Source organism: Hyperolius riggenbachi, chromosome 5 (assembly GCF_040937935.1).
Source record: "Hyperolius riggenbachi isolate aHypRig1 chromosome 5, aHypRig1.pri, whole genome shotgun sequence".
NCBI lineage: Eukaryota > Metazoa > Chordata > Amphibia > Anura > Hyperoliidae > Hyperolius > Hyperolius riggenbachi.
Genome location: NC_090650.1, coordinates 89,467,263 through 89,755,620, shown reverse-complemented (window position 1 = coordinate 89,755,620; position 288,358 = coordinate 89,467,263). Strand labels below are relative to the sequence as shown.

Sequence of the window (288,358 nt, the reverse complement as noted above, 5' to 3'; positions counted from 1 at the left end):
GGCATGGTTCTGTAGGTTCTGGTTCTGATGGGTCCAGTCTTGTGGGGACTGATTCTGGAATTTGGTCTTGCCGGGCTGTCCCGGTCATCATGAATTATCAGTCAGACTGTTTTGTTGGGAATTTCAGTTTTGAAAAGCGTCTGGAATCCGCTTTTAAGGGCGGGGGTACTGTAATGATCGCTGCTGCAGCAGATATTGCTGGAAGTAGTAGTGCTGCAGCTCAGGCAGTTCTGATCTCTTTCCATGCAAGCTGCATAGCTTTGTCTGCCTTTCCCTGCTGTCAGCTTGTGACTGATTACCATTCACCTGTGTGGGAATCTGCATGTCTGCTCCCATTGGATGACCTCAGTATAAAGATCTGCTTCCTGCAGGACTCCTCGGGTTTTCATAGCTTCAGTTTAAGCCTGTCTTGCTGTCGCTTCAGCCCCCGATCGTGTTTCTTGTTCTAAAAGATACTTTGCTGGTTTTGCATCATATATTGGTTCATTGCCCATATATATGCATACCAGCACGTTTATTATTTTCCTTGTATTCGTGTTACGTTGATACATCAGTGTCGCTGATGTATACGTACACGAACTGTTTATATCCTGTGTGCAGTTAGTCAGCTTTCCAGCACGTTTTGGTAGTTTGCGCGTATCGTGAGCACCCGTGCTGAGCTAGTATCCTGCTTCTGGTCCTGTTCGTGGATTGCGTTCATCTCTGCGAGGAGATAACGAATCCTTCTGAATCCTGTCCTGTTACCGTTTGTGGATTGCGTTTATCTCTGCGAAGAGATAACGAATCCTTCTGAATCCTGTTCTGTTACTGTTTGTGGATTGCGTTCATCTCTGCGAAGAGATAACGAATCCTTCTGAATCCTGTTCTGTTACAGTTTGTGGATTGCGTTCATCTCTGCGAAGAGATAGCAAATCCTTCTGAGTCCTGTTCCCTGTATTACTCCAGTCCTAGTCAGCGTTCCTGCTTATGTCATATATCGGTTCATTGCCGATATATACATATGTTAGTCAGACGTTACAAATAGTTTCATTGATAGCTGTAATTGTAATACGCTAGGAAAACATACTTATTGTATATTTGTCTGTGTTACGTTCATCTATCTTGATCCTGCTATTTCCTGACTATCCTGTCCTGTCTTTGTGAGGCACGCCATCGCTGCAATCGCATTGGCTGCCTCATTCCAGTCTGTCTTGTTTTGGATGCTTGCTGTCGCTAAGTAGCCACTAGCTAGCAAGCGTTCATTCTGTCTACATGTCCTGATCTCCTCAGTTCTGGTTTATGCGCTCAGCGCTACTTTGCGCTGAGACGATTATAACTAAAGCATTGTTTGTGGCTGTCAGATCTGCACCGGCTCTGTGCGCCACAATCTCCTATTGGAGTCAGTCCTCCCCTCCACTATACTAGGGATAGCCTGTTTCCTTGTGCTAGTGTGTACCTCCTCCATGTCAGCTCATGCGTTGCATGCTGACTGTGGAGAATACACCACCAAGCCTTACACTAACCCATTGAGCTAGCATTTGCTAGCTCACCCACTTGCTAACCCACTTGATGGCTAGCAATTGCTAGCCATCAATATGATTCAGCGACTACCGTGATTTGGTGATTGCAGTGGCACAGGGAGGATTCTGCTGCTGGCTGTGAAGTGTAATTATGTTTTCAAGTGCGTTTATATCAGTATTTTACTGTTTTCTGTTCTATTCTTTTTTTTTTTTTTACATAACTGTGAATAACTAATTGTTTTTATAATGCAAGTATTATTTGTGCATGGGAACATTCTGTATGAACTGCCATTTTTGGAAAATTAGCATTTTTTATATATGCGATATGGTTTAGTAAAGAGAAACTGCACTGGAGCCTTTAAAATTGCACATATATTAGTAGAACTACTTTATTTCCAGCACAAGTGTTCTGATAGCAGGACACTTATAAGCCTAGTGCACACCAAAAACCGCTAGCAGATCCGCAAAACGCTAGCAGTTTTTGAAGCGTTTTTTCTTATTATTATGAAGCATTTTGCTAGCGTTTTGCGGTTTTGTGTAGCATTTTTTTGTGTAGCATATTACAGATATTGTTACAGTAAAGCTGTTACTGAACAGCTACTGTAACAAAAACGCCTGGGAAACCGCTCATATCTGGCATTTTATCAGGCTTTTTGCGTTTTTCCTACACCTAACATTGGAGGCAGAAACGCCTCCGAAATCCAAAAAATGCTGCAGCCCGGGAGTTTGCGTTTCAGCTAAAACTGACCCGCTCTGGTGTGCACCAGCCCATTGAAATACATTACCCAAGCGGTTCCACATCCGCAAGTGGATCTAAAAATGCTACCAAAGCCGCTCGATGTGCACTAGGCCATAACTGGAAACCATCTATGTTTTATATTGAGAATACTATTAACCGCTTGCCGACTGCGTCACACTAATGGCCGTGGCCACGGCGGCAGCCCCAGGACCAGCTAACACCGATTGGTGTAAAGTCCTAGGGCAGCAGTTTGTAGAAGATTGCGTGCAGGTTGCATCTCTCGCGGAGCTCCACCTTCAGTCTCCGAGCAAAACCGCAGTGTATTTACATGTACAGCGCTGCGATCAGCAGCAGCGCTCTACTGGGGACAGCCGTGTGACACTCTTATTCCTGAGTGGGGTCAGGAAAATATCCCCACCTGCCTTTACAGTGGTTGCCTAATGGTAACCCTGGTTTGTGAGTATTAAGATTTACTCTAGTAACCATTTACCAGTACATATTACACTATTGGGGCTCTTGGTTTTCCTTGTTTTTATGGACATTACCTTGCTCATTCAGTTGTAACTGACAGTAGCTGATATATAGCTGACAGCAACTCGTATATTTAAGTTCTGACAAGATATTGTCAGAACTGGAAGAAGAAAATGGTGAGCTTCTCAGAGGAACTGATGGTGAGGTAAGTATGTAATAACCATTTGAAGCTACGTCGTGTGTTTATTTTAAATAATTTTACTCCGTTCAGGTTCCCTTTAAAACGTATCCACTGACTCTGTAGATTGATAATACTGTACATGGCACATGATACTGTAGCGGAAATGCTACTGTGTTTACCTATACTTAGCACCATCCCTACGGGGTTTAAAATGTGAGGTTTGTGTAGATTACATGTGAATTTTGTTTCTCTGTGATCTCAGCTGAGAAGCCATAAAAAGATAGCTCAAATTAATGCTAGACTGCTAGATTGTAACAGCAATTTGTACAGCATTTAGACAACATAAGTGGGGAGATTTGGATAATTAAAACATGATAGGTTGAGATAAACCGCAATCAGAGTTGTGTTTGGCGCTATGTATACCGAGCTGTAGAGAACACTAAAGATGTTTTATACGAAATAATGACTTTGCTTTTTGAAAATCACTCGGGGATATATTCTGGCAGGGAGTAGCCCCGGCCAGCGGTGAATTTTAAAGTTTGTTAGAATCTTCACCAAGGAGACTGCTAATACATATGGAACCTATAACCTGCTATATACAGGGTTGAGTCTGAGTGTGGACACCTAATGCCTTACATATGTGATTAGGCCTCTGAAGAATTTGTCTTCTTGGCTTGCCGGTGGAAAGTTAGGACAAGACTACAGGATACGGTGCAGTGGGACAGCCAAGCCCTATAATGGTCAGAAGATTAATGGAGTTAGAGAAGAATAATTCAGTGACTGATGAGGTTCCTGAAATTGCTTCCATGTGGCTCATTGCTACCAACTATTTTGATTGAACAAAGTTTTATTTACTATGTATAGTTACATTATCTCGCCTTATTGGCCTCATCGGACCTTTAACCATATAAAAAGAATGCAATTAACGGGGAAATTGCTGTGCATTAGTCATGAAGAAAAGCATAGAGCTCGCTTCAGACATTCTGAGTAGAGTTCTTTGTACACACAGGCAGTCTCAGATTGTCAAACCTGCATGAAGCCTTTCTTTTTGGAGGGGGGAGATGGGAGTGGGAGATATACATACAGTAGAAAAAGGCTAGAAAAATGCAGCTATTCAATTTTCTATTGCTCCTGCCTTGAGCCTTGTGAGCATTGCCAAAGGCAGCAGACAATCAACAGACATTCCATTGATGACTGAACCAACATAAACAGTTGAGTTTGACAACATTACTTGAATGACAGGATCTAGCTTTTGTCAAATGTCAAAGTGGCCACAAGATTAAACCAAAATGTTAAATGTTCCCGTTTTTATGATTGCATTTAAAAAATTATTGTTTTTTTTAATTGAATATTCATATTTTTCAATATTTCTCCATTGGCTGCCTGGGAAAATTGTGGTCAATTTCACTGAAAATTTAATTATCCATGATAGCTTAATGTTTTTTTGATGCATTTCATTTTTTTTACATTTTTCAATACTTTTTCATAATTGTAGGAAAAGTGCGTGCGTGTGTGTGTTTGAGAGATACATTAATTACAACTCTGAAAGTTTTCTGCCAACCGGAATGCTTGAATCTCCAAAAAAAAAAAAAAAATAGAACATGTAAGGTTTAACCACTTGCCGACCGCCTACTTCATATTGGCGGCGGCAAAGTGGCAGCCCCAGGACTAGTGTTGGGCGAACAGTGTTCGCCACTGTTCGGGTTCTGCAGAACATCACCCTGTTCGGGTGATGTTCGAGTTCGGCCGAACACCTGATGGTGTTCGGCCTTTTTAGTTCGGGTTCGCCCGAACTTTTCAATGCCCGCCGAACAGGGCCGAACAGGGCCCCTGTTTGGCCGAACAGGGCCCTGTTCGCCCGAACATGCCGCAATACGGCCCCCCTATGGGGTCGCAGGCATAAGGGGGGAGCATGCCCTGATCGCGGGGGGGTCGGAAATTCCCCCCACCCCCTCCGCTAGCGCTCCCCCCTCTGCCCGCTTCCCCATAAAAAAAGTTTAAGGCAAGGTAAATAGTACCTGGTGGCTGGCACTGGCAGTGGAGTGAGGAGGAGGAGGAGTCCGAGTAGCAGAGTGACGCGTTGAGGCCGGGCAGCGGGCGGTTCAGCGGTAGTACCCTTGTGGTACTTCCGCCCTTTCTCTGACCTCACGTCCTCTGCATACGAGGGTACGCATCACGCGTACCCTCGTATGCGTCATCACGTAGAGGACGTGAGGTCAGAGAAAGGGCGGAAGTACCACAAGGGTACTACCGCTGAACCGCCCGCTGCCCGGCCTCAACGCGTCACTCTGCTACTCGGACTCCTCCTCCTCCTCACTCCACTGCCAGTGCCAGCCACCAGGTACTATTTACCTTGCCTTAAACTTTTTTTATGGGGAAGCGGGCAGAGGGGGGAGCGCTAGCGGAGGGGGTAGGGGGAATTTCCGACCCCCCCCCGCGATCGGGGCATGCTCCCCCCTTATGCCTGCGACCCCAAAATGGGCATGTTCGGGGGTCCCATTGACTTCCATTGAGTTCGGCGTTCGGGCCGAACATGCCGAACATCTGGCCCATGTTCGGCCTGTTCGGCCCGAACCCGAACATCCAGGTGTTCGCCCAACACTACCCAGGACCACGTAACGCAGATTGGCGTCAGGTCCTGGGGCACTCTCTGGCCGGGGATCGCGCGCTGGGATGCGCGCGCATCCACCGGCAATAGGCTCCGCCCACCCGCGACGTCAACCCGCCGGCCAACCGGAAGCGCCGGCGGGTTGTTAACCCGACGATCCCCGGATAGGAAGCGTATAATACGCTTTGTAATGTTTACAAAGTGTATTATACAGGCTGCCTCCTGCCCTGGTGGTCCCAGTGTCCGAGGGACCACCAGGGCAGGCTGCAGCCACCCTAGTCTGCAACCAAACACACTGATCTGCCCCTCCCCCTGCCCCCTGATCGCCCACAGTACCCCTCAGACCCCTCCCCCTGCCCACCCCCCAGACCACCATTTGCACACAATCACCCCCCTAATCACCCATCAATCACTCCCTGTCACTATCTGTCAACGCTATTTTTTTTTTTAGTCCCTAAACTGCCCCCTGCTCCCTCCTGATCACCCCCCCCCCCCCACCCCTCAGATTCTCCCCAGACCCCCCCAGACCCTCCCCCCCCCCGTGTACTGTATGCATCTATCCCCCCTGATCACCTGTCAATCACCCGTCAATCACCCATCAATCACCCGTCAATCACCCGTCAATCACCCCCTGTCACTGCCACCCATCAATCAGCCCCTAACCTGCCCCTTGCGGGCAATCTGATCACCCACCCACACCAATAGATCGCCCGCAGATCCGACATCAGATCACCTCCCAAATCCATCGTTTACATCTATTCTCTCCTCTAAACACCCACTAATTACCCATCAATCACCCATCAATCACCCCCTATCACCACCTGTCACTGTTACCCATCAGATTAGACCCTTGCGGGCACCCAATCGCCCGCCCACACGCTCAGATTGCCCTCAACCCCCCCCTTATCCATTCGCCAGTGCATTATTTACATCCGTTCTTCCCTGTAATAACCCACTGATCACCTGTCAATCACCCCCTGTCACTGCCACCCATCAATCACCCCCTGTCACTGCCACCCATCAATCACCCCCTGTCACTGCCACCCATCAATCAGCCCCTAACCTGCCCCTTGCGGGCAATCTGATCACCCACCCACACCAATAGATCGCCCGCAGATCCGACATCAGATCACCTCCCAAGCGCAGTGTTTACATCTATTCTCTCCTCTAAACACCCACTAATTACCCATCAATCACCCCCTATCACCACTTGTCACTGTTACCCATCAGATTAGACCCTAATCTGCCCCTTGCGGGCACCCAATCACCCGCCCACACCTCAGAACGCCCTCAGACCCCAGCCCTGATCACCTCGCTAGTGCATTGCTTGCATCTATTTCCCCCCTCTAATCACACCTTGAGACACCCATAAATCACCTCCTGTCACCCCCTAGCACACCTACCCATCAGATCAGGCCCTAATTTGCCCCGTGTGGGCTCCTGATCACTCGGCCAAACCCTCAGATCCCCCTCAGACCCCCTTCCGATCACCTCCCCAGTGCATTGATTGCATCTATTTTCCCCTCTAACCGCCCCCTGAGACACCCATCAATCACCTCCTGTCACCCCCTAGCACTCCTATCCATCAGATCAGGCCCAATACATCCTGTCATCTAAGAGGCCACCCTGCTTATGACCGTTTCCACAAAATTTGCCCCCTCATAGACCACCTGTCATCAAAATTTGCAGATGCTTATACCCCTGAACAGTCATTTTGAGAAATTTGGTTTCCAGACTACTCACAGTTTTGGGCCCGTAAAATGCCAGGGCAGTATAGGAACCCCACAAGTGACCCCATTTTAGAAAGAAGACACCCCAAGGTATTCTGTTAAGTGTATGATGAGTTCATAGAAGATTTTATTTTTTGTCAAAAGTTAGCGGAAATTGGATTTTTATTGTTTTTTTCACAAAGTGTCATTTTTCACTAACTTGTGACAAAAAATAAAATCTTCTATGAACTCACCATACCCCTAACGGAATACCTTGGGGTGTCGTCTTTCTAAAATGGGGTCACTTGTGGGGTTCCTATACTGCCCTTGCATTTTAGGGGCCCTAAACCGTAGGGAGTAGTCTAGAAAACAAATGCCTCAAAATGACCTGTGAATAGGACGTTGGGCCCCTTAGCGCACCTAGGCTGCAAAAAAGTGTCACACATGTAGTATCGCCATACTCAGGAGAAGTAGTATAATGTGTTTTGTGGTGTATTTTTACACATACCCATGCTGGGTGGGAGAAATCTCTCTGTAAATGGACAATTGTGTGTAAAAAAAATCAAAAATGTGTCATTTACAGAGATATTTCTCCCACCCAGCATGGTTATATGTAAAAATACACCACAAAACACATTATACTACTTCTTCTGAGTACGGCGATACCACATGTGTGACATTTTTTTGCAGCCTAACTGTGCTAAGGGGCCCAAAGTCCAATGAGTACCTTTAGGATTTCACAGGTCATTTTGAGACATTTGGGTTCAAGACTACTCCTCACGGTGTAGGGCCCCTAAAATGCCAGGGCAGTATTGGAACCCCACAAATGACCCCATTCTAGAAAGAAGACACCCCAAGGTATTCCGTTAGGAGTATGGTGAGTTCATAGAAGATTTTATTTTTTGTCACAAGTTAGCGGAAATTGATATGTATTGTTTTTTTTTTCACAAAGTGTCATTTTCCGCTAACTTGTGACAAAAAAAAAATCTTCTATGAACTCACCATACCCCTAACGGAATACCTTGGGGTGTCTTCTTTCTAAAATGGGGTCATTTGTGGGGTTCCTATACTGCCCTGGCATTTTAGGGGCCCTAAACCGTGAGGAGTAGTCTAGAATCCAAATGCCTCAAAATGACCTGTGAATAGGACGTTAGGCCCCTTAGCGCACCACGGTTGCAAAAAAGTGTCACACATGTGGTATCGCCGTACTCAGAAGAAGTAGTATAATGTGTTTTGAGGTGTATTTTTATACATACCCATGCTGGGTGGGAGAAATCTCTCTGTAAATGGACAATTGTGTGTAAAAAAAATCAAATAATTGTCATTTACAGAGATATTTCTCCCACTTAGCATCTGTATGTGTAAAAATACACCCCAAAACACATTATACTACTTCTCCTGAGTACGGCGGTACCACATGTGTGGCACTTTTTTGCACCCTAAGTGCGCTAAGGGGCCCAAAGTCCAATGAGTACCTTTAGGATTTCACAGGTCATTTTGCGACATTTGGTTTCAAGACTACTCCTCACGGTTTAGGGCCCCTAAAATGCCAGGGCAGTATAGGAACCCCACAAATGACCCCATTTTAGAAAGAAGACACCCCAAGGTATTCCGTTAGGAGTATGGTGAGTTCATAGAAGATTTTATTTTTGTCACAAAATAGCAGAAAATGACACTTTGTGAAAAAAAAAAATTCAAATCAATTTCCGCTAACTTGTGACAAAAAAAAAAAAATCTTCTATGAACTCACCATCCTCCTAATGGAATACCTTGGGGTGTCTTCTTTCTAAAATGGGGTAATTTGTGGGATTCCTATACTGTCCTGGCATTTTAGGGGCCCTAAACCGTGAGGAGCAGTCTTGAAACGAAATTTCTCAAAATGACCTGTGAAATCCTAAAGGTACTCATTGGACTTTGGTCCCCTTAGCGCAGTTAGGGTGCAAAAAAGTGCCACACATGTGGTATCGCCGTACTCAGGAGAAGTAGTATAATGTGTTTTGGGGTGTATTTTTACACATACCCATGCTGAGTGGGAGAAATATCTCTATAAATTGACAATTGTGTGTAAAAAAAATAAAACAATTGTCATTTACGGAGATATTTCTCCCACCCAGCATGGGTATGTGTAAAAATACACCCCAAAACACATTATACTACTTCTCCTGAGTACGGCAATACCACATGTGTGGCACTTTTTTGCAGCCTAACTGCGCTAAGGGGCCCAAAGTCCAATGAGCATCTTTAGGCTTTACAGGGGTGCTTACAATTAGGCACCCCCCAAAATGCCAGGACAGTGAACACACCCCACAAATGACCCCATTTTGGAAAGTAGACACTTCAAGGTATTCAGAGAGTAGCATAGTGAGTCCGTGGCAGATTTCATTTTTTTTTGTCGCAAGTTAGAAGAAATGGAAACTTTTTTTTTTTTTTTTTTTGTTACAAAGTGTCATTTTCCGCTAACTTGTGACAAAAAATAAAATCTTCTATGAACTCACCATGCCTCTCACTGAATACTTTGGGATGTCTTCTTTCCAAAATGGGGTCATTTGGGGGGGATTTGTACTATCCTGGAATTTTAGCCCCTCATGAAACCTGACAGGTGCGCAGAAAAGTCAGAGATGCTTGAAAATGGGAAAATTCACTTTTGGCACCATAGTTTGTAAACGCTATAACTTTTACCCAATCCAATAAATATACACTGAATGGTTTTTTTTTAATCAAAGACATGTAGCAGAATAACTTTCGCGCTCAAATGTATAGGAAATTTTACTTTATTTGAAAAATGTCAGCACAGAAAGTTAAAAAAGTCATTTTTTTTACAAAATTCATGTCTTTTTTGATGAATATAATAAAAAGTAAAACTCGCAGCAGCAATCAAATAGCACCGAAAGAAAGCTGTATTAGTGACAAGAAAAGGAGGTAAAATTCATTTAGGTGGTAGGTTGTATGACTGAGCAATAAACCGTGAAAGCTGCAGTGGTCCGAATGGAAAAAAAGGCTCTGGTCCTTAAGGGGTTTTATGACTGCAGTCCTTAAGTGGTTAAAGGAAAACTTAAGTGAACTATAAAAAATGAGATTTACTCACCTGGGGCTTCCCTCAGCCCCCAGCAGCCGATCGGTGCCCTCGCAGCCCCGCTCTGACGCTCCAGAACCCGCCGGCGAACACTTCTGGTTTGGCCGTCACCGGCCGACAGGCATGGGAACGCTAGTGATTCTTCGCGTTCCTAGCCTGTATATCGCCCCCTATGCTGCTATTGCGGCCAGCTGGCGTTCCCATGCCTGTCGGCCGGTGACAGCCAAACCGGAAGTGTTCGCCGGCGGGTCCTGGAGCGTCAGAGCGGGGCTGCGAGTGCACCGATCGGCTGCTGGTGGCTGAGGGAAGCCCCAGGTGAGTAAATCTCATTTTTTATAGTTGACTTAAGTTTTCCTTTAAGGTTAATGATAAAGTGGTCTAAAACTCTGACATAACATTCAATAAAAATGTGTTTTCCTACTTTTTACCATACAGTTACCATATTTGCTTTTGTACACATGTAATATTGTCTGTTTACAAATTACAAGTTCCCAAACTACAGTTTATCTGCTCTGAAAGCTGCCATTTCATTTTATTCAAGCTGCTTTTTATTATATATTAAAATCTTCTAGTGAGCTGTTCTGAAATGTGTGCATACTTGAAGCACAGAGAGCTTCACAAACAGCTTGTTTTCAGTTGTTACACACAATGTAACAACTGAAGAATGTAAACAAAAGATACAGTTATCTCCACTTCGGTCAGATCCTAAGCTGAAGGGGTTTACATGGCAGGACAGAGTACTGTGTTTAACTGATTGAATGCTGTTCTGCTACAATTGTTTCTTTTTTTTTGTGATATTATTTTAAAGCTGTAAGAAATCTTTTAAAGCAAAGAAGAAATGCCGAGTTTCAGACTACTTTCACATATTTGTCAATCGGCCGTGGTGAAAAATACTGATGAGTTTTTCGGAAAATGGAATGGTGTAGTAAAGATCGTAATGTTTTTGATCTATAGACCAAAGCAATTTTGGGAGAGTTTTCAATAATTTTTTTCTTAATTGGTGAAAAATTGAACACATGCTATGCACTGGTCAGATGTTTCAAAAGTTACAATAAATCAGAAAACGAAATCATAATTTTCAAATAAAAACTTATATAAAGATCTATATTTGCCCACCTTTAGTCTTTGAGCAGCTCTATATATTAATATTTGATAAGCAAATGTATGCACACATCAATGAAAATAAATTCTGACAAAGACCAATTTTATCTGGTTATCCTTCTGGCAATTACAGAAAATGACATCTACATACAATCTAATCATTGTCACTCAGTCTTCATCATAGTGCCATCGTTAGGCAATACAGGATCATTCTATTTGGCACCACAAAATATACATTGATATTCTTTACTTTTCTATTCATGAGTAGAGCTGTTATTTCCTTGATATACAGTATACAAGATAGATAGATGGATGGATAGATAGATAGATAGATAGATAGATAGATAATTTCCTGTTGCAGGGTTAAGGCCCAAACACATGTCGGATTTTTCCGAACGACGGGTCGTTTGAACGTCCCGTCGTTCAGTCGTCTGCACGCCAAATCGGGCGTGTGTACAGTCCGTCGTTCGGGTGATAAGACTGGTCCAGGCGGATCGCTCAAAATTAGTCTTATCACCCGAACGACGGACTGTACACACGCCCAATTTGGCGTGCGGACGACTAAACGACGGGACGTTCAAACGACCCGTCGTTCGGAAAAATCCGACGTGTGTATGGGCCTTTAGAGTGTCTGGAAAAGTGATTGTTTACATTATTGCTATATACATATGTCCCAGATTTTTTTATTTGCATTGACATTGTATATAAAGCAGTACTCTGGAATTTGATGTTCTTACATTGGAGAGTGAGACAGGTGCTCAGGTGAATATAAAGAAAAAAAAAACAATTAGCTCTGTATAAAGTGGTCCCTTGGTGTGGTGAGTTTAACAAAAGGTGTTTACATTTTCTATCCTTGATTACATTTTCAGTTGTTTCTTTTGATGTGGAACAAACAGTGGGTTTGCTCTCAGTACAGAGGATTCTTATTTTTACATTGTAGCCCATCTAGTGGCAAGGTTTTTCTTTATGTCTGTACATCACACAAAAGGCACTGGTGTTGGTGAAAACCAAGCCTGTCTTTAGACTTTTTCTGCACTGTGCCTGTGTCAGGAGGCACTAAAATAATTTTTTTTCGTATTTGCAAAAAAAGCGAATATCAAATCCAGTAACTACTAATCAGTTAACTGGCATTTTACTCCTCACCTCTAAAACATTCCAGTTACAGTCATTTAAAGCTCCGCCCAAATCTGGACTATCCACAGTGCAAATTAGGCAGATGCCTAGGGCTTGGTGGATGTCCAGGGGCCATTATGCCACCAACTTTGCTGCCAGTTGCTCACTCTGCTCCTCAAGTGCCAAGTAGGCAGAACACAAGCTGGTACCTTTCCTAAGGCCCTATTTCAACATTATTGAAACATTATGGAAATCTGGCTCCATCCTCTGATAAAGCATACGAAAATAAAAGTGTCCAAAAAAAGAGTAAGCTGGAGTTTTCATGAGACAAACAGTAAGCTACTGTATGTACATGTTAGCATTTATTAAAAGTCAATGACTGAGATGCCTAAAATAAAAATACAAATCACGACTAGATTGATGATAATGAGGAGGCTGATGTGCATTTCACGGTTCAAAGGACCGCTTTATCGCTGGTATGCATACTTTTAGTAGCTAAGCTTTTTATAATGACCAAATAAAATATTATTATAAATCATCCCAAAAAGATGCTACATGGATTACATCAAAGCACATCAGTTGCTTGTATCAGGTACACAGAAAGTGCATGGCTGCTGGCCAAAAGTAGTCATAAAACATTTTAAACACACCTGTGACTGCTCTTCCAGGCTCTCCATGCGCTGTCAGTGGATTAATGATTCCATGGGTACATCTACTACTCTGCAGTTTTCACCCAATGGCCATACACCAATTGTGGACAGCTGGTGAGCTTATTTAATCCATCTGTATTTATACTTCAAGATTTTTTTTTATATATCCCAGTTACTTATTGATATTTAATAAATATTACATTTTGTATTATGTAGTCGTATTCTACATTTCCTAAAAACTCAGTCACCTGTCTACAATAAGCTTTGATCCATACAATTTTATTTTTTTTACTGGCAAGAGCACGCCCACCCTGGAGAGAGGCACAAGAAGTAGGCATGGTCACAAAAGATTGTGGGTAGGGTCAAATGATGGGCACATCATGAAAGTTTGTAAACCTAGCCATGGTGTACTGTAACGTGGAATATGTATGTGCCCCAGCAAATGTAATGGTGGGTGCTGCTAGCTAGAGGAGGGAGAAATCACTGTGGAGGTGACAAGGAGAGAGAGGTCATTGTCCTGCTGTGGGAGGCAAAGGTAGTTGCTACTGGTTGGAGGGGGAATGCCACTGTGGGTGCTACTGGGGGAGATAGGAGATCACTGTGGTAGCTACTGGATGAATGGAGAAGGTCACTATGGGTGCTACTGGGAGAGGGAGGTGGTCACTGTAGGTGCTACTGCGGGGAGCGGGAGAGTCACCATGGGTGCTACAAGGGAGGGAGAATTCATTGTTGGTGATATTATGGGGAGGGAAAGGTCACTGTGTGTGCTGCTGGAGGAGGGTGGAGAGGTCACTGTAGGTGGAACTGGGGGGAGGGAGAGGTCGCTATGGATGCTTGTAGTAGGTGTGGTGCCAATGGAGCCCGAGGACCTTCCAAAGGGGACAAAAAACGAGACAGGGACACCAGGAACCCCTGATAGTGTAGCACCTTGAGGGTATGGGACACTCAACAACAGTATGTGCAGTATACTCACAAGAATAGGTGGCAAGACCAGCAACCACAGTGTAACAGCTGGTGAGGAAAGCCTGGTTCTTTAACCTTCGTCAATGTAGGTCGCTCTCCAGGAAAAGAAAAAAGGTGTAATGGTTCCAAGGAACCAACAGACACGGCCAACACCCCGAGCTGAGGGGGTTGGTGTCTGGGAGGGAGGAGGCACCCCAAGATGTGATGTTTGAAAGGGATAATGTCAGACGGATAAAACATAAATAAATTGGCTTACCTCTAAAAGAAGGGGGTAGCCCAAATAAACTAATAACATTTTTAATAGAAACCAGACACTTGAATGATAACGCATTCCACAGATCGCAGTCCGCTTCCTCAGATCAAATAACAAAAGTGTCTCAATACTAGCGTTCCCCGCTTGCAAAATACTTACAAAATGCTAGTATTGAGACACTTTCGTTATTTGATCTGAGGGAGCGGATTGTGATGAAAATGAAACGCATTATCATTGAAGTGTCTAGTTTTTAATAAAAATTTTATTTATTAGTTTATTAGTTTACTTGGGATACCCCTTCTTTTAGAGGTAAGCCTATTTATTTATATTTTATCCAGCTGACATTATCCCTTCTACACATCATATCTTGGGGAGCCTCCTCCCTCCCAGTACTATGGATGCTTACTTACAGTACCTGCAGGCTGCCTAGCAAGGGAACACAGTTTCTTCCTGGAGAGAAGTGGGGCTTCCTCCAGCTAGCCACGTTTCTGTAAGATTTAAGATGCAGCTGCCGTTTCTTCTACTCCTCAGTCCCAGGTGGGGCCTCCTCTGAACAGAGGGTGAGGCTTCCTCAGAGCTACCACCTTCCGGTCAAAATGTTCTTAGTTTACCAGGTAGGACTTCAACCAAACAGTGGTGGTAGAGCTTACACTAGCCAGCCACCATCTAGCCAGTGTCCCAGGTGGGGTGCAGGGCTTCCTTCAGCCAGGGGGTGAAGCTTCCACTAGCCAGCCTTCCTCTCCTCAGTGTCCCAGGTGGGGAGAGGTAGGGCCCACTCTTGCTAGTCATACACAGCAGAAGAGGCTTCAGAAGAAGCAATGATTTGGGTTTGTGGTGTAGCAAGGACCCCGAAAGGTCACAGGAGTACGTTCATCTGTGCTCTTCTGTCTGTCTCACTCATTCCTGCCCTGACACTTTGGACAAATTTTCATATGCGGACCAGGCAGTCTGCAACAAAAATACCACCAAGAAAAGAGGAAGAAGCACCATAACAGGTGACCATCCCTTACAGCTGCTCTCCACAGCCTCTCTCTGTTTTTCAGGTTTCATCGGTACCCACTCAGTGCTTCCTCACAAGATGCCACTGACTTTCCTTCTTAAAGTAGACCTGAACTCTTGCCCAGGACACAAGGAATACAGAGAGAAATGCACCCTGTGTATTTTTACAGAGAACAGCCTGTCTAATTCTCCCTCATCTTCAGTAATCTTAAGCCGCATCTACACGAGTAGATGCGGCCGCGATGCTCCTTATCAATCGAGCCGCTGATGCGGCTCGATTGATAAGATCCGACAGGACGGATCTCCGCACCGCCGATTCCCTGCTCGATCCCCGCGAGGGGACAATGGCAGGGAATCGTGCGGGAGATAAGCGGCGCCAGCGGGGACGAGCGGGCACGAGCGGAGAATCGAATGCGGCGCACGCGCGGCGAGCGGGGATGCGGCGGGCACGCGGAAGAGGCGATCCGGCGGCTAATCGAGCCGCCGGATCGCTTCAATGTCCCATGGTGTAGATGGGGCTAAAAGGGTCAGCCGTATCAGCACAGAAATCGGCAGTCGTCCGCAGACACAGCTATTATGTAAACGCAGGATGTTAACCCTTTTTACGCTTCCATGAAGGCTGGAAGTAGACACACTGCAGATTTATTGCAGGGGTTCCATAAGCTGTAACAAATAAATGTTTTTCTTTAAATGTTATTATGCTGTTGCTTATCTTTTAGAGCAGAGAGGAAGATCTGAGTTCAGGTCTGCTTTAAAGAGACTCAGAGATCACATACACTACAGCTTTGATACTTACCCGTGGCTTCCTCCATCCCCATAAACACGTTTAAGTCCCGCGCCATCCTCCCGCGGTCTGCCGTTCATCCGCAGTGAGCTCTGTTACGAGGCTCAGTGATGTCACTCCGGGTCTACTGCGCATGCGCGGGAGGTCTCCGCATGCACAAGTAGACCCTGACTGGCATCGACTGAGGCACGTAACGGAGCTCACCACGGCTGAACGGCAGACCGCGGTAGGACAACGACAACGTGGGACTTAGACATGTTTATGGGGTGGGAGTAAGCCCCGGGTAAGTATCAGAGCTGTAGTGTATGTGATCTCTCAGTCTCTTTAGGGTTGGTGACATCACTAGTCAGCCAGTGATCCTATTGGCTAGAGACAACCGGAGCAGAAGCAGGGTGCTCGGGCTGTGTCCCTGCTCTGCCCGTCCAGCAAAGTCATACCACTGCTGGCTGGGGGTCAGGATACATAATAGAATGTTTTGTTCATCATTAAAATAAATGCTTTATAATTGCACTGATTTGCTGCTCATATCAGTATTGCAGACTGAAAATGCACTTTGCATTTCCTGTTAGGAAGTCTGTCTTCTAGTAGGTGCATAGAAGAATAAGGTTATGACCTTAAATAAAAACATTTGTTAAGATCATTATACTGTGCATTGATGGCCTGAGGAAAATTGGCTTTTATGTTAACATAAGTTTCATTTTAAACAACATTATCAGCATTATCATGACATTTTCCAGCTAGACTCCGAAATGTTCTTTTTTGTTTTCATTGTTTTTCTTAAAGAAGTTTTTAAACATTATAAGAGTACAATGATCCAGAAAACATCAAATGCAGTTTGTAATGCATGACCTACTGAGAGGGTTGTCCAACACTCATAGTCATCATATTAGCATCCAACCCCGGCAGCGTATTGGCCTTATATAACAGGGTAGATCTATTTTCATGTGGTATCTAAACAATACAATGCAGTAACATTTGTAAAGCGCTTTTCTCCCATAGGACTCAAAGCGCATAGATACAGTGGAGGAAATAATTATTTGACCCCTCACTGATTTTGTAAGTTTGTCCAATGACAAAGAAATGAAAAGTCTCAGAACAGTATCATTTCAATGGTAGGTTTATTTTAACAGTGGCAGATAGCACATCAAAAGGAAAACCGAAAAAATAACCTTAAAGCGGAATATAACCCTGCATTTCAACTTTGCTCTAAAACATTATTTACAGTATATTATATGCAACCAGCATTTTTTTTTTACTAGACCAGCATTGGAAGGGTTACACAGGGCTTTAAAGTCCCTAGAGATTTCTGCAACCGAATCCGAACTTGAGTTAGATACTTTTTGTTTACAAATATGTGTTTATTATGACTCATCTCTCTCACTGAGAAGGAGCTTGGAGGACAGCCAAAGAGATGTATCTATTGATAAACAGTTACACACTAACTAAATAGAATGTAACCATCTGAATGTCTGCACGGAACTTAAAACCTCTGTGTTTAACCCTTCCAATGCTGGTCTAGTAAAAAAAAAAAATGCTTTTTGCATATAATATGCTGTAAATAATGTTTTAGAGCAAAGTTCAAAATGCAGGGTTATATTCCGCTTTAAATAAAAGATAGCAACTGATTTGCATTTCATTTAGTGAAATAAGTTTTTGAACCCTCTAACAATAAAAGACTTAATACTTAGTGGAAAAACCCTTGTTTGCAAGCACAGAGGTCAAACGTTTCTTGTAATTGATGACCAAGTTTGCACACATTTTAGGAGGAATGTTGGTCCACTCCTCTTTGCAGATCATCTCTAAATCCCTAAGGTTTAGAGGCTGTCTCTGTGTAACTCTGAGCTTGAGCTCCCTCCATAGGTTTTCTATTGGATTAAGGTCCGGAGACTGACTAGGCCACTCCATGACCTTAACCTATTTTGGTTCCTGGACGTAGTTTCTACGTCCAGGAACCATGCGCGCTGCCGCGCGCTCCCGCGGCCGATCGTGCGCGTGCACGCGCACTCCCGGCCGCGGATTCGGTAGCCAAGGAATCAATGTATCGGGCTATGGAGCCCGATCACTGATTCCTCTCCCCCGCTGAAAAAGCGACAGCTTCTCTCGGAAGCTGTGCTTTTTCTGGCCGTCTCCTTCCCGATGTGTCACTCTAAGCGCGTGCTACGCTTAGAGTGACGTCATGTAAACAAACTCATGGCCGCCATCTTGTGGCCAAAAAGTAATATTACACCTGAAAAAAAAAAAAGAAAGAATTAACACACATTTACATTATAAATCTATTGTTTACCTCCCACCCTCCCAAAAGTACCCAAATAAAATCTTTAGTATAGAAAAAAAACCATTACAATAAAAAAAAAAAAACATGTAAATATTTACCTAAGGGTCTAAACTTTTTAAATATCAATGCAAAGATGAAATATTTCTATATTTTTTTTATTTTAAACTTGTAAATAGTGATAGATGCAAAATGGAAAAAATGCACCTTTATTTCCAAATAAAATATTGTCGCCATACATTGTGATAGGGACATAATTTTAACGGTGTAATAACCAAGACATATGGGCAAATACAATACGTGAGTTTTAATTATGGAGGCATGTATTATTTTAAAACTATAATGGCTGAAAACTGAGAAATAATGAATTTTTCCATTTTTTTCTTATTCTACCTGTTAAAATGCATTTACAGTAAAGTGGCTCTTAGCAAAATGTACCCCCCAAAGAAAGCCTAATTGGTGGCGGAAAAAACAAGATATAGATCAGTGCATTGTGATAAGTATTGATAAAGTTATAGGCTAATGAATGGGAGGTGAACATTTCTCACGTGAAAACGACAGAACCTGAATGGGTTATTGTGCTTCTTCTTGAGCCACTCCTTTGTTGCCTTTGCTGTATGTTTTGGGTCATTGTCGTGCTGGAACACCCATCCACGACCCATTTTCAGTTTCCTGGCAGAGGGAAGGAGGTTGTCGTTTAGGATTTCACGATACATGGCTCCGTCCATTTTCCCATTAATGCGATTAAGTTGTCCTGTGCCCTTAGCAGAAAAACACCCACAAAGCAAAATGTTTCCACCCCCATGCTTGACGGTGGGGACGGTGTTTTGGGGGTCATGGGCAGCATTTTTCTTCCTCCAAACACAGCGAGTTCAGTTAATGCCAAAGAGCTCTATTTTGGTCTCATCAGACCACAGCACCTTCTCCCAGTCACTCACAGAATCATTCAGGTGTTCATTGACAAACTTCAGACGGGCCTGCACATGTGCCTTCTTGAGCAGGGGGACCTTGCGAGCCCTGCAGGATTTTAATCCATTGCGGTGTAATGTGTTTCCAATGGTTTTCTTGGTCCAATGGTGACTGTGGTCCCTGCTAATTTGAGGTCATTCACTAACTCCTCCCGTGTAGTTCTAGGATGCTTTTTCACCTTTCTCAGAACCATTGACACCCCACGAGGTGAGATCTTGCGTGGAGCCCCAGAGCGAGGTCGATTGATGGTCATTTTGTGCTCCTTCCATTTTCGAACAATCGCACCAACAGTTGTCACCTTCTCTCCCAGCTTCTTGCTAATGGTTTTGTAGCCCATTCCAGCCTTGTGCAGGTCTACAATTTTGTCTCTGACATCCTTGGACAGCTCTTTGGTCTTTCCCATGTTGGAGAGTTTGGAGTCTGCTTGATTGATTGATTCTGTGGACAGGTGTATTTTATACAGGTGACTAGTTAAGACAGGTGTCCTTAATGAGGGTGACTAATTAAGTAGAAGTGTCTAACCACTCTGTGGGAGCCAGAATTCTTAATGGTTGGTAGGGGTTCAAAAACTTATTTCACTCAATGAAATGCAAATCAGTTGCTATCTTTTATTTAAGGTTATTTTTTCGATTTTCCTTTTGATGTGCTATCTGCCACTGTTAAAATAAACCTACCATTGAAATGATACTGTTCTGAGACTTTTCATTTCTTTGTCATTGGACAAACTTACAAAATCAGTGAGGGGTCAAATAATTATTTCCTCCACTGCATGTCTCAGATCAATACAGGGTTGCCGACTGGACTGTGTTACAAAATAGTCAGGTGTTCATAAATGCCAGACTAAGCACGTGGCTTTTCAAGTTTGGACATAAATGCTTCCACGGATGGAGATGTCCCGATTGGGTGTGACTGGGAGTTTCAAAGTGTAGGGGCAGCATGACAGAAGGCTCTGAGGTGGACTCTGGGGGAGGTTTTGAGATGGACTCTGGGGGTGAGCAAGTTATTAAATTAAATCCTTTTGAAACAATATGAAAATATACTTACATTTTCTTGTTGTTATTATTATAATTATTGATTTATAAAGTGCCAACGTATTCTGTGGGGCTGTACAAAGTAAGAAACAAACGGGGTATAAAGTAGCACAGACAATGATTATACACCAAACAAAATACAGAGTTTGTACAAAATACAGAATCAGTGATAAAAAAAAACAGTGATAGAATTAATATGAATAAATGTGTAACAAAATTCAAAACACAAAAGGGGGAGAGGCCTTCCCTTGCAAGCTTACAATCTAAAGGAATGGGGGAACAAGAGGTGGGGTAGTATACAATATTCATACCTATAGGCTGTGAGTTTTAGGTTATCTGGTAGGAAGTACAACTTGGCCAGAGGTCAGAGGGTGAACTGGCCCAAGGTAGAGCGTATGCTTTACGGAAAAGGTGAGTTTTGAGGGAATGCTTAAAGATATCAAAGGTTGGGGAGTGACGGATGTATTGTGGCAAAGGATTACAGAGGAGAGGTGAAGCACTTGTGAAATCTTGTATATCTTGTATATGTAAATGTGAGGACTGGAGGTAGAATCACCTCCAGTCCTCACATTTACATATACAAGAGGAGGACAATAGAAGGTCATGTGCAGATCTGAGATTGCGATTGGGTTGGTAACTGGAAACTAGTGAGGGGATGTACACAGGAGAGATTTGTTCAGGCCGAAACACATAAGTGCATCATTCTGAAAGTAATCATCTTTGTCTGCCTGCAAAGCCCAGTTCTGTGGCTCACAGTAGAGTGAAAAGATTTGTCAATTCAGCTTCTATATATTTGAAAAGACTGTGGTGCCTGGGAGACATCTCGAGCTCACTCCAACCTGAATTATCGCAAATTCTTTCTGTTTTAGGAAAGCAAACTTTTGTTTTTCTTAACATCTTAGTAAGGGGGCTTTTAGGACCATTGTAGTCCCTTACACACCCCAATGAGTTCTGGGTCACCATGAGCTTGCTGGTTAGTCTGTGCCTCTCGGATTTACAAGCCCTACTCCAAAGAGCCAAATTAATCCATGCCATGCACTGATGAGGATCAAACAATCCGAAACAGTCTGTATGCATGTTGGATTATTATGGCTCTGTACATATTAACAAGCTGACACATCATTGCATTCCAGCGGTTCTGGAGGTGTGTTTAGCTTCTAAGGGTACAATGGTTAATTTGCATATATTCAGCAGTGGTGCCTTGGAGACATCTCGAGCTCACTCCAACCTGAATTATCGCAAATTCTTTCTGTTTTAGGAAAGCAAACTTTTGTTTTTCTGTAAGTTCTAAGGCAGCAAAATAATTTGTGGCATTGTTAGAGTTTTTACATTTTAATCTTACAGTAACAGTTCCACTTGCATGTACAAGTAATATATTCGGGATTACAGAAGACTTGCCCTTGTAGTAGAAAGGTCCCTGGGGACATTCAGTAACACTCTGTCTTTCCACAGTTAAAGTGTTCTCGTTGACCTCTCTAGTCATCAGGGCTTAAGAACATCCTTTACCTCTTCCTCCTCTTTCATGGTCCTCCATGTAACAGCATCACCCTGCACAGACTAAGGATATGCCCGTCACCCTGTGAAGAAGGTTAATGAAAAGGACAATGGTAAGGTCAAATATCAGAGCACCAGACAAACACAATGTTGATGGATCAACTGGAATTTCACTAATAGTGTCTATACATGGTACAATTTTTTTTATTCTATTTTTTTCGATTAGATAATTTTGTTTGATTATTCCGTTAGATCAAATATAAAGATTTTTGCACCATGTCCGATCGGATTTAAAAAAACAAACAAAACTGGATAATCGATTCTTTTTTCTTGATCGAAAAAGATATTCTTTTAAACTTTCATTCGATTCAATCCTTTTGGTCGAATAAACGGGAAAATTGAATGTTTTTAGTGTACCGTGTATGGGCACCTTAATGGTGCTCATACACGATACAATAAAAATGTTAGATTTTCCTGTATATTCGACCAAAACGATCTAATCAAATTCAAGTTTAAAAGAATCCCTTTTTTTTAATCAAGAAAAATGAACGATTCTCCCATTTTTTCAATGAAAATCCGATTAGACATGTTGGAAAAATCTTTACATTCGATCTAACAGAGTAATCGAACTAAATTATCTAATCGAAAAAAAAAGAAAAAAATTGTACCCTGTATGGGCACCTTAAGAATGATTTACCTACAGCCATCCCCAGTGGCGTAGCTAAGAAGCTGTGGGCCCAGATGCAAATTTTACATTGGGGGCCACCCAAGCACTCTATACATAACAATTGATACGGCGCACCACAACCTGCCAATGACAACCACAGTGTCAGAGGTACAAGAAGGGGATGGGGAGCAGTTTGTTAATGATTACCACTATTCAAAGTAACTATAGAAGTGATTATTATGAGCACAGGACCAATAGAGAGCTAATACTGAAGTTGAGGGAGGGCCCGATGCGGTCGCAACCTCTGCACCCCCTATTGCTACGCCCCTGGCCAACCCTCAGTGAATCCATACCTCGCACTTCAGCTTTCTATTATTATTATTTTATCATTTTTTTAGTATTAATATAGCGCTGACATCTTCTGCAGCACTTTACAGAGTATATTTATTTATTTGCACCTAAAAACTTCTTTAACTGAAAGAGTATAGCAGTTTATTTTCTTTACAAGTTTACACACATGTTGTATATCTTTTATCAACCACTTTGGGACCAGATGGCTATGGCCCCATTAAAACCAGAGCCGCCCATGCCCTTTTAAACAATGTGATTGCTGTGATTGGCCTACAGCAATTATGGGGTTAAGAGCCAATGACTCCTGCTCGATATACAGAAGCTCTGCTGTGAGAGTGACAGCAGAGCAAACAGGTATAGCAATGGGGACGGCTGCGGGACCGGCGAGAGCGAGCGGATGGTGAGACGGAAGTAAGTGAAACTATGCCTTGGCAGGAATAAAAAGCCACAAACAGGGCGTATATATTCAAACAAATTAAATAGCTACGTGTCAAGATAAAATAATTGAATAGCTAAGTATGCCCTATATACATAAATTAAGTAGCCTTGTTGCCCAGATAACAGAATTAATATTATCTGAGGTCTGTGTGATGGGGTGGCATGGGGGTAGGCATGACGGCACAGCACATGGGTAGGCATGGCACCCATGGTGCTGTGGCGCCCATGGCATGAGCAATGTCTGCACCCATCTAGGTACGTCACTGAGCATGCGTTGCGTAACGTGCACTACCTTACAGTCAAGAATACTGGTAACACTTCTGTGCACTCCCTGCTCATGGATGGCAACTTTACCCTTCTTTCCTGAATACACCCTATGTTGTTTTAATTCACTTACTTCTGACACTCTTCATGCTGGTCATTGTCTTCAGGGTTCCTCCCATTCATAATCAGAATCAATTTTATTCGCCAAGTATGCTTTTGGCGTACCCGGAATTGGTTGTGATACACATGGCAATGGCAGAGAGGGAGAGACACAAGATATACATTCATGGCATTGTCAAAAAGTGCAAAGTATGTACATCACAGGCATACATGCAAAGCATTGGGACAGAGTACATTGATACAGGCAATGGGGGCACCAAGGGTCAGTGTGGGCATCTGGAGAACTGAGCTGTCCATGGACTACACAAGCACTGGTTCGCACGACAGCCAGGGGCCCCAGTCTCTCTCACTGGCCGGGGGGCCCCTAAACCACTATGCGATACCTAAAGGAAAATGCGGGCGAGCCCTGGATCTCTCACTTCCAGGGACTTCACCCCCATTGCCTCTAAACTGAATGCTAACTGTCCATGGACTAAACTGTAGGGGCCCGGGTGGGCGGAGTGTTCAACAGGAGGACTGCCTGGGGAAAAAAGGTGTTTCTGTGCCTCGTGGTTCTGGAGTGGACTGATCTGAAGCGGCGGCCGATTGGAGGGGCTCAAAGAAGTGGCTACCTGGGTGGGAGGGATCTTGTGAGATCCTGCTGGCTCTTTGCATCATTCTGGCAGTGTGGAGTAGGTTGAGAAGAGGCAGAGGTGTACCGATGATCTTTTCTGCATCACCAGTTACTCTCTGAAGTTTATACTTGTTGCTAGCGGTGGCCCCCGCATACCAGACAATGGTAGAGGAGCAAAGGATGGACTCAACTGTTGTGGAGTAAAAACTGGTGAGCAGTTCCCGTGGGGTGCCAAATTTCTTCAGCTGGCGCAGTTAAAATAGCCTTAGCTGAGCATTCTTCTGGATTCTGGTGGTATTCTGCCCCCATTTTAGGTCATTCTCATCCTTCCTTATTAATATTTACCATATTTTTCGGACTATAAGACGCACTTTTTCTCTCCCCAAATTAGGGGGAAAAAGTGAGTGCGTCTTATAGACCGAATGCTACAAATTTGGCCTGTTCCACTGTCTCTGCGGCAACTTTACAGCCTGAGCATACAGGACACGGAGAGGCTGTGAGCTCCATCTGCGGGGAGAAGATTTTTTAGCTCGAGTTAATTGCCTACCCGCTGACTAGTATCAATCTGACATGCTGGGTGAAGGGAGAGAGAGCGCTGTCACTAATATAACAGTGCGCATAGCAAAGAGGCTGTGAGGTCCGTCTTGCGGGGAGAAGATCCAGCTGCTTTAGTCTGCCCGTAGCCTAACATAAATCTGGCATGTCGGGTGAAGGGAGATCGAGAGATAAGAGGCGAGTGAAGAAACGAGTGCGGCGAGTGACAAAAGCATGGCTTCATAGCAGAGAGGCTGTGTGAGCTCATAAGCAAGTAAAAGAACTAGCAGCTTTTCATTCTCTGCCCGCTGCCTATCCAAAGCTGACATGCAGTGTGATTGGACAGAGGGATCTGAACGGCGAGTGTAGCAGCGTGTGTGCATAACATAGCACACTGTTGCTTGCAAGCTGCTACACAATAAGGCCCGGTTCACATTAGCGGCTGCTATCCGGAATCGCCGTGCCGGAGCCGTGCCGGAGCCGGACCGCATGCGGACCGGACGAAACGGACGCACGGCATAGCAATGAAAGTCTATGCGACCGTTCACATGCGTCCGTTTCGTCCGGACCGGAGCCGGACCGGATCCGGACTCCGGCGTCCGTTCCAACATGCGCTATTTTTTGGTCCGGCTGGTCCGGCTGACGTATCCGGACCGGAGCCGGAATGTTGCATCCGGCCAATGGAAACCAATGAGAACCGGAGAGCGCACAACACACTGGCTATAAAAACCGGATGTTGTACCACACTTCCTATGCTGACTCTATGGTATGGTGGCCATTTTGGATGGGGACCACATGGCACCAGCGTTCACAGAGTGGAGCAGCAGTGACTTCATGCTGGAGCTCTTTGGCAGCAATATGGAGCAGGATCTGTCTGATAGCGAGGGGGTGAGGCCCTACACATCAGAAGACCTCATCCTACAGGTGCAGCAGGTACCAGCCCTGTGGGACAAGGGGGATGCGGACCACAGCAACATCAAAAAATGCAGAGGCCTGTGGAAAAAAATTGCCAAGCTGTATGTGGAGGAATTTGAGAACTTGAGCAAGAGACAGCAAGGCACAGAGGGTATGTTGACTAGAAGTTTTTGGGGGGGGCTTGTGGTTTAAGCTTGTGATGTATTCCACTTTTGCTATGGATTTGTGTCACCCACGTGTTCCCCACCCACCCGTGGCCCACCCACCTGTTCCCCACCCACCTGTACCCCACCTGTGATGTATCCCACCCACCTGTACCCCACCTGTGATGTACCCCACCTGTGCTGTATCCCACCCACCTGTGATTTATCCCACCCACCAGTACCCCACCTGTGATGTATCCCACCCACCTGTACCCCACCTGTGATGTATCCCACCTGTGATGTATCCCACCCACCTGTACCCCACCTGTGCTGTATCCCACCCACCTGTACCCCACCTGTGATGTATCCCACCCACCTGTACCCCACCTGTGATGTATCCCACCCACCAGTACCCCACCTGTGATGTATCCCACCCACCTGTACCCCACCTGTGATGTATCCCACCCACCTGTACCCCACCTGTGATGTATCCCACCCACCTGTACCCCACCTGTGCTGTATCCCACCCACCAGTACCCCACCTGTGATGTATCCCACCCACCAGTACCCCACCTGTGATGTATCCCACCCACCTGTACCCCACCTGTGATGTATCCCACCCACCTGTACCCCACCTGTGATGTATCCCACCCACCAGTACCCCACCTGTGATGTATCCCACCCACCTGTACCCCACCTGTGCTGTATCCCACCCACCTGTGATGTATCCCACCCACCAGTACCCCACCTGTGATGTATCCCACCCACCTGTACCCCACCTGTGATGTATCCCACCCACCTGTACCCCACCTGTGCTGTATCCCACCCACCTGTGATGTATCCCACCCACCAGTACCCCACCTGTGATGTATCCCACCCACCTGTACCCCACCTGTGATGGATCCCACCCACCTGTACCCCACCTGTGATGTATCCCACCCACCTGTACCCCACCTGTGATGTATCCCACCCACCTGTACCCCACCTGTGATGTATCCCACCCACCTGTGATGTATCCCACCCACCTGCGATGTACCCCACCTGTGCAAATAAAACATACAAAATGACCAATTATTATACATCAATTTATTGTAAAAAATTAATACATTTAAAATCACTCAAAAACTTGAAACTCCAAAATAAACACATTTCAACAAAACATATTAAAAACCAAACATTCACCCTCGTCCTGGTGGTGTGGTAAAATAAAGTCTCAGTTGGTCCCTGTTCCGCAGTGACACTACCCTTGGCCTGGTTGCATACCTCCGCAGGGGCATTAGTGGAAGCACATTCGGGGGTTCCGGAGTCTCTCTTTCCTCCTGCCGCACAAAGTTGTGGAGGATGCATGCTGCCTTCACCACGACAACTGCGTTGCCCGGTTTCAGCAGCATGGGCGTGTGGAACACCCTCCACTTTGACACCAGGATCCCAAATGTGCACTCCACCATTCTCCTTGCACGGCTCAACCGAGCATTGAAGTGTAGCTGGCTGGCATCAAGTCCCCTGTCCGGGTACGGACGCATTACATGGTCGGACAGGGCGAAGGCCTCGTCCCCCACAAACACATAGGGGTAGGCCGGTGCCCTTGTCCCAGGCCAGGGTCTGTCACGGGGGAGACGCAGTCTGCCTTCCTCCATCAGCCGGCAAAGGGTCGTACGCTGGAAAATTCCAGAGTCATTGGAACTACCGTACGACCCCACATCCACGTACACAAACTTGTAGTCCGCATCTGCCACTGCCATTAGAACAATGCTGAAGTATTTTTTATAGTTGAAATAATGGCTGCCACTCCCCACGGGTTTCTGAATCCGGATGTGTTTCCCATCCAGTGTGCCAACACAATTAGGAAACTTGCACTCGGTCCAGAAGCCCTGGGCGATCTCCTCCCATTTCGTGGTGTCCGGCACAGGCATGTATCTGGCCCTCAGTCGCGTCCAAAGGATCCTCAAAGTCTTCACGACGATGCCTGCCACCGTGCTCTTCCCAATACGAAATGTGACATGTAGCGATGTATATGTTTGTCCAGTTGCGATGTACCTACAAGAGAAATAATCGAAATCAATTTTTCATGTCGTTACAGGAGAAAGGTTCAAGACAAGGTGGCGCAATATACGGGATGCATACGTGAAATGGCTACGGAAGAAAAAACTTGACGAACGAAGTGGCAGTGGCGGGGGAAGGCGAAAAAAAGACTACCAATTTGCCAAGCAATTGTCTTTCATCAATGCAAGCCTGGAACCTAGACTGTAAGTACCACTACTGTGGGCAGGAACTGAGAGCTCATTTACCATGACTTCGGCCATGTATTGCTATGGCCTCAATTCCCATGGCTAGCGAACTTTTCTCACAAGCTTTATCAAATGTTGGGTAGAAACGGTTGATAAAGTGATTGCTAGTGTTTGCTAGCTCTGTGAATTGACGCCACATGCTGTTTGGCACACCAATAAATATTGTTTTTATCTACAGGACTGAAGACAATTTGGAGCAAGAGGAACCGACCCAGGAGGCACGGTTCAGCAGTGAGGAGAGCTTGGTGGATGATGACGTCGCCGATGTAACCTATTGCCCCGAGGAGAGGAGTAGGAGGAGGGAGTCCTTAATCCCAACTGTCTCCTTTGATGATGACTTGGCAGAAGAGAGCTTGGATGTTGAGGTTGCAGGACCGAGTGTGGAAGAAGCTGAACCTCCACAATCGACCGCTATGGAAGCTCCAGGGGAACAAGAACAAAGTGAGGAGCACCGAGAGACTGCAGCACAACCAGCGCGCAGGGCAACCCCGACACAGGCCAGAGGACGGGAAGATGCTGCCACACCACCAGTGAGGACCACCACACCAGTGAGGCGTCGAGGTACCCTCCCCCCAACAAGGAGAGAGACAGAGTCCGAGATGTCCGGGGCTGTCTCCGGACTTCTCGGGATTCTTCAGAGCCACCAAACTCTCATAACCCGGCAGTTGCAAGATGAGGACAGGGGCCATATCATGGAGCAGTACAAGTCCCACATCACTTCACTGCAATGTGAGCTCGACGCTGTACATGGGCACTACAGGGACGAGCTTAAAATGATGCATGAGGTGCACAGAGGAGAAATCGACCAACTGCGTGCGCAGCATCATCAGTCGGTGGGCCAGCTGCAGAACATGATGCAGCAAATGCATCAACAAAGCAAGGAACTACTGAAATTGCAGGCACACCCGTGTTTTCACACTGTGATGTCTCTAATACCATATCTGGAAAAGGTGCCTTCCCAAAACCTGATGGCGTGCCATTCCAATTTGCTGGAGGTGATTAAACAGCACATGGACACGCCATTATTGCAACCACCAATTTTTAGACCCCCACAACCAACAGCGGTGCCCACCTGGCAATCATCACAGATGTACACCGGCTACAGAGGCAGTCAATATGGGCCACCGCTGTCAGGGTCCAGCTCATCCACGACCAGCACCCAAGAGAGTCCAGATTTCCAGGCAGCAACTCCCACCTTTTCTAGTAGTGGTGCCGATACAATTTGAAAAAAAAAGTCAAATTGTTCCTGGACATGCTCCTCTGAATACCTCCGATCCTCGGAGGAAGGATACCATCACAGGGCTTTTTAACTTTTGGTTTTGCTGGACTTGAACTTTAGGGCCTGGTGTCCCCGAAAGACACTACCTGGGTCACAACCTTGTGCCTGTTGCACTGCACCTGTAGTCCTGCTCCTGTGCCTTTGATTCCTCTTGTTCCTTACTTTGTTGATCCTAATCACTTGCACAAGACCCTTGGAGCCATGGGTGAAGGACACCTACACTGGTCGGTGAGAGGCCTAGCCTTTTCACTGACCTGTGTCCTTCATCCATGGCTCAGAGGGTCCTGTGCCAGTGGTTAGGTTTTTGAAGCACTTCAATTTTAGGGCCTGGTGTCCCCGAAAGACACTACCTGGGTCACAACCTTGTGCCTGTTGCACTGCACCTGTAGTCATGCTCCTCTGCCATCGGTTCCTCTTGCTCCTCACTTTGTTCTTGTTCCTAACCACTTGCACAAGACCCTTGAAACCATGGATGAAGGACACCTACACTGGTCGGTGAGAGGCCTAGCCTTTTCACTGACCTGTGTCCTTCATCCATGGCTCAGAGGGTCCTGTGCCAGTGGTTAGGTTTTAGAAGCACTTCAATTTTAGGGCCTGGTGTCCCCGAAAGACACTACCTGGGTCACAACCTTGTGCCTGTTGCACTGCACCTGTAGTCATGCTCCTCTGCCATCGGTTCCTCTTGCTCCTCACTTTGTTCTTGTTCCTAACCACTTGCACAAGACCCTTGAAACCATGGATGAAGGACACCTACACTGGTCGGTGAGAGGCCTAGCCTTTTCACTGACCTGTGTCCTTCATCCATGGCTCAGAGGGTCCTGTGCCAGTGGTTAGGTTTTTGAAGCACTTCAATTTATTAGGGCCTGGTGTCCCCGAAAGACACTTGGGCAGCTATGCCCTACAACTCTTCCAGCACAAAGTTGGTGGTTGGTGTTCCTTAAAACTGACCGGGCTATACCATAGATATGTTATTTTTTGGTCTTCCATGTTGGAAGAATGTTTCCATGTTGGAAAGTGGTTGTTTTTGCAATAAAAAAATTTGTTTCTACATACCTCAGTGTGATGAGTAGTTGTTCTTGTGGTGTGACTGCTCTCCTGAACGTGGTATCCTTCTTCCTAAGGTCATCCTTCACCATCTCCAAAAGGGTATCAAACCTGTCAGGAGATGTAAAGGAAGAAGCTGTAAAGTATGTTGTGGGACAAGGTGTTGGGTGGAGGATGGGGGAGGTGTGTTTACAGAGGTTTGGGAGTGTTGTGGAGGGTGGGGGTGTAGTGTATAGCTAGGTATACAGGGGTGTGGGGGTCAGGGTGGTGTGTTTAGCTAGGTATACAGGGATGAGGTGTTGTGGGGGTGAGGGTGCGGTGTTTAGGAATGGTGGGGGTTGGTGTATTTAGGCCTATATACTTACAGGGGAATAGACATCCGAGTGTAGCTGTAGAACTTCTGTGGGTGTCGTCTGAGGTCCCGGTAGAGGGCCTGGAACTCTCCCTTCCTCTGCCTCCTGGCTAGTAGAGGGTGCACCCACCATCTCCTGCGAGGAGCACGCCTTCTCCCCACATAGTAGTAGGTAAACAACAGGAAGGAGAGAATTCCCAGGTAATAAGCGTAAAAAATGACTGGATCCATGGTCCCAACTGCTGTCTCTGTATCCAAGGATGGTCTCCACACGTCCAGCTGTCTCCAACAATGACCCCAGAGCTTCTGCTGACCTCCCAGAACCCCAGGTATTTATACAGGTTGTTATCTCTATAAGAATCCGGATCCGGACCGGAACCGTGTTCATACCGCACGGAAACCGTATGCAACCGGACCGGATCCGGACCGGATCCGGACAGGAACCGTACGGTTCAGGTCCGATCCGGCTCCGGTGCGGTCCGGACATCCGGTGCGGTTTTTGCAAAACCGCAAGTGTGAACGGGGCCTTACAAAACACACTGTTGCTTGCAAGCTGCTACACTCGCCGTTCAGATCCCTCTGTCCAATCACACTGCATGTCAGCTTTGGATAGGCAGCGGGCAGAGAACGAAAAGCTGCTAGTTCTTTTACTTGCTTATGAGCTCACACAGCCTCTCTGCTATGAAGCCATGCTTTTGTCACTCGCCGCACACGTTTCTTCACTCGCCTCTTATCTCTCGATCTCCCTTCACCCGACATGCCAGATTTATGTTAGGCTACGGGCAGACTAAAGCAGCTGGATCTTCTCCCCGCAAGACGGACCTCACAGCCTCTTTGCTATGCGCACTGTTATATTAGTGACAGCGCTCTCTCTTGCCCTTCACCCAACATGTCAGATTTATAGTAGGCAGACAATAAACTTGTGCTTAAAATCTTCTCCCTGCTGACAGAGCTCACAGTCTTCCTTGTGCACACGTGCTAGTAAGTTAACCCTCCAGCTCCCTCTCTCCCTTCAACTAGGATATCCGATTTACCCAGGCAGTCAATAAAAACATGTTAAAGATATTCTAGCTGAAGACAGATCTCACAGGAAAGACATATCAGGAAATGGATGGCAGAGCTGCATGGCTGAGGGAATAGCATGTCTGCCTTGTGGCTGCTGCAAGTGGCATCCTCATGTGATGTGAGGAGCTTGCATTTGGTCCCATACCGCAGTTGTCTAATGGACCTTCCTTCTGCCCTAGTCCTCCTAGATAGCTTTGAACAGACACCAGCTGGGGACCCTCCTCTTAATAGCCCTGCCTGGTGGCTGAAAGGCATCAGGTAGCCAGGTGAAGACCTCACAGCAACAGTTGTGAGTAACAATCTAGAATACTGTGACTGATGATTTGTGCTAGCTAGGCACTGACTGCTTTGCTTGCTTTTATGTGCTGTCCTGTTCTTACCCTGACAGCTTTTTGCTCTTGCAGTGGACCTTCATAGGCTGTAGTCCAAGTTGCAGGCCACTGGAGTGTTGCAGTTCTATTGCAAAACACATCTCCAGTTTTTTTCCTCATTTAGGGGATTACTGTAACTGAGAAAGGGGAATTACTGTAACTGGGACATTACAGAGACAGCTGGGGGTGAGATGGGAAGCTCCACAAAATGCTCCTGCACCATAGACACACCAAGGTTAGTATATATATTTTTTCCCTGTTTTTTGTCCTCTAAACCTAGGTGCGTCTTATGGTCCGGAGCGTCTTATAGTCCGAAAAATACGGTAACTGGTCCACCCGTCGAATATTCTGCAGAAAGCGCCAGTGGCCATGCACAAGCACATTTGAACTGGGCATCCCGAAAGTTCCAAGCCACGCATGCCCAGTAAAAAGAAGTTCTTGTGCACGAAAGGAAGCAGGTGTGCAGGAGCTTGAAGCTGACAGCAAGCACCGCTGAGGGTAATCACCAATGACGTACCAGATGTATTATGCACGCAGTTTTAATGGTTGCTGTCAATAAAGGCCATGCATTTTTCTCTGCCTCCATATTTATCAAATAGTCGTATATAACAAAGATAGATGTCAAAACCTTTTGTTATACGAAAACCACCTTACAGATTCAGTGATGATTGATACAAATGCTAAGTGCCTATACTGGACTTTGTTGTGCCCACATAAGCAGTCAATAGGCAACTGTCATCAGCTGTAATGTGTTGTGTTGTTATAAATATGGTGCTTTTTATCTTCCATGGCCCCATACAGAAGAATGTACAAACACTGGTAGGTAACACAAATACACAGTACACTATAGTTCTAATACAGAGGATTCTTGGTTATGCAGGGTTGCATAGAAAAGGGGCTTATGTAAATCATTTTTCATACAGTAGTCAATGGTTTCGCATTAAGAATCCTGCAAATGTCTATAATTGGGTTCCTTATGCATGCCCTGACTCCTTAGGGCCCTTTTCCATGGGCAGCTGAACTGCGTGCTTTGTGATCAGTTACCAAGCAACAGCGAGCCGTTACCAGGCGGCAGCAAGCAGTTTCCAGGGAGCAGCAAGCAGTTGTGAGAGTTCAACAGTCTTTTCATTGCCTATCAACTGCTTCTGGAAAATGGCCCTTACATGGAGCATAACAGCAATTAGTAGAAAAAATACTCCATGCAGGACGGCCATGGTTCGGTCCCTTTTCCACAGGCAGCTGATCTTTGTGCTCAGTGAGCAGTTAAGTAGCAGCAAACAGTTACCAGGCACTAGCAAACAGTTGTGAGAGTTCAACAGTATTTTAAAGAGGAACTCCAGTGAAAATAATGTAATAAAAAAAGTGCTTCATTTTTACAATAATTATGTATAAATGATTTAGTCAGTGCTTGCCCATTGTAAAAAATTTTAAATCCCTGATTTACATTCTGACATTACATGGTGACATTTTTACTGTTGGCAGGTGATGTAGCTGCTGCATGCTTTTTTGGCAGTTGGAAACAGCTGTAAACAGCAATTTCCCACAATGCAGCAAGGTTCACAGACAGGAAACTGCCAAGAGTACGTACTCAGAATTTCTTTGTGGGAGGGGTTTCACCACAATATCAGCTATACAGCGCCCCCTAATGGTCTGTTTGTGAAAAGGAATAGATTTCTCATGTAAAAGGGGGTATCAGCTACTGATTGGGATAAAGTTCAATTCTTGGTCGGAGTTTCTCTTTAAAGAAAACCTGAACTGAAGATGAAAAGACAAAATAAACATACACAAGTCATACTTACCTCCCGTGTAGTCTACTCCTCAATCTCTTTCTCTTCTCCCACGTCCTGTTTGTCCACTGTGATCAATGTAATTCTCCGGCCTCCATTTTGAAAATGGCTATTACCCCCTAACAGCTTCCTGGTCAGCACACTGTTAAACTGTAACATGGCCCACTTGAGCCATAGGGAAACATGGACACATCAGTTCTCCTCTCAGCTGTAACTGACAGCAACTGATATATAACTGACAGCAACTGATATATTTCAGTTCTGACAAAATGTTGTCAGAAATGGAAGCGATCACTGTAAGAAGAAAATGGTGAGCTTCTGAGAGGAACTGATGGTAAGGTAACTATGTAATGTTCATTTGAAGTTACCTCATGTGTTTATTTTAAATAATTTTACTCAGTACAGGTTCTCTTTAAGGACTCTTTTCCACGGGCAGTTGAACTGTGTGCTCAGCAAGCAGTTGCCAGGCAGCAGTGAGCAGTTACCAGGCAGCAGCAAGCAGTTGTGAGAGTTTGAGAGGCATTTCACAGCCTATCCACTGCCCATGGAAAAGAGGCCTCACTGTCTATCAACCAGGGGCATAAATAGACTTAATGGGGTTCCCCTGACAAAATGATAGCATGGGGCCCCCTTGGTCCCCAATCCCCATGAGGGTCATGTGATTGGCAGCCGGCGAATGGCAGCAGAGAGTGTTCTGCTGTGAAACAGCATCTGGAAGCAGGAAAAAATGATGGACGCTCCCGCTACTTTGCTTAGCGGGAGGAAGTGGCAGGGATGGATTTTGTGATGAACTGGGAAGGGTTTTTTTGCTAATTTGCTGCACTTACGTTTGGGAGAGGGAGGAAGAGTGGCCCCCAAAGCCTCCGGGCCCCCCTGAGATGACAGGGGTCGCAGGGGTGATTGCTACTCCCATGCTATCAGCTGTTTGTGGAAAAAAGGGCCCTTATGAGTTAAAATAATGCATGTAATTCCGATTTACCGTAAATACCAAAAACAAACTAAGCCTAAAACTCAACAGGGCAAATTCTAATGGCAACCAGACTGATACATTAATATACACTGTAAAGAAACAGAGTGGTGGATGGAATATCTGTTGCATGGGGCACATTTAATTACAGAACCCCATTTCTTCTTTCATCCTGTCCACTTTGGGTGAAGCAAGTCAATCTGATCATATGACACTCGATGTAGAAAGAACAATGGACAGCAGAATACATTTCCCAGCTCCCCAGCGTTACAGTAGAAAACATGTTGTAGATGTGCTGGTGAGGGGAGTTGATGAGGGTGGTGACCGTAACAGTGAGTATAAACAATAGCACTTTCCATTTCAGCTTATTTTTCTGTTGTCTTGCTGGAGAGGGGAGGACAGCTTGCATGCACTGCTCTTGTAATTCAGCCTGTCCACAATGCAGTTGGGTTAGCAACACATCAGTAGTGGGAAAGGGGTGTGATAGGCACGTAATAGTGGCAGTTTGCGTTCTGGAAATATAGTTCATCCTGCACGTGTGTGAGAGTCGCAAAAAAGCAACAATTTAGGTGGGTGTCCCATAACATTTCAATGCTATTTTCAGCTCTCATAGCTATCCAGAGAGTCAACCCCATCACTATAATGTGGGTCCTGGTGCAGCCTGAACATTTTGGTTGTTAGGCCAGATGTAGACTCAACCATGGACATATCCTTTAGATTGTAAGCTCACAAGGGCAGGGCTCTCTCCCCTTGTTGTGTCCTGGAAATTATTATTCATTTAATTCATCATGTTACTTTTATCACTGTCTTTACCAATTCTGTATATTGTATTCTGTATTTTGTATGGTTTTGTATTATGTCACCAATTATGTATTCTGTATATTGGTGTACACCATTGTCTGTATTATGTACCCCATGTTCGTTTCTTACTTTGTACAGCGCCACGGAATATGCTGGCACTTTTTAAATCAATAATAATAATAATCTGGACAACACTACGAACTATAACTGTCATTCGCAAAATGTAAACATTTTCCATCAGGAACAATCAATGCTTTAATGGGTTCTATAAGCATAATAGAGGCAATTACAACCCTTAAAGAGAACCTGTACTGAGTAAAAATATTTAAAATAAACACATGAGGTAACTTCAAATGAACATTACATAGTTACCTTGCCATCAGTTCCTCTCAGAAGCTCACCATTTTCTTCTGACAATAATCCCTTCCAGTTCTGACAATATTTTGTCAGATCTGAAATATATCAGTTGCTGTCAGTAAAATATCAGTTGCTGTCAGTTATAGCTGAGAGGAAAACGGATGTACCAGGTAATGTCCATGTTTCCCTATGGCTCAAGTGGGCGATGTTACAGTTTAACTGTGTGCTGACCAGAAAGCTGTTATGGGGTAATGGCTATTTTCAAAATGGAGGACGGAAAATTCCCTTGATCATAGTGAACAAATAGGACGCGGGACAGGAGAAAGACACTGAGGAGTAGACTACATGGAAGGTAAGTATGACTTGTGTATGTTTATTTTGACTTTTATTTTCAGTACAGGTTTTCTTTAAGGCTGTTTTCCACAGGCAGTTAAACTGTGTGCTTAGCAAGCAGTTACCAGGCAGCAGTGAGCAGTTACCAGGCAGCAGTGAGCAGTTACCAGGCAGCAGCAAGCAGTTGCCAGGCAGCAACAAGCAGTTGTGAGAGTTTAAGAGGCATTTCACTGCCTATCCACTGCCCATGGAAAAGAGGCCTTAGTACAGCCATTATCGACTCCTACACTAATGGACTACATCTCCTGGCATGCATTGCCCAGTGTTGCCAACTCATCCCTTTAATTACTGACACATCTAAGTTATACAGGTTCTGGGGCTACTTACACATAATCAGTGCCTTAACTGCATCTACCTAGCCACGAAATCTGTATAATTCATATGTGTCAGTAATTAAAGGGATGAGTTGGCAACACTGGCATTGCCGTAGACGGGGCTGTGCTATCAGCAATGGACACTTTGAACAGCAGCAGTGAAACAAGATAGCTAGTTCTGGTTATGTCTAGGAGAACTATTGGAGAAGCATGTGATCAATTTGGTGAGGTGATAAGTCTCTTATTTGCTAGTCATAATCATGTGCTAGAGCAGAATGTGATCACAGCAAATAAAAGCTTTGCACATCTATCAACTGATCATACAAATCACATGCTCTTCTATGAGTTCTCCTAGACATGACCATCTCTAGAGGTGGAGGACCACCCCCCAACAACCCATACCATTTACGACCCTCCTTTTTAGGGGATGTTGGTTATATACCTTACAAGACTGCTCAAATCACATTAAAGGGAACCAGAGGCCCCAGAAAAAAGTTTTTATACATACCTGGGGCTTCCTCCAGCCCCATACGCACGGATCGCTCCCACGCCGCCGTACTCTGCTGCCTGGATCCGCCGGTACCGGGTCCCGTCATGGCCGCCAGTCGGCCGGCTGACGCGGCCAATAGTCCGCATCACACCGAGCTCCCTCCATGTATGTACGCGTGAGGCTGCCTACTGCGCAGCCTCATGCGTACGGGTAAGAAGGGAGCCGCTGTGATGTGGACAATTGGCCGCGTCCGCCGGAAGTGATGGGACCCGGTACCGCCGATCCAGGAAGCGGAGGATGGTGGCGTGGGAGCGATCCAGGCTTATGGGGCTGGAAGAAGCCCCAGGTATGTATAAAAGCTTCTTCTTTTTTTTTTTATCACGTTCCTCTCTGGTTCCCTTTAAAAGAGCCCCTTAATATGGAAGCAGGAAATATGGGCACCCCATAAGCACTAATACAAATATTGGCTATTGGGCCCCCAAAGCAAAAATTTGAGCACCTAATTAATAGAGGGTGCCGGGCCCATCCAGCAAACATTTTTTGTTTTTGAAAATTATTGTTCGAAAATTATCATTTTGAAATGTATCAGTGGAAATGTGCTTCAGTGGAAAGCTTCTACCCGCATCAGAAGTGGTGATAACATTATCTTTTGTTTACATTCATTTGTCAGATCCATTAGTAAACATTAGCAAACTGCCATTACTAAACTTTACTAAGCTGAGAAGTGATCAATAGACAGATTTTAATATATAAATACAGCAGCTATGCAATAAAATGGCAGCTTTCAGTGCAGAGAAACTATACTTTGGGAATTTGTAATTTGTAAACAGACAGTATTGTACACAAAAACAAATATGGCAATATAATGAAAGATAACACATTTTTATTGAATGTTGTGTCAGAGTTGTATCCCACTTTAAATTCCCATGTATAGGTAAATCATTCTATATAAAAATGCAGTTTTTCCCATCTACAGGTTTGTTGAAAGGCAGATTTATCTTTTACAACAACCAGGGATGAATATTGTAATACAGTAGGTATGTCGGATGTCCTCAGCCTTGTTCATATTCTAGCAGCAACTCAACAATGTTGATATCAATGTGCCAAATTTTACTGATGAGATCATAGTATCCAAGGCCGGAATTATACGTTGTGTGCCCCTAGGCCAAGTATGTGACTCCACTTTCTTGTGCTGCAGCGCCCCACCATGTGCAGCTCCCTCTTCCATGTGTATCATCCATGTATGCAGCCCTCTCGTTCATGAACAGCTGCCTTGGGCATCAGCTTCCTTTTTCCTGTGTTAGGCCTGAGACAAACTGTGAGTGCTTTTAGAGAGCTTTTCTGACCATCAACGTCGTCTGAACGTTTTAAAAAAAAAAAAAACGCTCCCATTGACTTGCTTTACAATTGCTGTGATCACAATTTTTCGAAAAATCGTGATCGTTGCAATTTTACTGTGATTTTAATGCAAGTCAATGGGAGCGTTTATTAAAAAACAGACAGCACTGATGGTCAGAAAAGCACTCATAGTGTGTCTCAGACCTCACTCCCCATTTTCATCCTCCTCTTTCATATGCAGCAACCCCTGTTTCATGTCCCGGTGCCCCTTGGCCTGCAGCCGCCCAAGGCTAGGGCCTTTGTGGCCTAACCATGAAATTCGGGTCTGATAGTAGCTGTATGATTCCACACTTTGAGGATTTGCAATTCTGAAGATGTATATATATATATATATATATATATATATATATATATATATCCTACTAAAAATTTAATATTTTTTTTATCACCGGTTTAAATATATCATCCATATTTATTCTCTCATCTCTTTATAGATAGGTTGTTTCTAAAAATGCACTTTTTGCGGTATGAATCAAGAAACATACTTGTAGCCTCTGAGTTGCAGAGGTCAGATTCTTAGTCTGACTCTAGTGTGACACACCAGAAAAGCCACACATAGGAAAAAACGTTTGGGAGACAGGCTGATAATCTTTTCTTTATACTATATATGGCATTAGGATAAGTGGATGACGTACTGAAGAGCAAGTTGTGAATGCCGCACTACAGCAATGTGGCTTCCACAAATAGGGCAATGCTCCGAGGGGCTGACGAAACACATGGCCTGGCTTTATTAGACAGAAAAAATGCAGATCCTTAGATAGGGGAATCGGTTGCTACCATGAAGGGAACAGCATGCATGCATCCAATGCTCAGCACCCTGCGAAGAAGCTGGGAGTTATACAAGGTCTCGTTTTGGGAATAACAGCTCGAGTGAAGTCATTTTCAAATTCCAGAAACTTGATAACGTTCCAATAAACAACACATATACTATATGAAGCAATTCTGCCCATAGCAGACTATTTTCAGTAGCTGCTTTAGGACTCAGAACTGAGGGGAGCGGGTTGGTGGTATGTGTCATTTCTTTGCCATGGAATTTGGGTGTCATGATGTGGGAATCAGATTCCAACTAGGGAAACATCTAACAATTGGAACCATTTCTCAACCACTATTCTCCCTTCCCCTCTAAGGTGGTCTGCAGTCTGCAGCTCTAACACCAACCATTTCACTTTAGCCTGCTCTAACAAGGATTGACTTCTAAGATCAGCTTAAACTGGAAATGAGGTAGACTGAGTTTAGATTATAGGACACAGAGACATGTCCTCTGACCAAAGACATGCCTCAGTGTCCTTCTACTGTCGCTGTCAGCCCGCCTGGGCTCTGCTGTCCCCCCTGAAAGCTAGCTTCCTTTTTTTCCTGCCAGCTATCAATTACTTCACTCCCCCGCCTCGTTCCCTCGACTCCACCAACTTGCTCCTTGCTCCTCCGACTCCGTCACCTCGCTCCTCGCCTCCTCCAATCATCAACTAAGCCTTGACCCAGGAAGTACTTCCGGGTTGCGGCCATCTTGGATATTTCTGCCGGTATTCGGAGGAAGAACCGGCTGCGGAGAATGAACAAAGCCACAGAGAGCAGCGTGGAGTGGCGCAGATGGATATGGGAGGCGGCATGGAGCCTCGGTTTCTCTTTAAAGCGAACCTGAGATCTCATTACTTGGGGTATTTATATTTACCTGGGGCCTCCTCCAGCCCAGTCGTGCACTTCTGAGCATGTGCGGCCTGGCCACACACACCCCCGCCGTGCTCCTGTGCGCTGCTGGCCAGATTACTTGCAGGAATTACAAAGCAACGTAGCGGCCAGGGAGGACGGTGAGGGGGCCCATGCAGCTCATGGGGCTGGAGGAGGCCCCAAGTGAGTATAACTACCCCCAGTAACGAGATCTCAGGTTCCCTTTAATTCAGACTTGGGCAGGGCCGGCGCTACCATAGAGGCAAAGGAGGCAATTGCCCCAGGGCCCTAGAGCCTGTAGGGGCCCCCAGTGGCTACAAGAGGAGAAAAAAAAATTCAAAAAGACCTTATAGTTTTTGAGAAAATCGATTTTAACGTTTCAAAGGAGAAAAAATACACATTTAAAAACCCACCGACTTTAACGGTTAATAGCAAATCCACCTTAAATGCTAGAAATGCTAAATTTGCAGGATATATTAAGGAGATCATTGGGAATAAGAGGAAAAAACAATTTTTCAAAAAGACCTTATTGTTTTTGAGAAAATCGATTTTAAAGTTTCGAAGGAGAAAAGTATACTTTTAAAAGCGGTAAATGTCACTTTTAGTAGCAAACATAACGGTAATGTAATTTTACATGTATCAAAAGAAAGAGCAATACATTTCCTGACTGACCGCAGCGCTTTGGCCAGGGATCGCTATACAGCTGCAATATGGCTGTATGAAGATCCCTGGCATGTTTTCCTATTTTACCGAATTTTTTTTATGTTTAGAGTGTGGGAATTTTTTTTTTTTTTAATTATGTGGGGTCCCCCCTCCTGAAACTTTTTAATCCCTTGTCCCCCATGCAGGCTGGGATAGCCAGAATGTGGAGCTCCGACCGATTGGGGCTTCACACCTTGACTATACCAGCTGCAAAAAAAAGGTCCCTTAAAGCCGATTTTTGTTCCGCGGTATCTGTTGGGGGGCCCCCCAGGTTTATTTTGCCCTGGGGCCCCATTGTTGCTTAAACTAATAATTTAAATTAAAAGGTGAAACTAATATATGAAATAGATTCATTACATGCAAAGCGAGATATTTCAAGCCTTTATTTGTTGTCATTTTGATGATTATGGCTGACAGCTTATGACAACCCCAAAATCTCAGACCTTTAGAATATTGTGAAAATGTTCAATATTCTAGGCTCAAAGTGTCAGACTCTAATCAGCTAATTCATCCAAATACCTGCAAATGGTTCCTATATGGTTCACATTTTAGTTTCACCTTTTAAGTTGAATTACTGACATAATTGGACTTTTGCACAATATTCTATTTTTCGAGTTTCATCTGAATAGCACCACTAGCCTAGCCCAGCGACTTGCTTTATTGCATTTACATTGGCTTTGAACTACCCCTATAAAAATTTTCGGGTTTATAATTATGTTTTCAATTGCAATATTTAGGGCCCGTTTCCACTACAGCGAATATGCATGCGTTTTCTGCATGCAGATTCGCATAACCAATGTAAACCAATGGGCCTGTTTCCACTTGTCAGAAATTCTGTGCAGTGGACTGTGCAGAAAAAATCTGCACAGCAGACCCATCAGAATTTGCACACCGCAAGGCTAGTGTGCAAGTCGCCTGTAATGTATTTAATAGGAAATTCACATGAGTTTTTGCTATGCGAATTTTCCATGCGAATTTGCGTATGTTTTCGCCTAAAAACAATGTAAAAGCACACAGGCACTTACATGGTTAAATTTGCATACTTTCAAAAATACGCGATAATGCGTACGTTTTCGTGTCAAAATTCACATACCAACGCGTATGAATTTGCATGCCCATGCAAATTCATTTTCCCGTTTCCCGCAGCGGAATCGCACCACATTAGTGGAAACGGGCCCTTAACCTCTTGCCGACCACGTCACGCCGATGGGTGTGGCCGCGGCAGCAGCCCCAGGACCGCCTAACGCCGATTGGCGTAAAGTCCTGGGGCCAGCTAATGCAGGAGATCGCGCGCAAGCTGCGCGCGCATCTCCTGCTTGGGGGGCGGAGCTCCGCCCCGCCTTCTGTCTCCGAGCGGCTATTGCCGTTCAGGAGACTGTTAGACGGCATGATCAATGTCTATTTGCATGTACAGCGCTGCGATCGACAGCAGCGCTGTACTGGGGACAGCCGTGTCACACGGCTGTCCCCCTGGGGGACAAGAGAGCAATTGGCTCTCATAGGCAGAAGCCTATGCTAGCCAATCGCTGTAATTGGCTGGCTGTAGGGAGGGAGGGAGGGAGGTAGGGAAGTAAATTAACCTTTTCAGGACCATGTGCATTAGATTCTTCGCCGCACTTGTGGCTGTTCTAGCCTGATGCGGCGTAGAATCTACGCCGGCCCGCAGTTTCCGCTCCCGACGCGATCGTGCACCCGATCGCGTATGGCTGCTGATCACATGATCACTACGATCGCCGTCCGATCATAGTGACCAGTTTGACAGCTGCAGCGGCAGGGGGGAAAAGAAGAGGATCCACTCACCTCCCTGCCGTTCCCGCGACGAACGGCGCCCCCCTCCGCTCTGGCCGGCATCTCCGCTCCGTCTGACGTCAGCCCTGGGTCCCGGCTTGATGACGTCATCAAGCCGCAACCCGGAACTGATCGTCAGACAGAACGGAGATGCCGGCCGGAGAAGAGGGTCCCGTGCGGCTCATCGCTGGAGCCTGGAAGGTGAGTGAAGGCTGCTTGCAGAAGGGGGGGCACAGGCCACTATGGGGGGACACAAATCCAGCCAGCCAGCCACAGACGGGATCCGGCCTCCTGACCCCCCAAACGCGCGCACCCCCCTCCCGCGCAAAATGCCTGGTCCTTAAGGGGGGGTAGGCGGCCGGTCCCGAAAAGGTTAAAGAAACAGGGTTTTTAATAAGAAAAACACAAACAATCATATTTATTTAAAAAAAAATAAACATGGGGGGAGTGATCAGACCCCACCAACAGAGAGCTCTGTCGGTGGGGAGAAAAGGGGGGGGGATCACTTGTGTGCTGTGTTGTGCGGCCCTGCAGCGAGGCCTAAAAGCTGCAGTGGCCAATTGTACTAAAAATGGCCTGGTCACTAGGGGGGTTTAGCACTGCAGTCCTCAAGAGGTTAAAAGAATATATGAGTAAAAAATATGAGTGGAGCAAAAACATTTTTGATTTCTCATAACTGCAAAATTTATCTTTTCAATTAAAATACCGAACAGCTGGCCATATGCCGCTCAATAGGGTAAATTCACAAAAGAATGGTAATCTAAATGTGTGCACACAGCACAAGAAGATTACTGGAATTTACACAATTTACATAATGAGTTACGCAAATTTAGTGACTCCTGTTATACATGCATCACTTACGTAGCCTTTTATTAAAGCAATGTTAAGTCCTGCATGTTTAAAATGAGTAACACATCCCCCACTGTTACTTCCTTCTTTATGGTTAACCCTAACCTTCTATCCCTAACTCATACACAAATATAGGTAAACAACTGCACCCAGAAATGTGATGTGGCTAATCTCTGGTGTATGGCTACACAACAGCCAACATCAGCACCCAAATCAGCACCTGGTGCCCAAAATGGCATACAGCCAGGGCCGGCGCTACCATAGAGGCAAAGGAGGCAATTGCCCCAGGGCCCCAGAGCTTGTAGGGGCCCCCAGTGGCTACAAGAGGAAAAAAAATCAAATCAGCCTTATAGTTTTTGAGAAAATCAATTTTAAAGTTTCAAAGGAAAAAAAAATACACATTTAAAAACCAGCCGACTTTAATGGTTAATAGCAAATCCACCTTAAATGCTAGAAACCCTAAATTTGCAGGACATGTTAAGGAGATCATTGGGAATAAGAGTAAAAAACAATTTTTCAAAAAGACCTTATAGTTTTTGAGAAAATCGATTTTAAAGTTTTGAAGGAAAAAAGTATACTTTTAAATGCGGTAAATGTCACTTTTAGTACCAAAAGAAAGAGCAATACATTTCCTGACGGGGTTTCCAGGGGGTCTATACGCAGCCGCAGCGCTTTGGCCAGGGATCGCTTTACAGCCACAATATGGCTGTATGAAGATCCCTGGCATTTTTTTCCTATTTTCCCAATTTTTTTTTTGTTTAGAGTGTGGGAATTTAAAAAAAAAATTATGTGGGGTCCCCCCTCCTGAAACTTTTTAACCCCTTGTCCCCCATGCAGGCTGGGGTAGCCAGAATGTGGAGCTCCGACCGATTGGGGCTTCAAACCCTGACTATACCAGCTGCAAAAAAGGTCCCTTAATGCCAATTTTTGCTCCGGGGTATCTGTTGGGCCCCCCCCCCCCAGGTTTATTTTGTCCTGGGGCCCCATTGTTGCTTAAACCGCCCTGCATACAGCTGCTAATTTGCAAAAGATAATAACAATGAATGGCAGGGCCCACATTCGCAGGTGCCTTATTCATTCACCTCTGTTAAGAGGGGTGCTACAAAAGGAATATCAGGATGAGTGTGGGAAAGGTTTGATAAGTAAGGATACAGAAAAGTCACATACTTTTTCCTGTTCAGAATGTCGGAAAAAGCACATCTGTGAACAAATTTTTTTTTTTAAAAAAATTCACAGGAGTGAAATATTTTGTTCTAAAGGTAGACTCTGCTACACACCAGAGCCTTCACCCAAGTGAGGGAAATATTTTATCCAGAAAAAGTCTAATCGCGCATCAGAAAAGTATAGGTAGCCAGTATAGTTGCCCCAGTATAGGTAACTAGGTATAGTTGCCCCCAGTATAGGTAGTGTAGTTGCCCCAGTATAGGTAGTTAGTATATTTGCCCCCAGCATAAGTAGTATAGTTGCCCCAGTATAGGTAGTTACTATAGTTGCCACCAGTATAGGTAGTTTGTATAGTTGCCCCAGTATAGGTAGTATAGATGCTCCCAGTATGGGTAGTTAGTATAGTTGCCCCAGTATAGGTAGTTAGTATAGTTGCCCCAGTATAGGTAGTATAGTTGCCTCCAGTATACGTAGTTAGTATAGTTGCCACCAGTATACAGTGGTGTGAAAAACTATTTGCCCCCTTCCTGATTTCTTATTCTTTTGCATGTTTGTCACACTTAAATGTTTCTGCTCATCAAAAACCGTTAACTATTAGTCACAGATAACATAATTGAACACAAAATGCAGTTTTAAATGATGGTTTTATTATTTAGTAAGAAAAAACCTCAAAACCTACATGGAGCTGTGTGAAAAAGAAATTGCCCCCTGAACCTAATAACTGGTTGGGCCACCCTTAGCAGCAATAACTGCAATCAAGCGTTTGCAATAACTTGCAACGAGTCTTTTACAGAGCTCTGGAGGAATTTTGGCCCACTCATCTTTGCAGAATTGTTGTAATTCAGCTTTATTTGAGGGTTTTCTAGCATTAACCGCCTTTTTAAGGTCATGCCACAACATCTCAATAGGATTCAGGTCAGGACTTTGACTAGGCCACTCCAAAGTCTTCATTTTGTTTTTCTTCAGCCATTCAGAGGTGGATTTGCTGGTGTGTTTTGGGTCATTGTCCTGCTGCAGCACCCAAGATCGCTTCAGCTTGAGTTGACAAACAGAAGGCCGGACATACTCCTTCAGGATTTTTTGGTAGACAGTAGAATTCATGGTTCCATCTATCACAGCAAGCCTTCCAGGTCATGAAGCAGCAAAACAACCACAGACCATCACACTACCACCACCATATTTTACTGTTGGTATGATGTTCTTTTGCTGAAATGCTGTGTTACTTCTATGCCAGATGTAACGGGACACGCACCTTCCAAAAAGTTCAACTTTTGTCTCGTTGGTCCATAAGGTATTTTCCCAAAAGTCTTGGCAATCATTGAGATGTTTTTTTAGCAAAATTGAGACGAGCCTTAATGTTCTTTTTGCTTAAAAGTGGTTTGCGCCTTGGATATCTGCCATGCAGGCCGTTTTTGCCCAGTCTCTTTCTTATGGTGCAGTCGTGAACACTGACCTTAATTGAGGCAAGTGAGGCCTGCAGTTCTTTAGATGTTGCCCTGGGGTCTTTTGTGGCCTCTCGGATGAGTTTTCTCTGCGCTCTTGGGGTAATATTGGTCGGCCGGCCACTCCTGGGAAGGTTCATCACTGTTCCATGTTTTTGCCATTTGTGGATAATGGCTCTCACTGTGGTTCGCTGGAGTCCCAAAGCTTTAGAAATGGCTTTATAACCTTTTCCAGTCTGATAGATCTCAGTTACAGTACTTTTGTTCTCATTTGTTCCTGAATTTCTTTGGATCTTGGCATGATGTCTAGCTTTTGAGGTGCTTTTGGTCTACTTCTCTGTGTCATATAGCTCCTATTTAAGTGATTTCTTGATTATAAACAGGTGTGGCAGTAATCAGGCCTGGGGGTTACTACAGAAATTGAACTCTGGTGTGATAAACCACAGTTAAGTTATTTTTTAACAAGGGGGGCAATAACTTTTTCAGACAGGGCCATGTAGATTTGCAGTTTTTTTTCTCACTAAATAATAAAAACCATCATTTAAAACTGCATTTTGTGTTCAATTATGTTATCTTTGACTAACAGTTAACGGTTTTTGATGAGCAGAAACATTTAAGTGTGACAAACATGCAAAAGAATAAGAAATCAGGAAGGGGGCAAATAGTTTTTCACACCACTGTAGGTAGTTAGTATATTTGCCCCCTGTATAGATAGTGTAGTTGCCCCCAGTATAGGTAGTATAGTTGCCCCAGTATAGTTAGTATAGTTGCCCCCAGTATAGGTAGTATAGTTGTCCCAGTATAGGTAATTAGTATAGTTGCCCCCAGTATAGGTAGTATAGTTGCCCCAGTATACAGTACGTAGCTAGTATATTTGCCCCAGTATAGTTGCCCCAGTACAGGGAGGTAGTATAGTTGCCCCTGCATAGGTAGCTAGTATAGTTGCCCCCAGTATAGGTAGTATTGTTGCCCCAGTTTAGGTAGCTAGTTTAGTTGCCCACCCCCCTCCCCCAAATTTCAATAACTGTAATATTCTAATTTCGTGAAACATGTTATCGATGAGCGTTTGATTGTCCATTTAATAAACTCGTTTAGCCATTGTAGCTTGTCCCTACGTTTTAGAGTTAAACCAGTTTTATTTCATTTTATTTTTAATATACAGTACAGACCAAAAGTTTGGACACACCTTCTCATTCAAAGAGTTTTCTTTATTTTCATGACTATGAACATTGTAGATTCACACTGAAGGCATCCAAACTATGAATTAATTTTGAATAAATCCTCAACAGTGTCACCAGCAAATAAGGATGGTCGCTGGATTCCGTGGAATTAAGATTTCTGCGATTCCGGACGGAATTTGGTGATTCAGGTTCCGTTGCGACGGAACGGAATTGCTATAGTTCTATGGCGGAATTTGGAATTCCGTGGATTGCAAATTTTTTTGGGCACCAAACGGATTTCTACCTAAAAAAAAAAGATTTCTGCTCGACAGACTTACATATTCCCCCATCCCCTTCCCCTCCTCCGGAGGAGGTGGATCTTGTCTTGGCCAGGAATCGAACCCAGGCCTACCGCTTGGAAGGCAGCTCTCCACACTATCGACCACCAGGTTCGATTCCTGGCCAATGTATGTGAGTTGGCTTTTGACATCCTACAAATCCCTAAGCAAGCTCATTTTTCTCTTGGATATATCACAATGGTACATGCTAGGTTGGCTTCGGCATGTAGTGTTGGTGGTGGTATAGCGGTGAGGAGAGCTGCCTTCCAAGCACTAGACCTGGGTTCGATTCCTGGCCAATGCATGTGAGCTGGCTTTTGACATCCTACAATTCCCTGGAAGACAAGATCCTCCTCCGGAGGAGGAGGAGAGAGGAAGAAGAAAAAATTGGGGGAATAGCTAACAGGTGCTATGGGCTACCATTTAGCAGAAACAAGGTTTCATTTGCGATTACTTTAATTTTTCCGCCGGAATGCGGAATTTCACAAAATTCCGGTGGAAATGTCATAGCAACGGAATTTAGCGCTGGCGGAATTCCGCCGCAACAGAATTTTCTCTTTCCGATCATCCCTACCAGCAAAGCACCCCCACACCATCACACCTCCTCCTCCATGCTTCACGGTGGGAACCAGGCAAGTAGAGACCATCCGTTCACCTTTTCTGCATTGCACAAAGACATGGTGGTTGGAACCAAAAATCTCAAATTTGGACTCATCAGACCAAAGCACAGATTTCCACTGGTCTAGTGTCCATTTCTTGTGTTATTTAGCCCAAACAAGTCTCTTCTGCTTGTTGCCTGTCCTTAGCAGTGGTTTCCTAGCAGATATTCTACCATGAAGGCCTGATTCACACAGTCTCCTCTTAACAGTTGTTCTAGGGATGTGTCTGCTGCTAGAACTCTGTGTGGCATTGACCTGGTCTCTAATCCGAGTTGCTGTTAACCTGCGATTTCTGAGGCTGGTGACTCGGATGAACTTATCCTCCACAGCAGAGGTGACTCTTGGTCTTCCTTTCCTGGGGCGGTCCGCATGTGAGCCAGTTTCTTTGTAGCATTTGATGGTTTTTGAGACTGCACTTGGAGACACTTTCAAAGTTTTCCCAATTTTTCGGACTGACTGCCCTTTATTTCTTAAAGTAATGATGGCCACTCAATTTTCTTTACTTACTGTAGCTGCTTTTTTCTTGTCATAATACAAATTCTAACAGTCTATTCAGTAGGACTATCAGCTGTGTATCCACCTGACTTCTCCACAACACAACTGATGGTCCCAACCCCATTTATAAGGCAAGAAATCCCACTTATTAAACCTGACAGGGCACACCTGTGAAGTGAAAACCATTTCAGGTGACCTCTTGAAGCTCATCAAGAGAATGCCAAGAGTGTGCAAAGCAGTAATCAAAGCAAAAGGTGGCTACTTTGAAGAACCTATAATATGACATATTTTTAGTTGTTTCACACTTTTTGGTTATGTACTATACTTCCACATGTGTTAATTGATAGTTTGGATGCCTTCAGTGTAAATCTACAATGTTCATAGTCATGAAAATAAAGAAAACTCTTTGAATAAGAAGGTGTGTCCAAACTTTTGGTCTGTACTGTGTGTCATTATTTTTTGGGGCGCCTCCTCCCTATAAGTATTTCAAAGACAAATATTGCGTATATTGAAGGGGATGAATTAAGTACCATGCATCGTATAGGCCCCCTTTTTTGGTACAAAAAAAAAAAATCACAAGATAAAGCTGTTTATTCAGCCTGTAAAAACCCCTTTAAATGTTATTGCTATATAATTATGGCTGACTCATCGGTCCTAACAAGACCGCCATTATCTAATGCGGTTGTCTCTTGCGCTGACCAAATTCCACTCCTAACAGACGTATTCCTCAATAATTAATGAAAAAAATATTACACATTACCCACAGACCCATCCTGATCTTTAATTGCACTCCAATTATTTGATCCTGATGACAATGTTTCTTCCATCAAGGCTCTGTGTTGACAATTATGCTCTGTGTTCATTATTAGTCATGAAATGACAATGCTCTGATTACAGTAATCTCTTAGCTTGAGTCATGTTTTTCCTATAAGTGACATGTCCATAACACATTCTTTGTACAAAGTAACCTGTTGATATGGTTTTATTTTCAGTCATTCATTTCATGATTAACATATGTTTACTCCTCTGTAACACTACTTATGAATTTATAATATGTAATTAGATTAGATATCATTTAAGTATGGAAAATACCTTTTCCTTCTTCAGCTGACTCAGTAGAGTCAAGTGCCAAACTCTTTTGATCTCTAACCGCTTAGTAGTAAGTACCGTATTTTTCGGACTTTAAGACGCTCCAGACTATAAGGCACACCTAGGTTTAGAAGGCAAAAATAAGGGAGGAAAAATACTAAACCTATTGTGTCTATGGTGCAGGGGCGTCTTATGGATCCCCACCCCTCTCCCCAAGCTGTCTCTAAGCTACACTGCCCAGCTACACTACACTAATCCCTGTTGCCCCACAAGCTAAGATACACTACACTGCACTATACTACACACTACACTAAACCCACCAGCTAAAATACACTACACTATAAACGACACTAATCTAGAGTGACCAAATTTTTGTGGGTCCAACCTGGGACGGGGAGGGGGGGCGCGGGGAGGGGGGGCGCGCGCAGCGCGCCACGGCAAAAAGTGGGGAGGACTGAGGAGCGCGCAGCGACGAAGACTGGGGGGGGGGGGGCTGCGGCGCGCAGAAAAATGGCCGTGGCCATGACATTGTATGGGCGGAGCTAACGGAATGATGTAACAGCGAGGCATATGAAAGCAGTGTTTACGCCATGATGTAGACAAACGAGACTTTGCATCATGGGTGTGCAGAAACTGTGTGATGCTAATAGTATACCGTAACCACAAAGCAGCAAACATAGCCATCTATGACCATTAAATAATAAATGCAGTAACAGTTACCACGGACACCAGAAAATAAACGCAATGAGCAACATGTCAGTATAAAATAAATGCAATGCGGGCAACATGTCAGTACAAAATAAGCGCAATGCGGGCAAACATGTCAGTACAAAATAAACGCAATTCGGGCAAACATGTCAGTACAAAATAAACGCAATGCAGGCAAACATTTCACCAGAAAATAAACGCAATGCGGGCAAACATTTCACCAGAAAATAAACGCAATGCGGGCAAACATTTCCCCAGAAAATTATCGCAATTCGGGCAAACATTTCCCCAGAAAAGAAACGCAATGCGGGCAAACATTTCCCCAGAAAAGAAACGCAATGCGGGCAAACATTTCGCCAGAAAAGAAACACAATGCAGGCAAACATTTCCCCAGAAAAGAAACGCAATGCGGGCAAACATTTCCCCAGAAAAGAAACGCAATGCGGGCAAACATTTCCCCAGAAAAGAAACGCAATGCGGGCAAACATTTCCCCAGAAAAGAAACGCAATGCGGGCAAACATTTCCCCAGAAAAGAAACGCAATGCGGGCAAACATTTCACCAGAAAAGAAACGCAATGCAGGCAAACATTTCACCAGAAAAGAAACGCAATGCGGGCAAACATTTCCCCAGAAAAGAAACGCAATGCGGGCAAACATTTCCCCAAAAAAGAAACGCAATGCGGGCAAACATTTCCCCAGAAAAGAAATGCAATGCGGGCACACATTTCACCAGAAAAGAAACGCAATGCAGGCAAATATTTCACCAGAAAAGAAACGCAATGCGGGCAAACATTTCACCAGAAAAGAAACGCAATGCGGGCAAACATTTCCCCAGAAAAGAAACGCAATGCGGGCAAACATTTCCCCAGAAAAGAAACGCAATGCGGGCAAACATTTCCCCAGAAAAGAAACGCAATGCAGGCAAACATTTCCCCAGAAAAGAAACGCAATGCGGGCAAACATTTTGCCAGAAAAGAAACACAATGCGGGCAAACATTTCCCCAGAAAAGAAACGCTATGCGGGCAAACATTTCCCCAGAAAAGAAACGAAATGCGGGCAAACATTTCCCCAGAAAAGAAACGCAATGCGGGCAAACATTTCCCCAGAAAAGAAACGCAATGCGGGCAAACATTTCACCAGAAAATAAACGCAATGCGGGCAAACATTTCCCCAGAAAAGAAACGCAATGCGGGCAAACATTTCCCCAGAAAAGAAACGCAATGCGGGCAAACATTTCACCAGAAAAGAAACGCAATGCGGGCAAACATTTCCCCAGAAAAGAAACGCAATGCGGGCAAACATTTCACCAGAAAAGAAACGCAATGCGGGCAAACATTTCCCCAGAAAAGAAACGCAATGCGGGCAAACATTTCCCCAGAAAAGAAACGCAATGCGGGCAAACATTTCCCCAGAAAAGAAATGCAATGAGGGCACACATTTCACCAGAAAAGAAATGCAATGCGGGCAAATATTTCACCAGAAAAGAAACGCAATGCGGGCAAACATTTCACCAGAAAAGAAACGCAATGCGGGCAAACATTTCCCCAGAAAAGAAACGCAATGCGGGCAAACATTTCCCCAGAAAAGAAACGCAATGCGGGCAAATATTTCCCCAGAAAAGAAATGCAATGCGGGCAAACATTTCACCAGAAAAGAAACGCAATGCGGGCAAACATTTCACCAGAAAAGAAACGCAATGTGGGCAAACATTTCACCAGAAAAGAAACGCAATGCGGGCAAACATTTCACCAGAAAAGAAACGCAATTCGGGCAAACATTTCACCTGGAAAAGAAAGCATTTACTCACCTGGCAGAAGTCTCCGGCCTCTGGCGCGCTGCTCCCGGGACCACCTTCCTCCTGCTCGTCTCCCGCGCTGACAGGGCTACGGCAAGATGGCGCCCGAAGCCCTGTACTGGAGACACAAATAGTCTCCAGTACAGGGCTTCGGCAGCCATCTTGCCATAGCCCTGCTCGCCTGCCGGTGTTGGGAACAGACACCGGAAGACTAAGGAGGCTGCAGCCAATGAACTGGCATGGCGTCCATAGACTGCCAGTTCATGAGGATAGAGTGGCCAGAGTCCCGAGGCCGGGACGTTCCGCTGCTGAAAGCGGGACGTTTCCCGGGACCTCATGCTGCCTGGGACAGTGGACCCCGAATCCGGGACGCGTCCCGGGCAATCCGGAACGTCTGGTCACTCTAACTAATCCCTGCTTCCCCACCAGCTATAATACACTACACTACACACTACACTAATCCCTGCTGCCCCCCAGCTAAAATACATGACACACTACACTAATCCCTGCTGCCCCACCAGCTAAGCTACACTACACTGCACACTACACTAATCCCTGCTGCCCCACCAGCTAAGCTACACTACACTACACTACATCTTCTCACCTGATCCTGCCGCAGCACTCCTCTCCTCCTCGCTCCAGTCGCTGAAGTTACGCATGACCTACAGCGCACATGCCTAGGAACCAATCAGAGGCCCCCAGCCAGGCCCTAGCAACTAATAATAGGATGGGAGGTTCTGCCCTACCCTCCTGTATATAAAGTGGGGGCCATTTAAGGAGTTCCATCCTTCCTAGACTCTGTGGCACTGAGAGGATCATCTCCAGGTCATATTGTGCATCAGCAAGAGCATTTTCAGTCCTTACATTGCCCTTATACTGTATCTGATACTTGTATTCAGTTAGCTAGCCAGTGAGTGATTACTTAAAGAAAACCTGAACTGAAAATTAAAAGTCAAAATAAGCATACACAAGTCATACTTACCTTCCATGTAGTCTACTCCTCAGTGTTTTTCTCCTGTCCCACATCCTGTTTGTCTACTGTGATCAAGGGAATTTTCTGTCCTCCATTTTGAAAATGGCCATTACCCATAACAGCTTTCTGGTCAGCACACAGTTAAACTGTAACATCGCCCACTTGAGCCATAGGGAAACATGGACATTACCTGATACATCAGATTTCCTCTCAGCTATAACTGACAGCAACTGATTTTTTATTGACAGCAACTGATATATTTCAGATCTGACAAAATATTGTCAGAACTGGAAGGGATTATTGTCAGAAGAAAATGGTGAGCTTCTGAGAGGAACTGATGGCAAGGTAACTATGTAATGTTCATTTGAAGTTACCTCATGTGTTTATTTTAAATATTTTTACTCAGTACAGGTTCTCTTTAAAGTGGACCCAAATTAAAAATACAAGATTTCAGAAATTAAATCTATTTTCTAAATTCTAATAATAAGTATCAGCCTTTTTTCAGCTGCATGATGACAAATATAAAATATTTTACATTTATTGGAGAAACCCCTCCCTCCCTTTCATATTGCCGGGACAGAATCCGGCAAACTGGTGGAGTAGATAGTGTCCAGCAAAGGAGGAATTGCTAATGGCTGCCACCTGTATAACACTAGTTATGAATAGAGAAGGGTGAAAAGCATGCACTGAAATGCTCATAGGCTTGAAGGAGTGTTTATTTATCTTTGTATGTGTCAGAGTGGTGCAGCTAAATATTTTGAATTAAAAAATGTTTGGTTTGGGTCCGCTTTAAGTTAGTTGTAGTCAGTGTAATTGTCAGTGAGAGAATGTACTCATTGTTGTGCTTAGTGCAGGCAGGCAGGTTCAACATCACACTGATTCTACCGCTCTACTACTCTATACTTGTTAGCTAGCTAAGCCAGCCAGCCAGTGATCAACGTCAGTTAGTTGCAGTCACTGCCACAGTTGTTCAGTCACTAAGTTTAGTCAGTGACCTTGTACTTTGCTACTAGCGTGCAGCAGGTTAGTTTGCTGTGCGCATAGTGCAGGCAGACCGAGGCGCTGTCAGTAATTTGTTTTTGTTTTTTCTTCTTTTCTGAAAAATCAATAAAAGCCCCCTGTTATATTCCATCTGTCACCAGGCCCACACACACACGGATTGACTGTAAAAATCAGCACACTTTCTCCACCTCAAAATTTTGTTCATAGTATACAACGTCTGGCAGGGGTCGTGGGTGTGGCAGGAGAGGGAGTGCCATTGCCTTCGCCACTTCTGGGACTGGTCCCAGAGGGAGAGGGGGTTCAGCTGTAGGGGGTGCATCAGAGAGGCGTCTACACAGCCTAGGCCGAGTAAGCTGACGCCGGTGGCACCCATGTTCAGCACCTTGGGACGCCGTGTGGTCATTCAGGAGATAGACTCACAGGCATTGATGGACATGATGACAGAGGAGCAGCCTATCATTACTTTATCCCAGCAGCATCAGCAGCCCCACGCTTGCAGTGACATCCACCCACGGATGAGGGCCACGGATGCATGTCATTTTCTGGGCAGCATTATCATGCTGTGGTACTACCAGTGAGGTGCCATGGTCGTTATGTGCTGCCGCACTGACCGCTTTAGTCCTCATCCTGCTGCCGCTGATGTTCTATTTCATTACTAAAGACTGCGTTCCCACCGCCAGCAGCCACGAACAACTCTGCTGCCATGTCATTGCTATCGCTGCAAGGAGAATTTTTTTTTACAAAAACCTCTCTGGGTGTTTTTGTGGCATTGGCCACTCATCCTCCTCCAGTGGTACCACCACCGCCAGGTGCCATTTTTTTGTTAAGTTGTAGCCCCTTATTTTATCATGTATGGGGCCTTGCTATTAGTTAAAATGCTTTTCCGTGATCAAGGCCGTGAATTTCCGTGATTGCCTCATTCACTGAAAAAATCCGGGTCGAATGTGTGAGTCCGTTTCAAATCTGGAAATTTATCACGGAATTTCCGGATTTTTTTTCAATCACGGCCGAATAGTCGAATTCGTGATTGGGGGGTATCCGAGCATCACGGGACCCTCCCTCACCAGCAGTTTTAGCTCTTTATTGGTGCTGTGACCACTTCTACAAATGCTTTGAATTATAATAATGATTAAAAAGCTGTTCCCCACCCCCTTCTTGCACCTGACACAGTGTTGTCCTTGGCAGGTTTTGGTGCGCCATATCAATTGTTACGTATAGAGTACTTGGGAGGCCCCATGTAAAACTTGCACCGGGGCTAATAGCTCCTTAGCTACGCCACTGGGAGCGCGTGTACAATGGCTGAGGTGAAAGGGAGAGGAGCACAGCGACTGGATGGGTAAGTACTCCCCTGCGATCTCTGCACCACATTTTACCGTACATTTACAATTTAAGATGTACTCACTGCAACGCCTGCAGTGACACACTAATGCTGGCGGCTTAATTACGCTGATTTTATAGTACTTTGGGCTCCGCCTTTTCACAGCACCCAAATATATATATATATATATATATATATATATATATATATATATATCAAATATAGTTATACATCGCCAGATCAGTTCCCACACCCCAAAAAAGAGATCCCTGTTTCTATCACAGAATACTTCCCTGAAAGTTTTGTAAACATAAACAGCCACTTTACATATTTCCTGCTTTGCATGCATAGAGTGGATTTAAGCCACTCTTGTATATCTGCAACTGGTTTGTGATTAAACAAAAAAAACGAAATTCGGAGGGATGCTTTTGTTAGACTGTTAATCAAAATCACGTTCCACAGAAAAAGCAGTTAAGCAGTTATGAATAAATGTTTGTTTTGTGAAATAATAAGATGCGTTTGTCTCCATTGAAAGCATCTGTACAGTGAAATGCAGGATGCGGATGTAGCGAACAGGATCTAGAACTGAGAAAATAACATAGCATGCTTTTATTGTCTCATTATTAATCTGGGCACAGAATTGGCTGTCTTACTCCACCTAGTGAAGCTTGAGGGAAGTTATCGTACTGGAATTTTAACACTTGATGGTTACTATGACTAGCTATAGTCTGAATGCCATTCTCGATTCTATATATAGCAGTATAGACATTGAACTTTTCACATCTGAAAATCATCAGATTTAATCTGTGCCCTGGAAAAAGGGACTTCTGGGAATCACATTGTGGACCAGATCAACCTCCAGAGATGAAGAGCAGTATAACTCATATGCAGAGACAACAATTAGCAGTCATTTTTTAGCCTAATTTAAAGGTAACCTAAGATCGCGGGATAAAAAGATTGTATACTCACCCAGGGCTTCCTCCAGTCCCATGAGCACAGATGCGTCCCTCGCTGTCCTCCCAGGTGCCTCTGTTCAGCTGCAATCAGCCCCGGTAATCCTGCTCAATCGCTCCAGTCGACTCTTCCACGCATGCTCTAAGGGGCCACGCATGCGCAGCAGAACAGACTGGTGGGAATGAGCCAGATTAATTGGACAGAAGAACCTGGGAGGACGACGAGGGATGCATCCATGCTCATGGGACTGGAGGAAGTCCCAGGTGAGTATAAAAACGCTTTATCCCGCAATCTCGGGTACTCGGGTACACTTTAAAGAAATCCTGTACTGAAAAAAGTTCCCCTGGGGGGTACTCACCTCAGTAGGGGGAAGTCTCTGGACCCTATCGAGGCTTCCCCCGTCCTCCTGTGTCCCACGGCGGTCTCGCTGCAGCCCCGGAACAAATTACTACATATGTTACCGGGAAAATTAGGTCCCAAAATATTTTTTTTTTCAAAAAGATCTTGTAGCTTTAGGAGAAAATCAATTTTAAAAATGCAAAGGAAAATGGTTTTTAAACTCAGATAAATGACATTTTGAAAACCATTTTTTCCTGACTTTCTCAAAAACGGCAAGGTCTTTTTGAAAAAAAAAATTCTTGACTTGTACACAGTATTCTCCTTAACATATGTAGCCATTATGGTGGCAATAGCATCTATGTGGGCTTTGCTATTAACCACCAAAGTCGGCACAAAATTACATAAAAAAAAATTAAGTGAAATATTGAAAGATTACAATTACAGACTAAGTTAATTAAATTTTTTTCCTGAAATTTCCCATTATGATTTTGCATCGTAATTGTGAATTTTAATGCAAAATTACATCTATGCGAAATTTGGGGACATCACTGTGACAACGTGGACTCTACATGGGTAAGTGTTCATGCCCGAAGTAATAGTTGCCAGTTGCTTACTGGGGTATGCTATAAACCTCCTCTCATAAATGACATTGAGCGAGGGCAATTACTGTGGCAGACTGAAAAAGCTGCAAGCAAAAGCAGAGTCATAACTATGGGTGATTTCAATTATCCAGACATTTGTTGTTGTTAACAAGGGACAACTAAAATCATGAATTTTAAGAAGGATAATGTTAAAGAGAATCTGTATTGTTAAAATCGCTCAAAAGTAAACATACCAGTGCGTTAGGGGACATCTCCTATTACCCTCTGTCACAATTTCGCCGCTCCTCGCCGCATTAAAAGTGGTTAAAAACAGTTTTTAAAAGTTTGTTTGTAAACAAACAAAATGGCCACCAAAACAGGAAGTAGGTTGATGTACAGTATGTCCACACATAGAAAATACATCCATACACAAGCAGGCTGTATACAGCCTTCCTTTTGAATCTCAAGAGATCATTTGTGTGTTTCTTTCCCCCATGCACTGAAGTTTCAGGCTGCTCTTTTCTTCCTGCAAACAGCTTTGCCCTTGTTTGTAATTCCTCAGTATGTGAAAGCCCAGCCAGCTCAGAGGACGATTTATCCAGCTTGTAAAAGATAAGAGAGAGAAGAGAGAAGCTGCTCTAATCCTAAATAACACACAGTCAGTGTGCATAAAGGGGAGTTCATAGCAGAACCACAACACTGAAGAACTTGGCAGCCTTCCAGACACAGGCCGACAAGTCTGACAGGGGAAAGATACATTGATTTATTACAGAGACTGTGTTAGTAGAAAGTGCTGCAGTTAGCCAGAACACATTAGAATAGCTTTTGGAACTTGTAGGAGGATAAAAAACAGGATGCAATTTTTGTTACGGAGTCTCTTTAAAAGGACAGTTATCACAGCTCGTGTTTTGCCACAACACCTGTCATAAAGTGGAGCAGTATAGGGATGAAAAAAGTTATATTCATTTTTTTTATGCTTCTATTACTTTTTTCCCATTCAAACGGAGTCTCTTAAAATGGAACTCCGCATCGAGGAATAGAGGATGCCCTCTGTGGCAGAGGTCGCCAGCATTTGTAACAGTTTCACTGTTGGCATTATGAAATTTGTGCTCCCCCCTCACCACTATGTGAAAGACACTTTCCCGCAGCAGCAAGAGTGTATGAGGAGCGGGAGTCAGCCCCTCTCACTAACTCTGTACTGCTAAACACTTTGACCAGTACATGCGTGCATTCAGGAAGCTACACTTGGCTGTCTGCCGTTTCTTGGATGCTTTCTTTGCATTGATGGGCATCCATGGCTATAATTACTAGGTAATTCACCTAAGGAGAGGCTCTAGGTCCTTTACAACCTTCCTGTTCCTCCCCTGGTCCCGTCATTCCTGCTCTGGCTTCCCCTTTAGCAGTCTCCGACTGATGAAGGTTTCGGCAGTCTTCGCGAGCCCGAGTGCTCCCAAAGATGGACCACTTTGTGCTGCGCATGCGTGAGCACACTCGCAAGAAGCCTGCCGAAGCCTCCCATAGCAGAAGAGAGAGCATCCCATCAGTCAGAGACTGCTTACAGAGGAGCCAGCGCAAGAACGACAGGACCAGGAGAGGAACCGGAAGTCTCTATAGGACCCAGAACCTTCTTGGGTGAGTATCTCTTTGTTTGTTTGTTTTTATTGTGGCTTTAGGCTCTTTGGCTTCAGGCTAATTGGCCCAGGCCTTGTAAGGTTTTTTTCCCTTCCCCTGGATCAACTGGGATATGTGCGGGTTTTGGACAGTATTTTTTTTTTTTTCAAAATAACTATGTAACTATGGTAAGTTTTAGCTCTGTGTAGAGATTTCCCCAGTGGAGAGAGTTCCCCAGTGAGCAATGAAATCTAGTCAGAGATTCAAAAGGCACATACAAACAGAATATTAGGCAGGGGTCACACTTAGAATGTGCAGGATTCACACACGCTATACTCCTGCACACCACCGAATTCTACTGAGGAACGCACGCAGTAGACAATAATCGTGAGGGGAAAATGTATACAGTGTGGGACAGCAGTGAATGCAGCATGTTTTTCTCTTAATGCAGAAACCACACAAAATCAGCTTGATTCACTAACCGGCGCTAAGCCGGTTAGTGAGCCCTAAGACCTAGTGGGCGCAAACCATGGAGTTAAGTGGTTCGCGCCCAAACATTGCGCACAGCCTAGGGCAGTGCGCACGCAGCCGTTGCCCTGTAAACGTTGCACCTGGTGCACCGAAAACGGCGCATCGGGTGCCACCGAAACGGCGCACCAGGTGCGACGTTTACAGGCCAGCAGGTGCGACGTTATTGTGCACTACTAACGGCTGCGCGCACACTGCACTGGGCTGTGCGCGATGTAGCTTTGCGCTGCAATTAGTGCCCACAAAACTACTTTACGGGCACTAAGCTGCTTTTCACTCCGGCGCTACTGTTTCTACAGTGACTACAGTGTGAACCTCACTGATAAGAAATTCCCCTTTTTACCTCTTTCTTGCTCTCAGAAGCCATTTTCTGCTAGGAAAGTGTTTTATAGGTGGAATTTCTTATCAGTGAGGGTCACACTGTAGTCACTTCCTGTCTGGAAGAGTCAGGACTGAGTCAGCCATTTACATACCTGATATTTAACCCTTTCAGGAAGAGAAAGAAAAAAAGCAACACAGCATAGTTATTTGTGTGCTAGGCACTGTACATACTGGATCAATGAATAATGGCGCACAGCGCCTATGCATAAAAATGGCGCCGCATTAAAAAGATACGCTTATCGCTATTTATCGTTAGTACTGCATAATAATGGCGCACAGGGAAAAAAGAAGAAAAACGGCACACACTAACGTTATTTATCAATAGTGGCACACACTAACGTTATTTATCAATAGTGGCACACACTAATGTTATTTATCAATAGCGCCCTACATAAGCCAAACTGCAGACGTTATTTAACTGCAAAACGGTGAATGGATTTAATGTAACACTGTCAAAGTTAGGGTTAGGCACCACCAGGGGGGTGGTTAGGGTTAGGCACCACCGGGGGGGGGGGGTCTTAGGGTTAGGCACCATCAGGGGGGTGGTTAGGGTTAGACACCACCAGGGGGGGTCTTAGGGTTAGACACCACCAGGGGGATCTTAGGGTTAGGCATTACCAGGGGGGTCTTAGGGTTAGGCACCACCAGGGGGGTGGTTAGGGTTAGGCACCACCAGGGATCTGGTTAGGGTTAGGCACCACCAGGGGGGTGGTTAGGGTTAGGCACCACCAGGGGGGTGGTTAGGGTTAGGCACCACCAAGGGGGGTGGTTAGGGTTAGGCACCACCAAGGGGGGTGGTTAGGGTTAGGCACCACCAAGGGGGGTGGTTAGGGTTAGGCACCACCAAGGTGGGTGGTTAGGGTTAGGCACCACGAGGGGGGGGGGTAGGGTTAGGCACCACCAGGGGGGGTTAGGGTTAGGCACCACCAAGGGGGTGGTTAGGGTTAGACACCACCAGGGGGGGGTTTATGGGTTAGGGATAGGTACAGAGAGGGTTCTGTGTGTTAACGCTAAATAACGATAAGGCTTTAACGCTAAATAACAATAAGGCTTTAATGTTAAATAGCGATAAGCGGCAAACGGATTAGCGGCAACACCGTACGACATTATTCTCAGGCGCCATTTTCAGATGTAAGCGTACATACACATGTCTATCTCATTATGTCACGTCACTTCGGGTATCCTTTAATGTCACCAGTAATCATGCAACATGGAGAAGAACAGGAAGTAGTAAGCAGCCACCAGGGGAAATCCCCACCCCCTAGGTGCGCCACTGCCTGATCCAACTCTTTCCAGACCACTGATACAAGGGCCTGCCTCTTGCAGCATCTAAGTCAGTGTTTATTGATACACAACTCTGCAAGTCTTCTAGCCTCTATGAATCATGCACGGTACATAGTCTTGCATCTGTTTCATTGAACAGACCGTCTTCTGTCTCCTCCACTGTATATGAAGTGTCCCAGATGGAACAGCAGCTTGATCAGTAAACATTACATGGGCTGTTGTGTGTGAAAAGCCCTAGTACCAGTTGTGATCAGATGTAAGCAGGTTCCAGGGGCCGGTAGGAGTTGGAGGATCATGAGGACTTTGGCCAACCATAATCTTTTAAAGTTATTGGAAATTTACAGAATGTGCTACAAATAGCTCGCAAGCCTCTCATTATAAGCTGTTCTCATTCTCTCTTATTACAGAAAAATTGCATTTCATTGTAAATAAAAAGCACATGTTTCTCAGATCAGATTAAGCTATGCTGGTATCAATTTATTACCCATGCTGAACCTATACATTGCACGCATAAGTAAAACAATATGAAGTTTTCTATTGGACAAAATTAAAGTGGACCTGAACTCAGAACTGCCTCTCTGCTCTAAAACCTGCAACAGTATAATAACCTTTAAATAAAAAAATTTCTTTAGCAGTAGGAGAACAGAGGCGCCAGCAGGATAAAAGTGGATAAAAACTTTAAAATTTGCTGGGAGGAAGTGGTGGACTTACCTCCATAAAGCAGACACGAAAGACTGTCTGAATAGTAGTCACATTTATTAATTAGTACCCCAAAACAGTGCAACGCGTTTCGCAGGCCCAGCCCGCTTCATCAGGCAATAAAAATGGGGACAAGACAGAATTTCAGCAATAGCAGGTGTAGCGCCTCAGACTGCTATTGCTGAAATTCTGTCTTGTCCCCATTTTTATTGCCTGATGAAGCGGGCTGGGCCTGCGAAACGCGTTGCACTGTTTTGGGGTACTAATTAATAAATGTGACTACTATTCAGACAGTCTTTCGTGTCTGCTTTATGGAGGTAAGTCCACCACTTTCTCCCAGCAAATTTTAAAGTTTTTATCCACTTTTATCCTGCTGGCGCCTCTGTTCTCCTACTGCTATACCGTGTCCACCCCTGGTGGAGGGGTGATCTACCCCCTTTCGCATCTACAGAGAGCGACTTCTTATCCCTGAGTGAGGACAGGTCTAATCTCCTCACCTGCCTATACAGTGGTTGCCTGTGTGGTAACCCATGTTTGTGAGTATAATTTTCTCACGATAACCTTTACTTCATTTATGCTTAACATACTACACTATATTGGGCTCTCGGTTTCTCTACACTTTAAAAAAATGTCTTTGTTACAGCTGATACAAATCCTGCAATAAATCTGCTGTATGTCTACTTCCTGCTTTCGTGGAAGCAGACATGTTGTTAGCATCCTGTGTTTGCCAATTAGCTCTCTGGCCTGGCAGCCAGGTGATACAACTGAAGAGATCAAATTACAAATTGTGATTAGTCACAGATTGGGGGGTGAGAGAGGCTAAACTCTCTAAATACATACAGGTTGCATTTCTCTATATTCTCCTTCTGTCCTGTGCAAAAGTTCAGGTCCACTTTAATAATTTATTTTAGTTATCGGAGTTTTAAAAAAAAAATGATAATTGCTCACAAAAAGGTTGCTGAACTATAGTGTGCACCTGTACTTGACACCCAGAGGCGTATCTAGAGGGGTGCAGGCATGGCTTGTGCCATGGGCGCCACAGCACCATGGGCGCCCAAGACTGCCCCTCCCTCCCACATGCTTCACCACCATACTGAGAAATGCTGCTTGTTACTTATACTTGGGGGCTAACTCTAGCAACCTATACTTGGGGGGAGGGGCACACTCGTCTAATTACTTATGCTGGGAGGGCAACCTAAACTGGTTGACTACCTATACTGGAAGGGCTACATCTGGCTATCCTAGGGGGCGACCTCTGACTACTTATACTGGGTGGCTAACTCTGGTGACCTACACTGGGGGCTACCTCTTATTAAGAATACTGGGGGGCTAATTCTCACTACGTATACTGGGGGGCACCCCTGGCTATCAATACTGGAGGGACACCTCTGGATATCAATACTGGAGGGACATCTTCAGTATGCATATGGGGCACAATTGGCTATGGTGCGCAAATGGATATGGGGCGCAATTTCAGTGTTTGCCATAGGCGCTATATTAGAATGACCCATTAGTGAGGTAAATTACAGACTTGTGTCGTAAATGCCTCAGGAAATGTCAAGAAATTGCAATTCACAAAGATTTCTGCATTCGGTAAATCAAGCAAAAGTGTTTGATATTTTTCTCCAGCTCATAAGAGCCGATCACTCACTCTCTCCATGCTCTCTTTGTGCGGTATCTTTGACAGACAGCCTTTGGGGAGAGCCAGGCAGCCAATAGGGAGAGCCACACAGCCTGCTTTTCAGCTGATTTGATGCAACAGGGTATCGGGCGGGTCTTCACTCTCACAGAGCAGAGGAAGGTGACATTTTTTGAGGCTTTTCTGTATCCCTTTAGATGTGAAAATCTGTATTCTGGCATACAGAAGAGCTCCCCCTGGTGGCTGCAGGACATCTAAAGGAAGGGATGTCAGAGATGCACTGAATGGAAAACCCCAGCCTCATACATGCAGCTCCCTGCCTCACCGCTGACCTGCTACAGGGCTGGTAAGTGACACTTACTGAACAGGGCTTAGTGACTTGAGGAATGTTTGTTCAGTAAATTACCAAACTTCTCATGTGGAAATTGGAAAAAAAAGAGTAAAGTACCAAATGCAGTATTTTACCGACCAAAATAATTTTCCTGACCTGCTCTTAGGCCTGGTGCACACCAAAAAACGCTAGCAGATCCGCAAAATGCTAGCAGATTTTGAAACGCTTTTTCTTATTTTTCTGTAGCATTTCAGCTAGCATTTTGCGGTTTTGTGAAGCGTTTTTGGTGTAGTAGATTTCATATATTGTTACAGTAAAGCTGTTACTGAACAGCTTCTGTAACAAAAACGCCTGCAAAACCGCTCTTAACAGGAGTTTTTCAGAGCGGTTTGCGTTTTTCCTATACTTAACATTGAGGCAGAAACGCATCCACAATCCAAAAAATGCCTCACCCCGGGAGTATGCGTTTCTGCAAAACGCCTCCCGCTCTGGTCTGAACCACCCCATTGAGATACATTGACCAAGCGTATCCGCAGCCGCAAGTGGCTGCAGAAACGCTGAAAAAGCCGCTCGGTGTGCACTAGCCCATAGTGAATTGTGGCCAATGCGAGCGTTGGCACCAGTGTCCTCTGGCCATTTAAGTGTCACTCCAGATCTGATCTGATCAAAGTGCATACTACAGTTTCATATCCTTAATCAGTCTTCTAACCAGAATTAACCACTTCTGAACCAGCAACTCAGTTAAAAAAATAAAACATATTTGGTGCTTTATCATTAAAAAACATGAAACTTCGCAGTGAGTCACTGCAGAGAAAGAGTGTTGCAACCCCCCTTCTCCACTCAGTGTCCTAAAGTGGCCTCAGATGTTCAACAATAATCATAGGTCCTTGATCTTTTCATTTCTCAAAAGAGAAAATCAAGTAGCGATTGTGAATCCCCATTGATTACTGAGTCAGGCAGGGTTCACACATATTTGAAAATGTGAGCGATTTTCCAAAGTACAATCACCACTTCTAAGCGAGAGTTCATGTGCATTTACATTTTGCAATGGGAAAAATGGGACCATTTAGTCCTGTAGAAGTGGCAAAATGCCATGGAACCCCTAAAGGGGGCACAAGGGTTACGTGGAACCCCAGTTGAGAATGGCAGGTCTATATGTTGTCGCTGTCCATGGTAGGAACCTCTTGTTCAGATGTGCCCATTGCTTCGCACATGTCACAACTGCATAGCAATTATGACATGTCAGACTTCCATCCAGTGTACATAAAAATTGTGTAGGTTGGATCTTTGTGTTCCTTCACTGCAATGGACACAATGGGCTTGATTCACTAAACCGTGATAAGTTATATCACGGCCGTTTTCGCACGATTTTCGCATTTGCGAAAAAGCGTAAACCGAGCAAAAACGGCCGTGATATAACTTATCACGGTTTAGTGAATCAAGCCCAATGAAGGGGACACAACATGTGAATGGATCCAATGCTTAAACACACCTGAACTCAAAGAGATATATTTATTCAGTGATTCTCATAGGGACAAATAATACCTGGGTGAGAAGTAGGGAGAGACCGGGAGCCCAATGGTGCAGTATCGCTAGGTATAGGGAGGATAAACTCATATAAATATATACTCACAAAGGTGGGTTGCAGTTCCTGCATCCACCGTATAGGCCTGCAGGGAATTAACTGTCCCTGCTCGGAACTCCAGGTCCTGCTGGATACTAGATGGTCGCCCTCCTGTAGTACGATAGACTTTCCAGGAAAACTGCAAAGCTATTACCTCCAAAGGAGGTCTGACTGGTAGTGGGTAGGAGGGAGGCGCCCAATGTGTGTTCTATTTTAGTGTTTTAGTTTCAAAAAGAGTTTTATTGAATATAAAAGATAATATTCCAAATGATCAAAATATTTTAGAAACAGACATAAACTGGTCCCTAGGTAGGGACAGAACAGAAAGGACAAGTCAAATAACATTGCAACAAGCAAATTATAATAATGTATCACTGCTCATATTGCTATCTGACTACTTAACACGCATATTCTCTATGATACAACACATTGAGGATTGAGGATAAAGAGTAAGTAGTCTCTTCCAGTCAATGAAAAAGAAGTAGATTTTCTAGAAATGTAGCCATCCTCCAATGTTAAAGGTAACAGGGTAAGAGTGAGGTTGTATGCTATGTTGTTGTATGTTGTATGCTATGTCCCTTAATACATCCATTAAAGGTCCTTAAGCCGAGATAGTGTATGCAGGAGCCCAGTATAGGCTCAGAGGCTAGTGACTGAAGTCATATCAACAAACATCAGATACATCAAGATAAGGCTGCCACACTTTAGTGAAATGATGTTCAGTGTCTGTCAAACGTGCATTAATTTTTTTTTGCAAATCATCTTATGATTCACAGTTTGTAATATTTGGTCAAAAGAGAGGCCAGGCTGCTTCCACTGGGACACTATGGGCTCGATTCACAAAGCGGTGCTAACCCAGTTAAAGACTTTAGGGGCTTGATTCACAAAGCGGTGCTAACAGTTAGCACGCTGGTGAAAAGCCCTTTATCATGCCTAAACTCAGTTTAGGCATGATAAGTTTAGGTGTGATAAGTTTAGGCATGATAAGTTTAGGTGTGATAAGTTTAGGTGTGATAAGTTTAAGCGCCAACTGCGTTAGCACCGCAGTGCACAGCTGATCAAAAGTTTTACGCTAGCAAAGACTGGTGCACTTTGTGTAAAGTTTAATGGCGCTGCTTTGCGTGCGGGACTTTGCAAGCGATCTAAACTTATCTAAACTTAGCATGCCTAAACTTATCACACCTAAACTTATCACACCTAAACTTATCACGCCTAAACTGGCTTTTCACCAGCATGGTGCAATGGTTATCATGCCTAAAGTCTTTTAGGCATGCTAACTGGGTTAGCACCGCTTTGTGAATCGAGCCCTAGGCGTGATAACCATTGCACCATGCTGGTGAAAAGCCAGTTTAGGCGTGGTTTAGGTGTGATAAGTTTAGGTGTGATAAGTTTAGGCATGCTATGGGCTTGATTCACAAAGCGGTGCAAAGTGTTTGCACGCCAGTGAAAAGCCCCTTATCACGCCTAAACTCACTTTAGGCATGATAAGAAGCAACTCGCGCGAATTTTCCGCGCGCAACCGCGCACGCGCGCGCGCAGCGTCCCCGCTTCGCGCGAAGCTCCCATTAAGCCCTATGGGACTTTGCGCGCGCATGTACGCGCGTACGCGCGGAAACTTCGCGCGAGTTAGAGCAAAAATCGGTGATAACTCAGTGGTGCAAAGGTTATCACGCCTAAAGTCTTTTAGGCGTGATAACTGGGTTATCACCGCTTTGTGAATCGAGCCCTAAGTTTAGATAAGTGTAGATAGCGTGCAAAGTCCCGCACGCAAAGCAGCGCCATTAAACTCTATGCGATGTGCACCAGACTTTGCTAGCGCAAAACTTTTGATCAGCTGTGCTAACGCAGTTGGTGCTCAAACTTATCATGCCTAAACTTATCACACCTAAACTTATCATGCCTAAACTTATCACACCTAAACTTATGACACCTGGGGCTCGATTCACTAAGCGGTGCTAACCCAGTTATCACGCCTAAAAGACTTTAGGCGTGATAACCTTTGCACCACTGAGTTATCACCGATTTTTGCTCTAACTCGCGCGAAGTTTCCGCGCGTACGCGCGTACGTGCGCGCGCAAAGTCCCATAGGGCTTAATGGGAGCTTCGCGCGAAGCGGGGACGCTGCGCGCGCGCGCGTGCGCAAAACTTTGCGCGCGGAAAATTCGCGCGAGTTGCTTCTTATCATGCCTAAAGTGAGTTTAGGCGTGATAAAGGGCTTTTCACTGGCGTGCAAACACTTTGCACCGCTTTGTGAATCAAGCCCTTAAACTTATCATGCCTAAACTGAGTTTAGGCATGATAAAGGGCTTTTCACCAGCGTGCTTACTGTTAGCACCGCTTTGTGAATCAGGCCCTATGTGTCTATTTTAGTGTTTTAAAATATAGGGCCTGATTCACAAAGCAGTGCTAACAGTTAGCACGCTAGTGAAAAGCCCTTTATCATGCCTAAACTCTGTTTAGGCATGATAAGTTTAGGTGTGATAAGTTTAGGTGTGATAAGTTTTTAGGCGTGATAAGTTTAAGCACCAACTGTGTTAGCACCGCAGTGCACAGCTGATCAAAAGTTTTGCGCTAGCAAAGTCTGGTGCACTTTGCATAGAGTTTAATGGCGCTGCTTTGCGTGCGGGACTTTGCGCGCGATCTAAACGTATCTAAACTTATCATGCCTAAACTTATCATGCCTAAACTTATCATGCCTAAACTGAGTTTAGGCATGATAAAAATGGTTATCACGCCTAAAGTCTTTAACTGGGTTATCACCGCTTTGTGAATCGAGCCCCTAGTGTTTAGTGTTTTAAAATATAAATAAAAATAAAAAAGAGAAGTAATCTCTTACCTCTCCAGAAGATATAGACACCAGTTCAACTGGAAAAATGTTTATTCAAAAAGCAATCTGACAACGCGTTTCAAAGGGTCATGGTCAATAAAAAATGTGTTGATAGCATAGGGGATAGAGTGTAGGCGCCTCTAATCTACACTCTATCCTCTGTGTTATCAAGCTGTAATATGTACGAACAGAGGCGCCAAGCAGAGTAAAACAATGTTCTAAAAATGATAAAAAGAGGGAAGTCGAGGTGGACTTACCTCCCTCTGGTAGTGGACATATACTCAAATGCAGAGTAAAAAATATACAATTTATTCACAGCTCCATAAAATCGCAACGCGTTTCGCGGTCAACAATCCCGCTTCATCAGGCAGTACAGGAGCATATAAAACTGGTTCAGGTCTATAAAGCGTGTGAGCGACAGAGTATATGTCCACTACCAGAGGGAGGTAAGTCCACCTCGACTTCCCTCTTTTTATCATTTTTAGAACATTGTTTTACTCTGCTTGGCGCCTCTGTTCGTACATATTACAGCATGATTAAGTCCACCCCTGGTGGAGGGGTTCTTTCCCTATTTTCCTATTTACAGAGAGCGGCTTTTATACCTGAGTGGGGTCAGGTACTAATACTCCCCACCTGCCTGTCAAGTGGTTACCTGATGGTAACCCACCTTTGTGAGTATAAGAACCTTTGACATTACATTATATATTGAGCTTACCAGACAATATTGCACTATTGGGCTCTTGGTGTCCTCTGTTTTGTTTTTACAAGTACTTTCTCCTCTGTGTTATCAAGGAATTTTGTATTGTATTTATGTTTATGCATATTTTAAAACACGAAAATAGAACACACCTTGAACACCTGGATTTAGCACATGCTTGTTTCAGGTGTGTGATTCACACACTAATGATGCATGATGAAAGTTAACATCACCAGAAGAATGCCAATCAACTAGTTTTTAAAAGGAAATAAATATGGCAGCCTCTATATCCCTCTCACTTCAGCTGTACTTTAACATAAGATCCATTGACATTTACATTTTTGATCCTTAATGTGCATCAAGGAGGCAGGACAGTTTCCTTGCCTAGGTAAAATGGCATTGGTTTTTATGGAAACCTGTCAGACTTCACATAGTCATTTGCATTAGCTTGAAAATAATGTTAGATTAAGATTACAAAGCTCTTGAAGATAAGTGGTATGTACGTTCTTCATCTGTGAAAAGGAAGAATGGGCTGATCCATAAAACACAGCTGCTCTCTTATCCCATCTGAGAATACAGCAGATCCATATGTGCCAACATTACCCACATAAATCCTGAGAGCACATATACACCATCTCAAATCCTCCACGATATTAAAAATGTCTAATGGCTTCCTAGCGATGCCAGGTTTCTAGGAAGTCTCCATCTGCCACGGAATACAAAGGGAATGGACATATTTATAATACAGTAGGGTCTCCGTTATATGTCACAGACGGGGATTGCCCGATGGCAGTGCAATGTGCCCAATGGTATGTGTAATTACTGGTTGCTTGAGAGTTCAAGCAACCAGAGACCTCGATCTAACACCACTCCCCTCCCCCCAGAGCAATGTGCAGTGGTAAGCACTTACCAGAGCTCGGGGAACCATCCATCTTCACTTCTTGCAGCTGACCACTGCTTTCCTGCATCCATGATGCATGCACGTGGCCTGAACACACATCTGAAGCCTAGGGAGGCAGCAGAACAGCAGGCAGTGAAGAAAATGGGTACCCACAAATCTGGTAAGTGGTTCCTGCTGTGCACTGCTCTCCATTAATGAAAGAATGAGAGAGAGACACGGCCCTATGGCTCCCCCCATTTAGTGACGGTTGGTTGAGGCTGCCAGTTGGTAGGATCCTGGTTGACTAGGGCACTATTGTATTTGTAAGCAACTATAATATGTAATAAAATCATTTATGAACCATCCAAGAACTTTGTCACCAATATGAGAAGGATTTCATGGCCACACAAACAGACTTCACAGTATGAACGTGGTTAGGTCAGCATGGTGTAGTGCAGTGATCTGCAAAGTTGGCTCTCCAGCTGTTAAGGGACTACAAGTCCCACAATGCATTGCAGCAGTCTGACAGCCACAGTCATGATTCATAAAGGCAAATGCATTGTGGGACTTGTAGTTTCTTAACAGCTGGAGAGCCAAGATTGCAGATCACTGGTGTAGTGGTCAGAGTTCTTGCTTTTAAACACTGGGTCCATTGTTCAAATCCCAGCCAGGGCACTATCTACACGGATTTTGTATGTTCTCCCCATGTTTGCATGGTTTTTCACCAGGCACTCCAGTTTCCTCCCACACCCCAAAAACATACTGTAATTATTGTAAAAATGAAGCACTTTTTTAATTACATTATTTTCACTGGAGTTCCTCTTTAAGTGACAAGACAATATTACTCTATACAGCGCTGTGGAAGATGTTGGTGCTATAAAAATAAGTTTAGTGGCAGCAGGGAGAGTCGTCATTCGGGCTTGCCCTGTGCCGAACTGCCCGGTGCCAAAATAAGATGTACTCGACCAATAGACATTTCTTTTTTTTTAGAGTGCTCAGCATAGTGCAAATAGCTTTGAAACAGTTAATCTGCAGACTGCAGTCAAGCCAGAGGTGGTGGAGAGCTGATGCCAAGCAGCATATAATGCTTATTGCTCAGCAATGCCTCCAATGTAAACAGTCCGTTATTCGCATCCCTCTCTGCAACCCTCACTGTGTCCAGGATGGCAGGTCTTAACCACCTAATTGCAGATCATTTTTAATTCATCCAGTCCAGGTTAGCTGGATATTAACCTCACTGGGGATGTTTGGAGGTCTCTGTCTGGAGATGTCATAGTAAATCAGGTTGTTAGGACTGGGGCCCACTAGATATCACAAACTGCTCTAAAAACGCTAGTGTAGAGTAATTTAGTCTGCCTTTAGATGGCAAAGACCCTGAACGTGGCTTGATTGAGGTGTGCATAGGTGCACACTTCCTTCCCTATTTAATTACGCTGCAGGTGTAAGGGACTCACCTGACGAAGAGGTCCCTGGAAACACGTTGTGATGAGTGTACTCCCTACAGGATGTTGTGTAGATGCGTTCAGGAGGAGGGGTTATTGCCAGTCTGAGACAATACATTTTGTGACTCCCAGGCCCGGATTTACATAACAGGAACCTACAGGCACAGATGTCCTAGCACCCTAGTCTTTGCCTTTCTTGAACCTACAAACCCCCACAGAACCGCACCGCAAGTGTACTGGCTGGCCCAGCTTTTATGTACGCCTTACTTTGCTTGCCAGTCATAAGTAGCTACATGTGCCCCTTAGCATTAGGTAGCCAGAGGTACCCTTAGCATTACGTAGCTAGTGGTGCCCCCACTGATCTTATCAGTTGAATACTGAGAGCTGGGTGAGTAACCTCTTATTTACACTCTGCTCAAGATTCTGCATAGGGAAGGAGGGAGGGAGGGCGGCACTAGGGGAGGAGAGTGAGCCGCCTTTCCATCATATGGCGCCTGTAGGCACGTGCCTACAGTGCCTTATGGTAAATCCAGCCCTGGCGGTGTTCCACTCCGGTCTTCCTATCCTGCTGGCTGAGCACCCTGTGCTCTACTTTTCTCTTAGGAGTAAGTGCAAGGATTTGTATTTTGCTTTTATACATTAAAGTTATACCACGCAAGATAAGGATTTCCCATAGATGTATAGACTTCTACAGTTACACATAGGTATACAGAGATCTATTTACGTAGTGTTTAGACATCTATTCACAAAGCCATTCATGGGTGTATAGAGATCTAGCTGTATAGATCCGACGCTAAGTAGTGGGCGTTCTGATATCATGTGATATGTACCATATGGATTCCCCTGGATAAAGAAATGTGGGTACACAGACACAATAACATGTATAACGGCCACAATGTATAAAGGACATAAAAGGTCATTCTATTGAAGAGGAACTGAAGTCAAAATAACATAATGAATAAAAATGCTTATTTTTTTACAGTATTCATTTATAAATTATTAAGTCAGGGTTTGCACACTGTAAATTTTTTCCTCTCCCTGATTTACATTCTATAAATGTAAGACATGCGGCAACATCTTTAGTACTGGAAAGTGATATGTGCGGAATGTTTGTTTGATGAGAGATTCGAAAAGCCACTAGAAAATATCTCTGGCCTGCCAGAATGCTCGAATGGATGGGCTGGTTCTGCATAATAAAAAGCCTGGGCTAAGCCTCAGTGGGAGAGCAGGACTACGCACCAATATACAGCAATATCTTTATACAGGAAGTTTCTGATGCTGAAACCAGGAAAAGTACCACACAAGTGAATAACATGAATAATTTACTGCAATCTATTATACAGTATGTTGATATGGTTATTAATATTATTTATTGTATCTATAAATAGACAACATATTACGCAGCACTGGACAATAAATACGTACAGTGATACAAAGCATGACAGACGTAAAAAAGTAACAATATAGGAAATGATCATGAGATTTGGGCTGGTTAGGTAGGCCCAGTAATACAAGTATGAGGCTGTCATAGGAAAGGAGCACATGATCATGTAAACTACACTAGGGAAGGGAGGACCCTGCCAGAGACTTACAATCTAAGGGGAGATGGACACACTAGGTAGGGCTGTAGAATAAGTATTCAGTAGAGAGTTACTGTGTGGTGGGGGTGGTTAGGCCATCTTGAAGAGGTGGGTTTTGAGGGTCTGCTTGAATATGTTGAAGGAGGGAGCACTGACGGGCTCTTAAAGGGAGTTCAAGAAAGTGGGGGCGGCTCTTGAGAAATCCTGCAGGCCTGCATAGGAGTGGGAAATGCGTGAGGCAGTTCGGTTTCTCTTTAGAACACATTGCAGCATATCACTTTAATAGATATAATAAAAAAAAATATTGTTCTTGTGCCATGGCAATTGAATGTTCTGGAGGGTAATACTCTTATGCTATAAGTACATCAGTCCTTTAACCAGATGACAGACTATATGAACAATAGATGCTGCTAATTGCAAAGACGTTACTGATACAGTTAAAACTGACTTACGAGAAGAGACATGTTTTATCTAATTGGTTATTTTCAAGTTTAATGGTTTTAGTGGCCTTCAAATGTCACAGATTGCGATTCCCAGCAAGCTGGCGGCCAGAATCTCTATCACTTTCTATTTGTCCCAGTATCCAGAACAGTTATTGCTATTATGTTTACTGTAGAGCACATCACTGATGCTAGGAGAAGCAAGATAAGAGCCACATATCTTAGATACAGCTTCGGCCCTGTCAACAGGAAGAGAGTGGGGTGTTATTATTTCAGGTGCTACTCAATCATATTAATTGCTGCAAAAAAACATAATGCGCTTTATAAAGCAGCTGATCCAATTAACAAGGGAATTTCCCTTCTGATACTATAATCAGGCTTCAAGAGCCGGGTACTTTCCAGCACAGCCTGTCATACTCCTGCTTATCCGCTACAAAGACAAACCAACCAAGTGGGTTTCTCCCTGTGTTTAATTAATAAAACAATGAGTCAATATGCAGGAACTACACAGTCGCTAGCATATAATACTTTTTAGAATGCCTCCCTGTTAAACGTAAAGACAGGTTGCATATTTTTAATGAGTTTGTGATATGCTCTCCCTCTGAACTGGGTAATAAGTAAAGGTGGCCATACATCAGGCGATTTGGCAGCCGATAGACCATCCGTTTCGATTATTGTAATTGGATGAAAATGGGTGCCGCCAAGAGCATGCCTAATCGACGATGCAACCAAAAAATTGGTCACATGTATTCATTGGACATGCTGCAAGATATGAGGCTGACATGCTCAATCAGGTTCACGGCGGTAATAGCATGTAATATCAGAACTGGCGGCGAATGTGACGGAACCCCGGAAAAATATGGCTGCCTCCATCTCTCTCTTGCTTCAATTGTCTTTTAACCTCCTTAGCGGTAACCCCGTGCTGGACACGGGGTGAGCCGCCGGAGGGTGCCGCTCAGGTCCTGCTGGGCCGATTTTCATAATTTTTTTTTGCTGGACGCAGCTAGCACTTTGCTAGCTGCGCCAGCACCCCGATCGCCGCCGCCGCGTGCCCGATCGCCGCTATCCGGTGCGGCGCGCGCCCCCCCCAGACCCCTGCGCTGCCTGGCCAATCAGTGCCAGGCAGCGCCAAGGGGTGGATCGGGTCTCCCAATGACGTCCCGACACGTCATCCCGCCCCGTCGCCATGGCGACGGGGGAAGCCCTCCAGGAAATCCCGTTCTTTGAACGGGATTTCCTGATCGCCTATCGCCGGAGGCGATCGGCGGGGCTGGGGGGATGCCGCTGAGCAGCGGCTATCATGTAGCGAGCCCTGGGCTCGCTACATGATTTAAAAATTTTTTTAAAAAAAAACTGCTGCGCTGCCCCCTGGCGGTATTTTTCATACCGCCAAGGGGGTTATACCGCCAAGGCTCTCTGAAAACCTGTGGGCGTGGCTTTTTTAGTTTGTAGGGAATTAGAGTAGTAAAACAAAAACAAAAAAGTATTTGGTTTGAGGAATGCCCTATAAACAATAGGAAAGGAACACAATTATGCAATGTGCAAAAGTACACCTCGGATCCACTTTAAAGAGAAACCGTAACCAAGAATTGAACTTCATCCCAATGAGTAGCTGATACCCCCTTTCCCATGAGAAATCTATTCCTTTTCACAAACAGATCATCAGGGGGCTCTGTATGGCTGATATTGTGGTGAAACCCCTCCCACAAATGATGTCAGTGCCTCACAGCACTGAGGTACTGACATCCTACTGTGGGAGCATTGTTGCATTGTGGGAAATAACAGCTGTTTACAACTGCCAAAAAAGCAAACAGCATCTCCTTCCAGTGACATCACCTGCCAGCAGTAAAAATGTCACCATGTGATAAATATCATAATCTAAATTAGGGAGAGGAAAGATTTTAAAATGAGCAAACACTGACTAAATCATTTATACATAATTATTGTATAAAGTAAGCACTTTTTTTTATTACATTATTTTTACTGGAGTTCCTCTTTAAGCCCTCAAATCTCAGACTTGGCCTTCCACAATGCAAATGCTGGCTGCTGCTCTAACGATGTCACAGCCATTACAAAGATGCATAAATAGTAGTAGAGAACATTATTTTCATTATAAATTATATTGGTGTTTTCCTGCAATCCGGCTATGACAGTTTTCATGTTTGTGTTCGTTATTACTTCATGGCTACAGAGACGGGAGGTGAGAATAGTTCAAATAATCTAGGCCTCGGCCTTCATCTGTTTTTCTATGGTAAACTATTCTGTACCAATAAACAGTGCAGATGGAGAGGGTCATCCCTTTCTTTCACAGTCAAAATGTTTGAGCTGTAAGCAGTGAAACCTCAATGCCCACAACAAGGGCCTGAACTCCTCTTCATAAAGGAGACCAGCTGAGCAATCCAAAGCTTTCCCTCTGTCAATATTTAGTTCTCCTACTTACAATGTTTACCCAGAATGACTTGCTCTTCCCTGCACCTTCTGAATCTTTTCTTCTTCCTCACATGTTCACTGTCCCTCCATCATCATCCCTTCTCTCCTCACTTCATCTGAAGCCAAACAGACCATTCTCCATTATTTACTGGTCAAGCCTTCTCATTCTCCCAGCCAAAAAATGTGACCTTTCCAGTCACAGATCATCACCCCTTTCTTTTGTTCCTTAAGCTTCTTCAGAGCACACCTAATAACCCCTTATCATACTGCGTGTTCTAGCCATGACCCGCTTGCTTCTACAACCATCACCTGGAGATTCAGAGGGATCTTCCTTGTCTTCCATAGCTCTGTATAGTGGCTGATATATTTCAGTTCTCAGTAACGGAATTCCCATCTGATCATATAATTATTTTATTTAATTTATATAGTGCCAACCTGTGGTGGCTCCAGCTTCAAATTTTTGGGGGTGCACAAAAGGTTCACGATGGCTGGCTGGTGGGGCTCATTTAAAGAGAACCCGAGGTGTGTTTAAAGAATGTTATCTGCATACAGAGGCTGGATCTGCCTATACAGCCCAGCCTCTGTTGCTATCCCAAACCCCACTAAGGTCCCCCTGCACTCTGCAATCCCTCATAAATCACAGCCATGCTGTGAGGCTGTGTTTACATCTGTAGTGTCAGTCTCAGCTGCTCCCTCGCCTCCTGTATAGCTCCGGTCCCTGCCCCCGTCCCTTCCCTCCAATCAGCAGGGAGGGAAGGGATGCAGGCGGGGACTGGAGTTCTGCAGGAGGCGGGGAGAGCAGCAGACTGACACTATAGAGATAAACACAGCCAGCTCTGACAAGCTGTTTGTCAGCAGCGTGGCTGTGATTTATGAGGGATTGCAGAGTGCAGGGGGACCTTAGGGGGGTTTGGGATAGCAACAGAGGCTGGGCTGTATAGGCAGATCCAGCCTCTGTATGCAGATAATATTCTTCAAACCCACCTCGGGTTCTCTTTAAGTGACCAAAATCGATGTTTGTATGGCGAGTCTTAGATATTTTTTGCCTAACTCAGGTAATAAAGTTAAGATGAAGTAGTTCAGCACTAATACGAACCAAATGCCAACATCACAAACAGAACTCAGAAGCTTTTGAGCAGAGCAATGATGGTGCTATCATTGAAGAAAAGTTACCTACATATGTACTTGGCTAATTGGCTGGTATGCTTTAATCCTTACTTGCTAGCAAGCTGCTACTCTTTGGACAGATCCAAGTCAAATCATTCCAGCCCCTAGCCTGTGTCTAACGACTCTACAAGCAAGGTGAAGGGGAAAAGGCAGTAGGGCGATAAACACTGTGGGCCATATGCAATTCACTTTTTCACCTGAGTTTTCTCCTAGGTGATATTTTTAAATTTGTCAATAAAATGTCTTTTAAGCCACCAGCAAGCAAGAAAATACTCAGAATAATTTTGATAATACTTTTGCACTTACTTCTCAGTACTTTTTCAGTTGAAAAGTACTGGAAAATTATTTAAAATAGAAGATGAAAAATTATCTCCCAGGAGAAAACATAGGAGAAAACTGGAATTGCATATGGGCCTGTGTGTGTAATTCATCATCATAGTAGCTAAGCATTGGTGCAGACTAGAGCTTGTATTTTACAAGGAAGTTTTGAATCAGGATAATAACTGTTATTGGTTAATTTAAAAGAAAAACAGTAAGCTTTCAGCTAGCGAGCATTCTTCAGACTATTCCTGTTGACTGACAATGTTACAACATACAATCAGAAGGAGGTATATATATACACTATATATATATATATATATATATATATATATATATATATACATATATATATGTGTGTGTATATATGTAAATACACGTGTCTTCCAGATACATTAATTACAAAAAATATTGCAAGGATTCTGAGGTATTTATGGCAAATAAATAAGACTCTTGGTTTACTTAATGACTACATAGGCTGACATGGGGAGCTTTTTACAGACTCTATCCTGTTCAGTATATGCTTCTGGAGCCTGGACACAGTTACCTGTATGTTACTGAGCAGGCAGGGCACTCAGGGGGGCACAGTGATTCCTAGGGGGGGGGGGGGGGCAGTGCCCCAACGTAGGACTGCCACTGGTGCCAATATTTTCTCTAGTTCTGTACATAGTACAAAACAAACAGCAATAGGGGGCATAGATACATGAGTAGTTCGACACACTACATAGACAGGCTATCTAATAATACAAGTACATAGAGGATGCGTGGTAAGAGACATCACCAATATTGGTATTTGGTAATTTGAGTTAAGTTTTAAGTACAACAGAAAAAAATAAACACTAGGGGGTGGTCCCTGCCCTTGTAAGATGACAATCTAGAGGGTAGTGGGGTGAGATATTAGGTAAGGAGACAAAGGGGTTAGTGGATGAGGCAGTGAGCTAGTGTTAGCTATAAACCATTATAAACTTGTCTGTGTTAGGAATATGGTCATGCCACTTCCTGCCTGCTGGTGGCAGCATTGTGTTGAACTCTGAACTTCCTTTATTCCACCAGCAGATGGCTCTAGAGACTTTGCAGGACCTGAACTTTCCTTGTTCCACCACTGGGTGGCTCTATGCTGGCTGGAGACAGCTCTGCCACTGCAAGGGTTGCTCTCTATGGACTTTGCTTGTCAATCATGCTGCAGGTGTGTCCTCCTTATTTAAGAGCCCTGCAAGGAGCAACCTTTGCCAGAACTTTGTGCTCGCTAGCTGGAGTATCTGGACAACCCTGGTTCTCTGGTATCCTGTATCCCTGTATCTGTTATCCTGTTTCTGAACCTAGATTCTGTCTGACCTCGTTTACTGCCTGCTCCTTGTGTACCGTGATTGCTCGATTGTTGCCGACCTATGCTTTGTCCTGACTGTGATTTTGTGCCTGCCTTCTTGTACTGCGTTTGGTGTATATATTGTATATCTTTGTCCGGTGTATCTGTGTGTGTGTGTGTGTGTGTATATATATATATATATATATATATATATATATATATATATATCCTGTATATATTTAGGTAGATAGATAGATAGATAGGGATTGGGGTTTTTGCATCTTGCCTTGATTGTATGGTGTGTATGTATGTGGTGGTTGCGTTCTTGTGTATAATTGCCACCATATTCTCTGACTGCTGTACATAGTGTTGTGTGTGCTGCTGCATTGATATTGCATAATACTGTATGCACGATTGTAAATAAACCTTCCTGCATAGTTTATTCCTGTCTCAGTGTCTGTGTTGCTGCAAACTGCAATCAATCCCAGTTTCTCCGTTCAGGCTCATGACAGTCTGAAAGGTGTTTTAGGCGCATGTTTCAAGGTTTCCATGCTTGGAGCATAACCGACAGGCTGAAGGAGAGAGGTCCAAAGGAGAGGTGACACTCCTGAGAAGTCTTGAATGTGAGAAGGTGACCAAGCTGAACAACAAGAGGGTCTCATAAGAGAAGTAAAGTTATTGGGATGAATGGTACTTGGAGATGAATGAGAAAATGTATGGAAGGGACAGAAGTACATCCAGTATACAGTATTAGCAGTGACAAACAGGTATGTTATAGTAATGCACTTTGTGACGCATGTGCTGCAGTAGCTATTAGGTTCATAGGTAGCCATAACAGTGGCATATCACATGATCCATCCTACTAATGATAGAAGCTTGGCTCAGGGCTTTGATTTACATAATTTTTTATTGTTCATCGTGCCTTTCTGCATTGTTTTCTGCTTGTTGCCATGGCTTTAATTGATATTATTCAGGGATACATCCCTATTAAATAATTATTGTTATTCTTTGGATATCTTAGTGTCTCTAGACACCCTTTGCATACTAGATAACTTTTCATCACAGTGATTTCTTCATTCTAATGAGTGAATGAGATATTTAGGTCAGGGCCGGCGCTACCATAGAGGCAAAGGAGGCAGTTGCCCAAGGGCCCCAGAGCCTGTAGGGGCCCCCAGTGGCTACAAGAGGGAAAACTTTTTTTTTCAAATCGGCCTTATAGTTTTTGAGAAAATCGATTTTAAAGTTTCAAAGGAAAAAAATACACATTTCAAAAACCCGCCAACTTTAATGGTTAATAGCAAATCCACCTTAAACGCTAGAAACTCAAAATTTGCAGGATATGTTAAGGAGATCATTGGGAATAAGAGGAAGAAACAATTTTTCAAAAAGACTTTATCGTTTTTGAGAAAATCGATTTTAAAGTTTCGAAGGAAAAAAGTATACTTTTAAATGCGGTAAATGTCACTTGTAGTAGCAAACCTAACGGTAGTGTAATTTTACATGTATCAAAAGAAAGAGCAATACATTTCCTGACGGGGATTCCAGGGGGTCCATACGCAGCCACAGCACTTTGGCCAGGGATCGCTATACAGCCGCAATATGGCTGTATGAAGACCCCCGGCATTTTTTCCTATTTTCCCAATTTTTTTATTTTGTGTTTAAAGTGGGAAATTTTTTTTTTTCAATTATTTGGGGTCCCCCCCTCCTGAAACTTTTTAACCCCTTGTCCCCCATGCAGGCTGGGATAGCCAGAATGTGGAGCTCCGACCAATTGGGGCCTCACACCTTGACTATACCAGCTGCAAAAAAGGTCCCTTAATGCCGATTTTTGTTCCGGGGTATCTGTAGGGCCCCTCCGGTTTATTCTGCCCTGGGGCCCCATTGTTGCTTAAACCGGCCCTGATTTAGGTAGCTATAAGTACAAGTAATCTACATACCGTAGCCAAAAGTATCCAATTGACACACATAATGCAAGCTTGTTTCAGGTGTGTGATTCAGACACTACTGAAATCAGGAAGCTGATCATATAAATATGGCCACCTCTGTATCCCTTTCACTTCAGATTCCCTTTAAAGTGGACCTGAACTCTTGCACAGGACAGAATGAAAACCTAGAGAAATACACCCTGTATGTATTTAGAGCATTTAGCCTAATTCTCCCTCATTTGTGTCTAATCACACGTTGTAATTTGATCTCTCCTCTGTGTCACCTGACTGCCATGGCAGATAAACTCATTTGAAAGCACAGGATGTCAACAATATGTCTGCTTCCATGAAGGCAGGAAGTAGACACACTGCAGATTTATTGCAGGATTAGCATCAGCTGTAACAAAGCAATGCTTTTCTTTAAATGTTATTATGCTGTTGCTTATCCTTTAGAGCAGAGAGGAAGTTCTGAGTTCAGGTCCGCTTTAACTATTCAGATTCCAGACAGTTTCATAATTTCCACATGGCATGGCCCCTATAAATGCTTAATAGCGGTTGTCAAAAACAGGGGTGCTATAATGCAGAAGATACTAATGGTGGACACAATAATTAGGGAGGCACTAAGGGGGAACTCTACGGTAAAAGGGACACTAATAGGGAGGTACTACAACTGAAGCCCATTTCCATGCACATATCAAAAAATATTGTCTAATTCTTATTATTTAGTGATCAGACGTTACATTTTTATATGAAATGAGGCTTCTGCAGCTATAAATCCTGTCTTTAAATTTTGATCACATGACCAGATCACATGTCTGCTGCTGCTGCTGATTGCAGAAAACATCAAAAAAGAGATAGTGGAGGGAAATACAGTGTGTGTGTATATATAAATATATATATATATATATATATATATATATATATATATATATATATATATATATATATAAATAAATTTTATTGCTGTCTGTGTCTTCATTCAAGAGATTCTCCCACACTTGCTGTGGTCACGGATTACACCAGAAATTCTCTCCATCAGAGGCTGACTCAGCATTTTATCCAAAATAAAAGGAAAAAATATTTTGGCTGAAGTTCCACTTTAATAACATAATGGAGGTAGTAATCATGTGAAGTAAGCAACTGCAGACATAAGTCATCTTTATTAGTCTAATAAAACTTAGTGGCCACATGCTTTCCTGCTACCGCCTGCCTTTTATCCAGTGTAGCACAAAATATAGATTTCATTCTATAAATGTGTTATTAGGCAGTTTGTCTATGCTGGTTGACTGCTTGAGAACAATAACATTGTGACGATAAATGCGTACATGCAATAATGGCGCCGGGAAAAAAAGGGTGCAAGGGATTGCCGCTAGCAGAATGTTGATAATTTACAGATAGTCTACTACTTAATTTCAATAGTAAAATATCAGTAATCTTTACTGATATTTTACTATGTTTTAACCTAACCCTGCCCTCACACAGAACCTTCTTTCTACTGATGCCTAACCCTAAGACGTCCTTCTAGCGATTAGAGAAGTCAGCGAATGGTTTGGGAACCGTTCGCTGGCGAACCCCTCACCCTGTACTACTTCCGGGTCGCTATGACCCGGTGTAGTACGGCTGCGCTGGGCCGGCGGTGCGCGTCCTTGATCGCGCGTCTGTTGCCGGGCACTTTCTGCGCATGTGTGTGATGTCATGAGTGACGCAGAGAGTGTCTGGCAACAGGCACGCGATCAAAGACGAGCACCACTGGCCCAGCGCAGCCGTACACTTCCGGGTCATAGCGACCCGGAAGTAGTATTTGCCCATAGAGATTCGCTAGCGAACGGTTCGCTAACATCTCTACTACCGATGCCTAACCCTAAGACCTCCCTCTACCGATGCCTAATCCTAACACCTCCCTCTACCGATGCCTAATCCTAAAACCTACCTCTATTGATGCCTAACTCTAAGACCTCCCTCTACCAATCCATAACCCTAAGACCTCCCTCTACCAATGCCTAATCCTAAAACCTTCCTCTACTGATGCCTAACACTAAGATCTCTATCTACCGATGCCTAATCCTAGGACTTGCCTGACGATGCCTAACTCTAAGACTTCCCTTTACCGATGCCTAACCCTAAGACTTCTCTTTACCAATGCCTAACCCTAAGACCTCCCTCTACCGATGCCTAAACCTAAGACCTCCTTCTACCAATGCCCAACCCTAAGAACTTCCTCCACGATGACTAACCCTAGGACCTCCCTCTACGGATGCCTAACTCTAAGACCTCCCTTTACCAATGCCTAATCCTAACACCTCCCTCTACTGATGTCTAACCCTAAGATCTCCCTCTACCGATGCCTAATCCTAGGACCTCCCTCTACTGATGCCTAATCCTAGGACCTCCCTCTACCGATGCCTAATCCTAGGACCTCCCTCTACCAATGCCTAACCCTAAGACCTCCCTCTACCAATGCCTAACCCTAAGACCTCCTTCTACCAATGCCTAACCCTAAGACCTCCCTCTACCTATGCCCAACCCTAAGACCTCCCTCTACGATGACTAACCCTAAGACCTCCATCTACTGATTCCTAACCCTAAGACCTCCATCTACTGATTCCTAACCCTAAAGGCTCATACACACATCAGACTATAGTCTTTGGAAAATGAAAGATCACAGACCAATCTTACCACCCTTCATGTAGTATGAGAGCCATACCTACACAGTCTTTTCTATGGAGCTGAACTCCACATCAGAAAAAAAATCATTGCAAGATGCTGCACACACAGATGCTGTACAGACACAAAAGATCAGTATCTGCAAAAGATCTGTTCCTGCCAAAAATCCATTCCTGCAAATTGCAATGATAGTCTATGAGATCTGCAGATCATCATACACACATGATTTAACTGACATTCATCTGCAGATCAAGCAATCATCTGCAGATCTGAAAATCCATCCTGGTGGATCTGATCTGCAGATGAATGTCAGTTAAATCATGTGTGTATGATGATCTGCAGATCTCATAGACTATCATTGCAATTTGCAGGAATGGATTTTTGGCAGGAACAGATCTTTTGCAGATACTGATCTTTTGTGTCTGTACAGCATCTGTGTGTGCAGCATCTTGCAAAGATTTTTTTTCTGATGTGGAGTTCAGCTTCATAGAATAGACTGTGTAGAGTATGGCTCTCATACTACATGAAGGGTGGTAAGATTGGTCTGTGATCTTTCATTTTCAAAAGACTATGGTCTGATGTGTGTATGGGGCCTAAGACCTTCTTCTACTGATGCCTAACCCTAGGACCTCCCTCTACCGGTGCCTAACATTAAGACCTCCCTTTACCTATGCCTAACTCTAAGACCTTCCTCTACTGATGCCTAACCTTTAATCCTCCCGCTACCTATGCCTAACCCTTATTGCCCTTTTACACTTATGCATTGCTATGCATTGTAAATGCATTTTATTTTTCCACTGAAGCTTTTGTACAAAAGCTTTGGTTTTTTAAACGCATAGATTGTAGGATACCACAGGGAAACATGGACACGGGCACATCAGCTGTCCTTACAGTTACAATTGACAGCATCTGATATAGTGTAAAAGTATATATATATATATGTATATATATATATATATATACTGGACCTACCTACCGTTTGCCTTATATAACTTTTTCCTATGTTGTATAACCTTGTTACCTCTGTATCATTGTATGTATTTATTGTCCAGCGCTGCGTAAGACGTTGGCGCTTTATAAATACACTAAATATTAACAATATAGTATATATATATATAATCTTAATACATTTGCACGTCAGCAGGCGTTTTTAATTAATTTTATTGCCATTTTGTTTCTTCAGGTAGGTACTGCATGTGTTACAGAGTTTGGTTCCACCCAGTTATAGGCACCACAATTGTACCGGTATGTTGTGTATGGAAACTGCCCAGAGCACTATTGGTGGAGACGGCTACCATGTGTGCCATAACTCGGTGGTTGTGAAGTGGTTATATCAAAAGAACCAACGTCTTAATATCACCACTTTGACACAGTTGTCTCTGGCAGTTGCAGATGAAAGACCTATTCAAGTCCTGTTTACTTTCCATCAAATAGAAACATGATGCCAAGAAGACCACTAAAAAGCTGTAGAATGTTATGCACATTTTTATTACGTTTTACAGGCATCATGCAAATCAATGTTTTCCTGCTGGGAATGTGGCCCACTGCCTTCAGTAATGAAGAGTATTGGTCAAGTCTGAAGATACGAAGAATTACGCTTTACAGGTCCCTTTTGAAAATGATGTGATATTCATCTCTCCTTTTTGCATTCCCACTGTTACATTAACTTGGTATGGAGGATTGTCCATTAAAGTCACCAGAGTCTATCTAATAAAATCACTGCCCCCCCCCCCCTGCAAAACTTTAGATGCTCCCCATCCCCCCAACCTTCCAGTCAACTACCCACTTTCTGCACTGGTAAACTGAGAACCAATGTTAATCAATTGCCTAGTGCACACTTGAATGTGTTTTCCCCATGTAGATAAACGCAGACAGTAGTGAAGCACATTTTCTCAATTACATGAGCTTCTCTGATAAAATGTGCGTGTTTTCACGCATACAGAAAACTGACGAAGGAGTGTGCTCCCAGACTCAGCTTATTACACTCACCCTGTCCATCTCTGATGGAGCAGAACTGGCTCTGCAGACTTCTCCAGCATCACTACAGTACACAGCACTTGGGGAGGGGTAGAGAGGTTGGGGGCTAGACGCTGTACACAAGAGCCGGTTGCACGCTGAATAGGGACTGTCTACAAATACTTGTCTGCAAAACTTTGTATAATTCCTTATCAGTGGCTGAGCAGATGCATTCATTAGAACTATTGTGCAGAGAGCAGAACGTTTTTTTCTCCATGCCCTTAGTTGTCAGCCTCTCAGGACGGGGCCCCCTGCGGCTTCATCCCTTGCAGGATCTATTGTTACGCCCCTGCCCCTTTCCCAGAAGAAATCTTTACTTTTTTTCAAATAGAGAATCGGAGGGGGGAGGGGTCTGTATTGCTGATATTGTGGTGAAACCCCTCCCACAGTGTGATGTCATGATCACGGTCGTGACAGTTTGCTGTTTGTGAACCTCGTGGCATTGTGAAAGCTTTTTCCAGCTGCCAAAGAAGCAGTATCTCCGTCTGTGCATAGAACCCTCAGTAATGAACATTCCGCACAGATCACCTGCCAGAACTAAAGGGGTCACCACCACTGATACATTTCAGAATGTAAATCAAAGATTTTACAATGGGCAAACATTGACTAATCTATAAACGAATATTGTTAAAAATAAGAAATTTTATTCACTATATTATTAACACTACAGTTCCTCTTTAACCATTTCCGGACCGCAGTGATAGAGATCTACGCCCTGTTTTGATGGGCTCCTGGCTGGCAAGGCGTAGATCTCTATCACCGGCGCCGCCGCTCCCCGCCGCGATCGCGCGCACCGAACCGGCTGCACTTAGCTGTCTTATGACAGCTAAGGCTTCCGGGTATCGGCAGGAGCCGTCACTGATTGGCTCCCTGCCGTGTGATCGCTGTGAGCCAATCACAGCGATCACCCTCCGAAAGGCAACATAGTTGCCGTTCCGCCTCCCTCTCCCTGTCACTGTGGATCTTGTGTGACAGGGAGAGACGCACAGCCTGCAGCCGTGACAGGCTGTGCGATTTTAGTGTAAAAATAAACTTTTTTCCAGCTCTCTCCCCCCCATGTATCCCTTGATCCCCTCCCAACCACCTATATATAGATATATATATATATATATAGATCTATATATATATATATATAGATCTATATATATATATATATATAGATCTATATATATATATATATATATATATATATATATATATATATAGATCTATCTATATATATATATATATATATATATATATATATATATATATATATATATATAGATCTATCTATATATATATATATATATATAGATCTATCTATATATATATATAGATCTATCTATATATATATATAGATCTATATATATATATAGTTCTATATATATATATATAGATCTATCTATATATATATATAGATCTATATATATATATATATATATATATAGATCTATATATATATATATATATATATATATATATAGATCTATATATATATATATATAGATCTATATATATATATAGATCTATATATATATATATATATATATATATATATATAGATCTATATATATATAGATCTATATATATATATAGATCTATATATATATATATATAGATCTATATATATATAGATCTATATAGATCTATATATATATATATATAGATCTATATATATATATATATATATATATATATAGATCTATATATATATAGATCTATATATATATAGATCTATATATATATAGATCTATATATATATATAGATCTATATATATATAGATCTATATATATATAGATCTATATATATATATAGATCTATATATATATATAGATCTATATATATATAGATCTATATATATATAGATCTATATATATATATAGATCTATATATATATAGATCTATATATATATAGATCTATATATATAGATCTATATATATAGATCTATATATATAGATCTATATATATATATAGATCTATATATATATATATATATATATATAACTGGATTGTGATTTTAACCACTTGCCGGCCGCCCCTACCTAGGGGCGGCGGCAAAGTGGAGCCCGCAACGACCGCGCAATACGCCGATCGGCGGCGGCTCGTTGCGGACTAGCTGGCCGGGGATCGCATGCTGGATGTGCCCACCCGCGACGTCAACCCGCCAGCCAATTAGCAGCGGCGGCGGGTTGTTAACCCCCGATCTTCCGCATGTAAAGCGGATAATACGCTTTGTAATGTATACAAAGCGTATTATACAGGCTGCCTCCTGCCCTGGTGGTCCCAGTGATTGAGGGACCACCAGGGCAGGTTGCAGCCCTCCTAGTAAGTACCCAAGCACACTGATCCTGCCCCCTGATCGCCCACTGCACCCATCAGACCCCCCCTGCCCACCCCTGGGACACCTGTTTGCACCCAATCACCCCCCTAATCACCCATTAATCACTCCCTGTCACTATCTCAACGCTATTTTTTAGATTAGGTCCTAAACTGCCCCCTGGGGGCTCCTGAACACACACCCCCCACACCCTTAGATCCTCCCTAGACCCTCCCCCCTGTGTACTGTATACATCTATTCGTCCCTATAATCACCCACTGACCACCTGTCAATCACCCATCAATCACCCCCTGTCACCACCTGTCACTGCCACCCATCAGATCAGACCCTAACCTGCCTTTTGTGGGCACCTGATCACCCACCCACACCCTCAGATTGCGTGCAGACCCACCCTCAGATCACCTCTGAAAGTGCATTGTTTACATCTGTTCTCCCCTCTAATCATCCACTGATCACCCATCAATCACCCCGTCACCACCTGTCACTGCTACCCATCAGATCAGACACTAATCTGCCCCTTGCGGGCACCCAATCACCTGCCCACACCCTAAATTAGCCCCCCAGACCCCCTCTGATCAACTCGCCAGTGCATTGCTTGCATATATTCTCCTCTGTAATCACCTACTGATCACCTATCAACCACCCCGTCACCCCCTGTCACCACCTGTCACTGCTACCCATCAGATCAGGCCCTAATATGCCCCCTGCGGGCTTCTGATCACCCGGCCAAACCCTCACCCGCCCCACCGCAGTGACAGAAATTTTTTTTCTGATCACTGCTGGTACGACTTAATTGCCATGTCCAGGTCATGATTTGAGAACATTCCTGCACTTCAGTGCCAATACAACCTGTCATCTAAGAAGCCACCCTGCTTATGACCGGTTCCACAAAATTCGGCCCCTCATAGACCACCTGTCATCAAAATTTGCAGATGCTTATACCCCTGAACAGTCATTTTGAGGCATTTGGTTTCCAGACTACTCCTCGTGGTTTTGGGCCCCTAAAATGCCAGGGCAGTATAGGAACCCCACAAGTGACCCCATTTTAGAAATAAGACACCCCAAGGTATTCCGTTAGGTGTATGACGAGTTCATAGAAGATTTTATTTTTTGTCAAAAGTTAGCGGAAATTGATTTGTATTGTTTTTTTTCACAAAGTGTCATTTTCCACTAACTTGTGACAAAAAATAAAATCATCTATGAACTCACCATACACCTAACGGAATACCTTGGGGTGTCTTCTTTCTAAAATGGGGTCACTTGTGGGGTTTCTATACTGCCCTGGCATTTTAGGGGCCCTAAACCGTGAGGAGTAGTCTAGAAACCAAATGCCTCAAAATTACCTGTGAATAGGACGTTGGGCCCCATAGCGCACCTAGGCTGCAAAAAAGTGTCACACATGTGATATCGCCGTACTCAGGAGAAGTAGTATAATGTGTTTTGGGGTGTATTTTTACACATACCCATGCTGGGAGGGAGAAATCTCTCTGTAAAGGGACAATTGTGTGTAAAAAAAATCAAAACATTTTAATTTACAGAGATATTTCTCCCACCCAGCATGGGTATGTGTAAAAATACACCCCAAAACACATTATACTACTTCTCCTGAGTACGGCGATACCACATGTGTGACACTTTTTTGCAACCTAGGTGCGCTAAGAGGCCCAACGTCCTATGAGTACCTTTAGAATTTCACAGGTCATTTTGAGGCATTTGGTTTCTAGACTACTCCTCACGGTTTAGGGCCCCTAAAATGCCAGGGCATTATAGGAACCCCACAAGTGACCCCATTTTAGAAAAAAGACACCCCAAGGTATTCAATTAGGTGTATGGGGAATTCATAGAAGATTTTATTTTTTGTCACAAGTTAGTGGAAAATGACACTTTGTGAAAAAAAAACAATAAAAATCAATTTCCGCTAACTTGTGAAAAAAAAATGAAATCTTCTATGAACTCCCCATACTACTAACGGAATACCTTGGGGTGTCTTCTTTCTAAAATGGGGTCACTTGTAGGGTTCCTATACTGTCCTGGCATTTTAGGGGCCCTAAACCGTGAGGAGTAGTCTAGAAAATAAATGCCTCAAAATGACCTGTGAAATCCTAAAGGTACTCATAGGACTTTGGGCCCCTTAGCGCAGTTAGGGTGCAAAAAAGTGTCACACATGTGGTATCGCCGTACTCAGGAGAAGTAGTATAATGTGTTTTGGGGTGTATTTTTACACATACCCATGCTGGGTGGGAGAAATATCTCTGTAAATGGACAATTGTGTGTAAAAAAATCAAAAGAAATCTCATTTACAGAGATATTTCTCCCACCCATCATGGGTATGTGTAAAAATACACCCCAAAACACATTATACTATTTCTCCTGAGTAAGGCGATACCACATGTGTGACATTTCTTTTGCAGCCTAGGTGCGCTAAGGGGCCCAAAGTCCTATGAGCACCTTTAGGCTTTACAGGGGTGCTTACAATTTAGCACCCCCCAAAATGCCAGGACAATAAACACACCCCACAAATGACCCCATTTTGGAAACTAGACACTTCAAGGTATTCAGAGAGGGGCATGGTGAGTCCGTGGCAGATTTCATTTTTTTTTGTCACCAGATAGCAGAAATGGAAACTTTTTTTTATTTATTTTTTTTGTCACAAAGTGTCATTTTCCGCTAACTTGTGACAAAAGATAAAATCTTCTATGAACTCACCATGCCTCTTAGTGAATACTTTGGGGTGTCTTCTTTCCAAAATGGGGTCATTTGGGGGGTATTTATACTATCCTGGAATTCTAGCACCTCATGAAACCTGACAGGTGCTCAGAAATGAGAGAGATGCTTCAAAATGGGAAAATTCAATTTTTGCACCATAGTTTGTAAACGCTATAACTTTTACCCAAACCAATAAATATACACTGAATGGGTTTTTTTTAATCAAAAACATGTTTGTCCACATTTTTCGCGCTGCATGTATACAGAAATTTTACTTTATTTGAAAAATGTCAGCACAGAAAGTTAAAAAAATCATTTTTTTGCCAAAATTCATGTCTTTTTTGATGAATAGAATAAAAAGTAAAAATCGCAGCACCAATCAAATAGCACCAAAAGAAAGCTGTATTAGTGACAAGAAAAGGAGGTAAAATTCATTTAGATGGTAGCTTGTATGACTGAGCAATAAACCATTTAAGCTGCAGTGGTCTGAATGGAAAAAAGGCTCTGGTCCTTAAGGGTGAAAAGACTGCGGTCCTTAAGTGGTTAAAGAAAACCTGAGAATAATTAAAAGGAAGAATTTCTTCCATGATCTACGTAGCGATTGATACGGTGCGCCAAAACCAATCAAGGACAACCACAGTGTCAGAAGTGCAAGAAGGGGATGGGAAACAGTGTAATAATGATCACTACTATTCAAAGCATCTATAGAAGCACAGGACCAATAAAGAGTGAATACTGTGGTTAAGGGAGGGCCCCTGGGGCCCCTCTGGCCCAAGGTCCCTGATGTGGTTGCAACCTCTGCACCCCCTATTGCTACGCCCCTGTGTGCCTCGCTTTAGGTTCCCTTTAAATGTTTCTAATATTGTGCACAGTTTTATGCCTATTAACAAATTAAGTGATTTATAAATATAGCTCTAAGCTGGTTAAAGGGGAACTTTAGCCTAAACAAACATACTGTCATCAAGCTACATTAGTTATGTTAATTAGAATAGATAGGTAATATAATCTCTTACCCACCCTGTTTTAAAAGAACAGGCAAATGTTTGTGATTCATGGGGGCTGCCATCTTTGTCATGGGGGCAGCCATCTTTTTGGTTGAAAGGAGGTGACAGGGAGCATGAGACACAGTTCCAACTGTCCTGTGCCCTGATAACCCCTCCCAGCTGCACACACTAGGCTTCAAATGTCAAATTCAAAGTGTAAAAAAAAAAAATTGCACCAAAACAGCAGAACGAGAACAACAACATCAGAAATCCCATCATGCTTTGCACAGCATCAGGGGAAAAATGCCCGGGCAGTTTTCTTCTGTGCAGCTAAAAATGAGGCTTGTATAAGAGAAACAAAGTTCTGATGCTGTGAAACTGTTAAAGAAACACCAAGTCTTTTCAGTGCTGCTGAGTCGATTTTTAGTCCGGAGGTTCACTTTAAGCTTGGCCTAGTCACTGCAACATGAAACAGTCTGGCCTGTAAAGTGGTTAGTGTGAGCAGGCACTTTATTAGTGCACTATATACATGTGGAAGCTTGGTGTTTTGAAGCACATACTGTATGTGAGAGTTCAGCACTGCCACACTAGAGGGGTCCCTATGTAGCACCATAAAGCTGAGAAACAGAGTAGCCTTGTCTCAGTTTCATAGGACCACAGTATGATACTGCTCAGCTGGTAAAACTACTCCTGAAGATGTGGCCTTCACACCTCATTCAGGAAATTACCTAATCTAAACAATGTTGATGTAACCTTGAAAGTTTTTTTTCTTCTTCCTTGATATACAACACCTGATTTTTAGGAATTTTCCAAGTGAAATGAACATGGCTGTTTGTACTGTGTTCTTTTACCTTGTCTCACCTGTCAGAGGTTTCACTTTTATTCCAGCATTGTACTTTCATTTTCTTGTATCTCCATGTTCAATTGTTTACTGGAAGTGAATGAGTAGAAGATGCTTATGTTGATACAACAGATCATCTGCATTCTAATCTCTAGCCTTGGGGAATTCTAGCTGGGCTGCATTCTACATCATTGTATCTAGCAACTCATTGGTCAAACTATGGTATACAGGATCTTCTAAAAAAATTAGCATATTGTGATAAAGTTCATTATTTTCTGTAATGTACTGATAAACTTAAGACTTTCATATATTTTAGATTCATTACACACAACTGAAGTAGTTCAAAGCCTTTTATTGTTTTAATATTGATGAGTTCGGCATACAGCTCATGAAAACCCAAAATTCCTATCTCAAAAAATTAGCATATCATGAAAAGGTTCTCTAAACGAGCTATTAAACTAATCATCTGAATCAACTAATTAACTCTAAACACCTGCAAAAGATTCCTGAGGCTTTTAAAAACTCCCAGCCTGGTTCATTACTCAAAACCGCAATCATGGGTAAGACTGCCAACCTGACTGCTGTCCAGAAGGCCATCATTGACACCCTCAAGCAAGAGGGTAAGACACAGAAAGAAATTTCTGAATGAATAAGCTGTTCCCAGAGTGCTGTATCAAGGCACCTCAGTGGGAAGTCTGTGGGAAGATAAAAGTGTGGCTGAAAACGCTGCACAATGAGAAGAGGTGACCGGACCCTGAGGAAGATTGTAGAGATGGACCGATTCTAGACCTTGGGGGACCTGTGGAAGCAGTGGACTGAGTCTGGAGTAGAAACATCCAGAGCCACCGTGTACAGGCATGTACAGAAAATGGGCTACAGGTGCTGCATTCCCCAGGTAAAGCCACTTTTGAACCAGAAACAGTGGCAGAAGCGCCTGACCTGTACTTGACACTGGACTTCAGGCATTTTGGCATTTCCCTCTCTCCAGTCTTCCTCCAGACTCTGGCACCTTGATTTCCGAATGACGTGCAAATGTTGCTTTCATCCGAAAAAAGTACTTTGGACCACTGAGCAACAGTCCAGTGCTGCTTCTCTGTAGCCCAGGTCAGGCGCTTCTGCTGCTGTTTCTGGTTCAAAAGTGGCTTGACCTGGGGAATGTGGCACCTGTAGCCCATTTCCTGCACACACCTGTACACGGTGGCTCAGGATGTTTCTACTCCAGACTCAGTCCACTGCTTCCGCAGGTCCCCGAAAGGTCTGGAATCGGTCCTTCTCTACAATCTTCCTCAGGGTCCGGTCACCTCTTCTTGTTGTGCAGCGTTTTCTGCCACACTTTTTCCTTCCCACAGACTTCCCACTGAGGTGCCTTGATACAGCACTCTGGGAACAGCCTATTCGTTCAGAAATTTCTTTCTGTGTCTTACCCTCTTGCTTGAGGGTGTCAATGATGGCCTTCTGGACAGCAGTCAGGTCGGCAGACTTACCCATGATTGCGGTTTTGAGTAATGAACCAGGCTGGGAGTTTTAAAAGCCTCAGGAATCTTTTGCAGGTGTTTAGAGTTAATTAGTTGATTCAGATGATTAGGTTAATAGCTCGTTTAGAGAACCTTTTTGTGATATGCTAATTTTTTGAGATAGGAATTTAGGGTTTTCATGAGCTGTATGCCAAAATCATGAATATTAAAACAATAAAAGGCTTTGAACTACTTCAGTTGTGTGTAATGAATCTAAAATATATGAAAGTCTAACGTTTTTATCATTACATTAGAGAATATAATGAACTTTATCACAATATGCTAATTTTTTGAGAAGATCCTGTATATATTTAAAGCCTCATCTACACGCGTAGATGAGGCTCCGATGTTCCTTATCAATCGAGCCGCTGATGCGGCTCGATTGATAAGATCCGACAGTACGGATCTCCCCACCGCCGATTCCCTGCTCGTTCCCCGCGAGGGGACAATGGCAGGGAATTGAGCGGAAGATAAGCGGCGCCGGCGGGGACGAGCAGGGAATCGTATCCAGCGCGGGCGAGAGTGGGCGCGGCGGGTACGCGCGGGGATGCGGAAGAGGCGATCCGGCGGCTAATTGAGCCGCCGGATCGGAGCCTCATCTACACGTGTAGATGAGGCTTTACACTCACAGATAAATAATCAAATCACTCCCCAATCACTGCCATGCAGCCTAAGCCTATAATTTTGTGAGTGGGCCTAAACATTGGTACGGAGCAGCTAATAGTAGCACGACAAAATAATCGGCACGCAAAGCGTCCGCTATTAGTAACCGTAGTTTGCATGCCAATTTTTTTGTTGGGGGGTGAGGGTTTAAGGTTAGGTGCTGGGGGGGGGGGGGGGTTATTAGTTGCTGGGGAGTTATTAGTTGCCTGGGGAGGGTTATTAGTTGCGGAGGGTTAATATTTTATTAGTTGCCCGCCAGAGGAAGGTTCTGTATGAGAGCATTCAGCTTTCGAAGGGCCAGAGCGGCTGAACAGATCAGAATAAGGCCTCTTGCACACTACATGCAACTCCGATTTTTTATCTGATCCGATTAAAAAACGTACTGCATGCTGTTACGTTTTTAAATCTGAGTTAAAAATAGGACGTATAAAAAAATCGGAATCGCATATAGTGTGCAAGAGGCCTAACAGTGAGGGACTGGGAGGACTTCAGGGGGCTGGAAGAAGCCCCAGGTAAGCAACTGGCCAGATTTTTTTCAAATAAAATTTTCTTTAAGATCTCACTGATTCCAAGTACCTTCGCCACCAATCTGAGATCACCTGTGCTTTACCCTGTTTGTAGTCACCTGGGCTGTGGAATCGGTACAAAAATCATCCAACTCCAACTGCTCAGTTTATAAAACCACCAACTCCGATTCCAATTCCAGGTACCCAAAATTGCTCCGACTCCTCGACTCCTTAGTCTTATACTTACCAGGGCTGTGGACTTGATACAAAAATCATTTGACTCCTACTCCTCAATTTATAAAACCATTGACTCTTGGTACCAAAAATTGCTCCTACTCCTTGACTCTACAGCCCTGGTGGTCACTACTACATCCCTTTAAGGAGAAACCACTTGGCGGGCTTGTTACACTGCAGGCGTTTTTGTTATTTTTTAAGCGCGGGATATTTTTTAAAATCGCCCTGAAAGGGCTTACACAATGATTCTCTATGAGATAGTTCATATCTAAGTGGTTCGTTTCCGATCCGTTTAGATAAGCGGTGCTTGAGCCATTTTTGAGCTGATTCCGCCTCAATAGAATGTATAGGAAAAACGCAAAATGCTCACAAAACCGCTTTGTGGAGCGATTGCGATCGCGTTTTTAGGAACAAATACATTGTATTCTTTTCCGGATCAAAGAGTTAACTTCTTGACTTGCGTCAGGGAGAGAATTACCAAAACGTTTGGGAAAAACGCTTCGGAAACCGCTAATCACAAAAAGGAATTGCCCACCCAGGCACCGGGAATCAAAGAAAAAACGCCTCAAAATAAGCTCACTGCAGACGGACATGCGAGCCTAACGCAATGTGAACAAGACCAAAAAGCTGATTTTTGTAAATGTTAAAGAGACATATACATATATTTAAAAAAAATCAGTTTTACTCACTTGGGGCTTCTACCAACACCCAGCAGCTGTCCTGTGCCCTCGCAGTCATCATTGGATCCTCCTGACCCCCGCCTCCAGCTACTTTCACTTCGCCGACAGGCCTGGCCACGCGTAGCCTCCTACACTTACTGTGCCTGCGCTGGGTGCTATTGCAGATGGGAACGCGTAGAAGGAGACACGTGGCATGACCTCCTGTGCAGGTGCAGTAATAACTGGCGGCGGGGGACAGGAGGATCCGTGAGTGATTGTGAGGGCACGGGACAGCTGCAGGGGGCTGGTAGAAGGTGAGTCAAACTGATTTTTTTTTTTAGGCTTAAGGATCCCTTTAATGTTAAGATACAGAATAATTGACTTGTTTACGGTTTCATGTGAGTGATTTAGAAAGCCTTATAGCCAAGAGTGTCAGAATTAGAACCAGAACTTCTTAGAAAGTGTTAGCCATGCACTCTCCATTCTTCTCTTCTCATAGGTTTTAACAAAGATAACCATATTTGTCATAGCACAAGTGGCCTGTCCCCAGGCTCCATGGATGGCAGCTGATGCACTTGTAAGTGATTTTCCATGGGCCCCTGCCATGTGTCTCTGGTGAGTTACCACAGCGTCATGCAGGGATGAATTAGAGATCCATCATTAAACACAGTCAGAACTGTCAGTGGGGAAGCTGGGCCCAGAATAACCATGAAAACCAAACATCAATCATTTGTGAGGGAGAATACTTATGATAACAGGTGTGTTCCTCTACAGAATGCACACAGAGCATGAAGCAGCTCTGATAGGGCGGCAGATTGCATTCATGAAAAAAGGGCGCCTGGAAAAAAGGGAACAGGGGATTGCCGCTAGTAGAATCTCGTTAAAATTAGCAATATTCTACTTCTGAATTACGATAGTAAAATATTGGTAATATCTACAGATATTTTATTATGGCTAAACGTAACCGTACACTCACACAGAACACTCCCTCTACCAATGCCTAACCCTAACCCCCCCTGATGGCGCCTAACCCTAAGACCCCCCCCCCCCCCGATAGCGCCTAACCCCAAGACCCCCTGATGGTTCCTAACCCTTAGACCCCCCTGGTGGTGCCTAACCCTAAGGCCCTCCCTGGTGGTGCATAACCCTAAGACCCCCCCGCCCTGGTGGTGCCTAACCCTAAGACCCCCACACCCCTGGTGGTGCCTAACCTTACCCCCCCCCCCCCCCCCCCGCCCCCTGGTGGTTCCTAACCCTCCTCCCCAAACCTTTACTCCCCTCTACCGCAAAGCCATGATATGTGGCAAAAAAAAGTGAAATTCAGAGCCCGGAGGCACCCCATTACTGGCAAATATTTAACATTAAGGTAGAATCCTGGGGCTTGTAGAAATGCAAATAACAGCATTGACTAGTGGGCGCTCCGCTATTTGTCCTTTAAGGGAGAATGGGGTTAATAATAGGGTAATGGGTGAAGTTGTGGTAGTGAGAACAATAGGGTTTGTAGGGTAGGGGGAACAATAGGGTTTGTAATAGGGTAGGCGTGAGCATAGGGTTAATAATAGGGTAATAGGTGAAGACAGGGTTAGTAATAGGGAAGGGTGGGGAGAGAAAAGGTTTAGTATGAGGGAAAAGGGTGAGAATAGGGTAATAGTAGAGTCAAAGGGGGATAAGAGGCACCCAGATGATGATAAAACTGCGTTAAAAACAGTTAAAATAGAAAGGGTCAGGCGAACACTGCAAATGCAGCGCAGGAGACTTTGACGCAGCCGGCGTCACCATAGGCCGTAATAGGAATTACGGCTATAGAGGCACACAGTCAGTAACTTCGGCGCTGTCAGAAGACGGAGCTGAAGTTTCTTTTAAAACACTGTAATTCGGCCTCCAGAAATAGCTGAAAGCCGAATTACATCATTCCCCACTATCCATGTGGACCTGGAGGGAGAATAGTATTTAATGCCGCCGGGAACTTGTGCAGCAGCAGGATAAGCCGGCTGTATCCTGTGCCCAAGTCTCTCGGAGGCAGGGTCAGATGGCTTACCTCAATAATGTCAAAGAACTTTAATATGCACTTGGTAATAATAGAATAATGGGTGAAGATAGGTTCAGTAACAGGGTAGAGGAAGAGCATAGGTTTAATAATAGGGTAATGGGTGAAGGTAGGGTTAGTTATTGGAAAGGGGTGAGAATTAATAACAGGGTAGGGGTTGAGTGCTAGGAATAAAAGAATAGCAGCTGATAATAGGATAGTGCAGACATGTCCAAAGTCCGGCCTGGGGGCCAAATGCAGCCCACCGAGCCATTTCTGGTGGCCCCCAAAGCTCTCTACAGTTGTTAATTCCATGCAGCCCGAAAACCGTAGCTGCAGTGCAGCATGCAGGTGCCAGCAGCAGTAACAGCCACTGATTAGCAGCTGCCACCGTGCTAACTGCACATGGTATATAGGTTATTTCCCAAGGAAATGTTTTATTTGACAAAATTTCACAGGCAATAGTGTACCTAACGGCAATCAGCAAAAACTGTGTTTAATTTTGCTAGCAATACCCCCTAACACTCTCAAGAATGGCGAAATGGCCCTTGGCTTAAAAAGTTTGGACACTCCTGGGGTAGGGGGTGCAGACAGAAATAGTAGAAATAGGATTACTAATACATGACGGGGTGAACATGAGTTTAGGAGTGTGGTTTGAGAGCAAATGTCATAAAACCTCTCCAAACTGGAATGAATGAATGGGGCTGACATTACACTGCTGTGTAATGTTGTTGTCTGACTCTGACTGCGGCCTCTGTGCCAAGGTCACTTGTCAGACAAATGGCACACCAGAAGCTGATGAGAGATTCTGTTCTGAAGCACCGAGGCGCCAGTCCAGATTCCCTTGGCAACTATAATTTGAGTTTTTTAATGATGATCTGAGACAGGTAGTTTGCAGACTTGGGTCATTGGCCATTTGTGCCATTACCATTTGCAGGTTATAAGTATGCTACACTGACTTCCTGCTGTAAAGGTGAGACCACTCTAACATCAGCAGTCCAGGAGCAGTGGTGGCAGTGTGTACAGGAAGTAGTTAGGAGTAAGGAAAGTAGTCATAAGAGGAGGAGTAAAGATGGGTGTACTGAGCTGGTTTTAGACAAAAAATGGCCCTGGAGCATAAATCCAATGGAACTTCTCAAACCAGGATTGCTGCTTACATAGAATTACTGTAAGGCTAGGTCCACACTTGGTTCGTGACAGATCGGATCCGTTTGAAACGGATCCAATTTTTATTTATTTTTTCCCGTCTGTTTTTATACTTAAATATTGTATGTTTGGAGCATACGTTTCCAGTCCGTGGAAATGTATGCCCAGGGGGACCCACCAAACTGGAGGGTGAAGCAGCCAGGACGGGGGTGACAGCAGTCAGCGGGGACGCCCCCCTCACCTGGGTCCCCCATACCCCTACAACCACATGCGCAAAAGTAATTCAAATGTATGTATTCAGAGCGTGGGGAGCTTACCTTCTTTACGTCCTCGGCTCGCCGCGTCACTACCTGCAATGACGCCCTCTATACTTCGGAGGGTGGTATTGCAGGTAGTGAAGCGGCGAGCGAAAGAAGTAAAGAAGGTAAGCTCCCCGCATACATACATTTTAATTACTTTTGCGCATGTAGCTGGAGAGAGTAGCGGGGACGGGGGACCCAGGTGAGGGGGGGGGGGCGTCCCCCTCCCCACCGACCGCTGTCACCCCCATCCTGGCTGCTATCACCTCCAGCATGGTGGCCCCCTCCCCACCCACAGGCTGGGACACAGAAAATGGATCAGTTTCTGTGTCCAAAACTGCCTGTGTAGAGGGGGATCCGATTTCCTATTGCCTGCCACTACTCCTCTGTGTATCAGGATCCAGATGCGTTGCGGGAAAATGTTTTTGTTTTTGACAGCTGGCATCAATTTTCTATGTGTTTCTATGGCTGTGTTCACACATAAAAGGAGTACATATCCGGTCCAGTCCAGACCTGTCAGTTTTGTAACTGTTTTCTGTGGGTGTGTTCACACATAAAAGGTCTACATTTCTGTAAATGTACAGATTTATGTATGTATTTATGTATGAACCAAGGCTAATAATCATGCGCAAACCCGATCCTCCCCATAGAGAGGACCAGAGATGTGCAGGGAGGCTGCGCCGATCGCTGGATCCAGGGGGAGTAATGTATTTAGCAGCGATCGGGGGGGGGGGGATCATCAGTAATCTAAGGATGCCGGCCACCACTGCAAGCTAGCCTAGTGCTAGCTGAAGATATTACACTTATCCGATCGCTGAAAATTATAATGGGGGACTCCTGGGGACAGCCGGCGGTATGCCCGACACAGTGTCGGGCATACCGCTAAGGAGGTTAACCTCCCTGGCGTTATGATTATTTCTAGATTTAGGGTCTAAAGCCATGCAATTTTTTCACAAGCTTTCAATCCCTAAAATCAAGAAAAAAAGATGTTACATACCACAGAGAGATCTGCAGCATCTTCTGCATATAACTCCCTCAGGCATGGGATTACCGCTAAGGAGGTTAAGGTGAACCTGAACTCTTGCACAGAACAAAGGGAAAACATAGAGAAATGCTCCCTGTGTGTTTTAAAAGAGTTTAGCCTAATCCCCCTGATCTCCCGTGTCAGCTAGCTACCCCGGCAGAGCAGCTAATTTGGAAACACACGGTTAACCCTATGTCTGCTTTAATGAAAGCATGAAGTAGACACACTGCTGTTTAATTGCAGGATTTGTAACCGCTAACAAAGAACTACTTTTCTTTAAAGGTTATGCTGTTGCTTATCTTTTATGCCTGGTACACACCATGCAATTTCCCATCAGATAGTAGATCGATAGATATTTTCCAACATTTTCGATCGTTTTTCTGATCACTTCTGTGCAAATCGATCAGAAAAAACGATTGGAAATCAGAGTGGACCTGTCGGATATTATCTATTCGACCCATCTAGCTGACAGGAAATTGCATGGTGCGTACCAGGCTTTGGAGCAAAGCGTAAGTTCTGAGTTCAGGTCCACTTTAAAATGAAATACATATGGCATCCTCCATGCTCCTCTCATTTCAGGTGTTCTGTAAGTTAGCAGAAGCCCTGTGCAATTGCCATGTTTGCCCCCATCCTCACCAAATTCTGGTATCTGGGAGCTCATTTTAGAGTCTGCCTATCTGCTTCAACCTAGATAGCTATGTAACTGCTAGCAGACTATGTTGCCATTTCAAGTACAACTAGTCATTTTTCAACTTTCCCAGCTGCTCCAGGCATGTGCCTAGCTATCCGCAGTCCTGCTACTAGTACGAGAACACAGAACTTCCACTTTAAATCAATTCTTGTACAGCTACACAGACACAGGATCTTTACACAATATGGCAAAATGATCAAACAGACCCCACATGCCGAGTCCCTAAGTAGCATTCATCTGCAGACATCCCAGCATCTCTTCCATGTCTCTCCACCGCAGAACTCAGAGGGGAATACGTTTGGATGATGAACAACTCTGAAAGTTTTATATATAAAGAAAAAAAAAAAGCTCTCCAGCAGCATCATGTCAGCCTGAGCCGAGCTACTGCTCCCCCACCCCTGGTCTGTGGCAGAGAAGGGGTTCCAAGAACAAGGGAGCCTGTGAGAGAGAGCCAGGAGAAAACAAAGAAAAGTGGGAGAAGCGATCCCGGTGACATCATGCTGCACTAATGTCCCGCCCACGCTACTAACACAAGAGGGAGCAGTGCGGACTCGCATAGTGTGGGATCCAGGTCTCCTAGCAACTTCGAACCCTGAACCTTGTCTTTGGAACGCTCGGAGAAGCTGAACTCCGCATCCTCCGGCGCGCGATCACTGGTCCAGCGTCGGATGCTGTAGTCTGGATCCAGCGCGCCAGAGTGCCAGAGTTAGCGCAGCAGCAGAAGCACTTCGCCTGGGTAGGGGGTACACCATGCCTCCGGCTCGCACCCCTGGACCTGCCCGCCTTAGGAACCCACCTGTGTGAACTTGGGAGAGTTTTTCTTTTTTTGCACGCATCGGCTGCCGATCTGATCGCTGGGTGCAGCTGCTCGACATAAAAAAAGCTCCTGGATCGGGGATGGCAGCAGTGGGCGCTCGGGCAATAGCAGTGGCTCCATTGCACCGGCTGCTGATGCTTCGAGGCCAATGCTGCTGCCCATAGAAGAGCCGAAGCCAGGGGATCCTCCTGATCAACTGGACGAGACGATATGCGCGGCAGTGTCCCCGCACAAAAGCACTGGGGTCCCCGAAACTGTCACGTTCCACATACTGACTGTCCCCCTGAAAGCTTGCCCGATCTGCACTATGCTGAGGCCAGCGGCAGTCCCTAACCCTGCTGGTGGCACTACTCGCTGTCTGCTCATCAGCAGGGCGCCCAGCAGCCTGCTGGCTTTCTGGCTGCTCTCCCTCCTCCTGGGACTCTGCCAATCAGGTGAGTTCATCCTCCTGATGCTGAGACTGCTGCAGTAACAGGTGCCAGGCTTGCACTGCACACACTGGATGCACTGCTGTCCTTTGTTTTTCCTTGTCACATGCGAGGATGACTGTCTAGCCATCACATGTCATTTCACTGTCAGAGATGACATGAGTATTTTTCTTTTCAGTGGATTGCTAACAAATCAGACCTGTTAAATATTTTCAGCTGCATGACTGTGGAATGATTGAGCTGGCCACAATAAGGCCTGGAACCCACTGAAATCCGCAAACGCAAAACGCAACCGCTAGCGTTTTGCATGAGCGGTTTGCAAGCGGATTCATGCGAGTTTTCGGTCGCGTTTTGCAACAGTGTATTTTTTTCCTCAGAGGTTGTGTAGCGTTTTGCGTTTCGCGTTTTTATCCTGATTGGTCCTGTGAATTATTTTTAATTTTGTTACAGTGTGCTGAACCGCAAAACGCTAGCAAAACCGCTCAGTTTAGGTTTTGCTGAGCGTTTCTGCTAGCGTTTCAATACTTTACATTGAAGCGCTAACACTCCCAAAATGCTGCAGGTCCTGCGTTTGCGTTTCTGGGAAACGCAAACGCTCCTGTGGAAGTTGCCCCATCCATTAACATCAGCTGAGCGTTTTGGCAAAACGCTAGCGTATCGCAGCGCTGCCAAAATGCACAAAAAACGCTCTTGTGGGTTCCAGCCCTCATAGTGTGATTTCATTATTGGCAGAATTATGAATAGACAGGAGGAGATGATGTCTCCCAACTTGATCCTGTGAGCTTCCTATAAGATTTCCAGATTTGAAATGACTGTGTCTGGTGGTCACTTTAGGCAAGAATTTAAAGGACAGCTGAAACAAGAGGTATATGGAGGCTGCCATATTTATTTCATTTTAAGCAATACCAGTTGAATGGCTGCCCTGCTGATCCTCTGCCTCTTATACTTTCAGCCATGGACCCTGAACAAGCATGCAGCAGATCAGGTTTTTGATAGTATTGCCAGATCTGACAAGATTAGCTGCATGCTTGTTTCTGGTGTGATTCAGACACTACTGCACCCAAATAGATCAGTAGGACTGCCATGCGCCTTGTATTTTTTTTTTTTAAAGAAAATAAATATGGCAGCCTCCATACTCTTCTCCCTTAGTTGACCTTTAATGTGAGTCCTCTGACATTACTAGTCTTGTCTTCGTTGCATTGAATAGTTCTCAACCCTTCTGCTATTATTGGTTGTGGTGCTATTGTATTCCTTGCAGCGCCCCTCTGCTTATCCCTCTCCCCTCTCCTTGGAACAGGACAGTCTACTTGGCACTTAGCCAAGCAGCTTGTCTATACAGGACTTGTAACTATCACCCAAAATGATCACTGGCAATCGGTTTGAGCGAAGGTTAATGCATGTATGCTTTAACATAGTAATGGAGATAGGTGATGCCTATGTTATACATATCCACAGTGAGTTTGTAGTGCAAGTGTACAGCAATCACCCGAGTATGATTTTCTTGGCTGATTATTATTATTATTTTTCCCAGAGACAATCTAATGTCAGGGATGAAAGCTTCGCCTGCCCCCTATTGCTCTCCTGTAGCAGTGAATTGTCACACAAGTTGCACACAAGATATTCATAGATGTGTCACTGGCAGTTGCTAGCTGCAATCCCCTAGAGGCAGTCAGGCCATATCAGAATGCCTTGTTGCCCTTGTATGTAATGCCTGTACCAAGCTCGCCTAACCCTATTACAGCATGTACTTGCAATGTGTGCCAGTGTCTGTCCAGGCTGGCATTGTATTGCGGAGAGAATCTGTGCCATATAGAGAAGTTTTGGTTGTTTAGCCAGGTGCTGCTGACTACTGTAATAAACAGTACCACAACTTTTACAGACTTTTTTTTCACACTGTTTATTACAGACAACCTGCCATTGTTTGCATCTTTCACAGAATGCCTGTGTGTATCCGGATTGCTTGGAAGCCATAATGTTAATTATGTGGACAATATTAGATAATGGGTACCAATGCCAGAGACTTCTACCTAGTGGTAAGAGTTGATGGACCAGAATCAGGGACAGAACTAAATAACTCACAAGGTTACCTAGGCTGGTACCTAGGGCCTGGTGGGTGTCCAGGGGCTTGCCTGCCATCGCTTCTGAGTCCCTCCCCTTACTAAAATAGAAACACAAAAACAAAAGTTTGCTTTCTTAAAACAGAAAGAATTTGCGATAATTCAGGTTGGAGTGAGCCTGAGATGTCTCCCAGTGCATCACGGCTGATTATATGCAAATTAACCATTGTACCCTTAGAAGCTAAACACACCTCCAGAACCTCTGGAATGCAATGATGTGTCAGCTTGTTAATTTGTACAGAGCCATAATAATCCAACATGCATACAGACTGTTTCGGATTGTTTGATCCTCATCAGTGCATGGCATGGATTAATTTGGCTCTATGGAGTAGGGCTTGTAAATCCGAGAGGTACAAACTAACCAGCAAGCTCATGGTGACCCAGAACTCATTGGAGTGTGTAAGGGACTACAATGGTCCTACCTAATGGTTTTAGGACCATTGTAGTCCCTTACACACTCCAATGAGTTCTGGGTCACCATGAGCTTGCTGGTTAGTCTGTACCTTACTAAAATAGCAAGGTAGCAATAAGTAGGGGAAGCCTAAGCTGTTACCATGTCTAGCTATCCATTTCACTTTAATCATCTCTGTTGAAGAGCCAGAGCAGTAGCATCCACACTCAGACTAGGCAAGTACCTGGGGCCCAGTGGGAATCAAGTGGCCCACCTGCCATTTTTGTCTGACCCCCCTCTGCTTACAAAGGGGCCATACGGGGGGGGGGTCCAAATCTACTACCTTGCCTAGGGCCCCAATTCACCTTAATCCTCTCTGTTGAAAAGCTGGTCTTTATCTCATATTTTCTACGTTGTCATTGCACAGATAAGGTTGGTTTCATAGTTTACACTTCACAGTCTATAGAGGCTATAATACACAGCATGAGAAGTGCAAGCAAGGCAACACATTCAACATTTAACAGGCCTGCAACATTTCTGGCTGATTACCCCTGTGCTTTACTACAGAAAGTGCGGCCCCGCCATGTGTGCTGTCTCCATTTATCAGCTGGGTCAGGGAAAAGAGGGTTCCCAGCCGCACACATAGATATATCACATGCTTACGGTGGCCTGCTGCAGCAAAACTATCCTGTTATCCATTTCTGGCTACTTCTTTACTACCAGAAGAGAGCCTACTAGTTACATGTTCATAAAGTGCTTCTAAAAAGTGCTGATATATAGCACTCTGACTCTCGCTTGGCAGCACTTAAAGCAAACCGGAAGCGAAAATAAACTTATAAGATAATGATTTGTATGTGTAGTACAGCTAACCAGCAAGCTCATGGTGACCCAGAACTCATTGGAGTGTGTGAGGGACTACAATGGTCCTAAAAGCCCCCTTACTAAAATGCTAAGAAAAACAAAAGTTTACTTTCTTAAAACAGAAAGAATTTGAGATAATTCAGGTTGGAGTGAGCTTGAGATGTCTCCCAGGGCATCACTGCTGAATATATGCAAGTTAACCATTGTTGCCCTTAGAAGCTAAACACACCTCCAGAACCTCTGGAATGCAATGATGTGTCAGCTTGTTAATTTGTACAGAGCCATAATAATCCAACATGCATACAGACTGTTTCGGATTGTTTGATCCTCATCAGTGCATTCCAGTGACACATCATTGCATTCCAGCGGTTCTGGAGGTGTGTTTAGCTTCTAAGGGCAACAATGGTTAATTTGCATAGATTCAGCAGTGAGGCACTGGAAGACATCTCAAGCTCACTCCAACCTGAATTATCGCAAATTCTTTCTGTTTTAAGAAAGCAAACTTTTGTTTTTCTTAGTACAGCTAAGAAATAGAACATTAATAGAAAAGAAAAGTCTCTTATTATTTTCCAGTACAGGAGAAGTAAAAAAAAAAAAAACCTTCAGTTGTTATCTATGCAAAAAGAGCTTATCTGAGCTTTTCTACCCACTGGGTAGAATACAGTACTGTTTTCTGAAGCACTTACAAACAATGAGAGGCAGTTTGAGATAAAGTTTTACTGCAGGAAAGTTCAAAGGTCGTTATTTCTGCTTTGTTTTATAGCTTAAAATACAGTGTGGGTTGTAAACTGCAAATATGACAGAATGATGCAATGTTATAAAAAATATTTATAACTGAAAATAAATAGGATGTGGTAAGAACATTAGACTGCGCCCTCCACTAAGGGAGGGATATTGATGCGAACCAGTTAGTGTTCTCTGTGAAGCGCTGTAGATAAATGTGTCATCATTATATAAAAGTATGGTGATAATGTTATAGTAGCCACCCATTAGGGTGAGTCACAGCTGAGTGTGGGGTTTAGGCTCTGCAGCTTTGTGATATAGACCAGTGTTTCCCAGCATCATGGTGTGTGTATGAATGATGGCCTTTGATGTGGGTAACACCAGTTCAGGTACTACTTAACACATACTGTATATGCTTGCTAGAAGTACTCCATAACCATGTATGAATACTTTCCAGACATGCCTTTATGCTTGTAATGAGTGAGGTATGCTCCTGTGTTAGTCTTACAGCAGATAGGTCAACATAAAACCAGCAAATGTTGATTCAGGTACTACCTTTTGTGACTAACTGTGCACTGTTTCCAACAAACTATATACAGACACACTATACACAGTTAAAGCAGACCTGAAATCAGAACTTCCTCTCTGCTCCAAAAGATAAGCAACAGCATAATAACTTATAAAGAAAAAAATTCTTTGTAACAGCTGATACAAATCTTGCAATTCTACTTCCTGCTTTCATGTAAGGAGACATAGGGTTAACATCCTGCGTTTACAAATTAGCTGCTCTGCCAAGGCAGCCAGCTGACACAGCTGAGAGATCAAATTACAGTTGTGATTAGTCACAGATTTAGGCTAAACTCTCTAAATACATACAGGGTGCATTTATCTATGTTTGTCCTGTGCAAGAGTTCAGGTTAACCTGAAACAAGGATTTAAACTTACCTGAGGCCTTCTCCAGCCCCCTTTAGTCTGTCAGCTCCCTCCATGCCGATCTGGTCCCCTCCATTCTCCCGCTGTGGAGTCTGCAATCCAGACTGGTAGTGGGCCACTGCTCATGCATGGTCCTGGCCACATGCACCCCCCGATTGCGCTGCTGAGACCAGATGTGTTCTGTGCAAGCGCAGTTACAGCTCTAGTAAAGTCCTAGTAATCTGTGCATGCGCATTATCCTCCTGGACACAGGTGACCGCGTATGTGCAGTTGTCCCTGGTTGCCTCAGTCGGAGACTTTACCGGGGCAGACTGCGGGAGAATAGAGGGAACCGGATGGACACTGAGCAGCTGACTGAATACAGGGGGTTGGAAGCAGACTCAGGTAAGTATAGATCCTTGTTATATGTTTGTCTCAGGTACACTTTGAAGGAACCGGAGATAAACACTATTAAAATATTTCTACATACCTGGCGCTTCCTCCAGCCCCCTCCGCATGGATCACTCCCACACCGCCGTCCTCAGTCTTCTGTACCGGGTCCCATAACTTCCTCCAGTCACAGCCAGTCTGCGCCAGCGCAGTGCACTCTCTCCATCTCTCTCCGGGGGAGAATAGTACTGCTCCTGCGGGACTCGGTAGAGGAGATAGAGAAGACTGAGGAGCGATCCGTGCGGAGGGGGCTGGAGGAAGCCCCATGTATGTATAAATTTTGTAATAGCGTTTATCTCTGGTACACTTTAAACATATTATCTGACACTTTTAATGGAGGAAATGCAACAGTTTCAAGCATTCCACCGATTCCCATCACTAGTAACCCCCAGAAGTAAACATGCCATGTGGTGATATGCTAGGCAATAGTCAGCCCTGGGTAACAAGGGCATGGAGAGGCGCCACACTGGGGTCACATGACCACTTTCTTTTAACGCTGAAAATAAAGATGGTTTTACACCTGTAAGGTGCATTTTGCATGGGCTTTAGGTTTTTGAGGCTTCTTACAATCATTTTACTTTGGAAAAAGTGGTTTATGTGGTTTGACTGCCGTTTAGGTGCAGAGGAATGAACAATGAAAGTGTATGTAGAACACACATGTGTGACTGAACGTATTGTATGTGGGTGGTCAGGTGTAGTGATGTAATACTATCATTATAACAAGACAGAATTCCCCAAGGATTCCCTGCTGTCTTATATAAAATGTTGGCAAATGTTGGATAAACTGCTGCTGCTGCTGAGCGATCAGAGGATGACTGGGGGGGAAGGGAACAGTGCTTAGGGACGAAGCTTCCGCATGGAAGGTTGGAGGTAGTGCAGAATCTAACTCTCCAGATTGTGAAAGCAAACTTGAAGCAAGACAAAAACATTGGTAGCAAGGAGAAGTCTCTCTCTTTTTTTTTTTTTTTTTTTTTAGAACATTGCATCATACTGTCATAGTTGCAGTTTTAAAACCCCACTCTGTGTTTTGAGCTGTGAAGCAGAGCACAGCTAATCACCCTTTGAACTTTCCTGCTGTCTCTCACTGTTTCTTGGCTGTGTACCTGCTTCAGAAAAAGGACTGTGTTTGACCCAATGGGTGGAATAGCTCAGAGAGGCTCTTTTGCTTATGTAAAGAGCTGTGGGAGATGTTGGTGCTGTATAAATACTAAATAATAATAATACACTACTTATATTCACTTAGCAAGCGTGATTATCACAGACATGCAGCTCATCAGCATGTCATGCGTTGGGGTTTGGTAACTGTACTCATACAAATCAGATAGTAAAACCTGAATATGGTTGTGGCCTTTCCCCATTCAATCCAAAGCAAAAAAACACCTTTAAATCCATTTCTAACAAATAGCAAAATAGATGGCAGAGGAGGGAAGATCATGAAGAGCGGAGGGAAAGCGTCTGTCTCCAGTGGGATTTTTTTAGAGGAGATTCCCAGCACTCTGCAGGGTATTTGATGTGGTGCCCAGTATACTACTATAACTTATCACCACAACATTAGTCACCAGCCTCATGCAGTCACAGCTCCCGCCAGCCTGGAGTGGCCCCGATCAGACAGCGCGCTGCAGACTGCGAGCTGTGAAAACGCTTTGATGACAGAGGAGAGAGGGAACTTGTAAAATGAGATGACGAAACTACAAGTATAAACTTGAAACAGAGCCAGTTAAAGGGTTACATTGTGAAAATGGTAAACACCATGACAATTGATATATATGATGCCAGAATTTGCACATACACCACAAATTTAAAGCAGAGATTTAGGTAAGAATAAAGTGTACCTGCTGAGACAAAAAAAAAAGTATCCATGCATACCTGGGGCTTCCTCCAGCCCCCCTCAGGCCATTGGCTGTCTTGCCATCCTCCCAGGCTGCCTCAGTCCTCCACTGTCCATCCCGGTAAATCTGTTACAGTCAGCCGGTTTGTAGTGCGCATACGCGGCTCGTATCGCATTCCCATCACTGGGTGTGTCCTGGCAATGGGGGTGACAGGTGGTTACTGATAGATGTACCCGGACAGCCAGAGGAAGGTCGAAGTAGTGGCTGAATAGAGTACAGGTTAAGGATGCTGCCTTTGACATGGGAGACCAGGGTTTGATCCTGGCTAGGATCAGTACCTACTCAGTAAGGAGTTCAAGGCAAGACTCCCTAACACTGCAGGGTGGCCTCCTGAGCTTGTCCCAGTGGCTGCAACTCTTGAGAACTTTGAGTCTTACAGGAGAAAAGCACTATACAAATGTTCAGATTATTATTATTATTATTATTATAAGGGGCCTGAGATGATACCGAGGGAGCCAACAGCCTGAAGGAGTCTGCAGGAAGTTCCAGGGATGTATGGATACTTTTTTTTGTTCTCAGGTTTCCTTTAAGGAGGATTTATAGTGAAAATAACGTATTGAATAAAATTGCTTTTATTTTACAATGTATTCATTTATAAATTATTTAGTCAGTGTTTGCCTATTGTAAAATCTTTCCTCTCCCTGATTTACATTCTTAAATGTACAACAGGGGGTGACATCATTACTGCTTATTGGTGCATCACTGAGAAATGTTTGTTTATTGTGTGTCCCAAAATGAGCAGAAACAATACCTAGACTTCCCAAGGGGGAGGGGGAGGGGGGAGGGTTAGGGTTGGAGGGAGGTTAGACTGAGGTATAGGTAAGGAAAGGCAATTGTATAATATCAGGGAACATTACCTAATTACCGGATGCCTTTTTAACTGTATGACTCTTTGCTGCTTTCCCTGCTATGGAGATAATAAATGGATTATCCATTGAAGTGAATGGAGGGGCTAGCTAATATCTACACTGTTGTGCCATCTAGTGGTCAGAGGGAGTAGCAACACAGTATGTAAATAAGTACCGACTTTCCTTCTGCAAGCACTGCAGCGCATCATCCGAACAGCAGAAAGGATAATTGGCAGTAGTTTACCTTCCCTGCAGGATCTTTACGCTAGCAGGTGCAGAAAGAGAGTGACCAAGATTGCCTCTGACCCCTCTCACCCTGCTCACGCCATCTTCCAGCGTATGCCTTCAGGGGTAAGATTCCGGTCAGTCGCAACTAAAACTTCCAGACACAGGAACAGCTACTTCACTGAGGCATGTGCCTTGCTTAATGCAGAAATGCTAGACCTGCTAGGACTTAAGCATTACAGCATAGAACTGAAAATGAACATTTCTTGCCCTTTTTACTGCCTCTATAACTTACATAATGTCCTTGACTTTTAATATATATACACTGTTTGTCCTTGTATTGTTTTGTTTGTGTCTGTTAAGCAACTGCCAAGTCAAATTCCTTTTAGTGCAAACTTACTTGGCCAAATAAATTGATTCTAATTCTGAAATGAAGTAGAAATGCAGCAGCTGTATTATCTGTTAGAAACAGTTTAGTGTGGAAATTACCCTATAAATCCAAAACGTAGTGACTACTTATTTACAGCCCGGTATTTCCAGTTGCTGCAAATCACTGCTTCATGTCAACCTGTCCAGCATGGCTCTTAAAGACATCCTCATCTTCCTTGTTGTAGCACTTAAAAATGTATTTTATTTATTTATTTATTTATTAATATAGCACCGACATATTACGCAGCGCTGTACAGAGTATATTGTCTTGCCAATAACTGTCCCTCAGAGGGGCTCACAATCTAATCCCTAGCATAGTCATGTGTCTATGTATATATCGTGTAGTGCATGTATCATAGTCTAGGGTTAATTCAAATGGAAGCCAATTAACTTATCTGAATGGGTTTTTTTTGGATGTGGGAGGACACCAGGGTGCCTGAAGGAAACCCACACAGTCACAGGGAGAACATATAAACTTCTTGCAGGGATGCGAACCAGGGACCCAGCGCTGCAAGGCAAGATCGCTAACCACAGCGCCACTGTGCTGCACAATACTTTATTATTTAAATGATCCACCCAAATGTAATACTTTATCCATTGACAGCCTCTGGAGGGTCTCCCTACAGCTTCTTCTATGCCTCGGGAGTTCCAGTTATACAATTTCCCCACTGGAGCCCCCTAAAGAAATGGCTATGGAAACAAGTGGCCGTCTTGTCCATGAATGTTTGGCTCTCTGTGCTGCTGAGCCTATGACATTTCAACAAATCAAGGACTTCATGTCATGAAGTTTTATGACTCTGCTCCAGTAAGAGAAGTCCTCCTACATTCTCTCTATGGCAGAATTAAACGAATAAATAAACAGGGGGGTCCACTGGTAGTTACTGTGGGGAGCACACTGGCGGAGGATCTCGCTCTCCTATGTGCAGAAATCTCCCTGTTAGGGACAACTGAAAATGTCTACCAAAAGCCAACCCTCAAAGCAGCTTATTAATTTCATTTTATCTCTTCAGGGACTGTCACTATTTTTATGACTGTGTAAAATTAAACGCACTTTGAGACAGTTGTCATTACCCTGGCTTTGCTAGATTTATCACCCTAGTTTGACATTATGATTGGGAATGTGGGGTTATTTCCCATTCTTCTTAAAGTGTACCTGAGGCGATATGTGACATGATGAGATAAAGGTGTATGTACAGTACTATACATATGAATATCCAGGCTGATTTATTTGTTTTATTTTTGTGCCTAAAAGAGTTAATTTCTAGGAATGGAAGTGACAGCTTCTGTCTTGTCGGTACCTTGTCGGGAATACAGTAAATATCACTGATAAGTAAATTACAGCCATAAAAGATTTCCTGGCAGAATACAACTTCTGAGGGCAGGGAGAGATAAAATAAATGAATTATTGACCTTTTTCTAACTCTGAGACACTTAATAGGCTGCTACTGATTACAAACAGTAAAACATTCAACCAACTTTTTACATTTTTAAAAATAAAAAATAAAGAAATATAATTGTTTATCTCATCTCATGCAGACTTGTATTCAGGAAGTTTGATGGATGCAAATGTCATCTTGCCTTTCATTTTCCTTGAGGTGTCTGTAGAAGTCAGGTGATCATCACTCCTGCTTAAACTTCTGAGAGACTCATTTAGCTGCCTTTTCCCCATTTATCCGTTCATAATATACTGCAGCTACAAGTATGATATAACTACCTGATCTGGATATGATAATGACTTAACTAGGTGACATTCATCTCACGTTATGTTCAACCTTTTGAGGCATTGTTTGAAACAGACGTCTGCTCCAAGTTGTCCTTGTGGTGTGGCTAACCTGCTAGATCAGTGAGGAGGTTTTGCTTTAGTTCCGCTTTTAAAGTATACATGAAGGCAACTTCTGAAAAAAATGTAAATACTTTTCTCAGTAGAGGGAAGCCTCAGGATAATCTAGAGCAGTCTTTTTCATCATTTCTACCCTGGAGGAACCCTGCAAATAACTTTTGGATCTTAAGGAAGCCCTGCAAACAATTTTTTGATCTTGAGGAACCCCTGCATTTATTTTGGAGGAGGCGTGGCCTTACAGGCTTTGTTCACATCTAAAATCGAAATAGCTGATGCCAGCGATTTTCTATTTTTTGCTCTCCTGGCGCTTACCTGCGAGTTGCAGTTTTTTTTAAAGCACTTTTCTAAGCGCTTTTGCAGAGCGATTTGTTTAGTAACTTCGTGACGCAAGTCGGGAAGTCAACTCTTTGACCCGGGAAAAGAATAAATACAAAACGCTTGATTCACTAAAGTGTGATAACTGTTATCACGGCCGCGCTATGCGATTCGCAATTTTCGTATGTAAATTGACGCGAATTTTAGCGCACGTTAACCTTTGCTAACGCGAAAATTTGCAGCAAACTCGCGCAAATCGCATAGCATGGCTGTGATAACAGTTATCACACGTTAGTGAATCAAGCCCAATGTACAGTATTTATTCTTAAAAGCGCCTCGGGAAATTGCTATACCATGCGCTTTTTCAAGCATTTTGCGATTTTCCTATACCTGCCATTATAGGTAAATCACCCCAAAAATGGTACAAGATGGTCCAAGCAGCGCTTTAGTGAGCGGATCAGAATTGAACCACTCAGATGTGAACACTTTCATTGCACAAGCGCTTTTAGGGCGATTTTGAAAATCACCGGCGCTTAAAAAAAAGGTGAACACGCCCTAGGTGTGAACAAGCCCTAAAAGTATGTGAGGCTGTTTATTTCACTACCCCCTATTACACTGCCACTCATTATACTGTCTCCTTATCCTAGTGCTTTTTATTAAAGAGGACGTGAACTCTTGTAGAAGACAGAAGGAAAACGTAGAGAAATGCAAATGTATTTAGAGAGTTTAGTCTGTTTAATCCCCCCTCATTTGTGTCTAATCACAAGTTGTAATTTGATCTCCCCCGTGTCATGTGACTACCAGATAAGCAGATAAGCACATTTGAAAGCACAGGCTGTAAACAATACGTCTGCTTCCATGAATCAGAAGTAGAGATTGTGCAAATTTATTTTAGGAGTTGTATCAGATGTAACAAATACATGTTTTTTTGCTTAAAGGTTATTATGCTGTTGTGTATCTTTTAGAGCAGAGAGGAGTTCTGAGTTCAGGTTCACTTTAATGTGCTCATTATTAATCTGACCCCCAATTTTTTACAGTCCCCCCTATTATAATGAGCTCTATTACACTTCCCTCACGATGGGGGGAAATGCCCAGGAACCCCTGCAGAGTACTCGAGAATCCTTGGTTGAGAAAACCTGATCTAGAGGCTTCCCCTTGAGCTCGCCATTCCAGCGCTGATTCAAAGGCTTGTCGAATAGGTTTTGCACTTTCACGCTCCCGTCTGTGCACGAGTCGGGCATACCTCCAAACTTTTTGAGATGATAAAGGGGGACACTTAAGCCACGCCCCTTCCACACCCCCAATCACGCCCCGTCACCCCCCTAGCCATGCATACCATAAAGATTTCATAAGAAAAATATGGTGTTTTATAATTTAAACCACACTGGTCCTTCCTATCCTGGTTCATTCTCCTTCATATTAACATTTTAAAATGAGAAATGTATCAATTTAAAGAGAACCCGAGGTGGGTTTGAAGAATGTTATCTGCATACAGAGGCTGGATCTGCCTATACAGCCCAGCCTCTGTTGCTATCCCAAACCCCCGTAAGGTCCCCCTGCACTCTGCAATCCCTCATAAATCACAGACGCGCTGTGTGGGCTGTGTTTACATCTGTAGTGTCAGTCTCGGCTGCTCCCCCGCCTTCTGCATAGCTCCGGTCACTGCCCCCGTCCCTTCCCTCCAATCAGCGGGGAGGGAAGGGATGTAGGCGGGGACCGGAGTTCTGCAGGAGGCGGGGAGAGCAGCAGACTGACACTATAGAGATAAACACAGCCCTCTGCGACACGCTGTGATATGAGGGATTGCAGAGTGCAGGGGGACCTTAGGGGGGTTTGGGATAGCATCAGAGGCTGGGCTGTATAGGCAGATCCAGCCTCTGTATGCAGATAACATTCTTCAAACCCACCTCGGGTTCTCTTTAAAGGTTGGGAATAAAGTTTAGAGGCAATCAAACACATTTCTAGTAGAGAAATACATATATATTTACATAGAAAGAGGGACAAAGTCCTTAAAGAGGGACAAATGAGGAGGAAAGAGGGGCAGAGGGACAGAGGGACAGGGCTCCCAAAAAGGGACTGTCCCTCCAAAAGAGGGACAGTTGGGAGCTATGGTGGGGCCAGACTGCACAGGTGCAAGAGTGCAAGACGGCCCGTGTCTCCGCGGTAGCATGGAGCTGGCATTTTCCTCCATGCATGAGCGGTTCTGTGGCAATGGGCCGAAAGGTTGCCTGCACAGTGCGGCCACACTGGTTCACAGATGGGAGTGTGGCCACAAAGAAGAACAGAGTCTTGGCAACCAGCAGTGTACTTAAAGGTTACTGGTGAAAAACAACTTCTTCCAGCCCCTACAAGTCTGTCTCGACCCACGGCCGGGATCTTCTGCATATGCGCGCATCATGTTATTGCGCTCTCTGCGCTTGCGCAGTTCAATTCTCTTTGTACGGTGTATCATTTGCTACTCACAGACCCGTACTTTAATTGAGTACTATTGATCATGTTTGGTATTGGCCCACCCCCTGGCTGTGCATTGGGCCGTTATAATGTACAGATCACTGCATCATTTCCCCTACCAGAGCTATCAGTGAAATGTACTAAAATGGAATTGGCCTATGACAGAGCCAGGTTACCATTTCACGGAAATGTGCTTTGATAAAGGCCAAATGCATTTTTCCCTTTGGAATTCCTGAGCTGATCAGCAGAAAGGTTACATTTTTCCAGGCTTCCCTCTCCACAGATCTCCTGTAAGAACGCAGTTCTGGTGGGGAGCGGGCTGCACATGTGATATTATTTCAAGGTGCAGCAAGGTGGAAAACACGTATTATTCCTGACAGCTTTATGCTCCAGCGCTGTGCCAGATATCCATACAAGGTTGCTGTGACATACCTCAGCAAGTCACACACTTCCCTCAGGTTCCACTCTTCCAGTATCATATATACATTGCTATCCAGTAGTGACAGAGAGGGCAAGGGATTCCCAGGTAAACTTTGCCAGTCATAGCTCCCAACTGTCCCTCTTTTAGAGGGACAGTCCCTCTTTAGGAACCCTGTCCATCTGTCCCTTTTTCCTTCTCATTTGTCCCTCTTTCAGGACTGATGTACAGATCTGTGTAGATATATGTCTTTTTCTCCTGAGAAATATGTTTAATGGATTCTAAACTTTAATCCCATCCTATTGATATAGTACTTATTTTTAGGTGTTAATATGGAGAAAAAGGAACCAAGAGTGTGATTTGAATTATAAAACAACATATTTTTCCTATAAAATCTCTATTGTACCTGTGACTAGAGGTGTCTTGAGGGCGTGGTTAGGGGTGTGGCTTAATTGTTCCTCTTTCTTATCTCAAAAAGTTGGGAGGTATGTCTATGCAGTGAAACAACTGCAGAGCTATGGGCACCAGTGTAAAGAGGAACTCCAGTGACAATAATGTCATAAAAAAGTGCTTCATTTTTACAATAATTATGTATAAATGGTTTAGTCAGTGTTTGCCCATTGTAAAATCTTTTAAATCCCTGATTTACATTCTGACATTTATTACATGGTGACATTTTTGCTGTTGGCAGGTGATGTAGCTGCTGGATGCTTTTTTTGGCAGTTGGAAACAGCTATTTCCCACAATGCAACAAGGTTCACTGACAGGAAACTGCCAGGAGTACCACGGTCCTCAGATTTTCTTGTGGGAGGGGTTTCACCACAATATCAGCTATACAGCGCCCCCTGATGGTCTGTTTGTGAAAAGGAATAGATTTCTCATGTAAAAGGGGGTATCAGCTACTGATTGGGATAAAGTTCAATTCTTGGTCGGAGTTTCTCTGTAAAGTCACACTGGGATTTCTCCATCAGAGGCCTTATTACAATCCATGAGGCCTTCCAGAGAAAATATAAAAAGGACCACACCCACATTTTTTCTTGTGGTAACCCCTTGGTCAAGTACAATCAGTGCAACCAAGTGCATAACGAATCATCTAAACTTATGAACACCCTCCCCAGTGTCTTACACAGCCTAGAAGAAACTAGGCGTGGGTGAGTGCTTAGTACTATATAGATAAATAATCTAGCATCTTTACAGCTGTTCCATAGCGTTATTTTGTGATCCACCATGGACAGCCGCTAAAAAACGAACAGTGAGGGCCTGAGCCCACTGCTATGTTTTTAGAAATGCATGCATTTTTGAAGCGCTTTTGATGCGTCTTAACATTAAAACGCATTTCAAAAACGATTGAAAAAGCATCCGTTTTTATAAGTTTTTAAAAATGCAGCAGTGGGCTCAGACCCTGAATTAGCCGATTAAACTTGTACTTACCCATCCCACCAGACTTCACACTCTACAAAAATGTGGAGAGGCAAAGAAATATCTGGCACTATAGCTTTTAATGTAGCAAAAAGTGAACAGGTGCTTGGTGCTGTAGTTTCAAATTCACACATGTTACAATGCAGGGTTGTGGTTGATCAAAACCAACATTGATAAATAACAGCAGCGGAAGGCTGAGCGGTGGAATACTCAGGCTTTTGAATTGAGGTGTTCACAAAAGTGTTGTCAAGGAACACACTTCCCGGCAAGAGACATTGCAATTAAAAACTCATGTGTATTGGGGAAAAAACTGAAGGTTGCTCGGTCTTAAAATATGAAAAAACAACATGCAAACACAACACAAACAAGTGCAAAGATTTCTGATTCCAGAGCAGGCTAATGACTTCAATGATAAGCACGTGTTTTGCACGATTTCCCGCACGTGAATGCGCTAACAAGTGTGTTCCCTGCCCTAAACGTTATTGGATTGCAAAAATAGTGAAAAGTGAAGACAATCACTCCCAGGAAGAGGCAACACTGACATTAAAGTAAAATTCTACTTACGTTAACAAAAATATTTTTCATTCAATTTAGCACTATAAATAACTAATGGTCAACTCTGTTCGATTTTTAATGACACAAGACATACAAAAAGAGACAACACACCAAAGAGACAACACACCAAAGAGACAACACACCATGCTTTTATATAGTAGCCCATATACACGCCACATAAATGTCACCTTTAGGCCCGGTTCACATTAGCGGTGGCCGTCCGGAATCGCCGTGCCGGAGCCGGACCGCTTTCAGAACGGACGGAACGGACGCACGGCATGGCAATGAAAGCCTATGCGTCCGTTCACATGCGTCCGTTCTGCCGGACCGGAGCCGGACCGGATCCGGGCCGGATCCGGACTCCGGCGTCCGTTCCAACATGCGCTATTTTTTGGTCCGGCTCCTCCGGCAGCCGTATCCGGAGCGGAGCCGGACTGCACCATCCGGCCAATACAAAGCAATGAGAGCCGGAGAGCGCACAACACACTGGCTACAAAAACCGGACGTTCTACCCCACTTCCTATGCATTTTGGATGGGGACCACATGGGCCCAGCGAAGAGTGGGGCAGCAGCGATTTCATGCTGGAGCTCTTTTTGCCAGCAACATGTCTGATATGTTTGAAGGAGGCGAACAACAGAGAGAATTCACAGGTTTACGAGTAAAAAATGCCTGGATCCATGGTCCCAACTGCAGTCTCTGTATCCACGGATGGTCTCCACACGTCCACCTGTCTCCAACAATGACCCCAGACCCTTCTGCTGACCTCCCAGACCCCAGGTAATTAAAAGGATGTTATCTCCTTAAGAAACCGGATCCGGACCGCAACCGTGTTCACACCGCACGGAAACCGGATGCAAACGGACCGGATCCGGATAGGAACCGTACGGATCAGGTCCGGTCCGGATACGGTGCGGTCCGGACATCCGGTGCGTTTTTTACTAAACCGCAAGTGTGAACGGGGCCTTAAAAGGACAACTAAAGTGACAAGAATATGGAGGCTGCTATATTTATATATATTTTTTTTCTTTTTAAACAATACCAGTTGCCTGGCAGCCCTGCTTATCTATCTGCCTGCAGCAGTGTCTGAATAACACCAGAAACAAGCATGCAGCTAATCTTGTCAGATCTACCACAAATGTCAGAAACACCTGATCTGCTGCATGCTTGTTCAGGGTCTATGACTAAAAGGATCTAAAAGGCAGAGGATCAGCAGGGCAGCCAGGCAACTAGTATTGCTTAAAAGGAAATAATATGTCAGCCTCCATATCCCTCTTGCTTCAGTTGTCCTTTAATGATTCTTGCTCAGTTAATAGGGTGACATTTCAGGACACAAGCAGACAATCCTGCTCTATGGAGAGGGGAGGAGGGATGGCAAGGTGGCACATGAGAGTGTGAAGTCTATGCAATGTAAAGAGGAGAGTTGGCAGGCACTCGGGGTATACTGTAGAAAGCCAGTGACAAACACCCAGGCAAACTATGTGCTCAAGATCAAAAGTAGAGTCTATACAAAAATGTGGAGAGGCAAAGAAAGATCTGGCACTATAGATTTTAATGTAGCAAAAAGTGAACAGGTGCTTGGTGACTGGATGAATGTCGGGGATAAAAGTGCGTCTATACGTGCACTTTTATCCCCGACATTCATCCAGTCACTTCGTGCACTCCTCGGAAGAAGCTTGGCGTTTGCCCTGCGAAACGGCGTAAGGCCGTGCACCTATTGGCACCCACACCTGCTACCTCCCTGACACTCAGGTTAGCATTTAACGTCGTGCTGCTGTTATTTATCAATGTTGTTTTTGATCAACCGCGATCCTGCATTGTAACGTGTGAATTTGAAACTACAGCACCAAGCACCTGTTCACTTTTTGCTACATTAAAATCTATAGTGCCAGATCTTTCTTTGCCTCTCCACATTTTTGTATAGACTCTACTTTTGATCTTGAGCACATAGTTTGCCTGGGTGTTTGTCACTGGCTTTCTACAGTATACCCCGAGTGCCTGCCAACTCTCCTCTTTACATTGCATAGACTTCACACTCTCATGTGCCACCTTGCCATCCCTCCTCCCTTCTCCATAGAGCAGGATTGTCTGCTTGTGTCCTGAAATGTCACCCTAATAACTGAGCAAGAATCATTAAAGGACAACTGAAGCAAGAGGGATATGGAGGCTGACATATTATTTCCTTTTAAGCAATACTAGTTGCCTGGCTGCCCTGCTGATCCTCTGCCTTTAATACTTTTAGTCATAGACCCTGAACAAGCATGCAGCAGATCAGGTGTTTCTGACATTTGTGGTAGATCTGACAAGATTAGCTGCATGCTTGTTTCTGGTGTTATTCAGACACTGCTGCAGGCAGATAGATAAGCAGGGCTGCCAGGCAACTGGTATTGTTTAAAAAGAAAAAAATATATATAAATATAGCAGCCTCCATATTCTTGTCACTTTAGTTGTCCTTTAAAGGTGACATTTATGTGGCGTGTATATGGGCTACGATAGAAAAGCATGGTGTGTTGTCTCTTTGGTGTGTTGTCTCTTTGGTGTGTTGTCTCTTTTTGTATGTCTTGTGTCATTAAAAATCGAACAGAGTTGACCATTAGTTATTTATAGTGCTAAATTGAATGAAAAATCTTTTTGTTAACGTAAGTAGAATTTTACTTCAATGTCAGTGTTGCCTCTTCCTGGGAGTGATTGTCTTCACTTTTCACTTTTTTTGCAATCCAATAACGTTTAGGGCAGGGAACACACTTGTTAGCGCATGCACGTGAGGGAAATCGTGCAAAACACGTGCTTATCATTGAAGTCATTAGCCTGCTCTGGAATCGGAAGTCTTTGCACTTGTTTGTGTGGTGTTTGCATGTTGTTTTTTCATATTTTAAGACCGAGCAACCTTCTGTTTTTTCCCCAATACACATGAGTTTTTAATTGCAATGTCTCTTGCCGGGAAGTGTGTTCCTTGACAACACTTTTGTGAACACCTCAATTCAAAAGCCTGAGTATTCCACCGCTCAGCCTTCCTAATAGCGCATGCTAATACAAGGAAAGTGGGGCAGAGGCTGACAATACCAACCATTGTTATCAGTGCTGTATATCAGCTTTGCTGGCCTGTCCAGAGCTGCTGTAGCTTTACATTCTTTCCTCCCAACAATCAACTGTATTTTATATTCAAGGATGCCCTTGTGCTGGAGTCCAGGAAAATATTCGCTGTTTCTTTGCTGCAGGATTGATTTACTTAAAGAGGCACTGTAGTGACATTCAGTGGTGCAGTCAATTATTAAGGATATTCACTTATACATTAATTATCCTGCTTCCAGTATTAGAGCTACCGTACTTCCTTTCCTATATAATAAACCCCCCGTGCCCCTGTGTCCTCTCCTGTCCACGTGTCCGTGCCTTTGCGCTACTGCGCATGTGTGGCACGCGGGCAGATGACGTAGACGTGCAGAAGAGTCGACCGCCAGTGGGTCGCCGATCATTACGGGGTCAAGCAGAACACCGAGGAGGACCATCCCCACACACGGGCAAAGCCTCTTAGCAAAGTAGCAGTGGCCCAAGTTATAAGGTCTTTAGGCACATCAAACAACCCACTCTGGGTACAATTCCCAGTCCCCTAATAACACCCTCCAAGTGCACCCTGGTAATGGACACCCGAGGCAAAAGTAAACTAATGAAATAAATTATTCTATCTCTCTTCCTTCTCCTAAAAATGACTTTTTAAGATATTCCACAGTTTTATGTTTAAATCTACTTTTTAAGTTTTAACTGTGTTATTGTTTTTGCTCAATGACACATTCATTGAAGTATGCCACAGCTAAGATCTATGAACTATTGACCCTTTTTATCTCTTTCCTGCTCTCAGAAGCCATTTTCTGCTAGGAAAGTGTTTTATAGTTGGAATTTCTTATCAGTAAGGGTCACATTGTAGTCACTTCCTTTCTGACTCAGGACTAAGTCAGCCACTTACATACCTGATATTTAATTATTTCAGACAGAGAAAGAAAAAAAGGAACACTGCATAGTTATTTGTGTGCTAGGCACTGTACATACCCATGTCTATCTCATCATGTCACATGTTACCTCGGGTATCCTTTAAACTAAAAACTGTTTATTCAAACTTCCAAGCAGGTAAGAAACAATTTACATCACGGGTTCCGTAAGCAATGGAATCGGCAAACACACAGCGCATAAAAACACGTATACGTTACTGCGGCTGCCTACGCTTCACCCAACTGGTTTCGCTATCCGCTTCCTTACCATCAGAAGAAGAAGGGGATCAAGCTGCAACTCAGTAACAAGCACAGTTGGCCCAAATTGCTTCTGAATTATTTATAAGGAATTCGGGTATCATTCTACTTGCTATTAGAATCCACCTTTCTTCTCTGGGATTACTGTAGATGGGCTTTGAAATGACAATTATTAGGTCACATCAGGATACAGTGATGATTGCTGAAAGATTAGTGCAGTGTCGGACTGGGAGCTGGGAGAGCTGAGGAAATCCATTTGCTGGCCAAGCAGCAGTAGTGTGGCTGCTCACAGTGAAGACTTGCTGCAGGTTTCTATTGGGAGCGATAACACAGGGTTAGTGCTGCATGGCCAGCAGGTGGATTTCCTCAGCTTTTCCAGCTCCCAGTCCGACAGTGGATTAGTGAATCCTGGATGTATTGAAAAAAAAGTTTTCACTGTTAGCGTATGCACAACTGCAGTCGTACAAATGTGATCCCAGTGTGTTTTGATATGACCCAGGTGACGTTGTAAGCTTTCAGTGAATTTCAGGAAATCCAGTGTCCGTACTTGTTTTATGCCTTAGGGCTGGTTCACATAGCTCACTGCCAGTGGGTCATCTTGGTGTGGCCAAACGTTTTTCTGCTACTGTGCAGTAAAGTGCTTGCCGTTGATTCCATATCGTTTTGGGCCCTAGGGGATAGACCATAACCGTGGACGACGCCAGAAGCTACATTTACTGTTCTGCAAATCTCAATCAGTTGCGCCTCTTGGCTACACAATGGCAATCTTTGTTGAGAGGAACGCTCCCACTCATTTCCCCCATCTGAACCAGCACTTCTGCTCGTTTTTCCCGTGTAAAGTTGCGAACACATGTGAGATAGAAATCTTTGGAAAACAAATAATCAACAATTGATATGAGGGAAATCATTATAAAATAGTATGTAAAAGACCTCCAAAGATTGTGAGGAAAGATATTCTCAACCTTGCTTACCACAATGGGCAGCACGGTGGTGTAGTGGACCCCAGCCAGGGCACTATCTGCAAGGAGTTTGTATGTTCTCCCTGTGTTTATGTGGGTTTCCTCTGGGCACTCTGGTTTCCTCCCACATTCCCAAAACATACAGATAAGTTAATTGGCTTCCCCCTAAATTGGCCCTAGACTACAATGTATACACTACACGATATAGACATATGACTATGGTAGGGATTAGATTGTGAGCTCCTCTGAGGGACATTTAATTGACAAGACAATATACTCTGTACAGCGCTGCACACGATCTCGGCGCTATATAAATACTAAATAATAATTGTCAGATATTTCTTAACATTTTTGCGCATACCCATACTTGAAGACAGGGCCGGATTTGTACTCTTTATCTCCCTAGGTAGCGAAATGATCCCAACCCTCTTCCCTCTAGTATAGGTAGCCTGATGACCCTTCCCCCTTCCCTCTAGTATATGTAGCCAGATGACTCCTCCCCACTTTCCCTACAGTATAGGTAGCCAGATGACTCCCCTAATCTCTCCTTTCCCCACCCCCCACCTTTCAGTATAGGTAGCCAGCTCGCCTTCACACCGCAGCAGCCATCTGTGTCACTCATTTCTCCACTCTTCCTCAGTGCAGAAGCTTCCTCTTCCTCTCCAATGCTGCCCAAGTCCGTAACTGCCCACCACAATGCAAACGTGCACAGAGAGCAAGGTGGCCATTGCACAGGTGGCTGGCAGCAGGGAGATCAGGCACTCGCCTGAGCTCCCTGCATTGCAGCATTTGCAAGTACCACCAGTGTGCCTGCGCAGTAGATTGGACGCAATCAGGCTTAGCTGTTTCTGCTGGAGCCTGAACGGAGAGCAGCTACTGTGCGTGCGCACACACCAACAAGGAAAACTTGGGCTCCCAGTGCTTCATCCCCTCTAATGAGGAGGAAGGGGGAAGCCTCTTTAGGATCCAAAGGCCCCCCCTCCCCAAGGTAAGTACCCCCCCGGTACATCACTGCACCGTTTGCCGGGCTGTCTCTTCCCAACTGATCTGAGGTCTGAAGTATGCCGCAGAGTACCACAGCTAGGAGAGAGGGAGCCAAACTTTGTGGAAGCAGGACAGGACCGGGACAAGTGGCAGGTGGTCAAATAAAGTGGCAGGCAAACCTGGTTTGTACCACATGACCAACAGCTAAGTACCACAGGTTGAAAAGCCCTGCCCTAGACCATGGCCTAGGAGGCCTAGGCCTAAATCCGGCCCTGCTTAAAGAAGAAGGAAGTAGATGGACTACTACAGTATACCTTGGGTGTTTTGCACGATCTGAACGTTTGTATGTGTACAGCCTCGTTAGAACGGTCCATCGCTGAAACCATCCTGCCAAACTTACTCAGCAGATTGATTCCTCGTTTTCCAAGGATTTTTAACTCACATGTGTGTGCAGCTTTATAATCCAGACTTGTATGTGTGGAGGGCTGATAGGGAGAGCTGACTCTATATACGCTTCACTTTACAAAGGCCAGCATGCACTGATCATCCTTTTGTGTGGTTAGCTTGGATTGCATGTCCCTTGGCATACATACAATTATTGCTCATTCCCTTTATTGTGTATAAATGTTTTCTAAACAATCCTTCCTTTTATAATGATCCCTTTCATGATTCCAGTCAGAAGGCTTCATCTGGTTTTAAGTTTTTAAAAAAAATGTATTTTCTTTCAATTGTTGTTCTCAGGCTCTATGCAGTCTTCCTTCTCATCCCCTCAATGTTAACTTGTTCGATTAGAAATGAAGGAGCAAGCTCTGAGGCTAGCATCTTTACTCACACTTCTGTAGTAGTATGTCACCTAAGTCACATGGGAGGCTGAAGGTGGGAGTCATATCTGGGCGTGGCCATCCTCAGATACGACAGGATGTGTTTTTTGGTCAGGTAACCGCATGGCCCGTCAAACACTGACATGCATGGAGATGCATTAAACTGCAGCCTGAAATGCTCAATGGCCAACAGGAGGGAACCTAGAAACAGAAAATTTGGGTGCCCACTAACATCGAAAGTTTGAGCTCCGCCATAGGGTCCCATTGCAATTATCAGCAAAGAGGGGAAAGTTGGATGCCCACTGCGTCGATAAATATCTGGAGTAGGCCCCAATATTTGGGTGCCCAAATGTCCCCTCCTTGCTGGTTATTACAATGGACTTCTGCCGTTAGTCGAGCCTGATTGGCTCTGCTCTACTGCACAGGCATGAGACAACCTGCGGATGAGACGCCTGCACAGTAGAGCGGACCCAACCGGCTATTTCTACAGGAGCCAGAGGGGGAAGATGATATTGCACATGCGCTGGATCGCAAAGGTAAATATTGATGTCTGCTACTGTCCAGGTGTCCCCGCTCTGTATCCTTGCTGCACAGGAGGATGGGAGAACCCTCATTAGGATCCAGAGGCCTCCACCCACCCCCGAGGTAAGTACCACCCAGGGGCACTTTATTTTTATTGCAGATTCTCTATAACCCTGCATTTGGTGACAGGATTGGTGCCCCTCAGCCACGAGGAAGAAGGGGGGCTGGGAACGCAGCTATCAAATCTTTGCTGGTGGACTCGGTAGGTTGTAGTTACCCCCCTGGTTCCTTCACCCAAAAGATCGAGTATCAGATAGCTGTGTATATTGAGTGACACGCAAATGGTTTGTGAAGCAATGAGAGGTGGTTAAATAAGACCACATTTCTGGTAAAATATGATTAATGGCTCGTCATATGAATTAATAGTTGCAATGTGGTGACGTGACTGCGATTTCCAGATTAGTGTTTTGATCAGGAAATTTCACCAGGTCGTCTGTTTGCGCTTTTATTGGCCTGGTGGATTATTTGGCTACGTTATGACTAAGAAGTTTAGTAGCATGCATTTCATAATGGGAAGGGGAAAAAGTAAAGAGAGAAAAAAACCCCTACAGGGGCGAGCTGCCAGAAAAATCAGAGTATATGCCGCTAAATGAGGTGTGTTGTATTTATTTTACTTTCCGTCCGTGTGGTTTCTCGGAGTGACCACTGTAATAAGCTAAAGTTGAATTTTAATATGCCAGAATCAGACCATGTCACTGTAACCTATGCCGGTCTGTGTGTGAAGTCATTAGGTAATCCTCCGCTGCATGGAAAGTACTGCAGACCCCACCCAGCAGGTAAATAAACATTTTAAATCATTGAATCAGGTGGGAATTTCCTCTGTGTAGTATGATACCCACAGCAAATGACTTCTGCCCAGTGGCTGTGAATAGAATGATTTGTTAACTGATGACAGTGCACAAACACTCATTTAAATGTTTGAATGTGATTTCCTGGAACAGGTGAGTGTATGCCGGCCAGGAAGACCGGAATTCCATGTATGTCATTATTTATAATGAAAGATGATAAAGTATTTATGTCTCTAAGCTTTTAATCTGATTTTATGGCAGCTATTAAAGCCTTTATGTTAACTCTATGCCCTCCTCACCTTCACATTACACTATAAGTATAGTAGTAGTGTAATAATACAAGTAACCCCAAAGACTATTATTCTTATTAAGAGGTGCTAAGCACTTTCACTGAGTTTGGTTTAAACTCTGGGAGCACCGACAGCCACTGCTCCCTCTGCTCTGTACCATGCTGCCTTGTGGGAAGAGAGGTGTGGCCAAGCTGCTGCGCGCGCCACACTACCTACTCAAGATGTGGAAGAGGGTCATAACTACAAATCCTGAAGTCCCCCTGTGATGCCCTCCACCAGGACTGTGACTATGCCTGATGGGGAGCCCCTGCAAAACTTTTAGGGGGCCCCTATCCTACCCACCCTTCCAAGCCCCCCTCTCTTATGCTCTACCCAAACCTACAGATCAGCACGGCTGCATTGATGGGGCTTACCTCTTCACTTGCCAAGTCTCTCCCACTGCAGCCACTAGGTGTCACTGTCCTCTCTCAGTCTTAATTGCAAACGTCGGACCGAGAGGAAGGCTGGAGAGGCCCATTGGGGGAAGAGGTAAGCCCCATCACTGCAGCCATTCTGATCTGTAGGTCTGGGCGAAAAGACAAACCCCCTCCTTGAGCACAGGAGGAGGGCCCTGGTGGTGGAGGATACTGCTCCCTCATAGTTATGCCAGTGCCCTCCACCCCACTTTACATAAATGTAGTCACCATGATCCCAACACCTAACTGTGTGGCTTGACTTCAGCAACACCTGATCTAGGGGATAAACCCCTGTTTCGAGGAAGGGAGGGTGGTAGATAGAGTAAATAGTTTGGGTCCCTCACATCTCTGAGCCCTTCCTGTGGTTGCAAGGGCTGCTCCCCTATAGTCACACCCCTGATAAGAGGGAGTATGGCCAGCATGCACTTCCCTTTGAAAAATTCTGTCATGTGACCCAGAGATCCCTCCAGCAAACTTGGAGTTGCTGTCTCTCGAAAAAAAACCTTTATTGATCCTTTTTGGATGGCAGTTTTAGAACTGACACGTTACTGGAGGAGGGAAGGACAAGTGGAAGCGAGCTGCTGGGACTTGCGGTAGTTCATAATGGTAGCAGTTGGGCATGATTTACCAGCATGTCATCATTAAGTTGATGGTGTGAGCATCAGGGGACATCTGCACTCAATTAACCTTGTTGCTCGTTGCATGTGTGTTTTCGAGTCTTTACCTCACACCTCACAGAAACTTTAACCGTAGTTAACTCCTAGATTGAAATTGTAACCTGAAAGTAGCAGAAAACAAACCAGAACTAAGATCTGCAATGCCATTACCATCTGCTCTTACTTTATTGAGGTTCACAAGCGTTTGATGTTTTGTAGCTTATATACCTTGATCGATTTAATACTTACCGCCATTTGATTAGGTGCTCCGGTAAATGGCTGCATTGTAAAGCTATTATGAATTCTGAAGAAACACAATTTAAACAGAAAATGAGTCACCATATACGATCACACAACACTAATGGCTGTGAAATGTCTGAAGCAAAACAACTGCTAGTCTTTCCAGTGGTTGGAGGGCACTTACCACTTTTTGTGGAGCCTGCAGTGTTTCAGCTGGGCCTGTTGGCTCTGCAGTTTGATACAGAGTCTGCATTGTTCCCGAAGAATGTGCTATTTAGGGAGAGAGGACTTATGCTGCAAGCGCCCCACTCTGTTTGTACTGCTGGGCTGCATTGATTTGTTTTACATATGCCATATCAGATACTAATCAGCCACCCACTAACTCCCAGGCCTATTTTACCAACTCTGTCTACACCCAGCGTTGAATGTACTTCCTTGTTATTCTTAAATGACATTTACGGAAAATATGGCCCTATCTATTTACATACACGTTTTCAATCACTTTCATGCCTTTCAAAAAAGGAGAAGAGATTGAAAGGCCTGTTTTTTCTCAACACGTGACTGTGAAGCCGTGCACAGGCAGGCCTCTGGCGAATTGCGCTGCAGGTTTTGGTGGTATATAGAAGCAAAGAGAGTTTTTCCATACTGATGAAATGCTATTACATATGAAAGCCCATGTTCAGGCAGATGCAAAACTTAAAGTGAACCTGAACTGAGCTGCTTGGTTACTCTGTTGTACTGGTCCAAGCCCTATCCCATACAGCCATATCCATCCCTGCCATGTACTGATGAGGGCCAAAAGCCTGAAACAGGCTGTCTACATGTGGGTTTGGTGTGGCTGTGTAATATTTAAAGCTACAGGCTTGCTATACACCAGCGGTTCTGAATGCTTGCTTTGCTTACAGGGGCGAAAAGGCATAATTTGCATGTTCAGTAGGGGTGCATTGTGGGTAACCACAAATGTTCCCTAATAGCTGAATTATTGCAAATTTCCTTCTGTTTTAAGAAGGCAAATTTCACCAAGCGTTGCTTATTAGTAGGAGGGCTTTTCGGTCTTTTTTATCCCCCTATACATGCCTAGTGGTTTGAGTCACCCCGAGCTGCTTGGTTAGTCTGTAGTACTGGTCCAAGCCCTATCCCCTTCAGCCATAGCAATCCCTGCCATGTACTGATGACTGTCAAAAGCCCCAAACAGGCTGTCTACATATAGGGTTGGTGTGGCTGTGTAATATTTAAAGCTACAGGCTTGCTATACACTAGCAGTTGTGGATGCTTGCTTTGCTTACAGGGGTGAAAAGGGATAATTTGCATATTCAGTAGGGGTGCGTTGTGGGTAATCACAAATGTTAACTCATAGCCAGTGGCTTAGCTAAGGAGCTGTGCCCCCCTCAAGCCCTTTATACATAACAATTGATACGGTACACCAAAACCTGCCAATGGCAACTACAGTGTCAGAGGTGCAAGAAGGGGATGAGGAACATCTTGTTAACCACTTGCCGACCGCCTACTTCATATTGGCGGCGGCAAAGTGGCAGCCCCAGGACCACGTAACGCAGAATGGCGTCGGGTCCTGGGGGAGGGGATTGCGGGCGATCGCGCGCGCGGATTGCGCGCGCATCGCCGGCATTAGGCTCCGCCCACATGTGACGTCAACCCGCCGGCCAATCAGCAGCGCCGGCGGGTTGCAACTTTTTGAAATGGCCAATTGAAAGTGTATAATACGCTTTGTTAGGTAAACAAAGCGTATTATACACGCTGCCTCCTCCCTGGTGGTCACAGCGCTCGATCGACCACCAGAGAGGAAGGCAGCACTGTGAGTCCAAATGCCAGCACACTGATCCTGCCCCCCCTGCACACTAATCGCCCACAGCACCCATCAGACCCCCCCCTGCCCACCCCCTGACAGCACTGTTTGCACCCAATCACCCCCCTAATCACCTATCAATCACCCCCTGTCACTAACTGTCAACGCTATCTTTTAGATCAGGTCCTAAACTTCCCCCTGGGGGCGCCTGATCACCCCCCCACACCCTCAGATCCTCCCCAGACCCCCCCCCAGACCTCCCCCCCCCCCCCTGTACTGTATACAGCTATTCTCTGTAATCACCTGTCAATCACCCATCGATCACCCCCTGTCATCACCTGTCACTGCCACCCATCAGATTAGACCCTAACCTGCCCTTTGCGGGCATCTGATCACCCACCCACACGCTCAGATCGCCCACAGGCCCACCCTCATAACACCTACCAAGTGCATTGTTTACATCTTTTCTCTCCTCTAAACACCTACTGATCACCCATCAATCACCCATCAATCACCCCCTGTCACTACCTGTCACTGCTACCCATCAGATCAGTCCCTAATCTGCCCCTTTTGGGCACCCAATCACCCGCCCACCCCCTCAGATTGCCCTGAGACCCCCTCTGATCAACTTGCCAGTGCATTGCTTGCATATATTCTACCCTGTAATTACCTTCTGATCACCTATCAATCACCCCGTCACCCCCTGTCACTGCTACCCATCAGATTAGACCCTAATCTGCCCCTTGCGGGCACCCAATCACCCACCCGAACCCTCAGATCGCCCACAGACCCCCCGCCAGTGCATTGCTTGCTTATTTTCTCCTCTGTAATTACCTATCAATCACCCCGTCACCACCTGTCACTGCAGGCTCCTGATCACCCTCCCCCCTGCCCTTATATCTCCCTCTGATCACTCCACCCTGCCCTAGATCACCCCCCTGCCATTGTGTATATCTAATCTCCTGTCTGTAACGCTTGATTGTGCTTTGATTGGCTCCAATTGTCTCAATTGCCCTGTGACTGACTTAGATTGTCCCGTGATTGGTTTTTGATTGTCCTGTGATTGGCTTCGATTGTGCTGTGATTGGCTTCGATTGTCCCGTGATTGGCTTCGATTGTCCCGTGATTGGCTTCGATTGTCCCGTGATTGGCTTCGATTGTGCTGTGATTGGCTTCGATTGTCCCGTGATTGGCTTCGATTGTCCCGTGATTGGCTTCGATTGTCCCGTGATTGGCTTCGTTTGTCCCGTCATTGGTTTTCGATTGTATTGTGATTGGCTTCGATTGCCCCGCGATTGGCTTTGATTGCGCTGACTGGCTGTGATTGCCCTCTAATCACTCTTATTGGCTCTAATTGTGTTGTAATTGCCTTGATTGCCCTCTGATTGTCTGTGATTGTTTCTGATTGCCCCCATTGCTGTCTGATTGCCCCCTGATTCCCCCCCCCCCCCGGTCACTATCCTAGTGATCTAAAAATAGTGTTTTTAGTATCACTAGTGTTAACAGTTAGGCCAGTTAGCTAGGCCCCTGTGTTAGTGTCAGTTAGCGCTCAGCCCACCGCACCACAGTCACTAATTAGTCGCTGATTAGCATCATCACTGTCGCTAATCAGCATTGGTACTATATAGTATCTGTAAGTGATCATTACTGATCGCACACAGATCTATATTGGGGTCATTAGGATCCACTAAAAACGCAGTGTTTGCCGATCAGGCCTGATCGTTCGCCTGCACTTGCGTTCAGCCTGCCCCACCGCAGTGACAGAATTTTTTTTCTGATCACTGCAAAAAACACTGTACAATAGCTGTGGCACTGTAAAGATCAGTTTTGATTTTTTTTTTTCCAAAACTCAGTGACCACAGCTTTCTGCTCCGCAAGTACTCCCTTTTGCTAGGTAGGTGCTCTTTTTCCTGGGTAGTCTCAGAGGAATACCCCCTAAATTTAGCAGCCCACCATGGCAAGAAAGGGGTATTCCGATGATGAGGTTCTCAGGTACATGGCCCAGTCGGATGAGGACGATTGGGACATCTCATCCGACGAATCTTCTGGGTCAGAGTACGAACCTGTGGACAGCAGTGGCTCGCTGACCGATAGCGATAACGAGGTTGAGGTCCCGGCTAGAGCCAGGCGTACCACACCCCATGTCACTGGACCGCAGGTGGCGCAGGATCTGCCTCAAGGGCAGCAGAGTGGTGCTAGCGCTGGTCTGAGGTTTCATGGTGAGGCATACACCAGCAGCGCAGCATCTCCTGGACCTGGCACCAGTACTTCCGTAGACCCTGGTGAAGTGGTGAGCACCAGAAGGGAAGTTGAAACTGGTTCGGTGGCACGTGCATTAAGACCCGAGTCGCAGCCACCAAGAAAACGGGCCCGTACTACCCATAGTCTTCCAGAGGTGCTGGCAAATCCCAATTGGCAATCCCCTGGTTCCGCCGCACCCGTACTGCCCCCTTTCACCGCCCAGTCTGGAGTCCAGGTGGAGACAGATAATCTAGTAACGGCCCTAGACTTTTTTCATCTGTTCTTCACCGAGGATCTCTACGACTTAATTGTGGCTGAGACCAACCGTTATGCCACACAATACATCACCGACAACCCGAATAAGTACTATTCCCAGGCTTACCGGTGGAAACCACTCCAAGTTTCCGAACTTAAAACTTTTTTGGGCCTTCTCCTTAACATGGGTCTAGTCAAATTGAATGTATTGCGGTCTTATTGGTCTACGCGCCCAATATATCACCTGCCCATGTTCTCTGCTATCATGTCCAGGACACGGTTTGAGATGATCCTGCGCTTCCTGCACTTCAATGACAACACAACCTGTCATCGGAGTGACCACCCTGCTTATGACCGGCTCCACAAAATTCGGCCCCTCATAGACCACATGTCATCAAAATTTGCAGATGCTTATACCCCTGAACAGCACATTTGTGTAGACGAGTCCCTCATACATTTTACCGGGCGCCTTGGCATCAAACAGTACATCCCAAGCAAGCGCGCCCGGTATGGGGTGAAACTGTATAAGCTCTGTGAAAGGGCCACAGGCTATACTTATGGTTTTAGGGTCTATGAGGGAAAAGACTCAAAATTGGAGCCGGTCGGATGCCCTGACTACCTGGGGAGCAGTGGCAAGATTGTGTGGGACTTGGTGTCACCTTTGTTCCAGGAGGGGTACCATCTTTATGTGGACAACTTCTACACAAGTGTGGCCCTCTATCAGCATTTAAAGATAGAAGGGATCCGCTGCTGTGGCACCGTGCGGCCTAGTCGCCGGGGCTTCCCCCAACGGCTCGTTAGTACCCGGCTTGCACGGGGGGAGAGGGCTGCCTTGTGTACAGATGACCTGCTCGCGGTGAAATGGAAGGACAAGAGGGACGTTTACCTTCTGTCCACCATTCACACAGACACGACAGTCCAAATTCAACGGGCAACTGAGGTCACTGAAAAACCTCTCGCCGTCCACGACTATAATGCTTACATGGGAGGGGTGGACTTCAATGACCAGATGTTAGGGCCCTATTTAGTTTCCCGCAAAACCAGACGCTGGTATAAAAAAGTGTCTGTTTATCTAATTCAATTGGGTATTTACAACAGCTTTGTTCTCTACAGTAAGGCTGGGAGAACTGGAGCGTTCCTTAAATTCCAGGAAGACATCGTTATGGAACTCCTGTATCCAGGAGGTGCCGTGGCCCAACCCCAAAATGCAGTTAGCCGGCTGCATGAAAGGCACTACGCCTTTCCCATTCCGTGTGGCCCAAATCAACGCACCCCAAGAAAACGTTGTCGTGTCTGCAGCAGGGCTGGAACAAGGCGTGACACCTCTGTTTACTGTCCCATGTGTCCTGACCAGCCTGGTCTATGCCTAGGGGAGTGTTTCCAGAGGTATCATGAGCAGATACACTTTTAGAGAGTAGGGAACTCCAAACATAGCAGTAGGCACACAAGGGTCTCTGTGCTATTTCACACTGGCGTGATGCGTTAGGGAAAATTGCCTAGCGAAAGTCACACTTTGCGGTCCCCCCCCTACGCCGGAAGTGCTTGACTTAACGCTAGTGCATGCCTACTGCCTACGTTACTGGGTGGCTTCTGTGGCAATTTGGGTCGGCCCGGAAGTCATGTTAGTCTACGGCGACGCAGTTACTTACTAGGCCGAATGCGATTACTGTCGAATGCTACTCTAGCGGTATTCTCTGAAGGTCTGTTTGGGGCGATGCGGTGCGCGCGACCCACCGGATACGCCAATATGCAGTGTGAACCCAGACATCAGGTTTCCAGAGACCCTAATACACAGTGCTGCCAGAAACCTCTCCTTTCACTTGGGACAAAGTGCATAATGTACTTCGCCACATCTCTGTGCGATTTGCACTTTGCATATTGTCCCATGGGGGACGAGAGGTTTGTCCTCAGAAAGGTAAGAAAAAAAAAAACAAATAAAAAAAACAGGTAAGCAAAAAAGTTAATGTTTGGTTCCCAATGTTAATGTTTGGGTTAAAAATGTTCATTAAAGTTTATAAAAGTTGATGTTGATGAAGTTATTGCTTTGCTGCTTGCTTGTTTTTTTTGTGTGTGTTTTTCTCTCTTTTTTCCATCCTTTACCCTTCCAGGTGGACCGACCGACCGACCAACCAGCTGCAGCACTGATGGTGCATCTTGACAGAAGCATTGTGTGTCTGTCAGATTACACACAAGTCGGTGCATGCAGCGCTGCAGGACGAGATTTCTCCTCTGCAGTAAAAAAGATACGTTTGCCGAGGCATATGAGCTGAGGGGTGGTGTTGGAGCTCCTATGCTTTGGCAAGCACTTTGTATCAAAAAAGAACTCTGGCAATGATTTGTTCATCCACATCGATCGGTGTGAATGGATAAATCGGCTTTGCCAGGGCATACGAGCTGAGTGGGTGGACGTTTTTGGGTGGCAGCTCCTATGTCCTGGCAGACGCCTTCCCCTCTTTTTTTTCACATTTTTTGGCAGATATTTTTTCATCCACATTGATTGATTGATTGACTGTCATTTTTCCTTTCAGCCCAGAGTGCAGTACCCGTATGCCCAAAATAAGGAGTATAGCAGAAACTCCTAATACTGGCCATACATGTAATGATTGCAGAGACCCTAAAATGCCAGGACAGACCCCACGAATGATGCCATTTTGGAAAGAGGACACCCCAAAGTATTACGTGAGGTGCATGGTGAGTTCATAGAATATTTTATTTTTTTGTCACAAGTTAGCAGAAATTGTTGTATGTTTTTTTTCACAAAATGTCATTTTCCGCTCACTTATGACAAAAATTTTTTTTTTCTATGAGCTCACCATGCCCCTCATGGAATACCTTGGGGTGTCTTCTTTCCAAAATGGGGTCATTTGTGGGCTTTGTTCACGGTCCTGGCATGTGGGGGGGTTGCTAAATTGTGAGCACCCCTGTAAAGCCTAAAGGTGCTCATTGGACTTTGGGCCCCTTTGCGCAACTAGGCTGCTAAAAAAGTGTCACACATGAGGTATCGCTGTACTCAGGAGAAGTAGTATAATGTGTTTTGGGGTGTATTTTTACACATACCCATGCTGGGTGGGAGAAATATCTCTGTAAATCACAATTTTTTAATTTTTTTACACACAATTGTCCATTTACAGAGATATTTCTCCCACCCAGCATGGGTATGTGTAAAAATACACCGCAAAACAAATTATACTACTTCTCCTGAGTACGGGAATACCTCATGTGTGGCACTTTTTTGCACCCCAACTGCGCTAAGGGGCCCAAAGTCCAATGAGTACCTTTAAGATTTCACAGGTCATTTTGCGACATTTGGTTTCAAGACTACTCCTCACGGTTTAGGGCCCCTAAAATCCCAGGGCAGTATAGGAACCCCACAAGTGACCCCATTTTAGAAAGGAGACACCCCAAGGTATTTACTTAGGAGTATGGTGAGTTCATAGAAGATTTTATTTTTTTGTCACAAGTTAGCGGAAATTGATTTTAATTGTTTTTTTTCACAAAGTGTCATTTTCCGCTAACTTGTGACAAAAAATAAAATCTTCTATGAACTCACCATACTCCTAACTGAATACCTTGGGGTGTCTTCTTTCTAAAATGGGGTCACTTGTGGGGTTCCTATACTGCCCTGGCATTTTAGGGGCCCTAAACCGTGAGGAGTAGTCTTGAAACCAAATTTCGCAAAATGACCTGTGAAATCCTAAAGGTACTCATTGGACTTTGGGCCCCTTAGCGCAGTTGGGGTGCAAAAAAGTGCCACACATGTGGTATCGCCGTACTTAGGAGAAGTAGTATAATGTGTTTTGGGGTGTATTTTTACACATACCCGTGCTGGGTGGGAGAAATATCTCTGTAAATCACAATTTTTTAATTTTTTTACACACAATTGTCCATTTACAGAGATATTTCTCCCACCCAGCATGGGTATGTGTAGAAATACACCGCAAAACAAATTATACTACTTCTCCTGAGTACGGGGATACCTCATGTGTGGCACTTTTTTGCACCTTAACTGCGCTAAGGGGCCCAAAGTCCAATGAGTACCTTTAAGATTTCACAGGTCATTTTGCGACATTTGGTTTCAAGACTACTCCTCACGGTTTAGGGCCCCTAAAATCCCAGGGCAGTATAGGAACCCCACAAGTGACCCCATTTTAGAAAGGAGACACCCCAAGGTATTTAGTTAGGAGTATGGTGAGTTCATAGAAGATTTTATTTTTTTGTCACAAGTTAGCGGAAATTGATTTTAATTGTTTTTTTTCACAAAGTGTCATTTTCCGCTAACTTGTGACAAAAAATAAAATCTTCTATGAACTCACCATACTCCTAACTGAATACCTTGGGGTGTCTTCTTTCTAAAATGGGGTCACTTGTGGGGTTCCTATACTGCCCTGGCATTTTAGGGGCCCTAAACCGTGAGGAGTAGTCTTGAAACCAAATTTCGCAAAATGACCTGTGAAATCCTAAAGGTACTCATTGGACTTTGGGCCCCTTAGCGCAGTTGGGGTGCAAAAAAGTGCCACACATGTGGTATCGCCGTACTTAGGAGAAGTAGTATAATGTGTTTTGGGGTGTATTTTTACACATACCCGTGCTGGGTGGGAGAAATATCTCTGTAAATCACAATTTTTTAATTTTTTTACACACAATTGTCCATTTACAGAGATATTTCTCCCACCCAGCATGGGTATGTGTAGAAATACACCGCAAAACAAATTATACTACTTCTCCTGAGTACGGGGATACCTCATGTGTGGCACTTTTTTGCACCTTAACTGCGCTAAGGGGCCCAAAGTCCAATGAGTACCTTTAAGATTTCACAGGTCATTTTGCGACATTTGGTTTCAAGACTACTCCTCACGGTTTAGGGCCCCTAAAATCCCAGGGCAGTATAGGAACCCCACAAGTGACCCCATTTTAGAAAGGAGACACCCCAAGGTATTTACTTAGGAGTATGGTGAGTTCATAGAAGATTTTATTTTTTTGTCACAAGTTAGCGGAAATTGATTTTAATTGTTTTTTTTCACAAAGTGTCATTTTCCGCTAACTTGTGACAAAAAATAAAATCTTCTATGAACTCACCATACTCCTAACTGAATACCTTGGGGTGTCTTCTTTCTAAAATGGGGTCACTTGTGGGGTTCCTATACTGCCCTGGCATTTTAGGGGCCCTAAACCGTGAGGAGTAGTCTTGAAACCAAATTTCGCAAAATGACCTGTGAAATCCTAAAGGTACTCATTGGACTTTGGGCCCCTTAGCGCAGTTGGGGTGCAAAAAAGTGCCACACATGTGGTATCGCCGTACTCAGGAGAAGTAGTATAATGTGTTTTGGGGTGTATTTTTACACATACCCATGCTGGGTGGGAGAAATATCTCTGTAAATCACAATTTTTTAATTTTTTTACACACAATTGTCCATTTACAGAGATATTTCTCCCACCCAGCATGGGTATGTGTAAAAATACACCGCAAAACAAATTATACTACTTCTCCTGAGTACGGGGATACCTCATGTGTGGCACTTTTTTGCACCTTAACTGCGCTAAGGGGCCCAAAGTCCAATGAGTACCTTTAAGATTTCACAGGTCATTTTGCGACATTTGGTTTCAAGACTACTCCTCACGGTTTAGGGCCCCTAAAATCCCAGGGCAGTATAGGAACCCCACTAGTGACCCCATTTTAGAAAGAAGACATCCCAAGGTATTCAGTTAGGAGTATGGTGAGTTCATAGAAGATTTTATTTTTTGTCACAACTTAGCGGAAAATGACACTTTGTGAAAAAAAACAATTAAAATCAATTTCCGCTAACTTGTGACAAAAAAATAAAATCTTCTATGAACTCACCATACTCCTAACGGAATACCTTTGGGTGTCTTCTTTCTAAAATGGGGTCACTTGTGGGGTTCCTATACTTCCCTGGGATTTTAGGGGCCCTAAACCGTGAGGAGTAGTCTTGAAACCAAATGTCGCAAAATGACCTGTGAAATCTTAAAGGTACTCATTGGACTTTGGGCCCCTTAGCGCAGTTGGGGTGCAAAAAAGTGCCACACATGTGGTATCGCCGTACTCAGGAGAAGTAGTATGATGTGTTTCGGGGTGTATTTTTACACATACCCATGCTGAGTGGGAGAAATATCTCTGTAAATGGACAATTGTGTGTAAAAAAATCAAAAAATTGTGATTTACAGAGATATTTCTCCCACCCAGCATGGGTATGTGTAAAAATACACCCCAAAACACATTATACTACTTCTCCTGAGTACGGCGATACCACATGTGTGGCACTTTTTTGCAGCCTAACTGCGCTAAGGGGCCCTAAGTGCAATGAGCACCTTTAGGCTTTACAGGGGTGCTTACAATTTAGCACCCTCCAAAATGCCAGGACAGTAAACACACCCCATAAATGACCCCATTTTGGAAAGTAGACACTTCAAGGTATTCAGAGAGGAGCATAGTGAGTCCGTGGCAGATTTCATTTTTTTTTGTCGCAAGTTAGAAGAAATGGAATTTTTTTTTTCCCTTTTTTTTTGTCACAAAATGTCATTTTCCGCTAACTTGTGACAAAAAATAAAATCTTCTATGAACTCACCATGCCTCTCAGTGAATACTTTGGGATGTCTTCTTCCCAAAATGGGGTCATTTGGGGGATATTTATACTATCCTGGAATTTTAGCCCCTCATGAAACATGACAGGGGGTCAGAAAAGTCGGAGATGCTTCAAAATGGCAAAATTCACTTTTTGCACCATAGTTTGTAAACGCTATAACTTTTACCCAAACCAATAAATATACACTGAATGGGTTTTTTTAAATCAAAAACATGTTTGTCCATATTTTTCGCGCTGCATGTATACAGAAATTTTACTTTATTTGAAAAATGTCAGCACAGAAAGTAAAAAAAAATCATTTTTTTGCCAAAATTCATGTCTTTTTTGATGAATATAATAAAAAGTAAAAATCACAGGAGCAATCAAATAGCATCAAAAGAAAGCTATATTAGAGAGAAGAAAAGGAGGTAAAATTCATTTAGGTGGTAGGTTGTATGACCGAGCAATAAACCGTGAAAGCTGCAGTGGTCTGAATGGAAAAAAAGGCTCTGGTCCTTAAGGGGTTTTATGACTGCAGTCCTTAAGTGGTTAATTACTACCACTATCAATAGAACTGATTATTACCAGCATAGGACCAATAGAGAGCTAATACTGAAGTTGAGAGGCGGCCCCTCTGGCCAAAGGACCCCAATGCAGTCGCAACCTCTGCACCCCCTATTGCTACGCCCCTGCTTATAGCTGAATTATTGCAAATTTCCTTCTGTTTTAAGAAGGCAAATTTCACCAAGCATTGCTTATTAGTAGAAAGGTTTTTCGGACTCTTTTATCCCCCTATACATTCCTAGTAGTTTGAGTCAACCCGAGCTGCTTGGTTACTCTGTTGTACTGGTCCAAGCCCTATCAATCTCTGCCATGTACTTATGAGGGCCAAAAGCCTGAAACAGGCTGTCTACATGTGGAGTTGTTGTGGCTGTGTAATATTTAAAGCTGCAGGCTTGCTATACACCAGCGGTTGTGGATGCTTGCCTTGCTTACAGGGGCGAAAAGGCATAATTTGCATGTTCAGTAGGGGTGCATTGTGGGTAACCACAAACGTTCACTCATAGCTGAATTATTGCAAATTTACTTCGGTTTTAAGAAGGCAAATTTCACCAAGAATTACTTATTAGTAGGAGGGCTTTTTGGTCTCTTTTATCCCCCTATACATTCCTAGTGGTTTGGGTCACCCCGAGCTGCTTAGTTACTCTGTTGAACTGAGTAAAAGTATTTATATTAAACACATGATGTACCTGCAAATGAATATCACATACAAGCTATTCCACAAGCTCTTTTGAATAGTCAACAACTCACATTTATTAACTCTTGCTGTACTAGAAAACAGAAAGGGACTTCAGATAATGACTTAGTAGTAGGGCTAGCACTTTATGTACCTATGTTTACCTCATCATGTCATTTTAGGTATGCTTCAATTTGTAACGCCCCAACAAATGACAAATGTTCTTGCTACATACTGGTATTTGCAAGTTTGTCCAGTTTACTATGGAGCAGTGTTTGGTTGCTCACTTTTTTATGGCATTTATTATAATGCAAACACATTAGTAGATTGTCATTTCACATGGAAATACTTTTTCCTTGGTGTATTCATAACTCATTGGCAGCCACATCTGTTGTACATTCATGTTTTACAATCATTACTATCTCCCATATGCTTAAAAGCAAATTGCCTTTACCTATTACACTGCTGACCATTTTTTCTGCAGAACATTGCAGAGAACATTCATCTGTGGAAGCCAATCTCTATGCTCACTAAGGTCCCATTCACAACTAAAAGCGCAAAACACCGGCGATTACCGCCGATGAAGCGGGAGATGCCCGTGAAACGCGTTGTACTTGCACTTTCTATAATATATAAATACATTTTTGTTGTTTTGAATATACACAACACTTGTGTGTGTCTGCTTGGAGGAGGTAAGTTCACCTCTGCCTCCTCTCATTTTAAACGTTTATCCTTTTGGTGCCTTTGTCTGCTTATACAGTTATCTCTAATCAGATTCGATTATACATAAATTTGTCTCTTTGTCAAATCTGTCCAAAATCGTCAGGTCTATGGGCACCTATAGAGGCAGAGGCTAAGCAGGACAGCCAGGCAACTTGCATTGTTTAAAAGGAAATAAATATGTCAGCCTTCATATCCATCTCACTTCAGGTGTCCTTTAAAAGAACGCTGTATGAACTGTCTGAGTAAGGCCATCAGCCGTCAGCCACGCACATGTGGGTAAGCTGTAGCAGTCTCTCCTCAGTGAACTATAGATTAGTATGTGACAGGCTAAGCACCTGGTTTTGCCAACAACGTAACTTCAGACAGTCGGCTTGCAAACCTCCAGGTAAAGGAAACCAATTTCCAGTTTGTTAAACTTATGTATTTTAACTTATTTTATATAACGTCAGGTTTGCTTTAACATGGACTGGAACTCTTGCACAGGACAGAAGGAGAACATAGAGAAAGGCACCCTGTATGCATTAAAAGAGTTTAGCCCGTCTAATTCCTCCTTCATCTGTGACTGATCACAAGTGTAACTTGATCTCTCAGCTGTGTCAGCTCAGGAATCTATGCAGTCCTTGGCAGAGCAGCTAATTTGTAAACACAGGATGTTAACCCTATGTCTGCTTCCATGAAAGTAGGAAGTAGACAATCGGCAGATTTATTGCAGGATTTGTATCAGCTGTAAGTATTATTTACCTTCTTAAAACAGAAGGTATTTGTGATAATTCAGGTTTAAGGGAAAATCTGTGGTTAACCACTGCTACTGAATATGCAAATTATTTCTTTATGCCCCTGAAACCAGGCTTACATCCAGAACCACTAGTGTATAGCACGCCTATAGCTTTACACTTAACAGAGCCACATCAACCCTACATGGAGACAGCCTGTTTCTGACTTTTGGTCCTCATCAGTGCATGGCAGGGATTGATATGGCTCATTAGCTGTAACAAAGAAATGTTTTTTTCTTTAAGCCTGGGTGCGCACTTGTCAGTGCGTAAAAGGTCTGCATTTTTTGTGTGTTTGTGTTTTTTTCCCGCACATGCGTTTTTCTTGCATTTCGCGTGCATTTTAATGCATCTGTGGTTCGCATATACAAAACGCATATTCATTTTGTATGCGTTTTGCATGCATTTTTATATTGCGTTTTATGCAAATCACTTAGAAATCAATAAGAAGCAAAAATACATCAGAAAATTTTTTTTTTTAAACATAAAAACGCATGAAAAAAGCATAAAAACGCGTATTTTTGCATCACCATTGACTTTCATTATGTACGTTTTTGATGTGTTTTTTTTAAAATATGCAACAAAATCAGTTTTTTCAAAAACGCGTATTATAAAACGCATGTGTGTTTTTTCTATGCCTTTTTTATGCTACCCATTGACTAACGTTCTTGGCATAAACGCTGAGTTTTACGCAATGCTAGCGTTTCTGCTTAGTGTGTTCCCAACCTAAAGGTTAGTATGCTGTTGCTTATGTTGTAGAGCAGAGAGGAAGTTCTGAGTTGTAACAAGTTGCGGTTGTCTTTATTCCTGACATGCCGCAATGTTTCAGTTTTGGACACTCACATGTGTTATCAGTTTACCTTCAGAATAGTGGTTTTTAGTGAGTTCGTTCTTTCATACGGCCAGAAGCACACAAAGGCAAACTGCACACTAAAAATGACACTGGAGATAGATGCAGCACAGATGTTTTGCTGATCTATAATCGCTGAATCAATGCTAAGCGAGCAGTTTAAGTATTTGAGATGAAGAAGTGATAACAGGATAGGTTTGGTTTTTCCCTCTCTTGCAGGCCAGGAATGTGCGCTGGTAACACACACTTTCCGGATCAGCGTGAGAAGGAACCCGCCTTGCTTGATTTGAATGAGAAAAATGCTTTTTTTATTGCTGTAAATGGGAATGACTGTCTCTGTACAAATGACTTTACACTGGAACTTTACCCATCCACCGTTCATGTGAGAATGACAGCAGTAAATAAAATGTAGTGCAATGCGATGCAGTGATATTCCTATGCGGCTTTCACATCTAGGGCCTGATTCACTAAACCGTGATAACTCATATCACGGCCGCGCTAGCGTTTTCGCGTGCAATTGTGAATTTCCATGCACAATAGCGAATTTGCTCGTGAAAATTTGCGATTGCGAAAGTGTAAAAGGGTCCTAAATAAATAAAATAAAATTGTTTTGGTTGGAGTTTTACTTCAGGCTGGGTTCACACTTGTTTTGCGCATTGCGGTACGCTGACAGGGTTAATTGCATGAGGCGAAGTGGGTACCCCTCTCCCCCTTAGAGATGTACTCCCTGCTGGGGAGGAAAAACGCCACTGGAATTGCCTGTGCAGGGCCACAGTTCTAGACTTCTGCTGCCTGCCCTGAAGCAATAGATTGTGAGGACAACCCCCCTCCCGCCTTGCGTGCAAAGCTGGACTGGAGAGGAGAGGCACACCGGGCGGTGCATTGCAGGCACTGACACTAGGCTTACTTCCCTCTGCTTCCTCCAAGGCAGCATTTCCTCCTAGCTGGACCACAGCATGTGATCCCCAGGATGCTCGGTATGTGCTGCACCGGCGCCGCATCTCTCTGACTACAGCAGCACCTCATGTGGCTCGGCAGCACGTAATAGGTCAAGTGAGGCACTGCTGTAGCCATGGATACAAGACACTAGACGGGCGGATGGAAATCCCATTGCTGGAAGGTTGAGAGCAGGTAAGTGAAGCCACGCATTTAAGGAGGGGAGTCAGGGAGTGTGAAGAAGAGGACATTTGGGGAGGGGAACCGCCTCTTGCCAACCTCTAATTGGTGCCTTCCGGAAGCACTTGATTCACGTTGCTTCGTGGAAGAAGATCACTGTCCCTGGGATTCCATGCATGCCCGCCAGTAAGCACTGAGCTCTGTGATTTACGCTTACTGTGCTGTCCATAGACTTTCATTACCCCAAGCACTGTGCGTTTAGTGTGGTGCTTGCAGAAACACGCTGCTGCCGTTACGTGGGCTCGAAAAACTTCTGGTGCACTGCAAGGGACAGCAATAAGTGTCTTTCATTGCTTATGCGGCCCCTTGCAGTAAAATAGGGTGATGCAATGCAGGTTTCACCTGCAAGTGTAAACCGGCCCTCAAATTTACCAGGATAAGCAATCTTTTTTTAAATGCTAATTTGCTGAGATTTTCTGTATGTTTTGTACCCCAGCAGGGAGATTGCCCTCCATCCTGCCAGGGCTCTGATGTCAGCTTAATTTCCTTGCTTCTATGATTAGAGTCTGTATGTTCTACTATGGGGCCAGTGACACCGGCATTTTTCTGCAGTTGGACCTCTATTTGATTCTTCGATGAATAGAGTGGAAATATATAGAGTTTAGTCTGACCATCTGACCACACTACTGATGCATTGCTAGGGCAGCATTCAGATAACACAGGAATATTATGCAATTAAAACAGTGTTCACCTGTGTAATGTACAAATGTGTATTTACCTGCTGGCCTAAAATTCCACTATATCAGGGGAGTAACAATGGGCGAGCAACCTCTGCAACTGCAGGGGGCAGAGGTGTGGGAGGGCCCCAACTACTAAACTTCCCTTTTTCTGATACTCCAGATAAGGTGTTTTTGTGGCTACACATGTTATGGGTGTGAAGACCCTGTGTGATGAAACGCGGAAAAGCCGCTGTCTCTCAAGGCGAGGCGGCTGTTTCCGCGTCCAGCATGGCGTCACAACGCGGAAAAAACGCCGCATGCCGCTTAGGCAGAGCGGCGGAATCCGCATTGGAGGCGGCTCCCGCACTCAGTTCACTGGATACATTGCAAGACAGTACTGGTGTGGCTGGGACTGATAGTCCACCAAGATTCAGACTTACACGCGCGCGAGCACAGAGGCAGAGTTTAAATAGCTGTTAGAAGGGAGTCGGCTGACCAGCTGGGTCAGCTGACAAATTCCACTGCTCCCATTGGACCAGCAATTAGGGAGGTCCTGGAAAGGTCCTAGAGTATATATACTGCTGGTTGTTCACTTGCTCTTTGTCTGGCGTGCGATCACACACGTGGGAGCACCCAGATCCGTAGTCAGATCCGCAAGTGTGCCGGGACCAGCTGGAGCTGTAATCCTACACTTAGCTAGATTCTGTTGATAGCTAAAGTACTAGTTTGATTGTGATTATCTGTTATGACTTTTGCCTGCCTTGACTACCCTTCTGAACTCTGATCTTGTACCTCGTTATTTCTGATACTCTGTTGCCGAACCCCGGCTCGCTCCTAGACTCTGTTTCTGCCTCCTGATTTTGTACCCCGATATATCTGATACCCCGTTGCCGAACCCTGCCTGTACTTTGACTCTGCCTTTGTCTGCTGATCTTGTACTTTATCTGTCTGTGTGTTTACGACCTGGCTTGTCCGACCTCGAGAACCGACCTTACCGTTAGAGGCGGTTCCTCGCTCTGTTAGCGATCCTTCCTCCTGAGGGTCACTTTCAGATATACCTTCCTACTGTCAGTCTGACTCCTCCCGTCTTGGAGAGCTCAGGTCTGCGGAAGGAATCTGTGCAGTACTCCTTGCTGCATTGAGGCCTTGTCCTCTAAGTGTTACAGTTACACCAAACACTACACTCTACTCAGGTGAACAGAGGTTAGTTTGTATATCGGATTATCGGTGAGACTGCAGATCACTTATAATCTGGTATATATCTGTATTTCCGGTGATACTGCAGATCACCGGTAATCAGATACTCTCTGCGCCCACCGATCGTTACAGAACGCCAGACCAAATACAAAATGGACGCAAACACTGATTGTCTGGGTGTACTTGCCACTTCGGTGGACAACATCAATCAAGTACTGGGCACCCACATGACTCTTATTGATGCCCTATCAGGGTCTGTACAAATCCTCCAGACATCAGTGGATCATGTGCGATCCTCTCCTAGCTCTGACATACGTATGCCTGTACCTGAAAGCTTTTCCGGCCACAGATCTGACTTCCGGAATTTTAGGAGTAGAGTATTGTCCTATTTTGAGTTGAGACCCCAATCTTCGGGTACTGAGACCCAGAGGGTCACGTTTATAAAGACTTTGTTGTCCGGCGACTCCCAGTCTTGGGCATATAGCCTGCCCGCCGAAGACAAAGCTCTTACCTCTGTAGAGGAATTCTTTAACGCTATGGCAGTAATTTACGACGATTCGGACCTTGCTTCGACTTCTGAGCGGAAGCTCAAGCTTTTGCGTCAAGGCGAAGGTCCGGTCGAAGATTACGCGGCCGAGTTTAGGAGGTGGTCAGTTACGGCCAGGTGGGACACTTATGCCCTATTAGATCGTTTCTTGTCAGGGCTGTCCGATGAGGTCTCTGATTTGATGTTAAGCCAGCCCGAGCCTAGAACAGTCGATGAGGCCATCTCAGCGGCCATCCGAATCGACCGCAGGCTGCGCTACCAAAAACAGACCAGGGGTAGTTCCCGTGTCAGAGGGGTATCTTACACTACGGTCCCAGTGACTCCACCTCCTACTATTGCACCTTCTCCCGTCTTGCCTCCATCCGAGCCAATACAGATTGCTCGGTCAAAATTGACCCAGGTAGAGCGAAGACGGAGAATGACCGAACAGCTGTGTCTGTACTGTGCTGAAGGGGGGCATATAGTACAAAACTGCCCTAACAAGCCGGGAAGATGCTACCGTTTAGGAGTGGTAGGGGGTAGCACCCTAGGTGCCCGGCTCATACCCTTAAACGAAAAACGTTTGCTCCTTCCCTGTATGATTACATGGGGGGACAAATCTGAAGCCACAGAAGCCTTTGTTGATTCAGGCTCCGCGGCTAACTTTATGAGTTCAGAGTTTGCAGAAAAGTTGGGCATTCCGCTCACCTCAGTAAAACCACCTATCCAGGTTACTGCTGTGGACGACTCCCCGCTGCAAAGGGACCGTCCGCTGTCTCAGACACCAGAGGTGGAAGTCACTATTGGGGTTCTGCATAATGAAAGTCTAAGTTTCTTTGTATTACACATGACCACCTCCACAATTGTTTTAGGAATGCCCTGGCTGCAGCTCCATTCGCCACAGATTAATTGGGCTACAGGACAATTAACTAGTTGGTCAGACTTCTGTTCCCAACAGTGTCTAGGGAAGGTGACTTTAGGTCAGACCAAGTTGCATGTGGAGGGGGTTCCCGAGCAATACTCCGAGTTCTCGGATGTATTCTGTCCCAAGGCTGCTGACAAGTTACCTCCTCATCGCCCTTTCGATTGCCCCATCGATCTCCGTGCCGGTTGTATGCCCCCTAGGGGTCACTTGTATAATTTGTCTGGACCAGAGAAAATAGCGATGCAGGAGTACATTCGTGACAATTTAGCCAAAGGGTTCATTCGCCCCTCCCGGTCGCCTGCAGGGGCCGGTTTCTTTTTTGTTAAGAAAAAAGACGGAGGGCTGCGACCATGCATCGACTACCGTGGCCTGAATAAAATCACGGTGAAGAATCGTTATCCGTTACCATTGATAGACGATTTATTTACGCAAGTCACGAACGCTAAGATCTTTTCAAAATTAGATCTGAGGGGTGCATACAACCTGGTCCGCATTAGAAAGGGTGATGAATGGAAGACGGCCTTCAACACTCCCGACGGGCATTACGAGTACTTAGTGATGCCCTTCGGGTTGTGCAATGCGCCAGCCGTCTTTCAAGAATTAATCAACGAGGTATTCAGGGAGGTGTTGGGTAGATTTGTACTAGTATACCTTGACGATATACTAATCTATTCCAACAACCTCCCCGAGCACAGGGTCCACGTTAAATTTGTGTTGGACAAATTGAGGCAAAATATGCTGTATGCCAAGGTGGAGAAATGTATTTTCGAGGTGACCACTGTCACATTTTTAGGGTATGTGATCTCCACCTCAGGCCTGTCAATGGATCCTGCCAAGGTCACAGCTGTCCTGGAATGGCCACAGCCAGTGGGGTTGAAGCCCCTGCAAAGATTTTTAGGTTTTGCGAATTTCTATAGGAGGTTCATAAAGGGATACTCCACGATAATTGCCCCTCTTACCAGTCTCACAAAAAAGGGGGCAGATACCAACCACTGGTCTCCTGAGGCTGTGGCAGCTTTTTCTCACTTGAAAAAATTGTTTTGCTCTGCACCCATATTGAGACACGTAGACACCTCTTACCCATTCATTGTGGAGGTTGATGCCTCCGAAGTTGGAGTAGGGGCTGTGCTGTCTCAACGCTCTGGGCTGCAGGGGAGGTTGCACCCGTGTGCCTATTTCTCTCAGAGGTTTTCACCGGCAGAGAAAAACTACGACATAGGCAACCGGGAACTTCTGGCCATTAAATTGGCATTTGAAGAATGGCGCCACTGGTTAGAAGGGGCAGAACACATGATCACGGTGTATACTGATCACAAGAATCTGGAATACATCGAGGGGGCTAAGAGACTAAGTCCCCGACAGGCCCGTTGGTCGTTATTTTTTACGAGGTTCAGATTTATTATCACATACACTCCAGGCAGCAAAAACATCAAGGCAGATGCCCTGTCCAGATGTTTCGAATTAGAGACAGCACAGCCCCCCGCTCCTGAGTCCATCATCCCGCAGAGGCTGGTGTTAGCAGCCACAGAGACCTGGGAGGATTGGACAAAGGTTTTGGGTCCCTTTCAGCAGGATGTCCCTGAGGGGAAACCGGAGGGGGTCTTGTTTATCCCACTGTTTTTTCGTCTACAGGTCTTACAAATGTTTCACGCCCATAAGAGTGCTGGTCACCCTGGTGCTGCCAGAACGCAGGATCTGATTGCCAGGTGTGCTTGGTGGCCTTCTATGGCAACAGACTGCAAGGAATATGTCAGGGAATGTGCGGTATGTGCCAAAAGTAAACCCTCCCGGCAGGCACCTGTCGGTACCTTACAGCCTTTGCCCGCCCCGAGTGAACCATGGACCCACTTGTCCATGGATTTTGTGGGTGAGCTCCCCAGGTCTGAAGGCATGTCGGTCATTTGGGTGGTAGTCGACCGCTTCAGCAAAATGGCCCATTTCGTGCCTTTGAAAGGACTCCCCTCGGCCCAAGAATTGGCTGACCTATTCATCGTCCACATTTTCCGGCTGCACGGCATTCCGGAGAACATTGTGTCCGATCGGGGAGTCCAATTTATCTCTAAATTCTGGAGGGCATTCTGCCACCAAATGGGCATGAAGCTGTCTTTCTCGTCAGGCTACCACCCACAGACGAATGGGCAGACTGAACGAATTAATCAGTCTTTAGAACAGTTTTTAAGATGTTACGTTGCGGAGGCACAGAATGACTGGGTGAAGTTTCTGGCTTTTGCAGAATTTGCGCAGAATAATTTAAAGAGTTCTTCTTCTGGTTTTTCCCCGTTCCAGATTGTGACAGGGAGGTCGCCCAAGTTCTCCCCTTTGCCAGTTGCCTCTTCTCCATTCCCAGCGCTGGAGGATTGGCAGAGGTCACTCGGGGACAATTGGGGAATTGTTAGAGATAATTTGCAGAAAGCGTTCCAAAGTCAAAAGGGTCAAGCGGACAAGAGACGTTCCATGGAATGGAAGTTTCAGCCAGGGGATTTAGTCTGGGTGTCCACACGTCACTTGACCCTGAAGCAGTGTTCTGCCAAACTGGGCCCCAGGTTTGTGGGTCCGTTTTCTGTGACCAAAAAGATCAACAACGTCACTTATACCGTTGATCTCCCCGCCAGCATGCGTGGGGTGAGATCATTTCACGTATCCCTGCTCAAACCAGCAGTCCATGTGGGCCCTACTCCTCCTCCTCCTCCTTTCCTGGTGGATAGTCATCCTGAGTTCGAAGTAGAGAAAATTTTGGACTCTCGCATTGTCCAGAACTCGGTACAGTATCTGGTACACTGGAAGGGATATGGCATTGAGGAGAGACAGTGGGTACCGGGGACTCGCATGCATGCGGATGAGTTGAGGAAAGAGTTTCATGCCTTACACCCCGAGAAGCCTGGTAGGAGTTGTCCGGAGTCCACTCCTCGGGGGGGGGGGGGGGGGGGGGGGTACTGTGATGAAACGCGGAAAAGCCGCTGTCTCTCAAGGCGAGGCGGCTGTTTCCGCGTCCAGCATGGCGTCACAACGCGGAAAAAACGCCGCATGCCGCTTAGGCAGAGCGGCGGAATCCGCATTGGAGGCGGCTCCCGCACTCAGTTCACTGGATACATTGCAAGACAGTACTGGTGTGGCTGGGACTGATAGTCCACCAAGATTCAGACTTACACGCGCGCGAGCACAGAGGCAGAGTTTAAATAGCTGTTAGAAGGGAGTCGGCTGACCAGCTGGGTCAGCTGACAAATTCCACTGCTCCCATTGGACCAGCAATTAGGGAGGTCCTGGAAAGGTCCTAGAGTATATATACTGCTGGTTGTTCACTTGCTCTTTGTCTGGCGTGCGATCACACACGTGGGAGCACCCAGATCCGTAGTCAGATCCGCAAGTGTGCCGGGACCAGCTGGAGCTGTAATCCTACACTTAGCTAGATTCTGTTGATAGCTAAAGTACTAGTTTGATTGTGATTATCTGTTATGACTTTTGCCTGCCTTGACTACCCTTCTGAACTCTGATCTTGTACCTCGTTATTTCTGATACTCTGTTGCCGAACCCCGGCTCGCTCCTAGACTCTGTTTCTGCCTCCTGATTTTGTACCCCGATATATCTGATACCCCGTTGCCGAACCCTGCCTGTACTTTGACTCTGCCTTTGTCTGCTGATCTTGTACTTTATCTGTCTGTGTGTTTACGACCTGGCTTGTCCGACCTCGAGAACCGACCTTACCGTTAGAGGCGGTTCCTCGCTCTGTTAGCGATCCTTTCTCCTGAGGGTCACTTTCAGATATACCTTCCTACTGTCAGTCTGACTCCTCCCGTCTTGGAGAGCTCAGGTCTGCGGAAGGAATCTGTGCAGTACTCCTTGCTGCATTGAGGCCTTGTCCTCTAAGTGTTACAGTTACACCAAACACTACACTCTACTCAGGTGAACAGAGGTTAGTTTGTATATCGGATTATCGGTGAGACTGCAGATCACTTATAATCTGGTATATATCTGTATTTCCGGTGATACTGCAGATCACCGGTAATCAGATACTCTCTGCGCCCACCGATCGTTACACCCTGATGGTCAGACTTGTTTTATGACCCTTGTATAATGGACTCTCATGTTGTGAGGATCTCCAAAAGGGGTCAACGAAAGGGTTGTGATTATTAGGGGGCCCCATCATAGTTTGCTTTGGGGGCCCCATTCATTCTTTCAGTGCTTTCGAGAAGTCAAATTGCAGTTGAGTAACAGTGGCAACACTTGTATCTGGCTGAACAAATGCTCCTAATAAAAGGATAGTGCTGAGAGAAGTTCAACAGCTTTTTTTTTCCGTGTTTGAGCTGAATAAACCAGATTTTGTGCCACACTGACATTGATGTTGTTTACCCTTCAGACTTAAATGTAACCCCTTAAAATTGAAAATAAGAATATGAGACTCCAGGAAAGTTCTGTTTAACATTACTATTACACATACAATTAAAGTAACACTGAAGCAAAAAAAAACCCCTCATGATATAATGCATTGGTTGTGTAGTACGGATAATTAATAGAACATTAGTAGCAAAGAAAATAATGTCATATTTTTATTTTCAGAGATAAATATATCATTGCATCATTCTCTAATGATTGCAGTTTCCACAATACACTCAGCATTTTAAATGATTTCACAGAGCAGGCTACTGATGTTTTGAACTTTTCTCTGCAGAAAAACCATAAACAAAGAGAGACAGTTGAGATAAGTGCTTCAAAAGACAGAGCTGTCCACAACTTTATAAAGTCACAGAGCTCAAAGAAGCTCTTTTGCATAGATAACAACTGACATTTCTTAACTCTTCCTGTACTGGAAACAATATAAGACTCTTTTCTGTGGTAATAATGTTTTATTTCTTAGCTGTACTACACATACAAATCATTATATCATAAGTTGATTTCAGATTCCCTTTAATTATCTCATTTGTTTATTTTCAGTTCCAATCTGCTTTAACTGTATATGAGTTTTACATTGATGACTGCATTAAGATGCACATCTTGCACAGCCAGGTACCTGGTAGTTAGCAGAGTGGCAGCAGGGGAGGACTGGCCCAGGGGGACGGGGGGCAATTGCCCCCCGGGCTGCCCGAATCTTAAGTAATCAGGGCTGGCCACTGCTATACGCAGCGGCCTCAGACATACCACAGGTGACAGGTTCGCAGTGGGGATCGCAACCTCGCGCGATATTTCCCAGCAAGTTGAAGTATCCAATTAAAGAAGGGGCTGAGGCGGCCGGCCGTGGTGTGCCCTTGTGCGTGGCTGCTCCTGCGGTGGATGTGAGCGGCACAAGGACACAAATAGCTTAGGTCCTCTCCGGCCAGGTGGGTTGACCCTGCTTGACTCCGCCCCCCGCCTGGAGCCATTGCCGCCCGCAATATGCTGCTGTGCCTGCGGTGTCATCGGAGTGAGCTGTCTCACTCTTCAGCTTTCTGTGCTGGGGGGGCTGGGGGCCTGGAGCTGTGGCTACGAGTGGCTGGCTGGAGGAGTCAGACACGGTCCTCCCCTGTGCTGCTGTGCCTGAGGTGTCGTCGGAGTGAGCAGTCTCACTCTTCAGCTTTCTGTGCTGGGGGGGCTGGGGGCCTGGAGCTGCGGCTACGAGTGGCTGGCTGGCTGTCCTGGCTGGAGGAGTCGGACACTCTGGGGGCTGGGAGTCGGAGATGCCACCTATAGCTGCTTGCTGCTGTGGAGGAGGTGTAGGACTGAGGAGACAGGAGGATAGAGGAGGTCGGGTCCAGGTTGCCAGAGGAGAAGGTGGTTTTTAAAAATTTTGTTTCTGTACCTCTTCTCCCTTCTTGTCACTGAGTTACTCACACTTTGCTGCCTGCCTGCTACTGCTGTCAAATTCAATTCTCTGCCCAGGCCAGTGCCCTCTAAAAAAAAATTTCTGTGATAATCATCCCCATTCTGACCCTGGCCTGAGGGGGAACGTTTTTTCTTCTTGTGGTGTGATTGGCGGCAGGGGAGGGGGGAGGCAGGCAGTTAGGCACTGTCAAACAGGTAGTTGGAGGGGGGGGGGGGGGGAGTAAGTGTCAGACAAGTAGTTTGTATGGTGGGTGGGCAGGAGTGGGCTTAGGCATCACCAGGTAGGTAGTTTTGTGTGTGTGTGTGTGGGGGGGGGGGGTGTTGTTTAAAGGAGTTATCAGGCATTGTTAATGAAATAAGTGCTACTTACCCGGGGCTTCCTCCAGCCCCACACTCCCAGCATGTCCCTCACCGCAGCTCTGCAGTCAGCCATTCGCTGCCGCTGCCTCCCAGTCCCCGGCGATGGCACCAGTCCGACCTGGATGTCGGCCTGTACTGCGCCTGTGCGAGCAGCACTGTCAATCACCACCACGTGGACCGGAGTGTACTGCGCAGGCGCAGTAGTTCTGCATCTGCACAGTACGCTCTGGTCCATGTGGCGGTGATTGACAGCGCCGCTCGCACAGGCGCAGTTGGCCTGACGTCATCGCCGGGGGCTGGGAGGCAGCGGCAGCGAACAGCTGACTGCAGAGCTGCGGCAAGGGACATGCTGGGAGCTTGGGGCTGGACGAGCCCTGGGTAAGTAGCACTTATTTTCGTAAAAAAAAAAAGCCTGATAACTCCTTTAAGGTTAGGCATCAGACAGACAGGTAGATTGTGCGGAGAAATGGGGTTAGACATCAGGTACATAGTGTGTGTGTGTGTGTGTGTGTGTGTGTGGCTGGGGCTGTTAGTCATCACAATTTGAAGATTTGCACACAAGAAAGATATGGCTTTGGGCTGGGGATGCCGTGAAACGGGCCTCTAGTTTGTGTTGTCCCCCCAGGCCAAAAGGTCCCAGTCCTCCCCTGAGTGGCAGAGAGGGATAATAGTGCAATTATAATAAGTGTCTATTCTATGTTGAAAATAGTGTTTAGCAGAGTTTTTTCTTTCAGCTGCTTTGCTGTTTGCTTTGAGTTAAGGTAGTTGTTAGAAGAATTCTGCTGAGTGTATGTGAGCAGCAAGCTAACTTCCAAACAAAATGTAATTGGCTTCTAGACTTTCATATCTGGCCATTGAGTAGCTTGAAGTGTTTACAGTTCCTGTATGGAGGAATTTTTTTGCTCTTTGTATGGTTTCCATCACTTGTCAGAAACCTCTGTTATTTTCCTAAATCCCCCAAAGACATTATTGATATTAGGCAGCAGAATACTTACTGGAGCCATAAACTCTCTGAATCATCATGTCTATGCAATAATTAAATCTAACAAATAGACATCTTCCTTTTTGTTGGTTTTCTAGTTTATCTATAAATTTATTACCTCCTCTCTTAAAGGACAAGTGATCCGAGCAAGGTTACTTAAGGTAAGCACAGAGGTGTGTTCTTGCTGGATCCACATACCTCCGTGCATTGTCCTTTCATATATTTGTTCCCCTGGTTCCTGTAATTACTCCTTGAAAAATTTAACTTTTGGCAAAAGTCAAATTTTCAGACAGGAAGAGGAAGGCTTGCTGCAATGTTCCCTCCTACCACCCTCCCATTTCCCTCCTCTTTCTCACCCGATTCACACTCCTTAAATCATGGATGTCAAACCAGTCCTTCAAGGGCCGAGGTCCTCACACATTTTTGACACAGCTCAAATTGCTTGATTGGTCTGAATAAGTAAAGATGTGGTCCATCAGGTAGAACACATTCCCCTCTTTCTCAGTCCATCCTAAACACTGGCATGGATCTGGCCCTCCAGGCCTTGCGTTCGACACCTGTGCCTTAACTGAAGGGAAAGGGAGGGTGATAGGAGGAAACATTGTAGCAAGCTTGCCTCTTCCTGTCTGAGAATTTGACTTTAGCCAAAAGTCAAATTTTTCAAGGAACTTACTGTGCCCTCCTCGCCCCTGCTGCTGCTCACCGGGACACTCTGGAAGATCTGGGCCACACTCCTCTTCATGTACAAGCACAGCAATGCTATTGCATGAAGGGGAGCGTGGCCCAGATCTTCAATTGGACAAGCTTTTGTTGGACTTTTTTTTTGGGGGGGGGGGGGGGGGGAGTCTATGAGCTGCAATGGAGGTCCGGAAGACAGTGTGAAGAAGCCTCTGCAGGATCCAGAGGCTTTTCTCTTCTTAGGTAAGTATCCAGTTTGACTTTTAGAGCCCTTTTACACTTAATGCGTTGCATCTTAAAGAAAACCTGAAGTGAAGATTAAAAGTCAAAATAAGCATATACAAGTCATACTTACCTTCCATGTAGTCTACTCCTCAGTGTCTTTCTCCTGTCTTTCTCCTGTCCCGCGTCCTGTTTGTTCACTGTGATCAAGGGAATTTTCCGGCCTCCATTTTGAAAATGGCCATTACCCATAACAGCTTTCTGGTCAGCACACAGTTAAACTGTAACATCGCCCACTTGAGCCATAGGGAAACATGGACATTACCTGGTACATCTGGTACATCTGTTTTCCTCTCAGCTATAACTGACAGCAACTGATATTTTACTGACAGCAACTGATATATTTCAGATCTGACAAAATATTGTCAGAACTGGAAGGGATTATTGTCAGAAGAAAATGGTGAGCTTTTGAGAGGAACTGATGGTAAGGTAACTATGTAATGTTCATTTGAAGTTACCTCATGTGTTTATTTTAAATATTTTTATTCAGTACAGGTTCTCTTTAAAGCATTCTTTTTTCTCCATAGCAGTGCATTGTGAAAAAGCAGCGTATAGTGTGAAAGAGGCCTTAGAGAAACATGGACACTGAACTGCCCATCAGTTGCCCTTTCAGTTACAACTGACAGCAACTGATATAATCGAAAAGAATCCATAGGTCTCTTTTACACTATATGCTGAAAACTGATGCGTTTTAACTATCCATAGCAGTGCATTGTGAAAAAGATTTCAGCTAAAATGCGTATAGTGGGAACTGAGCCATAGGGAAACATGGACATTACTTTGAAAATCAGTTGTCCTTTCAGTTATAACTGAGAACAACTGATTAATTATAAAATGACCCTAAAGGTAGCCACATACCATACAGTTGAAAGATCTATTTTTTTCACCAATTCGATCATTTCGATCGGTTGTCCCGAAAAATCAAGAGCTTTACGTTTTCGATTGATAAATTTGATAGAATTTCCCGTTGTTTTTATTTTTTTTATTTTTGGAGGTTGGACATGTTGGAAATTTCAGACCAACTTTATCAAGAATTGTATGGTGTGTGTGATGGATTGTCAATTACTTGATCCTGGGGGTCCTTGTCTGGTGACTACCAGTGAAAATTTGCATGTGAAAAAAATGCATTATGCACAGACAAGTGTGAACCCTTAGGGCTCTTTCACACTAGAGGCAGCAATAGAAAAGGCTAAAACGCTGCCTTTTGGCTGTCAGCGTTTTGGTGCGTTTTGAAGGCATTTTAAAGCCAATACGTCACTATCAATTATAATGAGAAACGCTGCGGTCGGCCCTGAAAAAGCGCCAGGGAGCTTCAAAACGCAACGCTCAAAAACGCGGCGTTAAATCTGAAGGGTAAAATGAAAGTCTATGGACTTTCATTTTACCATGGAAAACACTATGGCCGTGGCAGTAAAATGCAGAAAAAGCCCTCTAGTGTTAAAGAGCCCTAAGTAATTGCTCTGTAAGCAGAGGCTAGATAGACAAAGTTTGAGGGGCTTTTCACACTGGGACGGTGCAATATTTTTACCGTACCACACACCTCAGTTCAATGAAAGTCTATGGGGACTTTCTTACCAACATGGTACGGTGTGATGCGACAGAAGTGACTTTTTCATTGTATCCCAGATGCTAGGGCAAACCTAGGTTACCGCACGGTTCTACGTCAACCTGTGGCGGATCAGAAGCACGGCTGCCGCCAATCTTCTGTCTTAAACCGGCCTGATGGTGCAGTAAGTGCTGTATAACGATGGTGTCCAGACTTATTGCAGACAAGTTTTGCATGTCTATGGTTGGAGGTTTCTGCTACAGAACCTGAAAGAAAATCTTGATAGTGTCAGTGGCCTAGCCTCCCTGGATATTGAAACACCCCCACCCTGAATAAACCCAATAAAACACACGGATAGCCAGCTGGATTTAATAGGCCAGAGCAGCCCGTTTATTTAACAATATTAGCACTAAAAGACAGATCACTTCAGAGAGCTGAGGTAAGGGGTCCGTATAATCACCACCTGTAGAAGATCAGGATAACTGGCAAGCAGCCTGTAACCGGCCCCCGCCGCGGTCACCGGCTCAGGGACAGCTGCTTGCCCACCGAGACACTCTCAGTTGTTGCTAATCACCACGGGTAGATTTGCACCTGAGGCAAATCACCCCAGAATCGATAACTTTTTTGGAGCCCCTTACCCCTCCACCACGAACCGGCGTGACCCCTCATGCCAGAGAAGCCCACACCCTCAGCGCCCTCTGAATACCCTCTTCTATCCCTAAAGCCCACAAATCCGTTCCTATGTCATTCAAATGAACTCCATCCCTACTAAGTAGCAAATGGAGATCACTCTCTAACTCAACATGCCTAATTGCCACACCCCCGTTCTGAGTCACAAACTTTGCCACCTCCTTGTTCAACTTGACTCTTGCCCTGTTAACTTTCTGCACTGATCTAGCCCCCCTCCAAGAGGACCTGGCAATCACGTCCGACCACACAAAAACCGTGGCCGGAAACTCTCGTCTAAATCTAAGGAAGTCAAACTTTATATCCCGTATGATACACCTAGTTGATTTCGTTGCCACGTCATTTCCACCTACGTGCAGCACCAACACATCTGGTGCCCTATCCCATTGAGCATATTTCCTAATTTCGGGCAAAGCCCGAGCCCACAACATGCCAGGAAAACCCAGCCACCGGATCCGGACCTCCTGCCTCGGGAATCCCAGCTGGCGCCCTTCAGGGCGAACCGCAGCTCTTCGTGCCCCTCTAGAGACATAAGAATGCCTGAATATCCACACCAGGGCTGGTTGACCTGCAAGACAAGAAAACAAAACAACAAAAGGGGGAGAAATAGAACAAAAGAAAACCGGTCTCCATCAAAATAACTACTTTACAACAAATGCATTCTAACATAAGACCTGTATCTCATGGAGTCCCAACGTCCTATTCTTTTTACTACTTCCTCGCTGAGCCCCCAACGTGACGCCTCTGTTGCTGCTCCAATCCGAAAAGAGTGGGGGGCAAATTCACTGGGGGTAAACCCCGCCTTAACCAGGCATTTACGCAAAATTGCCGAAAACTGAAATCGGGTAAGCGGCAACCCGTCTGCGTGAGATAGAAAAACCGGGGAGGAGGCCGGACGAATAGGCAGAAAACGCAAAACATTTTCCCTGGGGCAAAGTAGACCCCCAACTTTAAAAAGCGTGACCACCTTACCCCTTCCCAGACGATCCGTTTTAGATTTCCTGAGTATTATTGAAACCGCTTCCTCCTGCACAGATACGTCCTCAGCGAGTATGCCCCCCACCTGAACTTTTGACCTACTGACCAGCTCGCCTACCCGAAAAGCCCCAAAGAAGGCTAACACAAATGCCGTGCTAAAAAGCACCACCTCCTGCTGGCAATAGCAAATTCCCTGCAGCGCCGCCACCAGTTTTCCCAGTATCTCAAACGAAACCGGGCGCCTGGAATCCCTTGATATCGTTCCGGCCCTGAATCCCTTCATGGCCTGCATCACCCTAAAATCCTTTGTGACATCCCTTTGATTCCTAGATTTAAACATAAAAGCCAATGCCGCCAATTTTTTAGCCATGGCCGCAGCTGACGTGCCTTCCGCAAAATTCTTTCCTACTAAGTATAGGAGCAAGCACGATCGATCTTCATCCGATGTACAATCGCCCACCTGAGCCGCCAGAACGTCCCACGCCTTCCACACCGGCGCGTACGCTGCCCATGACGACTCTGACAACGATCTCTGAATCAGCACGGAAATCATTTGAAAGGAATCGACCACATCATCTCTGGACAAGGAACCCCACTCTCTTCTGCTGTAGGAGCTGCCTCCCGAAACCTGTCCCACTGGAATCGAGAGAGGGCATCAGCAATGATGTTGTCAACCCCAGGCAAATGCACTGCAAAAATACAAATATTGAACTGCAAGCACAAAAGAACCAACTGCCTCATTACACGAATCACTGGCGGTGAGGAAGCTGAGAATTTATTCACGGCTAATACCACACCCATGTTGTCACAATTGAAACGTATGCGCTTGTTTGCCAAGCGCCGTCCCCATAGTTGAATCGCTACCACAATGGGGAACAGTTCCAATAACACCATGTTAGACGTAAAGCCAGCCTGAACCCACGACGGATCCCATGGGGCCGAGCACCACTCACCTGCCATGAAAATCCCAAATCCGTGAGCACCGGAGGCGTCAGTAAATAACTCAATCGCAAAGTTACTCACCTCCTCCTCCATCCATAAGGCCCTGCCGTTAAAATCCTGCAAGAAGGTGAGCCACACCCTTAAGTCCTCCCTCATGTCCGCCGTCAGACGAATGCGGTGATGGGGGGAAAGCACTCCGGCCGTCGCGCTCGCCAACCGTCTGCAGAAGATGCGACCCATAGGCATGATCCTACAGGCAAAATTCAATTTACCCAGCAGGGACTGGAGTTCCCGCAATGTGGTTTTCCGCCTACCTACCATTGCCTGAAAGTTAACCTGCAGGTCACCGACCTTGTCTAGTGGAAGGCTGCATTCCATGGTATCCGTATTGATTTGGATCCCCAAAAATTTTAACGACGTGGAAGGACCCTCCGTCTTAGAAAGGGCGAGCGGAATCCCAAAATCATTACAAACCTGATACATCGCATGTAGTGCAGCAGAACAATCAGCTGAGCCCGCCGCACCCATGAACAAAAAATCGTCCAGGTAATGTATAACCGAGCGGACCCCAGAAACTTCTTTCACCGTCCACTCCACAAAACAACTGAACTTCTCAAAAAATGAACATGAGATAGAACAGCCCATGGGAAGGCATAAATCAACAAAATAATTTTCTTGCCAGAAAATTCCCAATAACCTGAAACTAGAAGGGTGAACTGGTAACAATCTGAAAGCCGACTCGATGTCGGTCTTGGCTAAGAGGGCACCCCGCCCCAACCTTCTCACCCATCTGATCGCAACGTCAAATGACGTGTATACCACAGATACGTCTTGTTCCGCCAAACCGTCATTAACTGACGACCCTTTTGGAAAAGACAGGTGATGTATAAGGCGGAAGGAACCTGGTTCCTTCTTAGGGACCACCCCCAGCGGCGAAACAATTAAGCCATCTATGGGGCATAACTCAAACGGACCCGCCACCCTTTCCGCCCTGATTTCCTTCCATAGTTTCCCTGACACAACCTGCGGCAATGCACATGCCGACTTTAAATTTTGATGCGATACCTCAATACGCGATGCACATTGGCTGGGAATAACGAAGCCGTCCGTGAAACCCAACCGTAAGAAATTAGCATCCTCCGTACGCGGGTACTTACATAGAAAGGGCTCCATCCTTAGAACTCTCACCGGCGTCCTCCCTCTTGTTACCAGCCTCCGAAGTCCTTCCTCGTTTCTGTTTGTAGCACCTGGACACCGGGTGGGACCCGCCGCAGCCCGAGCACTCGTGCTTGAACCGGCAGGATGACCCAAACTTACATGTGGCGTCGTTGAATTGCCAGCACAACCCTTTTGTCCTACTGGCTGATTTTCCCGAGGACCCTGCACTTTCTTGGCCCCGAAAGGACTGCTGCCCGGTGGATGGGATCATCAGGCTCATCCACAGTTCTATATCTTTGTGGTTCCAGCACACAGATGGACGAACCGCCTTCCTCTGCCTGAATGCCTCATCGTATCTCAGCCAGGCATCCCCTCCATACCTCCTATACGCTTCACCTATAGCATTCTGATAGCAAAAGAGGGCTGAACAACACTCCGGGTTCTTCTCCCCAATGACGCATGCCAGGATCTCAAAGGCCTGCAGCCAATTCTGAAAGGTGCGCGGAATCAACCGGTATCTGCTCCTTTCTTCCTCCTCTTTTTTGGATTCGGTCGACTTCACCTTATCCAAGTTAAACTTGGCCAGGTGCAAAAGGGAGAAAATTTCAACAAACTCTCCCTTACAAATTTTTTCGCGAACCTCTGCCTTTAAATGAACACCTAAAGGACCACTGAGGCAAACATACATTTCAGCTTTGGACGCATCAGCTAGCCTTATCACCTCAGCCTCCCCTGCTTTTTCCGTCTCCACTTCGCCCTCACTGGTCTGCACTGCCACCTCAGAGCTTCCTAACTCTGATAGTGGCAACATCACCCTAGCCTGCCCCTGATGCGCTGCTGCCCCCCCCCCATAACCCCCGGGGAGCTAACCGTACCTGTCTGCTGACTAGGTACCCCGACTACAGCCCCACCAGAGATGGCGGCCTGCCGCTCAGACAAATGTAGCACCGCAGGCGCCTGTGCTTGCACTGGGCCCGTCCAAACCCCTGCTGGTGTCCCCTGAACCGCTGGCACCCCCCCCCAACAGGGACCGCATGCCCGCTAGGAATGATTCCAGCGCAGGGAGAATCACGGCCTGTGCATTGCCTGCCACCCCCCCCCCCCCCCCCCCGCGGCCTGTGCCCTCCCCGCTTGCCATCCCAAACCCACATTATCAGGCATAATAGTAAAATTAGTGCTGGAGTTGGCCTCACCTGGTGGCGCAGGGGGGGCGCCCTGCCCGACCGCTTGTCCGGATCCTGTTGGGATTCCTGGCACTCCCACTGCTGCTGTCGCCATACTGCTGCCTCCTCCTGCAGCACCACTTTGCTGACCGATCTCCTGCCCTCCCTGGATGGTGGGGGGCGCAACGTGCTGTGCCTGGAGGCTCCCCGAGCTGCTCCCTGCCACCGCCTCCTGGCTCCTGCTTCTGGTGGCCGGAGCGTCTCTCTGGGGTGAACTGGGGGCCACCGCCCCCCTTTGTGACGAGGCGGTGCCCGTGCGGCTGGAGCTGTCGCCTCTCGACTTCTTTGCCGCGTGGGAGGCCTGTTGCGTAGCGGCCGCCGCTCCCGGCTTCTGCGCCGTCTTCCCCCGCCCGCTGCCGCTCGATCCTCCACTCTTGCCTCTGGGCTTCCCCTTGGCCGTGCCCCCCGTGGAATGCCTTTTCGCCGGGGGCGCTTGGGGATCCCGTGCTGGACTCCCGCTCCTCCTCTGCGACCCTCCGGTCGGCTCCGGGCTGAGGCGATTGGGCGGCCTGGATGCCCTTCACCCACGTTCCTCTTGCTGCCCGCTGGGGCCAGCGGACATGGCGGCGATCTGTTCGGCTACCCAGTCTGGCCCCCTGGAAGCCGCCTCCTCCCTAATCCTGGTCACCAAGGCCTCAATTCCCTCCATGAAGCAGGCAAAAGGGGTGCGTCCAGCCAGCTTCCTTTCCTCGAGCCTGACTGATAGAACTCCACCCCCCCACTTCCTAACAACCTCACACACTTCCCATAACCACCCCCCTTCGTTTTATTAACCCTATCCTTCCTATGCAGGCCACACTATCATGTGTGGCCTTCCAGACTGCGCTTTTCTACGCTTCCAGGCCTGTTCTTTCTAAACAGTGGCGTAGCTAAGGAGCTATGGGCCCCCAGTGCAAGTTTTGCATGCACCCCCCCCCCCCCCCCCCCCCAAGCACTCTATACATAACAATTAATACAGCGCACCGAAACCTGCCAAGGATAACAACAGTGTCAGAGGTGCTAGTAGGGGATGGGAAACAGTTTGTTAATGATTACCACTAGCATCTGTAGAAGTGATTATTACCAGCACAGGGCCAATGGAGAGCAAATATTGTGCTTGGGGAAGGGGCCCTAGGGGCCCCTCTGTCCCACGATGTGGTCGCTACCTTTGCAACCCCGATTGCTCTGCCACTGTTTCTAATGGTGCTGTAAACAACCATTATAAACTTAATAACGTTGTTACCTCTTTTACTTGACTTCTAAGCTATTATCAACTGATATCTACAACCTACACACAGCAATTTAGTATGGATTGCTTACTTTGTATAGAAAACAATGAATTATGCACAGGGGCATAGCAATAGGGGTTGCAGAGGTTGCAACCGCATTGGGGCCCTTAGGCCAGAGAAGGGCCCTCCCTTAACTACAGTATTAGCTCCCTATTGGTCCTGTGCTCATAATACACAGACACAGAACATTTATATCACGCTTTTCTCCTGGCGGACTCAAAGCCCCAGAGCTGCAGCCACTAGGACGCACTCTATAGGCGGTAGCAGTGTTAGGGAGTCTTGCCTAGTGTTGGGCGAACATCTAGATGTTCGGGTTCGGGCCGAACAGGCCGAACATGGCCGCGATGTTCGGGTGTTCGACCCGAACTCCGAACATAATGGAAGTCAATGGGGACCCGAACTTTTGTGGTTTGTAAAGCCTCCTTACATGCTACATACCCCAAATTTACAGGGTATGTGCACCTTGGGAGTGGGTACAAGAGGAAAAAAAAATTAGCAAAAAGAGCTTATAGTTTTTGAAAAAATCGATTTTAAAGTTTCAAAGGGAAAACTGTCTTTTAAATGCGTGAAATGTCTGTTTTCTTTGCACAGGTAACATGTTTTTTGTCGGCATGCAGTCATAAATGTAATACATATAAGAGGTTCCAGGAAAAGGGACCGGTAACGCTAACCCAGCAGCAGCACACGTGATGGAACAGGAGGAGGGTGGCGCAGGAGGAGAAGAAGGCCACGCTTTGTGAGACACAACAACCCCGGCCTTGCATGAGGGCAAGAAGCGTGCGGATAGCAGGCTTTGTACCGCCATGCAGTCATAAATGTAATAAAGATAAGTGGTTCAATAAACAGGGACCACGCGGCAACGCTAACCCAGCAGCAGCAGACGTGATGGAACAGGAGCAGGCGCAGGAGGAGAAGGCCACGCTTTGTGAGACACAACAACCCAGGCCTTGCATGAGGGCAAGAAGCGTGCGGATAGCATGCTTTGTACCGCCATGCAGTCATAAATGTAATAAAGATAAGTGGTTCAATAAACAGGGACCACGCGGCAACGCTAACCCAGCAGCAGCAGACGTGATGGAACAGGAGGAGGCGCAGGAGGAGAAGGCCACGCTTTGTGAGACACAACAACCCAGGCCTTGCATGAGGGCAAGAAGCGTGCGGATAGCATGCTTTGTACCGCCATGCAGTCATAAATGTAATAAAGATAAGTGGTTCAATAAACAGGGACCACGCGGCAACGCTAACCCAGCAGCAGCAGACGTGATGGAACAGGAGGAGGCGCAGGAGGAGAAGGCCACGCTTTGTGAGACACAACAACCCAGGCCTTGCATGAGGGCAAGAAGCGTGCGGATAGCAGGCTTTGTACCGCCATGCAGTCATAAATGTAATAAAGATAAGTGGTTCAATAAACAGGGACCACGCGGCAACGCTAACCCAGCAGCAGCAGACGTGATGGAACAGGAGCAGGCGCAGGAGGAGAAGGCCACGCTTTGTGAGACACAACAACCCAGGCCTTGCATGAGGGCAAGAAGCGTGCGGATAGCAGGCTTTGTACCGCCATGCAGTCATAAATGTAATAAAGATAAGTGGTTCAATAAACAGGGACCACGCGGCAACGCTAACCCAGCAGCAGCAGACGTGATGGAACAGGAGCAGGCGCAGGAGGAGAAGGCCACGCTTTGTGAGACACAACAACCCAGGCCTTGCATGAGGGCAAGAAGCGTGCGGATAGCATGCTTTGTACCGCCATGCAGTCATAAATGTAATAAAGATAAGTGGTTCAATAAACAGGGACCACGCGGCAACGCTAACCCAGCAGCAGCAGACGTGATGGAACAGGAGCAGGCGCAGGAGGAGAAGGCCACGCTTTGTGAGACACAACAACCCAGGCCTTGCATGTGGACAAAAAGCGTGCGGATATAGCAGCAATGCTTTTTGCCGCCATGCAGTCATAAATGTAATACAGATGAGAGGTTCAATAAACAGGGCCCGGAAACGCAACACCATCCCAGATGTTCATTGGTCATGTTACTTGGTTGGGGTCCTGGAGTGTTGCGTAGTCATTTCCAATCCAGGATTGATTCATTTTAATTTGAGTCAGACGGTCTGCATTTTCTGTAGAGAGGCGGATACGCCGATCTGTGACGATGCCTCCGGCAGCACTGAAACAGCGTTCCGACATAACGCTGGCTGCCGGGCAAGCCAGCACCTCTATTGCGTACATTGCCAGTTCGTGCCAGGTGTCTAGCTTCGATACCCAATAGTTGAAGGGTGCAGATGGATGGTTCGACACAGCTACGCCATCTGACATGTAGTCCTTGACCATCTTCTCCAGGCGATCGGTGTTGGAGGTGGATCTGCACGCTTGCTGTTCAGTGGGCTGCGGCTGCATGGGTGTCAGAAAATTTTCCCACTCCAAGGACACTGCCGATACCATTCCCTTTTGGGTACTAGCTGCGGCTTGCGTTGTTTGCTGCCCTCCTGGTCGTCCTGGGTTTGCGGAAGTCAGTCTGTCTGCGTACAACTGGCTAGAGGAGGGGGAGGATGTCAATCTCCTCTCTAAAGTCTCCACAAGGGCCTGCTGGTATTCTTCCATTTTGACCTGTCTGACTCTTTCTTCAAGCAGTTTTGGAACATTGTGTTTGTACCGTGGATCCAGAAGGGTATAAACCCAGTAATTGGTGTTGTCCAGAATGCGCACAATGCGTGGGTCACGTTCAATGCAGTCTAGCATGAATTGAGCCATGTGTGCCAGAGTCCTACCAGAATCCTCATCATCCTCTTGTGAGCGTTGTGATAGTTGTTGTGATGCATCATAGTCGTCACCTTCCTCCTGGTCTGCTTCTGCTGACCATTCGCGTTGAATTGTGGAAGTCCAACGTGCACCGCTCTGGCCCTCGTCAGTGGTGGCATGAAATTCCTGCTCCAACTCCAGCTGTTCCTCCTCCTCTTCTTCGTCATAGCTGCTGGGGCCAGCGTTCCCTGAGGCGGATGGCCTGATGTTGGTACCATCACGCTGATCGTTTTCTCCTTCAGATTCCCCCAGTTGCATCATGACAGCTGTTTCCTTGATTTTTAACATCGACCTCTTCAGTAAACACAGCAGTGGTATGGTAATGCTGACTGAAGAGTTGTCACTGCTCACAAGCAACGTGGATTGCTCAAAATTTTGGAGGACTTGGCAGAGGTCCAACATGTTGGCCCAATCGGATCCACAGAAGCTTGGCAGCTGGCCGGATGCGCCTCGGTACTGCGCCGTCATGTACTGGACCACTGCACTCTTCTGCTCGCAAAAGCGGGCTAGCATGTGCAGCGTAGAATTCCAGCGCGTAGGGACATCACACAGCAAGCGATGGTTGGGGAGATTGAAGCGCTCCTGCATCTTGGCGAGTGCCCCCGAAGCAGTACTGGAATTTCTACAATGTTTGGACACTCGACGCACCTTCAACAGCAGATCGGGCACGCCTGGGTATGTCCTCAGGAATCGCTGAACTACTAGGTTCATCACGTGCGCCAGGCAAGGGATGTGTGTCAGCTTAGCCAACCTTAAAGCGCGAATGAGATTACTCCCATTATCACACACAACCATGCCCGGTTTCAGGTCCAGCGGTGCCAGCCACAAATCCGTCTGTTCCTTTATTCCCCTCCAAATTTCCTCCCCTGTGTGCTGCTTATCCCCAAGGCAGATTAGCTTCAGCAACGCTTGCTGACGCATGCCAACAGCTGTGCTGCACTGCTTCCACGATCCTACTGCTGCTGGGTTAGCGTTTCCGGATGAGGTACAGCTTTGAGATGCGTTGGAGGAGAAGGAGTCAGAGAGGTAGGTGCTGCTGTTATCCAGTGGGAGGGACGGCGGTGCAGCTGTTTGTGGCGTGGGCAACACCCGTGCCGTAGCAGGTGAGGAATCGCTGCCAGGCTCCACAAGGTTCACCCAGTGCGCGGTAAGGGAGATGTATCGACCCTGGCCGAACGCACTCGTCCAGGTGTCAGTGGTGAGGTGAACCTTGCAGGCAACGGCATTCTTCAAGCTTCGGGTTATTTTGCTGACCACGTGCTCATGCAACTCAGGCACTGCAGAGCGTGCAAAGTGGTAGCGGCTGGGAACCACGTAACGTGGGATGGCCACTGACATCATGCCCTTGAAGCTGTTTGTCTCCACCAATCGATATGGCAGCATTTCGCAGGCCAGAAGCTTGGCTATGCTGGCTGTTACTGCCACGGCCCGGGGGTCATTTGCTGGCAATTTCCTCTTGCGCTCAAACATCTCCGACACAGACAACTGAACCGTAGCGCTGCACACGGAAGGGCTGTTGGTTGTTGTGTTTGATGAACACTGGGAGACCTCAAGAGCACTACTCCGGAAAGTGACAGTGTCAGCGTCGTCTGATGTTTGTGAATGTTGTGAACCACGCAATGGCTGGGCTACTGCTGCTGCTGAGGCGGGTCTGGTGGTGAGTCTGGTGAACCCAAGGGAGGCAGTGTTGTTTCTGGTACCCTGTCCTGACGCGTTTGCCCAAAGAGTGGGATGTTTGGATAGCATGTGACGGCTCATGCTGGTGGTGGAGAGGTTGTTAATATTTTTCCCCCTGCTCAGGCGGGTCTTGCACACCTTGCAAATCGCCATGGTAACATCCTCAGTGCAGTCTTCAAAGAAAGCCCAGACTTTGGAGCACCTGCCTCCTTGCTGGCGATTTCTGTTTGCTCCTCTTTTGCCTCTCACTTGAACTTCCACGCTTGTGGTGCCTGAAATTGCGCGCCGCCTACCTTGTGGCACAAGGCGAACTCGTGCAGCAGTGTGTTCTTCAACAGACTCATCTGTGCTGCTGCTACGACGGCGATGTTCTCGTTCACAAACAAAATCTGGGTCTCTGTCCACATTGTCCATACCCTCCTCTTCCATCTCCTCAAACTCGTCATATGTCATTGTGGGCCACCGCCGTGGAGTAGAGCTCCCCACAACAACCTCTGCGCAGCACACTCCAACGTCGTCTTCCAGATCTTGTCGGCCGACCTCCTGCAATTGCAACCCCTCCTGCCCAAATTGCTCTGGGATTTGGGTTTCCGAGTCCTCTTCGGACTCGCCTTGTATTTCAGTGCGCGGTGCATTTCCCACAGTTAACGGTTGTGAATCCAGGCACAACATTTCTGGCTGTTCCTCCATTGACCTTTGAAAGGTGGAAGTTTGTTGGGCTGGGAATAGCTCCTGCGAATACCCCATTGTGTCCTGAGGTAATTCATCGGACTGGTTATCTGGCAGTTGTGTGCGTGGTGTCGCTGCCGGTTGTGTCAGCTTTGTGCCCACTGGCTCCTTGTAACTGGCTGAGGACTCGGACCTCGTGCGTGATGTGCTGGTGCTGCTTAACCCACTGCTGGACGCTTGAGAGGTCATCCAAGTAATTATCTGGTCCTGTTCTTTTGGATTTGTGAGGGTTGTTGTCCTGGACAACATGGGCGGTATTGAGTGGGTTTTCTTGGGTGCTCCCCTGTGGCCTGTACGTGAACCGTCAGGGGAAACACCTCTTCCCTTGCCCCTCCCTCTTTCACCGGATTTCTTCCTCATTTCACTTATCCTTACAGTACACGCTGACTGGCAGCAGTACAGTGGCAGTACAGAAATGCTATACAGTACCACTATTCCCAGCAGCGACACAGAGCACAATGCTATACAGTGACGGGTGAGCGGTGTACCACTATTCCCAGCAGCGACACAGAGCACAATGCTATACAGTGACGGGTGAGCGGTGTACCACTATTCCCAGCAGACACAGAACAGTACACAGAATGCTATATAGTGTGGCTGAACGAGCGGTGTACCACTATTCCCAGCAGACACAGAACAGTACACAGAATGCTATATAGTGTGGCTGAACGAGCGGTGTACTACTGTTCCCAGCAGACACAGAACAGTACACAGAATGCTATATAGTGTGGCTGAACGAGCGGTGTACCACTGTTCCCAGCAGACACAGAACAGTACACAGAATGCTATATAGTGTGGCTGAACGAGCGGTGTACTACTGTTCCCAGCAGACACAGAACAGTACACAGAATGCTATATAGTGTGGCTGAACGAGCGGTGTACTACTGTTCCCAGCAGACACAGAACAGTACACAGAATGCTATATAGTGTGGCTGAACGAGCGGTGTACTACTGTTCCCAGCAGACACAGAACAGTACACAGAATGCTATATAGTGTGGCTGAACGAGCGGTGTACCACTATTCCCAGCAGACACAGAACAGTACACAGAATGCTATATAGTGTGGCTGAACGAGCGGTGTACCACTATTCCCAGCAGACACAGAACAGTACACAGAATGCTATATAGTGTGGCTGAACGAGCGGTGTACTACTGTTCCCAGCAGACACAGAACAGTACACAGAATGCTATATAGTGTGGCTGAACGAGCGGTGTACCACTATTCCCAGCAGACACAGAACAGTACACAGAATGCTATATAGTGTGGCTGAACGAGCGGTGTACTACTGTTCCCAGCAGACACAGAACAGTACACAGAATGCTATATAGTGTGGCTGAACGAGCGGTGTACCACTGTTCCCAGCAGACACAGAACAGTACACAGAATGCTATATAGTGTGGCTGAACGAGCGGTGTACTACTGTTCCCAGCAGACACAGAACAGTACACAGAATGCTATATAGTGTGGCTGAACGAGCGGTGTACCACTGTTCCCAGCAGACACAGAACAGTACACAGAATGCTATATAGTGTGGCTGAACGAGCGGTGTACCACTGTTCCCAGCAGACACAGAACAGTACACAGAATGCTATATAGTGTGGCTGAACGAGCGGTGTACTACTGTTCCCAGCAGACACAGAACAGTACACAGAATGCTATATAGTGTGGCTGAACGAGCGGTGTACCACTGTTCCCAGCAGACACAGAACAGTACACAGAATGCTATATAGTGTGGCTGAACGAGCGGTGTACTACTGTTCCCAGCAGACACAGAACAGTACACAGAATGCTATATAGTGTTGCTGAACGAGCGGTGTACTACTGTTCCCAGCAGACACAGAACAGTACACAGAATGCTATATAGTGTTGCTGAACGAGCGGTGTACTACTGTTCCCAGCAGACACAGAACAGTACACAGAATGCTATATAGTGTGGCTGAACGAGCGGTGTACCACTGTTCCCAGCAGACACAGAACAGTACACAGAATGCTATATAGTGTGGCTGAACGAGCGGTGTACCACTGTTCCCAGCAGACACAGAACAGTACACAGAATGCTATATAGTGTGGCTGAACGAGCGGTGTACTACTGTTCCCAGCAGACACAGAACAGTACACAGAATGCTATATAGTGTGGCTGAACGAGCGGTGTACTACTGTTCCCAGCAGACACAGAACAGTACACAGAATGCTATATAGTGTGGCTGAACGAGCGGTGTACTACTGTTCCCAGCAGACACAGAACAGTACACAGAATGCTATATAGTGTGGCTGAACGAGCGGTGTACTACTGTTCCCAGCAGACACAGAACAGTACACAGAATGCTATATAGTGTGGCTGAACGAGCGGTGTACTACTGTTCCCAGCAGACACAGAACAGTACACAGAATGCTATATAGTGTGGCTGAACGAGCGGTGTACTACTGTTCCCAGCAGCGACACACAATGACTGGGGGGGACCCTGGCTAGCGTGGCTGGAGCGCGAACTACCCTGCCTGCCTACCCAAAGCTAAACCCACAGACAAATGGCGGAGATATGACGTGGTTCGGGTATTTATTTACCCGAACCACGTGACAGTTCGGCCAATCAGAGCGCGTTCGGGTCCGAACCACGTGACCCGTTCGGCCAATCACAGCGCTAGCCGAACGTTCGGGGAACGTTCGGCCATGCGCTCTTAGTTCGGCCATATGGCCGAACGGTTTGGCCGAGCACCGTCAGGTGTTCGGCCGAACTCGAACATCACCCGAACAGGGTGATGTTCTGCAGAACCCGAACAGTGGCGAACACTGTTCGCCCAACACTAGTCTTGCCCAAGGTCTCCTACTGAATAGGTGCAGGCTTACTGAACAGGCAGAGCCGAGATTCAAACCCTGGTCTCCTGTGTCAGAGGCAGAGCACTTAACCATTACACCATCCAGCCACCATATAATCATAATAATCACTTCTATAAATCCTGTGAATAGTGGTTATCATTAACAAACGGCTCCCCATCCCCTTCTTGCACCTCTGACACTGTAGTTGCCATTGGCAGGTTGTCAATTGTTATGTATAGAGTGCTTGGGGGGACCCATTGTAACACTTGCATCGGGGCCCACAGCTCCTTAGCTACGCCACTGATTATACACAGGCAAAGTAAAGAGAACAGTTTCCTTGTCTGATCGCCTTAATGTAGCCTGTTCCCTGGGCTTGAGCCAGCAGCATGCCGCAACATTAAGCTTGTATAGTTGTGGTTGAAAATAAGTAAACTATTTTTTTTTCCAGATAAATATTGCCCAAAATACACCCATAGCTTGGAAGCTGGTAGGTTTTGGATGCTCTGAAATCCGAGCTAGCGGAGATGACTCGTTTGAAGTCTTGGGAAAGCATGCATGAAGATGCTTTCATTTCTAAATAAAACTGCTCTCTATACCCACATCTTAAAAAGGAAAGTGACGTTGCCTGTGGCTGTGAGTTGCCACTTTCGGGGTAAAGTCGTATATTTTACACTCTCTTATTTCAACGCCGTGACCTTGTCTTCTGTGTGTGTGCCAGGAAAATTGGCAGTTTTAACTCTGTTGTCAAATCAGTAATAACACATTCATGTTTATTTAAGGGATGAGTATATTTAGAGTACGCTATCCTTAATATGACTTCTTTTTTAATTTCAGCTACACCTGTCCTTGTAGCAGCCCCTGGCACTGATAGTGATACTTGGTCTTCCCAGAATAAGAGGCCCAATAGATTGCCCAGTGGTGTGCATGAAATAGGGGCGCGTGGAAAAAAAGGCGCCTGCTTTCGTTAAAGTGGACCCAAATTAAAAATACAAGATTTCAGAAATAAAATCTATTTTCTAAATTATAATAATAAATAGCAGCCTTTTTTCAGCTGCATGATGACAAATATAAAATATTTTACATTTATTGGAGGAACCCCTCCCTTCCTTTCAAATTGCCGGAATTTTTCCGGCAAACTGGTGGAGTAGGTGGTGTCCAGCAATGGAGGAATTGCTAATGGCTGCCCCCAGTATAATCCTAGCTATGAAAAGAGAAGGGTGAAAAGCATGCACTGAAATGCTCATAGGCTTGAAGGAGTGTTTATTTATCTTTGTATGTGTCAGAGTGGTGCAACTAAATATTTTTAATTAAAAAAATGTTTGGTTTGGGTCCGCTTTAATAAAATTATTGTTAAAGAGAATCTGTATTGTTAAAATCGCACAAAAGTAAACATACCAGTGCGTTAGGGGACATCTCCTATTCCCCTCTGTCACAATTTCACCGCTCCCCGCCGCATTAAAAGTAGTCAAAAACTGTTTTAAAAAGTTTGTTTATAAACAAACAAAATGGCCACCAAAACAGGAAGTAGGTTGATGTACAGCATGTCCACACATAGAAAATACATCCATACACAAGCAGGCTGTATACAGCCTTACTTCTGAATCTCAAAAGATCACTTGTGTGTGTTTACCTTCTGTCCCCAGCTTCTCTCATGCACTGAACATTACAGGCTTCCTGCAGACAGCTCTGCCTATGTCATTAATTCCTTAGTATGTGTCAGCCAGCTCCTTTCACAGCCTCCAGAGGAGGATTTTTATCCAGCTCTCTTCTATCACTGATAAGATAGCAGAGAAGCTGCTGGCTTATGTAAAAAAAACACACACTGGAGTGTGCATAGAGGAACAGTTCAACACTGAAGAACTTGGCAGCCTTCCAGACACAGGCCGACAAGTCTGACAGGGGAAAGATACATTGATTTATTACAGAGATGGTTATAGTAGAAAGAGCTGCAGCAAGCCAGATCACATTAGAATAGGTTTAGGAACTTGTAGGATGGTAGAAAAAACGTTGTAATTTTTGTTACAGAGTCACTTTAATATCTACAGATATTCTTCATTTTTAAAGTGCAAATAGTGTAAATTATCAAATAAAATATCGGTATATATATCAACAATACAACACTTACCCTACAACTTAACCTAACCCTACTCTCTCACAAAGCCCTTCCTTACTGGCGCCTAACCCTAAACCACCCCTTCTTGACACCTAACCCTAAAACCCTCCTTCTTGACTCCTAACCCATCACTCATGAGATTTTGCATAAGCAAAAGTGTGAGTATAGGTAACTCCTGACATTGGCAAACCACCTCTCCAGTGGTCCACTGAGTTAGATACTGTTGTACGAAGATGATTCTGCAGGCTGCAGTGGGACATCTTGCTGCTTGTTCTCCTTCTCCCCTCTCCATAGCACTTAACAGGTTTCTCAGCAGAGAGCTGAACAGGTCATCTGTCCATTGATCAGGGAAAAAGGTCACCTCGAGCAATCAGGAAAGTCATAGTGCCGACAGCTAAGCAGCTTGTTTTTAAGGGGATCAGTCACCCAAAACAATCATAAACAATTGCTTGTGTTGATCATTTGATCATAGTTTTAGGTGTACTTTACTTACTTTGTACCCTGCATGGAGTCATACTTCTGCCACATTGCTTCCTTCCAGTTTTATTGTATAATCCATTGTACGGGTAGCAGATGGTTCTGACAAAGTTTCACATGCTTTTTTATTAAGATTAAAGGACAATTTTATCCAAAACAAATGTTTCAGTCTTTGTTAGCTGCTGGATTGTGAAATCATTAACAGCTTTTTGTACCCCCCAGGATGAGGTGTCTGGGAGTTTCCAGATCCATGGTGGCAGTTTGAACTGCTGAGTTTATTACTATGGCCTCGATTCATCAACACTTAGCAAATTTGTTAACAACAGTTTGGTAAAATACCGAATTTGTTAACTTCATTTCAGGATTCATCAAAGTTATCTACAGCTGTTAGCGAACATTCGTTAACGATTCGGTAACGAATCGCTAAAACGGAAGAAAGTGCAATTCATGAAAAAGAAAGTGGGCGTGGTTTAGCGTTATATTTAGGATTAGTTATCTCCTTCACTGCTCTGTCGTTATTCCTGTCAGATCATTTCTGACAGAGAAGATGGAGCCATTTGAAGTGGTTATGTATCAGCTGAGAGTGATTCAAAGGTGCAGAAGGGCAAGAATAAGGTCTGCAACCATATAAATTTGTAAGAGAATAGATTTATTTGCTATAACACGACATCTGCATTTCTCTTGAATCATCTTGTAAGAGAACACAGGCAGTGCCAGGGTTAACTAATTTTGCTAGCTGCACTATAATTTTTTAGAAAAGGCTCCTATCAAATTGTGGGATTGTCCCAACCACTTCCAGAATCCTGGTCCAGGTGTTAAGCCCTATTCAGAATGTTGCTACGTAGTGCTCAAAGGACTGCCTTTTACCCACAATTCCATGGGAATCTTATGGCCTTGTGTTAAATTACCGCTGTAAAATGGAAATATCGACACGTTACCGAATGGTTACCGAATTGTTATCGAATTCATACCGAATGCCAAAAAACCTTGATGAATACAACTAGAAATCGCTAAACTTCGAATTGGAAAAAGTTATCTCAAAGACAATGATGAATCGAGGCCTATGTATGTGGTGCCGTGGTGGTGACAGGACAAGCCACTGTGGAATAGTGGAAGGTGTGAGACCACAAGGTGGGGAGAACCGTGCTGGAGATTGGAGAAATGTAACTGCTGGTTTCTCCAAAAGAATTCTCAGAATTACCGTACTTTAGGCCCGTTTTACCCTGCGTTGCATTACCGCAAGGTGCGGCAAATCAGTGCAAGTGTATGGAGTCTTGCACACTTATGTGGTCTGTTGCGGTGCACCCGAAGTATGCAATCTTACGTAAGGGCTGCAGCATGTTACCAAAGGCACCTCAATTTGCGCATAAAGCCTGCTGGAATGGAAGTCTAGTGTAAAAAACGGAGCGCAATACGTTGCAGCGCACATGTGCGGACTGATTGTAGTCCCAGTGATGTACTTTCTGAAGCCGCATGTAAGTGAAACTGTTTGTTTTTAACAAATCTTCAGTTCTGCTTTAACTAATGTCAGGTCCACTTTAAATCACTATTTAATTATCTGAGGCTCTCCTCCTGTATGTTGTGTTGCATAAATGACCATTCCATGTTACACCATATTGTTGTCATATGAATACTTCACAGACAGAACTTAGCAGTTTGTGCAGAAGTAACAATCTGCTCATATAATTCTGCCTTACACATAGCTGCAAGTGATAAATAGTACAGAAGGCTTATTTCCCCCCAGCATTTATCCATATGAGACAAATTACTTATTTTGGAGACGTGGAAGACCATGTGTGTGATGAAGTGGCCGGAACGGGAGCAAAAACTGAGTTATGGCAGTTGTCATTTCTAGCAGAATATAATAAACGTATACCCACCTAGCACTGAGGAGGTCAATGAGACGCTAATTATTATCGAACTTGCATACAGATTGTCCGCAGCTTGGAACTGGGCGTGGCAACATCAGCAGGGAGTGCACCTGATTGGCCCATTTCCGCATATAATTTGTATTCACAAAGGCTCTTATACATGCTAAGGCTAAACAACAGTGCTCCTGTTATAGCCAGAGGAAGCAGGCTTCGACCTGTGAAATGTGTTGCACTATTTGGAGTCACAAATAAAGTGAATTTTGCTGCTAAACTGACTGTTTAGTCTTCTGGGGAGTTAAGTTCACCACTATCTCCCTTCTTAAACAGTTTTTAAACATTTTATTCTGCACTGGCGCTTCTGTTAAAAATGTCTACTTGCCTGTAATGATCTGCTCTGCTGTCTGCACAGGCAGACAGCTTTTTGACCATTTTGTAGGTCTGAGTGCTGCAGGTCCCTGGAAAGGAGACCTGTCTTCACTCTGCAACTTGCTGAGCTGCTGCTCTGGTGAGGAATTTGCATCCACTTGGCATGCAAATTGCTTAGCTGCTTCCTTTGAAGGCGTGCAGTATAAATACCATTTCCTCCCAGAATCCCTTGCTGGTCATGATGGTTTGTTCCTGCTAACTTACCTGGAGTCTCAGCCTTTGCTAATGGTTTGCTAAGATTATCTTAGAGTAATTCCGTGGGACTGCACTAGCATTCCTTCTAGCGTAGTCAAGTTGTATTATCTGTATGCCTTGTTCTGTCTTACCTGTTGCGATTGTCTTGTCGCCAGCGGCGGTCGACAGGAAATCATTCTGTCTGTCTGGATCGCATTCACCCTAGCGATAGTGGCGGTGGTTCCTTCTGTACTCTGTCTTAGGGGTGCAAGCCAGAGCAGCGGTTGCTACTGGTTGCTCCATCTGTCTGCCTGTCTGGATCGCATCCGCCCTAGTGGTAGTGGCGGTGGTTCCTTCTGTACTCTGTCTGGGAGTGTAGGTTAGAGCTGCGGTTGCTACTGGTTACTCCTTCTGTCTGTCTTGTCTGGAACGAACGCTTGCTGTAGGCTCGGTGAGGTAACCGTTTAGCAAGCGTTCGCGTTCTCTATTCCTTTTCGTGTTACATTGGTTAGTTAGGGTTGGCATGTTTTGTCTCTGTTGCACTTTTCGTACGGAGACCGCGCCATTAGCGTTCTTTGTCGCTTTTGCGCTTTTCATGCGGCGGCCGTGCTTAGCGAGTGTGTTTGTTATTTTCCTTGGCGTTCTGATCATTGTTATTTGCTGTGTCTTTCTTGCTACACTTGTGCTCTGTCTTACTCCGTCTTGTGTCACTGTTGGCAATCGCCACTCTTGCAATTGCGTTCCCACTTGGTTTCCGCTGTTGTGTGTTCACCTTTGCCGGGTGGCGACTAGATTGGTGGACACACATACATTCTGTCTCTGTGCTCACTTTCTCTCTACAGGTGCATTGCACCCAAGCTGGGTTCTGTCGTTTTATACGCTTGTGGAGGACTTCCGCAGTGTCAGCGCACATCTTGTGCGCTGACCACAGAGATGATTCCACAATCGTTACATTGCCTAATTTATATTAAATTTGTATGGAAGCTGAAATTATTATAGGATCTCATTGACCAACTTACTCGTAATGGATCACTTTCAAGGTACATGATCAGGAGTCAGGTAGGTACTCACCATACAATTTTCTGATTTATTTTTCGATCGATCTCCGTTTGCTTCTATGGAAATTGATCGGAAAATTGAGCAGAATATCGATCGAAATTTGATTATTTACAACATGTCCGATCTGAATTTCGATTGATTTTCCGATCGATTTCCATAGAAGTAAACGGAAATCGATCGGAAAATAAATCAGAAAAACGATCGAAATTCAGATAGATCGGACATGTTGGAAATAATCAATCTGGCAGGTAAATCTAGGTACACACCAAAAAATTGTATGGTGTATACCTAGCATTAGACTGCCATGGCTGCAAACTGCAACCTTCTCAGAGAGCTCTCTTGAAATAGAGGAACATGTTGTTACTCACATCATTTTCATATTTGATGCAGCTGCTCCAAAGAGATTCCCTTTGGAAAAAGTCAGTCATGTGACTCAGAATTTCCTCCAGCAGTTAGTGTTCCCCACCTCTCACTCTCCATCTCCTCCCTCCCTGTGCTGTTGTAAGATTAACATTTTGTGTCCAGTACCGCAAGGCTGCAATACTGGCCACAAAAAAAAAAGAATTCTCTTAACAGCACAGGGTCCTCCTTGGGAGAGATCTGATGATCTGTGCTGGCTAATGCCCCGTCTGAGCTGCTCTTTAACTGCCTCATTTAGGTTTATAATGGGATAAGAAGAGTAGGTAGCTTTTTACCAAAATGTATCTGTCCACTCAACAGCAAAAGGACTACAGGAGATGGAAATCAGGTGTTTCTGACAATTATGACATTATTGTCAGATCTGACAAGATCAGCTGCATGCTTGTTTCTGGTGTTATTCAGACACTACTGCTGGTATTGTTTAAAATGAAATTAATGGCATCCTCCATATTCTTCTCACTACAGTTGTCCTTTAAGTTCAAAATTAAGTTAGTGTTAGGCATTTGCAACCACAATACAGAAAGGTTCTTCACCCAGCTATCTGAGTATATGCCCTTAACATGAGTCCATGCCTAAAACAACCTTAACCTTAAATGTGGTACCCCTTCAGACGCATATCCTGTCCTTGTTCTTTACATTAACCTGTTCCTGATGCCTGACCCTAACCCTATTGTCCTGCTAAACCATAATTTTCTAAACACAACAAATTACAAACTATCCTCCCCACCACCACCACTGTTCCCCATCTTATACCCAGCCCTAATCTAACCCTGAATGACACTTGCCTTTTGTTATCTGCAGTGCTGGACACTGTGGCTGTATAATGACAAAATGCCCAGTGCCACACTCACCACCCCCAGAAGTGATAAGTGTAGTATGTACAGTATTTGTTTATTTAAAGGCTAACTACAGAGAAAAACTGTAAAATGTAAAATATGTGCAAACATATACAAATAAGAAGTACATTTTTCCAGAGTAAAATGAGCCATAAATTACTTTTCTCCTATATTGCTGTCACTTACAGTAGGTAGTAGAAATCTGACAGAAGTGACAGGTTTTGGACTAGTCCATCTCTTTATAGGGGATTCTCAGGGAAGTATTTATTTTCAAAAGCACTTAGTGAATTGCAGTTGCTCTGTCCAACTGCCAAAAAACTGTGTAGCGAGCAGGGAAGCTGGCCAACATCATTGTTTAAATTCTTTTCAGGAATATATTTATAAAGAATAAAAGCCTTGCTGAGAATCCCCTATGAAGAGATGGACTAGTCCAAAACCTGTCACTTCTATCAGATTTCTACTACCTACTGTAAGTGACAGCAACATAGGAGAAAAGTAATGTATGGCTCATTTTACTCTGGAAAAAATGTACTTATTTGTATATGTTTGCACATATTTTAAATTTTACAGTTTTTTCGCTGTAGTGCCCCTTTAATAACCAAATGCCTGGTGATTCTCGGCAGCCCAAGTTTATATAAAAGCTGAATTCTGGCTGTTCTGACAGTTTTCTGGCACTAGAATTACCTGGTGCCAATTTGAGCTGATCCAAAATTGGAGAATATCTTGAGCCAATGCCAACTGACTACTTCCTACATTTTTCTATTGTCCTTCAATCAATCTTACAGTCATATATGCTTGCCACCACTACCTGACTTATCTTAAATCAATGCCTACTTACCACTTCCTACATTTTCCTATTGTCCACCAATCATTCTTAGGCCTGGTGCACACCGAGCCGTTTTTTAAGCGTTTCGCAAACCGCTTCCGCCTGTGAAAACGCTTGGCTAATGTATCTCAATGGGCTGGTGCACACCAGCGATTTGAGGTTTTAAGCAAACCACAAACGTGGGTCCTGCAGCACTTTTGCGGTTTGCAGAAGCGTTTCTGCCTCAATGTAAAGTATAGGAAAACCTCAAACTGCTCTGAAAAACGCTAGATCAGTAACTGCTTTACTGTAACAATATATGAAATCTGCTACACAAAAACACACACCTATACACACACACACACACACACACACACCTATACATAACACACACAAACCTATACATACTCACACAGACACCTATACATACTCACACAGACACCTATACATACACACACAGAAACACACACACCTATACATACACACACACACACACACACACACAAACCTATACATACACACACACACACACACAGAAACACACACCTATACATACACACACCTCACACAGGCACCTATACATACACACACACAGACACCTATACATACACACACACACACACAGAGACACACACACCTATACATACACACCTATACACACACACACACACACTGACACAGACACCTATACATACAGACACATACACACACTCACACAGACACCTATACATACACACACACACACTCACACAGACACCTATACATACATACACACACACACACACACACACCTATACATACACACACACACACGCACAGACAAACCTATACACACACACACACACACACACACACACACACACACCTATACATACACACGCACAGAGACACCTATATATACACACACTCACACAGGCACCTATACACACACACAGACACCTATACATACACACACAGAGAGACACACACACACACACACCTATACATACACACACCCCTATACATACACTCACACAGACACCTATACATACACACAGACACACTCACACAGACACCTATACATACATACACACACACACACACACACACACACACACACACACACACAAACACCTATACATACATACACACACAGACACACACACACAGACACACACTCACACAGACACCTATACGTACACACACAGACACACACACACAGACACATACACACACAGACAGACACACACACACTCGAACGTATATAAATACAAATGCTGTAATAGTTGTACACGAAAAAAATACTCCATTACGAATGTCAAGTTCATGTATTACAACAGAACCCACTTATAGCCCAAGTGATTCTTTAGATAGCATAGTTTGGAGCGCTGGAATTGCAGTGATTCTTTAGATAGTCCAGTGCCAAATTAGGGTCATATCAAGGGCCGGGTCTTATCCATTTGCTGTACAAATTAAGCCGACACTTCTGAAGCCTGAAAACTTTGTTGTGTGCGGTAGGGTCAGTTCACACATCTATTTTGGGAAGTCCATGCTGTCATCCTGAGTGCGGATTTATATCTCAGTAGACACATTCTTGTGTTAGATGCTGTTGTTTATGCAATCCTTTTCTTTCGTTTGGCATTGTTAGCGTTCAGTGCAGGAAATTGGTCGGTGTTTCTGGCTTTGCAGTTCGCAGTTATGTCACTGTCATCTGACATCCAATTTTGGGTTCAGGATCAGCTGCCTTCACACTTCTCCCTGCGATTTTCAGCAGTGATTTTTTGCATTTGCAATTCTGTGTTTACAGTTCAGCTACTTCTATTGTTTGCAGTCTTGTTTTTTTAGAATATGATTTCCTTGTGCATATCAATAAAGTTAATTTATTTGAGAGTGTAGCTAATAATGTTCAAAATGGGATACGATTTTTCTACATTTCCTTTGACTTACATTATACGCGAATCGCATGTCCGTTCTGAAAAAAAAGCATACATCTTTGACACAAGTCTCACACAAGGAGATATTTTTAAACCTTATCAATAAAATAATTTTAAAGCCTTTACCAAGCAACAAATTACTCAAAATATTTTTTTTTATTTACGTTTTAGTACTTTTTCAATTGCAAAGTACTGAAAAGTTATTTTTTAAGACAAGATGAAAAATTAGCTGCTTGGAGAAAATTCAGATGAAAAGTTAATAGTTCAGGGCCTAGGCAGTGTGTGTGTGTGGCAGTTACAGACAAGCTTGCAATGAAACTACAGTAAATACAGTATGCACTCTATATTTGAATTACTTCTATAATGCAACCAGAAAAATAAATGGTTTATGATATAGTTTTAACATTTGGCCAAAAATATAATATATGGACATCAGGATGTGGCACTGGCAATCCCATTATGTCTACTTACTATTAGGGACCGTTTCCACTAGGGTTCATTGTACCTCATGTCATACACACAAATACGAATCTGGAATCTCAGCCTATTGGCATCAACAGGCTGCTTCTGAATGTGTGTGCGTGAAAAAATTCCGAAGCTCTGCTTCAGAATTTTGGACATAGCATTTCGAATCCCCATAGCCGTGAATGGCAATGCTACAGGGATTTGGGTGCGTAATTGGCATGCACAAGTGTCGGAGACGCATGGACGGCACTAGTGGAAACGCACCCTTAGCCATGCCTTTCTGCTTCTCTTACCCGCCATTACACACTGCGGCCCCATTACACACTGTGGCTCAGTCGCATCAGTTGTGGTCTTCTGTGCATGCACGGACCACCCGCACATGCACAGAAGACCCCAACTGACGCAACTGAACCAGTTTCCGGGGCTGAACGGCAGACTGCGGGAGGATGGCGATGGACTTACCCGTGCTTATGGGGCTGGAGGAAGCCTCGGGTAAGTATTGATTCTTTCTTTTGCTATAGCTCTGGTTTCCTTTAAATAGGAACTGTAACCAAGGATTAAACTCCATCCCAATCATTACCTGATACCCCTTTTCCCATGAGAAATCTTTAGTTTTTCTCTCGAATAGATCATTAGAGGGGTCTGTATGGCTGATATTGTGGTAAAACCTCTCCCACAGTGTGATGTCAGCACCTAGGTCCTGACAGTTTCCTGTCTGTGAGCCTTGTTGGATTGTGGGAAATAACAACTGTTTCCAACTGCCAATCAACCAGTATCCCTCTTTGTACATATGTATAAAAAAACAACCTTTTGGCCTATCACATTGTTAGTGTGTGTTTATAGATAATGGCAGTTGGTGCTGTCTAGTTTTTTTTTATGTCTGCCAGTAGTTAAGATGATGATGTGCAGTCTGATTGTGGGTCAAACAACATGAACAAATTACATGGTGAATATCTGTAATGATCTGCTCTGCTGTCTGCACAGGCAGGCAGCTTTTTGACCATTTTTCAGGTCTGAATGTTGCAGGTCCCTGGAAAAGAGACCTGTCTTTAATCTGCAAGTTTCAGAGTTGCTGTTCTGGTGAGGGATTTGCATCCACTTGTGATGCATATTGCTTAGCTACTTCCTTTGAAGGCTTGCAGTATAAATACCATTTCCTCCCAGAATTTCCTGCTGGTCATAAAGGTTTGTTCCTGCTAAACTTACCTGGAGTTTCAGCCCTCTGCTAATTGTTGCTAATATTATCTTAGAGTAGTTATCCTTGGGAGTGCACTAGCATTCCTTCTAGCATAGTCAGGTTGTTTATTATCTGTACTGCCTAGTTCTGTCTTATCTGTTCTGTTCGATTGTTCTGTCGCCAGAGGCGGCTGACAGGAAATCGCTCTGTCTGTTTGGATCGCATTCGCCCTAGCGTTAGAGGTGGTGGATCTCTCTGTATTCTGTCTTAGGAGTGCAAGCCAGAGCAGCGGTTGCTACTGGTTGCTCCATCTGTCTGTCTGTCTGGATCGCATCCGCCCTAGCGGTAGTGGCGGTGGTTCCTTCTGTACTCTGTCTAGGAGTGTAAGCCAGAGCTGCGGTTGCTACTGGTTACTCCTTCTGTCTGTCTTGTCTGCAACGAACGCTTGCTATTGTCTCGGTGAGGTAACCGTTTAGCAAGCGTTCGCGTTCTCTATTTGTTTTCGTGTTTCATTGGTTAGTCAGGGTTGGTACACTTTGTCGCTGTTGCGCTTAACGTGCGGTGACTGTCAATTGCACGCGCTTTGTCGCTATTGCGCTTAACGTGTGGTGACCGTGTGTAGTTAGTCCTGTCTGCTCCTTTGTGCTTGATTACAGTTTGTTTTCGGTTCTGTCTGTAATCTACCTATGCTCTGTCTTTACTCAGTCTTGTGTTGCTATTAGCAATCGCCATTCTCGTGATTGCTATCCCACTTGGTCTTCGCTGTTGTGTGTTCACCGTCGCCAGGTGGCGACTAGATTGGTGCACATACATACATTCTGTCTCTGTGCTCACTCTCTCTCTCTAGGGGCTATCTTGCCCTGAATTGCTTCACCTCGTACAATTTCTACCTGGCATCTGTGGCAGTGCAGAGGGTTTATTCCTCTGCACTCCACAGCTCCATCTGCCGGTGAGAATTCCTCTCTACAGGTGCATTGCACCAAAGCTGGGTTCTGCTATTTAAACGCTTGTGGAGGGTTTCCGCAGTGTCAGCGTACATCTTGTGCGCTGACCACGGAGATAATTCCCCATTCGTTACAATATCAATCATTTCTTGATCTTTATTTTATTTTTTAACTTCTTACTTGCAATGTATTGACCCCCCTCCCCATCAATCTTTGCTAGCAGGCTTCCAGGTGAACCATCATTTTCCGGCTGGTAAGAAGGGATAGTGATACTGATAGTGATAGGCTGGAGTGAGCTTAATGATAATACACTTAAAGGGAACCTTAACTGATAGTAAATACATGAGTTTCACTTACTTGGGATTTCGACCAGCCTCCCGCAGCCATCCTGTGCCCACGACATATCGAACCGATGTTCTGTTCTCCCACCGTGGCTTAGTTGCGTTTCGGGCCAACTGATCAGTCGCCAGTCCACTGCGCTTGCGCGGCCCCAGCCATACGCATCCTCATGTGCGCTCACGTCGGTGAATGCGTCCTGCGTTTTCTCTTACTGTGCCTGTGCAGGAAGCGTTCGCCAAAGTGAGCGCAAGCCTTGGATGTGCATGGTTAGGAGCAGCGGACTGCTGACTGATCAGTTGGCCGAAACTAAGCCGCGGTGGGGGAACGGAGAATGGGTTCAGCACGCCGCGGGTACAGGACGGCTGCAGGGCTGGTGGAAGCCCCAGGTAACTGAAACTCCCTTGCATTTATTTTCAGTTAGGGTTCACTTTAATTACTTGAACAGCAGAAACTCAAAATACATTTATGTCTGTAATAAACACTAGCAGTCATCTGGAATTAAATTTGTTGACCAGCTGTTTCCACCCACAACTATTTCACAATGCAACCATATTACTCTAAAACGGGAGTCCAGTGATGGTTAATGTAATAAATCCTGCTCTGAACTCGTGAGGCCGCAGCCCCACCTATTATTCAGCACTCTGACAATAAACAAGCAAGAAGGATAATCAGAGCTGACTTGAAAACGATTCCCAGTTCCAATGGAAACCACATAGCTGGACTCCTCATTCCCATCAGAGAGGTACTATGGAGGAACCACCCTCTGAGAGCTCCTTAGTTTTATAGTATACCCGAGGTGACATGAGACATGATGAGATAGACATGTGCATGTACAGTGCTAAGCATACAAATAACTAGGCTGCAATACTTTTTTTCTGTATGAAAGAGTTAACATTTAGGTGGCAGTTTGACAGTTTCTCTCAACTTGGGACATAGTCGGCCTGTTGTGTAATCCTCACTTATGAGAAATAACAAACATAAAACTCTTTCCTGGAGGAGAACGCTTCTAAGAGCAGGAGATAGATAAAAAAAAGTCAATAACACACAGAAATAGAAAAATTGTGTTTAATTTAACTAGTTGGGTCCCCTACCACTCAAAAGTTTGGACACCCCTGATCTTAGGGGAGGGGGAGAGGGGACATAGAAGGGGGGTGGGGTGTATGTCCAAGTTATGGGGTTGGAGCTATGACAATGATGCGTAAACCATGATGAACAGATGAGTCTTTAAGGCCTACTTGTGTGAGTTGAAGGCTTGGGTGAACTTGAGTTGAAGATGTGAGTGAGCCTGATGTTGAGTGGGAGTTCCACAGAATAGAGGCAGCTCTTGAAAAGTCCTTGAGCGTGGTGAGTGAGCAAATGATACGAGGGGTGGACATCCGTAGGGTGTTGGAGATCGAAGATAAAGCGGATTGGGGAGTATCTCTGAGTGAAATCCGAAGTGTACAGAATTTTGAGTTTAGGTCACTTTCTGACTTCAACCTGAGATAAACCAAAGAAAAATGTTCTTGTACACCTGGAAAAAGTTTGCAAATGACTTCAGACTGCAGCTGACTCGCATTGAAACTAATGTTAAAATGACAAGTGAATTAAGTCAAAGGTCCTTCTTCACATCCCCCTTATTCTCGTTCCCAATTTTTGTGCGGCTGTTTCTGCATCTACACTTTCTACAGTGACAGAGCTTGTGATCACTCTGTGCGCCTCATCAGTACTGATGTTCTGCCTGGATAGCGTGACATGTGAAAGATGGGGCAGTCTGTTGCCAGAATTTTGTTATGAATTTTGCTGGTGGATTATCAGCTGAGTCAACACTGGCACTGTGTGGGAAAAGACAGTAAAATTCTCACAGACGTGCCAAAACCGCCGTGAAATAAATATTTGTTAACCACCACTTCTCATGTACTCTTTTGACTTTTCATTGGTGTTTTGAATGAACACAAACAAAAAATCCCGATCGTGGGCGCTGATCTAACATACTGCGGATTTAGAGAATCACTCCTACTGTATGTCAGAGAGTGAGTTTACATTGATTTTTTAGAGGCTTTTTTTTCACAACCCATTGACAAATAGCTTGTGCCAAGCAGAACACTGTGGCTTCTGAACGTGTTTAAAATGCAGTCAAATGATAACATCTGAAGGGCAAAATATTATTTAGCAGGTATAAATTACAATTCAGAATATCTGCTGAATTTGTCAGCCTTCATTGGAATCCATGTAGTCAATGGGGTTGGCAGAATTAGATTTTAATCTAATAGAAGGTCTCTAGAGCTTTAAAATAACAATGTCCCCTGTGTGCACACAAAAGTTACCTTAAAGAAAACCTGAACTGAAAATTAAAAGTCAAATAAACATACACACGTCATACTTACCTCCCGTGTAACACGTCTACTCATCAATCTCTTTTTCCTCTCCTGCATCCTGTTTGTTCACCGTGATCAATGGAATTCTCAGTCCTCCATTTTAAAAATGGCAATGACCCTGTAACAGCTTCTGGGTCAGCACACTGTTAAACTATAGCATCACCCACTTGAGCCATAGGGAAGCATGGACATCACCTTGCACATCAGTTGTCCTTTCAGTTATAACGGACATCAACTGATCTACAACTGAGAGCAGCTGATATATTTCAGTTCTGACAAAATATTGTCAGAATTGGAAGGGATCATTGTTAGAAGAAAATGGTGAGCTTCTGAGAGGAACTGACAGCGAGGTAAGTATGTAATATTCATTTGTAGGTACATCATGTGTTTATTTTAAATATTTTTACTCGGTTCAGGTTCCCTTTAAGGCTGTGTTCCCACGTGAGTTGACAAAGGGCATTTTTTTTTGCCCTTTCTCCGCTAATTGCAAAACTGGCAGTGAACGGCTCTGATTGTATATATAGGAGCTGTTTGCACTTGTTGGTCTACAACAGATCCATTGGACCCTTAGTAGTAAATGGGCAACACTTCTGTGTAGTGAGCGATAATCCCAAGAGAGCAGATACATTCCCAATATGGCCGATGGGGATAACGCATTCTGCTGGTGGGAACCAAACCTAAAGAAGAACTGTAGTGGAAATAACGTTATGAATAAAATTGCTTGTTTGTTAACAATATTCATTTGTAAATAATTTAGTCAGTGTTTGCCCGTTCTGCGTAGTTTTTGGTTTCTGAGCGTTCTAAAGTCAGTGGAAAATATACAAGATCCCTCAGAATGCTCTGGGTAGAAGGCATTGTGCTGCATAGCCCCAGCCACACCCCTCCCATTCAAACCACACTAGTCCTTTCCATCATCGTTAGAAAAAATAGAAAAATACATATATAATCATGGATCTGTACATCAGTCCTCAAAGAAGAAGAAAGAGGGACAGGCAAATTTAGTTCCCAAAGAGGGACTGTCAGAGGGACAGTTGGGAGCTATGCTAGAAGGGGTATAGGTCTAAATACGCTAGTCAGGGCTGCTGTGGTAGGTTGCTCTGTATAGAAGGGTGCTGCAAACAGAAGAGGGAGCTGCTGCACATGACAATGGGGATCAGGAGAGGAGGGCTGCACACAGAGAGGGTTGCTGTGCATGGATTAGAAGCTACTGTCGCTCAATGGGGGGCTACTGTACGTGGGAAGGGAGGGCGGGAGGTCAAGGACAGATTTCTAGAAAGGCCGCCAAGGCCCAGGTCTTGTGCGGCAGCTGGCCAAGGGGCGGCCGGACATTGAAGAGGGATTGCTGCAAATGGAATACAGAGGTTGCCAATAAGGAGTAGCACAGAAATAGGGAGCTGCTGCCAAAGAGATCTGTATTGAGCTGAATGAGGCTGCTGTACATGAATGTATGACATGGAAGAGGGGGATTCATAAAGGAAAAGGAGTGGGGTGTTGCACATGCAAGGGAAGCTGCAAGTTGGCTTAGGGGTGGAAAAAGTATAAATCAGTCCTTGGGGCAGGCAGCACACAGCACATAGAGGAGTGGGAGACAGAAGTTTAAAGAGAAACTCCAACCTAGAATAGAACTTTATCCCAATCAGTAGCTGATACCCCCTTTTACATGATAAATATAATGCTTTTCACAAACAGACCATCAGGGGGCGCTGTGTGGCTGATTTTGTGCTGAAACCCCTCTCACAAGAAGCTCTGAGGACCGCGGTACTCTGGGCAAACTGCCACAATGTAACAATGTTTACAGACAGGAATTAGCTGTTTACAGCTGTCTCTAACAGCCAAAACAGCTAGGAGCAGCTACATAACCTGCCCACAGTAAAAATGTCACCATGTAATAAATGTCAGAATGTAAATCGGGGAGAGGAAAGATTTTACAATGAGCAAACACTGACTAAATCATTTATACATAATTATGGTAAAAAATGAAGCACTTTTTTACTACATTATTTTCACTGGAGTTCCTCTTTAAATCCAGCCCTGCCAGGAGCGCTATGCTTAGCCAAGTCAAGCAGGTGAAGATAATATAACAGACCACCACAGAGGTGAATTGCATGCAGTCACCCTCCACAGAATGCGGGTTGTTTGGGCGACAACCTCACAGCTCTCTGGACTATGGATCAGACTATGCATTGGTTTGATGGGGTTTCTGCTGAAATTTTCCATATTTCTCAGACATTTATTATTGTATTTGGGAAAGTGGAAAATGGTTTCAGGAAAGCCGTATTTCATGCAGAAAAGTAGGTGTGATTTCCCACATTCCAGAAATTATATGGCGACTGCTTTCCACTTGTTTTTCCACATCACAAAGTTATTAGAGATTGTTACCAACATACACATGTCACATGATCTGGTAAAAATAACAGCGCTGTCCCTTTCCAGGTGAAAGCGCATCTCGGGTGACTGATGGAAAGCCAGAAGCATTGCAGCACCCAACCAAAGTAAAAAGCCCCCTCCTGAAGCCCCGCTGTGAGGAAACTGTCCTCATGGCTGTTGAGAGACATGAAGTGTCGCTCTTCTCGTTGAAAAATTCTCTTTTTCTCAACTAGAGCTGTCTGCAGCTGGTGTTCTTCATGAGAAATGCTATTCACAGGTGCTGTGCTACCAAAATACCTTTTCTTATGTGATATAGGCCAAGTAAAATATACAGGGCCGGATTTGTACTCTTTACCGCCCAAGGCCAATTTCACCAGCCGCCCCCCCTTCAGTATAGGTAGCGAGATGACCCCTCCCCCCTTCCCTCCAGTATAGGTAGCGAGATGACCCCTCCCCCCCTTCCCTGCAATGTAGGTAGCGAGATGACCCCTCCCCCCTTCCCTGCAGTGTAAGTAGCGAGATGACCCCTCCCCCCTTCCCTCCAGTATAGGTAGCTTGAGGAACCCCTCCAGTATAGGTAGCCAGATAACCCCTCCCCCTTCCCTCTACTATAGGTAGCCTGAGGACCCCCCTCCAGTATAGGTAGCCTGATGACCTCTTCCCCTCCAGTATAGGTAGCTAGATGACTCCCTTAATCCCTCCCTTTCCCATCCGTCCCCTTTCAGTATAGCTCGCCTCCACACTGCAGCAGCCATCAGTGCCACTTACTCCTCTGCTCACTCCAGTACAGAACCTTCCTCCACCCCTCCGTCTCCAATTTTGCCCAAGTTCGTAGCCACCCTCCACAACGCCAACGTGCACAGAGAGCAAGGTGGCTGCTGCACAGGTATTTGGCAGCAGAGAGATCAGGCGCTCACTTGATCTCCCTGCATTGCAGAATTTGCAAGCTTGCAAATGCTGTACCAGTTTAGTCTGCTGCTTTGGTGCCCTTGCTCCTGTGGTGCCCTAGGTCATGGCCTAGGTGGCCTAGGCCTAAATCTGCCCCTGAAAATATATAGACTACAGTAGCCTTGAGAAGCCAATTGGATTTTAGTTTATCGTGTGTAGATCCATGACATTTTTCATTTCCGAACACTACTAAATTACTGTAAAAACAGTCATTTATATTAACCACCTTTTCCACAGGTTTTTTTTCTCTGTAAAAACCAGAGCAATTTTCACATCACGCTCCTCCTATTCATTCGCCAATAACTTTATAATTACTTATCACAACAAAATGCATACCAGTGGTGGGGGGAGGGTTAGAAACCATAGTTTGACCTGTGGCTTTTTACCTTTTTAGTAAAGCTGTATAGGAAACTATTGCATTACTCACATAATTTTTATATTTGACGCAGCTGTTCCAAAAAAATCCCCTTTGGAAGCATTAGTCTTAAGACCCAGAGATCAATGCACAAAATGTAGATCTGGCAGCAAAGTGGGTGTTTCTCCCTCTGAAGGGACCCTTCGCCTGACCAGGAGCATAACAATAACCTCCCACAACCTCCACCATCAATGGGGACCACAGGAACCCTGAGGCGGAGGGGGGGGGGGGGGGCACTACACACCACTACAAAGTGGCACTGGAACATTATACATCACCTCCCTCCATCGGTGGGACAGGTTTTCTCAGGTGCACTTTAAACCACTTATGAGCCGGTACAGATTATAAAATCCCTGTATAATTGAAAGCACTGCAGGCTCATTTTGAACTGATCCCTAATGGTTGTTTTTTCTTGGATCAATTCTCGTTGTTTACTTTTATCATCAGGTGCTCTTTCATTATAAACATTTGTTTTATTTTGTGCTCTGGAATTACCTGTGCAAATGTTTGCCTGAATGTTTACACAAGATCAGCTTTAAAGCATCCTTTAATATTAGGAGTAAGTAAAGGTCATCACTACTAAAATTTCCTTACTTTAAGAGGAATTACAGCTTGGCATAACATGCATACCTGTTTCTCAGCTCTTTATTGTTTATATAACTATTCTGCCAGCTTTTGTCACAAAGTTCTCCCAGATCACAAAGCCACAGTGCTGGGAGCTGCATTTCCTTGAGTATGTTGTATCAGCTCTTTCCATAAACTCATCAATTAGGAAAATTAGGTTTTCCAATCACTGAAGCATGCACACAGAAACCCTCTGCTGTCTTTGCTTTAGACCTATTTACTGCAGTTAGTAATCACAAAAGACTGTAAGGGTCTGTTCGCCTTTGAGCGATTAGTGAGTCCCGCTAATCGCCGAAGCGCTAGCACTTTTTAAAGCGCTAGCGCAATAAAAAGTATATAGCTGTGATCTCACTGCCACGATTGCCGGCGATCACGGGCGATTTGTGAATAGCACCAATCGCAAAACGCATTACATACAGCATTTTGCTGTGATTCTGGAGCCATCGCGGTATAGTGCTTAATAAAGTCCTGATCGCAGTCGCTCTGAATCGTGAAAGTATGGGCAGTGATTTTTACCGTGCTAATCGCTGTAAAATCACCCGCACAAAACAATAGCGCTAAGTGCTAAGATGCATCAACATTTCTTTGTTACTGTATGTAGTTCAATATAACTTTGTCTATGGTGTTGACCTTTCAACCCTTTATAACATATCTTTAATGAAAATGTCTTATAGCTCATGTCTGGTGATGCTGCATTCATACAACTTTTCTTACTCTTTTGCAGCTGAAAACAAATGCTCCTCTTCCAATGCCTCTACATGCACAAAATGCCTTGCACTTGGACCAGAATGTGGATGGTGTACTCAAGAGGTAGGACCTTTGTTCATCACACCTTTCATGGGTTGCATAAATGTATAGAAGACAGATGGCACACAAACATGGCCCCCTCTCAGATCACACTGCACTGGGAGGCCAGGTCACTGTGATTAAGTGGCAATACACTTTTAGGAGACACAGAGAAACATGTTTTGCCGCAAAAGGACATCTGCTTTAAAGTGCATCTGAACCGGTAAAAAAGTTGATTTTGACTTACCTGGGTTTTCTTCCAGCCCCCCCCCCCCCCCCCCCCAATCTTTTAGGCCCCTCAGTTTCTTCTCAGTACCCTAGGTTTTGCCTCTAATTAAAAGCTCTGACCTGGGTGGGTTGCAGGTATGATACACATCCTTGATCTCCTGTGGCCAGGAGCACTCTGTGCATGTGCAGTTTGCAAATAATTCTAACCATGTATGCGCAGAATGCTCCTGGTAAGGAGTAGTAGACAAGACCATATTTATACTATTTTCACCCCAAGGCCAACTTTGCAGCTCCCCTTCCATGTGCCACACCCCCTCCTAATCCTTATGCTGCCCCCTCTTTCATGTCTAATCTTCATGTACCCCCTCTTTACTTGTATACAGGTTCCTTGGGAAACAGCTCAATTTATATGTGTTGCTCCTTATTTGCAACATTTGTATTCCATTTGAAGCATTTTCTTCCATATGCAGCAATCCCTTTTCCATGTCCAGCCATCCCTTGTCCAGCTGCCACCCAAGGCCTGGGCCTTCCAGAAATTTGGCCCTGCGAGTAAGTGCATGGAGGGGACCTAGAAGAAACTGAGGGGCCTCAAAGATTATGGGGGCCTACCAGTAGCCCCAGGAATGCCAAGTCTTCTAGTGCTCACAGGTTCTCTTTAGGCAGGGAAAGCACCAATTAGAGTTCATAGAATGTGGCAGGGAAGTAGATATGATGTAAGCCCTAAAGTACATTTTTCCCAGAAATCCTAAAAAGGAACATTGACAGATACAGTATTCTTGCAGCAGATGTAAGGACAGGAGCCAGGACCACTCCAATGTGCTGTTTTTCCACAATATTTATAGGGCCTATCAGAGTTTAGCCTGAGTTCATTATTCGTTTACATCTCATTTCCTCAGAAGTGTGGAAAAACTGATGCTCTCCCTGTCATATGAAACCTTCTGTATGCCACGATCTGCGGGAGTTCCAATATTCAGCTCGCAATCTTTTCTTTTTAAAACAGTGATGTCATATTTGGAACAGACTCACCTTTTGGAAATGTTTTTGTTATTGGTCATGTGATATTAATAGCTTGCTGTCAGTTCTGCAGTTACGTAAGAGGGAAAAGATATTAGCAGACTTAGGATAACCCTAATGAGGAATCCTGAGAAATGACTTCAGCTTCTGACACAGTGGAGGGAGATTTATTGTAAATGTGAAATTAATGTTTTATAAGAGACCCTGTGAGATATATGAGCCATATGAGAGTGCAAGGGAGATTAATTTACTATTGTGTGGGGGAGGGGGCGTTCTTAATTTATTGCTATCTGTAAAATAACAGCCACAATTTAGTGCAGGAGGCAATTTGGGCGCTCGCTAATGCTTTCCCTCTGAGTGGCCATGGTGATTTCTCACCGGTGATGAGCTTTTACCATAACATGCCTAGTTAAGAGGCATATATCAACACCTCACCTGCTTATGATGTCATAGGGAAGGCAGGTGCCACTGGTTGAATGAGGACAGCGATGCCTGGTTGAGGAGGGTAGCGTGTGTGTCAGGAAGGCGGACAGAAGAGAGGAGGCTTACGCCAGGTGGGCTAAACTGTTTGTCCAAATGTCACCCCTAGATTGTGCTGCCTGAATCACGGGATTCAGGTGGCTGCACGGTAGTTCCGCCCGTGTCTGTAGGGAGAAATGTACGTGCTGACCTAATCAGGAAGACTCCCCAGCCATCCAGGAATGCTCCATAGTCAGCATGCTGTGAGTCCATTGAGTGCGGATCAGGTCATTTGGGCATAGGGTTTGGCAGACTGGGTAGGTTAATGGTAATCGGTTACTCAAGCACCCGATACAGTAGCCGATTGGATAATATATAGAAAATAATGGTTGTAGCTGATGATATCGGATTGGCTACATCTAGCAGTTGTTTGGGCTCCAAGGTTAGTGATAGGTATAGCAAGGGGGTGGTTAGTGTTAGGAGGGGGGAGGGATTCGTTTTAGGCCCTAGGAAGGGAGGGTTCAAGTGAGCATAGGTGACTGGTAACTGCATAGTAAATATAAACTACCAATATTATTTACTAGAGGCACCACCCGGTGCCCAACTCATGTGGTGGTGCCGCAATATGTACTCTGTCAAGCATCCTTATTCACTGACGTCAATCAAAGCAATGAAGTACAAGTGGAAAGGAGAGATAGCATTTTATTGCTCCGACATTACACTTTTGATGATCAGTTTGATGTCTGTGCAGGCATCCCATTCTTTTGCACCTGTCAACACTGGTGGCATTTATTCCGCCTGTTGCTTTGAAGTTTCCCATGTTTTTAATGGCAGGGTTACTAATATGACATGCCAAGCATACAGACTGGTATCAGCACAGCAAGTGACTTCAGTCAGGCACCCCAGTTATGCATGAACTTATACATCGAGGGGTTGCTTCTAGGCATCACTCCTGTCTCAGCACATCAGGCTCTGATTGACTGTCACTGTGCTCTACCACAACTGCTACTAGAAAGGGCTGCACGTCATAAGGAGAGGTTGTAAGCTACTAGAGGTATGAATAAATATACAGGCCACAGTTCATTGTGCCCTATGCAAAGAGTAAGGCTATGTATACACATCAAAATTACTATTGCCAGCTAGGATTGGGACTTTATCCATCAGGTGACAGTGTGGACCTCACTTCTGTACAGGCACATCGCTTGCCTAGAGGCTAGTGACGCGGCTGTTACTATACAGCATGGAGGAGGGATGACATGTGGTGTATAATAGTATAAAACATGTGGTGTATAATATGACATGCAGTGTATAAAAGTATAAAAGCAGAGAATCAACAATGATGGAAATGCACTAGCGATCACGTTCACGTGGTCTGGAGCGTTCTGCACAGGCGCAGTATTTCTGCGCCTGCACAGAATGATCCAGACCACATGAACATGAGCGGCGCAGTCACACTCGAGAAGGTGCAGTAGATGCAGACCTGGCAAAGTTGGCATCTGAAACGGAGGGGATCCCAGGACACCGGAGCTGCGGCGAGAGACGTATCGGCTGCCAGGGGCTGAAGGAAGCCCTGGGTAAGCAGATCCCGGTTTTTTTTTCCTCGCACCTGTCCTATAAAGGGACTCCGAGCAGTGCAGAAACTATGGAAAGATGCATATCAATTTAAAGCTCTCTTTCTCCTCTTTCCAATGATATATAAATCGCCGCCCTACGCCTTTTAGTTTTCGCTATTTTCGCGATTGAAATTGACGCGGCTGCGATTTCGATTGAAAATAGAGAAAACGAAAAAGCGTAGGGCGACGATTTAGGGGTCGTCAGAAAGAGGAGAAAGAGAGCTTTAAAATGATATCCATCTTTCCATAGTTACATTGTATTACACAGGGCGACTTTTTCCTAAAGTTAGCTCCATTTTGCTGAATGGAGCTGCTGACACTGGGGAAAGTGTCGTCCTGTGTAATACAAGTAACTATGGAAAGATGGATATCATTTTAAAGCTCTCTTTCTCCTCTTTCTGACGACCCCTAAATCGTCGCCCTACGCCCTTTAGTTTTCTCTATTTTCACAGCAATTTCAATCGCGAAAATAGCGAAAACTAAAAGGTGTAGGGTGGTGGTTTATATATCATTGGAAAGAGGAGAAAGAGAGCTTTAAAATGATATGCATCTTTCCATAGTTTTTGCACTGCTCGGAGTCCCTTTAAAGTGAACCCAAGGTGAAAATAAACTGATGAGAAAAACAATTCAATCTGTCCTTCTATACCTAAAAATGACTTTCTAGACATCTCATGTTTTTTTTCATGTATAAACATTTACAAAGTAGATTTAATGTTTTATTGTCTCTGCTCATTTGCAGCGTCTAAAGCATTCCAGAGGAAAAATACATAAACTATTGACCTTTTTATCTATCCCTTGCAGTCAGAAGCCCAGTTATTTGCTTAGGGAAAGGTTTTATAGCTATAATTTGTTATCAGTGAGGGATGCTATATCCCCCCCCCCCCCCCCCCGACTGGAGAAAAACAGATGCATAGCTGGATATTAACTCTTTCAGGCAGCGGGGAAAAAAAGGAGCACAGCATAGGTGTCTGTATGCTTGGAGCTGTATATACACATGTCTATCTCATCACATCACATGTCATCTCGGGTACACTTTAAAGGTGTACCTGAGTTGAACCTAATGTAAAAAATGAGAAACTTACCTATGAGGAGGAAGGGCCCATGCACATTAGGGTGATTCCCGCTAATCACCAAAGTGCTAGTGCTATTCTAAAATATGGCAGTGTTCCTACTGCCGCGATTGGTGCCGATCGTGGGCTTTTTGCGATTAGCACCAATTGCAAAACACGTTACCTGCAGCATTTTTGCGGTACAGTTCTTAGTAAAGCGCTGATCGTGATCGCTCTGAATCGTGGAAGTGTCCAGTGATTTTTATCTTGCTAATCGTGGTAAAATCACTTGCGCAAAACAAGCGCTAGGCCGAAAGTCTATGAATCCAGCAGAGGCTACCCACATCCTCCTGGCCCCACGCTTGGACCCCCGAAAAAAATCTGACAAGAGCTTGTTGGATTTGTGACTGTGCTCCTCTTCATGCATCTCCTGCTTGCTCAGCACGGCCCTGCTCGGGCATAAAGAGGAGCACACTCGTTATCTTCCAGAGGGTCCCAGGCAGCCACGGTGGTCTCCAGGAGGACACGTAAACCTCTGAAGAACGTTTCTTAGGTAAGTATCTGTTTTTTTACATTGGGTTCACCTCGGGTTTACTTTAACACCTAGTTGTTTATGTCTCACACATGTGAAATTCGCAGTCTGTTACCAGGACAAATGTGAGCTCATATTCAGCTCATTTCATTCTGGAGGCCTAAAGCTGTTAAATAAGAAGACTTGGCAGACTTGTGTAAAATAGTTATTCCTTGATTCAGAACTACCAGGATTCCTAAAAATGACCAAACTGAATAGTAAAGCTTTCCTTCTGTAAGAAAACGAGACTGTGACATATTTGAAGCTAAGCTGTAAAGCTATAAAACCCGAGCAGTAAACCTATTTTTTGCTGCATGACTACACTAGACTGTGACCTGAAAAAAGCAGCTTCTCACCCAAGTTTTGCTAGAAAATAAATCCACAGGCAGCCTTCAGACAGTGAGTGTTAATCAGCAGCGGATGAAGGATGATGTGAATGTTTGTTTTAAGGGAATGCATACTTTGTTCATTGGTTTTATTGGATATGCTTAGTCTGGAAATCATTTGTTAAAAGTCATTTAAAAGTCATTTAAATTAGTAATATATATATATTTAGCATATTACTTATAATTATTTAAAGTGATCCTGAGCCGAAATAAAAACAATAAAATGAGATACTTACCTAAAGAGAGGAAAGCCTCAGGATCTTATTGAGGTTTGTGTGCGGCGTGTCCATACAAGCGCAATAGCACAGAGCTCACACAGCATACTGCACATGTGCAGGCAGGCTTGCTCGGCTTTTAGATTAGAATTAGCACATCATTTGCATCTGTTTTGCATTCAAGGCATGTATTTAGTTCCGGAGGGGCTTTGCATTGCCTCTGTAGGCTTGCATTTCGGATGCATCCTTGAACGCTGTCACTTATCTGTCTGTTAGGCTTGCTCGGCTACTGCAGGAAGAGGAGCTGCGCAGCCACGATATGATTAGCGACAATGCCTTGTCACTAATCTTCCAGGGAGGAGCCACACGCAGTGACAAGGGGCATCAGAGCACAGAGGGAAGCCTCAATAGGATCCTGAGGCTTGCCTCTCTTTAGGCAAGTATCTCATTTTGTACCCGAGCTTCGGCTCTGGTGCAATTTAAGTTTTTGATGCTCCTTCTGGTGTAACTGGCAAGTTCCTTAAACAAATACATGACTTGCTTTACTCTTAGGGAAAATAAGTCATCCCATTAATTAATACTGACAGTAATACATACAGTAATACTGACACATATGAATTATACAGGTTTTGTGGCTAGCTAGATGACGGTTAGGTACTGATTATGCGTAAGTAGCGCCAGAACCTGCATAACTTAGATGTGTCAGTATTTAAAGGGATATTACAGAATTCAAGCCTTCAGATTATTGGAATAGACTTACCTTTAAGAAAACTACTCAATGTTTGACCATTTTAGCAATCGAACATTAAAGATACTCAACAACATAATAAACTTTAAACAAAAACATTTCTTTGTTTTAGCTGATACAAATCCTAAAATAAATCTGCTCTGTTTCTACTTCCTGATCAATGGAAGCAGACATATTGTTAACATCCTGTGCTTTTAAACGAGCTTATCTGCCTTATCTGACACAGAGGAGAGATCAAATTACAACTTGTGATGAGACATAAATGAGGGGGAATTAGACAGGCCAAACACTCTAAATACATACAGGGTACATTTCTCTATGGTTTCCTTCTGTCCTGTGCAAGAGCTCAGGTCCATTTTAAGGTGGCAATACTTCTGAGGATTTTGCAGCTAATCGGCCATCCGTTTTGAAAACTGGAGCCACAACAAGCATGACCGATTGACAAATCGACCAATTTCGGGCACAAATTGGTCAAATGTATCAATCAGATATGCTGGGAATTCTAAGTCCGGCAGGCTCGATCAGGTGCGCAGTAGTAACGGGTGCAAAATTGTGACTGTTAAATGCTGCTGCCCCCCTCAAATAGTACATGTGCCTGTGCATTTGCTGCTGTGGTACTGCCAGTAGTTCAAACTACGCTGCACTTGTGGCTGCCTAAGGGCCTATTTCCACTACACGCAGATTGGATGCTGAATAGATGCAGAAAAACTGACTCCAATGAATGTCTATGGGCCTGTTTCTACTAAACGCAATTTTTCTGATGCAGATGTTCCCATAGGCACTCATTGGAGTCAGTTTTTTTGCATCCATTCTGCATCCAATCTGCATGTAGTGGAAACAGGCCCTAAGCCTGATGCTTTGGGTTCCACAGCTCCCCCAAAGTTAATATTTCTGATGTGTTCAGGGGATACCTGTGATTTAAATACACAAATTATTACAGTTAGTTTTGAGAATTAGAAAATCACCTATAAACAGAAATCAGGAAGGATTTTTAGGTTAATGAAAAACACTGCAGAAACTATTTTAACACAGTTGTGGCATACTGTCAACTAATGTGTATGTTTTAAGGGATGTTTCAGTTTTGTTGCCCGTGGTTACTTGGCAAATGCCTGCTTTTATAATGGTACTGTAACAGTACTGAGACATTCTGGCCTAGAGTAACATGTAACCACAACTCTTGGCCAACAAGGGAGCTAAATACACAGCTAAAATACAGGCAAAGTGAAAAGTCTTAAAGAGGCAGTGTAGTGATAATAACATAATACATAGAATTATTTTTTTAATCCAATATTCATTTACAAATTATTTAGCCGGTGTTTGCCCATTATAAAATCTTTCCTGCTTGTTTTTGAGAATTCCAAAGCCAGTTGAAATAATGTCTGGTCTCCTAAAATGCTCTGGGAGGAGAATTCTGCATATCTAAACAGCCCAGGCTAAGCATCACTGGAAGGGTTGGGTTATATACCAATTTACAGAAATATATAGAAATAGGAAGTGTTTCTAATGCTGAAAATGACTGTCAAAGTGGGTGTCCTGAATATTTTACTGCATTCTACTATATAATGTTACTAAAGTGCCTCTTTATTAACATCCAAAAGGTTTGTAATTCTGTTCTGTCAGTCCTGTGGTTTATATGGACCAGCACATTCTGGTTTGTGACTGGTCATAGTATAGTCCATTATAGTCCATTGCAAGACAACATGTGCAATGCCCCTCTAAGAGAAGCCGCGATCATGCTGAAAAAAAAAAATACACATCCACGGTTCACTTCCTGTAAGCGGACATCTTGTGGCAAAATAGTAAAATTACATCTACATACTTTTTTTTTTTTAAATAAAAAGACCTACACTTAATTTATAATTAACTCATTACCTCCCATACGCTCCCATAAATACCCATATAAAAAATTTGCATAAAAAAATGACAATTTAAAAAAATACATAAATAGTTACCTTACGGACTGAACTTTTTAATATGTATGTCAATAGGGTATATTAATGTTATTTTTTTTTAATTATGGGCTTGTAAATAGTGATGGACACAAAACTGAAAAAATGCACCTTTATTTCCAAATAAAATATTGTTGGCATACATTGTGATAGGGACATAATTTAAATGTTGTAATAACCGGGACAAATGGGCAAATAAAATATGTGGATTTTAGGCCCCGTTCAGACTGCAGAACGCAGACCGCAACGCATGCGGACCGCAACGCGTACGAACGCACGCCATCCGCCTTCGTATGCGTTGCGTGGCTGATCCCATCACTGAAAAGTGAATGGGACAGCCACGCGTTTTTACAAAAAATGCGTGCAGCATGCGTTCCCGGACCGCACAGGTCCGGAACGCATGCAGTGTGAACATCAGACATTTCACTCTATGCAATGTCTGATGTCGTGCGTGTCGGCCACCTGCACGCGTTTCCAAAACGCGGCTGGAAACGCGTGCAGTGTGAACGGGGCCTTAATTATGGTAGCTTTTTTTTTTTTTTCTTTTGAATTATAATATTCTTGTTAAAGTGCATTTAGAAGAAAATAATTCTTAGCATAATGTACCACCCATACAAAGCCTAATTGGTGGTGAGAAAAAAAAGATATAGATTTTTTAATTGTGATAAGTAGTGATAAAGTTATAGGCTAATGAATGGAAGGAGTGCTGAAAGGTGAAAATTGCTCTGATGCTCAAGGGGGAAAAACCCCTCAGCGGTAAAGTGGTTAAACAGAAGGTGAAAAAATTATCTCCTAGGAAAATAGATAAATTGAATGATGCCCATACAAGCATAATGGGAAAATTTCAAGGTTGTCTGTTCTAAGAGGTGGTAGCTGGCTTGTAAAAAGGGGCAATATACTTGCTCTGATCCTAAAGAGGTGTAACATGACCTAGAGGTATTTCAGAAATGATGAAATTGAGCAACCATTGAATATGCCCAGTATGTGTCTTGAGTGACATTTGCGACCACACCTTTATGTACTTGTGAAACATGGTGCTGTGTGATGATGTCACCAAATTGCCCCAGATATTCTGGCTTATTCACACTGCCATGTGTTTCACCTTATATGGACTGTAAAAAATAATACTCAGCTGAGCCTGTTTTTTCATCATGGAGGGGTGAAGGAGAAAGATGCACAATAGGCCTCTGTCTGTGTCTTATCTAAGACTGTAGAGATTGCTGCCCTATCTAACTGTAAATGGACAAACCAGGAAACAACAGGCGAATGCCTGGTGATGGGGTCATCCTCTTACCAGCCTCATTATTATGAACATCTCCCATATACGGGGTCTCCTTCGGTGTGGTACATACTTAGTCCTTTGGAATTATTCCATTTCATTTTCTCCTAAGGAACATTGATGCATTAGGCGGTCTTTAATTATAATTTAAAGGAAACCGATTACAAGTATGCTTTGCTTATTGTAGTTAACCACAGAACAAATACAACTTTATTTAGTAGCCATAAAAAATTAACTACAACATTTATTATATAAGGCAGTTTTCCTAATGAATAATATAAAGCAGAATGCCCTCCTACCGGCTTTCATGATGCTGGCTGGACTTTTATGAAGTTATGAAAACCCATCTGTTCATGTTTTGTGCTTTTTTTTTTTCATTGTCTTCTAACAGGATTTTATGGTTGATTCAGCCGAGAGCGAAAGATGCGACACTGTTTTTAATTTAAAGTCGAAGGGATGCAGAGCAGAGATGGTGGAGCATCCAGCGGTACAGCTGCAGGTGGTGAATGCCAAGGAAACCAACAGCCAAGTCACTCCGACAGAGGTCACTGCTTATCTTAGACCAGGTTAGTGCTGGAATAAAATGTTATAATAAATAGTATACACTGTCATATATGATAGAGCAGAGTTGTCTGTACATGCATATAGACACCCGGTATAACAAGTTAATGCTCTTTACTGAAGAAAATCAAATAGCCTATACATCCATCAGGGAATGCAGCTTGCTTAGAACAGAGACAATACAGGAAATAACAATCCCATAAAGATAACATTTCATTTTACACACAGTGACATCTTGTGGTTGTTTTACTATACTGCATTTTAAGGTAACTGTTGTTAAACCTCTAACAATACACACTGAGTGTTCCTTATGGGAAGCTAGTCTAATATTTACTTTGAGTGGGAGATATGTAAGTATGTGGTGGCTAGGGATGAGTTTCCAAATTCCGTAGAATCGTACTTCCGTGGCAGGAATCTGTATGCGGAAATCAGAATTTCACTTAAAATCTGCATTACAAGACTCGGAAGAATTGGACCAATCAGAGAATCAGTATTGTATCGATGAAACTAGATTACCATGGAAATTTGGGACAATTAGAAGTATTGGGTCAATCAGAGAATGCAGACGTAATAATAGCGTTCATCTGCAAGAAATAGCAGATTCTAAAAAAAAATATATATACAATTTTTTACAATTAACTTTATTGAAAACAAATAACAAAATAATAACATTCTCCGGAAATAGGTAACCAGAACTTCCAATTTCCACGGAATTCTGCAAAAATTGGGAAGACACTTCTTGGAAAGTAGAAATTTAGTAGAATTGGAATTCGGCATTTCTGACCATCCCTAATGGTGGCCCATTGCTACAGTGCCCTTTACACACAATGCAAAATTCATGCTTGGAGGCCAGTATACATAAACCAAGACCAAAGTTATCTCCTTTTAAACAAGTCCCTTGCAACACTGCTGGTCGTTTTTCTTAAGTAGTGTCTGAATTATAAACCTGTTACAAGCCTGTTACACCTGATATCTGTAGACTTATCTTAGGTCAGCAAAGAAGCAAGTAGCATTCTTAACATGAAATCAGCAATCTCATATTCCTCTCACTCTAAGCTGCCTTCAAAGCCCAATTTCAGAAAAAAGGAAAGAAATGAGTTCTGGATAATATTATGGGTTTTTTTGTGAGTGTGTGTTTTTTGCTACAGGGCACTTTTTTTTAATAAATAGCAATAAAGCAAAACAAAAACATTTGTTATAAATTCATATTTTACAGTCATTTTTCAGTAGCATCACAGGGTTTCTGGCCATTGCTAGTAGTAGTTGTGGTTGTGTAGCATTACTTCAGCTCCACCGTGTGATGACAATGGCTTGACCTTGTAAAGCCAGTTCACGAGACATTTCATTCTGACCTCGTTTGTTTTCATATGAAGGTGGAGGTCACAAATAGGCATTGTCACTGCCCAGAGCCACAGTAATGTTCTGCATATCAAGTACTTCTATTTGCTGAATAAGAACTGTTGGGCAGTGACTAAAAGAAATCAGTTAAAAAAAAAAGAACATTGTATTCCGTCTGAGTTCTGCTGTGTCCAGATGGCATTCCGGCACAACCAGGTGTCCCTTCCTCAACTGTGTGTTGGGAAAGAGAGAAATGGTTCCAATACTGTGTAGTATTCTAATGATTGCAGCATTCCTTACAACCATGTTTTCTGACCTGACATAAGCCTTTTGCCTAGAATTCTTACTGTGCACAGCAAGGAGAAAGGATGCTTAGGCTGTGATTTACAAGTCCCATAAGATCTCATTAAACAACTAAGCGTACATTTATAGAATAGTGGTAGATCAGGTGAAGAACAATCAATAAGTCCGATCCAATTCAGTTTTCTCCTAGGAGATAATTTTTCTTCTGTTTAAAATGACTTTTCAGCACTCTGCGATTGAAAAAGTACCAAAAAGTAGGTGAAAATAATTACTGTCAAAATTATTCTGAGTATGTTTCTTTTTTGCTTGCTGGTGGCTTGAAAGTCATTTTATTTATGAGATGTGAAAATATCACCTTGGGGAAAACTGTCGTGAAAAAGTAAGTTGGATTGAGTCCAATATGTTCCTGATAGTTTCTTGAATTACTACCTTGCACCAGTACATATTACACAAGATTGTATCAGAAACCCTACCTATATGTAAGTAAGCCTCGAGTTTTCTCCTAGGAGATCATTTTTCATCTCCATTTTAAAATAACTTTTTAGCACTTTGTTACTGAAAAAGTACTAAAGAGTAGGTGAAAAAGTACTATCAACATTATTTTAAATATTTTCTTTCTTGCTGGAAGTTAACAGGTATTCTATTGACAATTTTAAAAATATCACCTAGGAGGAAACGAAGGAGAAAAACAGTTAATATCATATGGGCCAAGCCTATCTGATATTAATTGCAAAAGCACCACCACTAGCTTAATATCATCCAATGCAGTACAAAGCAAGGCAGCCATCGCTTGCGTACTAATCCTATTTATGACCACCCCGTGCTTCTGCTGGTATCAGTTGTGTAAGGAATAAGAGTTCCTGATCAATGCTTGTTCGATATTACAATCAAATTTTAAACAGAAATACCTCCGTTTTTATACATCTTGTTAGATGCAATGCTTTTATCAAATCTAACCTCTCTCTTCCTCCCTGTCCCCTCTCTGGTTCTATTGGTAATTATTCACAGAAGGAGGGAATGGTTGTAATGCAGGAGGGTACGTATTATCACACCACCATTAAGCTGGAAGTAGGGTGACCTGATTTACGGCCAACACTGCCACTCAAATTGCCAGCGGCGTTAAATACTATTCCCCCTCCGAGTAGCAACTTGGAGGGAGAAGTAATTTGGGGTCTGGTAATTGCCAGAACACCAAATTAAACTGGCGCGGGGTGTGCACTAAAGCATTAGTACTATAGCGCCACCCTGCTTCGGCGCTGGGTGCCGAGCACCAAAACTCTTCTACAGTTTCTCCAGGCAATCTGTCACAGAAGGAGGGAATAGGCATTTTCTTTGATGCACAAGGTGCCTGGTAGGACCAAGGAAGCTAGAAATCAGAAATTAGCCAAAATGAGTCTCTGACACCCAAGTAATATAGTCACTGCTCCCCTTTTGAGGTTAGAGAACCTATGGATTTATTGGAGACAGACACAGTGTAAAGGCACAGTGATAAATGGCCAATAATAATAATTGTTAGAATAAAATGTGTGCTAGGCAAAATGCTTTAACACTGCTTTACTTCAGGCTCTTAATCTGCAAACTCTGCCATACTGGTTAACAATATACTGTATAAGTATAATAATAACAACTGTAAGTTGTGTAGGGGGGTGTTAATTTATATCCAAGAGGTAGGATGGTGGGTGCCATTGTTCCACTGTGGGCTCCATTAAAAATTCGGACCTGTAATTTGTAGTTAAAGAGAAACTCCGACCAAGAATTGAACTTCATCCCAATCAGTAGCTGATACCCCCTTTTACATGAGAAATATATTCCTTTTCACAAACAGACCATCAGGGGGCGCTGTATGACTGATATTGTGGTGATACCCCTCCCACAAGAAACTCTGAGGACCGTGGTACTCCTGGCAGTTTCCTGTCTGTGAACCTTGCTGCATTGTGGGAAATAGGGGTTTACAGCTGTTTCCAACTGCCAAAAAAGCATGCAGCAGCTACATCACCTGCCAATAGTAAAAATGTCACCATGTCAGAAAGTAAATCAGGGATTTAAAAGATTTTACAATGGTCAAACACTGACTGAATCATTTATACATAATTATTGTAAAAATGAAGCACTTTTTTATTACATTATTATCACTGGAGTTCCTCTTTAAGCGTCTAAACGGCTTTCTGTGTTACTGGGCTATGTGAAACACTGTCTGGACAGAATTACAAGACTTTAGGCAACTACCGCGTTTCCCAAATATCATCTACTTTTCAGTGGTAAATTTGGCTTTTTGCCTTAAAGGGACACTTAAGTCAAACAAAAAAAATGAGTTTTACTCACCTGGGGCTTCCAATAGCCCGCTGCAGCTGTCCGGTGCCCTCGCCATCTCCCTCCGATCCTCCTGGCCCCGCCGGCAGCCACTTCCTGTTTCGGTGACAGGAGCTGACAGGCTGGGGACGCGAATGGTTCTTCGCGTTCCTGGCCACAATAGTGCCATCTGTGCTGCTATAGCATATATTATATACCATATAGCAGCATAGAGGGTGCTAATGTGTCTGGGAACGCGAAGAATCACTCGCGTCCCCAGCCTGTCAGCTCCTGTCACCGAAAAGGTAAGTGACTGCTGGCGGGGCCAGGAGGATCGGAGGGAGACAGTGAGGGCACCGGACAGCTGCAGGGGGCTATTGGAAGCCCTAGGTGAGTAAAACTCATTTTTTTTGTTTGACTTAAGTGTCCCTTTAAGTTCACCTTTAAATGGTTAGTGCTGTTCACACTATACCGTGTGAAAAACGTGTGTCTGACTGTTCTGTAATCGAGACAATTTATTGTGTGATCTCAGTTTGAACCAGTGCCAGAACAGATACCGAGAGATGAAAAGATTGGCGAAACTAGGATAAGATCTCGCTGTACTTTGTGGGCGTTATTAGCACACTGTAATTTCCATCTTGATGTTTGTATCTCGGCGTATTTTTTATCATTACACAGCAGTACTATTTATAGCACTTACGCCAACCCACACAGATGTGAGGTGCCAGCGTGGAAAAAAAAGAGAGAAAAACAGTATAATTTCAAAAAGACATGACTTAATAGCAAGTCAACACTTCTGAAAAAAGAGCCCCCTGGGCTGGAGATTACACAGTGATTCATTTTTAGACTGTACACATTTTCACTGTTGTTGAGAGAAATGTGTGTTTAAGCAGTTTTTATAGAAAGGGGTTTTTTTTAACCGTTTTAGGGGTATTAATAGTGCTACTAACCATCATTTGTTGTTAGATTTTGCTTTGTCTTGGAAAATATATGTAGCGAAGCCTTAGCTGAACTTTTGTTTGTGTATGTGTGTGTGCTTTATCCCTATATCTACTACTCAGCTGTCTTTCTTCTTACGCAGTTCTTTTATTTGCTTTAATAGGCAAAAACTGTTTCCATCTCAAATGTCCTTCAAGGACAGAAAGCAGCACCATATAGCCTGATCAAGGCATGAATGTACGTTTATTATTTTAGATTTATATAGCGCCAGCATTTTCTGTGGTGCTGTACGATAGAGAACACAAACTGTAGACAGCAGAAGAGAAAGTAATCTGCTCACTTATTGATCTGGTAATGTCCAGTCTGAGCTATCAGCTGTTGATTGTCTGCACTTTGATAAATAAAGATTGGATGCTTTATCAGATCAACCGGCGAGCAGATTCCTTCCTCTTCTGCTGTGAGTAGGCTTGGCATGCTTGCATCTTGCATTAGCATACATACAAAAATGGCCCCGGATCCTGCCAGTAATGACATCTTGTTACCAGCTTTGTAAGACGTTAAATAACGTTAGAAACAAGATGTTATCACTGGTATCGAGCTTTGTTATACATTACCTGGTCCCGACGATCGCATCTCCTCCACTTCCTGGTTTGCAGGAGTCCTGCAGCCAGCCAATCACCCCATCCTACTCTTGCACTGAGCCTTCCCTCTACCTATACCTTACCCTAAGATTCCCCAAGTGCCTAACCCTAACCACTCCACCCCCATGCCTTACCCCAACTCTACACCTGCTGCCTAACCTTAACTACCCCCATGCTTAACCCTAACCACGTCACCACCACTGCCTAACCTTAACCACTCCACACCCTGCCTAACCTTAACCCCTTATCCCACCTAACACCTGTCCTTAGCTCCCTAACTACCCCCTGCTGCCATAGGAGGCAATAGTAAAAGCCGTGATTAGCTAGGCACCCGCTATTCAGATGGCACCATAATTTAACTTCATCGCCGTGGCTTTTACAATTGCCTACCATGGCGGCACCATTTTTATCACCGCTCCTACTGCACCATTTTTAGCTGCTTCGCTGCATTTTGCTTCTTGTAATTGGGGTTTCGTTTGAGCAGATTTGTCCGGATACTACAAACTGTAGACAGTTACAAAACATGACAGATGATACAGATACACCTAAGTGTGATACAGATGCACCTAAGTGTGCGTGAGTGATGAACATATTGTGGAAGGGAGTTCCAGAGAGGGAGGGAAATTGTTTGTGTCAGAATCAATAAGAGGTGACTAGAGAGAACGACAGGAGAATGTTATTATTAGTAGAGCAGAGCACTGGCGTAACAATAGCACCGTGAGGGGGGTCACACTCCTCCTCCCCACAAAGGAGCATAGCATATTTACTTGCTCCAGCACTGTCAGGTCTCCTCTTCTTCCCAGTAGCTGCACTCGGCCTTCCTCCAGCTACCTGGTGTAGATGGAGATGGGGTCCAAGAACTGAGCCTTGAGTTACCTCAACAGAGGTACCCAAATTAGTAGGCCGAAGCCTATGACCCTTTACCCTTCAGTGAAAGAAGTGACACGACACCACAGGATAGCTTAAAATCACTTCCTTGTTTTAATGGGTTCCGGTCAAAGCTTTTATTCAGTAGGAACAGTAAGGTGGTGTACAAAATTATCCAATCATAGCAAAGCACGTAAGAACCAATCACAGCCTGGGGGTTTAACTTTCCCTGACCAATCCTAGTAAGGGATGTATGTACCATTTTAGCCAATCCTGGCAAAGAATGTATATGAAATGTATGGAAGGGAAATCCAACACATCCCACCAGGGGGAGCTCGTTCCTAAAATATGATAGTAAAAACAAGTTAGCTCAGGACAAGTCGTATCTAGGTGACACTGTCCCAGAGACCCCAGTGTTCTCGGTCATCTATCTAAGTTAAACATGCTTAAGTAAAGAAGTGGCACATCGGGATCGATGTGCACCATTTTTATATTTACACATATACTGTATATACAGTGGCTTGCAAAAGTATTCGGCCCCCTTGAAGTTTTCCACATTTTGTGACATTACTACCACAAACATGAATCAATTTTATTGGAATTCCACATGAAAGACCAATACAAAGTGGTGTACACATGAGAAGTGGAATGAAAATCCTACATGATTCCAAACATTTTTTACAAATAAATAACTGCAAAGTGGGGTGTGCATAATTATTCAGCCCCCCTGAGTCAATACTTTGAAGAACCACCTTTTGCTGCAATTACACCTGCCAGTCTTTTAGGGTATGTCTCTACCAGCTTTGCACATCTAGAGACTAAAATCCTTGCCCATTCGTCTTTGCAAAACCGCTCCAGCTCAGTCAGATTAGATGGACAGTGTTTGTGAACAGCAGTTTTCAGATGTTGCCACAGATTTTCGATTGGATTTAGATCTGGACTTTGACTGGGCCATTCTAAACACATAGATATGTTTTGTTTTAAACCATTCCATTGTTGCCCTGGCTTTATGTTTAGGGTCGTTGTCCTGCTGGAAGGTGAACATCCGCCCCAGTCTCAAGTCTTCTGCAGACTCCAAGAACTTTTCTTCCAAGATTTCCCTGTATTTGGCTCCATCCATCTTCCCATCAACTCTGACCAGTTTCCCTGTCCCGGCTGAAGAGAAGCACCCACAGAGCATGATGCTGCCACCACCATATTTGACAGTGGGGATGGTGTGTTCAGAGTTACGTGCAGTGTTAGTTTTCCGCCACACATAGCGTTTTGCATTTTGGCCAAAAAGTTCAGTTTTAGTCTCATCTGACCAAAGCACCTTCTTCCACATGTTTGCTGTGTCCCCCACATGGCTTGTGGCAAACTGCAAACGGGACTTCTTATGCTTTTCTGTTAACAATGGCTTTCTTCTTGCCACTCTTCCATAAAGGCCAATTTTGTGCAGTGCATAACTAATAGTTGTCCCATGGACAGATTCCTCCACCTGAGCTGTAGATCTCTGCAGCTCGTCCAGAGTCACCATGGGCCTCTCGACTGCATTTTTGATCAGCGCTCTCCTTGTTCGGCCTGTGAGTTTAGGTGGACGGCCTTGTCTTGGTAGGTTTACAGTTGTGCCATACTCCTTCCATTTCTGAATGATCATTTGAACAGTGCTCCGTGGGATGTTCAAGGCTTTGGAAATCCTTTTGTAGCCCAAGCCTGCTTTACATTTCTCAATAACTTTCTCCCTGACCTTTCTGGTGTGTTCTTTGGACTTCATGGTGTTGTTTCTCCCAATATTCTCTTAGACAACCTCTGAGGTCGTCACAAAGCAGCTGTATTTGTACTGACATTAGATTATACACAGGTGCACTCTATTTAGCCATTAGCACTCATCAGACAATGTCTATGGGCAACTGACTGCACTCAGACCAAAGGGGGCTAAATAATTACGCACACCCCACTTTGCAGTTATTGATTTGAAAAAAAAAAATTGGAATCATGTATGATTTTCATTCCACTTCTCACGTGTACACCACTTTGTATTGGTCTTTCATGTGAAATTCCAATAAAATTGATTCAAGTTTGTGGCAATAATGTGACAAAATGTGGAAAACTTCAAGGGGGCCCAATACTTTTGCAAGCCACTGTAAGGTGTACATTCAGTAAACACAGTATATGGTAATCTTTTTACTTCTGTGTAGCTTTCACTTAGTTACAGAAGGTATTCTACCAACTTTGAACCTCTTACCAACAGGTTTGGAAACAGTTTATGTACTCATGGGGGATTCTCATGATTTCTTTTAATTGTAAAGGCACACTTTGAAACACAGGGCTTGATTCACAAAGCCGTGCTAAAGCATAGCACGACTGCGCTATGTGTTTAGCACGCAATGTGATGCGCATGAAGGTTTGCGCGCGTAAAGATTTACGTGCATGCGCTAACGCGGCAAACTGCGTGTGGCAACCTTCGTTAGCACAATCATGTAAATCTTTACATGCGCAAACCTTCATGCGCATCACATTGCGTGCTAAACGCATAGTACGGTCGTGCTATGCTTTAGCACGACTTTGTGAATTAAGCCCACAGTGTCACAGTCCAATAGTAGAATAATGTGGACATGAGTAGGCAGGCTGGACAGCATCTTTGTGCAGGTCTCCTCAGGGAGGGATTTTGAAACAAATAAAAGAAATCATTAGATTCCTCCGTGAGTGTATGGACTAATCCAAAACCTGTCGGTAAGACTAGTTGGTAGACTACAGTATACAGTAATACCTAATGTAAGTGACAGCTACACTGGAAGTAAAAAAAAGTATGGTGCATTTTCTCTGGGACAAGTGTAAGTATGTATACCTACAGGATCTTCTCAAAAAATTAGCATATTGTGATAAAGTTCATTATTTTCTGTAATGTACTGTTAAACATTAGACTTTCATATATTTTAGATTCAAATACACACAACTTAAGTAGTTCAAACCTTTTAATGTTTTAATATTGATGATTTTGGCATACAGCTCATGAAAACCCAAATTTCCTATTTCAAAAAATTAGCATATTTCATCCGACCAATAAAAGAAAAATGTTTTTAAAACAAAAAAAGTCAACCTTCAAATAATTATGTTCAGTTATGCACTCAATACTTGGTCGGGAATCCTTTTGCAGAAATTACTGCTTCAATGCGGCGTGGCATAGAGGCAATCAGCCTGTGGCACTGCTCAGGTGTTATGGAGGCCCAGGATGCTTCGATAGCGGCCTTAAGCTCATCCAGAGTGTTGGGTCTTGCGTCTCTCAACTTTCTCTTCACAATATCCCACAAATCCTCTATTGAGTTCAGGTCAGGAGAGTTGGCAGGCCAATTGAGCACAGTAATACCATGGTCAGTAAACCATTTACCAGTTGTTGTGGCACTGTGAGCAGGTGCCAAGTCGTGCTGAAAAATGAAATCTTCATCTCCATAAAGCTTTTCAGCAGATGAAAGCATGAAGTGCTCCAAAATCTCCTGATAGCTAGCTGCATTGACCCTTCCCTTGATAAAACACAGTGGACCAACACCGGCAGCTGACATGGCACCCCAGACCATCACTGACTGTGGGTACTTGACACTGGACTTCAGGCATTTTAGCATTTCCGTCTCCCCAGTCTTCCTCCAGACTCTGGCACCTTGATTTACGAATGACATGCAAAAATTGCTTTCATTCGAAAAAAAAGTACTTTGGACCACTGAGCAACAGTCCAGTGCTGCTTCTCTGTAGCCCAGGTCAGGCGCTTCTGCCGCTGTTTCTGGTTCAAAAGTGGGTTCATGCTTCCATCTGCTGAAAAGCTTTATGGAGATGAAGATTTCATTTTTCAGCACGACCTGGCACCTGCTCACAGTGCCAAAACCACTGGTAAATGGTTTACTGACCATGGTTTTACTCTGCTCAATTGGCCTGCCAACTCTCCTGACCTGAACCACATAGAGAATCTGTGGGATATTGTGAAGAGAAAGTTGAGACGCAAGACCCAACACTCTGGATGAGCTTAAGGCCGCTATCGAAGCATCCTGGGCCTCCATAACACCTGAGCAGTGCCACAGGCTGATTGCCTCCATGCCACGCCGCATTGAAGCAGTCATTTCTGCAAAAGGATTCCCGACCAAGTATTGAGTGCATAACTGAACATAATTATTTGAAGGTTGACTTTTTTTTGTTTTAAAAACACTATTCTTTTATTGGTCGGATGAAATATGCTAATTTTTTGAGATAGAAAATTTGGGTTTTTATGAGCTGTATGCCAAAATCATCAATATTAAAACAATAGAAGACTTGAACTACTTCAGTTGTGTGTATTTGAATCTAAAATATATGAAAGTCTAATGTGTATCAGTACATTACAGAAAATAATGAACTTTATCACAATATGCTAATTTTTTTAGAAGATCCTGTATGTATATTACATTTTTCCATTTTTTTCACCATAGTGTCCCTTTAAGTATGAACAAGCCCATACTGTTACTATTAAAAGATTAACAGTATAGACATATAAAAAGTGTTACATTTAATTATGCAGGTGCCATATGTAACAATTTTTACAGTTTATTTTAATAAGGTCTGAACTTTTGGCACAGCCTGTATGTCTGCTAAATCTGTATAGCGACAGAAAGGTTTTTTTTTTTTTTGTTTTTTTTACAGTTACCAATACAGTCTATCCTTTTTTTTTTGTCATACTGCAACGGTCCTCTCTTGTTCCTCAGTGTAAAGATGCTTGCACACACACCATGTCGCCCATAAGAACAAGGACTCAATCCCTTAACGATTCAGGGCTGAGTTCTCTGAAGATGCATACATAGACTAGAGGCTAGCAATGCGCTCTGTGGAGGGGCGGAGGCATGACAGTGCAGCCCACAATGCAGCAGGAGGGGTAAGGAGGAGAACAATGAACCTATACTGTGCTCGACTGAGATGACCAGCACGCTGGATGTTTTGGAAATAAAAGTGGAAGGCTAGGTTCACAGTGGGATGTTGCATTGTGATGCAACGTTAAAGTCGCAATGCAGCATTACAATACAACGCAAAAAAAAGTGGTAACGCACATTAATGCTGCATTACTGTTGCATACAGTAGGTACAGTGAAGCATACAGGCAAAAAGAAGTATGCTTTCCTGTACCTGGTAACTTGTGTGTTTAGAGGTAACACACTGCAGCAGTGCGTTACCATAACACTACACGTCACAATGCAATGCTAACATCGCACTATGAACATTGCATAGAGTTTTAATTGCATTGCGGTGAGCTGTGTTATAAGACCTTATAACGCAGCTCCACAACGTCCTACTGTGATCCTAGCCTAAGATCTAAAAGACAGAAGATAGCTAGCCAGGGAATAACTGTTGCCTGAAACAATGTTTTGTGATCTTTCTGGGTGACAGCAGGGCCAGCGCTTCAATAGGGGCAAACTGGGCAATTAGCCCCAAGCCGACTGCCGTGTCCCCCGGGTCTCTCCCCAACTTTATTGTGATCCTCACCTGTCCTGGCTGGTGAGCTCATTAGTCTGTAAGTTCCCATCTTCATCCCCGCTGGGCCCATCTTGTCAGTGACCCGATGGCATATGACTTGATAGCATGCGCTGAGAAGATGTGTTCCTGCGAGGATGAAAATGGAGGCTCTTGGGTGAGCTGCCAAGAGGTTCATAGTGGCGATCGCATTCTTCTTCTTCCTCCATCTGCTGTGCGCCGTGCTGCAGCAACAACGATGATTAAAGGGACCCTGAGCACCTCTCACGGGTATGCCTTTAAAGAGACTCTGTAACAAAATTTTCAGCCTTATTTCTTCTATCCTATAAGTTCCTATGTGATCTGTCTTACTGCAGCCTTTCCTAGTTGCACAGTGGTTGTATTATGTCTGTTATATAATCTAATCATCTTTCCTTTGTCAGCTTTGTCGGCTTAGGCAGGAATGTGCTGCTCTGCTGGGATAGGTAGAAGTTATACACACCCTCTCCACGCCCCCTCTAGGCTTTGTATGAGTCACAGACTGAGCTTCTCTCAGCCTATCACATGCTGGTTAGCAGCCATGTTTTTTGTTTGTAAACACTGCCTAAAACTGGCAATTACAAGCCAGGATTGCAGCAGGGAGTGGCAGAAACAGCAAAGAGGGGCCCAGGAGAACATAATGAATAGAATGGTATGCTTTTTATTGTAAGAATTTTAGAGTACAGATTCCCTTTAAGCCAGATGACTTCCAACAAAGTCATGCTATGACCCCCTTTGGAGCCTCTTGCAATGGCCATGCGTGTCACTTCCTCTTCCTGCATAGCCAAGATGACAGCCGCGATATTTAAATTGAAATCGAACGCAAACTATTTGGTGTAGAATGGCGATTCAGGCATCAAATGAAAGAGGAAGCTACAGAAAGGTAGTACTGGTCGGAGTCTTAACCACTTGACGACCGTAGTGTTAACCACCCTAACGACCAGGCTCTTTTTTGTTGCGCTGGGCTGTGCAGGCTTTTTCAGCCTCCTGCACAGCCCAGCTATGGAGCCCAGCGATCGGACTCACCTCCTTTTTTTGTCCCTAAGGGTACATGCCGCCTGAGGTGTCCAATCGCTGTGGGCGTTTTTCGTTTTTTTGTTTTCTAAGCCTCTATGAGGCTCTCTCTCTCCCTCCCTCCTGCCTCCCCTTCGTGATATTTATGGAACAGGAAGGCGATCCATCCTGTTCTGCCTCTCATAGGCATCAGCCTATGAGAGGAGGGCGATCCCCGGCCAATCAGAGGTCGGGGATTGCCAATCTCGTACAGCGCTGCCGGGGACCGCAGCGGCGTACGGATGTAAACAAAGGGGAAAGTTCTGTGAAGTGGCAGGGAGGGATCGCACATGCGCGCAGCCGTTACCTGGGAAACTTCAGCCCCAGGACTTGACGCCAATTGGCGTTAGGTGGTCCTGGGGCTGCCGCCGTGGCCACGCCCATCGGCGGTAGGCGGTCCCCAGGTAGTTAAAGGCATACTCATTAAAGGTGCTTGAAGTCCCTTTAAGGGAAACAAGCCGACCCTAATAAAATTGCAATCAGTTAAGTTGCTTATCACTAAATATTGTACTCTTTATAAATTAGCCCTTATGCCCAGGGACCACTAGTGCTGCTTTTCCAACTTCGGAAATCACTTGCGATTTCCAAAATCGATAACTACTATGATTTGATTTATTCCATGACAGATACTCTGGCAAGGTTCATGTATCTTTAGTTACACTATGCTTAAAGAGGATGTGTAATGAAAATAATGTAATGAATAAAATTGATAATTTTTTTTTTACAACATTTTATTTATGGATTATTGAGTCAGTGTTCATTGTAAAATCTTTCGTCATTCTGATCTACATTCTGACATTTATCATAGGTGGTGGCATCTTTAGTCCCGTCAGGTGCATCTCTGCAGAGCGTTTGTTTCCCGAGAGTTCGGAAGCCAGTAGAAAATATACCTGATTTCCTCTCGGATCAGAATTCCACATAGCTAAACAATTCCACATAGCTAAACAGTCAACCACATGGAGGGCGAGGTTACATACCAATGTACAGCTATAGGAAGTGTTTCCTGAAATCATAAAAATTACCGTAAAAGTCAGTATCCCAGATAATTTACTGCTTTCTACTATTTGTCACTACAGTGCCTCTTTAATTGGCCTCCTATATGATGGGTAACGCAATTAATACTGACAGGTTGCCCATGAGCTTGTACATGGGCGTAACAATCACCCCGGTGACCCCTCCATCGCAGGGGGGCCGGAGGCTTTGCAGGCCCCATCCTCCTCCCTCTCCCCAACCGCAAGGGCAACCAATTAGCAAACAAAAAAAAACCTGTTCACAAAAAATGTCCCCGCCATGCGGAGTAGCATTTTTTCCTGCTTCCAGATGCTGCTTCACAGCAGGACACTCTTTGCTGCCATTTGCCGGTCCCCGATCACCTGACCCTCAATGGGGTTCATGGACCAAGGGATCCCCATGCTATAATTTTAGCAGGGGGAGGCATATTAAGTCTAGTTACGCCCCTGAGCTTGTACAAAAAATTGCACATATGAATAGATTGCACATATGAAAAGGCTTATCTGGATAGTTGCCATGACCAATATTTTCCTTTGTTCTAGCATTCACAATTATCACCCAGTGTGAAATAAACGGCATGTCCATTAATACTAAATATCACCCCAGGCCATCAGCTTATCCGTCAGTGGCTGTAATTTATATTGCTTTTTGGAAAGCTATTTATTTTTGCTCACACCGACAGAAAACATTTATTTTGTACTAACAAAGAAAGTATTCTGAAGCCTTGAAAGCGAGTCGCTGGCTCACCCTCTATTCTAATGCCTGACATGAGCAAATTACGGCTCTGCCCTAATTAGCAGTTGACACTTTTTTTCACTACAAATTGCCCCAGGAATATGAGATCATAAAAAATAAGCTATTAAAAGTCAGAAAATAACAAGCCGGTGAAATAATGGAAAATATTCGCTGAAATTATGGCCGCTAAGTTTTTCTATAGCTGAAAACGCTGTGTACTTTAGGTAATGAAAAGTCTAGACTTTTTGGGGCCGATTTGCCAAGCGATTGGCCCGTGCCACTGAAACGCATGAGCGGCGGCCTTGGCGAAAAGAACCTGATGCTATGCTCTCTGTGCACCTTTTAAATGCCTTTTAGATTTCATTTCAATGTGTCATAAGTGACACTTAATGGCTCATAGAATTAAGGTTTCCATTAAACTCGTAAAGTATCTAAAGTATCATTGGATTAAATGGTAAAAGACTAGAAATCTCTTTGAAATTAAACAAGTCTATGATCATAGGCGTACCGTAGGCTAGACTGCCAGCTGTTCGGTGATGCAATTCAACAGTTATGTTAAAATAACTTTATTTGTACTGCCAGCAAAAACACTTTGACTTTGGCCACTGTCAGATGCCCAGTTTAAAATTCCACTATGTGCAAACTGCCTTGATGGTTAAACCAGAGATGTACAAATGCCATTTTAATTCAATTATATTTTGCTACGCCTCACAGTCATCTGTAATGCATTTTCTAGCTGTGTGTAAGTCTTCAGTAGTAAAAGGCTCAGCTCTGTTTAAAGAGTAATCCTGGTCAGGACCGACAAAATGTTGCTGAAAACCGTAGCTTCAAAACAAAGGAAGTGATTTAGGGTGGAAATTTAGGCTCCAGTTAAAGAAGTCTGAAGCATTTTAAAATACCTGTTTTTATGCAGCAGGCCGCTTCAGCATTATAATCAAAACTGATTTGCTGCATTCCTGCGGCAAAACAAGGTCTTGAAATCTCCAGGGCAAAATTCTTCTATCCTTCCGGGTAGAGGCAAAGCTTTGTGCAGTAGCTCTGCCTCTGCTTCAGTCAATCTCTGCCGATCTTTGCCTCTCCCCGCCCATCTCAGTCTTCTTTCACTTCTCTATGGCTGATATTGTGGTTAAACCCCTCCCACAGAGGGATGTTATGACCATTGTCTTGACAGTTTCCTGTCTGTGAACCTTGTTGCATTGTGAGAAATAACAGCTTTTCCAACTGCCAAGCAAGCAGTATCTCTGTGCATAGAACTCTCAGTAACGGACTTTCCGTACTGATCACCTGGCATGACTAAAGATATCACCACCACTGATACATTTCAGAATGTAAATCAGGAAGAGGAAAGATTATACAATGGGCAAACACTGACTAAATATATAAATGAATTATTGTAAACATATAAAAACAGTTTAAGATCACTATCAGGAATGGAGATTGTTTCATTAGGCCTAAACATTACAACCCATCAGTGTAGGAGTTTACCTGTAGTCCAGCAGCGCAGATATAATTGTTGTACTAGGCATCATTGTATAAATGTTAGGACTGCAATCTATCATCCATGTAGTAGTGATGTAGTCACAGCAGCAATTTACAGAGAACCATAGTTCTCTGAAGGGATCCATCTGAAAATGGCGCCTGCGAATAATGGCGCACGGTGTTGCCGCTAATCCGTTTGTGCTATCGCTATTTAACCTTAAAGCCTTATTGTTATTTTGCGTTAAAGAGAAACTCCAACCAAGAATTGAACTTTTTCCCAATCAGTAGCTGATACCCCATTTTACATGAGAAAGACAATGATTTTCACAAACAGACCATCAGGGGGCGCTGTGTGACTGATTTTGTGCTGAAATCCCTCCCACAAGAACCTCTGAAGACCGCTGTACTCCTGGCAAACAGCCACAATGTAACAATGTTCAGAGACAGGAAACAGCTGTTATTAGCTGTCTAACAGCCAGAGCAGCTAGAAACAGCTAAATAACCTGCCCACAGTAACAATGTCTCCATGTAATAAATGTCAGAATGTGAATCTGGGAGAGGAAAGATTTTACAATGAGCAAACACTGACTAAATCATGTATACATAATTATTGTAAAAAATGAAGCACTTTTTTTACTACATTATTTTCACTGGAGTTCCTCTTTAAAGCCTTATCGTTATTTAGCGTTAACACACAGAACCCTCTCTGTACCTATCCCTAACCCCTAAACCCCCCGCCCCTGGTGGTGCCTAACCCTAACCACCCCCCAGGTGGTGCCTAACCCTAAGACCCCCCTGGTGGTGCCTAACCCTAACCACACCCCTGGTGGTGCCTAACCCTAAGACCCTCCTGATGGTGCCTAACCCTAAGACCCCCCCTGGTGGTGCCTAACCCTAAGACCCCCCTGGTGGTGCCTAACCCTAAGATCCCCCTGGTGGTGGTGCCTAACCCTAAAACCCCCTGGTGCTGCCTAACCCTAACCACCCCCCTGGTGGTGCCTAACCCTAAGACCCCCCTGGTGGTGCCTAATCCTAACACCCCCCTGGTGGTGCCTAATCCTAACCACCCCCCTGGTGGTGCCTAACCCTAACCACCCCCCTGGTGGTGCCTAACCCTAAGACCCCCCTAATGGTGCCTAACCCTAAGACCTCCCTGGTGGTGCCTAACCCTAACCTTGACAGTGTTACATTAAATCCATTCACCGTTTTGCAGTTAAATAACGTCTGCAATTTGGCTTATGTAGGGCGCTATTGATAAATAACGTTACTGTGGGCAATAACGTCTGCTGTTAGTGTGTGCCACTATTGATAAAAAACGTTAGTGTGTGCCGTTTTTCTTCTTTTTTCCCTGTGCGCCATTATTATGCAGTACTAATGATAAATAGCGATAAGTGTATCTTTTTAATGCGGCACCATTTTTATGCATAGGCGCTGTGCGCCATTATTCACTGATCCGCTCTGAACATGGAACGTTACAATTGGTCCAGTTAAAATGAACATCTCTGCACCCATATACATGTCTCTCTATTAATTAGCAGACATCATTATCAGACCTGTCCATGCACATGATTTCTTAAAACATCTACTCTATTAAGCACATTTTTAAGCTGGTATGCACACACACAATGCAACCCCTTCAGTTTGTACTGGTAAGCATTTGGCATTTGGATTGAGCATAAGTCCAAGCATTCTCATGCTTTAGGTACGCAAGTGTTGTCTTTGATGCTTTTGGAACTTCTCCCCTAATATTCATAATAAATAGCCCCTACTCTTAAAATTTACTCCTTTCTGATGCTTAACCTCAAAGAGGTATTGTAGTAAAAATAACTTGATAAATAAAATAGCTTATTTTTTTACAATTTTCATTTAAAAATTATTAAGTTGAATTGCCGCTCAACCCTCCTTAGCTAGAGGTCCGTGAGTTCACCAAAGAAGCCCGTAGCATCCCATTTCACAGAAAGTCCTGAAACCCCTTTTTAGCAAGAAAGACAGAAAGGCAGCTGACACGCCTGAGACCCGCAGGCCCGAAAGCCCTCGGTCATAGCTCTGAGCTAGATCTCCACCACTTCCCGCCTCTCCCACCCCAGTATGGTAGCTAGATGTGCCCCACTCCCCCCTCCCACTCTAGTGTGGTACCTAGATGCACCGCACTCCCTCACACCCCAGCTTCCCCGCCAGAGAGGAACAGAGCACAGTGGGGGAGATTAGATAAAGTAAGAAGTAGGGAACAATGGCAGTGCAAAGCGCACATATGGGACCTCCAGTGCCTGGAACCTGTGCTGCCTCTAATCTTCCCCACTGCGCTCAGGGCCGGTTCTAGATTTTTTAATACCTGTGGCAAACTTGTGAAGATGCGCTCCTCTCCTGAATTGGAATGATCACACAGTACCTGACAATTTGCACTACACGTTATAGCTGCGGTGAGCTCCCCAAAAAACTCCCTCAGTATAGGAATGTAGCCAGGTATAGGTGCCCCCAGTATTGGTAGCTACCCTAGGTACAGTTGTGCCCAGTATAGGTCAGCCAGGTACATTTGCCCTGAGTATAGGTTGGCCAGGTACTCTCTTCACTTCCTGTTTCTGCCTGGTGCTGCCCACAGACTTCTGCCGCCCGAGGAAGTCGCCTCACTTGGCATCATGGGCAGACTGGGCCTGACTGCGCTCTATTCAGGAGGGCAACATCAGGAAGGAAAAGCAGGCCCCCCAGAAGCACGGGCCAGGTTGTAGTGGAGACCATTGCGACCGCGGCCCCTACGACTCTCCATATATAAATATATATTTAGTAGAGCTAGAGTTTGACTTTAACATTGTGTTGATAACATGCACTTTTTCTTTTGAATAGGTGCTAAAGTGAGTTTTCTGGTGAGAGCCCATCGCCTGGAGAAATATCCACTGGATCTGTATTATTTAGTCGATGTCTCTGCCTCAATGTCTGCCAGTATAGAAAAGCTGAACTCCATCGGGTCTGACCTATCTGAAAAGATGGCCGACTTTTCTCACGATATTAGATTTGGATTCGGATCATTTGTCGACAAGCCTGTTTCGCCCTATATTAGTGTCCATCCTGACAGGTTAAAGAATCAGTGCCGGTGAGTATAAGACTTTTTAAAGTACATCAGCTTTTGAATTAATTATCTCTTAGCTGTGTTGAGATATTCAAATGTGTTTCTGCATCACTTACAGTGGACCTACAGCAAAAGTCATTCTAGCAACGATTCAGTTAGATATAGGGTGGGGCGGCCATGTTTGCCAGTGGGATGGAAGATCTGCATCATAGTTCTATCTTAAAGAGAACCCGAGGTGTGTTTAAAGAATGTTATCTGCATACAGAGGCTGGATCTGCCTATACAGCCCAGCCTCTGTTGCTATCCCAAACCCCACTAAGGTCCCCCTGCACTCTGCAATCCCTCATAAATCACAATCATGCTGTAAGGTTGTGTTTACATCTGTAGTGTCAGCCTCAGCTGCTCACCTGCCTCCTGCATAGCTCCGGTCCCTGCCCCCGTCCCTTCCCTCCAATCAGCAGGGAGGGAAGGGATGCAGGCGGGGACTGGAGTTCTGCAGGAGGCGGGGAGAGCAGCAGACTGACACTATAGAGATAAACACAGCCAGCTCTGACAAGCTGTTTGTCAGCAGCGTGGCTGTGATTTATGAGGGATTGCAGAGTGCAGGGGGACCTTAGGGGGGGTTGGGATAGCAACAGAGGCTGGGCTGTATAGGCAGATCCAGCCTCTGTATACAGATAATATTCTTCAAACCCACCTCGGGTTCTCTTTAAAGGGAACCCAAGGTGAGAGACTGGAGGCTGACATGTATTTCATTTTAATCAATGCCCACTGCCTGGCTGTCCTGCTGAGTCTCTGCCTCCTCTCTTTACACACTTCCTGGCTCTAACTATAAGGGTTGTGGTGCGGAGGGGGGGGGGGAGCCATGGCCAATTTGCCTTGCATTCTGATAGGTTGAGGACAGAACAATAAGTGAAGGGACGCTGAGTATGAGATGGTAAAGTGGTGATCAGTGGCCAAAGTGTCCTAAGGAAGTATGCTTACCTGAAGAGGTGAGTTTTTAGGTTTCGCCTAAAGGATAAGGGTGTGTCAGTGGCGGATGTGTTAAGGTAGGGAGTTCAAGAGGAGGGGGAGGAGCGAGAGAAGTCTTGTAAGCAGGAGTGAGAAGAGGTGAGCAGGGAGGAAGACAGGAGAATATTGGCATTTGCAGAAATATAACTTTTGTTGTGTGAATACTTCATCCTACTAATTACTGAATCTGAGAGAGCCTAAGCGCTTTGAGTCCTATGGGAGAAAAGCGCTATAGAAATGTTATTGTGTTGTATTATTGTATTGTATTGTATTGTTAGTAGTGCAGAGATTGTGTGTAGGATGGTATCTGGAAGTAAGTTTATTTTAATAAGAAGGAACTAGGTTGTAAAGTGCTTTGTAGGAGAGATTAAGGAGGATTTTCAATTGTACAATTTGCGTGATCAGATCTGTATTAACTGTATTAATAAGGAGTCAGTTTCAGAATATTTAATGAATTTTCATTGGAAAGTGCAGTTACAATACATATTAGGAATGTACTTTCAAGATAAAACCCATTATTGATTATTAGTGGTGTATGTGTTTTAGACTATTCATAACTTCATATCTTCTTTGATGTTTTTTTTTTACTAGTCGAACAATAAAACGTAAACATGAGGTCAGGCGATAAGTTGGCCAGTAAAACAGTTGTTTGATTATCTTGGAATGTATGATTACTAAGCGGGCCAAAATGAACATATCTAAATGGAATTCATTACATAAGAGCTTTGTCATTCAGTCCACAAAAGTTTTTTTTTTTATTCCCCTTGTTAATTTTGGTAGAGCATTACTGTAGGTAATCCATTCCAGAAACCGTCCCACTGACTAGTCTGTGTCATTTAGTGGAAGTGAATTCCTTAAGCTAGTGCAATAAAAGAAGTTAAGCATGCCACTGTATGAATTGGCTTAGAATACATTAGTTTTCCAGATTTAGTGTCCAAACAAAAATACAAACAGTTGTGTGTATGAGATGAGCATAAATAATTCTGAACTAAATGCTGGAGGAGATCCAGTGCTCAGTTACAGCTAATGTTTGCAGCATTTTTGATTGGGGGAGTTCTTTCATCTTCAGCCCAGGTGGAAAGATTACCCAGATGGGTCAAACTCAAATAAATCACCTGAAACATGATGAATGTTTGGCCTACAATGCAATGGCAATGGTGTAAGAAAGAGGCGTACATGAATTTCAGGGGCTCCATGGAAACTGGCACAAGATCAGTGCCAACAGTAGAATATTGGTAAATTTACTGATACTCTACTATTAAAGTGTTAATTTTCGTTAGTAAAACATCGGTAATTGTTACCACAGAACTCTCCTCTACCGATGCCTAACCCTAACCCCCTCTGGTGTTAGCTAACCCTAAGAAAACCCCTAGTGGTGTCTAACCCTAAGAACCCCATGGTGGTGCCTAACCCTAAGACCTCCCATGGTGGTCCCAAGCCTAAGACCACCCTGGTGGTACCTAACCCTAAGACAACCCCTAGTGGTGCCTAACCTTAAGACCCCTCCTGGTGGTGCTTAACCGTAACCTCTCCCCTGCACAAACCCCCTTCCTGACGCCTAATGCTAACCTGCCCCCACCTCCCACACACAAACTCCCTTCCTGACGCCTAAACCTAACCATCCCCCCTGCACAAACAATGAAAAAAGAAAACATCAAAAAACAATAATTACCTGGTGCTGCCTGGCGCCTGAATTTTCCCTTTGTCGCCAGCTTAAAAACAGTTAAAATCCATAAAAAACAATAATTATCGGGCATCTCCTGGCGGCCTAATTTCCCTTTTGGCACCGACTTGTCGATATTTCCAGTTAATCTATGGCGACGCCTGATTTGTAGAGAAGCCGCATGCTCCCAATTTGCCTGATACCAAGAAAGACTCCTAAAAATATAATACAGCTACTAGACTATGGAGGAGTTTTCTTTCTGCAAATTCTTTGATTTATATCCAGTAAGAAAGGTTTGGCTCAAAACCCTCTGCATAATATTCATCATTCTGCTCCCCAGAAACCAGTTCAATGTTGAAAAGAGATTCTTGGCATTGGTTTGGTTAATGGCTTCCTTTGTAGTGTATGTCTAGATTAGCCATCTAAATGACAACAAGATTCAAGTGACTGTCTACCAGTGGGATGTAAGGGTGTAATTGGATGCAAATGGGTTGAGGATATTATCAAGTTGTAGTTGCATACATGCAATTAACGAATTTGACCCAGCAGAACTAGCAGCATCTTCAGGAAAGTTAAAAACTACAATTTGAAGAATTCCCACTATTCCTCTTAAAGAGACACTGAAGCAAAATAAAAAATGATATAATGAATTGGTTGTGTAGTACGGACAATTACTAGAACATAAACAGCAAAGAAAATATTCTCATATAACATTGCATCATTCTCTAACATTTGCAGTTCACACACTACTCAGCAATCTAAATCATTTTACAGAGCAGGCCAGTGAACTATTGACCTGTCCTCTGCAGAGAAAAATAAAATGCAGTGACTGACAGTTGAGATAACAAGTTTCAGAAGACAGAGCTCTCTGCAACTTTGAAAGTCATGGAGCTCAATGGCTCTTTTGCATAGAAAACAACTGGAGTTTCTTAACTCTTCCTGTACTGGAAACAATATTAGACTTATGTCTCTGCTCCTATTATTTTATTTATTAGCTGTACTATACATAGAAATCATTATATGATCTTTTTTTTCGCTTCAGTGTCTCTTTAATATACATAGCAATTTTGGTGATGACAGCATGTATAGAGGCTTTGTTATTCAGCGCTAAAGTTGGCACGAAATTATACGAAAATTAAGTGAAAATTGTGCATAATTTTATTTACAAACTAAATTAATTATGATTTCACTTGAAATTTCGCATTACAATTTTGCATTGAAATTATGTGAAAGGCTTCTTGCACACTGCAAGCGATTCCGATTCAGATTCCGCTTTTTAATCAGTTTTTACATCAGATTCAGATTCCGATTTGCAGTGTGCAGGGAGAAAACTGCAAATCTGAATCTGAATCGGAAGTAAAAACAGATTAAAAAGCGGAATCTGAATCTGAATCGTTTGCAGTGTGCAAGAGGCCAAATATTGTGCTAAATGTGTGCTCATCACTAGTGTAGACGTTCTGCCGGTTCCTCAGTGTTGTTTTTGAGAGAGTTTTTTTAGGACACCAGTTGTTACCATAACTGTCTGCCAGGTAGATTCCATGATTTGTCTCATCTATTAATGTCTAATATGTTCTTGCAGTGATTATAAACTGAATTGCATACCCCCTCATGGATTCATTCATGGTTTGTCCTTAACCAGCAACGTTACGCAGTTCAAACAAATTGTTGGTGATCAGAAGATTTCCGCAAACATTGATAATCCAGAAGCTTCATTTGATGCTATGCTGCAGGCAGCTGTTTGTCATGTGAGTATGATTCGCTAAATGTGCTCTTTAAGACCAGTTTTAAACTTGATGTGTACGTTTGCGGCGCGATGCTCCTGCCTCTCCTGCTGCACTGCAAAAATCGGCCTTCGTATGACCCTGTGCCACCAAATAGCCGATCTCAGTTGGGTCTGCTCTACTGCGCGGGCACAGTAGACTGGCACCTGCGCAGTAGAGTGGACCTCGCTGGGATCGGCTATTTCAGAGCCAAGAGCCGCGCCTGTGCTGGTGCCGGGAAGGTAAATATTTACATGGCCGCCATTCCTGGATCTGCAGCAAGACCACGGTGGGACAGAGGAGGATGGGAGAAGCCTCGATAGGATCCGGAGGCTTCCACCTCCCAAGGTGAGTACCCTCCAGAGGCATTTTTTCTTAGTACAGATCCTCTTTAATATCCCTGCCCTTATTTTGTATTGCACTACTTATTTTCTACAGTAGCACTGGTGCATACACAACCTTCATTAGGCCGATGCCCCACCCCCACCACAACGCACAAAGTCACAAACATATGACCTTATGGCAGAGTACCCCAACAGGGTTATATGCATAGCGCCGCCCCTCGCCAAGTGACACACTCCCTACTGGACAGGAAGTAAGTCACTGGGATTCCCATCACTCTACGCATGCATGCCACAACGCGCTGCCAACCTTTTTAAAAGGTATGCATCGCCCATTGACTTGCATTACTTCTGCCACCGAAAAAGTCCGGCGGTAACGAGCTGTTGACTTTGCAGTAGCGGATCGCACATTGCAACGCGGTAAGTGAGCTAGACCCCATTGCCTTGCATTGCCATTGCGTTACCCTGCGGTAAAACGGGCGATGCAACACACACTTGCAGTGCACGTGTAAAAGGGACCTCAATTGGTTAATAATGAACTTCTGCCTAAGCTCGAGGTTTAGATGAAAGGGCTCGAATTAACTATAAAAATGGATGCATTCATTTCACATGTTAATCTTATTATGCGATTTGTCCCTTTGAAGCTGTAAATTGTCAAAATCTTTTGATATACGGTGGATTTGTGATAAAGCAACCCTGTGATGCATTTCTCTCTATTTTTCAGAAAGATATTGGCTGGCGAAAGGAAGCAAAACGTTTAATTATTATGATGACGGATCAGACTTCTCATTTAGCACTTGATAGCAAGTTAGCGGGAATTGTCACTCCAAATGATGGCAACTGTCATCTCAAAGACAATGTTTACATCAGAGCTACAGCAATGGTAAGAATGCAGAAAGAATTGTCCATGTGAAGGCTTTAGTTCTATGAAATGTGCTTTAGCTGCTCCCAGGGGGAGATGTGATTGACTGCTATAGGTAATGCATTTACTTGTACTCAGGTGAGGCTCAGTCACCATATATGGACTTTCATGTGTTTAAAGTGTACCAGAGACTAAGAAATAGAACGAATTGAAACTTACCTGGGACTTTGGCTCCAGTCTGGGCCTTCTGCGCATGCGTGGACCTCCCCAAACTGATGCGACTGTACCAGTTACGAGGACTGATCGCGGCTGAACGGCAGGCCTTGAGAGGATGGTGGTGGACTCACACGTGCTTATGGGGCTGGAGGAAGCCCTATGTAAGTATTGATTTGTTCTGTTTCTTAGTGGTATACTTTAACCACTTCCCAACTGAGGGGTTTTACCCCTTGACCACCAGAGCAATTTTCACCTTTCAGCGCTCCTTCCATTCATTCGTCTATAATTTTATCATTACTTATCGCAATGAAATGAACTATATCTTGTTTTTTTCGCCACCAATTAGGCTTTCTTTAGGTGGGACATTATGCCAAGAATAATTTTATTCTAAATGTGTTTTAATGGGAAAATAGGAAAAAATGTGGGAAAAAATTTATTCTTTTTCAGTTTTCGGCCTTTATAGTTTTTAAATAATGCATGCTACTGTAATTAAAACCCATTAAATGTACTTGCCTATTTGTCCCGGTTATAAAACTGTTTAAATTATGTCCCTATCACAATGTTTGCCGCCAATATTTTAATTGGAAATAAAGGTGCATTTTTTTTTAGTTTTGCGTCCATCCCTAATTACAAGCCCATAGTTTATAAAGTAACAGTGTTATACCCTCTTGACATAAATATTTAAAAAGTTCAGTCCCTAAGGTAACTATTTATGTATTTTTTTTAAATTGTAAATTTTTTTATTTTTTTTTAATTACAAAAAAAAAAATTTGGGGAGTGTGGGAGATAAGGAGTTAATTTTTTGTGTAAAACTAGTTTATTTGTGTGTAAAAAATGCTTAGGGTGTAGTTTTACTATTTGGCCACAAGATGGCAACAGTAACTTTTTGTTTCATGCGACCTGCAAGCGTCCTTCCGGACGCTTGCAGGAAGTAGAAAGAGGCTGGGACTTTGTTATTTCTCACAATGATCGTGCTGCTCAGCCGAGGGGCAGCGGATCATTGCGGGGCTTAGATCAACGAACGGGAATGGATTTTCCCATTCGTTGATCTCTGGGCGAGCGGGCGGCGGCGTGTTTACTAGCGGAGGGCGGCGTGTTTACGAGTGGGAGCGCGGGCAGCGGCGGGAGCGCGGAAAGTACGGATTTCTCAGTCCCTGGGGGTTAAAGGATGGAAAAAGGGACGGAGAAATACGTACGGGCGGGGGGAAAGTGGTTAAGGGAGAACTTCTTCAGTTGTTATTAGGTTAAGCACAGAATATTGTAATTTAACCACTTGCCGACCGCACGCTTATACCGTGCGTCGGCAAAGTGGCAGCTGCAGGACCAGCGACGCAGTACTGCGTCGCCAGCTGCAGGCTGATTAATCAGGAAGCAGCCGCCTGCGCGAGCGGCTGCTTCCTGTCAAATCACGGTGGGGGGCTCCGTGTATAGCCTGCGGGCCGCCGATGGCGGCTCGCAGGCTAAATGTAAACACAAGCGGAAATAATCCGCTTTGTTTACATTTGTACAGCGCTGCTGCGCAGCAGCGCCGTAAGGCAGATCGGCGATCCCCGGCCAATCAGCGGCCGGGGATCGCCGCCAGGTGACAGGGGACGTCCTGTCACTGGCTGCACAGGACGGATAGCGTCCTGTGCAGCCTCGATCACCGGGGGGGGAACAGGTAGGAGAGGGAGGGGGGAATTTCGCCGCGGAGGGGGGCTTTGAGGTGCCCCCCCCCCGCCAGCCACACGCAGGCAGAAGAGATCAGACCCCCCCTGCACATCATCCCCATAGGGGGGAAAAAAGGGGGGCAATCTGATCTCTCTGCCTGCACCCTGATCTGTGCTGGGGGCTGTAGAGCCCACCCAGCACAGATCACTAAAAACCACGCTGGTCCTTAAGGGGGGGTAAAGGGTGGGTCATCAAGTGGTTAAAGGGATACTGTAGGGGGGTCGGTGGAAAATGAGCTGAACTTACCCGGGGCTTCTAATGGTCCCCCGCAGACATCCTGTGTTGGCGCAGAAACTCCCCAATGCTCTGGCCCCGCCTCCGGTTCACTTCTGGAATTTCTGACTTTAAAGTCAGAAAACCACTGCGCCTGCGTTGCCGTGTCCTCGCTCCCGCTGATGTCACCAGGAGTGTACTGCGCAGACACAGACCATAGTGGGCCTGCGCTGTGCGCTCTTGATGACATCAGCGGGATTGAGGACACGGCAACGCAGGCGCAGTGGTTTTCTGACTTTAAAGTCAGAAATTACAGAAGTGAACCGGAGGCGGGACCGGAGCATCAGTGAGCGGCTGTGCGGGCACAGGATGCCTGCGGGGGACCATTAGAAGCCCCGGGTAAGTTCAGCTCATTTTCCCCCGACCCCCCTACAATATCCCTTTAAGGCCCTTTTTACACTTGCATTGCAAGTGTGTGTTTCGTTATCCTTTTTTTTACTGCGGGGTAACCCAATGGCAAGGCAATGGGGCCTAGCACGCTTACCACATCTTATCGCTTTGCACCTGAAGTGCCCATTCTGACTCCCAGCTGCATCAAGGTCAACAATGCGTTACCGCCTGACTCCCACAGTATCGGAAGTAATGTCAATGGGTGACGCATACCTTTTAAAAAGGTTTGCGGCGGCATTGGAGTGTATATGCGTGGAACGATGAGAATAGGACAGTGCAGACATTGTTTCTGCCAGCACCCATTCTGCAGTGCCCACGTATCGTAACGAAAGTGGTGGCACGAACCCCTGCTTCTTGCGGTACTTCCCTGCAGTTACGAATGTGGTAGAAGGAGCTCCAGCAGCCAGGACAAGTCACCAGCGTCAGGCGAAGGTAGATGTGAGTAATGAAGAGCGGCCGCTGTCAGTCCAGCTGTGTGCACTGCTCTGCTTTCCCCTCTCGTCCCAGCTGCGGCTGTTACACTCCTACTCCTTTTCTCAGCACCTCCCTCCAGCCGCCTCCTCCGCTCACTCTGCCTCCTCCCCCTCTCTCCTCCAGCAACGGCTGCTGCCTGCCTGCTATCCTCTCTCCCTCCATCTCTGTCCTGCCGGGCTCCACTCACCACCCTCGCACTCCCGGAGCACCATGACAGCAGCATGATGACAGGGTTCTCTGCCGCCTCCTGCTTCTCCAAAGCCTGCCAATTCGCGTTTGACATTGGTTGCAGTGAGACGGCTACTTATAGTTTTGGCTGGCCAGAACCCGAAGTGGCCAGACTTTGGGTTCTGGCTGTAACATAAACTTCAGGAAAAGAGAAAAGGGGTGCCCAGAGAAGATAAAATGCGTTAAAAACAAATAAAATGAAAACAAGTGATGTGGCTTACCTCAATTAAGACACATTCATGTATTAATAGAATTTTATTGCACTGCCAACGCATTTCGTGGGTGCATACCCACTTCCTCTGGCCAAATAGCAGTGCCTAATACTAGTGCTTGTAGCCACAAATAAGGCGCCTCTAGCAATGCAGCCACGACCTATTGATGGCTACCAAGCTGTAGGTTTTTGAAGATCTTTGGCAGTCTTTGGAAACATGGCCTCTGCTACACTGCTGAGGAGGGGGAAGAGTATCTCCTGTGCCCCAAAGGACAGGTATGTATTTAACCCCGCGACCCTCTCCATCTGCCCTTATTAAGGCAGAACCTCAAGTAGTCTATAACATGTGCATTGCTAGAGGCGCCTTATTTGTGGCTACAAGCACTATTAGGCACTGCTATTTGGCCTGGGAAAGTGGGTATGCACCCACGAAACGCATTGCCAGTGCAATAAAATTCTATTAATATATAGACGTGAATTTGTCTTCATTGAGGTAAGCCACCTAACTTTTTTTCATTTTATTTGTTTTTAACGCATTTTTATCTTCTCTGAATGCCTTTTTCCTCTTTATCCTGTGCCTTCATTGTCCTTTCGGAGGGGGATCATCCCTCTTTGACCAGTTTAGGTCATTTGAGGTTTGCTTTTTATCAAGAGTGTGACTATCAGCAGCTCTTTCTAGTCACCCGAGTGGAGTCGGGGCTATACATATTCACCTGTTTCTAGTGGTTGGTTGCCCTTCTGCAACCCACCTTTGTGAGTATAATCCATCCACATATTTTATATACTTCATGTACTTCATGTACATACTGCACCATTTGGGCTCCTGTTGTCTTTGTGTTTTCTTTTTGCTGGGTGCAATTTTTATTATCCCTACTTTTTGTCCATATACTGTACATCAGGAAAATTATTGAGGGCATGGCTATCGGGAATTCGCGAAAGGCATATCTTAACCACAGAAATATGCTTTAAGCTTATGATGGTGGTTTCTTGCATTGAACTCCATAATGGTTATTAGTTCGGCAGAAAGAATCACCGGATTGCCTCTGCCGCCTCTACAACTTCTCCATTCTGCTAGAATGAAGATGTGGCCTTCCAGGATTTCCCAGGACCCACGCAGCCACTTCTCCTCCCACCGGGCTGCCATTACAGCACCATCCCCTCAAGAACTACCAGCAGGGCTGCTCGGATACCACTTTCCACTATCTGGATCTAATTCAGATCCGGATACCCAGATATCCGATCCGGGTCGGATATCCGAGTTTAAAATTTTCCAGTCCGGATCCGAATCGGATATCCGACCTCAGTATCCGGCAGGATTCTGATATCTGGATAGAAAACCGGAAGTGACCTGAAAATGGCTTAACCAGTTCGGCCTATCTGGACGAGCTTCCTCGTCCAGATAGGCACTGGTGCTGCCGCCGGCTCGTGCGCGCGATCGGGCGCGCCCCCGCGCGCGCTCCCGCTGCCCGCCGCTAGCCCCCCGATCAGTGAATGGGAATATAATTCCCATTCACCGATCTAACTTCCCCGCAGAAATACCGACGCTTTCTCTCCAGAGAGCGCGGTATTTCTGCCCCCAGGAAACAACTCCTCAGCATTTTAGTTCCTAGATGCGAGCTGGTTCGCATCTAGGACTTTTTTCACTGTGGCCATCTTGTGGCCAAATAGTAAACTGCACCCACATACATTTTTGATTAAAAAAAAACATTATTTTACATTTAAAATTAGCAGTTTCCCTCCCACACCAAAAATTACCCACATACACTTTAAAAAAAAAAAAAAAAAAACAATTAAAAAAACAAAACAAAAACAACATAAATAGTTACCCAAGGGTCTGAACTTTTTAAATATGCATGTCAAGAGAATATGTTATTATATTATTTAAAATTATAAGCTTATAAATAGTGATGGACGCAAATTGAAAAAATGCACCTTTATTTCTAAATGAAATATCGGCACCATAAATTGTGATAGGGACATCGTTTAAATGGTGTAATAACCGGGACAGATGGGCAAATAAAATACATGCGTTTTAATTACGGTAGCGAATATTAATTTCAAACTATAATGGCCAAAAACTGAGAAATAATGAATTTTTTCTGTTTTTTTCTTATTCTTCCTGTTAAAATGCATTTACAGTAAAGTGGCTCTTAGCAAAATGTATCACCCACAGAAAGCCTAATTGGTGGCGGAAAAAACAAGCTATAGATCAATTCATTGTGATAAGTAGCAATAAAGTTATAGGCGAATGAATGGGAGGTGAACGTTGCTCGGATGCATGAGATTTTCGGCACTGCGGCGCTGAACCGGTTAAAATGCTTCCAAAAGTCTCTCTCTCTCACTCTCTCTAGGCCTGGATGCATTCGAAAGGGATTTTTGCCATTGAAGGTGATTTTGGCTTCTGCTCGGATATCTGAACTAACTATCCGCCCAGATTTTGGATTTCAGATGGGAAATCCGAGTTTGCTCGGATAGTCTATTCGGATTTAAAAAAAATATCCAAATTGCTATTCAAAGTTCGGATAGTGGAAAAAGTTCGGATTATCTGGGTAGTTCGCATATCCGAAATCTTGCTGAGCACCACTGACTACCAGGCGTGGGAACACCTTCTTTTCCCTCAAGCAGTCCTCCTGCTTAAAGGGATACTGTAGGGGGGTCGGGGGCAAATGAGCTGAACTTACCCGGGGCTTCTAATGGTCCCCCGCAGACATCCTGTGTTGGCGCAGCCACTCACCGATGCTCCGGCCCCGCCTCCAGTTCACTTCTGGAATTTCTGACTTTAAAGTCAGAAAACCACTGCGCCTGCACGCCCGTGTCCTCGCTCCCGCTGATGTCACCAGGAGCGTACTGCGCAGACACAAACCATACTGGGCCTGCGCTGTGCGCTCTTTATGACATCAGCAGGGTCGAGGACACGGCAACGCAGGCACAGTGGTTTTCAGACTTTAAAGTCTGAAATTCCAGAAGTGAACCGGAGGCGGGCCGGAGCATCGGTGAGTGGCTGCGCCAACACAGGATGTCTGCGGGGGACCGTTAGAAGCCCCGGGTAACTTCAACTCATTTTCCCCTGACCCCCCTACAGTATCCCTTTAACTCCAGTTCCCTCACCAGGCACGCTTTCTGCTCAACATCCTAGCTGCCCGGCTCAACACCCCAAGCCTGTGGCACTCTAGTCCCTTGGAAAGCTAATTACCCAGCCGCCCGCTATGTACTTCCTAGCTTCTTGGAGGCTCAAGCTATGCTCTAACGTATGTTAGTATTGTTTTGCCTGTCTCATTGTGTACCTCCCATGCTGTCATCAATACGTCTGTCATTTGCTCTTTTGTCATTGATCTGTCTGTCTTTTGCTCTACTGCCATTGCCATGTGAACCACAAATAATTCCAGGTATGACACTCATCGTACCTGGCGAATAAAGGTGATTCTGATTCTGAGATGGCCCTATTTCCCTTACTATACATTACATTTTACAAGCCTTCATAATAAATTTGGATCATGTGGATATTTACTGAAAAGTTTGCTTAGAACGTCAAGTACGGTAATCTGCAACCACTGGCTTTCAATTTATCTATTTGTACAGGGAAAAAATTACAGTAGACAGGCCCTTCTGTTCTGAATAACAGCCCACAGGCTGAGGTCATCTACTTCTCCAGTCATGTCAATTGTGTTTTCATGTTTCATAAAAATACTGATGGGTTTTAATTAGACAGTTCAAACTTTACTCACAAGCTTGAAGCTCGTTTTAAATCACAGTTCTGTTTTAATTATGATGAGGAGCCTCTTTGTGAAGAAGAGGAGCGTCCCAATCTACGTTTTGAATTTAGCAGCTTATGTCTCTGGACCTGATGTAACTTTTGAGATACAGTTTTCATTGAAAGTTCTCACAGATTGTGTATTTTTTGTATCATTTGATTAGTTTCTGTTGCCAATGTTTACTTTAACCATGTTGCATAATAGTCACAACCAGCTTACATGTTGTCTTTTCCCATAGGAATACCCATCACTGGGTCTACTTGGCCAAAGATTACTCGACAACCAAATATTTGGGGTATTTGCTGTACGGGGAGAAGCTTTTCACTGGTACAAGGTAATGTCTTTTTCAGGAGACACCAAAGTGTGTATTCCGTGTGTGTTATGGTGTCACTCTAGTCAGCTTTTAGTATGGCCAGACGGGAATCCAATTAGTGGCGCAGCAATAGGGCATGTAGAGGTTGTGAGACCGCCAGGGCTCCTGAACCAGAAAGGCCCACAAGAGGCCATCATTCAACCCCTATGGTAAGCACTCAGATGTCAAATGACATATTGCATAGTTCATGAACAAGCAGGTCAGAAGACCCATCTTTTCTTTGGCCTTAAATTACCTCTTTGCATCCAAATAATTGGAATGAAAAAGCTGACCTCTAGGCTGGGGGAGGTCATTAAAGGGAACCTGAAGCAAGAAGTATATGGAGGCTGCCATATTTATTTCCTTTTAAGCAATACCAGTTGCCTGGCAGTCCTGCTGGTCTATTTGGCTGCAGTAGTGTCTGAATAACACCAGAAACGAGCATGCAGCTAATCTTATCAGATCTGACCATAATGTCAGAAACATCTGATATGTCATACAAAGAACATCTCTCAATCTGCTGGACTTATTTTCTCCATCTTATTTCCCCCTCTCTCTCCCCTTCTCTCTCTTTGGCTGGGTGCACACATAGCAGAAACACTAGCGTAGTGGGAAATGCTGCATTTTATGCAGCAATGTTAGTCTATGGGATGCAGAAGAAGCTGCGTTGCACTGCGTTTGTACAGGATGCGTTCCAAAAACGCTGGTATAATATGCAGGCTGGCTGCCAAAACGCACATAATGAATGTCTATGGTAACACATATGCATTGCGTTTTTCATGCATTTTTTAATGCGTTTTTAATTAAAAAGTAAAGATCTCTGATGTGTTTCCGCTTCCTGTTGTCTTCCTACTGATTTGCGTAAATAAGAAAAAATGCATACGCGTTTTCCATTAGCGAACTGCAAACGCATTAAAACACATGCAAAACACATGAAAAACGCATCTGCGAACAAAAACGCAAAACGTGGTAAAAACTCAATAGCAAATCGCAAACGCCCCTTTCTAAAACGCTACTTTTTTACACTATGTCATATGTGAACCCAGCCTTTCTCTCTCTCTCTCTAGAATCAGTATAGTCAGTAATATCAAAGTCAGAAAATATCGGTATGAAATAAATCTACGCCTATTATCACACTGAACCCTTTCCCTATCAATGGGTAACCTTAATACCCCCCAAGGGTAATCTTGACCCCCCTTGCGGTTAAGGGGTTCTTTAATGTGTTTTAAAAAAAAACGTTTCACTTACCTGGGGCTTCTACCGGCCCCCTGCAGACGTACGGACCTCAAGGATCCTCATGTCCCCGTCGCATCTAACCCACGCGCGTCCTTGCTCCCGCTCATGACGCCGGGAGTGTCTTGTTCAGGTGCAGAAGGAGAAAACTTCGCATTGCGCCTGCGCAGGATGCTCCCAGTGACGTGAGCAGAAGCGAGGACGCTGTGGTGCTCGTCTCGTTAGACGAAACAAGGGGAAGTGAGTCACAGCGGGAAACATAACGCTCATTGAGGACCGACGCAGGACAGGACGTCTACAGGGGCCTACGAATGAAGTCACCACCCGGAGACTTGGGCGTAGAATACAGTCAATATACGGCTTACCCTGCTCCTGCACAAGTCCCGGCCATGCTAATTACTATTCCCCCTCCAGGTCCATGTGGATAGTGGGGCATAATGTAATTAGGGTTCCAGCTATTGCTATTGTTAACTTCAGCTCCATCTTCTGACGGCGCCGAAGTTGCTCACTGTACGCTGCTATAGCCCTAATTCCTATTACAGTCTATGGTGGCGCCGGATGCGACCAAAACTCCTGTACTGCAATCAACGTGTTTGCTGCAGGGGGAGGGTAGAAGCCCCAGGTAAGTGAAACTTAAAAAAAAACAAAAAACATAAAAGAACCCCTTTCTCCTACGAAACTCCCCCCCCCCCCCCCCCAGATAACCTTAGCCCTGCCACCCACAACTAACCTTATCTGTCCCCACTGCCACGAAAAAAAAAAAACGTCATGTCTAGCCTCAACCCTCCCTCCCACAGGTATCTTCAACCGTCCCAGCTGGCAATTTTTTTAAGTTACTTTCGGGGGGGCCTCAGGCGCCCAAATTTCCTCTCTTTTTCGGATAATTCAATGGACTCACATGGCAGGGCCCAAACTTTCACCACTTGCGGGCACCCAAACATCCTGCTTCCATCAGGAATCGCAAAAGTTCTGGCATGATCTTTTGCAGTCGGCCACTGTACACACGCTGGATTCACACTAGATTCTCAGCTGAGGCAGTTTGTATTCCCCACCATGGTCAAGTTTAAACTAGCTTGTGTATGCAGTAGATAGATAAATCAAAATTGTGTCATTTTGGTGTGTGAATGGGGGGAGGTATTGTGCATGCATAAGATGCTTGGTACATGGGACTCACATCCTGTTACTACCAGTTCTGCAATATGATAGCAAACGTAGCCTTCGGGCCCCGAGGCAACGTCTAAAGGGAGAATTCAGCAGAACTCCTGGCGACTTTGCACCGAAATGTTACATGACTCATGATGCTGCATAGCCTGGTCAATACATGCACATAGCTCCTAACTGTCCTTCTTTTGGAGGGACAGTCCCTCTTTGGGAGCCCAGTCCCTCTGTTTCTCTTTCTTCCTCATTTGTTCCTCTTTCAGGAATCATGTACAGATCTATGTAAATATTTGTTTTTTTCTACTGAAAAATGTGCTTAATTGACTCTAAACTTTATTCCCATCCTTTAAATTGATATATTTCTTATATTCAAATATTAATAAAAAGGAAAATGAAGCAGGATAGAAAGGAACTGTGTTGTTTGAATTTTAAAACAAGATCATTTTCCTATGAAATCTTTCTGGTATGCATGATTAGGGTTGTGATGGGGCGTGGTTAGAGGTGTGGCAATGGGTTGGCTTAAAGAGACTCTGAAGTCTCTAAAAAAGTATTTTTACTTCACTAATCTGTTTAATACTTTAGCCCTAACTAAACCTCCGCATCCCCGCCGCTATAAACTAATAACTAACTAATAACTAATAATCTAAATCCCCCAAACTCCCCGGGGCACACTACGAGGAGCGCTTCCGTGTGAGGCAGAGCTATGAGCTGCAGCCCTGCCTCACACGCGTCTGTCAGCTCTCCCCTGCCCCTCTCAGTCTTCCTTCACTGAGGGGGGCGGGGGAGAGGCGGAGATCCGCCACTGACAGACGCGTGTGAGGCAGGGCTGCAGCTCATAGCTCTGCCTCAAACGGAAGCGCACAGGACAGCAAAATCCAGGACCAAGAAAGTCGTAGATTTTGCAGGGGAGAGGGAGGGGGAGTTAGGGGGGATTTAGATAGTTTACAGCGGTTGGGATGCGGCGGTTTAGTTAGGGCTAAGGTATTAAACGGATTTATGAAATAAAAAGAAGTTTTTTTAGAGACTTCAGAGTCTCTTTAATGGCTCATACACACGGTCGCCCGCGTGTATGACGCGCGCGCCCCGAACCGTCGCTATTTAGAGCTGTCGCCAGGCGATTGACTTGTTCAATCGCCAGCAACAGCTGTCACCGCAACTGTTGCTAGTCCGCCGTGTGTATGCGGACTAGCGACAGCAACTCCATACACAATGTATGGAGCTTCCAGCGGGGGGAGGAACCTTCGGCGACAGCTTCCGCCTCTGGCAGAGACGTGTACAGCTGTCGCACGGGCGGAGCTGTCGTGTGCGCGTCCCCTATGCGCTAGCGACTAGCCACTTTTGCCCCCCGTGTGTATGTAGCTTAAGTGTCCCTCTTTTTTATCTCAAAAAGTTGGGAGGTATGCATGCATGTCATTGCAGTTACACTCATAAAAACAAAGTATGTTTTTATGACTACTTGACGCCACATGGGATCCTGACATTCACTGCTGCTTTACAGTTCTGTCAGAATGCAAGTGATATGTACTCTCTATTGTTCTTGTGGAGGCCAGTTCACATTACAAAGCTTGGCTTGGTACTGGCTGGATTTGTACAAATCCTGTTGTAGGCCTTCAGTGGTACTCATTAGTGATTTGACCTTCGTGAGAGTTCATGGAAAATTCCTGCCAGCACCAGTGGAGTCTCTAGTCAGCACTTCTAGCATCAGTCAGGACTTGCTAAAAGTTCCAGTCAGCATCAGTCATTGATTGTAAAAAGGACCATTCAGGGTCAAGCAACTCTTGATAAATCATCTGTCAGATTTAGTTTTATTTTACAGTGCTTCCAATGTGGATCACATCCATACACACATTTAGAGCTGCATGCCTATTAAAGTACACCAGAACTGAGAGGGATATGGCTAGCATATGTATTTCCTTTTATACAATGCCAGTTGCCTGGCAGTCCTGCTGACCTTATTGGCTTCAGTAGTGTCTGAATCCCACACCTGAAACAAACATGCAGCTAATCTTGTCAGATTTTTGTCAGAAACATCTGATCTGCATGCGAGTTCAGGATCAATGGCTAAAAGTATTATGCTTAGTACACACAATGCAATTTCCTGTCCTATTAACAGGAATAGGAGCATTATTTCAGACATGTCCGATCTGCACCCAGGATAACAGGATCGATTTTGCAAAGTTGTAAAGTTTGGGCATGTACACACAACGATACAACTTCCTGTCAGATGACCCATCGATTGGACAGGAAATTGAATCGTGAGTACCCAGCATTAGAGGCAGATGATCAGCAGGCCAGCCAGGCAATGTGTATTCAAATACATAGCACTGCGCTGGCTAAAAAATAAAAAGGTATAGCTCGTGAAGTGCTTCCTGATAAACAAAACCAAATGTACAAATTTAAAACTGGATATAGCGGGAATTTCGCGCGAGTTTCTTCTTATCACGCCTAAACTGAGTTTAGGCGTGATAAAGGGCTTTTCACTGGCGTGCAAAGTGTTTGCACTGCTTTGTGAATCAGGCCCTAGGTCTGCAAGGTCATTAAAGGTCACACTCTTCCTGTCACGATCCTCCAAAACATTAGTGTCCTTCACACTTGTTCCACATATAACACCTCAAAAATAAAATATGCATCCCTACATTTCATAAAACCATTCACAAATGTATTATAAATTAAAAATGGCCACTCACATTTTAAGAACTTGTGTTTCAAGCATAGAGTTTGTAGGGCTTTTCCCTTAGCGTTGGTCGCCTGGCCGACTTACGACTGGTTCTCCATGTCACACATGGGGCTTGATTCACAAAGCCATGCAAACTGTTTAGCATGGGTGTGCTAAACAGTTAGCACGTGAAGTGCTGTTCGCAGACTTTTGAGCATGCAAAGTGCCGCGATTCGCGCGATCGTAGACTTTTGCGCGCTTAAAAGTCCACGAACGGCACTTCACGTGCTAACTGTTTAGCACACCCATGCTAAACAGTTTGCACGGCTTTGTGAATCAAGCCCATGGAGTCCACACCACCACGACCGCCTGTCTCCCCGTATAGTCCCGCCCTACTAGTTTCGTCAGTTATTAACTGATCAGGGGCATAAGGCAATGTGTATTGTTTAAAATTCTATAAATATGGCAGAGGATCAGCAGGCCAGCCAGGCATTGTGTATTAGAAAAATACGTCAGCATCCATATTCCTCTCACTTCAGGTTCCCTTTAAGCCAATATGGCTTTTTCACTTATGTATAAATTATAGATTATCTGCATAACTAGCTACACTTTTTTCATGTCATTTTAATTAACGTAACTGAACAACATTCATATGTATAGTTAGAAAAAATCTGTGTTTTCCCTTTAGAAGCAATGATTTTGTAGCGCACCATGTGATTTCACTTTCCAAATGACATTTGCCATTCCTCTTCCACAGGACCTTGTGCCAATGCTGCCAGGGACAATTGCCAAGCAATTTGACAGCGCTGCTTCCAATATCAACAGCTTGGTGGTTGAGGCTTACAAGGTCAGTGTTTCTGCAGACAGAGTTTTCCTCCCTCCTCTGGTGACATCATTAGTAAAATTAAGATGTTTTTCCGCACACCTGCAGATGTATTTTGCTTTCAGCTCCTGGAGTAAAGATGTGCGGAGACCTCACAGAATAGCCAGACACGCCAGTGTCATCTGACCCTCTCGGGCGGAGCAGATAAAAATAGCGAAGGACGAGCACCGATACAAAATGGTGCCACCATGGGCAGCAATTGCGGCAAACAAGTTAAATTATGGTGCCCGGTAAATGTCGGATGCATAGCCCAGCGCCTGCTATTTATTGGGAATCATAATTTACCTTCATTGCCGCTAACTGAGGCCTGTACTATTGCTGCTCATGGTGGCAGAGGGTAATTTAGGTAGCTTAGATGAGGGGAGGGGGGGGTTAAGGTTAGGCAGAGGGTAGTTGAGTTTAGGCAGGGGAGTGATCAAGGTTAGGCATGGGGGTGGAGTAGTTAAGGTTAGGCAGCATGGGTGGTGTGATTAAAGTTAGGCAGCAGGAGGGGGGGGAGTGGTTAAGGTTAGGCATCAGGTGGAGTCTTAAGGCCAACTGAAAGGACAACTGATATGCAGTCCAGTGTCCATGTTTCACAATGCACTGCTATGGAGGAAAAAAATGCTTTAAAACAACGCATTAAAACGCATTGAGTTTAAAAGGGCCCTTAGGGATAGGTAGAGGGAGGGCTCAGTGTAAGAGTGGTCAGGGGTGTAGTTATACATTACCTGGTCCCGTTGATCATGTCCCCTCTACTTCCTGGTTAGTTTGCAGATTTCCTGCAGCCAGCCAATTACCATGCGGCTTCAAACTAATCAGGAAGTGGAGGAGACTCGATTGCCTGGAACCGGTAATGTATAATAAGGCTAAATGCTGGTAATGACATCTTGTTACTAACTTTATTTAAGGCTTTAGAAATGTCCTAAAATGTTAAATACAATTAGTAACAAGATGTCATTACCAACATCACACTGCGGAATTTTATGCGGCACTATTTTTAAATGTATGCCTCTGTCAGAACTGTCATGACAGGCTTTGTCTATATGATGGAGGATGGGGTGGTGATCCCTCTAGGCCAGGCATGGGCAAACTTGGCCCTCCAGCTGTTAAGGAACTACAAGTCCCACAATGCATTTGCCTTTGAGTCATGTCAGCGCTGCGTAATATGTTGGCGCTTTATAAATACAATAAATAAATAAATAAATAAATGACTGTGGCTGTAAGACTGCTGCAATGCATTGTGGGACTTGTAGTTTCTTAACAGCTGGAGGGCCAAGTTTGCCTATGCTTGCTCTAGGCAGATGATTGTTCTGCCTTCACTCCAAGGCAGGCTCCGGCGATATTTTTTTAAACTGACTGCCAAGGCTGTGGCTACGTCCACCTGTGTGGCTGCAGCCCACCCCTAGCTCTGCAGCCTATTGATGGCTACCAAGCGGGGGGCGGGCTGCATCCATGCAGTCTTTGGAAACATGGCCTCCGCCACACTGCTGAGGAGCAGGGAAGAGCGTTACCTGTGCCCCCACACTGCTGAGGAGGGGGGAAGAGTTTTTCCTGTGCCCCCACACTGCTGAGGAGGGGGGAAGAGTTTCTCCTGTGCTCCATAGATGTCAGGACAGGTATGTATTTAAGCCCGTGACCCCCTATATCTGCCCTTATTGAGGCAGAGCCTCAACATGTGCATTGCTAGTATAACATGCATCATGCAAATTGTATAAAACACATTATAGAAGCAATGTGCACATAACCCAAGTTGTGCTAGATGCGCAATGCCCATTACATTGCTTGCGTAAACGCTGGTAAAATTGCTGTGCACCGTCTGCCATTTTGTCAGTTTGCTTGCCTTGTTTATTTGAATTAAAATGCTCAGCTACTCCACACTGAACACAACAAACTCGTTCAAGTCTGGGACATCAAACCTTTTCAGTTTCTACAGGTGTGGAAAATAAGCAACAACAGCTCCTGTTCTGTGCAGCTAATTACACCTACAGGAAATGGAAAGTAAATGTACTGTCTGTATACAGTATACGGTACATATTCCAGACTGGAAAGGTTAGGCAACCGGGGTGTACAGTTGGTTTTAAAATTTCATAAGTGGTGACAAATGAAGACATAAAAGGTAATTTTTAGTGTCTTCAAATTGGGTAAAAAAAAAAAAAAAAAAGAATTTCTGCAGCCTTGATGCGTGTTTATAGCAATTTTGTAGCAAGAGTGGAATTTTACCTCAGCAGTCCTGGTCACATGTGGCTGTGATGATTTATACCAGTACAACAGTAAAAGGTTCCTTAGATATTATCCTAACAAGATACAATTTATGGCCTAGCCGCTGAAGTGCTTTTCTGCAGATCTGACAAATGTTGTTTAAAATAACATAGAAAAAAAAGAGTGTCCTAACAAAATACTGAAAAAAAAGGATTATTACTATGGAAGCATAGCAGGGCAACCTGCATCTGCTCTTTGTTAGCGATCGGAAATACAGCGAATTCTCCAGCAAGTGACCCTGTGCTGCCTGAGAACTACGTGCTTCCGTGGAGCTGGTGGAGAGCGCTCACAGTGAATTCTTTATGGATAGGAAACAATTCATCTATTCAGCCAAACTTGCACAAATAGGCTTTTCATGTTGCTGGAGAAAGCGGAGATGGATGTTTTTGTAAATAAAATTTAGACAGAACTTTGATGTGTTCTTCCAGGCGCTCATCTCAGAGATGAAGATTCAGGCCTATAATCCCGTGAAGGGGATTTCTGTAAATATCACTGCTATCTGTCCGGATGGAGAGCGGCGCTCTGGAGTGGACGGATGTCACGATGTAAAGAATAATGAGAAGGTACGGGGCCGGCTGAAGATCTTTCACAGCTGTGAGCGTCAGTTATTCAGAAGGTTCATGCTTAGTGTTCAGATTGCAGCATCTGTTTCTGTCACTGTTACTATTTTACAATAGTTATTCTGCAGTATACATCATCGCATAAAAAAGTTATGAGGGCCCATTCACATTGGGGCGATTAGCGGCCATTTAACACTAATCGCAGAATCGCTGCGATCACTAGCTCTTTAAAAAACACTAGTGTAATGTAGCGTATGTGGGAGTGATCTGATTCCTGGCTATTCACGGTAAACACAAACGCTGTGCATGCAGTTAGCGCTAGTCTCTGGCGTTCTGCGATCCTCAGTGTGAATGGGCCGTAAAGGACAAGGTTCCTTCCACACTGAAAATCGTAATTGCAGTGTGCTGCAATCACTATGTTCACGTGTTTTTGAGCGTGCGTTACGCCGCAATTTTGGGAGCTCTTGGGTTTTCCAACTTGGATAGAAGACCCGTGGGAAGTTTTTATAAATGGAGATCACATAGCAAAAGTCATAAGACCGCATTTGCTATGCGATTTGCATACAGACCGCAAATACAGGCAAACTGCAGCATGCACTGAGTTTGTGATTGCGTAAAAACGGATTGCATCACTTTGTACAGGGCAACGGATCAAAGCGCATGCAACGTGGATGGAAAGGTCCTAATTATGGTTTTTATGACCATTTGCATGAGAAATTTTTATAAAGAACTGGTGCTCGCCATTATTTTGTTAAGCTAAGTACATACACTATAAAAGTAGTTGTGTATGACATTTGTGTAGCAATTCTGTTCATAGTACAACAAGAATCTGTAACAGAAAAAAAAAAAATAGCCCCTGGGGGATACTTACCATGGGATGGGGAAACGTCTGAATCCTAATGAGGCTTCCCCAACCTCCTAAGCCGACAAGGATGCTGACTGTGGCGTAGGTGCAATGGCACATGCAATGTTTACCTACCGCGATCCTGCCGCGGCGCAGTAGTAGCTGTCCATTTTGGGCTCAGGCGGAAATGGCCAAGCCCGATCCGAGGTAAGTACCCCCCGGGTTGTTTATTTTTTTTTGTTACAGATTTGCTTTAACCCTTTCTGGACCAGCACCCTCTGCCCCCTTAAGGACCAGAGGGTGCTGGTCCCGTAAATCGCCGCTTCCCGACCAATCGCCGCAATGATCCGCCGCTCCCGACGAACACGCCGCTCTGTCCCTGCCGCAGGCTGCTCTCTCTGCCGTCGCTATGACGGCAGAGCGCTGTGTGCCGGTCAGGAGCCGCTTTCATTGGCTCCTGACCCTGTCACTCCATGTAAGCCAATGAGAGCGGCTTACATGAATGACAGAGCCAGGAGCCAATGAAAACGGCTCCTGCCCGGCTCACAGTGCTCTGCAGTCACAGAGGCGGCAGGGCAGCAACGAGCGGCGGGGGTAGAGCGGACCGAGCGGCGGAGACGGGCAGGGGCGCACGGTCAATGGGACGTAGAGTTTACGTCCTGTCAGGACCGCAGCGCCCCCATCCGACGTAGATTCGCACTCGCTCGGTCTGAAAGTAGTTAAAGTAACTTGAAATGAAAAATGCTTAAAGGGAATCTGAAGTGAAAATAAATGTATGATATAATGATTTGTATGTGTAGTACTGCTAAGAAATAAAACACTATTAGCACAGATAGGAATCTCATATTGTTTCCAGTACAGGAAAAGTTAAAGGAGTTCTGTGGGGGGTTTCTTAAGAGAAAAACAGGCACTTACCTTGGGCTTCTATCAGCCCCCTGCAGCGGTAATGTCCCACGCTGTCCTCCTCCCATCTGCCGTTCTCCGCCGCCGACCCCGGTCTAGCGCAGCATGGGATCCAACTGCGGCTGCACTACAGAGGCCGCGCACCCGCTCGCTTCCGCCTGCGTCATCATAAGCTTATTGCGCAAGCGCAGTAATAGAAAACGTTGTACTGCGCCTGCGCAGTAAGCATCAGATGACGCGAGCGGAGGCGCGGCAATGCACATTATTCGTCTGTGTGACAGACGAATAATAGCCCGGTGCCGGCTGCGGGGAACGGTGGATGGGAGCAGGACGGCGTGGGACATTACCGCTGCAGGGGGCTGATAGAAGCCCCAGGTAAGTGGCAGTTTTTACTCCTCAGAAACCCCCACAGAACCCCTTTAAGAAACTTCAGTTGTTATCTATGCAAAGGAGATTCTGTGAGCTGTGCGACTTTATAAAGTCGTGGACAGCACTGTCTTTTGAAGCTCTTATCTCAACTGTCTCTCATTGTTTCTTCGTTGTTTATGGTTTTTCTGCAGAGAAAAGTTCAAAGGGTCAATAGCCTGCTCTGTGAAATCATTTAAAATGCTGAGTGTATTGTGGAAACTGCAATTATTAGAGAATGATGCAATGTAATAAAAAAAAAGCTATATACCTGAAAATAAAAATATGACACTATTTTATTTGCTACTAATGTTCTATTGATTATCCGTATTACACAACCTGGGGATTCTGGGCATCTGTAATTTCCCCCTGTGTTTGCCTATGCTCCTGGGTGTTCTGGTTCACCATGAGCTTGCTGGGTAGTCTGTAATTTAAAAATTGTAGTTATTTCAGCAGAATGAAGGCAGTTTTCTGATGCTCAACTTATAGCTAACTTTACAAACAGACCTAGTGCTATCCTCTTCATATGCCATATTTGCCATACATTTAATATAATAGCCTTGTCTATTGAAAACCGTGAATTCTAGCCACTGAGCATGTGGTCGCTCTCAGTGATGTTTATGTGCACCCATCATGGTTTCTTCTGTCCACTAAAAGTCATTATTTATATAGAGAATCCTTTTCAAAAATTGGCATGCTGACATTCAAATCCCCACATGACCTACGGATATTTGAAATATTTGTTGCAACTGTGTCACACATCCCACAACCTCCGATGAAAAGGATCCAAAACTTGACCACCCCCAGAGTCCAACTAAAAACTGTTGGAGCCAGAACTTTCAGTCATGCTGCCCCTACCCTTTGGAATTCCAAAACTAATCAAGACAGCTCCAACCCTGGACACGTTGAAATCAAAACTGAAAAGCCACCGGTTTAGTCTGGCATTTATGATCACATAACTTGTTCCCTTGTACACATCACTATGTACTGATCTGAGACAAGCATATGCGCTTCAGGTCCGCAGGGAGAAAAGTGCTTTACAAATGTTTTGTTGTTGTTATATGGAGAACATTGTGGGCCATATTTTATTGCTGAACTCGTCAGCGCTAAGCCCTGGGGAGTTCTTAACTTAGGCGATGCGGGCATCGCCTAATCTTCTTAAACTTTAGACCCCCCCAGGCGGAAAAGAACTGGCTTGGGCGATATAATCGCCCGGCGAGTTCTTTACACAGTATCCAGTTACCGTTTGCATGCCTCCTTGAAGCGATGCTTCCCGGCAGACATGAGCGTTAGCTTAGACCTGCAAAAAGCAGGTCTAAAGCAGCTAACGCACGTCGTCGCCGCAGCATCTGGGGGTCTCCTTTAATAAGGAGACCCCCAGTGCTCCCCGTCAGGTCGCCGCACACTTTAGAAGCCCCCCACGTAGCTCTGCCCGGCACCCCTGTCATTATACATACCACCGCCGATCACCCGACGCCTCTCGACGCAAATTCCATAGCGTAATTACAGTGTATCTAACACTGTAATTACTGTCCGCATAGTAGGAGCCCGGGCAAAGCATCTTTGAATCTGCAGCCGGGGCTCCCCATTGGTCCGCTGTCTGAGCCACAGACAGTGTTCGGCGAGTTAGTGCGCATATGTGGGGAGTGAGGCCGTGGTGCTGAAGGACAGCACCACAGTGTAAACCTCACTCCCCATCGCCCGGTAATAGGGAGCATCGCTCAGGCTTTCGCTTGAGTAATGCTCCCTAATGATCGGCCATCGCGCAAAGGATATTGGCGATAGGTTTTGCCGGTAATCCTCGCGTGATGGCAAGGTGATAAGTAACTCGCATCTGCAAGCTACTTATCACCTTGAATAGGATATGGCCCTGTGCTCTTTACTTCATTAGCAACCTACTGTATTTTTCAACAGTGACCTCTATAGTCTAATAGTTGGAGGTATGCATAGAAAGTCCTGCTGTGGGCTACAGGGCACAGTTTTTGAAAATTGTATAAGATTACATATCAGTAGGAAGAAATATCATCCCAGCTAATAATGTTTTTTTTCCCATCATACACTATAGTGTGACAGCCAGAGACATGCAGTCCTACTCTTAACTTACTTATAACCTGTATTAGACAGAGATAACGCCACCATTTCCATATGCCCAGCAATTATTAGCTAAATGTCTGCTATGCTCAGAAGAAAGCCTTTCTTTTTCTATTGCTGTTAGAATCACAAAATGGTATTTAATGTTTGTTCATCACACTTGAACTTCGAGCTTTGGATAACAGCAGCCCCATGTTTGTGAAAACAGCAGTGTATGCGTGATCTTCACTATCAGAGTAACTCAATTTCCTTAATTTCACAGTACTGCATTTGTTTCATCCGGCAATCATTAATCTCCGAGTCCATAAACAGTTATGCAGTCCAGTACTTTCTCTTATTCTGACTGTACTCCATTCTGTGGCACATATGCCAAGAGGGTGCAGTCTCACCCTGCCTACTCGTGCCTGGATGAATTATTATGTATTATTATATAGCACTGACATCTTCCGCAGCTCCGTACAGAGTATATTGTCTTGTCACTTAACTGTCCCTCAGAGGGGCTCACAATCTAATCCCTACCATAGTCATATGTCTATGTATGTATCTTGTAGGCCAATTTAGGAGGAAACCAATGAACTTACTAACCACCAGGTACCCACACCCTGTGTCTATGTGGGTTTCTGGAGGAAACCCTCACAGACACAGGCAGGACATACACACTCTGTGAAGATAGTGCCCTGGCTGGGATTTGAACCATCATCTGTATGTTCTTGGAATGTGTGAGTAAACCGGAGTGCCCAGAGGAAACCCACACAGACACGGGGAGCACATAGAAACTCCGTGCTGATAGTGCCCTCGGTATCTTGAGAACTAGTGCTGGGATGATCCTACTCTGTATCTAGAGAACTGATGCTGGGATGATCCTACTCTGTATTTAGAGAACTAGTGCTAGGATGATCCTACTCTGTGTCTAGAGAACTAGTGCTGGGATGATCCTACTCTGTATCTAGAGGAGTTGTGCTGGGATGATCCTACTCTGTATCTAGAGAACTAGTGCTGGGATGATCCTACTCTGTATCTAGAGAACTAGTGCTGGGATGATCCTACTCTGTATCTAGAGAACTAGTGCTGGGATGATCCTACTCTGTATCTAGAGAACTAGTGCTGGGATGATCCTACTCTGTATCTAGAGAACTAGTGCTGGGATGAGCCTACTCTGTATCTAGAGAGCTCGTACTGGGATGATCCTACTCTGTATCTAGAGAACTCATGCTGGGATGATCCTACTCTGTATCTAGAGAACTCGTGCTGGGATGAGCTTACTCTGTATCTAGAGAACTCGTGCTGGGATGGCCCTACTCTGTATCTAGAGAAGTCATGCTGGGATGAACCTACTCTGTATCTAGAGAACTCATGCTGGGATGACCCTACTCTCTATCTAGAGAAGTCGTGCTGGGATGATCCTACTCTGTATCTAGAGAACTCATGCTGGGACGATCCTACTCTGTATCCAGAGAATTTGTGCTGGAATGATCCTACTCTATCCAGAGAAGTCGTGCTGAGATGAGCCTACTCTGTATCTAGAGAACTAGTGCTGGGATGACCCTACTCTGTATCTAGAGAAGTCGTGCTGGGATGACCCTACTCTGTATCTAGAGAACTAGTGCTGGGATGATGCTACTCTGTATCTAGAGGAGTTGTGCTGGGATGATCCTACTCTGTATCTAGAGAACTAGTGCTGGGATGATCCTACTCTGTATCTAGAGAACTAGTGCTGGGATGAGCCTACTCTGTATCTAGAGAACTCGTGCTGGGATGATCCTACTCTGTATCTAGAGAACTCATGCTGGGATGATCCTACTCTGTATCTAGAGAACTCGTGCTGGGATGAGCCTACTCTGTATCTAGAGAACTCGTGCTGGGATGACCCTACTCTGTATCTAGAGAAGTCATGCTGGGATGAGCCTACTCTGTATCTAGAGAACTCATGCTCGGATGACCCTACTCTGTATCTAGAGAAGTCGTGCTGGGATGATCCTACTTTGTATCTAGAGACGTTGTGTTGGGTGATCCTACTCTGTACCTAAAGAACTCATGCTGGGACGATCCTACTCTGTATCCAGAGAATTTGTGCTGGAATGATCCTACTCCATATATATAGAAGTCGTGCTGGGATGAGCCTACTCTGTATCTAGAGAACTCGTGCTGAGAAGACCCTACTCTGTATCTAGAGAAGTTGTGCTGGGATGATCCTACTCTGTATCTAGAGAAGTTGTGCTGGGTGATCCTACTCTGTACCTAAAGAACTCATGCTGGGAAGTTCCTACTCTGTATCCAGAGAATTTGTGCTGGTATGATCCTACTCTATCTAGAGAGGTCGTGCTGGGATGAGCCTACTCTGTATCTAGAGAACTCATGCTGGGATGATCTTACTCTGTATCTAGAGAGCTCATGCTGGAATGATCCTACTCTGTATCTAGAGAACTGATGCTGGGATGACCCTACTCTGTGTGTAGAGAATGCATTCTGGGATGATCCTACTCTGTATCTAGAGAGCTTGTGCTCGGATGATCCTACTCTGTATCCAGAAAAGGCATGCTGGGATGATCCTACTCTGTATCTAGAGAACTCGTGCTGGGATGATCCTACTCTGTACCCAGAGAACTTGTGGTGGGATGAGTCTTCTCTGTATCTAGAGAACTCATGCTGGGATGATCCTTCTCTGTGACCAGAGAACTTGTGCTGGGATGATCCTAATCTGTATCTAGAGAACTCATGCTGGGATAATCCTACTCTGTATCCAGTGAACTTGTGCTGGGATGATCCTACTCTGTATCCAGAGAACTCATGCTGGGATGATCCTACTCTGTATCCAGTGAACTTGTGCTGGGATGATCCTACTCTGTATCCAGAGAACTTGTGCTTTGATGATCCTACTCTGTATCCAGAGAACTCGGGCTGGGATGAGCCTACTCTGTATCTAGAGAACTTGTGCTGGGATGATCCTACTCTGTATCTAGAGAACTCATGCTGGGATGATCCTACTCTGTATCTAGAGAACTCATGCTGGGATGATCCTACTCTGTATCTAGAGAACTCATGCTGGGATGATCCTACTCTGTATCTAGAGGATTTGTGCTGGGATGATCCTACTTTTTATCTAGAGAAGTCTTGACATCCTTGTAGGTCACTTCCTATTGTGCCTTCCTACAATTCAATTAATATGGATATATAATATTTTAGCTGCCACAAATGAGTATGTGACTGTGTTGCTAGGTATTATGGCAGATGTTAATGCCAAGCACAGGAGAGGGCTTGTGCTGCTGCTGCATACAGGTGGAGTTGATTTCTTGTTTATAGGAATGATTTGAGAAAGACTTTTACAGTGAAGAGTTCTGCAAAGCTACCGCTAACAAAGCATGTTTTTCAAGTCACCAGAGTCACGGAGTAAATAAAGAGGTTGTTTTCTAAAAATGACTTAATTAATTCAAGAGATTAGTCAAATTAGACCAGCTCTTGTTTTAATGGTTAGAACACAGGAATATGTTCCATGTGTTGAAAAAATCCTTTTGAGGGACTTCTATAAATATTGTAATTCACAGTAGGTTGAAGAAGTTTCCATGTGTGGAGTGCATTAGTATATTGGAAGAGCTGAAGAGAAAGACAGCATTTGAGACTGAGCAGATCTTGAGGGAGGATTAGAGGCAAGGAAGAGGTACAGGTGAGAGCATACCAATCAAGCATTTTTGACCATACTGGTCGTGTGCAAGTATGGTCCTCATATACCCAGTAGCACAAAGCCACTCACACATGGCATTTTCCTCTGTGCATGAGCGCTTTTGTGCTACTGGGCCTATACAGACCATTCTTGCACATACCCAGTACAGTTATAGTTGTATTTACACAGATAAGAGCACAGGCATGAGGAAGAAGAGGGACCCAGGCAGCAGTGGAGGGGTCTGAATATGGTCATGACCCCCAGTGTAGGTACCAAATCGTGAAGATTCCAAAACAGGACTCGACCCACAATGGATGTAATATCGAAACTTGTATTTATATTATTTATTATTATTATTTTGTATTATTTATATTACATCCATTGTGGGCCGAGTCCTGGATGGGAATCTTCTTTGGGACTTTGAGATTGAGAGGTGTGATGGACCCCTCATCCCAGTAGGACACCCCAAGATCTATATGGTAAAACCCTGAGGCTGGTGAACCATTTTCCACAGTTTGTCGACTCCCCAGTACAGGTAGCCAGATGATCCCCCCTTCAATAATTCATAATGACTCCCCCCCCCCCCATAAATATAGAAATATAGGTAGCCATACAACTCCTCCCCCTTAAATATACGTAGCCAGATGATTACCTCCCCTTTCAGTATAGGTAGTCAAATGACTCCTCCCTGGCTCCTGAGTATAGGTAGCCAGATGACTCCCCCACCCCCAGACACACACACACACACACACACACACACACACTTAGGGTGCTAGGAAGCCAGATGACCCCCCCCCCACCCCATCTTTATTATAGATAGTACGAAGTCCCCTATAACCCTCCCTCCCCCCATTCAGTGTAGGTGATCTGGTTTCTTTCTTTTTTTCACGTGAGTAAAAAATATATTAGATGTAAACAATATTTTTGGAAAGGTATGAACAAGGGACATTTTGGATTATGGCAAAAGTAAAATGCAACCCTTTATATCCAAGAATGGTATTCAACAACAGAACATAGACATGACACGGCTATAAGTCACAGAGTTAACTTCCATGATTTATTATACCTGTTTTTAGTCTCATTAATTCTTTGTTACTATGGCACGTATGCTGTAGCCTCCCTGCAAATCATTACAGTCTCCACCATTAGCATAAACAGAACAAAGTATGAATGTTAGAGCTATTTTGAATGCTTTGGGGATAAGACAAAAGAAATATAGAAATATGAAAATCTTTTCACAAGATTTTAATTTATCTCTGTTTGAAAAGCTTTAACATTTTTAATCTTAAACTATAATTTACTGTATTTTTCAGAATATAGAACACACTTTTTCCCAAAAAAAATTGGGGTAAAAAAAGTCAGTGCGTTTTATATTTTGAAGGTTTGGCCAGACATACCCCCCCCCCCCCCCCCCTCCATACACAAGTTCTTACTGATCCAGCTACACGCTCTGTCTCCTCTGCCCGTCTCACCTGCTGTATACAGCAGATGCTGTATGCACTTGCTCTCCATGGTTTCCATCCTTCCAGGTTCACCGCTGTGCCCAGTACACTTGCACCATCAGGTCACACATGACGTGCGCAGCTAGAGGGCAACAGTGAACCTTGAAGTACAGGGGCCATGGAGGATGAGTGTATACAGTGGCAGCATCTTCTGTATGCAGTGGATAAGACAGAGGGAGGAGATGGACAGAGGACTCTGAGCACATCACTGGGTCGGTAAGAGCATGTAGTTAGCTGTGAGTGTAGTCAGTGTAAATGTCAGTGTAGCTAGGAGTGTAGTCAGTGTAGCTGGGAGTGTAGTCAGTGTAGCTGGGAATGTAGTCAGTGTAGCTGGCGGTGTAGTCAGTGTAGCTGGGAGAGGAGTGTAGTGAGTATCTGGGAGCATAGTCAGTGTAGCTGGGAGTGTAGTCAGTGTAACTGGGAGAGTAGTCAATGTAGCTGGGAGTGTAGTCAGTGTAACTGGGAGTGTAGTCAGTGTAACTGGAAGTGTAGTCAGTGTAAATGGCAGTGTAGTCAGTGTAGCTAGGAGTGTAGTCAGTGTAGCTGGGAGTGTAGTCAGTGTAGCTGGGAGTTTAGTCAGTGTATCTGGGAGTGTAGTCAGTGTATCTGGGAGTGTAGTCAGTGTAGCTAGGAGTGTAGTCAGTGTAACTGGGGGTGTAGTCAGTGTAGCTGGGAGTGTAGTCAGTGTAGCTGGGAGAGGAGTGTAGTGAGTATCTGGGAGCATAGTCAGTGCAGTTGGGAGTGTAGTCAGTGTAGCTGGGAGTGTAGTCAGTGTAGCTGGGAGTGTAGTCAGTGTACCTGGGAGTGTAGTCAGTGTAACTGGGGGTGTAGTCAGTGTAACTGGGGGTGTAGTCAGTGTAGCTGGGAGAGGAGTGTAGTGAGTATCTGGGAGCATAGTCAGTGCAGCTGGGAGTGTAGTCAGTGTAGCTGGGAGTGTAGTCAGTGTAGCTGGGAGTGTAGTCAGTGTACCTGGGAGTGTAGTTAGTGTAACTGGGAGTGTAGTCAGTGTAGCTGGGAGTGTAGTCAGTGTAGCTGGGAGTGTAGTCAGTGTAGCTAGGAGTGTAGTCAGTGTAACTGGGGGTGTAGTCAGTGTAGCTGGGAATGTAGTGGGAGTATCTAGGAGCATTGTCAGTGTAGCTGGACAGTGTAGCTAGGACAGAGACAGTTTGGGGGGAAAAGGTCCATAAGATGCCTTGCACCATGGACACACCGGGTTTAGTATTAACTCTTTTTTTCCCCTTAGTTTTGCCCTCTAAACCTGAATGCAGGGCCGGGCAGAGGCATAGGCTGGAGAGGCTCCAGCCTCAGGGCGCAGTGTAGGAGGGGGCGCAGAATTCATTCAGCTGTCATTCCTAATTGTGTTTGAAGCAGAAAGAAATAAGAAAAGGGGATACATGGCAGTGACTGCAAGCCAGATAACTACATATTAAGGTGTTGGGGAGGTTGTGGGCCCTGTGGCGCCTCTTAGTCTAATAGCAATCAGTGTGTGATGACTGGGGTGGCAGGGATGGAGGGGCGCACTTTGGTGTCTCAGCCTTGGGTGCTGGAGGACCTTGTCCCGGCTCTGCCTAAATGTGTCTTATAGTCCGGAGTGTCTCCCCCCGTCCCCCACACACACTTTTTATGCTTTTTATATATTATTTTTCATATTGATAAAAGTCTGTTTTGTGGAAATTGCAGCTGGGTGTCTATCCTCCGCATGCTTTCCATCTTCCATTTCTTGGAAAAACAAAGCGCGATGTACTTTGCAGACAGTTCTGAAAATTAGCCTCACCTATAAAACTTTCATGGTGCATTTGGCCTTTGCTTGACCCGAACATCTGTTATGGGAAATGATTGCACAAACTGTAGATTGAAAGTGTCAAATGCTTCCATCTGCACTTTCCACCTTGAGTTACATTCTTCATCATTGTGTGCCGCTGCCAAATTATCTGACCATGTCCCAGCTTCAGCTCTAGCAAACGTTCAGTAAAGGTTTCTACGCTATTAAAAAATGGACAAACAGTTAATGCTTATTGAATTACTGTGGTTTTGTATTCTTTAAAGGGAATATATAGTGTTTTGGGTTGTTTTTACATTTATATCTGGCTTATTATTTTTAGCATTAAAAACATTGTTTGTAGGCATCATTTATTCATCATCTGCATTTTCTGAAATATTTTTGGGGGGAATGGCTATAGTTGTACATTAATGTACATTGGAGAGCTTTGCTACAAGATTGGCAATATTGGCAATTTTTATTTTGGTTATGTAGTTCTTTGGCCTGTCAGATAAAATATAGGTAACAAAGTATAAAGTAAAAAGAAAGAAAAAAAACTTGTCTGAGCTCCATAAATACTCCTACATAAGGGACTTCAATGTGTTGGTAAAAAAAAGTCTTGTTGAAAGGTGTTGCAAATTTTAGTGTCAGAAATGGAAGCAGAGCAGACACACTCTGCACCAGATGGCTTCCCAGGCGCTGCAGTCATTTCCCTACAGCTGTCAAATGATGGACAAGAGTTCTCTAAGATGCTTTAATCATCCTCCAAGTAGAAAAGCGAAACAAGAATGGTAATGGTGATGCTTGGCCGGACCATTCCAGTTTTGTATTTGCTTTTTTCCTTTGCATTATTTTACCACTGAATTCTTTACTTACTGTACATTAACACATACAGGCCCTTAGGTGATATATTCATACCTTGGCCCTCATTCAGTTCATTTTTACTCCTTAGTTTTCTTCTAGGTAATCATTTTACACATTATCAATAAAATGCCTTTCAAGCCACCGACAAGCAAGTAAATACTCAGAATTATTTTGACAGTATTTTTCCATCTACTTTTTTGTACTTTTTCAATTGCCGAGTGCTGAAAAGCTATTTTTAGCAGAAAATGAAATATTATTTGCATGGAGAAAACCTAAGAGAAAAGTGAATTTAATAAGGGCCTCAGTATGTTACACTTATCATGGCGCATTAACTTATTCAGTATTATTAAATGATTCATTGCAGCTTTTCAGCTGTCTTGCATGTCTAGTTTAAAGCAGACCTAAACCCAGGACTTCCTCTCTGCTCTAATGGCCCATACTCACGGGCTACAATTGTCGCCGCAATCACGTGGCGCGCGCGTGTTGCGGCAACAGGTCGCCCGTAAGTATGAGGTGCAACATGGGCGCACACCCCGAATCGTCGCTCGTCGCTGCTGTCGCCAGGCGATTGGTGCGGTCAATCGCCTGGCGACAGTTGCCGCCGCAACTGTCGCTAGTCCGCGTGGGTAAGCGACCTACACTTCAGTGCACTGTGTTTCTGGCGGGGGGGGGGGGGGGGGGAGGGACGTCGGCGACAGCTTCCGTCGCATGCCTAATCCCTCTTCCGCAGTGTGTATGTGGAGGGAACTGCGCAGACGGTCCCGTGTGCTAGCCACCAGCTACATTTGTAGCTGGTGTGTATAGGCCATAAAAGATAAGCAACTTCATAATATCCTTTACAGAAAAAAACATTTCTTAAACCACTTCCGTACCAGCAGTCTCTAAGTTCCTATACCTGTTCTAATGTGGTCTGCATTACTGCAGCCTTTTCTAGCTGCACTGTCTCTGTAATATATCTAATCTTCTTTTCTTTATCAAGCTTTGTTGACCCAGGGAGGAATGTGCTTCCTCTGCTGTGATAGGGAGACGTTATGCACGCCCCCTCCAGGCTCTGTGTGTGTGCTTTGTTTATTGCTCTCAGTTTCACCTTGTCTGTAGACTGGAGTGCAGATAATTCATTATGTAATAAAAACCTGCAGTACAGTATACTGTAACATCTGTAACGGCGGAAACAGCCAAGAGGGACCCAGGAGATCACAGTGACTCGATTGGTATGTTTTTTATTGTAGAAATTGGACAGTACAGATCCTCTTTAAAGGGGCACTATGGCGAAAAATTGTAAAATTTAAAATATGTGCAAACAGACAAATAAGAAGTACGTTTTTTCCACAGTAAAATGAGCCACAAATTACTTCTCTCCTATGTTGCTGTCACTTACAGTAGGTAGTAGAAATCTGACAGAAGTGACAGGTTTTGGACTAGACCCCCCAAACTAGCAAAAGCATTCTCATTTGAATGCAGCACAGCCACTGATGATAGGGCATGGAACACTTTAGATACCCCCAGAACTGGATCTTAACTATGCAGTATCATGCCTGAAGAAGAAATACAAAGTTTGGAACGCTTGCAAAGAAATCTGTACAGTTAGTCATTAACCACCTTAGCGGTATGGACGAGCTCAGCTCGTCCATTAACGCCAGAGGGTGCCGCTCAGGCCCTGCTGGGCCGATTTTGATCAAATAAAAAGCAGCACACGCAGCCGGCACTTTGCCAGCCGCGTGTGCTGCCTGATCGCCGCCGCCCTGCGGCGATCCGCCGCGAGCAGCGGCGATCCGCCGCGAGCAGCGGCGAAAGAGGGTCCCCCTAGCCGCCTGAGCCCTGCGCAGCCGGAACAAATTGTTCCGGCCAGCGCTAAGGGCTGGATCGGAGGCGGCTGACGTCCATGACATCACTCTGCTCGTCGCCATGGCGACGAGGTAAGTGAAACACGGAAGGCCGCTCATTGCGGCCTTCCGTGTTACTTCTGCCCGCCGGAGGCAATCAGAAGAACGCATCCGGAGCGCCCTCTAGTGGGCTTTCATGCAGCCAACTTTCAGTTGGCTGCATGAAATAGTTTTTTTATTATTAAAAAAAAACCCCTCCCACAGCCGCCCTGGCGATCTTAATAGAACGCCAAGGTGGTTAAAGCACCTCTCATGGGTATGCCTTTAAGCCAGACGACTTCCAACAAAGTCATGCTATGAACCCTCTGGAGGAGCCTCTTGCAATGGCCATGCGTGTCACTTCCTCTTCCTGCTTCATTCAGTGATGCACTTCTCTAACAGAGAAGACAGGGGTGACTCGAAAGTTATAAAATAGTCAAGATGGCAGCTGTGATTTTTTAAATTTGAAATTGAACAAAAACTGTTTGGTGTAGAACGGCGATCCAGGTATCAAATGAAAGAGGAGAGCACAAGCTACAGAAAGGTATGCATCTTTAAGTACTTTGCAGTACTGATCGGAGTCTTAAAGGCATGCCCATGAGAGGTGCTCGGAGTCCCTTTAAGGTGTCACCTAAACAACTTTTGTTGTTATGTCTTCGGATTCTCTCCATGACAAACACCACATGCAACAGTATTTTTTTTCTGAGCATACATCCTTTGTACAAATCGCTTACTGTCATTTTACTTGTACTACATGTCCAGTTCCCCACTCTGGGTCCAAAGCTAAGCAATTCAGTGAAAGGGATATCACATGACAAATTGATTTACGTTTAATTCCTCATGCTGTACTGCCAAAAGGACAGCGTGTGGTTTAGCAGAGGGTTTATGTGGGATGTTATGTACTTTTCCCCTGGCCATGGCAGTTGTTCGCAGGTCTGCTTTTTGAGCAGGTTCATTATCTCCCATTTGCACAGTAAAGTGTTGTTTTGCTGTATTCTGTTAGGAGATCAAATGACTCATTTCTTAAAAAAAAAGCAAACCAAAATAGTTGTGCTGACCTGCAGCCAATCAGGTGTGAGAGCCCAGTTTATGTGCCTTAAAGTAAAGTTTAGGTCAATTTGGGTGTTTTGTTGTTTACTTTTTGAATAATGTGTAATGCCTACAGCCTCTGGCCAGGTTATCGCGGTATACATGGGGCCCCATAGCAAAGTTTTGGACCCCCCGAAAAAAAAAAAAAACATAAGGCACCTTTGTGGGCCTCCCCCACACCCCAATTTTAGGTAGCCAGAGGGTCCCCCAGCACTAAGTAGCCCTCCAGTAACAGGGCCAGAGGTACCCCCAGTTAGACCTCAGTATAGGAAGCCAAAGCCCCACCTCCACCTCCGTTATAGGATGCCAGAAGTAGTGCCTCCCCAGTGTAGGTGTCCCCCAGTATAGGTAGCCAGAGATGACCCCCATCTAGGTAGCCAGAACAGTCTGCTCAGTATAGCTAGCCACAGGTTCCTCCGTACAGGCCCCCGCTATAGGTAAACAGTACAGGTAGCCAAAGGTAGCACCTTCAGTATAGGTAGCCAGAGGGCCCCCAGTATAAGTAGTCAGAGGGCCCCCAGTATAGGTAGTCAGAGGGCCCCTAGTATAGGGAGTCAGTGGGACCCCAGTATTGATAGCCAGAGTTCCCCCCAGTATAGGTAGTCAGAGAGCCCCCAGTATAATGAGTCAGAGGGCTCCCAGTATAGGTAGTCAGAGAGCCCCCAGTATAATGAGTTAGAGGGCCCCCAGTATAGGTAGGCAGAAGGAAGCCGTGCCGTGGAAGTGTGTCACTTGTTGCTGCTGCTAGTTTTCACTTTGGGGAGCTGCCATGGACCCCCATATTACCGCCACCGACCATGTACACTAGGCCCCCCATGGCTACGGGCCCCATAGCAGCAACTATTCCTGCTATGGTGATCGTATATTTCCCTTAAAGTTCAGCACAGTTTGGGAAAGCTAGCTGCATTCCGGTGTAGGAAATCCAGATTGATGGTTCATGGGTACCAGTTGATGCTAGCTTTTTGTTATCTGAGCCTGTTGCTCAGTGGTATTGTTCCTTTCTATGTAATTCTGCTGTCTATCCCCTGCGTTTTACGTACACTAATGACCACTTATGAGATTGCTTTACATATTAGTGAAGCATTGGTGGGTGGGTAGGTGATTTTCTTTCAATATAAAGGGGACTTTATGGTTATAAGACAAATAAGCCTGCATTGCAGTGTATGTATATTTGCACAATTGCTATTGATACTCATTTTCTACCTGTTTGTTTTTTCTACCTGCGATAAAACAAATAAAAAAATAAATAAAAAAAAAGTCCAGAGTTGTTTTACCACTTCACACCTAGGAATTGGTGCACTAACCACCGGTAATATTGCCATGTGCAGACAGCACACTGCAATATTACCGTCACTACCGTCAGAAGTGTACCGCATGTTACACGATTAGCAAGGCCCACAGTACATGATTAACGCAAGTGTTACTGTGTTAAGGTATGCTATGCAAGTACAACGACAACAAAACCTTTGTAAGGCTCCCTGCACACTGCAAATCCGTATTCCGATTCCGTTTCCGATTCCGATTCCGTTTCCGATTTTTCTTGAATACATTCAACAGAAAAACGGATCAAAAAACGCAGCATGCAGTTAAGATTAAAAATCTGAATCGGAATCGGATGTAAAAACAGATTAAAAAGCGGAATCGGAATCTGAAATGCATGCAGTGTGCAAGAGGCCTAAAGTGTTTTTCTCCCGTGTGACCCAAAGCGCATAAACGTGTCTCAGATCATAAATGCCAGACTAAACAGGTGGCTTTTCAGTTTTCAGTGTACAGGGTGGGAGCTGTCTTAATAGGTTTGGCAAGGCATCCTACAGGGTAGGGACAGCATGACAAAAAGCTGTAGCTCCAGAAGTTTTGAGTTGTACTCTAGGGGTGGTGAAGTTATTACTTTGATCTGAGGTTGTGGCTGGTATGATTAAGGGCCATTGTGAGTCCAAAACATGCCAGTGACCTGGCTGTGTGTTTTTTCTTGACTCAATAAAGGTGTTTTTTGCAATTTTGGAACGGCATTGTACGGAACCCACTTTTTTCTTCGGATGGTGTGACGCAGTTGCAACAAATCCTTCAGTTACCCAGGGCCTAGGTCATGTAGCGATTTGAATGGTAGCAAATTTTATGGGTAGCCTAGCCAGTGTAGTGAGCAAAGGAGTGGTGATGTAGCAGTGGCTGGGTTGGCTGGTTAACAGTCTTACGGCAGCAAGAAGCATAAAGTAAAACATTTTATAAATATGTGTAACAATCTGTTGTTTTTGTTGTTTAGGTTCTATTTAATGTAACGATAACGATGGACAGTTGTGATGTAGGAGGAGGACAGAACTACATCATCCTAAAACCCATTGGTTTCAATGAAACCGTAAAAATAAAAATACACAGGACTTGCACTTGTCAGTGTAACGGCCCATTGAGGCCTAAGGAGCCGTGCATAACTGAGGTCCACCCGGACTGCCCAGGAGTTCCTTGTAGAGACAATAACTGCAGCTCTGGTGAATCCGCATATCTGCCTGAGAGCTGCAAGCATTCCCCATCTGAGGCCCACTGCAGCGGAAGGGGGGCATGTCTCTGTGGAAAGTGCTACTGCCATGAAACCAAACTGGGAAAAATATATGGGAAATACTGTGAAATGGATGACTTCTCTTGTCCATACTACAAAGGAAAATTGTGTTCTGGTAAGTAGCATTGAAATGATTTGTTGCTGAACCTGTCTTAGTTGTGCTTTGTGTGAAAACACACCTGAAGGGAGATGCATGTGGAGGCTGACACATTTATTTCCTTTTAGTTTCAGGCTAAGTTCACAGCGGTCAGTTGCACAACTATCTCATTATAATGACTGTGAACTGCAATGAAGACTGAACATGGACCATACAAAGCCTGCATGCAGCGAGTTAGAATAACGTGATCCGTTACTGTGAACAGGCCCATATTATTCTGCAACGCAACTGACCACTGTGAACAGGGCCTTAAACATTGTTTACTTTGGAAGGAAAACAAAATACAACAATTGACAAAGTAAGGCATTGTCAATGACACTTATCAAAGATATACACATGGCATCTTGACAATTCACTTGTCCGGAAATACAGATATCAATACAGCAATTTCAATAAGATAACTAGAACATTGTATATGATTCCAAGGCCCAATATGTTGTTCATATTAAATCCATATGTATATTATAGAGGAGGAGAGGGGACCCCAAAGAGCACACCAAGGCTTCATCTAGCCAGAAGAAACCAGTACTGGCAGATCATTTTACTGCAGTCTCTCTAAATGCCTATTTATTTCCTTTTTAAACGGGGGGGGGGGGGGGCGCTCTGAAGTTCTGCAGGGGGGCCCGGTGGGGCTTAGTTACGCCCCTGCTACTGGCATCTTTCCGTCCCCACTCAAAAAAGCTGTTGTGACACCACTACTTAAAAAACCTTCTCTAGATCCTACCACACTTGCCAACTACTGCCCAGTGTCCCTTCTCCTATTTGCATCCAAACTACTTGAACGCCATATACATGCAGAATTAAGCCATTATTTATCTGCTAACTCCCTACTTGATCAGTTCCAGTCTGGCTTTCGCTCTAACCACTCCACGGAAACAGCCCTTACCAAAGTGGCCAATGACCTTTTTACAGCCAAATCCAAAGGTCAATTTTCCATACTCATCCTTCTTGACCTGTCATCAGCATTTGATACTGTCGACCACACCTTACTCCTACAAATACTTTCAAATGTCGGAATAAAGGGCCTTGCTCTCACATGATTATCTTCCTACCTCTCTGGAAGGTCCGTCACAGTCTCCTACTCAGATCAGATCTCTTCTCCTCATGCTTTGTCTGTCGGGGTTCCCCAAGGCTCTGTCCTTGGTCCCCTCCTTTTTTCTATCTACATGCATGGTCTTGGTGATTTAATCAAGTCATTCGGGTTTCAATACCACCTCTATGCAGACGATACACAACTGTACCTCTCTGCCCCAGACCTTAACTCCCTCCTTAAACGTGTTCCTGACTGCTTGTCTGCTATATCCTCCTTCATGTCCTCTCGCGTCCTAAAACTTAATATGAGTAAAACAGAACTAATAATTTTTCCACCGTCTCTGTCCACCTCCCTGCCTGAAGTTACAATAAATGTTAATAACACTCCCATAACTTCAGTTCCCAAAGCTCGGTGCTTGGGGGTGATATTCGACTCATCTCTCTCTTTTATTCCACATGTTCACTCCATAACCAGCTCCTGCCATCTCCAACTCAAAAACATATCTCGCATCCGTCCCTTTCTCACTCAAGACACAACTAAAATGTTAATACATGCTCTCATAATTTCTCGTCTGGACTACTGCAACGTACTACTTTGTGGACTACCGTCTAACAATCTGACCCCACTCCAGTCGGTACTGAACTCAGCTGCTCGTCTCATTCATCTTTCTTCTCGATCTTCCTCTGCCGACCCTCTTTGTCAAGCTCTTCACTGGCTGCAAATTAACCAGAGGATTCAGTTCAAACTCCTAACCCTAACCTACAAAGCTCTCCACAATCTCTCTCCCCGGTACATATCCTCACTAATCTCCAGATACAAACCCAATCGCAATCTCAGATCGGCACATGATCTTCTGTTGTCCTCCTCTAGAATCAACTCCTCACATTCACGTTTACAAGACTTCGCACGTGCTTCACCCCTCCTCTGGAATGCCCTCCCACAACACATCCGTCACTCGCCAACCTTTGTTACCTTTAAAAGCTCTCTAAAAACACACTTGTTCCGACAAGCATATGCTCTACCTTAGGCTACTTCCCTTTGTACTAAGACCAAATTGCACTCCTACTAGGTATCCTAAAACACAAAGCCTCTATATATTTGCTGCATACTACCCCTCCTCCTGTCCCCCCCCCCCCCCATTCCCTTTAGATTGTAAGCTCGCAAGGGCAGGGCTCTCTCCCCCTTTTGTGTCTTGGTAACCATTATACATTTTATTTATCATGTTAATTTTATCACTGTCATTACCAATTCGATAATTTGTATTTTGTATCATTCTTTGTATTTTGTCACTAATTATGTATCTTGTATATTGGTGTACACCATTGTCTGTATTATTATGTACCCCATGTTTGTTTCTTACTTTGTACAGCGCCACGGAATAAGTTGGCGCTTTATAAATCAATCATAATAATAATAATAATAATAATAATATATACCATAGATGCCTAACAGGAACCTACCTATCTATGCCTAACAAAAACCCTTGCCTAAGGGCCCTTTTTCATTGGCGAAAGAGATGCATTGCGACTATCGCGTCACCTCGCATCACTTCCGCTCCCGTTCGCGTCACTTCCACATCGGGAGATGCGGAAGTGCATAGAAGGAGGCAGCAGGCAGATGCAGCCGTGCGAGAATCTGCAGTATGCTGCAGATTCTCTGCTCACTCTGCACTGCTTTGCATTATGCATAACCAGCACACAATGGAAACTGTTCTATTGCCGTGCATTGGTTACAGTCCAGCCGTGGTGCGATGCGTCTATGTAGCTGCATCACACCGCATCTAATGCAAACGGGCTCTAACAGGATCCAACCTATTTATGATTAACAGGAGCCCCCTCCCCGCTCCCATCTATGCCTAATAAGAACCCTAATCTATTGATGCCTAACAAGAACCCTCCCCTATCGATGCCTAATAAAAACCATCCATTACTGATGCCTAACAAGAACCCTCCCATACCTATGCCCGATAAGAACCTTATGACTAACAGGAGCCCCCCATCTATACCTTCCAAGAACCCTCCCTTATCGATGCCTAACAATACCCCTCCCCTATAAATGTCTAACAAGAGCCCTCCCCTATGGATGTCTAACAAGAGCCCTCTCCTATCGATGCCTAACAAGAACCCTCCCCTATCAATGCCTCCATTTATTCCTAACAAGAACTGCTCCTATCTATGCCTAACTTTAACCACCACTCCATCTACAGTATACCTAACATTAAGGTAGCCATACACTGGTCGATTTGCCATCAAATTCGACCAACAGATAGATCCCTCTCTGATCGAATCTGATCAGAGAGGGATCGTATGGCTGCCTTTACTGCAAACAGATCGTGAACCGATTTCAGGCTGAAACCGTTCACAATCTGTTGTGGTGGTGGTGCTGCCGCCGCTCCCCCCCCCCCCCCCCCCCCCGCATACATTACCTGCTCCGCCGGCGCGACTGCCCCTGGTCACCGCTGCTCCGTCTCCGCTCTGGTCTCCAGGTCCGGCATGCTTTACTTCTTCCTGCACGGCAGGAAGTTTTAAACAGTAGAGCGCCCTCTACTGTTTAAACTTCCTGCCGGGCAGGAGGAAGTGAAGCATGCCGGACCCGGAGACCAGACCAGAGTGGAGACGGAGCAGCGGTGACCGGCGGAGCAGGTAATGTATGTGGGCTCTATTGCGTCGGTCGTCGGGCACTTGAACGCCGCTAGTGACGCGCTCCCTACCCGCAGGCGATCGCCGGTAATTTTCCGCGCAGAGCGATCGACGGGATCAGACGAAATTGATCGAAATTCGGCGTGTAGCGGGAACGATGTGACAGCAGATTCGATCCCAGTGATCGAATCTGCTGTCGATCTGGCGGGAATCGGCCTAGTGTATGACCAGCTTTAGAGTTCATAACTCTGTTGCCACTTTCTATTCCTAAGATAGACCACCACCATCAATCTACGCCTAACTCTAGAGTTCTGCTACACTGTAGCGGAACTATGCTTACGCTATTATTCATGGGCGCCTCTGGTAATTTAATGTAGGCTCCTATGGCGGTGCCCGAATTTCTGAACCCGCACTCATTCCCAAATTGTCCAATTTGGTTAGGCACTGCTTGCACATACAATACTCAATGGATTGCAGGGACCATTCACTTGATGTTTTACAGAGCAAAGAATGTTGTTCTCCTCTGTTCTGTCAGTCAGTGCAGATAAACAAATATAAATAATATAAATAATACTCATCAGGTGAGTGAGAGATGTAATTCAGGGGGAAGGGTCTGCACTTGTCCACTGATCACCAAGCGCTGCATTATGGGAGTAACTCGCTGCTTGCTATATCTCTGACTTACAAGTGAACACCCAGATTTTTTTCATGTATTATCAAACGCGTACATCTGGTTATGGGTCAGGAGTTAGACATTAACTGTCCTGTATAATAACTGTGAGCTGTGCTCTCAGGAAATGAAGCAAGGTAATGCTTCAGTGATTAGTGCTCTCTCTTTATTGACTGTGTCCAGAGCTCACAGCTCCCCTTCTGCTCCCGGCTCATCTAAGCCATGGACTTGTATGTTCCTCACAGCATGGGATAGGGCATAAACTATGAGAGCTGAGCCTTGTATTGTAAATGATTTGTGCTGTTTGTTATTTTAACCACAAACTCCTCTGCAGGGGAGCCATTAAAAACACCATTGAATTACATTAGAGTTTCTGATGTTTTTTCTAGACATCCCTAGAACAGGATCGCTTACACTGGAATGTGTTTGGCTTATGAATTACAGATCGTTTTGTAATGTAAAATGCAAAAAGGAAAGCTAAAAAAAAAACAAGTGCTATTTTAAAGTAGAATTTGTTTTGTGATAAAGAGTTAACCAGTTCCCCTCCCCCCAGGCTGAGTATCTACATCCCTGCTTTACCCCCCTTCCCCTTCCCATGGGACGAGGAACTACTTCCCTTGCTGCTGCGCACTGCTGGTGCCATGCATTGTACTAGGGAAACATTTTACTACTAATATTCTATTCATTATTCGTACTACACATACAATTCATTATATTAAGAATTTTTTTTGCTTCAGGTTTTCTTTAATCATTTCTGTTCCTACCCATCCATCAACATTTAACACTTCCATTAGCATTTTACCTCTTCTTAGCCTGCACTGCCAGAAGCATTTTACCTCTTGTTGGCCTTCACCAACACCAGCACTTTACCTCTTGTCTGTCTGCACTGCCACCAGCACTTTACCTCTTGTTGGCCTTCACCAACACCAGCACTTTATCTTTTGTCTATCTGCACTGTCATTGAGCACTTTACCTCTTGTCTGTCTGCACTGCCACCAGCACTAAACCTGTTGTTGGCCTTCACCACCACAAGCACATTATCTTTTGTCTATCTGCACTGTCAACGAGCACTTTACCTCTTGTCTGTCTGCACTGCCACCAGCACTTTACCTCTTGTCTGTCTGCACTGCCACCAGCACTTTACCTCTTGTCTGTCTGCACTGCCACCAGCACTTTACCTCTTGTCTGTCTGCACTGCCACCAGCACTTTACCTCTTGTTGGCCTTCACCACTACAAGCATTTTACCTCTTGTCTGTCTGCACTGCCACCAACACTTTACCTCTTGTTGGCCTTCACCACCACAAGCACTTTACCTTTTGTCTGTCTGCACTGCCACTAGCACTTTGCCTCCTGTTGGCCTTCACCGACACCAGCACTTTACCTCTTGTCTGCCTGCACTGCCACTAATATTTAACTTTGTCTATGCATGCACTGCATTGTCAACAGCAATTTACCTTTTTTCTGCCTGCACTGCCATGATGAGCACTTTAATTCTTGTCTGCTTGCACTGCCACTAGTTCTTTATCTGTTTTTTGCCAGCACTGCAACCAACATTTAACTCCTATGCCTGCACTGCCACTAGCACTGCAACCATTTCTGCCTGTTCTTCCACTAGCAGTTCACCTCTTCTCTGCTTCCTCAGCCACAAGTTATTTACCTATATTTCTACTAAGCATATCAACTTGATATGTATTATATGTATTATTATTGATTTAAAGAATGTGGAAGACAGATTGTTTAAAATGAGAATGCTTGAGAAATGCAAAGAAACAAAGTCGAGAGCCCGATATAGTGTAGTATGTTAATATATTGGATGCGATCTTACATAAATAGAATGGTACTCACAAAGGTGTGTTGACACTCAAGCAACCACTGTATCAGTAAGTGGGGAGATTAGACCCGATCCCACTCGGGTTTAAAAAGTTGATCTCTGTAGAAAGAAAGGGATGGGGGCAACACCCCTCAACCACTGGACTATGTAAGGATAATAAACAGAGGTGCCAGGACAGAATAAAAAGGATTAAAAACAGTTTAAAGATGGAGGTAGTGTTGGATTTACCTCCCCAAAAAGACCAAAACAGTCTGTATTCAGTGAAAGTTCTTTAATCATAAAACTCCAAAAATTTGCAACGTGCTTCTCGGGATTCAACACACTTCATCAGGCAATGAAACAGGAGCAACTCTAAAGTGATCTCTGCAAATATAAGTGCCCCCATCTTTAAAATGAGAATGTTGTGGGACCCTAAGGTTTATTATCAGGCCTGTATGTTGGGTAAAGTAACAAAAGGTTTTTATGACACATGCCACTTCTCCTCCCTAACTTTTTTGATTCTGTATGTTGGGTAGGTTGTTAGATTGGGCATATGGAGTTAAGGATAAGAAATGGGTGAGGGTGGAGAAGACAGGGCAGAAAGAGATCTGGGTGGTGCTTTCTGGCTCCCTGGGAGATATAGAGGATTGTCACCTACGACACTGAATTGGATGGAAAATACACTGAGAGTTTGGGATCTGATAAATAAAAGGATGGGGTGGGTAAAATAATGGTCTCCTCTGACTCCTTTGACTGCTTTTCCTTTTTTTGAACTGGGGTTGGAACATAATTTTGTTGGTGCTTGGAGTAGGGTGGGGGGTTTAAGATTGAGTCAGGTAAGGTTCTGGAGGTGAGGTCGTTGAAATCTTTATCAGTGATTCATGAAGAGTATGGGCAGCTCTCTTTTGATTTCTGGAGATACAGGCAGTTGGAATATTTATTTTTGCAGATTAAAAGTAAAATTAGTTTGGAAAGAGATTTTTGTTTTGTTTTGAAAAACTTTTTGTGAGGAGGTTCCCAGCCCTAGAATCTCCTTGTTCTTTAAATTATTGTTAGGAAGTATAAGTGATGACTTCCCTGTGTATTTTCGGAAGTGGGAGGAGGATTCGGGTGTCTCAATTAGTGCTCAACAAAAAGCAAAATTTTGTATTTTATCCCATGTGACTTCTGTGAGTTCTGAGGCAAAGGAAATTAATTTGAAAATATTAACAGTTCTATACATAGTATAAAACTCCTGCTAAGCTGGTCTTGATGTACCCTGATTTGGATGACAAATGTTGGAGGGGTTGTGGCTTTCAAGAGTTGTCCTCGGTAAAGATCATTTTGGCATGGAGTACTTTTGTATGTTAATAAGGTTATTATTCATCAGATTAAGTTTGACCCTTTAGAGGTGCATTTGCACAATTCTCCTATGTCTATTGCTAAATATAAAAAGTCAGTATTGCCTCAATTGCTTATTGCAGCTAACTGTCTAATTCCAGTTGATTGGACACGTCGTCCGGATCCTCCTTCTCTTTATGACTGGGTTAAAAAGGCGTTTTTCATAAAAGATGCATAGGAACAGATTGCTGTACAATTGGATAGGTGGGAGAGTTTTTGTTCTAAATGAATAGGATGGATTGAATTTATGAATTCAGATGAATACAAAAAGATTGTGTCCATTGGAGCGGGTGATTCACATTAAAGGAAATGTCCAAGCTGCTGAAAAAAATGACGTCTAATTACCCGGGGCTTCCTCCAGCTTCCTGGCAGCCATCCTGAGCCCTCGCCTCAGCTTCGCATCCAGCCGGTGGCCCGGGGGTCCCTTCCATTCTGGAGTGTACTGTACTGCTCAGGCATAGTAGTTCTGCGCCTGCGCAGTGCACTCGCGCAGAACACTCCAGAGCACGGGAGCAGGACGTAGAGCAGCTCTCGCGCAGGCGCAGAAGATCCTGACCTGACGAGGTCGTCATCGTGAACGGATGGGGCCACGGGCCACCGGCTGGCATCGAAGCTTCGGAGCGGGACATGTCAAGTGGCTGGAGGAAGCCTGGGGTAAGTAGATGTCAACAGCTTGAACATTTCCTATAAGAATAGGTTTGTGGGGGGAGGGAGCTTGTTGTGTTTTTGTTTTTTTCCCCCTTTCTTTCTTTTTGTAATTGTCTGATGGGTGTCATATACCTGTATTAACTCTCCATTGTGATCAGTGCTACTAGTCCTAATTCATTGATTGCTACCAGAAACAAAATAACATTTATATGTGCATTCTGTATCTGAGATGTAACAAGTAGTATGGAGACTAAAAGTACTTATCTTTACTCCTGCCAGGTAATGGTGAATGTAGAAATGGAGACTGTAGATGCTTCAAGGGCTGGGAAGGTGACCGATGCCAATGTTCCTCATCAAAGAAACAATGTATGGATGCCAATGGCCTTGTATGCAGTGGAAGGGGAACCTGCACATGTGGAACATGCGAGTGTTCCGATGGCGAAAGCTTCGGGCCTTTGTGTCAATACTGCTCTGGATGTAGCAATACTTGTACTGGCAACTGGTATGTTTTCTATTTAAATAATATCTAATAATATACTATGGGCCTGATTCACAAAGCGGTGCTAACAGTTAGCACGCTGGTGAAAAGCCCTTTATCACGCCTAAACTCAGTTTAGGCATGATAAGTTTAGGTGTGATAAGTTTAGGCATGATAAGTTTAGGTGTGATAAGTTTAGGCGTGATATGTTTAAGCACCAACTGGGTTAGCACCGCAGTGCACAGCTGATCAAAAGTTTTGCGCTAGCAAAGTCTAGTGCACTTCGCATAGAGTTTAATGGCGCTGCTTTGTGTGCGGGACTTTGCACGCGATCTAAACTTATCTAAACGTATCATGCCTAAACTTATCATGCCTAAACTTTTCACGCCTAAACTGGCTTTTCACCAGCATGGTGCAATGGTTATCACGCCTAAAGTCTCTAACTGGGTTAGCACCGCTTTGGGAATCGAGCCCTATGTGTGCTAGCTATTTAGATGTGATCATTTTGCATTGAAAGTGGACGTATAGCTATTTTTTTTGCATATCAATGTTATTTATTGTGTATATTCAATTTAAATGTTTATTAAGAAAAATATGAAACTTTGAAACTAAGCCTGTAGGGTTTGGAGCACCACTTACAGGCTTGACAAGCAAAGTTGACAGCTGCAATAAAAAAAGTCTCTTAACCACTTCGCCATATCTGGACGCATATATCCGTCCAGATAGGCAGTGGTGCTGCAGCCGTGTGGTGCGCGCGATCGGGCGCGCGCCCACGCGCTCCCGCTGCCTCCCGCTGCCCCCCGGTCAGTGAATGGGAATATAATTCCCATTCACCGATCTAAGTCCCCGGCAGAAATACCGGCGCTTTCTCATCAGAGAGCGTGGTATTTCTGCCCCCAGGAAACTTCTTCTCTTCATTTTAGTTCCTAGATGCGACATTGTTCGCATCCAGGAATTTTTTGAATGTGGCCATCTTGTGGCCAAATAGTAAACTGCACCCACATACCTGTATTGAATAAAAAATACATTATATTACATCTAAAATTGGCTATTTACCTCCCAAACTAAAATTACCCAAATACATTTTTGTATTAAAAAAAAAAGAAAAAAAATTACAATAAAAAAAAAAAAACTACATAAATAGTTACCTAAGGGTCTGAACTTTTTAAATATACATGTCAAGAGAGTATCTTATTAAATTTTTTAAAATTATAAGCTTGTAAATAGTGATGGACGCAAATTGAAAAAATGCACCTTTATTTCTAAATAAAATATCGGCGCCATAAATTGTGATAGGGACGTAATTTAAATGGTGTAATAAGCGGGACAAATGGGCACAAAAAATGCATGGGTTTTATTTACTGTAGTATGTATTAATTTTAAACTATAATGGCCAAAAACTGAGAAATAAAGATTTTTTTCCATTTCTATCTTAATCTTCCTGTTAAAATGTATTTACAGTAAAGTGGCTCTTAGCAAAATGTACTACCTAAAGAAAGCCTAATTAGTGGCGGAAAAAAACGAGATATAGATCAATTAATTTTGATAAGTAGCGATAAAGTTATTAGCGAATGAATGGGAGGTGAACATTGCTCGGATGCATAAGATTTTCGAAGCTGTAGGCTGAAGTGGTCAAAGTGAACCTTAAGTCTCCTAAAAAAATAAGTTTTACTCACCTAGGGTTCCTTCAGCCCCCTGCAGCCGATCGGGGCCCTCGCCGTGTCTCTGCGATGCTCCCGTCCCTGCGGGCGACCACTTCCGGTTTCGCCATCAGGACCCGACAGGCACGGGAACGCGAGTGATTATTCGCGTTCCCAGCCACAATATCGCCCCCTATGCTGCTATTGTGGCGTTCCCATGCCTGTCGGGTCCTGACGGCGAAACCGGAAGTGGCCACCGGCGGGGACGGAAGCATCGCAGAGACACGGTGAGGGCACCGATCGGCTGCAGGGGGCTGAGGGATGCCCCAGGTGAGTAAAACTCATTTTTTTAGGAGACTTAAGTGCCTCTTTAACTTTCATATTATATTTCACTACACAGCAGTAATACTAGACCATTGTTCCACTTACAAAGCTTAAAGCACAAACTGAATTGAGAGGAGATGGGGGCTGCTATATTTATTTCCTTTTTAAACAATGCAAATTGCCTGGCTATCCTGCCGATCTACTGCCTCCAATGCTTTTAGTCACAGACCCTAAATAAGCATGCAGATCAAATAGGACAACTGTAACCGATAAAAGCTAAAAAGTTAGGTACTCACCTAAGAGGAGGGGAGAATTTGCATCCCTTAGAGCGTTCCCGTTCCTCTCTGCATTCCCTTATTCCATTGCATTGAATCAAATTGGAAAAAAATACTTCACATACTTTTTTTTTATGAATTAAAAGAAAAATAATACATTTGATACCCCACTGGGTCTCCTCAGAAGACTGTGGCTTCAGAATATACTGTAGCTGCTGTCTTGCTAGGCTTTATGACACCAAGGGCCATATGCAATTCACTTTTCACCCACATTTTCTCCTAGGAGATCATTTTTCATTTTCTATTTGAAATAACTTTCCAGCACTATTCAACAAAACAAGTACCAAAAAGTAAATTTAAAAGTACTATTACTATTATTTTAAGTATTTTCTTGCTTTCTGCTGGCTTAAAAGGCATTTTATTGACAAGATTAAAAATATCACCTAGAAAAAAACTATGGAGAAAAAGTTAATTGCATATGGCACTAGGGCCCATATGCAATTCAGTTTTTCTCCTGAGTTTTCTCCCAGGTGAGATTTTCACACCTTGTCAAAAAAGGCATTTTAAACCACCTGCAAGCAGGAAAATACTCAAAATAATTTTGATAATACTATTTCACCAACTTTTGGGTACTTTTTCAGTTTTCAAATGCTGAAAAATCGTTTTTAAAGAGAATAGGAAAATTATCTCCTAAAAGATAATTCAGGAGAAAATGTTATTTGCATATGGGCCCATAGCCCATATGCAATTAACCTTTTCATCTGTGTTTTCCCCTGGGAGATAATTTTTCATCTTCGCTTTTCAGCATACTAAATACCATACCAGCCCTTACTCAATTTACTTTTTCTCCTACGTTTTCACCTAGGAGAAAGTATTCTGTTTACAATAACTTTCTAGCAGTTTTCAATTTAAAAAAGTACTGTCAAAATTATTCTGAGTATTTTTTTTGTTTGTTGGTGGTTTAAAAGAATTATATTGACAACGTGTGAAAATATCACCTAGGAGAAAACATCTCTTAGGTGATATTTTTTTTATTAATAAAGTGCTTTTTAAGCCACCAACAAGCAAGGAAATACTCAGAATAATGTTGACAGTACTTTTTCTCCTACTTTTTTGTACTTTTTCAATTGCAGAGGGCTGAAAAGTATTTTAAATAGAAGATTAAACATTTTCTCCTAGGTGAAAAGGTAGGAGAAAAAGTAAATTGAATAAGGGCTGTGTGGTCTTTTAGTATTCTATTCTCTGTAAGAGTAAATGATCAATCCAAGTTGAGCTTGAAGGCCACTTTGCCAGGCAGGACTAGTTATGGTCCACTGATGGAGTCTCACTGAACAGTTTCTGGAGATACTCTGAGATGAGGATGCGATCATGTTATTTTTCGGGAGAATTCCACTATAAATCCTCTTGCAGATCTAGTACTCTCAGCTTATTTATGTACAATTTCCTATTCGTGGCTTCTTTGATACTTACTAGCATAACAAATATTTGGCCAGATCTCTTTATTTTTCTACGTCTCATATGTTTTCTCTGTTAGTGTTAAACATCTCAGAAATGTATCCCGTTTGGTTATCAACTGAGCTGCAAATCACAGGCTCTATCTGTTTATATAACTCCACCTTTCAATCTACTGTGTTATTTGTACTACCAAAGAGAATCTTCCACAGTTCACATCCTGTATGAAAATGCTGTGCATGCAAGCCTAATTCATGGCATCCAAAAAAGTATTTAAACCTTTCAAGTCGACCTGTACAATCCCACACAATCGATCTCTGGCAGAAATTGATCCGGTTGATCAAACCAGATGTAACATTTTGCTAGATCAGCAGCAGATTCAGGAGAGAGTTGCAAGTGGCGTTTGATTTTTGACCGACCAACAGAGCAGCGGAGGTACTCTCACCTGTCTAGCTTCCATGTCTTCTTTATACCACTAGGGCTTCTATACTAGAGGCCTGTAGTGGTCACATAAGGTACGTGCCACAGTGCTCCTAGTATTTAGCCTCTAGTGTTCTGTTTCGAAAGACAAAAAGAAACAGCGCTCACTGTGTGAACTAGAGATGGCCAAAGGCCACGTGGACAGGTCTCACCTGGTTTTGGTGGGCTGTTCGGTTAGGAATAAGCGTTTACCGCATACGTCCCTCTTGTGGCCAGGGACCTGGTGCTCGGTGATCTGAAGACCAAATGGTATCAGGCAACAAACAGGATTTTGCTTTTTGTGAAGTGCACCTGTAGGTGGTGTGCATGCATGAAAGTATTTGCTGGTGCAGCGTGTAAGGATATATATTACCTGATGAAGCAAGAGCTAACCCTCGCAAAACCCATTGTTATTTATTTATACAATTAAAAATACAACTTCAATATTAGCTTACAGGCTTGTGCATCCTTATACACTGCACCAGTAATTACTTGCATACATGCACTCCACCTACAAGTGCACTTACAACAAGCAAGATCCTGTTTAAGAAATAGCTAGCCTTCCTACTTATCTACCATTAGCCCTAACTAAACCCCATAATTGATCCTAAATCTAAAGGATATCCTTAGTTCAACCCTAACCGGTCCTAAACCCTGCACCTAAAAATAGCGTTGTCCCCAAACCAAGACGTATTTCACATTCCTAATTCAGGGAATGAACTATCATAACAGAATGGTGTTGTTGCTTTTGTGGGGCTCTGTGCCCTGGTGAACAGTGGTAGAATCTGCTGTTTTTTCCTGTCTTGTCTTTTCCTATCCTTTTCTGTCTTATATTTGTTTTGTGCATTTTTCGACAAAGCTATTTAAAGAAATACTGAGACGAAATGGGGGCCCTCCATAGGTCTTGGCACTTGAGCAATTTCTTACCACGGTGACAGTTTTCTTCCAGCTCTGGCAGCTTGCAGTTTGGTCGGGTATAGGCCCCAACCAGAGGAAGCCCATGACCTTTGAACTGGATCTAGTTGTTCAGTGCCACTGCTCTCTCCATGCTCCACGTTCTTGGGATTGCAATATGATTGCACAGGTGCCAGGACCTATGGATGGACTCCATTTGCCCAAGGCCTTTCACTTCATTATTCCTTTCCGGTGCCACCCGCATTACTTGCTAGGTGGTGCACAAGTGAACAGCAGTCCTGACTGAATTGTTTCCCCCTCATAGACCATAGCAGTGCTAGCAAGCAATGGTGCAGGGGTTCATTATAAGCTTCTCATGCACAGATGGTAATGAATGTAAACAAGCTATGCAGGTAAATCAAGAAAGAGGGGTGGTAAGAGGAATTTTCTGACCTGCTCTTTCCACAACTATGAAACCTGTAGCTTGGCATCATAGATGATAGCATAGGGGGCATCTGTAATTAGATCATCTAATTACAACACTTGCATACAATAACATTCAACTGGATTCCTACTTAGCCATATTTAAAGTGGAGCTGTCAGCCATACTATCGCAGGGGAAAAAAAACATATAACTTGCTCTACTTTCATAACATATGTATTGCACTGTCCACACTTTGATTTTAGTGATTTTTCTATAGTAAACAAATAGAAAGTTTTTCTTAGGATTTTCCATTTTCTCTGTGTCTCTCTTGAAGCCAATCCTGACATCATTTCCTCCCTTACTCTGTCTCTGTATCATTGCCCCCCTTACAGTCTTCAGAAACTCCCAACCAGGTTTGCAGTAGAAAGTGCATTGAGAAATACTGGCCAATCAGAGAGGAACAAAAGTGTGGCAGGGGAAAACAGGAAGGAAAGAGGCTTCAGCTAATTAGGCTGCATTAGTTACTTCTGAGGAGAAAGTAAAGGAAAAAAAAACCCAGTATACCCTGCAACTTCCTTTGTGTGGCCTATGTACCAAAAAGGGGCCAGAGAAACTGGGGAATTATGTCTTATGGAGAAGAAAAATAAGAGGGACTAACTTTTGGATTGCCTGGTTAGCATCCTTATTACTTGTTTACTAGATAAAACTAAAGAATTGATTTTATGCCCAACAGTTACTCTTTAGAGCTGTATAGTTTCCTGTATATTGGCAGCAATGACTTTGTACCTTTAGTGTATAATAAAAATATAATGTTTGTTGTGTCCTACACAGGAATTGTGAGCATACTCATGGCTCTTTAAATGGATCTAAAAATCCGATTAACCCTTACAAAACCATATGTAACACGCTGGTGTACTATATGGATCAATCTTCAGGTAAGTTCACACATTTGAAATATAAATGTCTATTTTACATGTACTTTATGTTTGAGGAATTAATACATTATAACAATGCTATGCATACAGTGATATTCAATTGTAAAATCAAATATCAGGATTGCATTTAAAGCGGACCTGAACTCAGAACTTCCTCTCTGCTCTAAAAGATAAGCAACAGCATAATGACATTTAAAGAAAAACACTTCTTTGTTACAGGTAATACAAATCCCGCAATACATTTGCAGTGTGTCTACTTCCTGCTTTCATGGAAGCTGACCTATTGTTAACATCCTGTGTTTGCAAATTAGCTGCTCTGCTGCGGCAGAGGAGATTCCTGAGCTGACACAGCTGCGAGATCAAATTACGGTGGTGATTAGTCACAGATGCGGGGGAATTAGACAGGCTAAACCCTCTAAATCAGGGTCTCAAACTCAATTGACATGGGGGGCCGCAGGAGGCAAAGTCAGGATGAGGCTGGGCCGCATCGCCGCCTCTGCCCGCCCCTCTCACTCTTCCTTCACAGAGAGGGGCGGGGAGAGGCGCCGATCCGTGCGGCGATTGACGTCAGGAGGGGCAGAGCTGAAGCTGAAAGCTCTGCCCCTTCCAGGAAATGGCAGCGGATTGCCCCCCCGGGCGATTTGGGGGCTCTGCAGCCCTCGTTTAGCGGCGGGGATGAGGCGGATTACTTGGGAGCACTGAAGCGAACTATAAGGAAGCTTTTGCCGGCGAGGGCCACAAAATATTGAACCGTGGGCCGCGAGTTTGAGACCCCTGCTCTAAATACATACAGGGTACATTTCTCTCTGGTTTCCTTCTGTCCTGTGCAAGAATTCAGGTCAACTTGGTCTGAAGCCAATTTAAATACTTGTTTTTACCTGCTATTTGTGTTAAGCAATACGACCAGTCCTGAAACACCACATTCCCGCGGCAGAAAGAGGGCTTTATACCCCCCAAATCCCCGGGGCAAAAATCGGGGAGCACTTCCTGTTAGAGGCAGGGCTTTGCGCTGCAGCTTTGCCTCAACTGGAGTTAATCTCCGCCGATCGCCGCCTCTCCCTGCCCCTCTCATTCTTCTTTCACTGAGAGGGGCAGGGAGAGGTGTAGATTGACTCCAGTAGAGGCAGAGCTACAACACTACGCTCTGCCTCCCCAGGCAGCAATATCCATGACCTGGAAAGTCGTGGGCGTTTGCCCCGGGATTTGGGGGTATAAAGCCCTTGTTCTGTTGCGGGAATGCATCGTTTCAGCACTGGTCATCTTCCTTAACACAAATAGCAGGTAAAAACAAGTATTTAAATTGGCTTTAGACTCTCTTTAAACCCCATGAAGTTGATGTCACATGAGGTTTTAAAATGATAAGACAAAAATGGACAGAAGTTGTGCTGATCACTGCAGGAAGCCATTTTGGAATCATCATTGTACACCAGCACCTTTTGGCTCCTAGCCAAGAAGCGTGTGCACTTTTATATGGAGATGGGGGGATGCGTGAGTAACTTCACAACTTACTGTGACATTACCACAGGGAACAATGTGCATCAGGGGGTGGCAATTCAACTAAACGGCTTGTCATAGAGGAGTCAAGAGACATCAGGGTAACCTGTGCCTACTTAAGATTTTTGGCCAAAACAACCACGAATGATCAAATAGAGGAAAAAACAAACACAGAATCCACGCTTCTCATCTCGAGCTAGGACATTTAAATATTTAAATTGTAATAGTGAGGTGCTAGAGGGGGTGTGGCAAATAAAAGAGCAAAGTCAGTTAACCCACTGCACACTCGCATGCAAATTCTCATGCAATTTCTTTCACACAAATCATGCAGGAGTACGTGACCATGTATGTGGTTTTGCATGAGAATTTGCATGTGAGTGTGCAGTGAGTTAATTCACTTTGTAGTCACGAATGATCATTTATTTAAATTGTTATCTCAATATGTTTATGCATGACTGTAGCTCAGTCCACCTTCTGCCACCATTTATGTGAGTTCAAAGCTTACAGTGGACGTAGCCAAAATGACCGTATTTCTACATATTTTTCGAGTGCTAAATAAGAATTAGCCTTCATAGAACAGAAGGTATTATAAAGCAACAGTGAAGCAAGCTGCCCAAAATGAGTTAGATACATATCTATGGAGAGGAAAGGCTCTAGATCCCATACAGCTTTCCCGGTCCTTTCTCTGTCCTCTCCTTCCACTCCAGTAAAATTTTTCGACCAGCTTGGTTGAATTTGTCTTTGGCCCTACTCGGGCCGCCTTTGGAAGACATCAAATTTCTTGACGGTGGGTCAAGGGGATGGAGAGGAGACCGGGAAGACACTTCTACTAGACACCAGGGAAATCTATAGGGAAGGGAGGCGCTGCACTCTGCATGATGGAGGGCTCTGACTGCCTACACTGTGGGGATCATCTGGCTATCTATACTGGGGATGTGTTTATATCTGGCTACATATACTGCAGGGGTTATCTGGCTACCTAATACTGGGTGCTACCTCTGGCTAACTAACCGCCTAATCTGATGGGTACCACTGGCTTACCACTTTGCCCTTGGAGCTATTTAGCCTAGAAACTGCCCTGACTGTATGTTGCCCTTTATAGAAGAAATCTGAAATGACTACTTCTGAGTTGGCTGAATTTAGACATTTGGACCAGGTTATTGAAAATTAAAAAAAAAAATCAAATACAATATGACATTGTGATGAAGCGACTTCCTGGACTTGCACAAGTAAATATTCCGTGTATGAAAACATGTATGTCCTGAGAGTAGGTCAGAAATGTCTTCTACACTGACGGAGAAAACAAAGCTAACTTTGTTTACCTGCTCTGTACCGTGCAGACAGCTGTATGGCCTAAGAAATGGTTGTGTTTAGATGGATTCCAGACCCCCTTGTACACACATCAAAGTCCTAGAAGTTCAGCCTCAATGGCAAGGTCATGCCGACTGATAAACTGAAGTCTTGTAATTTGTAGCCTTGCAGCAACACAGTATTTCATTATTGCAGATATGTTAAGGTTATCAAAAGGTCTTGTGGTATCAGGCACAGGCTGTTCCTCCTTTGGTTTATTAACAAGGTTCTATTGTGTTTAGGAAGTCGAGGGAGTCAGAAATAATTGCAGTCTTACAAGTTGATGACTGATCACTTGCAGCCGTCAGTGTCTTTGGGAGGCTGCCTCTGCTGGGAGAAATTAGGGACTTGGAAGCTTCTTTTTGAAAACAGAACAGATTAAAACTTAAGTTAACTGTCGAGACTCGAGACATGATAGGGTGACTGGAGCAGCAGATATCTGACTTCACCTTAAAGGATTCAGCCCACCTTTTGTGCCACAAACAAGAGATCTCAGCTAGCCTATGTGCTGCAGTTATGTTAGGGGAATAGGAAGTCAACAGAGACACTATCAGAGCTGGCTTATAAGGACAATTATAGACCATACAAAAGGTTTCGAGTTATTTGTTTCTCCGACTTTCTCCTGATTATACACACCTAGTAGTGTCTACAGAAACCTTACAAATTTCAAACTATCAACTGAACTACACTTACGTTTCAAAGGCACCAAAATTAATTAAAATAGTTAAGAACAGACTGAGGTGCTGGACTTGCTTACACCTCTTTTTGAGACTTTGCTCTCAAGGTTTCCTGATGAAGTGGGAACCTTCTCCCGAGATACACGTTGCAATCTGTGGGATTGATGCAGGAAAGTGCAGTAATATTGCTATGGGCAGACAGCGCACAGAAATATTACCACTACTAATAGCAGCATTGTACCACGAGTAACGGTATTAGTATTAACTGCAGTGCTCGAGTACTAGCATGAACATTGCTATGGAAACATGCATTACTAATGAGTGTTACCATTAGTAATAGGCATTAGCTTGGCAATGTCGCACTAATAGCGGTCCTTATGGAATAACGCTGCCGGTAGTATTTGTAATATTGTTGTGCGCTGCGAACAGCAATATTACCTCTTTTTAAACAGTTTTTAACTATTTTATTTCATTTTGGCACCTCTGAAACTTAAAGAGGAACTGTAACCAAGGATTGGACTTCATCCCAATCAGTAGCTGATACCCCCTTTCCCATGAGAAATCTTTCCCTTTTCTCAAACGGATTATCAGGGGGCTCTGTATGGCTGATATTGTGGTAATCACCATGCAAAAAGCCCCCCTCATCCTTTCCCATACACTGGATCTGATTGGTGGTTGTGGTCTGTGGGCAACAACTTATTTTTATTGCCCTACATAAACTAACACTGTAATTTATTGGTATTATTTTTTACCTTATTTAAAATAAATGTTATTACTTGGATTTTATTTTACATTTCCCTGTTAACATTTGAGTCACATTGCCTGTCTACCACCATATTCTGTGTTTTGCATTCAGTGTGTTATTGTTGGCCCCGGGTTGTTTTGTGATTTTGATGTTTTAAGGAAAAAGGATGCATAAGGAAAATGTTAATATGATTGTCTCGATGCCAAGTAAATATTCAATTCTGTACACATTTCTAATCTATGAAGTTTACGCATTATTGGCAATGGCCAGGGGAGTTTAGATTACTGTTGAGAATAACATATTTCACAGCATGCCTCAGAGTCAAGGCACTGGTGTGTCAAGGTTATGTTGTTATCAATCTGACACTGCCTTGTTCACATCAAAACTTACTGTTCCCAGAAGGAATTCATCCAACAAAATAGCGATAGTTCTGCTATTCCTAGAAATGAAGATGAAACACTGGCCTTTTAAGCTCAAACAATGGGTTTTATTTCATGCTACTTAAAGAGACACTGAAGCGAAAAAAATTATGATATAATGAATTGGTTGAGTAGTACGGATAATTATTAGAACATTAGTAGCAAAGAAAATATTCATTTTTTACAACATTGCATCATTCTCTAATATTTGCAGTTCACACACTACTTAGCATGCTAAATGATTTTACAGAGCAGGCTAATGACCCTTTGAACCCTTCTCTGCTGAGAAAGATAAATTACAATGACTGACAGTTGAGATAACAAGTTTCAGAAGACAGAGCTCTCTGCGACTTTGAAAGTCATGGAGCTCAATGGCTCTTTTGCATAGATAACAACTGGAGTTTCTCAACTCTTCCTGTTCTGGAAACAATATTAGACTTATGTCTCTGCTCCTAATGTTTTATTTCTTAGCTGTACTACACGTATAAATCATTATATCATATATTTTTTTTCCGCTTCAGCGTCTCTTTAAAAGAGAACTATAGCAAAAAATAAAGATATGATTGCGTACATTTACAACTGTGCAAAAGTATAGAATTCATCAGAAGCATTTATTTAAACAACATGAAATTACCTCCAGGTGGTAATACAGTACATAAGTAAACACATATGATTAATATTTTTTATTATATCTTGCTATTCTTGTGGGAGGAAGAAGGGAGCCACTATTATAATCAGTGCATCTGTCATATCAGTAACCCAGATAAGACTCCAGCTTTCTTATATCCTGCTTTTTATACTTCTGTGTGCTGGCACTATCACATCATAAGGCTCCAGGGGTGATTGAAAGTAACCTTTATTAACCATTTCAGGACATTTTTCAAAACATGTTTTTTCCCTTAGGACTGTAGTTATAGTAATGTGAAAATTGTATTGAAGTTGATGGAACATTTTGACTAACTGTGGTCTAAATAGAAAGTTGTTAAAGGAACACTTTGATGACACATAGCAGATTATTCAGGATATCAATTTCTACCTTAGTTGTCCTGTCAGAAATGCTTCTTGTATCTATATATAGCCCTTCAGTGATGTTTTGGCAAAGATGCCATTTGCACTTCTGCACCAAAGCACTCTAGGAGATCAACAGGTTTTTCTGTGCAACAGATAGTGTGTGTGTGTGTGTGTGTGGTGGTGGGGGCGGGGATAACAGACAGCAGTAATACATCTTGCCAGCAGTAAAGATGCTAGCACCTGTGGTACATTTAGGAATCTAAATCAGGGAGAAGTAATATTTTACAATGGTCAAAAACTGACTGCGTCAACTCTTCCTTAGGGGGTACTCAGCTCGGGAGGGAAAAGCCTCTGGTTCCTAAAGAGGCTCCTCCGTCCTCTTCTGTCCTCTCGATCCTTCCTGTGTTTGAACCCCCAAGCATGGCCTCCATGCGCATGGACACTAGTTCCATCCCACTTGGGCTCAGATGGAAATAGTTGAACCCGATTGAGTCTGTGACAGGGGCAGACGGCTCGCACCTGAACAGTGGCGGAGCTACAGTGGCTGCGCAAGGCGCCAACAAGCAGGATTTTGGGGGTCCCGGCGTGAGCACAGAGTGATGGGGTCGTTTTTTTTGTTATAGGTACACTTTAAGAATGAATATTGCGCAAAAAAAAAAAAACAACCCTTTTTTTTGTTACAGTAAAATATCTCTATATCACATCTGTGTTCTCTTCCAGCAGAATGCTTCTCAGATCCCTGGGTTCTGAAGATATTTTTTATCACCTTTACTGCAACCTTTTTGCTCGGTTTTCTCACTGTACTTATAATAAGAGTTATTGTTCTACAGTACAGTGACAACAGAAGCACTTCTTCATCTGACTACAGGGTATCTACATCAATGAAGGTAAGATGGAGTCCCGCCTGCATTCATATAGTCATTTCTTTGTGTGAATAGCGATTTTCTTCAAAGCAGGAGACAGCTAATTAGAGTTGAACTTCACCGAAAACTTTTGGTTTATTTTGATTCCAGCTGGGAAGTGTCAGAAACTTTATATGTGTCTGTGTTGAAAGAATTTTTATTCACTTCCTGTGAAAGGAGTCACTGGCCACCTGTTGAGTTCTCTGTATGGAAATATATATGTAGAAGGCATTTTGTAGAGAGTCAATAGGAAGTTCAGTTGATGGAGGCACAAAAACACCTGACAGAACTTCTACTACTACCACACTAACACTAATACTAAAAAAAAATGTTTTGCATATAGTTTCATTTTAATGTACACTGATCAACGACCATGGCACTCCAAGTATGCATACCCTGAAACAATATATAATAAGCGCATATAAAGGGCCTGATGTAGTTCAAAGTTATAAAAGACTGGCTAGTTTCATATTGCCCTGCGTTACAGATTACCCAGCAAGCTCGTGGTGAACCAGAACTCCTAGGAGTGTGTAAGGGGCTACAAAGGACCAAAAAAAGCCCTCTTACAAACTGCTATGGAAAACAAACGTTTGCCTTCTTAAAACAGAGGTTATTTGTGATTATGACAAAGGATGATTTGCAGTAAAGCATCGTGGGAGACATCAAATGCGCACTCCAATCTGAATAATCACAAATTCCGTCTGTTTTAAGAAGGCAGACTGTTGCCCTGCATCACACACAAGTTAGTGGATGATTCAATTTTTTTAAATGAAGTTATTTAAAGTAATTGACTTTAGCACTAGAAGGTTCGCTTTAGATGAACTGCTGTTCAATTTCTGCTGCTTTTGCTGAACTCTCTTTATCACTTATCATCTCTGTGCTTTAGTGTTATTTTTTGTTTTTTTTAGAACTTTTATTAAAATTACCCCCAAAAAAATTATCCTTCCCCACCTTTATCCTCTTGTCCCACCTTCAGACAAGAGGATAGCATTGTCAGAACCTCTGAGCCAGAGAGTATGCAGCTCCACTGCCTGTACATTACAATAAGGCATAGTCAGTGACATTGGGGAAGGGGCTCTACAGGGGAATGTAGAAGGTATTTCTAACATTACATTGATTCTGCCATCAGGGCATTCCCTTGTTCTGTTCACCTAGCAAGTGGGAATCTTCCTCAAAAAGATGCTTAATGGTAGATCTCTGATAAGGTAGCCACACAATATAAAATAAAATGATTTAATTACTAGCTGAGGGCCTGGTGTTGCCCGGGTATGTATTTGGCTGGTGTTGGCTCCGCCCACGTTTTCTAACCCTAACACACAATAACTCAATGACCTAGTTTGTGAGCTTTGCGATTTTTGGCATCAATAATTTGCATTGACATGAAACAAATCTGATTGGCTGTGGCTCCACCCCCTTTTCTGAATTTGAACCCCACCCAATGACCAACTGTACCAGGTTTGAGGCTTGTGCCATTAACAGTGCAAGAATGGCAGCAATTAAATATTTCCCATGAAAACCAATAGGTGAATTTTGATTGGCTTTTGTAGGCTCCACCCACTTTTCTGAATATTAATCCCAGTCACCCAGTGACCAACTGAGCAAAGTTTAAGAACCCTGCCATTATCAGTGTAAGAATGGCTGCAGTTTACATTTTCCCAGTGAAATTTGTATTTGTCTCCACCCACTTTTTGGTTATGGGGATAAAAAGTAAACTATATGTTATTCCAGGTAATGTACTGTGTGTGTGCCACTTTTCATTCAAATCTATTCAGTCATTGTTGCGTGATTGAGTGACAAACATCCAACCTTTCACATTTATAATATTAGTGAGATTTTCAATAAAAATTATTATCTGTAAAGAAGAATCTAAAGATTCGTTTTCATTCGATTAAGAAATCGGATGAAATTTTCCATTTTTTTCAATGGAAGTCGATTGTGAGTGGAGAATCTTTCTGATCATTTTTTTTATGAAAATGGAATAGTGTAGGGTAGATTGCCAATTTCTAAATGGACGCAAGCAGTTTTTTTTAGAGTTTGCAATCATTTTTTTTTCACAATTGGGGAAAACTTGAACACGTGTGTGTGGTGCATTAGTCACATTGTTCAAATTTTACAATTAATCAAAAAAATGTATTGTAATTCTTGAATTGAAAAGAAATTAAAAAAATTGTATGGTGTGTGGCCACCTTTAGTATTGTCGCAGTGGTGTCTGGTGTGGCAGTAGAGTTGTAAATGACTCTTCAATCAATATTTTAGAGAAAACAATGTAAAAGAAAAGAAGAATAGAAGCCTAGAAGAAACCAACTTTAATGCTAGGAATACACGGCTCGATCCTGAGCCATTTAGATGGCTCGATAGATAATTTCTGACATGTGCACTCGATTCTGCCTTGAGGACAATGCAAAAAGATAAGAAAAACAAGCGAAAGATAAGAGAATCACCTGCGGAATCGAGCGGGGAATCGATCGAGCGGGAGAATCGAGCGGGAAAATCGAGCCGTGTATGCCCAGCATAAAGGAAGAGATTAGAAGTAACAACGGAAAAATGTTTAGAAGAAGATATAAGTGAACAGAAGAAGACATTACAGAACAAATATATAGATAAAGACGATAACAGAAGCATACAGATGTAGAAGAAAAAGTAAGAAAATGGAAGAAAGGACTTGTGTTATTTTTAATATTTTATTGAAACTATCATTTCTAATACCGTAAACTTTTTACTATAAGTAAGGGTTCAACAACTTTCTTTATTCCCCTGGGAAAGGGGAACATCTCCTTCATGTCTACCACAATGTTCATAGGGGTAGTTACCTCAAATCAACCTCCTCCTTCCCTCCAAGCATGAGCTGGGGATGAGCCTATTGTCTTTGACAGCAAAAATGCTGAAAAACCACCCTGAAATGTCTCATCATCTGGGTAGAGCAGGAGATAACGCCACCAGATGTCTTTACTTTCGATGTTAAATAACGGCTCCCACATCTAAGTTCTTAAACTGAATTGAGTGAAAAGAATACTGGGATACATAACAGAGGTTCAAGCAAGTTATTTCTTATATGGGTTAAACTGTCGCAAGACTTCTTAAAATAATTTATGCTGTTTTTGTTTTTTTTCGTGTTGTCGTTCTATGATTCAGAGCCATGCTCAACTTGCTGTTTTAGATTAGATTTAGATTACAATAGTATATCTGTGCTTTTTCCCCTCTTCTCACAAGTCAAGGGATCCTCAAAAGAAATGGATTCCATGAAAACATAGCGTAACATCGATCCACATATAATTACATATTGTGCTCTACAACACGCCAACAGCCCTGGTAAACCCAATACAATCTCCTCCGGTCCAGAGAGCTCGGCTCATTTGAGTTGTCCTAGGCTCAGTTTTATACTAAAAGGCGGATTTCCATTTAAACCTAAAATGTAGTTCCACTTTGACTTGATTTTTGTTCTTTAAAATGAATAAAATTGCAATTTTTTTCACATTAATCATATTTTCTTTTTATTTTTTTTAAGGATAAAAATGGTTTACACAATGTGTACTCAAGTACAGTAACATACACCCGTGAAAAGCCAGACGACATAAATATCAGCAATGGAACCTTTGCACCACATGAAGCAGTCAAGTATAACTTTGAAGAAAAAAAACATGTGTATTAGATGATCTTCAGTGATTGGCCTGCTTCACAGTTAGGCTCCTGTAAAAGGACTTTTATAAATGGGCGGGGCCTATTTATATATAGATAGTCTAAGTTTCAGCAAAGCAACTGTAAACTCTGGACTGCTGCAGTTCCTGGTGATATTCAACGGTCAGTTTTTACTACATTGTTTTTTGGTGGGGTTTTTTACTCATTTGTGAATTGCTTGGTAGTTCTGAGATTTCAGGGACTGATTTGTGATACTGTACATAAAAATTGTTTCTATCATTTTAGCTGCTCTAACAGATCCATGTGCGTTACTACTGTATGGTACAAGGTTTGAATGTAGCACTTTATTGTGTGTTTTTTATTTTATATTTGTACATTTTTTTTAAACAAAGCACTGATTACACTTTAAGTACAATTTAAAGGGGATTGCTCTCAATAGTTCTACGCAGTGGGGCTGATCTGTAACTAATGACTTCCATGCTCCACTATTCCATCACTGTGATATCTGGCTCCCTTTACCGTCTTTATAGATGACTGAAGGGAAGTTCACAGACTTTAAAATGGGTGACAGGAAGTGAATAATATCTGTCTTTACTTCACTTCCTCCTCTCAGACCATAAAGTGGCGTTCTTATGTAAATGCACTCAATGAGAAGGATTTTTGCCTTTTCACTTTTCAAAATTGTTGTAAAGACAACATGTGTTTAATAGAACAATTGAAGTATTTGGGTACTTATAATTAATTGTGGCTAAAATGTTTTAAAATGTGGCTCAATTTCATAATGCAATGTGTTTGCATTTTGAGTTTAGCCTCAGCATGTTGCTTCCACCGTTTACAGTAAAAAATGACTCATGGCTAGCCTGTACTCATGCTCATTGTGTGTGAAAGTGCTGATAATGATCTTTGTAGGGAAGAAAAAGCGTGCAGAGGTAGACTGTGCAAACAGGAATGGGACAGGGAACACCTGAAGCAAACTTAGGTCAAAAAATGTGTTTTAAGTGAAATTCCACCATTGTTAAAAGAAAATGCGATGCTATGACATGTATCAGTGACATTGTTTAGAAGTAATTTAATAATTTGATGTTATTTAAAATTATCGTTTCATTTTAACGTACAGGCTGTTGTGCATGTCTGAAAAGGCCTTGGTGCTGAAATAGCAATATTTTCAAACAAAAAAAACAACAACTTTTCTTTGCTAATACAAAAAAAATGAACACGTTGGCCCGTATGCAATTACCCTTTTCTCCTAGGAGATACGTTTTCATCTTCTATTTAAAATAACTTTTCCGCACTTTGCAACTGAAAAAGTACCAAAAAGTTGATGAAAAAAGTACTATCAAAATTATTTTGAGTATTTTCTTACTTGCTGGTAGTTCAAAGGCATTTCATTGACAATCTTGAAAATATCACCTAGGAGAAAACTAAGGAGAAACTCAGTACTAGCTTTGCTGGCAGGAAGGCTCAGCTGTGCATGTGGCTGTCTCTGTAGGTACAAACAAGATTACAGATTTGGTAGATGAAAAAAAAAAACATTTATTAGCTGTAGATCCGAAATAAATGGATTGTCTTTTTGCTAATGAACATGGGTGGACTTTCACTTCAAAATGTAAATATTTGTATAGACATAATGGCCCATTTCCAATTCACTATGGCCAATATGCAATTCACTTTCTCTCTTAGGTGATATTCTTGCACCTTGTCATAAACTGCCTTTTAAGCCACCAGCAAGCAAGACAGTACTCAAAATAATTTTCAAAGTACTTTTTAATCAACTTTTAGGTACTCTTTCAATTGTAAAATACTTAAAAGTTATTTTAAAGAGAATATGTTAATTATCTTGTAGGAGATAACTCAGGAGAAAAAGTTAATTGCATATGGGCCAATGGCACTTATTCATTTAACTTTTCTAATGAGTTTTAGAGCAGGAGATGGTTTTATACTTTATCAGTAAAATAACTTTGTAAAAACTCAACAAGCAAGAAGAAACTCAAAATAAGCTGGTTTTTTTTTTTTTAAATCTAATTTTTAATACTTTTTCTATTGAGGTGCTGTAATGTTATTTTGTAGATAAGATGAAACATTACCTCCTGAGAGAAAACAGAGGAGAAAGCTAATTGAATTGAGGCCAGTAAGTGATAATTAGTAGTTATCCCAGCTACTTACATTTTTATGACCTGTTTTATAATGTATGTCTTCATTCATTGATAGGCACAAGATGTCTTCCCTTAAAGTTTCCTTCCTCGTTTTATATGAAAATGACCTTTGGTTCCCCTGAAAGTTTGTTCTACTTTCTAGTGTCATTTTACAGTGGTCTTTTGCTTGTTGTGTATAACAACCACAAGTACTCAGTATACAAGAGGTCCTGGCC

The 288,358-nt window shown here is 44.3% G+C and overlaps 1 protein-coding gene across 2 annotated transcripts; it reads left to right on the top strand.

Annotated features, from left to right (window-relative positions):
* Positions 1–101,856: 101,856 nt before the first annotated feature.
* On the top strand, positions 101,857–287,223 carry ITGB8 (integrin subunit beta 8). 2 transcript variants are annotated; one of them, XM_068238639.1, is made up of 14 exons: positions 101,857–102,537; positions 191,700–191,785; positions 201,664–201,838; positions 220,813–221,059; positions 225,289–225,454; positions 226,535–226,693; positions 234,165–234,260; positions 240,083–240,172; positions 242,878–243,012; positions 260,247–260,652; positions 269,155–269,377; positions 275,653–275,756; positions 282,176–282,339; positions 285,860–287,223. In XM_068238639.1, the coding sequence occupies exons 1-14, from the start codon at positions 102,252–102,254 to the stop codon at positions 286,001–286,003; spliced, it is 2,481 nt and encodes an 826-aa protein (XP_068094740.1). In that variant the 5' UTR covers positions 101,857–102,251; the 3' UTR covers positions 286,004–287,223. The 2 variants fall into 2 exon arrangements, with proteins under 2 accessions (XP_068094740.1, XP_068094739.1); XM_068238638.1 differs by having other exon boundaries at positions 282,173–282,339.
* Positions 287,224–288,358: the final 1,135 nt, after the last annotated feature.

Excerpts from the sequence above, each read along its gene's own strand:
- ITGB8 (XM_068238638.1), top strand. The coding sequence starts at position 102,252 with ATGCTGCTGCCCATAGAAGAGCCGAAGCCAGGGGATCCTCCTGATCAA. Across the intron at positions 243,013-260,246 it reads ATGTAAAGAATAATGAGAAG|GTTCTATTTAATGTAACGAT; the intron begins GTACGGGGCCGG and ends TTTGTTGTTTAG. Across the intron at positions 282,340-285,859 it reads GGGTATCTACATCAATGAAG|GATAAAAATGGTTTACACAA; the intron begins GTAAGATGGAGT and ends ATTTTTTTTAAG.